We start from the raw sequence: 288358 nt of genomic DNA on the forward strand, positions 1-288358 counted from the left end.
ACACTACATCAAAAACAAATGATGTAATATATGGTGATTAACATAACAATAAAAATAAAAAAAATTTAAAAAAGAGATTCATCACAGAAGGCTAATGAAAAATTAAAAGCACAAGAGATTACATAAAACAAAGCACAGTAAGGCTGATGTGACCCCTTCTGCTCCCCTCTGTCGTCCTTTCCTTGAGCACTCACGTTTTACTAATTCACTGTCTGAACTGTCTGTCCACTCTGAAGAGACTAACAGTTATCCTTTAAAATAAAATTACCTGAGGTGGTAGACGGACATCCTCAGCTATCTTTTACCCTTGGTCAAAGACTGACCTAAGGACCATAGTTAAAGAATTTCCTAAACCTAGGGAGGGACCCCCAAAGTTTTTTGAAGAATTTTTGGTCATTATTGGGGCTTATGACTCCAGGCTGCCAGATCCTCATCAGGTTGGACACAGGTTGGTAGGACCTGGTAAAGCCCCAAAATGGACTCAGGAAGCAAGATGGCAAAATCCCGAGGATGATACTCAAGATCCTCAGTCTTCAATGTCTCAGGACCAGAAGAAGTTCACAAAATAGCACCCGAACCCTTACAAGCCATTCGTAGGGTCTTCCTAGCTCACACTGATTGGTCTACTATACAAACTTGCAAACAAAAACCAGGTGACTCTGTGGAAGATTTTAAATCCTGTTTAGAAGCCCTCCTTCTACAGCATTTGGGGTTTCGTACAATAGATAAGATCACCCAAACTGCTCTAGCTGCTTTATTTGTAAATGGATTATCTCCTGAAATTAGTGGACTGATAAAAAGACAGAAAACAGGATGGGAGGCCACTGGACCAACTGAACTCATGACCATTCTGGAAGAACCCTGGAGCTAGACCACAAACAATAAGCTGCCAAGCAATTAGCCTTACAGTTACAACAGCTCCAAGGTCAGAGACCTAAAATAGCACCTGGGCCTCTCAAATTGCACCCTCCTAGGGGTTCAGCATGAAGACACTGGCTCAAGGATCGATGTCTCAGCTGTAATCACCTGGGACACTGGAAAAGAGATTGTCCTCAAAGGTCCTATGCAAATTTTTCTTGAAATGCCCTTATATGTACCTCCAGAGGAGGGTCCCCATATGTGCCCCTCCCACAGTTGATGGGACATTGAAAGGTTCTCTGGTAAACTATTACCATTAATCCCCTTAAACAGCCAAGGGGGAACTAAAATTAAAATTAATGGGAAATCTTGCCAAATTCTAGTTGATACCAGAGCTACGCTTTCTTTCTTTCTTTTTTTCCCCAGAGCTATGCTTTCTACCTTAAACCCCACCATCACAGGACAAATCCCTTGAAGTAATGAAGTTTCCAGAGTGAGGATATCTAATAAAATTCAGAGAGAGTTTCTATCTCAACCAGTACAAATGACTCTGGGACCTGTCAATGAAAAAGATTCCTTTTTGATATGAGATACAGCCTTAGTCAACCTATTAGGTAGAGATCTCCTAAGTTAAAAGGGCTAATAATACATTTTGCCTCCAATGGAGACCCTCACCTTGGAATTTCCTGACCAACTCAAACCTGATCTTTTATATTCCTTACAATCTGTCTTTGATGTAGAAGAGGAAGAAGTCCAACAAAAGTCCCCTACTTTAATTGAGGTACCCCAAAATCTGTGGGCTACTTCTAATACTGACACTGGGAGAATAGAAAGTGCAGAGCCTATAAAAACTCAAATAGAGGGGCGCCTGGGTGGCTCAGTTAGTTAAGCATCTGCCTTTGGATCAGGTCATGATCCTAGGGTCCTGGGATTGAGCCCCATGTCAGGCTCTCTGCTCAGGGGGGTCTGCTTCTCCCTCTCCCTCTGCTACTCCCTCTGCTTGTGCTCGCTCTCTCGCTCTCTCTCAAATAAAATAAAATCTTAAAAATCTCAAATAGATAAAACTAAGCCTCTTCCTAAATTGCCTCAATATCCATTAAAGTCTGAGGCCAAAGAAGGCCTCACACCCATAGCGTAAGACCTTCTCACCCAGAGGCTAATCATTCCCTGTACCAGCCCCTGTGACACGCCCATGGGGCCCTAAACCTAATGGGTGGGGATGGTGATTTGTCCAGGATTTGAGAGCTATTAATAAGATTGTTATTCCCCATTTCCCTGTTGTCCCAACCTGAATACCTTTCTGTCATAAGTCCCACCAGACTCAAATGGCTCACTGCTGTAGACCTTTGTTCAGCATCTTTTAGCAACCCTGTAGACCCCAACAGCCAATATCTATTTGCCTTTACTTGGAACAATCAACAATACACCTGGACAGTTATGCCTCAAAGGCTCACTGAGGTCCCTTCTTATTTCTCCCCACGTGCTCCACCAAGATTTAAGTACCTTCCAATTCCCCAGGAAATCGAGCTTTTACGATATGTAGATGATTTCTTGCTGTGCTCAATTACCAAAGAGGCGTCCATAAAAGATTCCATTTATTTGCTGCAACAGTTAGCTGCAAAGGGATATAAAGTCTTTACGGAAAAATGGCAATTGTCTTTAAATTCTGTTCATTACCTAGGTCATAATCTAAGCGCTGGGGGAATCCAACTATTTCCAAAAAGAATTAAACTAACCCGGGGAGGGGCGCCTGGGTGGCTCAGTCGTTAAGCGGCTGCCTTCGGCTCAGGTCATGATCCCAGGGTTCTGGGTTCGAGCCCCACATCGGGCTCCCTGCTCTGAGGGGAGCCTGTTTCTCCCTCTCCCACTCCCCCTGCTTGAGTTCCCTCTCTCGCTGTGTCTCTCTCTGTCAAATAAATAAAATCTTTAAAAATAAAAATAAAAAAAATAAACTAACCCGGGGATTTCCTAGGCCCACAAGCAACAGCTTCACAGGTTTCTGGGCTTGACTGGCAATTGCAGATCGTGGGCTCCTAATTTTTCTCTGTTAACTTCTCCACTGTGGGAACTTACGAACACTTCAGTCCCCGAGCCCCTTCCTTGGGAAGATAAACGTGAGCAGGCCTTCAAAAGCCTAAAATAAGTACTACAAGAACTGCCTGCCTTAGGGCTACTTGACTACTCAAAAATTTTCTCCTTATTTGTACAAGAAAGGGATGGATAATCAAGCCCTGGGAATGCTCACGCAAGAACGTGGTAATGAACATATGCCTATTGCTTATTATAGCACATAACTTGGTTCGCTTGCTTGTGCCTATCGCAGCAGTCTCTCTCTTTTTTTCTTTCAGGATTTTTATTTAAATTCTAATTAGTTAACTATCCCAGCAGTTTTGAGGCTATAGCCGCAGATGCAAAGTTAACAGAAGCCTCGGCAGATCTAACTCTAGAAAATAGTGTCTATTTACGAACTCCTCATTGTGTCCAGAGTTTTCTTAACTCTGAATTGACTAAACCATCTTCTCCGCAAGCGGATGAACCTCCTACCTTCTGCTTTCACTACCTCATCTACATCTTAAAACACTGCAACGTTCTTCATCCTGCAGCGTTACCACGCCTGCGCAATGAAGGCGAGCCCCATGATGGCGAGGAAGTAACATCCCATTTCATGACACTGCAGCCTGATTTATGAGACACTCCTTTAATTCACCCTGATTTAATCTTGTTTGTTGACAGGTCATACTATAGACACGAACAAGGGAATCTCCAAGCTGGTTATACTCTTCCTATCCAATATTAACTACTCAAAAGGGGAAACTCCCACAAGCGAAATCAGCCCAATGAGCAGAGCTCTGTATTAAATACTGTTAGTATTGTACTGACGACCTGCAAGGTCTTTGGGGTTGTCCATGATTTGGGCATGTTATGGAAACAAAGGAGTTCTCTTACATCCTCTGGGACCCCAATCAAAAATGGGCAGGGAAAAAAAAGGGCAGCAAGTAAATGACCTTCTTACTGCTATTCGCTACCTTCTGAAATTGCTGTCCTTAAAATGGAGGCTCAGGGCACCTGGGTGGCTCAGCTGGTTAAGCGATTGCCTTCAGCTCAGGTCATGATCCTGGAATCCTGGGATCGAGTCCCACATCGGGCTCCCTGCTCAGCAGGGAGTCTGCTTCTCCCTCTGACGCAACCCCCTCTCATGCTCTCTCTCTCTCATTCTCTCTCTCAAATAAATAAATAAAATGGAGGCTCACACTAAAAGGACTGAACCTGAGTATCAGGGGAATGCCCTGGCTGACTCCCATGCAAAGGCAATTTCAGCCCATTCTGCTTCTGCCAGACTCTGATCAGGCTGCTCTCAATGCCAGACTTTTGCCATCCTGATGTCCTTACAACATGGCAGCAGTCAGAAGCAGAGACATTAAGACGGGCAAACAATGCTTGTAAATTAAATGAACAGTCAGAGCTATGGGAAAGCCCAGATGGCTACTTGGTTCTTCCCGGCTCCCTGGCAAACCCCATTTTTCAGCTTTTACATTCCTTCACCTACTGTGGTGCATTTGAGATGACTCAAATTATAAATAGACATCAGCGGAGAGACTTCTGTAAAATTGCAAAAACAGTTTACCACCAGTGTCTGATTTGTCAGGTCCTCAATCTTGGAAAGAGTGTTTTTGTTCCCTTCCTCTGGACCCTTGAACACCTGCAGCTGGAAGTCATTCAACAGCCACTTAGTATGAAGTATCAATATGTTCTTGTTACTGTATGTATGTTTTCCAGAGAGCCTGAAGTGTTCCCCTGCCACAGGGCTGATGCCCTCACAGTGGCAAAGAAACCGTTTAATGCGTTTTCCACTTGGGTTGTACCTTCTATGATCTCCAGTGATGGAGGCACCCACTTTGTTGGGTCAACCATACAAGCTTTAACACAGAACCTTGCAAACTTCTTGGAATTACCATTGTCCTATCACCCTCAATCATCAGGCAAGGTTGGGAGAACTAACGAGATCCTCAACTTAAAATCTCTAAACTTGCTGAAACTAACAGGCTCCCTTGGGTTAGGTACCGTCTTTGGTCTTGCTGACTCTTCGTAGCACCGCCTTTGGAAATCATCAACTCACTCCATACGAGATAGGCACCAGTAGATCAATGTCTATTGGCACAAACCTTCTGCTGATCCCTTACCTCAAATGAGTAAGCTACTGTAAGTCCTTAATGTCTTATGCTCAAGCCTATCAACAGCTTCAAGAAGCTTTCCCATATTCCAGTTCAAAGGATCCTATTGGTCACAGTCTAGAGCCTGATGACTGGGTAATCTGGAAATACTACCAGAGTAAGACAGCCATCCTGCCCCACTGGAAGGGATCTTCCTAAGTGCTCCTGACCACTGACAGTGCTGCAGAACTAGAAGGCATTGAGCCTTGGGTACACATCTCACAGCTAAAGAAGGCTCCACCTGATAGCTGATCCTGGGCAGCCACTGGAGGCCTCCAAATCAAACTGACAAGGAAGAGAAGTAGCTGACATTGGGGTAGACCGCTCCTGCTCAAGACATCAGATGAAAAATAAGGAAAAACAAATAAAACAAAACAAAAAAAAGGAAAAATAAGCAAGCAAACAAACAAGCAAAAAAAGACATTAGATCAAGACTTCATACTTTAGCCATGAAGCCCTTTCTCCTTTATTCCCTTTCCTTTACTGGAATTGGCCTGGAAACATAATGCCCTCCCCTGCATCTCCTAGGTCATTGCTAAGAGGGGGGTAACCTTTCAGATTGCTGGATTTGTTATCCAACATAGCAATCTACCCATGATCCTAGAGACCCCCTCGTCCTCCCTGTGACCAATTTCTCTTCTTAATGTCCCTTCAACTACAATTGACCGCTCCCCACCCTTAGAAGTCTCTTTTACTGAGTTCAACTCTTACGGCCAGAACATCCAGTGCCTTGTTGTGACCTCTCTCCAATTATAGCTGTACATACCCAATTTGACACAACTCCCTACATAAATATTAGTCCATTTGCACTCCCATGTTCCCATGACTATCTAGATCAGACCTGCCCCCTCTGCAGTGAGACCGCCCTAGCAGCACCCACCTTTGCCAGGCATTTAGAAGGACTCTTCCAGGCTCAGGAATTCTGTTCCCACATGCACTGAAAACCTGACTGACCACTGGCTTGAATGAATAAATGCAGCAATCCCTGTGAGTGAGTCTATTAACAGGACCACCCTAACAGGAATGGTCTCTGCCTTGACAGGGTTTGTCTTTGTCTGTGTCATTCTCCATGGGCCTATGAATGCCTAGATGGTCAGCACATAACCTGGCAATGCCTTTTAGGTTATCTAACGGTGCTCCCAACTTTCCCCAAAGGAACTAAGACACCTCATTGGTCGACTCCCCTGTATTTACAACACTGAGTTAGAAAGGACTTCCCAGGAGCCTCTCGTGACTCAGAATTCACTGAACCAGGGCCCCACTTCCCTGGCTAGGAATAAATCTAAACGAAGCTATAATCACGAACCCCTCCTTAACTCTTGAAGGTAGTGCAGATTCTGTTGCTAAGACAATAGTTGCCCAAAAAAGATCCTTAGACTCTCTGGCCAAAGTAGTTCTTTTTCTTTTTTTAAATTTTTATTGTTATGTTAATCACGGTACATTACATCATTAGTTTGTGATGTTGTGTTCCCTGATTCATTGTGCTCTGGCCAACACCACCTACTGCCGCTGGATTAACACTTCTGGGGAAGTTGAAACAATTAACCTAAGATCGCTGAGCAAGGCACTTGGCTTATAAAGGAGACTCCTTCAGCGGGGTCTTTCTTTGACTTACTTGATTTTGATTGGTTTGGGTCTTGGGGACCATCACTCCAAAGTGCATTCCAAACACCGGAAATTATCCTGGTCATTATAATCACAACAATCTCCCTGAGGCATTATATTCTTTCAAGAGCTCTAAATGCGGGTTGGTAGCTGCTCACCGCGAAGCAAACGATCTCCTTAGGACTGGAGTGTCAGAAAAGGAACGAAGACAATGACCAACTTAAAGATTGTGACCCTGAAACCATGACTTGTGAATATCACAAAGGGGATATCTGGGGATACCGCACAAAAAGAAAAAAACGGCGAGACCTTCAGAGTGGTAGCCGGGAGTAGTGCTAATGCCTTAAATTTTGATCACATCTCTAAATTAAGCCGAGAGTCCGACCAAAAGGGGAGAATTATTAAAAAGAAAACCACCGGCCCCCATGGAGTCACTTATGCTAGGCCAAGTCACCAAGCTGGGGCTTAACACCTAACCTAATTGTAGTTTCAACCTTCCCCAGACATGTAGTCTTAACCAGCCAGTCAGGAATTTTCTGGTCAGCACCAATGAAGAAATCTGCTACATATGGGCCCTCTCCATTCCCCAAAGAAAAGTGAGGTAATCCGCCTAATAAGACCCCTTTCTCACAAAGGATGTCACCTCACCCCAAATAATCCCTTTTTCTGTTTATGACCTCCTGGTCCTGACTTTAAAAACCTTTCCTTTTCTGTAGCCTTTTGGAGCTCCCCCTCTACTTGCTAGATGGGATGCTGCCTGATTCATGAATGGACTAATAAGGCCAATTACATCTTTAAAACTTACTCGGTTACATTTTCGTTATTTAACAACACAATCACCCTAACTCAAGGCACCAGATCCGGGCCACGCGCGCGCGCGGTCACACGGTCACACCCCCACTTCTGGAACGACAGACGCACGGTTAACCCCCACAAGCCCATTCGGTTATGCACAATCAGCAATGCGCACAGTCATCCGATCACTTGCAGTCAGACAGCACACAATCTCCCCAACACAGCAACAGTGCCTCCTCCCCTAAGCTGTCCAGTGACACAAACCCAGAGTCACACCCACTGACTTTCCAGGAAGGGGAGGGGGAGGTGGTTCCGGTGTGGGGCCTCAGGCTGAGCCGTAGCGGGGGGCCCTGGGGTTGCCGGGCAGAGCGCGCCTGGGCACCACGTCCGGCTCCGCCACTGGCTGGAGGCCCAGTGCTGGGGCGGGGCTTGCCGCCCAGGCTTCTCCCTCAGCGGCCGAGGAGCGAGTCGGCTTGGGGAGGGTGACCCGCTTGGGGACGGTGAGCAGCTGTCCTGGTTGGCCGAGGAGGTGGGATTTTCGGTACTGAAACCGGGGAAGCCCCCGGCAAACCAAGATGAGCCGGGCGAGGCTTCCCAGCGCTGGGGCGTGCCGGGCAGGGTGGGACGCTCCTAGTTCCTAAGGATGGCGTCTGGGAGGGGAGGGAGCAGGGCGTGCCCACTAGAACTAGGCTATTTATTTTCAGTTGTAGAAATACGCGCCCACGGTGAAAAACAGACAAGGAAATTGTCATCACCACCACCATCATCATCCAGAGGAAGCTCTGGCTCACCTTAGGCCCTCAGTCCCCCTTGCCCTTTAACAATGCTTCGTTTCACCCAAGCCTACAATAAACCTATTAAGGACTGTTTTCAGAGTCCCCGCCGGTAACTCGTGAACTGCCTGGAAGAGGGCCTCGGCAGCCTCCTGAGGCTTCCCCGGCCTCCACGCTGGCCCCTCCCACCTGCTCTTCGCGAGCAGTAGGGAGGTCTGCTTCCCATCTCTTATGTGCAGTGCCCTTGGGTAGTTCCCCCCTTAACTTAGAGTAGAAGCCTGAGCTCTGACTCCTGTCTATCCCTCTGACCTCAACACCTAGGACACTTCCCATCACCTACCTCTCTAGAACCACCCTGGTCCTCCTTCCGGACGCCATGCGAATTCCCACTTGGGAACCTCTACACTAGCTGTTCCGTCTGCCTGGAACACGAGTCCTTGAGATCCTCTGATGGCTTATACCCTCGATTCTTCCAAGCAGATCTTCTAAGCGTAAACATCATCTTTTCAGAGAGGCCTTCCTCTGACCACCCCGGTTAAAATAGCCTCCCCCTTAACTCTCTTTTTATGTGTATTTTTCTTCAGAAAAGAAAATGTCACTCACTCCTTGACATATTTATTGTCTGCCTTCCCCCATGAGAATGTCAGCTTCATGGTGGCAGGAATTTACGTCTGATGCGTTCACTGCTGCAGCCCTAGCCTGACACACAGTACATGCTCAGTAAGTGTTTGTTCAGTGAACAAAGCAAGAAGATACATAATGAGTGGTGGAGACTGTGGGACCCGGAGAAGATATGTCTACCCCAAACCATTCACATTAACACACACCCACACATACCCTCACACATACACGGGGTTGTAGTCTGCAAGCCAAAGAGTTTGGGCTGCCAGTTTCCATCTGAATTTATAAATATTAAAAAGCATTAACAGGAATATAGGATACATGCCAGTTGGCACCTTACTGTGTATAAAGTTCTTCAGTGTCAGTGCCCCAGCAGCCGAGGCTCAGGAGCATGAACCTGCCTGGAGTCAAGAAAGTTGGCAGTGAGGGGGAACACACAGCATGGGGGACTGTGGGGTATCACAGTAAGAGAAAAAGATATCCTAGGATTTGGGCTTGTTAAGTGATTTGGGGACATTTCAAAGTGAAGTTTTACTCTAGATTGAATACTGGGGGGTAATTTCATGATTGGGTATGCTAACACATCTTCTCTATAGAGAGGACAGACTAGAAAGAGGCTAAAGCTGTAAATGGCTAAAAAAGAAAAGCAGTCACTCATTAATCAGGATAGGGGATGTTCAGTTAATTTAGGTGGTTTAGACAATGTTTCTGATGTTTTGTCTGTGTTCAGACATGATTTTGAGGTGGTCTCAGTTTTGTCTTAATCCATAACGGTTACAGAATAGCCTTCTCTGATGTTGATATTCTGTGAAATTGTTTATGTTCAACAGAAGAACACCAATGCCTAACTGTGAATGCCAGGCCAGCTCCCAGAAGTCAGGGGCTGCTTTTCTCTTTCTCAGTAGACATTACAAAACTACACATCAGAAAGGTGGTGTCAATTTCTCAGCACTGTGTAACAGTGCCCATTTCTTCACATTCTCTCCCACCTGTGTCCACACACACACACACACACACACACACACACACACACACACACACTGTTTTTATTTTAATTCCAGTTAGTTAACATAGTTTTAGGGGTACAGTATAGTGATTCAAAATTCCATACGTCACCTGGTGCTTATCACATGTGCACTCCTTAATCCCCATCACCTGTTTAACCCACACCTTCCCTCTGGTAACCATCATATATTTCAATTTGGTAAGTGGTTTCCACTGGGTTTTTAATGGATCTTTATTACAGAGGTAATAGTTATTACAGAGGTAAGCATTTATACTTATTGCTCATTTATATTTCTTCTTTTGTGAATCACCTTTTCATATCCTTGCATGTTTTTCTGTTGGGGAGTTTGTTTCTTAGTAATTTTAAGTTTAAAAAATATATATATTTTAGGGTGCCCGGGTGGCTCAGTTGGTTGGGCGACTGCCTTCGGCTCGGGTCGTGATCCCGGAGTCCTGGAATCGAGTCCCACATCGGGTTTCCGGCTCAGTGGGAAGTCTGCTTCTCCCTCTGACCCTCTCCCCTCTCATGCTGTTTCTCTCTCTCTCAAATAAATAAATAAAATCTTAAAAAAAGAATAAAATATATATTTTAAAAAGTATATATGTAGGGCGCCTGGGTGGCTCAGTTGCTTAAGCGACTGCCTTCGGCTCAGGTCATGATCCTGGAGTCCCAGGATCGAGTCCCGCATCGGGCTCCCTGCTCAACAGGGAGTCTCCTTCTCCCTCTGACCCTCCCCCCTCTCATGTGCTCTCTCGCTCTCATTCTCTCTCTCAAATGAATAAAATCTTAAAAAAAAAAGTATATAAAGGATTAACCCATTGCCTGTTAGAGACATTTTCCCCCCTAGATTGTCATTTTTTTTTTAATTCTGTTCATGGTGTTGCCAACATTTTAGTAGTCAAATATATCATTTTCCATTATGATGTCCTTGTAGATTTTAGCCTTAGATTTTCCATAGTCCAGATCAGTTATTTGCCCATATTTTCATTTTGTGCTTTAAAAAATCAGTTCATAGTTTTCACTCTTGAATCTTCCACTTGGAATTTAGTGTGGAGTGCAGGGCAAAATTTATATTTTTTACCCTCCCAATAATTAGACAAGTTTCCTGACCTTAACATTGACAAAGCTATTCCTTTCCACAACTGGCTCTTGGCGCCTCATTTTTCACCGCTGAGGCCATTCTGTCAGGTCTGCCTATTTCAACTCCCATCTTGTTTAACTATCAGTCTCTCAAAGCCAGCTATACTTGCATTTTTATGCAAATGGACAGTATGTCTCATTTGCCTCTTTTATGCTTAAACATGAGTTTTGCCATCTCTCTTTCATGAGTCCTAAACACTCGTTATTCTTTGGTATTTTGTTATTGTTGTAAAGATAATCTATTTCCTGTTCATTCTCTAACTGGTTATCGCTTGTACTTGAGAACATGTTTAATCTTGCTACACCTGCCTTGTAAGTCTCTGTGTACCCATTGCCCCCTGTAGTTTCCTAACACCTGCCTCCTTCCCTTAATGCTGAGCCTTTCGGTATTGTCAGTACATGGTAAGTGCTCAATGGAATTTTATTAGGGGTGATTGTTTCTCCAGCCTAGACGGACACACATCCTAAATATAGAACCATACATTCTAGTTTATCCAGTTTGCCCTTGTGGCCCAGCATAATTATTAACAGCACCCTTTTTATTAAATTTTTCCAACTTTGATAAATTACATGGTCACCCTGATTATAAGAAAAGAGGACTATTTTAATAAGGAGATAACCCATGGTAATCATAACGCACAGATAGATCAGTGGAGGGAATTACTCGGGGGCAAAAAGAGACATGTTTAATCATGTCATGCAAGCAGCCTTCATGTATAATTAGGTCTGTTATTGACTCCCCTGCTGCCTACCTCAAATTCATTGTGAAATTTGTCTATCTCAAAAACATGAACTGGGGCGCCTGGGTGGCTCAGTCGTTAAGCGTCTGCCTTTGGCTCAGGTCATGATCCCAGGGTCCTGGGATTGAGCCCCGCATCGGGCTCCCTGCTCCGCGGGAAGCCTGCTTCTCCCTCTCCCACTCCCTCTGCTTGTGTTCCTGCTCTCGCTGTGTCTCTATCAAATAAATAAATAAAATATTTAAAAAAAAAACATGAACTATCTCGTTATCATAATATATAGCATTATAAGGAACGCCCATGTGTCTAGCACCACCTAGTCTAAGAAATAAACATCACCAACGTGGTTGAAGCTCTGTGATTACCTCTTCCAAACTGCATCTCGTCTCCCACAGCTTATCCTGAACATTGTACAGTACTTTGTCATACTCATGCACGGATTCTCACTCTTTATATGTATGGATGTAGATTTTCATGCTCTTGGTACATATGCTATGTAGTATTGTTTTGTAACTTTTAAACAGGCCTCATACTTACATTGAGATTATGCATGTTGATATATGGGATACATTTTTACTGCTACACAGAATTCCATGGTATGTATTATTTATTCACACTTGTTGGGACAATAAATGTCGACATGAGTGAATACTTTGATTATAACCAGTCCTCTTTTTGGACGGTTTTAAGTGCTAATAACTTTTGGTTCTTTGGTTAGCAGTTTCTGCTATACTGAAGTGGTTAGAATTGGCATAACAGTGTTAATAGTGGTAACTGGCCACCTTACGCTTCTTGTGTGATGCTGGCGGTTGGTCTGAGGCAAGCTTATCAAGGTAGTGTCTTAAGTTACCAATAATATTGTTAGCAAATGCCTTGCATCAATTAACAGGATTTTTCTTATTTGACATTGAGGTGATGAATATTACACCATACACATATCCCAAAGGCAAGTCATGCTTGACACATTAGATTTTTGTAGTATGCCACTGAATTAGATTTTTTTCTTCACCGTTATTCCATCTGTACTCCCAGCTTCCACACCCAACTCCCAAACCCTATACCTCCCAAATTTAAATGTTAGAGGTTTCTTTCCTACTTCGATTTTTCAAGGAATCCGTTCTTAAGCTTATTTATCAATTCTACTTTATTTATTCTTTTCATTTCAAAGCCCCGCTGGACTCCCAGCCTCATCTCAGGCCACCATCCTTTGCTCAAGCTGTGCCATCAGCTGGACTCCTCCTGCTTTGACCTAGATTACCCTCCCCTCAATATTAACTCCCAGCTAGGATTCAACTCACGAATGCCTGACAATGGAAAGCCTTCCCCGATCTTTCAGGCTAGGTCAAGGACTTCTGCTCCGGGAAACTAGGGACCCCTTCCTACATTTGTCACAGAACTACTCAGTCTCCTTCCTCCTTGACTAGAAGTTCAATAGCAGGGACAGGGTCAGTCCATCTGTCTCAGTTGTCAGCAGGATGAGGCATAGGCAAGTATGAATATTTAAAGAAAGGGAGAAAATGTCTAGCAGCCATTTCCATCAGGACCAAGGGCAGGGGGATTAGGTTAAGGAGAAAATCTTTACAAAACAGAGCCTCAGAATAATGAGAAAACCACACAAAGCAAGCATCACTTGGGGTTATTTTTCTAACTAAACCTTTATTTTTCTTTGAAAGCTGGAACCATCAAAGTCCTTGGATCAGCTTTAACTGCTGGAGTAAAAACCATGAGACTACTGGTTGATCCGTGAACAGACTGGCAGATGACAGGACAAAACCAAAACGGATGGGAAGACTGTTCTGAGAGCTAGTCAAATTACTTGCTTACTGAAATTTGTTAGAAAAAACCTAAAACATTAAGTGAAATAAAAATTTTAAACTAAGCTCTACACTTGAGGCTGTTATAAAGGCTCATCAAATAGAACTGTCGGTTGGATTGAGTTCTCAGTGTTTCTTATAACCTGATTTGTTCCCCTCCAGCAAGGTGATGCTTTGTCCTTGGCTGCAAACTGTTAACACCATCACTGCCCTCAAGTGCAGATCCCATTCTAAAAAAAACAGGCTCCCCTCAATTCCTGGTGGCTGCTGATCTCTCCTGACAATGGGGAAACGGACTTTGAAGAAGGAAGATGCACCAGTGGTGGTGGCAGAGATGGTTTTCTGGAGAGTCCATTTGCAACTTTTCTCCAGATGTCTAGCATGTGTTCAAGAGTTGTTTCAAGTTTGAAAAAAACTCCGTTGTGAAAAGTGAGTTATGAAGAGTGCTCTTTATTTGAAACCTCCACAACACAGACGCCAATCTTGTCTCGCATTGAATCATTAGCTGTGCACATCAACACATTCCAAGCACAAATTAAGAAATGCAAACAGAACAAAAAAATATATATATATATAATTTTTCCCCTATCCAAAGGTTTCAAGTCTCAATGCAGCAAATCCTTCTGAACACAGAATCTGAGGAGCACACTGTTCAAACAGTTGGGACAAACAGGTCCCTGCAAAGGCTAATGCCTTTTTAACACATGGGCTGGGGATCATGGACGGCATGGAACAGGGAGGAGGAGGTGAGGGAGAGAGGGAGAGAGAATGAGCAGGAGAGGGGGAACGGGTATGCGCTGGGGAAGATGGGGAAGCTGGGACACACACATGGTGAGTTGGTGGATTTCATTTATTGGTTTTTGACATTTTCTTTCTGGTTCTTTTTTGTTTTCATTTCCCCCCATTCCCAGGTCCAACAATGGTAGAAAACCCCACAGTGGCGGGCGGGGCCTTATTAGGCCAGCCCAAAGCCTTCAGAGCACTCCTGGATGGCCAATAGTAGCATGTGGCGGAGCTTCTCAAAGCTCTCGTAGGCAGGCAGGTCCAGCTGATTAAAACTAGAGAAAGAAGAAAGATCAGTTTGTGACAAAAGATAACCAAATCCCCGTGTTCCCATGGTGCCCCCTGACCTTTCCTCCCTGAGGAACCTACTCCTCTCTTGCAGACTTGAAATCTTGTCCTAGCCTGGTCTTCCCTCCTCCAATCTGGCCCTAATACTGGCCATCAGGCACCTAAAACATAAATCTGACCCTGCCACTCCTTAAAACACCACAGCCTCACCTATGGGTTAATGTGCAAGCTCTAAGGAGGCATTTGGGGTCACTGGTGATCCAACTTCTGCTGATCCAACCTCTAAGCTTTCTGTTCCCTGCAACTCCTTGCTCCAAGCTGGGCCCTGGAGTACACTGTGCTCTCCTGCGGCAGTGCTCACCCGCAATGTCCCCCCAGGCTCACTGTGAATCTGGGCCAGCTTCTCATCTCAAACATCACCTTTTCCACAAAACCACCAAATTATGAGCTACCACAGGTCTAGCACAGCTGGGGCCAGATTGGGGTTCCTGCCCTTGGTTAGGGTTCTAGAAGCAACAAATATGCAAGCTCAGTCTGAATGCTAAAAAGGAGAACAAACTCTTCTCTTACCATGTGTGAGCTGAAGGCAGGCGATCTGTGGACCTGTCATCTCGATGGATCTGAAACTTCTGAATGCCATTCATGCCTTCAAGGGCAGCAAAGCCTTGCAAGGGCACCTTGGAAGTACCTGTGACAAACTGGAGGAACTTGGCACGGTCAGCTTGGTCGAAAGAACGCAATGCTCTCCAGAACCACTGGATCTGTGGGAAAGGACACAAGAAGCCAGTGTGAGGTGGGATGGAATCTGGAATCTCAGGCAAATCCATTCTGTGAAATGGGCTTCAGTTCTTCCGTAAGATGAGCAAGAACACCCCCTGAAAATGTGTTCCAGAGGATGAAGACTTAGGTCTAAGTAAGTTGTCACCTATATCCCCTTGCCCCCTAAGAGTGCTGGTTTATGTGGTGTCATACCAACTAGCACTACTCAGGGATATGGGGAAGGATGCCAGCAGCAGCTCACCTGAATAGAGTTGGACTGGTACTTGTGGTATTCAGTGTTGGATTTCAAATCATCAATGTCGATTGTGGGCAGTCCTGATATGAGCAGCTCTAACTCCTGCTCAGTGAAGATAGAAATGAGGCGCTTTGGAATGATCTCATAGAAGCCTTCTAAGAAAGCTGCCAGCTGTTTACGGATGGCTCCTGGGGAGAGAACCAACAAGCCATGTGGCAGCTAGACTCACACAACTGTTAGAGGTCAGGGATCCTCAATCTGGCTCCTGCTGCAACTAGGATGCTGAATGGTCTGCCTGCCTCACCTAACACTGCTTCTGGCCCTTGAAAGAGGGTGGGTGAAGGGAAATACTTTTTGATCAGGTGTTTGTGGACTCTTTGTGCAAGGCACTTGTGGCTGGCACAGGGGAAGAGAAAAAAACCCAGTTATCTGTGAAATGATTGAGGCCTGACCTCTTCCATATGAACAATAAGGGGTCTAAGGGACATTTCCCCTACCTGTCATCCTCATCTGGCACACCAGGTGTACATACTCCTTCTTATTCTCTTCTGTTACCAAGATGTTGGCCCCATTGGGTTTGAGGTCACGAACTTCACAGACTCCAAACTCTTGGACCTAGAACACCCAAAACACCAATCATTCCTATCAGGCATGATCTAGGATGGGATTTATATAGCTACCTCGGAATACTTGAACTCTTTGCCATGTCCTGGGTAGAAATACAAAGCAAGGTCATAAAAAATGTCGTTTCTCATGAGTGCATAACTTTGTAATAGGGAAAAGCCAAGGTTTGGCCCCAAAACACTTCAAGGCTGAAAGTAAGGAAATGGTCAATGGTGAAAGGGAAAAAGGCATGGTTAACATGCCTAACATGACACAACACAATCTTTATGGAAAACAATTTGGAGGGAGAGTAACCTTAAAAAATTTTTTTTTCCATTTATATTTATCTGTATAAAGAACTACTTTTGGGAATGAAAAATCCTGTACTAGAGCACTTTTTTTTTTAAATAAGGAGGAAACTAGGGAACACCCTGGATTGTTTTACAAATCCTGGTTTTTGTTTGTAATGTCTCATACAAATACCCTGCTCACTGCTAGATGGGGAATGGGGCATGAGACTTTATGCAGTGCCAGTTTAAGGGCAGTCCCACAATGGGTTTCTTGGACTATCTAGGATGTGCTGTGGTTAAAATTTCTCGACTTGCCTCAGTGCTGAAAGTGAGGTCGTAACCTAGTGTGGAGACGTCATTTTCCAGCAGATAAACCAGGCCCTGGTAGAAGTGGTAATCTTCACTCTCCATATCCGTGTATCTAGAAAAACACAATTAGGGTCATGGGTTAGGGTGGAGGAGAGGAAGTATGGGGGTGGGACACAAGAAAAGGACCTGTCAAGTGAGAATGTGGATCCTGTGCCACATTCCTCACCTGACAGACTTGCCCAAGATGTGTTTGTAGAAGGACCGAGTAAAATAGCACTCCAGGAGGCGGTTGTCATATACAGCTTTGGCCACAATGCGTCCAACAAACTTGAAGTAGCTGAGGTGGTTGGGGTTGCAGTGGGAAGATGGGTTGATGGTGTAGGTGACCCGATCACCGGGTGAGGTACGGAACAAGGCATACATAGGGTTAAACATCTCCCGAGAGATGATCATATACCACTCCCGCAGGAGCCCTCCAGCATCCTGCCCTTCTTCTCCTTCAAACACTATATACCTGCATAAGAGACCAGAAACAGATGTGCAGAAAGCCCAGGATAAATCCATTCTTTTATGCAGCATGAACCAAGTGAGTGAGTGAGCGAGTGACTGAGTGAAGCAGTGGCTGGGGAGTGCAGGATCAGAGAACAGAGGTGAATGCAGAGTGCCAGGAAAGCCCAGAGGAAGGGTGGGAATCTGGGACAACAAAAGCATCGATAGAAAAGATGTCCTGAATTATCAGTAAAGGCTTATCAATATTCCAGAAAACAGCAATAGAAAAGGTATAGAGACTGAGGGCCTCACTTAGGGAAAGCAGGGAGAGGAGTTGTTAAGTGGTGTAAGAGAGGGCTGAGCTCAGCCTGATGTCTGTAAGGATTTGGTGGTGGAGGAGCAGGGCCCAGTCTGTCTCAGAAGCCTGACTTCCTATGTGATAACATGGATGGTGAGCCCAATGCCACGAGGGAGAGGAGGAATCAAGTTCCTGAGCTCAGGAGCATCAAACTACTCCAACAGGTCTATCATCTCACTGGCTTCCATGACATTTAGTATCACAAACTGCTGATCTCCTCTAGGTGGCTTCAGGATCACCAGGGAGTGATTACCGATTTGGTGAGGGGCCACTCATCCAAGTGTGGTCCCCCCTCCAAGCCAGGATAGCATTTGCTCAGCAGGCTTCCTATTCCTAGTATAAGAGAAAGCTCTCTGCGAAGCCATCAGGTCTATCTTTGTAAATGCCAAAGACTCTTCTGTCTCTCTGGGAATTGTGGGTAGCTCAGCCTAAGGGCCAGCTAGCCAGTAGAAGACCAGTGTCATGAGACCAGGCCAAGGAGACAGGAGATAGCTCAGTGAGATTATACCAGGTTCCTATTTGGAATTCTTTTGGAGTTCCCCTGCACATCTGGCACTGGAGTAAGCCTTCACTACCACGTAGGAAGGTCCTCCACCCTCCCATCTTGTCTTTTCTCTGTTCTGGGCTCTTACAATCGATTCTTCATTTCTTCAGGGGATTTCCGGTGCAGTTCACGATAGGAGTCTTCAAACACATGATCACGGCGGACATGCACAGCCATGTCTTCTTTCCGGAGTCCCTCATCCAAACGTTCCAGCTCTTGGCGGAAATATCTTGGGAGGTAGGGAAGGAAGGAAAATAGGATTGGGGGTGGCAGAGTAAACTTCTGTTAGCTTGATTAGGATGAAGACCTACAATGATGCTTCTCCCATCTTCCAAACATCTGTTCCCCAGGTGAACCTGAAGGTGCCCAGTAGTTGGGAGAAGCAGGTCATTCATTACCAATTCTAAATTTTCCCATCTCTACTGAATAAAGGCCCACAGAGATCGTTACACAGAATATCTGCAACAAGCAGGTAGTATGTGTAGGTGCACAGAAGAGTAGGGATGACAGGAGTGCTGTGGAGCCCCTGCCGCCCGAGTCCTGCTATAAGTGTACTATGGCTACCCGCACCTCCTGCATGACCCCAAAGAATGGAATGGAACTTTAGAAGTCATGTGATTAAACAAAGGCTTGCATTTCTCTGATGAAGAATGGAGATGGGAATGGAGAAGGCCAAGGAGTATTTAGGTATAATGACTGTCAGTGGCACAAATGAACCTCCTCCCTCCCATCCAGCACCATTCCAAGGGCTGCCACCAAGGGAAACTTCTTTCCCTGAAAACACTCCTTCAGGAGGAATTTTGGCTCCTTTCTGGGAGGAGAGATACCATCGGAAAAGTTCCCATCCCACAGCCTCCAGGACACATACTTGCGCTTGACATCAAAGTCGAGGACACGAATGTAGTCTACCAGGACAGCAAAAGGTCCATCAGCGAGGTGGGTGGTGGACTGCCGTAGGATCTGGTTTAACACAGTGCGGTGAGTCTCTGAGGGGAGAAAGGACAGCAAGAATCAGCACATCTTGGCCCCCAGAAGACTACATGACCGCCAACCAGACAGCAACTCTCTTTGTGTTTCAGGGAATCAAGACAGTGTGGCACAAAAGGGCTTTCAGACCCAGTCCCTACATCACTGGCTTCATTCATTCTCTCCCTCTCTCTCTCCCCCCCCATCCCCCCTGCCACACACACACACACTCTCACTCTCTCTCTCTCAACCCTCTCCCCCACGAAACACCTAAGAATAAAGCGTATGAAATGACCCTATAAAAAATGAAGACTTCTTCATTGGGGGCCGAAGAGTTTCCTGTACCTGCAAAGCGAAGGAACTTCTGTGTGTCAGGGGGCAGGCTTGAGGAGATGTGCATAGACGAGGGCTCCCTGGAGAAGAATGGGTCAAGGGAAGAAGGAGTAGCTGGGGTTAAGGGGGCAGGGGAGAGTGGAGGAGGCTCGTCCTTGATGTGTGCCAGCTGGCTCTCACGGGTGTCTCTAACAGGAGGCTTGCTCTCCCGCTCTGTGGCATGGACCAGAAAGAAGGCCTCGACAGCAGGCTGTAGCACTGGGGATAGGAATGACAGGGAAGTGATATTTTACTTTAGAAACTTCAACATACAAACCTCTTCTTCATAATCAAATTACAGAAACACAATATGGAAGAATAAATAATGAAAACTTATAGGAGAAATACAATGGTAGCAAAGAAAAATAAAGCCACAGAGGAAGTCTGAGCTTCCTTGAAACTTAAAAAAAAAAAAAAAAAAAAAAAAAAAAAAGGAAGAGGCAACAAGTTATAAAGATTCCCCTGGTCTAAAAAGTGAAAAGATACCAGCTACTAAAAGAGAGGGCAAATATTTTTTTCTGATACTGAAGTGAGAGAAAAAACACCTCTCCTTTGAATTCTCATTACAGACACTGAGAGAGAGAGGGATGATCTGGAAGGAAGAAAATTAAGCGGGCAGAAAGGGCCCCAGAGCATATCAGTGGGTTGGGACCTTGGCCCAAAGGCCACAACTCACCTAGCACCGCATGCTGGTCATGGGATTCCTCCAGTTCCTTTAGACACTCTCCCAGCATGTCCCACAGCTCGTCCAAGCTCAGCTGCTCACTGAGCAGGGGTAAATCAGGTGGCCTCTCCTCCTTTTCCCCTTGTGGGGTTCCATCTGAGCCTACAGGCCACACAAAGGAAAGACAAAAAGTCTTTGAGGTTTTTCTTTCATTAGGCTTTTTCCCAGACCAATGTGCAGGCCATTAATCAATGGCCTATGTCTAATGCCAGATCAAGTAGACTGGCCCGCTGGCTACTAAGTAATACTGAGCAACACCTGAAAGCAAGCTCTAGTCCTATACTGGATGACATTTAAATTTAAATCAAATACAATTAATACAATAAAAACTTTGGTTCCTCAGCTGCAACAGCCACATTTTAAGTGCTCAATAGCCACACGTGGCTAGTGACTACTAAAGTTCTACCAGACAGTGCTGGTTTACCCATTGCCTCATTAGCTCTCAGAGAACCTGTGGATTATTAAATGATTTAATATATTTCAAAAATGGATGTCTTATGCCAACACGATTCCACAGAAACGTGTTAAGAGGGCATCAGAAAGTATTCTACATACAATTAACTTTGAGAAATGCTGCTACTAATAGCATCCACTGTGTGCCAGGTTCTATTTAAGTGCTGTGTGTGTGTGTGTGTGTGTGTGTGTGTTAACTTGTTCATTCCTAACTATTAACACCCCTATTTTAAACAAGGAAACTGAAGCTAAGAGAGGTTTGCTTCAGGTCCCAGAGCCAGTAAACAGGAGAGCCACAACTCAAACATATGCTATCTCCATGTCTAACACCATCACATCTCAGTTTCTTTAGGAAATGTAGCGTATGCTATGCATCTCCAGAAAGGGTCAGGTGGTGACAGTTAGTGATCCTGGTTGGTAAATGCCTATTAACATTTACAAAAACCAGTGTTCACTGGAACAAACTGGAAAACACTGAGCTTATGTATGTAGAGTACAAGGGATCCAGCAGACATTCCATGAAGACTGGCTCTCTCTTTTGCTGCACTGGAAATAGGAAGTAGTACTGACCAATGGACTGAGTATCCTGAGCACTGGGAGATGGCTGGTCTACATCCATGGGTGACTCCTCCCTCCGGACAGCGGCTTCCGACTGGCTTGACTCCGACTGGATAAAAGGGAGACAAAGTCACATAAAAGGGTGCAACTCTGCTTTCCTCAGGGACAGGCTAGAGGCTCGCTCTACCCATTCTCGCGTATCATAAGCTTGGAAAACTTGGAAAGATAAAGCTTCCTTTATTTGGTCAAAAAACTCTGTAGCTTTCTCGAACAAAAGAATGGTCTTCCCATCTCCTTTGCTGTCCTCCACCCTGAGCTAGCAAACTTCTCCAAAAAGCTCCCTGGATGCCTGCATTGCCTCCACTCTACTCCAGACCTATGTCTAGTCAGACACCAGCCTTCTGGATACAGACTTGGAAGACTTCTTCTGGGGACAGATTACATATATATATATACATACATAAAAAAATCAGGTGAGCAGACTGTAGATTTGGCTATTTCTGTTTGCTCAGAAAAGGGGAAATAAGGGACAACCTTTGATGGGTGGGATTATTCAAAAGCCAACATCTGTCCTTTTGGGTATGGGAAAGACAGGGCAGAAAATACTCCAGAAATCAGAGTTGTTTTCCCTTTCTACCCTGTTGGGAGTCACAGCCCTCAAATTCTACGATGTTCTCAGCATGCTCAATGAAATCATACTGTGTAATAGTAATCATATGCAAAGAAAAACCAGGCCTCAGGATACCTTTATTTCCCGGATCTTGGGAAGGTGACTTGCATGTTGCAAGGACAGGAAAACAATGAGAGAGTGCCACAGCATACATACAAGATGCCAGGCTTTTCCCAAAGCCACTCTGTGCTGGGATCCCAACAATGAGTTGGCTATCTAGGAACCTGAAGGTTTCTTCCTAAAAGTGCCTGAGTGCCTAGGTGCCAAGGTGCCGAGAGAGTATGGACAACAGAAGCAGAGGCCAGGGTAGATGGACCAGCCATAGCCTAGAAGAGGCTGCATGGGATATGTACCAAGCTCGGGGAATTTCAAGGGCAGGATTCCTGATGTACTTGCATTATTCCATGAGACTGAAAAATCTTCATCCCACACCCCCTCAGAACCCAGACACTAAGCATTATGCAGTTTGCAAAAGCGCCACTGTTGACTGGATAGCTGGGAGTGGGGTATGATGGCCAAGCTTTAAATCATATCAGTCCAAAACAATGAACAGTAGAGAAAACACCAACAGAAAGTAACCCTGTTGTCCAGAAGCATTCATACAGCAAACTTAATGCAAAAGCATACAAGGTAAGGGCAGTGAAACCCCACTGATGATGTGGTGGGGCAGGGGAGAGAGACAAATGAATGAGGGGCCACAGGCATCATGCTAACCGTTGCTGCTTGTTGCTGTCTCCGCGCCCTTTGACCCTCACGTACCATTTGTATAATGGCATCAGCCTCAGCCTCCAGCTGCCGAACAGCTGCCTGGATGCTGCTAGCTGAGCCTAAACCGGAAGAACCTGGGAGAAAGAAAAAAGAAGGCAAGATATAAAAAGTAGAAAGAGGGAATGCCCAATATTCTCTCTCCCATCTCCTGGGCTGCCACAGGGCATCTTGCTGAAGTCTTTGACCTTTAGCTCAGGCAGCTTCAGAGTGCTCTTCACCAGGCACTAAGGGCTACCATTACAAGTAAGGGCAGGGGACATGGCGCTAGGCAGATGGATAGTGGCAGGTGGAGATGGTTCTGTGGGACAGGAGGAAAGAGGTAGGATTTGGCAGGCCACAGCTGAGGCAACATGGCTGCAATGTTTTAGTCAGGAGTGATCAAAGAAGCAGAAAGGAGACACACTCAGTGCCTTAAATCTTGTTCAACAAAAGATATGCCCCCAATTTCTTTGCCGGATTTCCACTCCCCCTTAATTCTCACTTGCCCTAATGAATTTCCTATGCAGACACCTTGAGTGAGATACAGAACGCAGCCATCAACAGCCTAGGAAAGGATCATTACTTTCGTTTTTTGGAAAGGTTAAGCAGGATGGAGACATGACATTAAGTCCCGCCCTCCAGGGACTCTTTGAGTTTGCCACCACCAACCCTGCCCCTCAACTGGACACTCCAGTTTCATACCTAGCCTGCCTGTCTGCTTGGCTTTCTTGTTAGCTCGGCGTGTGTCGTCCCGGAGCTGGATGATGACCTGCAGTACTCTCAAGAAGAACTTCTGGGTAGACGTCTTGGATGTCAACATGGACATAGAAGGCAGCTGGAGCTCCCGGCCACCCAGAGGTCGCTTCTGAGATGCCACAATTACCACATTCTCAGCCATGTCAAACCTGGATAGTGTAGAGGTGGCTTGCGTATACTGACAGCATCAAAGCATAAACATCCAGAGCGAGCAGGGCTTTTCGGTGTCAACCAGAGGGTTAAAGACTCTCAGAAGGAAATCCCACAAGTGGGACAAAATAAGGTCAAGTATGTACAGGATAGATAAGAAAATCTTCCCAGAGAGGGGAAAACAAACAAAAACCCACCACCAACAACCAGGACACCAGCAACAGCCACCTTTTAGAATACCCCAGATTCCAGCCCCATAGCCAAATGGGTGGCAACCACCCACCTGCTCTGCATTTTGCCTTTTAGCTTGGTGGTCTGTGGCTGCTCCTCAGGCAGGCCATCAGGAGAGAGGGTCTCACACTGGGTTCGTCGCTGCTGTTCTAGGTTGTATTCCCGTAACTCAGCCAGAAGGGTACCTGGTCAGGCAGAGGAGCCAGCAAGTGTTCAGAGACTCCCCTAGTGAAGCAGTTGAAAGCCAAACCTTTCCAAGAAACCTGCACAGCCTATCTTCTTTGCTCGGCTGCAGAGAATCTGGAGTGAGCAGGAATTCTGCTGCTCACCTTACGATGTGTGTTCATGGATCAACCATCCAGAGACTACCAATCTACCCCGCTTCAGCAATCTGTTGAATCTACACAAAATGCAGCTCAGTGCAGAGGGGGAAATTATCGGTTTCTGAGGCGATCTCAGGCAAATTGCTTAACCCCCTCTCCCAGTTCACTTACCTATCTCAATAATGAGACTAATACAGCCTAACCTCACAAGGCAGTTTTGAGAATTAGGAGATAACTGCAGTAGAGTAGGTGGGACACTGCCTGGCCCACGGGTGTTGAATGGTCGGAGTCAAGGAAAGTCGGAGACTGGCCAAATTCCTTCTGGAAGAACCTTATAGTTCTCATGTAACAAAGAATACCCTGGTTCATACAGTCTAACCAATACCCTTATCACCTGAGCTCTAGGCACATTTGTGAGAAGAAGATAACTAAGCAGGTAGCTGAGATCTAGGGAGATCCATGATTGGGATGGGGGTGGGAGAAAGCAAACAGACTCTCTATGCTGAAAGAAAATCTGGCTCTACTCCTCAATTCAATCGCTTTATCTCCCCGGGTTTTAGTTTTCTTCTTGGTTAACAACAGGAAGAAAGACTGAAACTAGATATTTGCAAGTGTTTTTAGAACTTTTGTACCCTTACAACTGCACAAAGGCAGAGGGTACCTACCATTTGGACTCCCAATTCTTGAGCCTAAGTGAAGTGCAGGTGCATCTCTGAGGTGGTGAAGCTGCCTCAAGCAGGCTCATCGTAGGGCTCTTGTAAGTGCCCAGAATGGAGAAACAAGGGAGTACTGCTGGTCCTACATGTGCTCATTTTCCTTTACTAAGCACTGATTACAAGGCATGTGCCAGGCACTGGCAATGTAGAGAGAAGCCCAGCCTTGCTCTCCATGAACAACTGAGCAGAGGAAAACAGATGACAACCCAGTATTATCAGTGTTGCAACAGGGCAGACACAGGGTCTGTGCTACAGAAACACAGAGGAGTCTGATTCAACCTGGAGATTCAGGGAAGGCTTCCATAAAGAGGTGATCCCTCAGTGGAAGGTTTCAGAAAGACAAGAGGCTTTACTCCCGTTATTACCTATCTGTTTACAAAGAGTATAACCCAGATGGCGAGCTCCATTCAGTAGCAGCTTGAGAACAGTGTCCCGGGTTGCAGGGTCTCCCCGAGAGAGCTGCAGTAAAACATTGGCTGCATCCTCTAGACCTTCTTCAGAACAAGAGTGGGATGTCAACACCTGGGAAAAAAGAAAAGGAGTAAGCCTCAACTTGAGAACTAAAACTTTATCTACTCCTATCTACCTTTTCTCCCCCAATCTTGGGATTCAGAAGAACTTGGGACTCACCTCCACAGAGAGCTGTAGCTGGTTTTCAGTAAGGCCAGAGGATACCATCTTAAAGTCTGCACTGCTGCTGCCCCCATCACCCAACTTTGCTGGAGATTTGCTGGCCTTAGTAGTTGTAGAAGCTTTGAGGAATCAGATGGAACACTGTAAGCCTCTAAAACTAACATGCCAGAACCAAACAATGCCTAAACTGTCCAGGGCTTCAATATGGGAACGTAGAGCAAATGAAAAGCCACCTACCAAAATCAAATCCAAATGACTTGGGATGTCAAGGACTCTCACGACTCCACTTTCTAAAGTGACGATCTCAAACATTTCTCAACTGTTTCTCTACCACCAGGGGCCCCTCTTCAAAACGTTTTTTTTCAAGTAAATCTTACTAGTCCGCTATAGGGCTCGTTCCGTTTACTTCCTAGGATAGCCTGGCTAGTCTACCCTGATTCAAATGGTATCCTGCCTGCTCTCAAACTTTTTCCTGAGACTGGGTCCCTCAACTAGGCTAGAAAGGTTGGGAGTTCTTTGAAGACAGGGACTTTCTCTCTCTCCTCCTTTTGGTGCTTAGCCTAGGGAAGCCACACTCAGTGAATGCCTGCTGGTCTTCACCAGCGTCTGTGTGGGTGGGTGGATGGGTGTGGGGAGGAGAAGGATGGAGAGAGAGAACTGGGACTGAGGAGGGCAAGAATGAACGCATCTGGCTCTTGCAAACACAAACCAAGCCGACTGCTATTATTTGGGGAGGAATACCTGGATGGGGGAGTGGAGGGTGAGGTGGGTGTCCATATCCCAAAGCTCCCAGCCTACATCCACACTTACTTGAAACAGTAGTGGTAGCAGTTGTGGGGGTAGTCACCGTGGTCGAAGCAGCTACGGCAATGGTGGATACAGCCGTGGCAGCAACCAGAGCTGGAGCAGAAGTGACAGGGGTGGTTGCAGCAGGGGGAGTGGGCGTGCTGGAGGAGGCGGTGGTAGTGGTGGTAGATGTGGTTGAGGTGGCCACAGTGGTGGAGGAAGCGCTGCTGCCAGAATTAGCCTGTGCTTCCGACACTTTGTTTTCCGGGAGAGCAATTGAGATGAGAGAAAGGAGTCTGAGGAGTTTCTCAGTTAAGAGAGAGCTCCGGCGGATGACTGGGTGTGACAACATGTTCATGAGCTGCCCCAGTGGAGAGGCCTCGAGGCTGTATGGGGAGGTTTCCCCCTCACCACCAGCGCTCACTGGCACTGACTTCACGGAGTTCTTGCCTTTCCGACTGACATTCATGTTGTCCAGTTTTACCAATAAGTCCCAGAAGTCTGTGCAAATGCCACTGCTGGTGGACTGTGAAGAGCATGGGCTGCAGGCCTGCTTACTGCCCCTCTCCCGATCACTCTCACAGTTTGTTTCTTTGGTCCGCTGCTGTGTAAAGTGGCTGGGAAATACCTGCCGGCAAAAGGAGGACAGGCTTGGTCTAGGGGGTCTACACAGAGAATAGGTCTTTCTGACAAGGAAAGACAATTGGTTCCTAGATACTCCACTCCTCTGAATAGCTTTGGTGACATGGGAGAGATACCATACAGGAGTTTTATCTAACTGATGGCGAAATAACCTAGAGAAGCAAACAAGGGCTTTGTAGGGAGATGATGAGTTAACCTCTGAGCATCGGTCTCTGTACTTATGAAATGGGGAGCACCATTATGCTGTATCAAAAAATTGTCGAGATTAAAGGGGATAATGTATTTTTGCATAATACCTGGCACAAGGCAGGCCCTCAACAAATGGCTGCAATGATAATTAAATAGAAGACTGAACAGGGGTGCCTGGGTGGCTCAGTCAGTTAAGTGTCTGACTTTAGCTCAGGTCATGATCCTAGGGTCCTGGGATTGAGCCCCACATTGGCTCCCTGCTCAGTGGGAAGTCTGCTTCTCCCTCTTTGCGTCCCCACTCATGCTCTAATAAAAAAATTCTTAAAAAAAGACTGACCTAAGTTCTAGGCCCAGCTCCATCACTTACTAGCCACATGACAAAGCCACTAAAAATTTCTGTACCTTAGCTTCTTCATCTGTAGAATGGGGATCATACAGACCACTGAGAGTTGTTTTGATAACCAAATGAGGTAATGCACAAAAACTATAAAAAGTGAAAGTAAAAACCCCACAAAATTATTTACTGGACAACTCTCAGAAACAATACAGGCCTCAGCACTAACAGTGAAGAAAGACTTGTTAGCTTTCTTAGAGTTCAGGTTTCATCTAGGCTGTGGCTGCGACCTCTCTTCCATCCCCCAGGGTTGGGTTCAAGCTCCTCACCTTGGCCAACTGAATGAGTGTGTCCAGAACATGTCTGCAGACAACAGGAGCAGCCTGGGGGTGGATATGGACAGTGGAGCCACTGCTTGCATGCTTCTCGGTATGTTTGCGACCCCCTGAACGTTGGATCTGGAATATATTAGTCCTGCAGCCTAGGGCTGCATCCATGGATACTGACAGCCAGGAAAGCTGATTGGAGCTCTTAGACTCCATCTTGTGTAGGAGGTCCAGGGGCCGGTTCTCATGGCTGCTTGACCCACAGCTTTTGCTTGACTTTTTGCCCTTCTCCTCACTTGAGGAGAGCTTGGGTGTTTCAATGCATAGCTCACTCTCACTGCTGCGCTGCAAAATGGAGAGCAGACTGCGGATGACCCAGTGGCGGGTCTGGGCATGGTAGCAGAGATTTCTCAGTACTCGGTGTAGGCGGCTAGTATTAAGCTTTGGCTCATCCACGAAAAGTAGGACCAGGAGACAGGATAGGGCTTCATGGTCCAGGAGGAGCCGTCCTCGGAGGCGGAGGAGAGTATCCACATTACTGCCAGAAGGCCTGGAACAGAGCATGGTTTCTAGGTAACACTTCAGCTAGAGCTCTGGGATTAGGTATAGGCCTAGGGAAGGGGAATGAGCTGCATACCTCCAAGGAGGCATAAGAAGGGAGAGTGTCTAGTCTAAGGGTTCTTAATAATAACAAAAGCTGCCCTCTTGTGTATCTACTGGGTATCAAGTACTCTACAGTCTAGAAGACAAAAGAATTGCCCATTTTTGAGATGATGAACAAGAGGCTCTAATAGGTTAAGTGACTTGCACTACACATCACACACTGTCTATATTATCAATTGGTAAAACCAGACTGCACCTAAGGTCTTAAAAAAAAAAACCCAATGCTTATTTCCTGCCTTCTCTAGACTACCAGGGATTTGCCTGCCTCATTGGGACTGATCACTCCCTTTACATTTTGGCATGTTGGGTGCAGTCAGCTTCAGCCTGGGTAGTCATGAACTCTTCTTCCACAGCCTATGTGTTATAAGCTCAAGTGGCTTTACTTATTACAACCACAGCTAGCACCTGTTGCCAGTCTGCCTTACTCTGTGATTATGATCTATGGTAGCTACGCCAACCCAAAAGTGTGGCTTTCTGAAGGGGGAGTCCAAAGATCTGGCTCCCCTACTCATTCAAGGCAATATCCTAGAGAGGTCATCCAGTTTCTCCACCTATAAATTAAGGAAGCTGGACTAGCAACAGATGTGAGAGGTGGTATGGCAAGGTCAAAAAAACACAAAGGTACCTGTTATGGCTGCTGCTACCCCCCATCTGGAAGGTGCCACCTCTCTGCACAGCAAGGCGAGTATACTGGACTCCACGGTTGCCACTGAGGCGACTGGTGAAAGCTGGAAGGAAAGAAAAAGGAAATTGAAACTGGGGAGATGGGGTTAGCTGGGTCCAATAACAGAAAGGGGAACAAAGCCTCATGTGGCCAAAGCCAAACATTTCAGAGCCCTCCCACTTGCCTCCCTCTGTACCCGGGCTTCGGAGGATGGCAGAGAGTGCAGAGGTGCTGCTGTGGCCAAAGAGCCGCTCATGCATGAGTTGTCGCTGCCGGGCTTCCTGCTCTCGCCTCAGGGCTTGCGCCTCAGCGGCAATGTCAGGTGGCATCACAGCCAACACACTGTCCTCCATGTCCTCTAGGACACTACGGCGCAAGTCTGAGGGCAGGGTCTGGATGAAGGTCACAGGGTCCATGGGGGTGTCTGAGCTGGCATTCTGTGCCAGTTCCCGTCGCTGTTGCTCAGCTCTCTGCTGTGCCAGCACCTACGGAGCAGAACAAGTCAATGGGGGCATACCCACAGCTATGCAGCCTAGCCCCACCAGCTCCCTGCTCACATACTTCCTCCTGGATGGCTGGAGGCAGGGCAGCCAGGAACTCAGGGCTCACTTCGGTCACACCAGGATTCCCCACCACTGCAGGAGCTGAGCTATTTGTTGAAGGGGCAGTCCGAGTTGGTGGACGGATACCCAGTTGGTTCTGCAGAACTTCCCGGCGGATGTCATCAGGCAGAGCAGCCAGAAAAGAGGGGTCCACACCTTCAGGTAGACTGATACCTGAGGGGAGGCACAAAATGTGAAGGGACTCCCATCTCTACCAACACTTAAGATGTACTTGGGAGTAAAGAGACCCATGGCCTTGTTTGAGGGAAAAACGAGCCTTGTTTATCCTCAATGCATGCAAAGGACAGAAGACACAAAGAGGCCCACTCACCTTCCCTAGGCTGAGAACAGCTCTTGTTATGTGCCAGAGTCTGTGTGTATGCTGTCACTTAATCTTCATCAAGACCCTACCATGCAGCTATTATCAAGCCCCCTTAGAACTGATGAGGATCAGAGAAGTTAAGTAATGGTCCCAAGTTCTGAAGGTAGGTGGCTGCAGAGGGGATAACCCGAGCTTAAGATCTGTTTGACTCCATAGCCTGGGCTCATTCCATCATGCAGCATCAGCACCCCCTTACTGCTGGTTCTCCTCCCACATGTATGCTGCCTTCCATCTGGATAGAACCATTTAACTGGCAGGCATTTCCATGCCAAAAGCTACTAGAAGCCTAAATAACCCCAGGATGGCCTAAGCACACATGAAGCTCACCTGCAAGGGGATCTTCCTCTTCACTGCTTGTTGAAGGCAGTGGCTCTTCTAGGATTCCCCGGGAATCTGCTCCAGAAATGGCCACAGCAGAATCTCTGGTGGAGGAACTCTCAGAGGATGCAGGGGGAGAGCTGAAGAAAATAAATTTCCAGGTTGTTCTTAGTATTAATGTTTTCCCATTTATAAAATACTCTTATAATACCCAGTTCTCACAGAAGCCACGTTGATTTCCCCAGTGCACCAAGCATGCTCAAGAGTTAACAAGTATGCATGTAGCCTGAAATACCCACCATCACATCCTGCCTTCCTCTTACTCACACAATGCTTACCTGTCCTCAGGGGGCTGGGTAGGTTCCCCTGAGCCATCGCCCCTGCTTTGTACTTCTGTCACAACAGGTGGGGCATCCCCAGGAGTGGAGCTGCCTGCTGTGGGTTGCTCAGAACTGCCAGCTGCTGAGGTGTCACCCACAGCCTCCTCCAGGGTACAGGAAGCCAGGCTACTGGTGTCCATGGGAGAGCCTTCCAGTTGACTGCTGACAGCTGTCAGCGCATCAGAATCTTCAGCTCTCTCTGGGGAAAGAGAGGCTAGGAGGAAGTCACATGGAGAGGTTAGATCTCTGCCTAGAAGATGGGGGCCGAATTAAGATGCAGCCAGATTAGACTTCTCACTTCTCTATCATCTCTCTGGCCTGACATTCCCCCTCAATCTCATATGCTTTATAAAGCTCAGCTCAAATCCTCATGGTGTTCTAGTTATGCCTGTGAAACACCTTTCCCTAGGCACCCCCGGGGTAAGGGAGTCTGTCACTTTCAGACTCCCTACAGGCACCATTTGTACATGCATGCTGGTTCTGTTTATCTAAAGGCAGCTCCTTGAAAGAAAAAACTCCTACGCCTTAAGGTTTTTCCAGAGCAAATCACAGGCAGCATGGTACAGAGCAGGAATAGCAAACAGGTTTCAATTTACCCTGTTGGAACACTGCTGAGAAGAATTCTGAAGCCCCACTTCAAACCAGTGGGAAATAGTGCCATGAGATAAATGGTGTTTGCTAGGATGGGAGAGCTGTGTGGGTGGGTGGGTCATGTGCTTGCCATCCCTGAAGGATGTTGAAGGAGAGCGAGCTTTGAAGTCACACAGATCTGGATTTTTATCTCAGCTCAATCACTTACTGAACGGTCTTAGGCTAATAATTTCACATTCGTTTCAGTTTATTCATGGAGGTAACACTACCTACTTTGCAGGGTTGTTTTTGTTTTTCAAAGTTTACTTCTTTATTATTTTTTAAAGTAATCTCTACCCCCAATGTGGAGCTCAAACTCACAACCCTGAGATCAAGAGTTGCTATATGCTCTTCCAACTGAGCCAGCCGGGTGCCCCAGGAAGGTTTTTAAAGAAGTAACAGGCCTGCCACGACAGCCCAGGAAAAGTGATTACCTCAATAAACTGTTGGCATCATTAGACATTCAGATATATGATCACTTGAGTCCACAGAGAAGAAACCTCAACTTTAGCTAAGAAAGCAAATGTGCAAGCTGAGATCCTACTCTTTTGAGGACCCGAGCTGCTATTATTTCTTTAAGGAGAGTAAAGAGAAACTCCAAAGATGTCCATTCTTCCCTCCTGTTATATCACCTCTCACCCACCACCCAAACCCTGAAATTCTACTCACTTATAGTAGGAGCTGGGGACAACTCCATCTGAGTCGTTTCTGCTTCTCCACTTGGCCTTGTGGGACCCAATTCCTCTGGCTCTACAGGCATCAATAGCTGTGTAGAGCTACCCCCTTCTCCAGCTGGGGACTGCAGCTCTTGAGGAATCTCTCCCAAGGCTGGTGGGGGTGGGAGTGTTTGTTGCTGTTGTGAGGGCTGCAGAGTGACAAGGGTGTCCTTGGACTCAGATGTAGCTGCATCAGTTGAAGATGGGGTTGTTGGGTAGCTGTCAGGCATAGGAGTCCCATCTTTCTCGGAAAGAATAACAATGGGGGTGTTAAGGGACAATCACCCAAGAACCTAGGGAGCCACTCAATCAGCACATGTGGCCTGACAAGTATCCCCCCGCTCCGACCCCCGAGTGTTCCTAGGAACAGCTTGTGGCTGATCTGGTATACCCTGGATGAGGGCTAAGGCACAGTGCTATCTTAGTCTCAAGAACTGGAGATCTGAATCTTTGTAGATCCTAAGAATTAAGTCCTTTCTGTGCCCTGGGTGGAAGGGGAAAGAGTTCAAGTCGCTTTATAATGTTATTTGCCTCACCCTAAATATCACCTATCCCCTTCCACCTCCCTTTTCTTCCAGTCCTGATTATCCCAGGAACATCTACAACTCTGATGCAGGCAACAGTGCCAAGACTAAGTATGAATATGCCCACACCAGGGAAAGTAGTAAGTTGTATAGTTATCTTCTAATTGGGGCCTAAAATCCCTACCCCACAACAATACAACTTACTACCTCACCCCGGCATGAGCAGAATCCTCCAGCAAGGGCAGCAGACAAAAGGCCATTTTACCTGATGACAGACCCTTTCAAAGACCTTTTGCTAAAGGCACCAGGACACCTACCACCCACTTTCACTGCTTTAAAAAAAAAATACTGTGTAGGCTTTATATCATCATTTTGCAATTCAAATGCCAAAGAAGACAGAAGGCATAGGGAAACAGAAGAAAGTTCTGAGGAAATAGGGGTGGGGGAGACATAATACCACATGGATCAGTTATTAGAACCATGAAATAGCTGACATTAAGATTAGCACGAGGAATACAAAACATATAGTAGTAATACCATTTAGCCCACAGATGCCAAAGACAGATTGCTAACATCCCTAGACGTTTAGATTCCAAAGACTCACAAAGTTTATATAAAAAGGAAAAAATAGAAAGAGACTAACATTGGGTTACCAAACCTAGGTTAGCCAAATAAGAAAGAATCCTTTCAATATCACTTAAATTTGATACTAAAGAACTAGGAAGGACATAATCTCTATAAAAACCAGTCCTTTAAATTGAATAAATTCAGCTTTCTGAAAAGCTCATTAAACCCTCTTTATTTTGTTCATTTCCACTGAGGGCTGGCATTTGGGAACCACCGCCATCCTTCTCAGGAAGCACCACACCACGGTGGTCACCAAAGGGGAAGGACACATGGCCTGGCTACACATGCCAGAATGCAGCACAGCATGATCAGAGTGAGACCCTGAACAGAGCACGTCGGAGGGGAAGTGTACCACCGTGGGAAAGACAGTAGACTGTATAGTTATCTCCAAGATGGGGTATGACCCTAAAACTATACAATCTACTACCTCATCCCACAGAGCACCAGTGTTCATCTTCAGCCCACCTGGGCCAGCTACTTGAAAGGGTCAGGAAAAAGAACCAGTTAACAAGAAGGTGAAAAGGGGGGTAGAGTTACCTGAGAGGTTGTGTTCAGTGGAGTCATTTGTCTTAGATGCAGTACACTGGAAAGAGAAGGGACAGACCAATGTGGGACTTTCGCAAGCACGTAAGAAGACAGGGGTCAACTATAATAGCTACCCCTTCCCCCCCCACCACCCACATAAGCCATCTAGGAGTTGAAGGACCTGGATGAAAGATGAACATTTTAGTGTGCAAATGTATCTCTAATTTCTCTAATACATACTTGTACCGAAGGATGGCTTGGGAACAAGGGGAAACTGCCAGGAGGCTGACTGAATAATGAGCTGGGCTGGGCACAGGACATGACCTAAATACAATCATAAGACCAGCAAGAATTCCTCAAAGTTTCATTTCTATGTATTTCCCTTCTTTGGGCTCATTTTGTCCACTCCAGCTTAAGATTTTATTCATTCATCTACTTGAGAGAGAGACCAGCGAGTGGGGGTGGGGGAAGAAGAGGCAGAAGTGGCAGGGAGAGGAACAAGCAGACTCTACCCTGAGTGCTGGGCTCCATCCTACAACCCCGAGACCACGACCTGAGCCAAAACCAAGAGTTGGACGTTCAACTGACTGAGCCATCCAGGTGACCCAATTGTTCACTCCAGCTTTTAAAATCATATGCCAGGGTTGCCTATTTTCTATCCCTTTTCATGTGTTTGAAACCACGTTATTGTTTATCAGGTAAAACTTTCATACAAAAGTATTTGTTAAATCAAGTTTGTTATCCTAACTGAACATTTTCAAAATCCTCAATCTGACCTAACTGCTGAGTGGGATATAATAAAGTCTTTCACTCAAGTCTTTTAATTTCTTCGTTTTTTTAAGATTTTTTCATTTTTATTTATTTGACAGAGAGAGAGAGACAGCGAGAAAGGGAACACAAGCAGGGGGAGTGGGAGAGGGAGAAGCAGGCCTCCCGCTGAGCAGGAAGCCCGATGCGGGGCTCGATCCCAGGACCCTGGGATCATGACCTGAGCTGAAGGCAGACACTTAACCGACTGAGCCACCCAGGCGCCCCAATTTCTTATTTCTATTAGCTTTTACTTCATATATTTTAAGGCTAGTATTGTTCAACTTCCCAGAAGTTTTAAAATAGGTAGCTTCTTTCCAAACCAGTCATGCTACAGATTTTACAAATTGAAAATCAAAGCCTTAGAAAATGACATGTCATGCTAGGGTTCAGAGCACGAATATTTCCTGATTGAATCCTAAGCCTAACTTATCCAAATGATGGAATGGGGTCATCTTGGTTAGGATTCCCCACACTTGGTAAGTCAATCCACTTCCACTAAGTGAAGTGCAACTGAACCACCAAGAGCATGGGCATAATCAAAATCATTCTTCTTGTCTAGCTGCAGTCACTGAAGGTAGAGACTACACAGTGTGACTGGTTAAGTCAGGAGCCACTCTGCTTCTTGCTCCAGTTTTCCCCAGCAAGAGACACTGGAGACATAATTTTCCCTCTGGGTTTGAATTCTTTCCCCTAAAAAACATATGAATGTAGGGTGCATTTAGAATGAATCATTTCTCAGGTTCAGTGTGAACATCTCAGGATTCTTTAATGACTGGTGCTATGCATATGCCAAAATCATATGAAAGTAAAGGAAGACACAGCCAAAGATGAATCCTCCCAGCCCTTGCAAATCACCTGTGCACTCTGATCCCTGTTTTCCTTATCTTCTTTGCCTTTGTCAGTTATCTTAGTTTCTTCCTCAGCCAGTTGTTTCCTGCGTTTCTCCCGCCTTTCTTCCAGCTCCTCATCCCTCAGGAATTCCAGGTGATTAACAATGGGCACTTTAACAACTGGATCAAAGAGGCAAAGATCAGAGGTTGCTCACGGGAGGTAGCCAAGAGGCAGAGCTTGCAGCCAGAGAATGAGGGCAACAATTCCCACGCACTCATCCCAGCTGTGGAAGGCACACTACTGCTCAGATAACCAAGCTGCCACATACCTGAAACACAGTCATGCATGCTCTCAGCATCAAGAACTTTGCATTCCTCTGTCCAGCGGGTCAGGGCTGTGGGGATGCTGGACAGGGTCCCTGTAGGGGAACAAAAGAGTGAGATTCTTGGAGTGGTCATATGTCATCTGATCCAAAAATTGCCATATTTCTCTAACAGGACCCAAAGTCCATCACAAGATTTGGCACATCACAAGTATCCAGAGATAGTGAAGGTTTTGTTCACCTTGGCTAAATTATCAAGTGGTTCTGGCTCCAATAAAATGTGGTTTCTCTAGGCAGGGCAGATATTGCTCTGCCTTCCCTCAGCAAGGAAAAAGTAGAATGTGAAAAACTGTACCCTCCCTTTCACCACACAAACTTGCCTGCTTGGCTGGTAGCTGTGCTCTGGTCATGGAAAAAGTCATCCAGCAGTTCATCATCAGATCTGGCAATGATGTGGACATCATCATTGCCTACCAGGAGGCGGGCTCGGCCACGGCTTTGTAGGGGAAGGCTGCTGCTCAGCTGAAGGATGTCAGCAGCAGCAGAAGGACCAAGCAACCTGTAGGGTGATGGTGCCATGGTCACTGTAATTCATAGGGGGTCCTTCAATCTGTTATTGTGAGATCCTTTTTGTTACCTCTTGGAAATGCTTAACACTATTACGGACCTGATCACATTAAGCATAAATCTTTTTTTTTAAATTTTTGTTTAAGTAATCTCTACACCCATCACGGGGTTCTAACTCATGACCCCAAGATCAAGAACTGCATACTTCTCTGACTGAGCCAGCCAGGTACCCCACTAGGCATAAATCTTAGTTATCTTTCTAACTACTCCATTAGTCTGCAAACTTTATTTGGGCTGAGGCCGCATATTATTCCATAGTTGTGTCACTGATAATGCCAGGCACTGTGTTAGGGTACATCGCTCTTGTATACCCACCGTAGCCTGTACACTGACCATTATGACACCTATGTCCTTTTCCCTCATTTTAAAATTGTTTCTTCCACTAAACTCATAAGCCTGAGGGCAGAAATCCTGTCCTGTCTAGATTTAAAGTGTTAAGTGCTTGGCACATGAGATGCTTCACTGATTGCTGAATGGATGCATTGGAGAACACTTAAGCAAAAAGACTGTGTTATACAATTTAGTATTCCCCAAAAGGCTGCACATACAATCCAAAGAAATGGGACAAATGTAACTCACCTCTGGAGTATAAGAGGAGGGTTGGGCTGGCGATTCCCAGGGTAATGAACGTGAATGGTATGGCCTGTATTGGCTGTCAGCTGCCTTAGGGTCCTCTGACTGCGCCCGATGCCCTGGGTGAGACGCGTTGTGGAGGAGCCACTGCCCAACGTCAGAGAACTGTGGTCTGCATGGCGTACCATCAGTGGGTGAGTGGTAGGGATATTTCCTGGGGATGGGGGGATGTCTGCTGCAAGGACAATATGTAAAGGGGTCAGTGCCAAAAAAAAAATCTCTTCCATGGTTGTTTCAACAGAACCATGTCTCCTGGGCCTTACTTCCTCACACGGAAACCTGAGCTTTGTCCTTTCTCCCTCATTCCCACGCCTCATCTATAATCACTGACACTACCATAGCTTATGCCACCATCTCTTACCTAGATATTGCAACAGCCTCCTAAATAGTACCTTCTCCCAATCCATTCTCCACGCTATAGCCACAGTGATGCTTCTAGGCCCCTCAGAAACATGCTACTCCCTCCACCTCAAAGACTCCACTCCCCCTTCTTCACCCGCTCTTTTGTTCTTGGCCCAGATGTCACTTCCTCTGATTCTACAGACTGGCTTAATAATCCTTTTCTCTGGGCTTTCTTACCCATACTACAACGTAACGCCTGCTTACTTATAATTCCTAACAGACCATAAGCTCCTTTCACGGAAAAGGACTTTTCTTTTTCACTGCTGTATCCCGAGTACCTAGGAAACAGTAGGCACTCCTCAAATATTTGTTTAATTTGCTAAACGAAGGGAGGCTCAACAAAAGGAAGACTGATGGAAATCACAAAAATGCAAAGAAAATCACAGAAGGCACCTTGAAAATTATGTAATACAACCCATTTTTTTTCTTTTAAAACTTTTCATTTACAGGTGACAAACTGAGGCTCAAAGAGGTAAGAGACTACTTGGCCAAGACAATAGACCAGAACAGTTCAGTATTTTCTGCTATATCATGCTTGTGATTTGGGGTCAAGACCTGCCTTCTCAAGACAGCTTGATTTTAAGAACTAGATGCTAAAAGCGAACTTTGACGTTGATGGGGGAGAAGGGAAGAGATTCACTCTCTCCTCCGAAAAGATGCGTCCTTGATGACCAGAGTGAATGTGCTCAAATCTACTCCCCAATGCCAAGCTCAAAGGTGTTCATCCAAACTCTCAAGATCCAGTGTTACAGACATAAGAATTATTGATTGCCCTGTCACTGTAGCATGCACATGGGTGCCTGATGCAGTCAGCCTTGGTCTCACTTAAAAAAAAATTCAAGCAAATCATCAAGTTGTCCAGGCTCTAAAATGGCTGCCTGTTTACTGAGGTGGAGAGAACAAAAGCAGCCTCTCACAATTCCTTCTTCTAAGTATACATTTATTGAGAGAGATGGATTCAGATATCCCTTGCCCCAGGAAGTCAGCATAGGAAAAGAAGTGCTGTCTTTATCAGATTGATAGCTGCTCTGGTTCACTGCTTGGCTTACCCTAGAGAAGGGTATAAGAATCAAGAGATAAAACCCAGCTGAGCCCCTGTATCTTACTAGCACTGGAGAACATGTTGTCAAACTCAATGATGAGATCATCCTCCCGGTCAAAGCGCTCAAATCGGACCAAGGGAGAAGCGTTCATATCAGGGTAATCCTCATCCAATTCCATTTCAGAGCCATCGTCGTCATCGTCTTCATCTCCCTCTTCACCTTCATCATCCTCCTTAAGGGGAAAATAGGAGATGGAGAATTGCTGGAGGTAAGGGTTTTCTGAAGTCTGGTGTCATGGCCACATTTGCACATGAGGGAGGGAGGCGCTGAGGCTAGCAACCCAGACTGTTGGTTTTCTCCAGCTCTGTGTTCCCACGGAAGAGGTTGTCTGAACCAGCCCAAACACAGTCCCCCCTCACCTGATCATCTTCCTCATCTTCCTCCTCCTCCTCCTCTTCATCCTGACTATCATCCTCATCCTCGTTACTGCCACTGCTGTCCTCTTCCTGAGTGTGCTCCTCCTCATCCTCAGGGTCCAGGATATTCATGGAATCTAAAACAAAGGGAGCACATTGGAGGACTATACTGAGTAGCTAGCAAACAGGCTACTGTGCAGGCCGGCAGACTGAGTGGGAAGGCGATGGGGTATCTGACTCTAGGAGAGGAAGAATCAGATCTGGGGTGATATACAGACTTAGTGAGCCAGCCCTGATTTCCTGAGAGTGCCAATCAACGCATCAACACGCTGAGCAGGGTGGCTGAATGTGGAGGCTGGCTACAGAGTGGTGCTTCAGGAGCCATGGTCTAGGACTTGGCCAAGTCTGCTGGTGCCCCCTTGCCTTTCCAGCCCTACTTTGCTACTGACTGCATCCTGTTGGTAAGAGGGAATCTGGAGCGATGATAGCAGGTGGGTGAGAAGAAAGCGAACCAAGTAAGAAGTGACAAACTTTTGGGCAAGCAGTAGTAACATGTTATTTGAAAAACTGGCTGAGGATAAAGTGGATGGTGTATGTCAGCGCATGCAGACAGATGCTTCCTTATTCTGCACATGTGGGCAGCTGCCTCCAGGAAAACCCTAGTGTAGTGTCTGTCAGACGTGCAGGGCAAGAAGGGAGGCCTTTCTGGCCTCGGCACTCTCACCTTCTCGGTTGGCCTGCAAGGTGGAAGCTTGGCTGAGGTTGGAAGGAGCTTCATCCATCAGCACGTCCTCTTGTGATTCATCCTCTCCACTTCTGCTCACTGAAGGTTACAGAGCAGAGCCTTCACTGAACAACAGAGGACTTCCCTTTCCAGATTGGGTACGCCTAAAGTAGCTATGTACACCTAGCAGATATCCACTTTTTTTTTGGATGAGGGAGAAGACCTATGTTCTCTGCTGTCGACTAGCTAGGTGAGCTTGGCCAGTCACTTTACCTGTCTGAGTCTCAGTTTCCTCATCTGTAAAATGGGATGATCACATCTGCCCTGCCAATCCCACTAATTGTGAAACCACAGAGGATAATGGGTGTGAAAAAGCCTTGTCAGATTTAAGAATACATGTCTACTTCCGTTTATCCTTTGATTTCCTTCATCAATAAAATAAAAACAAGTAACACATAGAACCTTGTAACCAGGTGACAGTAGGGTACTTTTGCCGTTTTCCCTTTGAATTGTAAAAAGGGCCACCCTTAGGGAATGATCGCTCTTTTTACACTACTGAGACTCAGAGGCGGAAAGCCCCTGGATTTTGCTGAAAAACTGAAAGGAAAGCGCTTTCTCACCCTACAGCCTCTAAAGCCTCCTCTAGGCTTCCATGAATAACACTCTTGATGTGCCTCATGTAGCATCTATACTGATGGCCACCCCCTCCACCTCCCCCACACAGGCAACGCTTCAGACCTGCCACCACAGGTCTGTAGATGGTTTGTGAATTTCTCATCTGTAAGACCATCAACATCAAGACAAGCAGCAATCTAGGCTGGCTATGAGCCCTTAGGCAGAGCTGAGCAAGCAGATGATGAGAAAAAGGGTCCTCCCAAGAGAGACTGAGGCAAAGGAAGAGGCTATACTCAGTTCTGGGGCTCTCACCTATAATTGTACTGTTCCCAGATCCGCCATCCCTCTCAAGCAACTCATCTATCAGGTCCTCCAGCTCATTCTCAACCTGGAGAGAAATAGAACATATATATGGATGCACACAAGTCTATCATTGTGCTAGCACGGAAACCCTAAAAAAAGCCAGCAAGGGAGTATATATTTCTAGGATAACGTGTGACAGAGCATGTTGCATAAAACACCACACATTTGGTGCTAAGAGCACAGAAACTACCATGTGCTGCCAATCCACACTCAGACTGTCCTTCAAATGGATTCATCCCAGTTATCTCAGACCAGGTTAGTCGTTATACTATCCAGGAATACATGCAGATCTCCTCAGAGCTAGCAGCTTAGGACTGTAGGCCCCATTTCTTACCACTGCAGCTCCAGAAATTACAATGCTTTCTTTAGGGTCTTTAGAAAATAGCCGTTTGAATGCTCCAGTGAGACCAGGTGCTATAGGCACAACAGTGATGTTAAGGAATTTCCATTAATGACCAGAGCCAAATAAATCAAAGACCTTGGGCCCAAAGGACTCAGGCCAGTTTTCTACTTCCACATTTCACCTGTGCCTAAGTTTTCCTCTTGGGATCTATTCCATTTCATAGTACATGGATAGCATCCTGGCCCTGCCCCCGCCCCTCATTTAATACAAACACATTTACTGAGCATCTACTACTAAGCATATCATCTGTGCTCCTCTGCAAAACAGACAGCATTGAGGCAAAGATCTAAAGTACTCACCCACCCACACCGCTTGGGGATTTGGTTCAGCGCCGCAATAGGGGTATGCTGGGTGATCTGCCTCCCTACCTGCATCTCTTGTGAACTGAGCACCTCAGGCTGCCCAGCAATCACCACTGAGTCGGTTTCAGCCTCCCCATCCATGATATCCCCATCTGCCACCTCTGTCTGAGTGACATCATGATCCTCCTCCTGCACTTCTGCTTCCCCAGGCTCGCCTGAAACAATCAACCAACCAGCAAAATAATCAAAGGGTGCCTATGTGCAGGGCACCACGAGGCAAGCATGAAGACAATAAGGTCCCTTCCCTGGGCAAATTTACAAGTTCTCAGAGAATAAATGAATGGGTGACAAAGGAAAAGACAAGGCTACGTGTGAGGATAGCCAAATAAGGCTGCAATTTTAAGGAATTCTTTGTGGGGCAGATTCCCACGCCACTATGACAGATCTCTGGAAGGCCAGCAAGTTCCCAGGGAAACAATACCAAGCCAGAACAGTTGTGATGCGATGTGCCCACAAAATAGCTATGCCCACCCAGCCAGCTCTCCAGTCCATTGGCTCTGATTCCCTACCTGGGTCCTGCTGGTTGCTATTGGAGTCTTGAGCAGCTCCTTGGGCATCCTGCTCAGACTTGCTCTTGCTAGAAGCACTCTTGCTGCCAAAAAGGCTACTGGGCTGGTTCACAATTCGGGAAAGTGTTTCCAAAGGCTTCAAAGCAGCATTGACTGTGTTAGCCATGTTTGGACTGAGATAAAGCAAGATACAGAGATGGACTTAGCACAAAAATCCACACTAAAAGGAACCAAGGCTCCTCAGAGTAACTGATTCCAGGGATGGGGCATGGAGGGTACAAGGTGAGTCTGGGACATCTTGTTGTGCCAGAGGCTTTAAAAAATTAATGGGTCATCATTACCACAGGCCAAATCTGAGATCACTGAAGTATCAAAACTAATGATGGTAATGGTATTACATTAAATATAAAAAGAACCTGCAGCCACAGGGATACAAATAGGCAGAAGGAAATCTTCACTATAAAAGAATGCCTGTCTGCTAATAAACAGCAATGAGAAAATCAGAAATCATCACTTTTCAAACAGCAATATAAGTGATCCAGGCAAAGATCACCAATAAATGCTAAAACTATGGAGTTAAAAATCTTCAGGGCATAGGATATTCATATAATCTTCATATGAACTCAAAGCATCACCCCAGAAAAAACTTACTAAGTACAAAGGGGGAAAGCTAACCTTTAACTATGTGATCAAACTTAGCATTACCAATAATGGGACAAATTAGCACTATGTGTCTCCTGATGTGATGCACCAGTAAGGGCAAACATCACCTATGTACTATTCATGCTGGGAAGTTTAACCTGAACCTAAAATATAAGGAAGCATTGGACAAATCCAGACTATGGAATATTCTACAAGACATTTGGCCTTCTGGATTCTTCAAAACAGTCAAATGCCATAACAAGAGACATGTGACAATCAAATGCAATTAGTCATGCTCATTGGATCCTGGATCAAAACACTCTACCCTCAAGGTATAATACTTAGAATAACTGGGGATATTTGAATATGACATAAAAATTGAGTATTGTTACATCAATGGTAAAATTTCTTAGATGTGATGATATTCTAGCCATGTAAAGGAATGTTTATTTTTAGGAGACACATGCTAAAGTATTCACAGGTTAAGCATCATGTTGTTTGCAATAAACTTCAAATGATTTAGCTCCTAAAAGGGAGAAGAAAGGGGGAACTCAAGCAAATAGGACAGAAATGATAACCACTGGTTAATCTAGATGAAACATACGTGCTCACTCCTGAGTTTGAAATTTTTAAAAAAATTGATGAGCTTGTATCAAAAGGACAAAGAAGTCAACCTAAGGAGGCCCCATGGGCCAAAGGTGTAATGAAAAAGAATGACTGCAGTGATCCAAATAATTCAATCACTGATTAAAAAAAAATCAGTGAAAATAGAAAATCGAAAGCCAGAGAAAGTTGCATTTGAGGTGGTGATTAAATCTACTGATTAAAAATTGGTGACTTAAGAAAAGAAAGTTTTTATCCTGCCTTTTCAGTAGGAACTGTATTTCAGGGTAACCAGATCCCTCACCCCCTTGAACAGGGACTCTGTCACACAAAAATGCCAACTAACAGTGTAGAAGGAATGACAGAAATTAGAAAGTTGTCACTGATAATCCCCGAAGAAATTGGCACAGGACAGGATTATCAGTTAGTGTTAAGATCATTGATTAGGTATGTGGCTGACAGGATACAGTGCCAAAATACTAACATAGATTACTTTCTAGTAAGAAAGGTGAAAATATAACAGTACAATGATGATTATCAGTCTAGTGGTCAGTTTTATCATGATTTTTGATAGTTCAAAGAGATGTGTCTCCCCATGACAGAATATGAGATATACATCACTTATGATATATCTTAACCAATAATTTTAAATTGCTCCATTAAGCTTCTAGCTCTTATTAGAAGTTTACAGAAAACAGCGAGTAAAGGAACAAGTTAAACGACACTGCAATGGACCAAATCGAGAAGGCAAAACATTCTGTACGACAGCAGGCCTGATCACCTCAATAAATTAGTGTTACTAACAGAAATAAAATGAAGATTAAAAAAATTAAGGTTCTGTGTTAGAATAACAGAGATTCAGAGGACATAACCAGATGTAATGCAAGGTCTGTAACTAGATTCTGGTTTGGACAAAAATTTTTGAATATAGATTTGGGCATTATATAGGACGAAAAATTACTTATACCAGAAGGTAGAGATAGTAACTGGAAAAAAAAAAACCAACAAAAAACCCTAACCCAACCCAGGTTACACAGCAACATATATAATATCATTTTAGTAAAAAAATACATTTTGTATGTATGTGAAGAAAACCACTGAGAGATATGTGGTAAGGTAACAGTGATATCTGAGTGGCAGAAATATGGTATCTATTTTTGCTCATCTGTAGTTCTCATGATACACATACAATCTTATAATAATAGGTCATTTTTAATTAAGGTAGGGGAAGCTTGGGAAAAAACTTATTCATATAGTCCAACTCTTGAGTTTGCAGCAAATGAGAAAACTAAGGCCTAACGAAAGGCAAGTGCCTTGCTTAACCACAATACTAAGAACTCAGGTTCCCACCTATACCAAACTTTTCCTATCACATTGGTGGCTCACTACTCATCTGACGAGGATACAGGAAATATAAGCAAATGAAGAAATAAAAGCAGCATGACTAAAGAGAGGGCAAAAGCCTGCAGCTGGAGTTCAGGAATAATTTTACCTGGACAGGTCCAGGCTGTGAGGCACTCTTGCCAGGTCATTAACCAGTCCCTTCTTTAGGAAGAGTCGAATGATGTTGTTCATGCCGTTGTGCTGGGTCTTGGCTGTGGCACTGCTGTAGAAACTGGAGGTGGAGGGGCAGGACTCCATGATAGTACTGATGATACACATCACTGCCTGAAGCCTGGGAGAGAAATTTTAAAACCTCTATCATATGAATACTGCCTGTTCTTTGGTGTCTTCACTAACTTGCCTCGGATAAACCCTCCTGTGCCCTCAGTGTTTCCTTCTGGAAGTAACATTGAAACAGGTTGAGAGCTCACTTCCTGAGTGGTAGCATTCTTAATTTTCTTTACACTAATTTATTTTTATTTTTTTAAAAGATTTTTATTTATTTGACACAGAGAGAGTGACAGTGAGAGAGGGAACACAAGCAGGGGGAGTGGGAGAGGGAGAAGCAGGCTTCCTGTGTAGCAGGAAGCCCGATGTGGGGGCTCAATCCCAGGACCCTGGGATCATGACCTGAGCTGAAGGAAGATGCTCAATGACTGAGCCACCCAGGCGCCCCTCTTTACACTAATTTAAAAAAGTGAGATTGAATACCCTGCCCAACTTCTTCAAGACCTCAGAAGTATAATGAAAACATCCCTTTGCTTTTTCTCTAAGCTGTACCCTCCTCCAAATGTAATCAGCACTCTAGGTATTTGGAAGCACTAGAACTAGTTGAGAGGACCAGAGAATACACAGTGCCAGTGGGACCAGAACTCTTGTTCACAAGTGCAAGGAATCCCATGGACAAGGAATGGAGTAACGGGATGCTACTGGTTATTAGCACTGCGTCAGGCATGGATTTTTACCTGGCATGTTTCTCTGTACTCTCAGCCATAGCCAGTGCCCGTCCCAGGGCTGCTTTTACTTCATTCACAAGGGCCACTTGGGCATCTGTGCCACTCCCTGCAGCAGCCAGGCTTGCGAGGAATAGGCGGGCCAGGGCAGGTGTGTCCTTGTCTTCTGCATTCTGGGTATGTGGGAGGAGGTGGTCCAGAACAAAAGCTAGCACACTGCAGTCCTGAAAAGTCATTAATCATGACATTTACTCACAAGCATAATTATGCCATATTGTCTGCATATCAACAAGGCACAAATACACAAAGTTGATCCTTGAAGTCATCCAGTCAAGCGATTATCAGGTCTACTTTATAGATGAGAAGACCAAGGGTTGAAGGTACAAGCTAAGTGAGTAGCAAATCCAGATTTTATGCTTTTAAATCCCATTCATTCCTCACTACACAGTTTATGCACCTTTATTTACATGTCACTTGGTATTTCTCAAAACATTTTTATGTGTGATATTTGATAGAACTGTTCACAGTAAACCTATAGAACAGTTAAGCCAAGTTCAGTATTTTCCCCATCTGACAGATGGGTAATATGAGGCCCAAAGAAACATGGCCTGCACAAAAAACTTAGCCAATGGCAAGGATTCAAATCTTGATTCATAATTGAATGCTGTAATTCCTTCAGTAGTTAATTAAATTGTAATATTTACCGATACCTACAATATGCTAAGGACCCTGGGCTAAAAATTGGCAGGAGTTGAAAGAGAAACAGCACAATCACAGATATGGATATGCAAACATATTTAATGCAGTTATACAAAATAGCAAAAAAGGCCCAACAAGGGAAGGAAATTGAGACTTGTTCCTTCTAACAATGATGTCTGCCCTGGTAATTCCTTATATTAGAAAGGAACTTAGTTCTCTTGTCATTCAAGCAGATTTTAGAATTAGAAAGAGATGATGGTTGCACAACAATGAACGTACCAAATGCAACTCAACTATACACTTTAAAATGCTTAATTTTATGTAAATTTTGCCTCAATAACAAAAAAGCATTGAAGAATTCTAAAGTCTGGATAATTAGATAAGGTGGCCTGGTTAAGATGGAACTTATTAGAAATAAAAATTCCCCAGTAGTGAATAAAATATAAAATTGTATAAATATGTTATAGGACATTATTAGTAAAAACCGGAAAAAAGGCTTTGCAATTTGGGAAAGCAGTATGATGTAGTAAAGAGACTTGGATTTGTAATTAGAGACCTGGGTTCCAATTCTAATCCTGCTACTCTGCAGCTGGCCTTGAGCAAGCTCATCTTTCTGAGCCTTCTCTACTTCTCTGTTAAGGGTAGCAATACCAATAATCTTCCAGTGCTGAGGTAAGGATCATCAATTGCATTTGTAAAGCACCTAGGAGTACCCAGTACCACAAAGTCACGTGACACATATTAAACACACACTTAATAAATTTGCAATTAAATGTCTTATTCCATGAGTAACTACAACTGGCATAATGATTAAAAGCTTTGAAATAAAATGCCTAATGTGTATTTACTATACATAACTCCACAAAAGACTTATATCCAGAATATGTAAATAATTCAATAGAAAACAAGAATACAAGACTTGGACTTGTCACAGGAGAATATCCAAATGGCCAATAAAGACAGGGGTATATTAACCACAATGCAATACCACTACAAATCCATTAGATCAGCTAAAATGAAAAATGAGAAAAATACCAAGTGTTGGCAAGGAGGTGAAACAACCTGAACTCCCACATGCTGTGCTTGGTGATGATATAAATTGACACAACTACTCTGGAAAACTTTTGGTGCCATTTGCTAAAGCTGAAGAGACTAGTAATTCTATCCCTAGGCATATACCACCTAACAGAACCCCTTATAACAGTTGATCCTTGAACAGCACGGGTTTGAACTGTGTGGGCCCACTTATACGCAGATTTTTTTTTTTTTTATAAAGTACCATACTGTAAATATATTTTCTCCTTATGATTTTCTTAAATCACATTTTCTTTTCTCTAATACATATAACCATATGAAGTATGTGTTAATTGACTGTTTAGGATATTGGTAAGGCTTCTGGTCAACAGAAAGCTACAAGTTTTTAGGGAGTCAAAAGTTATATGCAGATTTTCAACTGCATACATGGAGGGGGGGAAGGGGGTGGGGTGTCAGCAACCTTAACACCCTGTGTTGTTCAAGGGTCAACTGTATACGTTCACCAAGACATGTATAAGAATGGACTATAGCAACACTACTTTTAATACCTGTAAATGGAAAACTACCCAATTGTCTATCAGCACTAGAATGGATGAGACTGTGTTACATTCACACAGTGGAACTCTATACAGCAAATAAAACTACAACCGCACTGAAAAATGAATCTTGCAAACATCTTAAATAAAAGAATCCAGACACAAAGGAGTATATACTATAAGATTCCATTTATATAAAGTGCAAAACTAATCTATGGCAATAGAACTCAAGATAATGGTGACCTTACGGAAGCTTAAAGGGGAGGGGAAGATGTACAAAGGCATGAAGGGGTAAACTTTTATGGAATGTGTAACGTTTTAATTTGGGTAATGGTCACCCAAGAAAAACTGATGAATTATTCAGGAATTGTGTATTTTTGTATGTATTTTAAAAACTTGGATTAAAGTCAAAATAGCTTAAAAAATGGCAGCTTTCTTATTCTTTGCCTGCAACATTATTGTCCCCATTCCACTCTCAGACCCTTTACTGCTTACTAACCATAAAATTACAATGTGACTCCCCCGCCCCAGAACAAGGTCCACTTTACAAAACCTCCCTGGGCACCCCTCTTACATATATAGGAACATGATCTAGTTTCTTAAAGTGCCCTCTCACTTGAAAAATCTAACTCAAAGATAATTCCGTATCAGGACATATAAAATATGACTTCATTCTTTCTCATAGCTCTGATAGACATTTAGGCTTTCCTTATATTCCATGTTACAAATACTATTAACCACATCAGCTGTCTCTGCACGGGTGTGAGTACATCTGGAAGATAAACACCCATATTCTTGTGTATTTGGCTTATTCTACTGTCCCCTAGACACCCTTATGCAGACAAACCACAGATACTTTTCAAATTCTACCTTCATTCTTCAAACCATTTCTTCTAACAAAATAGAAAACCCACGTAACGAGTCCTTGATTTTGTCATCTTCCAATTCTTGTCTATTTCTACCTTTAAAACATCTCTTCAACTCACCCATTTTTTCCTGTAACTTCACCAAGATCCTGTATTACCTAGATTGCTATCTAGATCAGATTCTTAATTGGTTTGACTCTAAACCTTGTCTTTTGCAGTCGCCACACTGTAGACCAAGTGGTTTTCTACGAAACAAATAACAAATGGCACCAACTCACTCCCTGTAATGAGCCTGATGGCGCCCCATTACTGGAAAATGCCTAGCTTCTTCAGTGTTATCGCAAGAGGCCTCTGCCTTGCAACACTGGGCTAGCATGCATAGGTTTCTAGCAAAGTGTCTGACACATTTGTGACCAAATGATGACAGTATAAAATCTTAGGCAGATTGGATATATTACCTCTTTGATCAGCTCAGACTGGCCCACAGTGTAGCTGTAGTTGGCAATCAGGGTAGCAATACCAACATAGGACCTCACCAACTCTGCCAGAAGACGAAGAATAGTGGAGGTGGGCATTAAAGGTTTGCTGCCCTTGCCTTTCTGCTTGCCTTCCTCAGAGGCCCGGTCCCCTTCTTTCTCTTTCTTCCCATCCCGAGACTCCTCTGGAGTTGATGCTGTTGAGAAAGAACCAAACTCTGGTTTAATTTCATACTGAAATACTGGCAAACATCAAGTCTCGTGTGCAAAGAGAATACTACTTCTCCTCCACTTTAGGACACTGGTACAAACTGAATGTCCTCATCACAATGCAGTGGAAGCACAGATAGCTAGGATGACAGGTCTCAGACATAATATGGAGATATAGTACAGCAGGGAGGCTGTATCTTCTGTCACTCCCCTCCTTTTACACATAATTTTATGCTCCAGCAATACTGTACTAATAGCTCTCCAAAGATGCCTTATGCACCCTTTTACCTTTTCCTTCCCACATGTCTCCCTGGCACATATTTACTTATCTAGCTTAGCTCAAAAGCTGATCTCCTCTATAAATGTTTTCCTGTCTCATCCAGGAATACTGAGATGCTTTTATATCACGTGCCCTCTATACTTTATCCCAGCATGCCTCTATTCCAGCAGTTGTATCAAGTACAATTGTCTCCTTGCTTAGATCTCAAAGATCTTCCTATCCAAGAAGCAGCTCTTGGAAGCTTCCACATGACATTTCTCTAATTGTTGGCTAAGCAGCCAATGGGCTCTGTGGAAAAACTGCTAGAAGGCAAGAATCCACCGCACAAACCTTAGAAGAGCTAGAATTGTGTCATTGGCACCAAAACTCTATAAACCAGCATGAAAGCCAACAAAATATATGGGGTGGTTTAAAGAGTAGATCTAAAGGATCTTACCATAGAAACCATTACTTGGTTAAGTCACAGTTCTATTAATTTTAGCATATAAAAACCCTTTATTTACAGAACACTGAGCTCACTCTTGAGAAAAGTTCACTTAGACAAGTAAATGCGAAAATTATGCCTACATTCCCATACCCCCTTGCCCAGGACACCCAGTTTCTTTGTCCTCTCGAGAAATAAGAACAAGAGAAAGTAAACCATTACCTTCTCCTTGGGATGTCCCAGATGTGGAAGTCTCAGTGGAGGCACCATCTGCAGCAAAGACCTGACTCTATGGAAGAAGAATACTCCTGAGCCATTATTAATTTCAAAGACAGTTGTCCCTAAATGGTAGGATCCCTTCCCAGGGTACTCATTGTGAATGCTACAGATTCTCTTTGGCTGATCTTTTAATCACCTTTACCTGCTATATACTACAATCTGTGGGAAGCCATCATTATAAAGTGACTGGGAGAATGGGGAGCAGGGGCAGGGGCAAATGAGAATGAAAAATGAATTTAAGGAAATGTTTCCAATCCAAACAGAGAAAAATCCCAGGGACACCTTAAATTTATCTTCATCTATAGGCCACAGGTAATTTATAGGTACATCAAAATTAATACCTTTGAAATTTCTGTAGCATAACCCTAAATATGGAAAGAACATATAGGTATTGGAAAGGGAAAAGGAAACAGGAGGTTGGAATTGACTTACATTAATGGAAAAACCTGATTGTGTATCAAAGTCACTGCTCTGACGAGTAAGTGACCGGTACTGCTGGTATACATCATCCCCCATGTCTTGTAGGAGTTGGCCGACCTCTTGGGTCATACCCCCAGGTTTAGGGTCAGATTTCTCTGCTAGAAAAACAAACAAAAACAGAACTCATTTGTAACTTTGCAATCTTAATGCCTATTTGGCAGCTTGGTCAATTTCACTCCAACTTACTATGACTATTTATATAACGATATTGCCAGGCTTTCACTTAAGAGGAGAAATGTAGTATAACCAAGAGAGCATGGTTGAAAGGCTCATTCTTTCACTAACTAGTTCTGTGACCACAGGCAATTTACTTTCCTCACCTGTCACTACTAAGCTTAAATGAACATAGCTGGTATTATGCCTAATGCAACGGAAGTCAATAAATGGTTGCCCTAGCTATAATTATTTTTGGGGGTGGGGGAGGATATATGAGGCGGAATAAAGGTTCTATGGTTGTAGAAGAAGGAGCTATGGATCAGAGTGCTGAATGATGAAAAGCACCAAAGACTCAGATTCTCTTGACTTAATAAAGACTATATTCATCAATTTTTGGCAATTCTGTGGGACCTATCAAATAAGTATGTCCCAAATAAAATCCAGAAGGATATGACGGGAATGAAAGCTAGGTTCCAAGTAATTCATTTATGACTTTCCCAGTACTTACAAGCAGCACCTTAGCTAGGAATAAAGGTGGATTGGGAGGGTGCTCTCAAAGGTCAGAAAGCCTAACCACACCTTCTAATACTGATTCCAGTTTTTTGGGAGATAAAGATGTTTTTGTTTCTGAGAATGAAAACATTAGAGACTTCTTGGTATTTATTTTTCTGTCTACAAGATATTATCTCTTTAATCTTTGTTTATTCTTCCCTCTGTAAGGGATGGATTCTCATTATGTCAACATTCTCCTCATCCTTAAGACTTATCTCAGAAACCACTTGTTCTAAGAAACTTTCCTACAGGTCACAACCCCCACCAGGCCAGGTGCCTTGCTCTAGGACTCACCACTATTTTGCCATCTGTCATAATGTATGACCCACTAGTTTTTTCAGAAAAGGGCATCATATGTCTTATTCATCTTGATTCCCAGTACATGGGCACATAGTGAGTGCTCACTAAGACTTAAGTTGGTTGAAAGATCCAGGCAAAGTGCCCAGGCTCCTGAGGTACATTAGCTACGTACCTTCCTCTGGAGCATGGTATGCAGCCAGGGCATTCAGCATATCATAGATCACTTCCTTGATAGTATCAGGAATGACAGGCAGAGGTGAGGGCTTCAAAGGGGTTGTCTTCACCAGCTGTACAGCATTAGGACCTTTAATTCTAAGGTTCTCAAATTCATCATCGGAAGCTAAGCCAAAGTGAGACAGAGAAAAATCAGTCAATGGTGAACCAGTACCTACACTTGGTTACTGATAAAGACTCAGAAGGGGGCTCGTATAAACATGTAAGCTTGGAACAGAAGGCCATTTACAATGTTTAAGTAGCCTACTAGAAAATCTGGCTTTTACTTTCCCTAAATCCCACAGAACTTATTACAGCAGTACCAAATAGTAAAAAGAATACAGGCAAAAAAGAGTATATATATGGGGCATCTGGGTGGCTCAGTTGGTTAAGTGCCCGACTCTCCTGGTTTCAGCTCAGGTCATCTCATGGTCATGAGACGGAACCTTTAATCAGGCTCCATGCTCAGCGGGGAGTCTGCTTCTCCCTCCCCCCCATGAACACAAATAAATAAATCTTAAAAAAAAAAAAAGTACAGTCTTTGCAGTTGGGGAGACTTGGTTTTGAAATCCAGTTCTGTTACAGGATAATGGCCAAATTACTTAAATAAACCTTAATTTTATTTTTTTCATTCCTAAAATTTGAGATTTTAGAGATCACACATGAGATCTGCCCAGCACAGAGCCAAGCACATATCTGAGGCTCCCAAGATAATGAGTCCCCCCTCCCAACCTACCTTTTATTTTAAAAAGAAAACCCATAACCCTACAGAAAAGTTTAAAGGTTAGTATAATTAACACCCATATACTTTTCATCTAGAATCACCTTTTGTCTACCCATAAATTTATTTACCTGGATACTTAAGATCAAAGATATTTTTCTACATAACCAGAATACCATCATAACACCCAAGACATTTAACAAAGACACAATTATCTGACTATACTCAGTATTCAAATTTCTCTAAATCTCTTTATCTGGGTTCAGAATCCCATCAAGGTTGATAATTCTTTGTAGTTTCCTTTTAAAACCTAGGAGAACCTTGCATTTTTTTCCCCTTTGTAACAATATTTTTGAAGAATCTAGGTCGGCTGTCTTATAGAGTATCTCACAATTTGCATTTAATTGTTTCCTCATAATTCAATATAGGCCAGACATTTTGAGTACGAACACACTGATACTGTGTACTCCCTACTGCATCAGGTGAAGTCATCACATGTCCACTTGTCCCTCAATTACCACTCTATCTGTAAACCATTCACACTGTATATAAGCTCTGCTGTCACACCAAGACAAATTCTTTGAAGGCAAGGACTAGACTGAATGAGTCCTTGGTATCTCTGGCAGGGATTACCACAGGGCAAGTAAAAAGCTACTGGGTACTTCTGAATTGGCCCACATGACCAACTAGTCAATGTCCCAACACTTGCCTAAGGAGGCTTTCCAAGTTATAGATCTCCTCAAAGAAAATCTCTGGGGTTATACTAGGCCATAGACTTCAATGTCTCAAAGGCCAGGAGAAGGGGAAACTCACCAGTTCCTGAGCCTCGAGGGGCAGGAAGGGCAATGCGGATACAGCAGTTGGCTACTTCTGTGAAAATGTCTGGATTGCGGCATGCAGCTGGCCCAAGGACACGAAGGATGTAGTTGATCTCCCGAGAACCAAGGCTGCCGGATACAACACCAGAGGTCGTGCTACCAGCTCCACTTGTAGCTGCTGAGCGAACCACCTAGTAAAGAGAGGAAGAAACACTGCTGATTAAAGGCCACTTTCCAAAAATACAATTGCATTCAAGGAAGAGTTACCAAGGATTAAAATACTATCCAAACTGCCTCAAGACAGTGGATGACAGCTTTAGATTTTTGAGAAAAGATACACTTAGTCTTTTAAGTCCCATTCCTTCCTGATTATAAAAAAAGTTACAACATTCGGCATATCCCAAAACTATCAATTATTACACCAGATGGCATGTGATCTTCATAAAAATTGGGAAATGTATCTAGACCACTGATCATCCATCTAAATTATAGCTCTCACATATAAGTGCCAGCTCCTAGCCTTCCCACCAAATGCTGTCCCAATTTTAAGCCAGAATGGTTCAAACTCTAAAAATATGCAATACGGTATCTTGGTGTACAAATTAAACGTTTTCTTTATGCCTCGAAGTCAATTATCAGTCTCAGATAGCCACAGGAAATATCAAACTATTGCTCTGATACTACAGGGCTTACACATCATTATGCTTTTGGTCTTCTCATAAAAGGGCGGATCAATCAATAGAAAATACAGGAAAGAATAAAGAAAATAATTCCACTATATTTTCCATTATTTATTCCTTTGTGAGCTATGTTCACAAAGACAAACATCTTTTGGAATCTTAATGCTTTTCTTACCAAATCAGTCATGCTCTTTAGTTTAATATATTAACCCTTTATCTTGCCTGTAAGGCTACAATTATAAACTCTCATTTTTTAAATACAGAGAAGTGTAATTTCACTATGAAGAATGTGCTATAATTTATCTAGTCCTCTGCTGGACATTTGATCTCATTTCTTGTTATTACAACCAATTCCTACAGTGAACATTCTATATGTGCCTCGGCATACTTGACTTCAATTATCAAATAAATTCTTAGCCATAGAATTTCTAGGTCAAAGGATATCTTAAACTGACAGTACCAAATTGCCCTCCAATGTGGCTGCACCAATTTCCACTCCTACCAAAAGTAAGAGTATGCCTGGTTGTCCACACCCGTACCTGCAATGGATATTATCAAGCATTTACATTTTGCCAACTTGATACGTTACAACTGCCACTGATCTTCTTTTGCTCCCCACACCCCCAAATACAATTAAGCTTAGAAAGTTTTTTTTTTTTTTTTTTAAGATTTTATTTATTTGACAGACAGAGACACAGTGAGAGTAGGAACACCAGCGAGAGTAGGAACAACGAGGTGGGTGGGAGAGGGAGAAGCAGGCTTCCTGCCGAGCACAGGAAGCCCGATGCGGGGCTTGATCCCAGGACCCCGGGATCATGACCTGAGCCAAAGGCAGAGACGCTTAACGACTGACTCACCCAGGCGCCCCAGAAAGTCCTCTCATCCTGAACCTGTATTTTTTTTCCTAGCATTTTTTAAGTTGTATAAACTTGAAACAATTCGAGTATTTTGTTTTTAAGTCAGAATTCTATCTGTATATAGTTGTTTCTTCCCTATTGGGCTGTCTCTTACCCTTGGAATAATGTATATGCAGCTTTTAATAGCACTCCTTTTGATTTTGCTCATGTCAGATGAAATAAAAAAGGCTGGGCAAAGAACTGTCTGAAGAATGTGAGATGTATACTCATACACACGTGGAAGTATAAAGTGGCACCCCCTTTCTGGCAAGCAAGTTAAAAAATACTTGTACATTTTGATACAATTTCTAAGAATCTCTAAGAAAAACAAATCTTAAATGTGACAAAGCTATGCACAAAAATGCATATTCTAACACTACTTACAAATGTGGGAAACAATGTCCCAAAAGAGAAAAATGGAAGTCCAATAACATTCACATGATGACTGTTGACAAAGAATTAGGAGGAGGAAATAAGACATTTGTCTTCCCTACTCCTCCCTCTGATGTCTTAATGTTGATGTTAAAAACATTTTCATGGGGCGCCTGGGTGGCTCAGTCATTAAGCGTCTGCCTTCGGCTCAGGTCATGATCCCAGGGTCCTGGGATCGAGCCTCGCATTGGGCTCTCTGCTCCGCGGGAAGCCTGCTTCTCCCTCTCCCACTCCCCTTGCTTGTGTTCCCTCTCTCGCTGTGTCTGTCAAATAAATAAATAAAATCTTAAAAAAAAATTTCATTTTTTCTAATTGCTATGTCATTTCTTCCACTGCTTTGTTTCCTAAAATGAACATACATGCCTCAGTTTTCCAATCTGCACAATGGGTATCTGTAAAGAGCTTATTAAAGTGTCTGGTATATCATAAATATTTCTAAAACTTTACTACTTTTACAACTCCAAAATACAATGTTTGGAAAATAGGCTCATGGGTGAACACATGAGAAATACTCTTATTAAGGTAATTAAGACGTGAACTTGGCAGAAGTTATCCCAGTTCCTCATTAACAGTTTTTGCTTCAAGAAACCCATATATATTGCCAAAGAGGACTTTATAGGTGAGATTTATTACTATAGTAAATTTAAAAATTGAAAATCTTATGTTCTACTTTTAAAAAAAAGTCATCCAATGGGACAATTTACCATACCGAAGCAAGCACCTGATCACATAGCTGGGAAAGTTTGCCAGACAAAGCATATAGTCTATATATCTAGCTAGCTATACACACACACCTTATGAAGAACCAGAAATGTAGCTGTTCTGAGACCAAGGAGAACAAAGGTATGATATAAGGCTAAACCAGTTTCTGACACCAAAAAGACTTACCTTTTCCATGGTATGACGGAGGGTGCAAGGGTCCTCAATGATGTGTCTTAAGAGAAGGGTGACCAGGGGAGTAAACCCATTGAAGCCTGAGCTCTGGGTCAAATTCAAGATCATGCGGGTACTCTTCAGCTCTGCAAACATCATGGCGTATTTGTGGTCTCGGGTGAGCCTCAGGCAGAGGCGAAGCGTGGCATGCAAAGTGTCTGGGTCCACAGGGACTCCTAGCATGCTCACGCAGGCCCGTATTAAAACAGTCACCATATCCTCTGTCAGGCCCTGGATCAGGATCTCCCCAATTTTTGTTTCTTCCAGGCTCGTCTCCTTTTCAGTATTTGTACTCTCTAGGGCCAAAGGAGTATCTGCAAGTAAGAAAGTAGGAGTTCAGACAGTTTAACTTGACATTTCTTCCCACATCTCTCCCTCATAGCCAGGTCAAGCACCTGGGTCCTATTAAAAGAAACATACAAAACATCAATTCCAAACCAGAGGAAAGGGCATTTAAAAAGGACCTTTTTTTTTTTTTAAAGATTTTATTTATTTATTTGAGAGAGAGAGAATGAGAGCCAGAGAGCACGAGAGGGAAGAGTGTCAGAGGGAGAAGCAGACTCCCTGCTGAGCAAGGAGCCCGATGTGGGACTCGATCCTGGGACTCCAGGATCATGACCTGAGCCGAAGGCAGTCGCTTAACCAACTGAGCCACCCAGGCGCCCAGGATTCTTGATCTTTAAGTCACCAAGCAATCTGATGGATAAGAAAATCACTCATGATGAAGTTGGCCAAAATTTAAGCCATAAAGGTACATTAAGCTTTATGTAACACACCGTGAAAGATTCAAAACTAAAAGTCCATACCATTGGCTTTACTTTCTTTACGTTTGATATCCATTTCTTTGCTTTCTTCCAGTGTCTTCTCTAGCTCCTGTCCATTGCTATTTTTCGAGTTTTTATTCAGCCGTGGTACCCTCAGGAGAGTCAACATCACAGGACGCCGGTTCCCTGTTTCTTCATTAACCTAGAAATTCAAGACAAAAAAAATCTCTACAAAGAAAAGAAACTATAAGAGGGGTTGGAACTCCCAGGCAAAATCCTGTAACAGGAAGGAACCCTGGCAATTTATCCCACCCCTATCATTTATAGAGAGAAAGCCTAAAGTCCCCAGAAGAAAAGTAGCATACATAAGGCCCTATAACAAACTGGAAACTTTCCAATAGAGCAGATACCATCTCTAACACTTAAAATCATTTCTGGGTGGGACAGTATCAAATTGCCACAGACTGACCCATGGTCTCACTAATGACTTTAGGAAGACACCGTTCTCTGTAAATTATACCCAATTTAGTAGTGGTATTAGTGTTTCTTAAAACACATGAGGACTGCTGGTTCAGGAAGAAGCAAACCAAAAGGCACACCCAGTACCTTCCTGTCTTTTCAATAATTTATGGCACTGAGTGAGCATGTACCTGCACCATTGTAGTGAACTGGACAGTGTATCTTCTTCGGCCTGCAGTGAAACGCACACTTGTCTCTCCAGATTTCCAGGCAGAATCAATAGTGCTGTTGTTGCTTGCACTGTAACTACACCAACGCCCAGAGCGGTCATCAAACCAGCGCCAGTTGTTGTTGTTGGACTGTAGATACTAAATAGAAGAAGACAAAGTTTCTTTGTATTTCCTGCAAGATTGGTTTTTAGAAGAAATAGTAACTTCATCTGTTCACTGCTAAAGCTAACCCAGGAAAAAAAAATAACACTGAACATTTAATGAAATTTTGAGAGCCAAGAGAGAAATTTTTGTATGCATTAACTCTCAAGTTCCTGAGCCCCTCCATAGGTGCAAAACCCTCTACACCCTTGTCCTGCAATCCTCAGCTTTCCTTTTGTTTCCAACTGTTTTCTACAAATGGGAAACAATTTGGATGTGCAGGAACAAAATTTCTGTTTCTGAAAAGGCACTGAGATAATGTGGCATATATGATTTTCGTATAAAGAGCCACTTGGCTTGGGGCGCCTGGGTGGCTCAGTCGGTTAAGTGTCTGACTCCTGGTCTCCTTAAGAGTCTCTCTCTGCCCTTCACCCCTCCCTCTCTAAAATAAATAAATAAATAAATAAAATCTTAAAAAGAAAAAAAAGGAACATTCGCCTTTTGGAGGAATTGCCGCACACTCAGTCCTTCACATAAAAGCCACTCCCTCCTCTGGAGATAGCACATTCCTTTAACATTTACTTCCAGTTAAGTTCTTGGGCCCTTTCGCAAGCAGCTCCATAAAAAAGTAATTCCAACTCACCATTCAGAAGAGAAATCTAGAGTTACTAAGATTCCTCAAGAGATTTACGTCTTAATCAGGGAGCTTTCCCCTGATTTTTTACCACTCTTCTCATATTCTCTTCTGGTCTACTCTTGTCCTGAGAAGCTTAGCAGTTTTATCAAGCCTATTATTATATACCTTAGTCATTTGGGCTCTTCTTTTAGAGGAAATGGCTGTCTTTTCATAGAAATCTATCAGGAGCAACACTGGGGTGATCCACCTAAAAAAGAAATGATTTACTCTGGGAAAACCAGAAACTTGCACAATATGGGAAAACTTATCTTGATTTCATTAGGCACCTCAATTATTTTCAAACCACAAAAGGTACCCAAGATTTGCCCCATACATGGTCCAGAAAAGTGCCTGATTCAGGCCCTACACTTCATGGCCCAAGTCTAAGGGGAACAGAAGTGAAACCAGGTGAGATAAAAGTCACTCACTTTGGGGTCTGGACTTCCTTTTGCTCCTTGGCGGCCTGTAGGCAGGGCTGAACTACTTCCAAGAGTTTGATTAGGACATTAAGGATGCCACTTGATTCAACGACCCAGGCACAAGGTAGCTTCAACTCCTAATTGATCAAAGAAAAACCATAAATACCAACCCTCTACTCAGTATTAAGGATTAGCACAATATAGGAGAACACAGAGGTGAACACTAAGAGAACTGGCTGAATTCAAATTCCACCTCCGCCACCTACCAGCTGTGTGATCTGAGTTATTAAATTCTCTAGGCCTTGGGTGTCTAGACCCCCCCAGGGATCACAGGAAATAATTATTTCTACCTCCAATGTTAATTGTGGTGATTAAATGAAGTGTGTGTGTATATGTTCAATCACTCTAATGCCCAACACAGTGCCTGGCACATTAGTATATACTTAACATGGAAGCTGTTATTAGTATCATTAATATCATTAAGGACCGTCATCTAGCCTACACAGTCTTAATTATGTTGAAGTTGAAAAGCTGATTTTCAGAGAACCTTTACATTCTTTCCAGGAAGATGGAATAATTAAACACAGCAATGATTAGTAGTTCCCCTATAGGGTCTACACTAAAGTAGTTCCTTTATAGGGGCTGCACTAGAAGTAATTTAAATGTCCAACAACAGGCAATTATTTAAATAAACTAGGAGATATCCAAAAGATGGAATGTACACATAACTTGGGAAAAGATTCATAATATAATACTGAGAATACGGGATACAAAAGTCTAACAGTCTGATCCTAATTGTTTAAATGCATAGGAAAAAGACTAGAAAAAAATATAAGGCAGGTCCTTTGATTTTTAAAAGGGAGGGGATTCATGAGTGATTTCTCTCCATATTATGTTGAGGACCCCGTTCCCATAAGTATTCATTCACAAGTGCTATAGTAAGAACAGGAAGGGAAAGTCATCAAAAAGGAAAGTCAAGACTGGAGACACACAATATAACATATATTGGACTTAATCTCCTCAGCTGTTGTAAAGGATTTACTCCATTAAATTCAGGTTTTACTATTAAACATGAGCAACAAATGAAGAATCACTTGTTCAAGGTCAGTTGCCTCCTAATTCCTGTATTGGTTGGAACAAGAACATGTCCTGGCCAAACCACTCTCTTGCCTAAAATAATCTGCTGACTGACCAGGTATGAACGAAGAATCAGATTCTATCTAATGCCTATTATCCAATTTCCACATCCCCGATCTCACTCTTTGGCTGCCAGTTAGGTTTCTTCAGAGAGGCCTAAATTATTCCACAACTATACTATGATGGTCATTCTAAAAATCTTTTAACTACTACCCCCCCAAATCCTCTACGACACAATTCAATTAATTAACACTTGTTCTGAGAAGCTTTTTCATTATCCAGAAGTGATGCATTAGCTTTCCTCCTGAACTCAGAGAAAATTCTTTATGTGGCACAAAACATTGCATTTTGTACTTAATTACATGTCTTACAGCCTATCAGAAACTGCGCTCATGGAATGCAGAGATCATGCCTTATATTTCTATTTTCTTCAAGGTCTCAAATGGTAGGTATCTGATAATTCTTCAATGATGAATCACAGGAACCAAAAAAATCTAAATCTTACCTCAAAAAGCAGTGTTAAAAGCAAGATTCTAGTAGCCAAATTGGAAGCTTGGGGCAGGGTGGCCATCTGACTGATCCACTCTGACACAGTTTTTGTGTCACTTGTTGTCAGTGGAAGAGCAGCTTTGATCAATACATCAGCAGCTTCCCATACCTACAAAAGCACAAGTGACTAAGTCGGGTAACTGTAGATAGAGTATGATAAGGTTTGTCAAAACATTCTCAACCTTGTAAAATACTCCCTCTATCCCCAACACGTTTGCTGAAGGAGGGTGAGTAAACAGTAAAACATTTACTATAGAGATTTCGTGCCTGCATCAAAAGATGTATGCTATGAAAGGAGCACCTCTAAAAGATGATTTTCCTAGGCTAGACACAAGAAGCTAGTAAGTTAAAGGAAATTAATATTTAAACAATTTCTAGGGAAAGTAAGTTCCAGTACATAGTCAACCCCACAAAGCTTCTATCAACTTACACTTCCATCAATAATCTTTTACTACATCTGCCTCAGAATTATCATTAAAAACAAAATAAACCAGAATGTCAGAAATGTTGGTCTTGCTTTAGTGTGCATGTTAAATTTCTTATATTTGCTCTAAGTTTTAGTTTTTTTTTCTTTTTTAAAGATTTTTTTATTTCTTTGACAGGAGAGAGAGTACCAGCAGGGGTAGCGGCAGGTAGAGGTAGAGGTAGAAGCAGGCTCCCCGCTCAACAGGGAGCCTGAGGTGGGGCTTGATCCCAGGACCCTGGGATCATGACTTGAGCTGAAGGCAGATGCATAAGGACTGTGCCACCCAGGCGCCCCAAGTTTTAGTTTTAATATAATTTCTGTAAGCTCTTTATAGAAAGATAACTAAACCTGGGTCTTATTTTGTGTAGAAAAAAGGTTTATCTAGTTTGCCTTTTACTTTTGTAATATTTCCATACACTAAAGTTATGCTTCCATATATCACTTTGATTTCTTCCTCTGCTTCTTGACTTTAAAAAATACGTAAAACAAGATTCCAATGATTTAAAAACATGAATAGTAGGGGCGCCTGGGTGGCTCAGTCAGTTAAGCATCTGACTCTTGATGTTGGCTTAGGTCGTGATCTCAGGGTCCTTAGACTGAGCCCTGCTTTGGGCTCCATGCTCAGCTCGGAGTCTGCTTGAGATTCTCTCTCTCCTTCTCCCTCTGCCCCTCCTCCTGCTTATACACGCTCTCTCTAAATAAACAAAAATCTTAAAAAAAAAAACCAAAAAACAAAAACCCCATTAGTAAAAACAAAAAAAGTAGTAATGTATACAATTAGTATACATTAATTTCATAATGAGGAGAACACTGTTTAAAAAAAGATAAATAGGGCGCCTGGGTGGCTCAGTTGGTTAAGCATCTGCCTTCGGCTCAGGTCATGATCTCAGGGACCGGGGATCGAACCCCGCATTGGGCTCCCTGCTCAGCGGGGAGCCTGCTTCTCCCTCTGCCTCTGTCTCTCCCCCCGACTTGTGTACTCTCTCTCTCTGAAATAAATAAAATCTTTAAAAAAAAAAAAAGATAAATACCAGGTCACAGCTATTCATTATGATGAGAACTTTTTTGTCCAAGTGGTTGTTACATAGGAGAGGGAAAATAAAACATTTATTCACTGTTAGTCCATGGGACCTAACTTGGCTCAAGTCACGTTTGGGACATTTTAGATGAATTTCAGAAGAGATGCCTAGAAAAAGAGAGCTTTGTTTTTTCCTTTCAAAAACATTTTTTGTGAGTAGTTTATTCACTTTTTGCACGGAGCACTCAAGAAAGAGTGAGATTACCAAATCTAAAGAATTCAAAGAGAATATACCCGTATTGGATTAAAAAAACCAAAAACCAAAAAACCAACTCCTCCGAAACAAAACTAAAAAGGTTTCATTTTTTTTTAATCAAGAGTTTGATGATGGCAGAAAAACACACTCTTGTTTTTACTTTTTTAAAAAAAATTATGTTCAGTTAGCCAGCATGTAGTACCATCATTAGTTTCTGATGTAGAGTTCAACATTTCATTAGTTGCATATAACACTCTCCTCTTCTGGGTCCTGGAGAACTTACCTGATTGACTACTTGCTTGAGAATCATGTCTCGATAATCAGCTCCATTACGTTTGATTGCGGTCATGATCAGATCACACACCCGGTACACTGTGTCCGGCAGCTCATCAAGAAGGTGAAAGCAGCCTGGCAACATGGTATCTGTGAAAGTGTGGAGCTCATCTTGTTCCAATGGATCAGCATCCTGGAACTTTTCTAGACATTTAGCTTCCTCCTCTTCCTGCTTTTCCCGAGCTTTCCGTTCCTCCTCTTCCTTCCGACAAGCAACTTCCTAGAGGCAGGGAAGGAAGAATGATAGCATACGGGAGAGTTGAAGAAAAATAGGGAACGCTCTAAGAATGTACTGGTTCTACCATACTGAATACCCACTACTTTCCCCTCAAGCAGGTGATAGGTTCTTCAGGGTGTGGTAATCATTCATGAGGGCAGCCTCAAAGGTTAAGGCAAGACAGGAAAACGCTTCCAACCCCCAAAGTACTGCCAACTTATTTACAGCATCCTGTATCACAGCCTCCCACAAAATCATTTGGAGACACTGTCCTGCATTCTCTGCCAATACTGTAAACTGAAGTAATTGTTACCTAAGAACAGACAGCCAAAATTGGCCTAATGAACACTACCCAAGTACATTTTGGGTCTCTTATTTGACAGTAAAAGGTTCACATTTCATGGGCCTCACTTAAAGCTTCAGGTCAATTAAGTGTATTAGTGATGGCAAGGTTGGGATGAATGAATACTCCCATGTTGTTCTTTAGATATTAATTCCTCCAATTATTTTGCAGCAGCAGAATGTTCATAAAAATATTAAGATTAATGTGTCAGACTCTTTTGGATGTCCTGTTTCCTAGTTACCTCAGGTGACTCTGCTCTTTGATCCATTGGGATATCCTGTCCTAGAGACATGGCAATTGCTCTCATCATCTGGTCCTCTTCGGACATACTCAGATCCTACAGAGAAACAACAGAAAATCCAGCAACAAAGCACATACCAACTTATAAGGAATCAGACATCCTGTGCTCAAGCTTTAGAGGAGAAGGTGCTCTGAATGCTGCTCTCTAAGAGTCAAACCCACCTAGTCTTATCTGGTCACTACAATAACAGACAAGGAAAATCACAATGAAATTAAGCACAGGAAGGAGGCTTCAACGTGACCACTTATTCTGCAGCTCAGAAAGGGGAGTGTCTTCTATTGCTTTCTGACTGTGGACAACTTAAGAGTTCTTCTGGGAAAAAAAAAAATCCAGTAATTTGCATGGCTGGGAGAGAGGAAGCCTCTGCTCATTACATTCTAGAACTGAGAGTTATCACAAAATGAAAATACTGGCATGCAAAAGTCTGAAAATGAAAAGTAGTTTTAGAAGGGAAGACCAATGATGGAAGTACAACAGAAGAAAAAACCCATCAGCAGCCAAACCAATGCCTACAAAATTAGAGCCCCCTGAGCCAACTTACCCGAACAACTCCTCCCATGATTGGAGGAGGATGGGTTAGAAGGTACTCTGTGGCCTGCTCCATGGTGCTGGTGTTCAACAGGGCCTCCATGGCATGTTCCCTTGTGAAGCCCATGTCCATGAGCTAACAGAAAGAATGCAGGATCTCAGAACCACAGTAAAAGAGAAATCTAAATGCATTTTAAAAAGGTAGAAACCCTTTCAAGATGGAAAGAAGTTTTTCTAACTTCATATGAACTAACATTAATAAGCTCAGGGAGTTAAGTAAATGAACAATCCTTTCCGTTTGGTGCTTCCATAGTATTCAAACATTAGAGCTACACATTGGGGCAGGAAGCCAAGGTGATTCTCAATTCTCTCCTCTATGAAAATGGGGCTAGATGGTTTTCATTAATAGGACTGTTCTAATTTGAAGACTGAGATTTACACAAAGAAGTAAAAATTGGACCCCACTTTTCTGGAAAACAAACTGACAACAGAACAAGAGCCTGAGAAGCTGACCTAGGAAATTTTGTTACTAGGAAATAATCATGAGATGTAAAGAAAGATTTGTACGAAAAGAAACTATACACCACAGCTTTACAACATCAAGTAAGAAAACCAATATCCAGTAATAAAAGAATGACAAGAAGTTAAAAAAGCATTTTCTTAATGATAGCACAATTCTATATATTGCATGTTAATTATGTAAAAATTAGGCATAAAACTAAGTGATGAAAAACTATCTTGTGTGTTGATGTTATAAATGACTTTAAAAATATTTTATTTCCAAATTTTCTTAAAGTGACCATTTATTGCTTATAATAAAAATGTCGCACGAATATGTAGAAGACATATTTGAAGAGGACTCTAGACATAGAGAGTACATACACACACACAAATTCCCAGAGGAATACGCTAAATGCTCTGTGAGACTGAAAGGTCAGGATCGTTAAATGCCTCCCCCCTCCGCTTCTAGCCTCTGATTTTTCAAAACGTGGTTTATGTATTTACTTAAAAACAAACAAGTTTTGTAGGTAAGGTTTCAGAGAGCTCTTGTTAGAGAATAAATTTGGGTCATGATACCCTTAACCCTTCCCTCTATAGATAAATCAGTAAGTAGCTAGCTAGAGGATAGTTTACCTCCAAAGAACAAGGCAGCCACAGCCTACTGAGAATACTATAAAAGAGTTTTAATACTAAACAACATGCTTGGGAGGACACAAATCTTATACCGGTTAGGAGCACTGAAACTACACCTCAGTTTTCTCAGGAGAAAAAAGAAATGCGAAGAGGGAACAAATTTAAACCTATCTCCTGGCTAAGAGCACCAAGCACTTTGTGGCATGTAAACATAGAAAACTCACAGCCCACTTAGTGGCATGTAAACTTAGAATATACTTCTGGGTTTGTGAGTTTTCTATTGGCAGCAAAGTCTGGGCCCTGGAGTGGGAAGCCAGGATCCTACCTGTTGCAGTTGCTGCTGGTTGACTTGAGGTTCTCGGCGAGAGCCACCTTCCTCTTGCCCTGTGTCCTCTTCTCCTCGAGATCCCTCCTTCTCTTTGCTCAGTCTCTCTCGAATCACAGGTTCTCCTCGGAGAATGTGGCATAGGATGGCCAGCATGGACTCAGCCATTCGCCCACCATATACCTTCAGGGGTTTCCGGTTCCAAAGGTTCTTGATGCAAGTAAAGGCTGCCTAGAAGTCATTTGAAAAGTTGTGTGAAGATCATTTTATCTCAAAGCCACTGGAGGAATAAGTCAAAGACCTATGGGATAGTCTTTCCACGAAAGGTCAGTGCCAACAATAAACCCTACGTCAGTACTGAGGAGGCCTAAAGAAGCACAGAGAAGGGGCATTTAACCCAACCTGAAATACCAATCTCAGGTTTACAGTTAAAATATTTACACTACAGGAAATTCTCCAGTGGTCTCTATCCCGTTCTGTAAGGCAGCCCTATCTGGGAGTAGGATCCAATGGTTCTCCAACAATCAAGTTATTTCGTTAAGGAGGACAAAAAAGAGGGAGAGCTACCTAGTCAGCATGAGAAATCCCTCTTGGTTTCAGAATGCTTAATACTCACTTTCTGAGTTACCACAAGGAAGCGGAGGGCACTGAATTGTGGAAAGTTCTGGACACCTCCAGGCAATTTGGCAGGCAGTGAATGTGGAGATTCAAGCACCGTGGTGGGATTCACCATCTTCTCCACTAGCATTAGCCAGGCATCTAGGAATTCTCCTGTGCCATCAGGTAAATCTGAATGCTCTAATCCCTCAGCAACGGGAACTTTGCCTCCCATGGACAGAGCCCAATTGAAAGTTCTAAAATTCAAATAAGAGAAAGTATGGAGATAAAATATTAGTATTTTAGATTAGGGCGGGGAGGGGGGCATTCAGAAGGTTCCCAGTATCTACATCAGCATTACATGTCCCTCCTCTTGGAGCTACAGCTGCTAATCCGTCCAACATCTGTACACTTATTAGCTTTATCTTTTTTTGAGGGGAGGGTTTATTCCAGATTTATTGGGGTATTACTGACATCTAACAGATGTAAGTTTAAGGTATACAATGTGATGATTTGATACACATATAGAATACAAAATGATTACCACTTTTAGCTTTACTTTTTTTTTTAAAAAGATTTTATTTATCTGACAGAGAGACACAGCGAGAGAGGGAACACAAGCAGGGGGAGCGGGAGAGGGAGAAGCAGGCTCCCCGCGGAGCAGGGAGCCCAATGCGGGGCTCGATCCCAGGACCCTGGGATCATGACCCGAGCCAGAGGCAGACGCTTAACGACTGAGACACCCAGGCGCCCCTTAGCTTTACTTTTTAAAGCCAAAATGAACAAACAGAAAAACGCAAAGTGGCTGTTGCCAGAGGGAGCACAGGGGAGTAGGGGGATGGTCGAAATAGGTAAAGGGGATTAAGAGGTATAAACTTAGTTATAAAATAGAAAAGTCACAGAAATGAAAAGTACAGCATAGGGAATAAAGATAATAATATTGTAGTAATTTTGTATGGTAACAGATGATGACTATACTTATTGTGATGAGCACTGCATAATGTACAAAATTGTCAAATCACAAGGTTGTACACCTGAAACAAGTATAACATTGTATATTAACTATACTTCAATAAAAAAAGTGAAACTCTGCTTAGAATCTTCAGACCAAGAGAAGCAGAAAAATTATCAGAGAAACAAAAGAAAAGGATAAGTCTATTAGAAAAATATGTATACCTGGCACTAAAAACCAGATGAGGAAAAGCAGAGACCCTTACAAACACCTCTAGGACAGGCTGAATCCCACCCTCCAAGAAGACTTGAGATAAATATGGCTAGTTCCCAGAATGTGAAAGGGTACAACTAACGGCTGTCTCTATGTATCCCGCTACTACAGGATAGGTGATTTAGAAAGTTGTGTGCTGCTAAGGCGCACAGAAAGACCAAACTCCAAGAAATGCTTCTCTGTGAAGCAACTTGATTCTTACTCAAAAAGAGCATTGTGGCCTCCAGAGCAGAGAAATTTCTGCAGCATGAGGTGGTACGGATACTTCCTCTCATCAAACAGCATTGGGGATGTAAAACCAACTGAACAGATGAAGAATGTCAGCCTGAAAGGGGGGAAAAAGCAAAATTTTAGCCTTCTCTGAGGCAGTCACAGAAGCGGTGGGAATTCATGTAGCTGCCTAGAGTAAAATTTAACATTGCACTGAAGTGACTGAGAGACTGACTGGAATTCAGGTGGGTGGCTGGCTAGTCTGGTTATTAAAACTTCTAAGGCAAAAAAAGGTGACAGTTCTCACTAAAAAATACAAGGTTACTGAAATACAGTTTGATCATAAATGCTTTAAAAATCTCTATATTCTAGACTAAGAAGAACCAAGACAAGTACATTAAACTGCATGTAGGCTACACATCTAGAGTTAACAGGGAACCTTTCAAGTCCTCTAGTTTAGTGGCTCACTCTCCACTAAGTAGAAAAGGAACCAGTTAGATTCTATATCTCAAGTAGAACTTACCTGAAGCGGGGAGTAGGTGTATATGGTGGAGGTTGCCAAGACAAGCCCTTTGTGAGGAGCTTAGTGAGGGCTGAGGCTGTGGATCGAGCAGCAGGTGTTGGTGCTGTGGTGGTGCTGGCAGCATGATGGCTCCTTCTCTGGCGGACAGGAGACCCCACACAAAGTTTAACAAGGAGTCCAAAAAGCTCAGCGAGCGCTCGGCCTAATCTGGAGGATGCTGGAAACCAAGTCAGAATAAGGCATGAGAGTATGCTGAGAATGGTTTCATTATAACTGAATAACATCACTGTCAATACATTTTTATGACTGACCACTTCCTCCCAACACCTGGGAAACACTTGGACTTGCTTCTACATAGGACAATCCAAAAAGGAAGTTCCACAGAGAATAAATGCCTCTTTTAAAGGCAGGAGACAGAGAAGTATATTGGCACTTGATATATAACAAATGTGAAAGACAAATAAGATAAACACACTGTTAAAGGAGGTACAGAGTTGAAACCACCTTTGTAGAAGAAGCATCAATATGAACCAGTTAAATGAACAGAATCACTTAAAATGCCTACAGAACTTTAAAAATAGCAAAACTGTTAACCACTTAGACCAGGAAAGAACATCGTATATATTGTCTGATCACAACATTAAATATACGATCCCCAAAGGAAAAAGATCGCTAGGAAAAGCATAAAAATTTTATTAAGTGGCTTTCTTAATATTAATTAATTTACAGAGAGACTGTGCATGTGTACGCATGAGCAGGGGAGGGGCAGAGAGGGAGCATCCCAAGCAGGCTCCATGCCCAGCACGGAGCCTGATGTGGGGCTTGATCTTATGACCTGAGCTGAAATCAAAGGTCAGACCCTCAACTAACTGAGCCACCCAGGTGCCCCACCAAAGGCCATTTTCTGCTTGCTTTGGGGCAAAGCTCCAGATTCCCAGGAGTTAGGTCTTCACCTTCCTCTACATTAAGGTGTCGGAAAGTGGCAAATATTAAGGAACATACAAAACAGGTTCCCCAAACATTGATATTACATTAAGGGGCAAAAGAAGACAAAGACAGATCAGTGCACATCTTTAATACAGTCTTATATCATGTTAATGTAGTCTTTGCAGAGCTGCCAAAATGACATTATTAAAACATGAATTAACCATGTCATTTGCCAGCTGTATTTAAGGGAAAGAGAAAGGAAAAGGGAGACTGGGTGGAGTAGCCAAACAGGTAAGAGTAAAGCAGGAGAGTTTAATACCACAGAAACCAAGAAAAGAGCATTTTGAGGTGATGGGCTGACTATCATGTTGCAGACAAGTGAGAAGGGGACTGAAGAGTATCCAATGGACTTAGCAACAGGTCACTGGTGAGTCATTTCAGTGGAATGGTAAGAGCAGGAGCCATTTGCAGTAGTTGAAGAATGAGTAGCAAGGAAGGAATTAAAGATACCGCTTTCAGGAAGCAAGTCTCTTATCCCTGTATCCCTAGAAGTTAGTACAGAGCCTGTCACATAGTAGATAGCACCTGAAAATAAGCCACCCAAGTTTATAAGTTCTTTAAAGGAAACAACAGAACCAGACCAATTGAATTTGTTTAAGAACTGGTTAAGGCTCTGAAAACCAGAAAAGGGAGTAGAATGAAGAAAATCACTTACCTGACAATAAAGGCTTGATCTGCTTGATTCTTGCAGCCATAGCAGGTGTGATTTTAGATTTGCCTTTAGAGTCTGAAGCAGTAGGTTCATCTGTCTCCATGGGAGCCAATGTGTCACCATCAAGTCCAATGCCTTCTAATAAGCCCTGGGTAGAAGCATCCATACTTGCAGCTGTTCCATCCTGTTCCCCATCTGTAGACATAAGAGGGGAGCAATAAGACCATGTTGAGTCATCACTTACCTGGTTCCTTGTCCTGAGAGTCACAAGAAAGAGCTACCTATGGTGCTTGTTACTCTTTAAAAATGTCCATTACTTCCTAAATCTGAAAAGGAAAAACAAAAACAAAACATAACTACTGATATGCTCCTTTCCTTGGAGCCCTTCTAGGTAGCCAATACTGACATCTTCCAGCAGGAGCATATGAACTGTTTTAACCCAGGGCTACCCTGCAAAACCATAGGCACTGTATGACATAGGGAGCACCATTCACATAGACTACAATGTGCGTGGTGTTCCCTGCCCTCCAGCCAATGCTGTCAAGGTGAATATTCTGTTAATATTTTATGGCTTGTCAATAAACTCAAATTAAACATCACAGATTGCCACTGGAGAAATATATTTTATGGCATTTAAGATTTTTGTGTATGAATGTGAGATGTATCTTTTTTTTGGTGGAGATATGCATGCTCTTATAACTAATAATCAGATTTAGACAAACTTGTAATAAAACACATCACTAAGTGTTCTTTGTAATGTTCTAAAAAAGAACTAGGTGGAAATGGAATCATCTTTTTAAATGTGTGAAAGAAATTGCTGGAAAAAAATATATCCAGATTATTAGGTGAAGCAATTCTTTGACACGGAATCTAATTTTATTCATACTTCTTAGTAAATTATTTATTTTTTCCTTGATTCAAATTTGGTTTATTTTGACTAAATTTGAGGTTCTAATTTTTGGTTTGGTCCATTTTCTCCAAATTTAACTGGGCCAAAGGTTTGTGTTTATTAATTCTCTCCCATAATAACTAGCTGTCATATAAATCCTTTATCTGTTCCTTAAGCATTTCCCCTATGTTTAGTAACCTAAATACAATTTTTAAGCATATCCTATCAGTTTTTATACACAGAATTGTCTTGTTTCCTTAATAGTTTATTAAATTTATTTCTTCCTTGAGATAATATAAGGGGAAAAGTTTTTATTTTAGGTTTGTTGTATTAAGAGTCTGAAAATTGTGTATAGTTTCTGCTTACTGCAATTTGTGACTTTACTGTGATATGACACAAAAGCTATTTTCTAAAATATCACTGTACAGGGTGCCTTGCTGGCTCAGCTGGAAGAGCCTGCGACTCTTGATCCTGGGGTTGTTGAATTTGAGCCCCATGCTGGGTGTAATTACTTAAATTAAAAAAATTAAAAAACAAAACAAAACACTATACAAGGAGAAGCTTGGAAAGATGGCAGAGTAGGAGGACCCTGAGCTCACCCAGTCCTACATTTACAACTAGGTATCATCCACATCCAAGTCATTAAACTGAAGAACAATCTGAAGGCTGGCAGAACAAACTCCACAACTAAATATAGAGAAGCAGCTGCATCTGAAAGTTTAGGAAGGTCAGAAAGGCAGAAGGAGGCTGCCCACTGAAGGGAGGGAGCTGGGCACATAGCAAGGGCAGAGAAATGGGCACTTGCACTAAGAAGCTCAAACGGGGAGAGTAATCCCCATAATCTGGCTTTAAAAATCAGAGTAGCTGAATTTCGGGAGTTTGTAAAACCACTGGGACTTGGGAGTCTGGAGTTTTAAAAGTAAGACGACTTAGCACTAGACCAACTATCACTAGGTCACCACCCTTAAAGAGACAGCAGTCTGTATGAAGAAGTAACATAAAAACGGCAGTTTAACACAATGCTGAGGGCAATCGGGAAGACAGATCTGTTGATATTGATTTAGGAGCATGTTGGGAGATTTCTCCGAAAAGGAGAGAGCTGGTGGGAGCCATTCCCCACCCCACCTCCCTGCCCCCCAGCACTAACACAGAGCACCCTGCAGGAGGCGAGGCTGTACAGGCAAGTGCTACCTAACTTGCTAGCAGTGCACCACAGCCACGAGGTCACCTGAGGACTCACCTACTCAGGGCAAATTCTGTTAAATCCGCACATACCCTACCTAGGCATGTCCGTAGCCGCTTCAGTGTTTTGAGGAACCTGGCATAGGACTAGTGGTCCAGTGCACATTTTCCTAACACCGCCTTCCAGCTTTTAAGTTCACCAGTGGACATGCCCCTCAGAGCTAGCCTGCCTAGGTCCCACTAACATTACAGAGAGCAAGTACAGCTCACAGAAGGCAGAGTCAGTGCAAATGGCTGCACAGACAGGAAAAATAACTTAGACAAAACAGCAAGACATAAGCATAATATACAGGATACTCTCCTGAAGTACCATGTTCTGGTGAACAGGGCACACTGCACTCCAGGGCATTCTAGGACTGCTTCTTCATAAAGTCACTACTTTCAAGAGCAGAAGACACAACTGACTTAACACAGAGAGGCAGACAAAATAAAGAGACAGAGAAATTTATTACAAATGAAAGAACAGCTTAAGGCCACGGCCAAAAATCTAAGTGAAACGGATATAAGTAACATGCCTGATAGAGAATTTAAGGCAATGATCATGAGGATACTCACTGGACTTGAGAAAAGAGTGGAAGGCATGAGTGAGACCCTTAACACAGAGATAAGGAACAACACAGGAGAGATAAAGGGTTCAATAAATGAAAGGAGAAACATGCTTGATGGAACAAACAACAGTATGGAAGAAGCAGAGGAACAAACTAGTGACCTAGAAGACGACAGCAATGGAAAGTAATCAAGCTGAACAAAAGAGAGAAAAGATTTAGGCAATAGGAGAATAGATTTATGGAACTCAGTGAGTCCATCAAACATAGTAACATCTGTACTATAGGAGACCCAGAAGAAGAGAGAGAAGGGAGCAGAGAATTTATTTGAAGAAGTAATAGCTGGAAACTTTCCTAATTTGAGAAGGAAACAGACATCAAGATCCAGGAGGCACAGAGAAACCCCAACAAAATCAATAAACGCAGATCAACACCATGACATACTGTAATTAAAGTTGCAAAATATAGTGATAAAAGAGAAAAATTTAAAAGCAGCAAGATAAAAGAAGTCATTAACTTACAAGGGAAAACCCAGAAGGCAAGCAGGAGATTTTTCAGCAGAAACTTGGCAAGCCAGAAGGGAGTGGCATGATATATTCAAAGTGCTGAATAGGAAAAATCTGCAGCAGGAATACTCTATCCAGAAAGGCTATCATTCGGTTTGAAGGAGAGATAAATAGTTTCCCAGACAAACAAAAACTAAAGGAGTTCACGATCACTAAACCAGCCCTGTAAGAAATATTAAAGAGGACTCTATGAGTGGAAAGGAAAGACCAAAAGTGACAGTATCGAGGAACTCACCAAAAAAAGGATTTAAAATATAGTAATACATACCCTAAAATGTGGGGAGGAAAGAACGGGTTCAAACTTAAACTGCTATATGTAAAAGATGTTATATACAAATATAATGGTAACCGTGTATCAAAAACCACTAGGTAAATATGCAGAGAATAAAGAGGAAGAAATCCAAATATTTCACTAAAGAAAATCAGCAAACTGTGAAAGAGAGAGAGACAAGAAAGGATCAGAGAAAATCTCTGGAATCAACCACAAAACAAGTAATAAAATGGCAAATACCTACCTACCTACCTATTGATAATTATACTTTGAATATAAATGGACTAATAAACACTCCAGTCAAAAGACAGGGTGACAGAATGGATAAAAAAGGAAGACCCATCTATATGCTGCCTACAAGAGACTCATTTTAGACCTAAAGACACCTGCAAATGGAACATGAGGGGATGGGGAGAAATATTTATCATGCAAATGGTTGTCAAAAGAAAGCCGGAGTAGCAATACTTATATTGGGCAAAATAGACTTTAAAACAAAGACTGTAATGAGACAAAGAAAGACACTATATAGTAATAAAGAGGACAATCCAACAAGAAACAATTGTAAATATTTATGTACCCTCGTAAGAGCACCCAAATACACAGATAATAACAAACATAAAGGAACTGATCAACAGTAATACAATAATAGTAGGGGACTTTAACACCCCACTTACATCAACAGATCATCTAAACAGAAAATCAACAATAATGGCTTTGAAATCGCACACTGAAGCCAGATGGATTTAATAGATATATCCTGAACATTCCATCCTAAAACAAAATAGAATACATATTCTTTATAATTACATATGTAACAGTCTACAGAACATACCACATATTAGTCCAGAACACTAGGCCTGAATAAATTCAACAAGATTGAAGTCATACCATGCATATCTTTTCAGACCACAATGCTATGACACTAGAAGTCAACCACAAGATAAAATCTGGAAAGATCACAAATACATGGAGGTTAAAGAACATGCTACTCAACAATAAATGAGTCAACCAGGAAATCAAAGAAGAAACAAAAAAGTAATTGGGAACAAATGACAACACGATGGTCCAAAATCTTTGGGATGCAGCAAAAGCAGTTCTAAGAGGGAAGGAAGTACATGGCAATACAGGCCTACCTCAACAAGCAAGAGAAGTCTCAAACAACCTAACCTTACACCAAAAGGAGCTAGAAAAAGAACAAGACCGAAAACCAGCAGAAGGAAGGAAATAATAAAGATTAGAGTAGAAATTAATGATACAGAACTAAAGAAACAATAGAACAGTTCAATGATACCATGAGCTGGTTCTTTAATCCTCTGTCAGACTTGTTTAAAAAAAAAAAACAGACTCAAATAAAATCACATACGAGAGAGGAGAAATAACTAAAACCACAGAAATACAAAAAATCATGAGAATGTTATGAAAAATTATATGTCAACAAACTGGACAACCTAGAAGAAATGGATAAATTCCTACAAATATATCAACTACCAAAACTGAAACAGGAGGAAATAGAAAATTTCTGATAACCAGCAAAGAAATTGAGTTAATAATCAAAAAATTCCCAACAAACAGAAGTCCAGGACTGGATGTCACCTGTGAACTCTTTAAAGAAGAATGCCAGCATTATCCTGATTCCAAAACCAAAGACTCCACTAAAAAAAGAGAACTACAGGCCAATATCCTTGATGAACAGAGATGCAAAAATTCTCAATAAAAATACTAGCAATCTGATTCAACAATACATTAAAAAAAAAAAATTCACCAGGATCAAACGGGATTTATTCCCGGGCTGCAAGGGTAGTTCAACAACCACAAATTCAGTCAATGTGATGTATCACATCAATAAGAGAAGATAAGAGCATATGATCATTTTAATAAACGAAGAAACAGCACTTGACAAAGTACAACATCCATTCATCATAACCTTCAAGGGGCGCCTGGGTGGCTCAGTTGTTTAAGGGCTCGACTCTTGATTTTGTTTCAGGTCCTGGGATAAAGCCCTGCAATGGGGCTCCGTGCTCAGGGAGGAGTCTGCTTGAGGATTCTCTCCGTCTGCCCCATCCTGTAGCTCATGCTCTCTCAAAATAAATAAATCATAAAAAAAAACCCTCAACAAAGTAGGCTTAGAGGGAACATACCTAAATATAATAAAGGCCATATACGAAAAACAGAGCTAACATCATCCTTAATGGGGAAAAACTAAGGACATTTCCCTTAAGGTGAGGAAGACAAGGATGTCCACTCTCACCACTTTTATTCATCATAATACTGTAAGTCCTAGCCACAGCAATCAGACAAAAAAAAAAAAAAGGCATCCAAATCAGTAAGGAAGAGGTGAAACTTTTACTATTTGCAGATGACATAATACTATATATAGAAAACCCTATAGACTCCACTAAAAAATGCTGGAACTGATGTACGTATCAATGAAGTCACAGGATACAAAATCAATGTATAGAAATCTGTTGTATTTCTATACACCAATAATGAAGCAGGAGAAAGAAAAATTAAGAAAACAATCTCATTTACAATTACACCAGAAATAACATACCTAGGAATAAACCTAACCAAAGAGGTCAGGAACTGTACTCTGAAACCTATAAAACACCAATGAAAGAAATTCAAGATGACACAAAGAAATGGAAAGACATTCCATGCTCACAGATTTAAGAACAAATATCGCTGAAATGTCTATACTACCCAAAGGAGTCTACACATTTAATGCAATCTGTATCAGAATACCAACAGCATTTTTTTACAGAACCAGAACAATCGTAACATTTGTATGGAAACACAAAAGACCGTGAAAGCAATCTTGAAAAAGAAAAAAAAAAAGCTGGAGGCATCACAATTCTAGATTTCAAGTTATATTATGAAACCGCGGTAATCAAAAAAGTATGGCAGTGGCACAAAACCAGACACATATATCAGTGGAACAGGGAAGAAAACCCTGAATTAAACACACAACTATATGGTCAATTAATCTTCAACAAAGGAAAGAATATCCAATGGGAAAAAAGACCGTCTCTTCAATAAATGCTAATGGGAAAACTGGACAGCAACATGCAGAAGAATGAAACTGCACCATTTTCTTACACCATACACAAAAATAAATTCAAAATGGATTGAAGACCTAAATGTGAGACCTGAATGTATAAAAATCCTAGAACAGAACATAGGCAGTAACCTCTATGACATCAGCCATAGCAACTTTTTTTTTAGATAGGTCTCCTAAGGAAAGGGAAACAAAATAAAAAACTATTGGGACTACATCAAAATAAAAAGTTTCTTGCACAGTGAAGGAAACAATCAACAAAACTGAAAGGCAACCTACAGAATGGGAGAAGGTATTTGCAAATGACATATCTGATAAAGGGTTAATATCCAAAAAATGTAAAGAACTCATACAACTCAATACCCAAAAAACACATAATCCACCTAAAAAATGGGCAGAAGACATTTCTCCAAAGAAGATATACAGATGGCCAAAAGATACAAGCAAAGACGTTCATCATCACTTACCATAAAGGAAATGCAAATCAAAACAAATAATAAACAAAAGGTGTTGTTGAGGATGTGCAGAAAAAGGAACACTCATGCATTGCTGGTGGGAATGCAAACTGGTGCAGCCAACTATAGGGAACAGTATGGAGGTTCCTCAGAAAGAACAGAACTACCCTATGATCCAGCAACTGCACTAGTAGGTATTTACCCAAAGAATACAAAAACACTAATTCAAAGGGATACATGCATTATAGCAGCATTATTTACAATAGCCAAGATATGGACTGATGAATGGATAAAGAAGTGGTGGCCTATACATACAATGGAATACCATTCAACCATAAAAAAGAATGAAATGTTGCCATTTTCAAGGACATGGATAGACTTAGAGTGCATAATGCTAAGCAAAATAAGTCAGAGAAAGACAAATACCATATGATTTCACTCCTATGTGGAATTTAACGACAAACAAGCTACGGGGGAAAAAAGAGAGTGACAAACCAAGAAACAAATTCTTAATTATACAGAACTGATCATTACCACAGGGGAGGGTGTCAGGGATATGTTATATTATATAGGTAATTGGGATTAAGGAGTGTACTTGTCTTTATGAGTACTGGGTGATGTATGGAATTGTTGAATCAGTTTATTGTACAACTGAAACTAATATAACACTGTATGTTAACTGGAATTTTAAAAAACTTCAAAATAAAAATAAAAATTTAGAAAAATAGATTAAATATGCAATCAGAAAAAGTAAATAGCACTGTCCGATAGAAATAAATGAGCCACATAATTTTAAATTTTCTAGTAGCCACATTAAAAAGTAAAAACAGATAATTTTTAATATACTGCTTAACCCAATATAGTCAATTTTTATTTCAAGATATAATCATATATAAAAATTATTGAGTATACATTTTTATACTCAGGATTTTTAAAAAACAGGTATGTATATAAAATATACTTAGAGTACATCTCAATTCAGACATTAAATTTTTTTTAAAGATTTTATTTATTTATTTGACAGAGAGAGATGAAGCTAGAGAGGGAACACAAGCAGACGGAGTGGGAGAGGGAGAAGCAGGCTTCCTGCAGAGCAGGGAGCCCGATGAGGGGCTTGATCCCAGGACCCTGGGATCATGACCTGAGCCGAAGGCAGAAGCTTAACGACTGAGCCATCCAGGTGTCCCAGACATTAAATTTTCATAAAAATAACTGACCTACATTTATTTCATACAATTTAGCTGAAAGAAAAATACATTCACATACCAAAGTTGTTCTAAACATACTTAAAAGCCTTCTAACTGTACAGAATAACACTAGTTATATAAAAATTAAGAATTCAGTTTTTTCCATCCAATCTATCACCCCATCTTAACTACATCTTTAACAACCCTATTTCCAAATAAAGTCACATTTTGAGGTGCTGGGAGGGAGTTAGTGCTTCAACACAGTATTTTTTGTGTGTGGTGGGGAGACACACACAAATCAACCCAATAAACCCTCCCCCTTACAAAAGGAAATAAAGAAAAAAAAAAAGAGCAAGTGGGAAGACAGAAAAGGAAGGAAGGAGGAGGGAGGGAGAGCAAAAGGAAAAAAATCCAACTTTTTAGTTATACTGGCCACATTACAAGTGTTCAACAGTCAACACGTGGCTAGTGGCTACCATATTGAACAGTGTGGTTCTAAAGTGTTCCACAGCCACTTAAAACAATCATTTGCCATTTTTAACAGTAAAATTAAACTTCTGAAAAATAAGCATACAAAAATTAAGAGTCCCGCCATAGCCTTCAATACAGTAATTTCTAGGAATTAATTTTCCATTTGCATAAAACTATATAAAAAGATACTCATATTTCAAAATAGTATGTTAGAAAACTTAATAGGGAATGGTTAATTCACAGACCCTTTACATGGCACTTAATGTTAAGTAAAAAGAGATCCATAAAATATTATCTCTAAGATAGATAATCACAACTATGCTAATAAAATGTATCCCTAGGGAGAAAGACTAGGCATATAGTTCCAAAATATTGTTTATTTGTGGTACAAATGTGATTCTTTCTACTACAACTTGTAACTTTTACCATTGTGTATATACATTTTATAGAGAAAGTGAAAATAATTTTAAAATAAAAATGAAAGGAAAAAAATTGAGGACTAAAGACAATAGAGCTAACTTAATATTCACAACAGACCTATAAAGACATAGAGATAAAACTTAAGAGAATTAATGACTAAGATTTTAGTTTCTTGGAGTTACCTGATCTTTTTCCGCCCTGGGTCGTACCTGCCTTCTCATCCTTTGGAACCAGTTTCTGCATGTCTGCCTGGCCAAATTCACACCCAGATGGTAGGCTGCAACAAGACAAACCATGAGTAAAAAGAACCCTGATAGCTCATTTCTTAAGTTGTGCTTGGTCCCTAATCTGCTTGGCTGACAATATCCCTCCTATAACAGGGAAGTAAACCTAATAAAACATGTGTAATGATCAAATTCCTGAGGTAGCACTCAACAAGATTTCCAACTCAACTTTAGATTTGGCTAACAAATTTTAAACACCTATCACGCTGACACAGAATAATTAGGACATAAGATCAAAGATGCAGAAGATAACAAACACTGTAAGCATGTCCTTAGGCTGGTAAATGGGAAGGACAATACTGTGGAGTGAAAGTTTGTGTCCCCTCAAAATTCGTTTGTTGAAATCCTAATGACCAATGTGATAGTACTAGTAGGTAAGGCCTTTGGGAAGTGCTTAAATCTTGAGGGTAGAACCTTCATGAATGGGACTACTGTTTCATAAAAGATGCTCCAGAAACATTCCTAGTCCCTTCCACTATGTGAGGATACAATGAAAAATCTGCAACCCAGAAAAGGTCCCTCACCCAGCCATGCTAGCTAGCACCATAGTCTCAGACTTCCAGAACTATTAGCAATAAATTTCTGTTTATAAGGATCCAGTCTGTGATATTTTGTGATAGCCTGAATAGATTAAGACAGACAAGGAACCCTCTGAACTCTTTAGTAATAGCCTTCCGTTCTTGACCAAAGCAATCCTCCAGGATCACTGAACTTAGTTCTCTATTAAGAAAGACAATAGAGATGATAAAGAGATGACCATTCCCTTACCTGTTTGGGGTACACAGGGAGAGAAGAACAGTGCTTTCCCACACCAGGGAACAATATAACTGGCTCAGCTTGCTCAGAACACTCAGACCCAACTGAGAACCCCACTGGTTTACGGAGATGGAACGAATTTCACTCTGCAATCAAAGTAAACAGAAGCTGATCTTTGGGATGCCCTCTGCAACATTTACAGTCTATATCTAACATCCCTTCTCATTTTCTTCTCATTGCTTTTTGTAAAGCAAAAGGCAATGGTCATAGGCAACTCTTTTTAAAGAAACGGTTTTGCAGATTCATTGACAGCCTTGTAATTTTGTTAGGTGGTGCAGGACGTGCTATTTCCCTCTTATTTCTTAACTTCAATAAATATTTAGATTTATCTAATTCCTTGAAGTGAACATTTCATCTTCATTTTATTTCATTTAATAAAAAGTCATGAAAATAAATCCCAAACCAATGTTATGTAATTGTATTATTTTCTAAATAGTTTATTTCCGTGCTTTTCATTTGATTTGATACAAAGAATATACTCCTGGCTCAACAGCATAAAACAAGGGTGCTAAAACATTACATCATTAATCTTTAGAATTGATTACTTGAGGACTAAAAGTTGTAAAACTGTGAGCACACACACAACCGCCCCCCCCATCTTTCTGGAACCACAAAAGGAACCTCACATGAATTGCAGGCATAGGGTTTGATATTTAGGTCATCTTTACTCATCTCTGTTAATGACCATTGACTTAAATGTACTATGGTCGAATTTCCTTCCTGCCATCCCATTATCAGGCCCACATGCATTTGTACAAAGATTAGCAAGTAATAAGGCCAGATGAGCACCCAACTGAAGCTTGCCCACTAAAAAAGGTGACTATATATCCCAGTTGGCCTATGTGGCTGCTACAGATCTATTAATGCCTGTTATTTTTTAAAAAAAGATTTTATTTGTTTGAGAGAGAGAGCGAGAACAGAGGGAGAGTGAGAGGGAGAAGCAGACTCCCCACTGAGCTGAGAGTCTGATGTGGGGCTCGATCCCAGGACCCTGAGATCATGATTTGAGCCGAAGGCAGACGCTTAACCGACTGAGCCACCCAGGTATTCCTATTAATGCCTATTATTTACATTAACCTAATAAAACATGTGCAGTGATCAAATTCCTGAGGTAGCACTCAACAAGGTTTCCAACTCAACTTTCACTCTCAAGAAAGTCTAACTCACAAAACAAATTATGTGGTCACCCAAATTCTAATGAAAAAAAATACTAAGGGAAAATGAAACTAGATAGCATCTTTTTTTTTTGTGACGTAGTGTTCCATGATTCATTGTTTGCATATAACACCCAGTGCTCCATTCAATACCAGACAGCATCTTGAAGCATAAACCTGCATCCCCCACCAAAAGAAAAATCTGTTCTTTTAGCAGCTAGCCCAGGTAGAACTGCTTCTAATAAGCATAGTTAAGATGCCCAGTATGTGCCCTATGTATTTTGCCAGCTTTAAACTAACTTGTTCACCCCCAGTTCTTACCTGTCCAACTCTGCAAGTATGAACAAACATCATGATGTAGGCATGGGCAGCAGTGAGTGCATGCAGTAGAGGTGTGGCCTGAGCTGAGAGGGTAGCATCAGCAACATTGCCAGCACAAGCCAGTTCTCGCAACAACACTGAACCTCCAGGGGATTCAATTGGGCGGTGTAAGGGCTCCAAGGATGAAAGGATGGAGTCCAACTGAAGGAGACCCTCCTGAAGGACTTTGGGTTCATGTGACAGTGTCTGAAACAAGAATAATAATTAAAACATTAATGTACAATGAACTTCATAGACATGTCTTTAATAGTTACAATGGAAGAAGTAGAAGACAAGTGTCACAAATTTCGAACCTGGCCATGGTGATCCCATCTGGTAAATGGTAGAGCCAAAATATGAATGCAGGTAGGACATACCCCAATGCCTCCTTTTAGAGCAACACTTTACTTCTCTCAAGTGAGAGGCTTTCAAATGTGGTAAGTCAATCATTTAAAAGCCTGTGATGGCCAAACTGAAATACTATTATAGCAAGGACTCCATACTATAAGATTAATTGTAAATTTTACTCAACAGGGAGCAATATTGGGCAAGGTTCCAAAGCATGGAAGTGAACCAGTATTAAAACTGTTTTTTTCTTCCTAAAATAAAAAGAGATGATTCTAGAATAGGCATCAGGTAGGCAATTTCCTTTTTTATAAGACAACTCAAGGATTATAGGACATGGCCTTTATAATTGCTTTTTGAGTCTGCAGAAAAATCACAGTAAAATACTATCACTTGCCTTTCAAAGATAGGAGAAATTATGTGCCTTTCCTGAGGCTTTAAATAAATCTATCCATTCTCACACAGTATCTTAGAGGCAGGATAACGATGAAGCAGAGCCTCTTTTACTCTCTCATAAACAGCACTTAATATTGCAAAGAGTAAAGCAAAATAAAACATTAAATACAGGTATGTCACAATTACGGACTTTTCAAGTCCAAACGCAACTGGATTACTGATTTTTAGCAGAAATTACTTATCACTGCACAATCCAGCCCTAATGAAGGAGCGTCACAGATTTAATGCAATCCCTATAAAATTATCAATGGCTTGGGGGGGGGGGGAAGAAATAGAAAGATCTGTCTTAAAATTTGTAAAAGAATCTCAAGGGACCCCAAATAGGTATAACTATCTTGAAAAAGAACAAAGTTGGAGGTCTCACACTTCCTGATTTCCAAGCTTATTACAAAGCTACAGTAATAAAAAAAAAAATGTGGTACTGGCATAAAGACAGACATTAACACCAATAGAATATAATAAAACCCCAAAACAAAGACTTGCATCTATGGTCAAAATATTTTTGGCAAGGGTGCCAAGACATAGGTGCAACAGGGAAAGAACAGTCTTTTCAACAAATGGTGTTGGGAAAACTGGATATCCACATGCCAAAGAACGAAGGGGGACTTTACCTTACACCATCTAAAAAAATTACTCCAAATAGAACAAAAACCTAACGTAAGAACTAAAGCTCTAAAAACACGTAGAAGAAGCCACAGGGTAAAAGCTGTATGACATTGGATTTAGCAATGATTTCTTGGATTTGACACCAAGAGCACAGCAACAGCAGTAAAAAAAGATAAAATGGACTTCATCAGAATTAAAACCTTTTGTTCATCAAAGGGCACTATTAACAGAAGTAAAGGCAAACCACAGAACAGGAGAAAATATTTGCAAATCATTTATCTGATAAGGAATTAATATGCAGAACATAAAGAACTCCTACAACTCAACAACAAAAAACCAACCCCACTAAAAAACAGGCAAAGGACTTGAATAGACATCTCTCCAAAGATACACAAATAGCCAGTAAGCACATAAAAAGATGCTCAACATCATTAATCATCAGAAGATGCAAATCGAAACCATGTGATCTCTCTTCACACCTATTAGGTTGGCTACTATCAACAAAAAAAAAGAAAAGAAAAAGAAAATAAGTGTTGGTGAAGATGCAGAAATTGGAACCCTTAGCGCACTGCTGGTTGGAATGATGTGAAATGATGGAGCTGCTATGGAAAACAGTATGGTGGTTCCTTGAAAAAACAAAAAACAAAAAACAAAAAACAGAGCTACCATATAATCCAGCAATTCTACTTCTGAGTATACAACTAAAAGAACTGAAAGGAGTCTTGGGTATGCTCATACTTTTACATGGAATCGAAAGAAGTCAAATTCATAAAACTAGAGAGAATGATGGTTGCCAGGGGCTGGGGGGAAATGTGGAGATGTTGGTCAAAGGGCAAACTTTTAGTTATGAGTAAGTTGTGGGGATCTAATATATAGCTTGGTGTCTATAGTTAATACTATATTGTATACTTGAAATCTGCTGACAGTAGATCCTTAAGTGCTCTTACACACACATACACACAAAGTAGTGTTGAAAAAGTATTTGCACACCTGCGTTCATAGCAGCACTACTCAAAATAACCAAGAGGTGGAAGCAACCCCATGGTCTATCAATGAATGAATGGATAAACAAAATGTGGCTTGTACATACAAGAAGAGTCATAAAAAGGAAGGAAATTCTGACATATGCTACAACATGGGTGAATCTTGAAGACATTATGCTAAGCAAAATAAGCCAATCAAAGAAAGACAAATACCTTATGAATTACATTTATATGAGCTACCTGGAACAGTCAAATTCAGAGAGACAGAAAGCAGAACAATGCTTACCGGGGGCTGGGAGGGAGAGGAATGTAGAGTTGTTTAATGAGTACAGAATTTCAGTTTTGCAAGATGAAAAACTTCTGGAGATTGGTTGTGCAACAATGTGAATGTACTTAGGACTACTGAACTATACACTTAAAAATGGTTAAAAAGGTAAACATCATTTGATCTGCATTTTACCACTATTTAAATAAAGCACTTAATTTTTTGATAAAAATTTTTTGATAAAATAAACTAGTAGGTCAATTATGCTTAAAATGCATGACTATCAAGCCTGAAAAAGGAAAAAAGCTATATGACTAAACAATACCAGATTGTGTTAAAAAGCATCCATGAGAGGATGACACAATAAAATAAACCCAGTTCCAAAACATTCTTCATCTACTATCCCTTCTAATAAAACTCAAATGTTTTAACTATATACCAAACCTAGGAACAATGAACACTTCAATTTTTCAATGAGAAATAATGCGACACACTATTTATTAGTTACCTGATTCACTTGTAGTACATAACCACAAATTTCATTATTTTTTAGTTGAAAGTAAAGGGAGACCACAGTGAAAACATATATACAGAAGTATTGCAAAACTGATTTCTAAAAAGAAATGAAAATATTTGGCCAGAAGCTCTTACCAATATGGATTTGCAGACACCTGCAACAGCCTGACAAGCCGCAGATGTGGGAAAGTCAATGGGCAGATTGGGAAGACCCAAAATGGTAACCAAAGGCAAGAGTCCTTTCTGATTCACAAATTCCTGGCAGTGGTCATCTGTTGTATTGTTGCTCAGAATAGATTCCACAAATTTCATCTAGGTAATGAAAATTAAAAAAAAAAAGTCAGAGCCTGACACCTGGAACTAAAAGGCCAGCTTGGAATAAAGACAGGGGTAGCCCTGTAGTCATGAAATCAGTATTTTCTAGAATACCAAAACCTCAAGTAAATAGGGACAGAGTTATGATATGAACCCTGAACATAAAAACAAAAACACCACACATGAATAATTCTTTCCAATCTACTTTTTTGGTCACATCTGAAGTCACATAATTTGAGAGCATAGAGAGGATAAATGACTTGTTCAGGGCCACACCCATGAATTAGTGGCAAAATCAGATCTGATCTCTTAATTTGCTTCTTGCATGATCGTGTGTTGCCTCTCCCTTGTAAGCAAATATGGATACTTTCCTTCAATGTGTTCATAAGGCAAATGAAAACCAGAACTCTAGAAGAGTGATTTGGACCAAACAAAGCATTTTTTTAAGGGAAGAAAGTAAAATGTGGGCAAGAAACACACAAGCACAAGAGAAACCACCTCTGGAAGTCTTGGGCGTGCTTAGTGGGCTAGAACAATTGCTAAGTGGGCTTCCCCTTATAGAGAAACAATTCTGGGAAAAGTCAAACTCTTCCCTTTTCTCTTGTGAAAGACATGGGAAGTTAAAAGAAATAGCCATATTACTATTTTTTTTAATATAAAAGAGAAGTTAATGGGAAAAATAGCAAGTAATGGGAAAAAATACATGTTGGACACATTCAAAGAACATAATACTGGATTGTCCTAACAAAGCCCACTCTTATGTTTGGATTCCAATGGTGAATAATAACAATGAACAGAAAATTGGGAGTATCTAAAAAAAAAAGGGAAGAGTATTGTCCAATTTTGGCAAACCAGTCTCATAGAACAAGGTTTGCGCATCTTTCCCCATTGATCCACACTTTAAGGGCCCCAATGAACATAAACGTGGAAATCACTAGACTATTTGGTAATCCCACACATTTTCCAGAAAAACACACACCTTTACTCAGTTTGCCCTACCATCAATCTTACCACATTAAGGATGTAATCCATGAGGGGAATAGGAATACGTTCCTCTGTACCAACGACCCTGTTAAGGGAGAAAAGAGTGAGTTACACACAAATTCACAACACCAGTGCAAGAGAACAAAGTGAGGAAAGGGAAATAGCATGAAATTCTAGGTCCTTTCTCTAAGTCAGACTTCTAGTCTTTAGAACAGCACAGGAAAAAAAAAAGAGCTGAAATCAATTCTGAAATTAGCTTTCCTAGCCTGATAGGTTAAGAGCACAAAAGGAAAAACCAAGCCTTCACAAGCTCCGCATTTACACATATCTCAAAAGAAACTCCTATCTTAGGCAACTTATCATAGGAGGAATTCATCAATATGAAAATACTAAAAAATAAGTCAGTTTGATTAAGAGACTATTGAAACACTTGCTTGAAAACAAGAGCTAGACAAAGAAACAAATACAATAAACATCTTACCATGTTCTTGCTTCAAGTTTAAAGTTATAATAGAGAGCAGGAAATGGAATTTAATTTTGTTCAAAATTCCATGCTTAAGATTGACAAACCATTCAGAACAAAGTTAATCAAAGATGAAGCCAACACCCAAGGCCTCCTTTCCTAATAATTAATACTTGTATCACAACAGTCCCTGAACTATCCAAAAACTGATCAGGTCTTTTGCTTCAGATACTTGAATGCTACACTGCAGATGAGAAGGCTGTAGTAATGCCAAAAGGTAGCACTTAGCCCAATCTTGGCTTTTTCAAGAAATAAACAGGAAAGAAAACCCACAAAATATATTAAAATGAAACAAAATCTACCTCAAGATAAACCCTAGGAAGGAACAAAACTTGAGTCTAATAAGGAGCATTCTGGATATAGGCCCTTGAAGACATTTGGGGGGAAGGGGCAGAAATAAAAGGGAGAAGTAGGAGGAGAGAGAAAGCAACAGAATTCACAAGAAGTTAACAGTCCTTGTCTCTGAGCAAGATAAGATGTAAATATTTGCCAGGCATGAGGGCACTGACAGCAAAATGGAGACTAGACCTAGTGGAGAGGCATCATAAATGGCTTCAGTGATGAAATATCCAGAGCTAGGGTTTGGCAAGGATATTGTGAACACACTCAATGAAGAATTTAGGGAAGAACTCTGTACAAAGGCAGGACCTATAAGCCAGGAGTGGAATGATTCCATGGCAAGACTGCAATATTTCCTTGACCGTAAAGTTTCTTCTCAGAACCACTGCAGCATTCCCTGCTACTTACGTCAATCATCTACCCCAGCTTCATTGCACCTCCTGGGAAAACCCAGAAATCCATCTCTACAGCTAAGGAGTGCAGGTGTGGCTCTAGCCCAAATTAAATACTTGTCCCTCTGTAGAAACCAAAGATAATGGCAAAGAGCCAAAGTAGTATCATGAAATGGGACCAAGGTACTTCCTTCATTTGCTAGACAGAAGTTAGGGAGAACAAGAGAGAAAACAAACCAACAGTTTCTTAATCCAAATCTAGGAACAAATTTGTTCAATAACCACTTTTTTCATTATCCTCATCTTTTGGTTTCCAGGCTCAGAACATCATACAGGAATAGTAGGTAAGATAAACTCTCCCTAGCAGAAATCCCCGTCAACTGGTTTTAAGAAAAATTGTAATCTTAACTTCATATGAAACTTTGACCCATAGCATCTTTGAAACAGTTAAGACTGCATTCCCATGATGAATAAAACAATTTACCTACTGTCAAATTAAAAACTTCCTGTCTCCCCTTTCACTAAAACACACATATTCCCAGACTCAATTTTACATGTGTATTTATGGTACTAGTGCCCTTAATCAGAAGTACAGGAGAAAGATTCCAATTGAGTGTCATAGTACAGTGTACAGAACAACAGGTCTCATGGAATTTTTGGGGTGTGGGGTGGGGGGGACGTCTTTCTTCCAGCTCTTGAGGAGACACAGCTGCCTTTGGCAAAGGAGTCCTCCCAGTGAACTAAAACTCAGGAAACAACTGCTTTTCTACATTTGCTGCCTTTAAAGCCCAGACACTTGTTATTCAAGTTCCAAAGACCACATGGATTTATATATCCCATTTCTTTCAAGTTTTTCAGGATAGGCAGTTAAGTTGGGCAAAGTAAATGGAATCCACCGCAAAATAAACCATGATGCCTCAACTAAAAGCCCTGGTTACTCATTGGCAAGTATATTCATCCCCAGCAGTATCAGTTTTACTGACATCAAACAGTTTAGAAGGCAGAAAAAAGAGGCCAAAATACAAGTATTTAGAGTTACTTGTGAATGTCTCTGGATGTAGAACAAAACTCCATGTATTTGGGGTAGACTGTGGTGCCTAAATTTCCTTATTCCAGATTGAGCACAAAACCACATCCCAAGATCATATACAAACACCATTTTCAAATACAAGCTGATTTTAGAAAAAATAAGAGAAAAATAGTTTTAGCCTGGAAAAACCTGGAAACTCAAAAATCCATCCACAGGAGTGGATTCATTCAATGAAACACTACTCAGCAATGAAAAGGAACAACCAACTGATAGATGCAACAATATGGATGAATTGCAAAAACACAAACAGAAGCCAGATACAAGAAAGTACATGTATCAGATATGACACACACATAGGACTCCATCTATTGTTATCTTTAGGATATTCTGGAATAGACAAATTTATTCAATGATGATTAAAGTAAGTAGGGGCGCCTGGCTGGCACAGTAGGTTAAGTGTCCAACTCTTGGTTTCGGCTCAGGTCATGATCTCAGGGTTGTGAGATCGAGCCCTGGGTTTGGGCTCTGCATTCAGTGGGGAATCTACTTGAGGATTCTCTCCCTCTGCCCACCCCCTGGCAATGTGCACTCACATTCTCTAAAATAAATAAATCTTAAAAAAAAAAAAAAGTAGCTGCCTCGCTTTAGTGTAGAGAAATAGGAATCTCAAGATCTGTGTAGTTTATAGAAATTAAACCTCAATAAAAAACATTGGAAAAAATTTACTCATGTGTTTGTGTTTATGGCACTGGACAACAGATGAGACTGGAATTTGTTTGGGAGTCCCACTGAAGAATTTTGCATTGGAGGGGGAGTTGGGGGATACAAATAAGACTTCTGGAGAGAGAGGATGGCACACACTGTAAATTTTTCTAAGCCTCTTCCCATACTGGCACAAAGTACAAAGTAACTCCCACCTGGGATAAGGAGATAAAAGAACTCCCTTTAATATATTGTGGCTTTCAAGATGAAGGTTGAGTTTAGGCAGTTTCCTGCTTTTCCTTCCAGCCTTAATAACCCAGAGTGACCCAATCGAGGCTTCTGAAGGTGGTAGAAGTGGAAAAGTGTATGTGTCAATATATGTGAGACTCTTAGGTATGTTATGTGAATGAGGTAGTGATGAACACCCAGACCATGCAGAGTATAGAAAAACATCAATACCATGGAGTACCAAGTACTAGGATCCTCTAGCTTTAGAAGCTACATATGACTAACTCTATGGTAGAGTATTAATGCTGTGGGTGCCTACATTTTTACTATCTCTTCATTCTCATTCATGTTTCATTAGGATCCACCTCTCTTGGCATTTAAGGCTCAGGAAATCCTTCACCTAATGCTCTTGAGTTATTCCATCAAAGCACCAAAAGAACATTTACTGACTGATTATCTGCTACACACAAAGTAATTAGGATACACTGTAAAATAAGACATTGTCCCTGCCCTGGAGGAGCATACAGATTAATGGGAGAAACCATCAGAATATATATGAATAATTCTAACAAAACTTTTGGAAGAACACAAAAGACTTCCTGTTTGGAGGAAAAAGGAAAAGCTCCTTTAAGAATGTGACATTTGAGCTGGCTTTGCAGGAATTTGGTAGATAGAAAAGGAGATAAGATAATTTGGGGTTGGGGGGACAAATATGGATAGAACACAGTGACACATGGAGTGAAAAAATACAAGGATGTGAGAAAACGTCAATTTACTATGACAGCTTAAAATCTGGGCACGTTAGATCTAAGGTGTCTGGAAGATATTCAGGTAGAGAAAAAGTTATATGCAGATGAACATGCACAGCCTCACTCAAAACCACCCTCCCACTCATCAAGTTTAAGAAATCTTTCATCTTGTAGTCAGGAAAGGAAACCATATCCCAGCAGGGTGGCTGACAATCAAGGGTGTGGCAAGTAAGCACAGATTCTGACTCCTCTGCATATAGTCTCACTTTCTTTCAGGTGTCTTCCTTTTCCGGAAAGAGAACATTTTAATCAAATCAAAACAGAAGATGCTGCTAAAATGAAGGTAGAGTTGCCATCTCAGACAAGGGTAAGACATCTGCTCAACAAAGCAACATACTTAGTAGTTAATGCATTTCCTCAAAAAAAAAAGAAAGAAAAGAAAGAAAACAAACCTCCAAACAAACCTCATACCAACAGGCTCATCACTTCCTAGAGCTCCAAGATGGCACACCAGTTTTGGAGTCTAGGCCTTTGCTCCTTCTATGTATTCAGCCATAATTTTCTCAAGTTCCAAGCCATCCTTCAAGACCAGCCCAAACCCAATCATATCCACACCTAAAACATTCCTGCTTTTCTCAGAACTAGTTATCTATAAACCAAAAGAACACTTATTAAATGGATAAATGCATGACAGAGTTCAGAGGGATCACACCCTCTTCTAGCATGAATGCGATTAAGAGTTACAGCTACAAGTTACATTTCATCCCGCCAATCCCCATTTCACCATCCAGGTAGTCAATTTTTATGTAAAAACAAAACTTAAATAATCTCCTGTGCCCGGTTATAATCATATGGTACATTCCAAAGACTTCTGATTTATCTAGAATAAACAGATAGTAATCAAACAAAAGCAAAGACCAACCAACAAATCCCTGTTATTTTTAAAGACTTAGGAGATAGGCTTCAAAAGTGCAATGTTTCTTTACGTACTCACTTACGGAAACAATCAAGCAATGATGCAAATACCAAATCAACAATGGGGAAAAGTCCTCTAAGAAAAGCCCATCAACTTGATATAGTAAACTGATTCAATTCCATGAACAAATTTTAAAGAAAGACACCTTGCTAAGGCAACCAATACAATTAAATATGAAAGCATAAATGACACACAATGATCAAAGAAAGAAAAAACTAGACTCTTAGGGCTTGAAGAACCTTATAATGAACCAACATCCTCGCTTTTATGGATGAAAATGACATGCCTAAGATCACAAGACTAGGGAACCTGTCTTGCGAATGCTTACTGCTGATTAGGCTCGGTTTCATTCTGTTGGGTAGAATTAAAGCTCTGCATGGCCTGTACTTCTTCCTCCTCCTCATCCTCACTAGAGGCCTCTTCCGCAGCATGATTAGACCTTGGAGGAGGGGCAGTGGCAGTGCCATCTGCCTTCTGGATTGATGGCTTCTGACAGATGTATTTAGGGTCTCTTCCAAGATTACAGATTTCTTCAAGTAACTGAAAGACACAGGAAATAGGATTATTTATTAGTAAATAAGAAATGGGGGACAACTAACATTTTTGGAGCATTTTCTATGTGTTATACACAGAATTGCCAAAACACTTTATATACATGTATGTATGTATATACGTATGACACATCACTCCTGGAATATAGTCCTCAATCCTATTTTACAAACCAGGGAACTGAAGTTCTGAAGTTTAAATAACTTGTTCAGGGTCACACAGATGTTAAGTGACTGCATGACTAATCTGACTCCATGTCCTAATTCACAAGCACCAGGAACTCACAAACTATACAGGCAATTGGCAGGGATACTAAATGTGAAAAAAAATCAAGAAACAAAGATTAGAAAAAGTAATACGCTTTTACAAATAGAAACTAAATCCTGGCAACTTGTTAATATCCTACAGAAGAAAGCAATACTTAAGTGACTTTTTGGGGGAGGGGGACAAAGGACCAACCCAAGGACGTGGAGAAAATAAAGTAGACATAATCCTCTTCTAGGCCTAGCCCAAGAATCCAAATGACCTCCAGTAAGCCAAGTTTTTTTTTTCTTAAAAACCCCCTTAACTGCTCTCTCATGTCCATGGTCAGCCTTATCACTTCCCACCTTGATGATCGCAGTCGTTGCATCTGTTTTGAGGGTGGGCTGATGTCTCATGAGCTCATCAACAGCACTCCCCAGGTTAGATGCAGTATCCCCTTAAAGCAAAAAAAGAACTGTTAGAAGGACTGAAGAAAATAGAATTTGAGCTATCTTCTCTGCCAATGAGGAGGAAAGAAGAAACGGAGCTGGTGGTTGTGATTTTTTAATGCCATGCTTTCTCAAATGAATTCACACCAACTTCTGAAAGCAAGTCACTGGCGGGGGAAGAAGAAAACCTCATCAGTCTATTGAGCATATTTTAAAATAACCATGTATACTACATTCTACCCTGTCAATCTCTACTACTGCCAAGGTCTTAAGTAGTATTGTAAAAAGAGACAGAAAAGAAAGAAGCATAAACCATTAATCCTCTGGCTGCCCCATAAAGAATGACAATGGCTAGAATGCTACAGTGGTGGCTGAAAGGACAAAGCACACCTGTGAAAACTGGATTCTTTCTGGAGCCCTATCTTCTCGCTGTTCCTCAATAATCTGGTCTCAAATACACTGAGAAGGAAATCTATTCATTTGTGACTATTTTGGGGACTTGGATATTAGAACAGAAGATTACTAAGATCAACAGCTCAGGACTTCGTATCTCTTGTTGCTACTCCTGGAAATATACTGCTCCTAATACCCGTTTCTCACTAGCACCATGACAGTACATCTAACAATGAACTGTTGTTGACAGTCCAAGGAGCACCACCCCTTATTTGCTGACATCCAAAGGTCACTGGGAACAAGTCCTTAGCCTCTCTCAAGCTCTGACCACTGAGGCGTCAAAGTGACAATCTGTGGAATGGTGACAGGTGGAAATTTGGACTCCCAAGGAAACCCTTTTCCCCTTGTCCCAGACCCTGAACCCTAGGTGAACTTGCCCCCAAGATCTCCACTGGATAATTCCTGCTCCTGTGGGTAATCCCACTGAGGTAGCAGTGTAGTGCAGGTCCCACCTCCTGGGAATCCACGTGGGAATCCAGGACTGCCCCTCCTGCCCTAACCCAAGAGGAGGGGGCACAGCCTCTGTGAGTCACTCTGCTACAGTTTAGCTTCTGACCTGCCCAAATGCTACAGCCAATTGGAGCGTGAGGGCATGGCCTGGAGGTACTGCCTGAAGATCTGGAGCCACTCAGGTCACCTGGGACATGATCTGGTCCCTTCGGTGGCCCAGGAAAGGAAAGGTTTCTATGGCCAAAGTTTGGTTTTCCCAACACTTGTACAAATTTGATTAAAACTTTGAACTTTTGAAAACACACACAGATACATACAATGAACTGTTGAGAAGCATGAAAATATTATGAGCAGAGGATAAGGGTGAAGTACTCTTTTTACCTGCAATACAATGTATATAGTGCTACAGTGATAACTATCATTCCCATTAAGCTTAGCACACCTAGCCAGAGAAATGATGTGAGGTCAAGAAAGGGTTTTCTTACCAATCGGTGGCTTGATAATCATCTAAAATCTTGGCACAACAGTTAACCAATTATAATAATATAAGATAAATCCTGATGATTTACCAAGAGGATCAGAACTCCTCCTCCTTCGCATGGCTGGGAGGTAATCTGGAGACAGAAGAACTTTGAAAAGACGTTCAAAAGGCTGACACTGTACAAATGACTGAAGACCTCGGGCATTCAAGCAGAGTGCACTGAATACATTTGGGAGGGAGCCAAGGACTTCACGGGTAGCAGGAACCTAGACAGAAGATCAAGTGAGTTTGAAGACCTCTAAAAGCGTTCAGGTGTAGATGCCACAAAACTTTGACCAGGGTATTGCACAGAGAGATAGTAGGGGAGGGATACATTGTGAGGAGGGGTACACACAGAGCATTCTTTACAGAGAAACAGTAAAGGACTCACATCTTTGATAAGCAGTGCATGAAGCATGACATCTGTTAATCCATTGTCCTGGAGTGAGGACAGCAGTGATGGTTCTTGAAATACAAACACAGTCACCACTTCAGTAGCTAAAAAAGATGAGAAATAGGAGAAATTGAGAGATTCTTCACAGGTATTAATAAAAAAATTCCAAAGGCTGAAAAATAACATACTCTATGTTCAACAATTTAAACACTTGTACTTACTCTGAAATGAACGCCCCTAATACTGCTTCATCAGAAGGTCACTATTAAGAATTAGGTGACAAACTTTCAAGATTTTTATGGGCAATGTACAGGTATAATGATAATTAATAATACCATATTGAATACTGAAAAATATACCAAGAGAGATTTCAGTGCTTTTATCACGTGAAAAAAAAGGTAACTATGAGATGATTTGTTAATTAGCTTGATTATAGAAATCATTTCACTACGTACACCATCATGTTCTACATCTTAAATATATATAATTTTATTAGTATATATATAAATGAAAAAATATTAAGATTCTATGAGCGTATTTTTACACCAATGAGGTTATACTTCTATATAACCTGTTTCTTTTAAATTTTAATATACACCATATATTCTCCTTTATCTTTCCCTGTCACAACACTACAGTTCATTCAATCTGAATGGCTGCATACCACTCCACTAAATACATGAACCACCGTGGATATAAACCTGTCCAAAATTATGAGAATTCATAAACCTAAAAACACATCCTTTTTTGTTTAAAATGCAGGGAAAATATCTAAGATGGGGGGGTGGTTTGCTGGATTGACGTGAATGTAAACAACTGATGGAATGGACAAAATGTCTTCTCAAAAGCCTTTTAGCAATTTTAAAATACCACTAGCAATGTTAAGAGTTCTTAGGTATGTAATCTGACCAATTTTTGACAATATGATATTTAACATGGGCTTATAGACTATTATCAGTGCTCAAGGGGAAATTAATGCATCCATTAAAAGGTAACCAAAAGTAAAGCTAGAAATAATAGAAAAAAAAAGTGAAACCGCAAGCAAAAAGCACAAATAATTAAAACCAATAACTAACCCTCTGAAAAGACTGAAAAAGCTTACAAGCTTATGGGAAATCCAAGAAAAGCAAGCAATACGTCAGCAATGAAAGAAGGAGATCTAACAGGATTCAGAATAAATAAATTTTTACAAACTGTATGCTAACAAGTGAAATGCAACGCTTTTATAAGAAAATGTCATAAAAATTGACTCTCAAGAAATGAAAGCAAAGCAGACTAGCCTAATAACCACAAGAATTTTTTAAAAAAATACCAAGTAACAGAAAGGCACCAAACCGTTTTATTATTCTTAAAAAAGATTTATTCATGTCAGAGAAAGAGAGTGAGTGTGCACACGCACAAGCAGGGGGGAGTGGCAGGCGGAGGGAGAAGCAGGCTCCCCGCTGAACAAGGAGCCAGATGCAGGATTCAATCCCAGGACCCTGGGATCACGACCCGAGCCGAAGGCAGATGCTTAACTGACTGAGCCACCCAGGTGTCCCTAAACTGACGGTTTTAGATGTGAGGTTATTAAACCTTCTAGGAGCAATTAGGACAAGGCTTCCCAACTCATTGTATGAGATTTAAAAATTTTGATTTTAAAATCTGACAGAGGGTGAATCTACTCCAAATGTCATTGAAATGGCAAATATATGACAATTACTGGGGACCAACAGTTGTCAATGGCTTCATGGACTATAAACTTATGGAAAATACAAGTCCTTTTTTGGGTTCCTACTGGTATATAATACAACCTTCCATAGACTTTTTTTTTTTTTTTTACAAATGTCTAAACTACAAAAGGTTACTAAAATTGAGTATTCGTAAACTAATATTAGTGTTCTACTAGAAGTTACTAAGACACCAAATCTGTTATTTTACCAGGGTCGAACTATAATGCTATGTCATAATGCTACTGTGCAATGGGACAGTTTAAACCCTCTTTTAAAATTAACAGATGACCAAATATTAGAATTTTATTTTTATTTTCCCCCACAAATATTAGAATTTTAAAAAGGAAACACGAAAATCAACTGGCTCCATGTGGAACCTAGCAACTAAGAGTTAAGTAATGAAAGATAACTCTTAAAAAATTGATAAAAATCACATTCTAGAACCTACAAAATCCATAAAACAGCAATAAAGTGTTAAGACAAAGGGTCCCTTAAGAAGAAGGAAACAGAAATTTACAAAGTTTGTTAAGAAAAAATTAAAAATTTGATACTGCGATAGGCATCTTGAAAGATTATACAGAGAAATTCTCTCAGAAGGTGACATGAGATCAACATGGTAGGCGTACTAGCTATACAATAGGGTTTCCAAGAGAGAATACTTAAGTTAAAAGGAACCAAAGGAATTTTCCTGAAGCAAGAAAGAATTATCAGATTTTAAAAAGGGCCTAACCAAGTGCTATGAAAGAATACTGAAAAGAAACAGAACTAAGTACGTCCTGGTGAAATTTGTAAACTCCCACAGCAAAGAGAAAATGAAGTTACCTACAAAGGAACAAGAACCAGTTTAACATCATGGTTACCTAAAATATGTAACATTAGAAGACAATGGAGAAATGTCCACAAAATTCTGAAAGGAAAAGAAGTATGACACTTTAAAAATTACCCGAAGATGTACTCCAACAACAGTGAAACATGAATCAGAAAAGGAAAGTCAAAGAGTTACTAAAAAAGGACAATGAAAATGATGAGAAAGGGGTGATGTGAAGGCAGGTTGAAGATCTTATGTTGTCTAGTCTGGCAGAAGACAGAGTAAGAAATTTTTAATGTCAATAAAATATAAGAATAACCATTACCAAAAAAGGAGTAAAAAAGCTAGTGTAAGATTCAGAATATGAAAAAAATTAAGACACAAGACTCTAGGAAAAAGAAAAACGAACATATTGGTGATCACAAAAAAATACACCAACATAGAAAATTCTTCAAGATAAAAAAGGACAATACTTTAATAAATCATTCTGCTGAAAACGACTAAAAGCTGGATTAAACACCTAAAATATCTTTTAAAATGTGAAGAGCAGACAAAGTAAATTATAGTTAAAGGTCCAAAATAAGTCAAAACGTGAACTCACAGCCTCCGGCTTTTGTCTTAAAAGCACAGGGACACGCCTTCATTGAATAGGAACTCCGATAGAAAGGGAGTCCGTTTATGTTACAGATGGCACTAACACTAATCACATGTGATGGAACCTGCTGGAAAGTTGCTGCTTTCCAACCCATGACCAAGTCACTCCTGATAAAGGATGGGTCTTCAAGAGTCAGCCCAATTAAGAGCAGACCAGTCATTTTGGCACTGGAGGACACCTCAATCAAGGTATGACCATTGTTCGTATTTTTATAGACTCCCAGATGGTAGCTAACGGTAGCCTTAGTGGGTTGTTGGTCGATGGGCTCAAAAGTTACCACATTCAGTATCATGCCCTATCAGGCTTTCTACATTGGGAACATACTGCTGCTCAGACTTCACGTATTACAATTAAAGTCTGATGTCTCAACTCATACCAAGGCTGCCACACAGGAAGCTCATTTTTATGCCATAGCTGACTAACTTGTTCACACTTCTCAAATAAGCTATTACTCCCTGCCCTCAGCTCAACAGATCCCATGAGACTTCCAGTGATCTCAGTCTCCAGACCCTTAAAATCTGGGCTCAGTGCATAACATCCAATGCTACTGGCCCTGGCCCAAACTCTAGCCTACCAATGTGATCTTTGCACCCGGTCCTGCTATTGGTATCATGGTCAGTGGGAATCCATACAAAGGGGTGAATACACCTTCTCTGACTAGCAAATTCATTTTATTAAGCCACTGCCCCAATCTGCTGGTGCAAGTTACTATTCCCTCACAAAGATTCAATGTTACACAAGCCTGGTCTTGGTTTATCCTTCCTGTCATGCTACTGCCAACACTTAATATAGGCCTCACTAAATGTTAGTTTCCTTTTAACTTCCAACTCTGACCTGATGTGGGTACACATTTTATTCATTCAGTCTGGGCACAGACAATGAAAACAAGGCATCACCTGGAACTTCTTATTTGTCTTATCATCTGCAGACAGCAGACCTACCACAAAAACATAATAGCCTACTTAAGCGCATGCTCTTAAATTTAAAAAAGTGTACAATGGTCTCCTAAATGGGTCTGTCTTTTACCCACTTTATCTTAGTTACCCTGAACTCTCGACCTTTTAAGTCATACAACATCCTAACAAAATGCAACGAGGACCTCTCTATTCCTTTTCTAGCCGTAAAAGGAACACTTTCCATGTATGAATCTATAATAACCAAACAGAATCCCTTCTCACTTAAAGACACTGCCCCTTTTTTGATCTTGGTGCAACCTATGCTAGACTGGTGCCTGTATTTAAAGTGGGTAACAGAATGGGAGCCACTGAAAATTGAGGGCCTCTGCCCTTTCAGACTATTCTGTATGCCACAAAAAAGGTCTTTGCTAAAGTCTTTTCCCAATATAATAGTTTTAAAGGTTCACTAACTGGAGGTCCCTCTTTGTAAATGGAGGTCTCGGTGCCTGCCTGTTCCCACACCTACAATTTTATGGTTCTTCTAAAAAGTAAAGGAAGATCTTAAATTAGTTCCCAGTACTAACATTCTTAAGTAGGGATGCTAGCTCTGGATCCACCCTATACCACTACGGGACCTGGGATAACAATGCCTGTGACTTCCATAATAAACCGACACCTCCAACATGCCAAGACCTATAGATCGCAACAGGTCTGAAAATATTATGGAACATTCTGGTTCTGGTTGGCCTAGCAATGTCAGATTTGGCTCACGGCCTGAGTCTGGGAGTCTACCATTCCAACTCAATGCCAAACTACTTGGGCTCCTTTATCCCCATGCTGTGACCTCAACTGTTTGGGGATATTCAATCAGTCCATAGTTCCCAGTAAGAAATTACTCCATAACTCCTAGAGACAAAGGAATACTCAAAAATCACTTCTGTAATTATTTCTCAAATGTATAAAACCTTCCATCAAAGTTTTGGGGTTAGGCCAGGACTCCCATCAACCCAGTATCCTAGATGATGACTTCAGCACAATTGATAATCCCAGCCTCAGCGGTGACAGTCCCAAATGTTAACTGCCCCTGTAATGGGTGGCCAAATCACTCGTCACAATTCCAATGGCCCCATCAGCTGACTTTCCTTAATCTGACAGTCTCACATTTCACTTTCCATTATTCCACCATCACTGCACCAAGATTTCCCATCTTCCTCAACTTGAAAGACAGTATTTATATAATGGTAACAGAGAAGGTCACCTGAGCACTAAAACTCTAAGCAATGTTAACAGATGCCCAAGCCCAAGCAATGTTATACAAATAACTCTTGCCCCTGGGAGGTTTTCAATACTCATACTGACTATCTGCCATCCTCTGGTTAAATAACAACCACCATGGCGTTGGCATCAGCTAGTCTAGGAACAGGAGCGAGAAGGAAAGGCAGTTGGGGAAATTAGAAAGGGATACAGCTGGGTATAAAAGTGGGGTAGGAGAGTCAGAGGTTGAATTTGGGAAGAGTCAGAATCCTTATTTAGTTGGTTTTAGCATAGAACTGTTGCAGGAGGACAGCACAACCTCAACAGAGCTTCCTTACTGACTTCATGCCCTTCCTAGCCTTCCCCACCAATCCGGAGTCTAGACAGTGATGTCCCTCTTGTTGAGACTATTCTGCCCTTGCATGTCTGCTCTGATGTAATTTGGCCACTAGAGACTCCACCCTCCAAGCACCTTGGGCTACTGGATCTCCTACGACACAACTCCCGTTCAGCAAGGTCAAACTCTACTCCATCAACTGCTCCCTTCTAATCCATTCACCCTGATCTGTGTCTTATGGGTATTTAGTATCCAGGTATCCTAGATCCAACCAGAATGTCCAGCTTGTTCATCAAGTCTTGCCACAAAGGGGAGCACTGGGCCATCTTTTTATCTTTTATATTGGGCTGCATCACCATCTTTGGTATAATGGGCACAAGATTAGGTTTTTTTATTTGTGACATAGACGCTTCCTCTAGAGGCTACCCAAACAATGGCACAACTCCTGGCCAACCACATAACCAAACAGCTCAAGTCTTAGAAGCCCTTAATGAGGTCAAAAGAAGTCTAGTTGCTATAATTGGTAAAAAGACTGGGGCTGCCTGGGTGGCTCAGTTGGTTGAGCGTCCAACTCTTGGTTTCAGCTCATGTCACAATCTTGCGGTCGTGGGATCAAGCCTTGCGTTGGGCTCCACACCGAGCGCAAGTCTTCTTGAGATTCTTTCCCCCTTCCCTCCCCACTCCACTGCCCGCTTGTGCACGTGTGTGCACTTTCTCTAAAATAAATAAAAAAATAAAATCTTAAAACAGATTGGTATTAAACTTATTTTAAGGTGGCGTTTGTGCCTTAAAGGGGACTTCCTGCTGCATGTGGGTCAATAATACAGCTAAGGTATCCAGAATAGTTCAAATAAAACAACAACAAAAAAATAAACAGCCAACTACATCAAAAAATGTGCCAAGAGATTCTCAGGCCCCCATTAATTTCTTTTCCTGGCTGTCTCCTTCTGGCTACATTATTTTGAGTTGACTTTGCAAATTTGGTCCCTCTCAAGTACAAGTTATTTACAGTAAATCAGGAAGGTTACTATGCTGATTCAAACAGCAAGGATGAATTAAGACTCTAGAGAAGGAATTTTGACCTCCGCTAAGTTTGCTTTAGTGCTCTAAGTCTCATTTCTGGCTTCCTGTGTCATTCTGAGGGCTCACCTGCTCCCTGCCTCCACCCCATAAGCACACATGTCCTCTTGCAGCCTCCTTTAAACTTCCCCTTGATGACTGTGCACTTGCTTTTCTCTGTTTGGGGGCTTTCTCCCAGAGAGAGCCATCCTTCTTCCCTGCATCTTAACTTGGGACTTCTCTACCTGTGTAACAAATCTTCAATCATACCAAAGACTAAGGTCATAAGTTCTGCCATATGAACCTAAACTTGGGAGGGTGTCTCTCCATGTCAAGATGGAGTTGCTATAGTATAAGGGAATACTTCCTCAACCTGATAAAGAGGAACAAAACCTTCTGCTAACCTCAAATTTAGTGGTGAAATACTGAATGCTTTCCCCTGAGCTCAGGAACAAAGTGAAGAGGCCCATTCTCACCACCTCTATTTCGCACTGTATTGGAAATCTTTGCCAATGCAGTAAGACATAAAAAGCAAAATGATTATTAAAAAAAGAACTATTCCATGAGAGATGATGGACTCTGAAAAACAAACTGAGGGTTCTAGAGGGGAGGGGGGTAGGGGGATGGGTTAGCCTGGTGATGGGTATTGAGGAGGGCACGTTCTGCATGGAGCACTGGGTGTTATGAACAAACAATGAATCATGGAACACTGCACCAAAAACTAATGATGTAATATATGGTGATTAACATAACAATAAAAAATTTAAAAAAAAATAAAAAAAGAACTATTTGTAGATGAGAGGACTATACAGAATATCTTAAGAAATTAACAAAGCAATTATGAACTACTAAGTGAATTTAGCAAGGTCACAGGATACAAACTTAAAAGATAAAAACCTGAATCTGCTTCAGCAAGGGAACAAGTACCTGAATTATAATAGCCAAAACTACTCCCTCCAGATACCCCAAAGTATTAAAAAAAACATGTGCTACTGGTACAAGGAGGTGTTCTCTGTTTCTATACTTCCCACTACATTCCTTTAATTTTAAGGAGAATTCTAGAAACTGACGTATCTCACTGTCCTGAGTATGTATGGCACTCAATAAATGGCAATTAATAAAAATGAGGTTTTAACAACAGCAATACACAGAGTATTGCCAACATAAAATTGCAAGGCATTTTTACAAATAATTACAAAGTACCCACAGCTTCCCAAACTGCATTTTTTACAGCAAGAAACAATTTTCTATATTACAGTTTGTGGATCTGACATTCAATTCTAAGAATGGAAACCATGCTGACTGAATTTTCCAGACCAAGACGGGGACTAACCATTGAATAAAGACATGCTTATTACACTTGCAATGTTAAGTACAGCACAATGTACAATATTACTTATCACAAATGATTTATAATATACTGCTTGTAGAAGGTATATTTGGCATTCAAGAAATGGATATTTGAAACTGAATTCTGACCTTTATTTCATCACCAACTAGAAAGATACGTAACACAGAGGACAAATGTGGACAGTAAAACCCTATAAGGATATAAAATACACAGAGAACTCTGCCAGGTTATTCCAGCTTGGTATAGCCAACTATCAATACCACTTACCTAGGAGGAAGAGTGACGGGCCATAGTATTCTGCATTACTGATGATGTGCTTCAGGGAGGTAGGGAGAGAACCATCCATCACTAAGAGAAAAGAAAGGTGAACATCAAGGAGAATATGATCAGTCCAGAAGTAGTTTGACGGGTAGAGATGATGGAGCAATATATTATATATACCACCACTGTGGTAAACAAACTCCTGTGTTGATTCCAGTCTAATGGTTTCTACTTCACTCCTCCTCATATTCTATTATTTATTCTTTGTCCATGAAATAGCCTCTTAACAGTGGGTCAGAGAACAAAAGAATACAGACAAAGACAAAGTGGAGTAGCAGGCTGGAAGTGAGCACAGAGTCAAAAGCTGAAAAAGGAAAAAAAATGGGTGAATCATTATGAAAATAGCTAGAGAATCCTTAGGTCTAGGAAAAGTGACACTAAATGACTAAAAGCTATTCAAAATGGCATGCCTTTTCTTAAGCCTATTACAAGAGTAGCATCAGTATCAAAAGAACTAATCTTTGGAGAGACTCAAACATCCTTTAAGAAAGAATTTAAAATCAAATACCATGTCGTATGCCATCTGAGAAAGCAGGGTCTTGAATGGCCTTCTTGAGGAAATTCAACATGGATTTGAGAAGTGCTGCTCTTTGTGGAATACACTGGACTCCTGGCAAGGGAGAAAGATGGAGGATTATACTGAGTTCACCATTAGACCACAATGAGCAGGCACATAAAACAATTTTTTAAGAGATGCATATACACTATATCAACACTAGCAGACATTCGAAGTGAGATCTCTGGATGTTGGGAAGCTTTGAAAACTGGGAAAATAAATCACCAAGAACTACACAAAACTAATACTAAAATGAAAAGACTGAAGTAAAAGTGCAAGTAAAAAGATTAACTCTCTGATCCTCAATTTCTGTTTTAGATACTATCTGATCTGACATGGCTGCTTTGATAAAATAATGTGTGAACAGTTGGAAAACTATGAAATAAATGTTAATATGAGAAAATGGACACCAGAATGGCAAAGTAACACGTATAGTCCTAAGAAGCAAACCACCAAGTGTACCACTGAAGCTGCTCCCAAAGTACCTTCTTGACTAGTTTAGTAATTCAGCGTGAAAGACTGGGTATCTACTTGTCTACCCACCAGGACGGGGGCCAGGGCCAGAGCCAGAAGAGAGACTAGTGCTGCTGCTAGAACTTGATGCCCTTAATTCAACATCTAGCCGGTGCTCCATAGAGATGGATGAGCCTGGACTACTTTCCATAGTCACATCTGCAACTAAAGTAAAAGTTATGATAAAGAAACTAGTTAGAATAAAAGCACCACCAAAAGAACGATTGAGGATTTTTTTTTCCATTAAGGAGAGATAAATGATATAAAAATGGTGACAGATTATGGTACTGAAACCCGAAATAAAAATGTTAAGCTTTCCAAAAACAAATAGAAAGGTATTTAACAGCACTAGTTATTTAAGACACGCAAGTTAAAAACAATCCTTCAAAAGAAATCCCCTTCAATATTTCTCAGCCACCAATGTGGGAGGAAAAATAGTGGTAAGTAAAACATGCAATTTCACACACTACTGGTGGGTAGCAGACTGTACGTAGAGCTTTTTCTAATTTTAATGAAGTACAAGATAATTCTTACAATTTGTAAAATATAATTAAGCTCCAATAGTAATAAACCATTGTTTATATTTTGAAATACTTTCTTCCAATCTTTTTATACATATACAAACATACATACTTGTGCCTACTTATATACAGGAAGCACAAACTCATAGTTTTGTAACCATTTTATTGAATATAAAATTTTCTCTACAAATACATCAGAATCACCTAGATTGGTTGTTAAAAATGTGGATTTCCTGGGGTGCCTGGGTGGCTCAGTTGTTTAAGCATCTGACTCGTTTTCAGCTCAGGTCATGATCTCAGGGTTGTGGGATCATGCCCCAAGTAGGGCTCTGCACTCAGCAGGGAGCCTGTTTGAGATTCTCTCTCTTCCTCTGCTGTCCCTGCTTGTACATGCTCTCTCTAAATAAAATCTTTAAAAAAATTTTTAAAAACATGGATTTTCCTGGTCTTTACTTGCACACTTAACTGAATCAAGCATTGCAGATGGGGTCTACAACTTTTTAAAAATTTTATGTATTTTGAGAGAGAGTGCACGAGTGCACAAGTGGGGGGAGGAGGAGAGGGAGAGAATCTCAAGCAGACTCCACAATGAGTGCACAATCTGATGTGAGGCTCAATCTCACGATCCTGAGATCATGACCTGAGCTGAAATTAAGAGTTGGATACTTAACCAATTGAGCCACCCAGGCACCCCTGAGATCTACATCTTTAGCAAGCACTTTTAATTTATTCTTATGCATATTCAAGTTTGACAACACCTGATTTATAATAAACAGTGTGGTTTTTTTTTTTTTAAAGATTTATTTGAGAGAGAGAGAATGAGAGATAGCACGAGAGGGAAGAGGGTCAGAGGGAGAAGCAGACTCCCTGCTGAGCAGGGAGCCCGATGTGGGACTCGATCCCGGGACTCCAGGATCATGACCTGAGCCGAAGGCAGTCGCTCAACCAACTGAGCCACCCAGGCGCCCAAACAGTGTGGCTTTTAAACAGTCTTCTATTTAGATGTCACATTTTAATCAACACTCTGGGATCTCACCCATTAACTCAAATGCCAGCTTGCCCACAATAAACCAGAGATAGAAATTGGGTAAAGGAGTTTCTAGGGACAGCAATGCATGTAAATAACTGTGTTCAGAAAAAAAAACAGAGAAAAAGGAACAGCTTCCTATGGGTATTGAGTATCAAGAATGAAAGCATTATAAATTTTAGTACCTTTATCATAAGCATGAAACAGATTCATGTAATGACATCCTAGGTCAGCAAGATAAGAATTTAAATTCTAAGAAAGCTGTTTTGGGGAATTTTTTCTTTATTACTATTATCATGAACTATGCATGGGGGGCAGGGAGATTAAAAAAAAAAACACACATGATGATGCACCCAAAGATTAAGAATATCTGGTTGCCTAGCTTTTTGACTTCATGATTTAAAACATGTTGCCTATTCAACTTCTTCACCTCTCCTCTTCCTTCTCAAAATAGTTTGATAGTTTCATAAGGTCCCTAATGAGTCTACATTCTCCTTATCTTTCCCAAACACATATCTAAATACCTACAATATTATCAGGCACTGTTGAAGAAAGAGCAGTGAATAAAACAGTATCCTGATCTCATGGAGCTTACATTTTAGTGGGAATAAGAAGATAATGAACCAATACTTAGAAAACAGCTATTAAGTTTTGAAATAAAACAGATTAACATCCCATAGTGACTGGGGGGGCTCTACTGCAGCTCTACTATCTGCTTCACCTTCCATCACTATTCCCAACAAACTTGTGCCTCCTCCTTTTATAATTATCCTCATGAAAAACAATATACAAATCATTTACGTAGAAGAACACTGTTCTGTTGCTGAAAATACACACTTAAGTCACTTGTGCACTTTGGAATTTATGAGGAGGAAGAATGAAAATTCTTACTGAAAATGAAAATTCTGACTTAGTAACTGTTAATTACCATCCATATCAGTTTCCATTTCTTCTCCTTCTTGTGCAGTACTGGGTCTCTGGATCTTTGGCTTGATCACAAATGGACATTCTTTTCGACACAAATCTACTTCATGCTACAATCAAGGGAAAAGTAGTAAGAAAATCCTACATATATACCAGGAGTTAAAAATAATTATAATGAAAGAATGTCACAGGCAGATTATAAAACTGGTTTCTAAAAACAGAAAAGGGCTAAGATGGCTCTTTAGGGTTATTAGGATACTTCCTAGGCTCAGGTCTTACTGGGTATGTCTACGCAAAGTGCTCCCTGTATAATAATACCTCAAGTCTATAAATGAAGATAGAAAGTCCACTATGGGATTGAAAAGCTGCCATGTCCAGGTTGGTGATGAGGTCAACCACTCTGACGGCTCTGGTGACAAATGTTATCTGGTCCTGTTCATCACCAAGAAACTTTATGACCTATTGAGGAGAGAAAAAAAGAGCCAATCAAATGAAAAGATATAAAACTGTGAATAATTCTTTTGGAAACATGCAGTCTAGGGTCTCAAGGAGGCAAGTACAGTGTGGGAGAAAAGAAACGTGTTTGTCAAATGATAGCTCTATTACTTCCGGGACTCAACCTCCTAAGATAATGGGGACATAAAATTACTTTTCAGGATTAAATAAAATATTCAGGGAGAAAAAAGCTGGTGTGTCCAGTGCCAAGCACAAAGTAAAGTCAATTACCTTAATAGCACAATTTACAAAGTACCTTTACATATTTTTTCTTTAGGGTAACAGCCTAAGGTCATGATAAGATATGGTTAGTCATGACTAGTACCTGGAGCCTCCTGACTCTCAGACCATGCTAGACTGATCAATTCTTATTAATGGAGATAGCTGCACTTAAAAGTTGTTAATGAGACAGATAACTAGAATGCCAAACTAGAAAAATTAAGAATAACATTTTCTGGGTAAACTTCTTATGCTATCTGCTCTCACTATTAACCATTCCAAACCTGTAACTCTACACCCTGCTCTTAGTTGATTTCCCCACAAATGTATTTAAAAAAAAAAAAAAAGCAGAGCACCTTCAATAAGGCTTCCATCATTCCACAGGAGACCAAGGCTTCACCACCAGCATCATAGCTGGCCAGATGGTATAAAAAAGAAAAGAGAGCAGTGGCAAACTGGTGAGGGTATGGATCCATGGAAGGATCTATGTGGGAGGTTGGGAGAGAGAGAAAAAAAGTAAGCTCAGAATTTAATGTTAAGATGGAAAGATGTTAAACAAAGACTGACAAAAGCAAGGGTGAAGTTCTTGCTACCTAAAGTAACAATCATCAAAACTTACCAATCATGGCCTGGATACAGTTCCGCACAAGTACCGGCAAAAATCCATGGTAAGAGGCAGTTCCAGTACAGTCAATAATACTGCTGAGTTTGGGAGTTCTCTCCAAGTGGACAATTGATGTTAATGTTCGTAAAGAAGCAGCTTTAATCTCCTATGAAAATGGAAGGTAAACACGTGATGTATTAAATAAGTAGTAGATGACTGGGGGCACCTGGGTGGCTCAGTCAGTTAAGTGTCCAAATCTTGATTTCCGCTCAGGTCATGATCTCAGGGTCATGAGACTGAGCCCCGTGCTCAGTACAGAGTCTGCTTGAGATCCTCTCCCTCTGCACCTCCCCCCCCTCACTCTCTCTAAATAAAAAAAATAAATCTAAAAAAAAAAAGGTAGATGATTGAACAAAGTTGCTAATACCCAGAACTCAAAATTAAAGTCATTCTACTGATAATGGTTTGGGGTAGAGGTCTGTTGAGAATAACATTGAAAATCCAGCACTTAACTCTGCAGCTAAATATCCAAAGGAGGAAGAAGTAAAAGAGCTAAGCTTCCGTCTTGGGGTTCATTCTAAACCCCTGGGAAAAACCAAAAGGAAAATAAATATACATGAGCCTGACATACACAGGAGAATGTTAATACTTACCATAAGCTGCTTATCTGTTATCTGAAGGACATCTACCAATTCCTCTATCAACCCATTATACAAGATACTGTTTGCTGACTCCTGCAAGGCATTGGAATACACTGCAAAAGGAGAAATAAACACTTTAGGCAAGAAGGCAGTGGTCAAGCCACTGCCTAATGACAAACCTTTTGGCACCTACTGGTTCTGGGAAAAGATTCCCTTCCAACCAGCATTGGAGGGCAGAATCACTGAATTCTAGAAGACTGATCAAATATGGTGGTAAGCCCTAAATATTCTCCAAACTACAGACTCTTCTATTAGTACTGGTTGTCATGAGCAAGGATTTTTGGGAATGGAAGTATGAAGAGAAAGTGAAGAGTTAATTTTTTATAATATCACTACTTGATATAATAACTATTATGCCTTGGATATAGACTTGCATTTTCGTCTCTTCATGTGCTGCTTCTGTTTTTCACTGGAAACACTTATACAGGCTGTAAAGAACAGAATTTGGACTACTGCAGACTAAGTCAGAACCATATGACACTGTGGAGTAAAAGGTGAGAATGAGTGTAATCCACTTTCAATGTATCCCACACAGAGGTAATAGCAGACACAGTCTCCTGAAGTACAAACTAAGGGATTTGAGCACATTCATTTAGTTTAACAAACATGTATCCACTAACGCCCCAGAAGTTATGCTAGGTGTGAGTACAAAAAGAAGAGTTATGAATTTCACTTCAAGGAACTCAGTTTAAAAGAGGAGACAAACAAGTAATAACGTAACTAAAGCTGGTAATATTAACAGCAGCTACCATTTTATACCTTCTATGTGCCTAGCTTGTGCTAGGTGCTTTACAGGTTTTCATTTAACCCTTGTATCAGCCTATAAGGTAAGTGCAGTCCCAATATTAAATGAAGAAACAGGCCAAAAGCATAAACATGTAGCTAATCATCTGCAGAATCCGGATGAGAGCCCAGGACTGATTCCAAAACCAGTGTCCTTTCTATTACCCTAAAGTAAAATGCACAGTATTGACTTAATGAATACCTTGAAAATTAACTTCGAAATATACTACTGATGGGACAGAAGAGGAAGATGAAATGGCAAGAGGAAGAATAGGGGCCAGGAGAGAGGACTACCTGAACATCCATCTAAAAGAAAAAGGGCCAAAATCAAGACTAAACCCAAGTGATATAGGTCTGTAAGTATTACACTGTTTTCTAATACAACATTAAGGAGCTCAAGAATGATGAATACAGTGAACATTAGAAATGTAGGCATAATTTTACAATTTAACTTGCCACCTAGATAACTACAATAAGCCTCACAGGAACAAAGACACAGATGAAGCGCAAAGGAAATCATGTCTAAATTGCCTAATCAGGGCCTGTTAATTGTAGTGTTATTCTCTTACCTAATATAGATATTGCATGCAGCCTGGCTTGAACAGCTTGCAATCGTTTCCTGTGATTAGAAAAGCCATGGGCCAGCCGTATGTGTGTAAATAACAGCATCTGTAGGAATACAAGACCTAAATTAGGAAACCAATGAAAACGGTGAATGTACTTTCTGAGGGCTAAATCTTACCTAGTGGGATATTTGGTAAAATGGTTTACTGTTGCTATTTGTTAAGGTGTCAAACAGAACAGTTCTACTCTGAGGTTATCTGACAAAATGAGAGCCACAAAACACAGGCTCAGAGAATCCCAATATCCCACCATAAGCCAAGAACTATCACTATACTGATAGGCAACAAGCTTAAGACATTTGGCACAAGTTCTGATTGTTATTAATCAAATCAAATATTTTATCACTGTAACAATGAAAAAAAAACCAGACCTAAATGTTTTCTCCTTTCGTCTGTAAAGTGTTGAGATACTAACACTAGATTTGCATGAGTAAAGCAGCTTAAGTCTTCCTCAATCTCTCCTAAGAACCTACCTAGAAAGTTAGTAGGTGTTGGCCTCATAAAAGATGAGGAAATGAAGGCTCACAGAGGCTACTTTACCCATGATCTGACTCCTTTCCTTCTGATATGCTGTCTCCCAGCCCAGCAAGTATCACTAATCTACATGGATAACAACCACACCCTTTAGATAAATATTAGGACCTATCATACCTGCTTATCCTTAGGAATGCTGTACATTTTGGTAAGAGATTCCATGATTTCAGAAGGGCTTTCTGAAATCTACATCAGAAAAAAATTGGTTAGGAACAAAAAGTAAACTGAATGTTAGGAAACTAGCCAACAGTCAAATATTCCTCTTACCTTGTCAAGTTGCTCTATGTGAATATAATGTAGTGTGTTACTACTCGTCTGAAATTAAAAAGATAGAGTTGTTAGAAGTCACTGTTAATACCTTAGCTTCCCTTTCCATAAGACTAAAAGAGAGCTGTCTGAAAACCAAGATGTCACCCTAGGTTGAAGCCTAACTGAATGCTCTTAAAACCAAGGTAACTTCAGAGTCCCCCAAAATACCCATTTTATATATAGGCTATTTTCAAGAAAGCTTTGAAGACAATAGTATCAAAATATAATGCACATAGTCAGACACATTTAATATTCTTTATCCTTTTTACAAGTTTTGTTATTTTTAACTGAAGTATAATTAATATACACTGTTATATTTGTTTCAAGTATACAGTATAGTGATTCAGCACTGCCACCCATTACTCAGTGCTCATCACGGTAAATGTACTTTTAATCCCCTTTATTTCACCCACCCCTCTACCCACCTCCACTCCAGCAACCACCAGTTTGTTCTCTGTATTTGTCTTTCTCTTCCTTATCCCTTTTTAAGCCTAACTAACTTAATTCCCACAGCCTCTGCATTCACAGCAAAGACCAAATCCATGAAAATGGTTTCCACTCTAGACATGTACTATAGCTGTTTTCAAGGAGCCATAATCTAGAAAGATTATTATGCTATAGGTAGGGAAAAAATCTTATTCACTAAAGCTTATGAACAAAACTGAATTTTAGTGTCTCCTCAAAGAATATGGAATGACTAGATAATTAAAGCAGGACCCTGTAAGCAATATATAGACTTCTTACAAACTGGCTAATAGAGAAAACTGAGTGATCACTATCCAGACTATTAAACTGAATGTTGGAATTCTCAACTGAGACAGAGAAAAATGCACAAGACATGGCAATGCCTCATAGGGGAGTCCTGTCTTTCAGTAGCTCCAATATAAGATCCAAACTATGAAGAGTTATTCCTGAGAAGCTGCTAGATATATTTAACTTGGGAGGGCAGCAATGCAGCTCAAAACCATCCTCTCATTTAACTGAGTCGTCCTAGAAGTCCATCACAGACTCTATCAGAACAAGTCTGAATGAGACTCACCCTTTTCTCGATTTTGACCTCGGCCCCAGGGTCTGCATAGAATTCAAAGTGTAGTGTAGTTGCACTGGGTGGGTATTTCTGTGTATAAAGCACATGAAATAATCAGATACCATCTTCTCCCCAAATCTTCCTTCAAAGTCCTAACCATTTGTCCAACTCATTGTAGCAGCAGAATGAGCAGTGTAGTCAGCAGCTATAGTGCCTTCACCCCTCGTCTTAGCAGAGCTCAGATGTCCTATAACAACACAAAATCAGGAGGATGGAGCCCAGAGCTCCAAAAGCCTTCACATTTCTTATTAAGTTATCAGTTGCTCTTTCTTTCAAGAGATCAATTCTGACTGTAGCTATTTTCAAGAGGAAAAAGAGAGGCAAGTCTGCCAAGCAATAATGAATAAGAATCCAAGAAAGGACGGAGAACAAATACAAGGGTCTAGGTACTAACTTGGGAATAGAAAAGAACATTCTTATGGAAACTTTAGTGTATACCATCACCTTTTGAAATATTTTATTCAAACTATGCTTCATTAGTGTACCTTCTTAATTCTTCAAATACTCCCTTTCATACCATTCTACACCACTTCCCATGGTATCAAAATGCTTTTCTGCACAGGTAAATACCAAGTCAATATGAACCAGACCCTGACAACGAATCCTCTTTAACTCTAGAAAAGCAAAGACAAAATTAAGATGACAACAGCATGCCCATTAGAATGAATCCTTAAAAGAAACCAATAGCATGGTTGCTTCTGAGAATGGAGAATTACTGAATATAATAAAGTTATTAATTATATTTACATAATACATGCATTTAAAAAATTGATTATTGTATACAATTTTGAAATTGCATGCATATGTATTTTTAAAAACATGCATATGTATTACTTCCTTTTAAAGTACACATATTTTTCAAAGTCTCACTGATATACCAAATATCAATAAATAAAAGGATGTGCGATTTCTTAACACAGACTGGGCCCAAGACAGCGTACAAACTTAGTAGAGTGTATCATACTGTTTTGACAAGGGGTAAAGAACAAGCTTGATATACAAAAGGAGGCTCAGAATTAACCAACTTTAAGATGAAAGTCATTTTCTCATAATTAGAATTCCAAACTGAATACTCTTTAAGATTTATGTAGCTTTATTAAAGAGATAATACTTACCGCCCGTATTACCCAATATTCATTCACATAACGCACACTAAAGAACGTATACCAACTAAGGGGGGAAAGTAATTTGTTTTATTTTTATTTTTTTTAAAGATTTTATTTATTTATTTGACAGAGAGAGACAGTGAGAGCAGGAACACAAGCAGGGGGAGTGGGAGAGGGAGAAGCAGGCTTCCCGCTGAGCAGGGAGCCCGATGTGGGACTTGATCCCAGGACTCTGGAATCATGACCTGAGCCGAAGGCAGACGCTTAACGACTGAGCCACCCAGGAGCCTGAAAGTAATTTGTTTTAATTTGTAGTTTTCTTTGACCAGAAAAAGAACCATTCTCCCAGGGGAAAAAAGGCTTGCTAAATTCACTAAATTTCATCACAGTTATTTGTTCTATACACGACAAACTGACAAAAGAGAGCAACATCTGCTGGAAAATATGTTGCTTCTTGGCACAGAATTGTTTTTTAACAAATCCAACTGTACCTTGTGGTTCCAAAACAACGTATCAAAGCAGAAGGGAGGATGGCTTAACCTTCTAACCTAAGCATGGATGAAAGGTATGAACAGGACAGGGCATGAGGAGTAAACATGGAAAACACACAGAACATTTTAAGTTCTCAATAACCTTCATGGCAGGACTGTTCCCCAAGCATCCATTCTTAAAAACCATACCATACTGCCCAGAATTCCAATAGTTTCAGTGAGAGAATACAAGCAAATACCCTTTCTGGGATTTTTCAACACTTTCAAACGGATGCACCAAATACAGCTTCCTACTCAAGAGCTGGATATGAACATATACTGTGTTTCTGAGATTGTTCCTACTGTCAGCACATTGAGGGCCCAAGCATTTCTAGACAAGATGTGCTGTCTCAATTGATCTCAGGTTCCTCAAAGGTCCTGATGTGAAGTGGCAACTTAATATACCATATATTCATTGTAAAGTAAGGCTCAAAAAGAGACCACACATAGCTCTGCCAAGAGATACCCATATCCCAGAGTTACTTACCATCATATGCAAGTCTCTGCAACATTCTGCAAGTCCAAAGCCATTCTCCTTTCCACCCCAGCTCTAAAAAAGGAAAAAGGCAGTGTTAAAATAGTGCTTGAAGTAGCCCTGTGTATAAAATATTTAAGAGTATGTGGCTCCTTGGAATACAGTGTTGACATTGAGAAGACATCCACTGTGAAAGTCCAACAAGGAGAGGAAGCAAACAGAAGCAAGGACTTAAGACTCAAGGTCTGCCTAAAGGCGATTTCTCCAATGAAATCAATTTCACTGTTTTGTGAGGATGCTACTGGGAAGAACATAAGCAACTATAAGCAATTATACATGCCTTCAGTCATACGTGCTGACAGGTCAGTCTTATCCCATCAGGCCTTCAGTACTATATTATGCTTTCCATGCTCTCAGCCTGTTCACCTTCCTCACTACAGTGAGGAATCACATGCTCTACAGTTCCTTTTTGATATGAACCAAGTTGCAAAGCAGAAGACTCTATATTGCCTACTCCTACTATATTCTGCCATCACAAAGTCTAAACACTCATCAAGTACTAGCCCCTAAGGTAATGGGGGAAAATGACTAAATTGTGCACTATTACTGGCCTCCGAATCCAAACCTCCAGCCATATATTCTTACTTAATAAACTCACTTGCATTTTCAACAGTGTTTGAATCATTTTTGCCTGATTCGGAATGCTCCCAAGGGTGGGGTGAACGTTTGCTGAAAACATTAAAAAGCAAATGCATTAATCCCTGCTTCCTGGGACAAGGGCAAAACAATAGACAAACTGGAAAGTTTGGGGGGAAATGGCTGGGGAGTGAGATGCTTTGGAGAATAAGGGCTTGGAAAAGTTCCACAGACTCCTGGGAAATCTAGAAGGCCACAAGTATGCCCAAGGTTAAACACATTCTCAGAAAAGACCCGAGAAGGCCCCAAGTTCCACACGCCTGGGTGATCATCAGGCTCTGTGCAAGTCACAAGTGAAGGCTAAGGCATAGTTGTAAACATCCTGGTTGAGTAGTGAAGATATGAGTATTGCCACTGAACATACACACAAAACCTGCCTGCAAAGACTGGGGGAGTATGTATTTTCTTGTTTAGGAGTTTAAAGGAAATCACTAGCCAACCACTAAGCTAAGAGCATTAATGATCACATAATTATGAAATCAGTTCAGAAAAGTCTAAAGAAACAACAACTGGGCGCCTGGGTGGCTCAGTTGGTTAAGCGACTGTCTTCGGCTCAGGTCATGATCCCAGGGTCCTGGGATCGAGTCCCACATCGGGCTTCCCTTGCTCTTTGGGGAGCCTGCTTCTCCTCCTCCCTCTGCCTGCCACTCTCCCTGCTTGTGCTCTCTGTCAAATAAAATCTTTAAAAGGTACAAACTTAAAAAAAAGTAAAATAAAGAAACAACAACAAACCATAACAATAAACCCTGGGGAAGAGTGAGAATTTGATTTCCAGAGCTGCCACATTATAATATTAAAAATGTCCATTATTCAAGAAAAAAAACTATGAGGTATACAAAGAAACAAGACACTATGAAACACACAAAGGAAAAAAAAATTACAGCAACATGAGCATGAGCAGTGATGTCAGCATCATCGCCAAATAAGACATATCTCACTGCCCCTATGCAACAATTTGGCATCCATCCATGGACAAAAGTGCCTTTGTTGGAGTTGGGGAACCTAGCCCCATAAGCCAAAGGATGGGGGGGGGGGGTAGTCTCACCCACCTGCGTATTGGGTAATAGACCTGCGTACTGGTCTCAGCTACAGAACCTGCAGTGGCCTATGTGAACCAGCTACAGCCACTCTGAGGAGCCCCAGGAGAACATGGTCTTCAAGAGTCACCCATGGGCAAAGCTACCATCTGTGGGATTATGACTGAACACCCCCTAAATCAGAATCCCACCCAGGCAGAACGACATAGCAGTGCCACGGGGCCTCAGATGGCCTCAGATAGCCGGTCCCCCACCGTTCCCTGCTGCGTGTCAGGACCAGGGTCCAGTGCTCAGAGCCCCTTGTCCCGGGAAATGGGGTGCGGCCGGAAAGGGGGCCGACCTCTCACCTGTCACGCAATGCACGTTCGTGGGGAACCTGGTGCTAAACCATTTGTAGACGACCTGCTTCTGGGTCAGGGTTTTGTACACAGCAGAGCAGCACCCTCACTGTGATCTATTGAAAGTCAGCCCTCGATACAAGGGTTGGTAAAAACAAACAAAAAAAGCAATCACCCATGGATGATAAAGTTCAAAGGACAAATACAGTAAAAATGGTAAGAGCTAAAATAATTTGTTAATGAATATACAATTTAAAAAGAGGTAAACTGAACATTAAAAACATAAAATGAGGTTGGGGGGAGTAAAAGGGTAGAGTATTTGTGTGTGATCAAAGTTGTTATCAGCTTAAAAAAGACTTCGCTGTAAGATATTTTATGTAGGCTCATGGTAACCACAAAGCAAAAACGTAGATTAGATACAAAAAAGATAAACAGAAAGGAATCAAAGCATACTACTATGGAAAACCATCAATTCACAAAGGAAGGCAGGGAGAGAGGAAGAAAGGACAAGGAAAATATAAAACTGCCATAAAACAATAAGATGGCATCACTAAGTCCTCGCCTATCAATAATTACTCTAAATGTAGACGTATTGATTTTCCAATTAAAAGGCATGGAGTGGCTGGATAGATTAGAAAACAAGACCCAATTAAGAAATGGGCAGAAGACATGAACAGACATTTCTCCAAGGACATCCAAATGGCCAAAAGACACATGAAAAACTGCTCAACATCACTTGGCACCAGGGAAATCCAAATCAAAACCACAGATGAAATACCACCCTCATACCAGCCAGAATGGCTAAAATTAACGCATCAGGAAACAATGTTGGTGAGGATGTGGAGAAAGGGGAACCCTCCTACACTGTTGGTGGGAATGCAAGCTGGTGCAGCCACTCTAGAAAACAGTATGGAGGTTCCTCAAAAAGTTTAAAATAGAGCTACCCTATGACCCAACAATTGCACTACTGGGTATTTACCCCAAAGATACAAATGTAGTGATCCGAAAGGGTACCTGCACCCCAATGTATAGCAGCAATGCCCATAATAGCCAAACTATGGAAAGAGCCCAGATGTCCATTGACAGATGAATGGATAAAGAAGATGTGGTATATAAATATATATATACACAATGGAATATTATGCAGCCATCAAAAAATGAAATATTACCATTTGCAACAACATGGATAGAACTAGGGGGTATTATGCTAAGTGAAATAAGTAAATCAGAGAAAGACAATTATCATATGATCTCACTGATACATGGAATTTAAGAAACAAGGCAGAGGATTACAGGGGAAGAAAGGAAAAAATGAAATGACAAAACCAGAGAAGGAGACAAACCATAAGACTCTTAATCATAGGAAACAGAGGGTTGCTAGAGGGGAGGCAGGTGGAGGGATGGGGTAACTGGGTGGTGGGACATTGGGGAGGGTATGTGTTGTAATTACACTGGGTACTATATGAGACTGATGAATTACAGACCTGTACCCCAGAAACAAATACATTATATGTTAATTAATTGAATTTAAATAAAATTTAAACAAACAAACAAGACCCAGGAGCTTACATGGACTCACTTCAGCTTTAAGGACACATGTAGACTCAAAGTGAAGGGATGGAAAAAGATATTCTATGCAATAGAAATGAAAGGAGAGCATGGGTAGCTATACTAGTATCAGACAAAATACACTCTTACTCAAAACGTGTAACAAGAGACAAAGAAGGTCATTATATAATGATAAAGGAGTTAATCCATAACAATTGTAAATTATATGCACACAATACTGGAGCACCTAAATACATTAAAAGCAAATACTAACAGATCTGAAGGGAGAAACAGATAACAATACATAATGATAGGGGATGTCAACATCCTACTTTCAACAATGGATAGATTGTCCCGACAGAATATAAGGAAATTCTGAATTTAAACTATACTTTTTAAAGTTTTTATTTAAATTCCAGTTAATATACAGTGTGATATTAGTTTCAGGTGTACAATATAGTGATTCAACACTTCCACTGAACACCCGGTGCTCATCACAAGTGTACTCCTTAATCCCCATCACCTATTTAACCCATCCCCCCATTACCTCCCCCCTGGTAACATCAGTTTGTTCTCTATAGATAAGAGTGTATTTCTTGGTTTGCCTATCTTTTCCCTTTGTTTTGTTTCTTAAATTCCACATAAGTGAAATCATATGGTACTTGTCTTTCTCTGACTTATTTTGCTTAGCATACTTTCTAGCTCCATCCATATTGTTGCAAATGGCAACCTACCAGGAATATACAGATCATTTCACTGAACAGAATACACACCCTTCTCAAATGTACATAAAACATTCTCCCGCCTAGATTACATAGTAAGTTACAAAACAAGTCTTAGCAAATTTAAGAGACTGAAATTATACCAAGTATCTTTCCTAACCACAATGGTATAAAACTAGAAATCAATAATAGGAGGAAAACTGGAAAATTCACAATATGTGGAAACTAAACAATACACTCCTGAAGAACCAATGAATCAAAAAAAAAAAAAGAAATCAAAAGGGAAATTTAAAAATATCAGGACAAAAGACAATGGAAACACAACATATCAAAACTTATGGGATGTACCAAAAGTAGTTCTGAGAAGTTTATAGGGATAAATGACTATGGTAAGAAACAAGAAAGATCTCGGGGCGCCTGGGTGGCTCAGTCGGTTAAGCGGTTGCCTTCGGCTCAGGTCATGATCCCAGGGTCCTGGGATCGAGTCCCACATCGGGCTCCTTGCTCAGCGGAGAGCCTGCTTCTCCCTCTCCCTCTGCCTGCCTGCCTGCCGCTCCCCCACTTGTGCTCTATCTCCCTCTCTCTGTGTCAAATAAATAAATAAAATCTTAAAAAAAAAAAAAAGAAATCTCAAATACAAAACCTAACTTTATAACTCAAGGATACAAAAGAACAAACTAATCCCAAAATTAGTAGAAGGAAGGAAATAACAAGGATCACAGCAGAAATAAATGAAATAGAGACCAAAAAAAAAAAAAATAGAAAAGCTCAATAGAAGTAAAAGTGGGTTTTTTGGAAAAGATGAACTAAATAGATGAAATTTTAGCTAGAAATGAGGAGACATTACAAATGACATCACAGAGATATAAAGGATTAAGAGACTACCTGTGATTTCACTTATACGTGGAATTTAAGAAACAAAACAAAGAAAAAAAGGAGAGAGAGACAAACCAAGAAACAGACTCTTCAGTATAGAGAACAAACTGATGGTTACTGATGGGGAGGTGGGGAGGGAGATGGGTGAAATGGGTGGTGGGGTTTAAGAATACACTTATGATGAGCACTGAGTAATGTAAAGAATTGTTGAATCACTATACTGCATTCCTAAAACTAATATAACACTGTATGTTAACTATAGTGGAATTTAAATTAAAAAAAATAATAAAAAGGAAACTACATATGAACAAATTGCCAACATATTGGATGACATAGAAGAATTGGATAAATTCCTACAATATCAATAGTGGATAATGAAGAAATAGAAAATCTGAACAGACCAATAATGAGTAAGAAGATTAAATCAGTAATCAAAACATACCCAATACAGGAAAATATGCATAGGACCAAATGGTTTTCCTGGCACATTCACCAAACATTTAAAGAATTAACACCAATCCTTCTCAAATTCTTACCAAAAAGTTGAAGAGGCCAGACTTCCAAACTCAACATATTAAGAGGCCAAAATTACCCTGATAGCAAAGCCAGATAAGGACACCACAAGAAAACTACAGGCCATCGTCCCTGATAAATGAAGATGCAAAAACTATCATCAAAATACTAGCAAACCAAACTGAAACAGCACATTAAAATGATCATACACAGGGCGCCTGGGTGGCTCAGTTGGTTAAGCGACTGCCTTCGGCTCAGGTCATGATCCTGGAGTCCCGGGATCGAGTCCTGCATCGGGCTCCCTGCTCAGCAGGGAGTCTGCTTCTCCCTCTGACCCTCTTCCCTCTCGTGCTATCTCTCATTCTCTCTCAAATAAATAAATAAAATCTTTAAAAAAAAATAAAATGATCATACACAATTAACAAGTGGGATTAATCCTTGGGATGCAATCATTGTTCAACATATACAAGCCAATAAATATGATATACCACATTAACAGAGTTAAAGACAAAAATCATATGATGTCAACAGATGCTGAAAAAACATGACAAAAAGTCAATACCCTTTCATGATAAAAACTCAAAAATGAGGTATAGAAGGAAAAACAGCTCAACGTTTTAATAAAGGCCATATGTGACAAGTCCATCTCTAACATCATACTCAAATGGTGAAAAGACGAAAGCTCTCCCTCTAAGATCCTGAACAAGACAAGGGTACCCACTCTTAATACTCCTATTCAATATAATACTGGAAGTCCTAGCCAGAACAATTAGGCAAGAAAAAAAAAAGGCATCCACTTAAGAAAGAAGTAAAACTGTCTTCATTTACAAATGATATGATCTTATGTACTAAAAAAAAAAAAACCCTAAAAACCCCACCAAAAAACTGTTAGAACTAAATCAGTCACATTTCTATACATTAACAATAAACTACATGAAAAAGAAATTAAGAAAACAATCCTGGGGCGCCTGAGTGGCTCCGCTGGTTAAACGTCCAGCTCTTAATTTCAGCTCAGGTCATGATCTCAGGGTTGTGAGATTGAGCCCTAGGGCGGCTCCATGCTGGGTGTGTAGCCGGCTTAGGATTCTCTCTCTCCCTCTCCCTCTGCCCCTCCCCACCCTTCCTGCTCTCTCTCAAAAAAAGTTAAAAAAAGAAACAATCCCATTTATAGTAGCACCAGAAACAGTAAAATACTTAGAGATAAATTTAACCAAGGTGAAAGACCTGTACACTGAAAACTATAAAACACTGATGAAAGAAATTAAAGACACAAATGGAGGGGCGCCTGGGTGGTTCAGTTGGTTAAGTGACTGCCTTCAGCTCAGGTCACGATCCTGGAGTCCCGGGATCGAGTCCCACATCGGGCTCCCTGCTCGGCGGGGAGTCTGCTTCTCCCTCTGACCCTCTTCCCTCTCGTGCTCTCTCTCTCTCATTCTCTCTCAAAAAAAAAAAAAAAAAAAAAAGACACAAATGGAAAGATATCCTGTGTTGATGAATCATAAGAATATTGTTAAAATGTCCATACAATCCAAGGGCCATCTACAGATTCATGTAATTGCTATTTAAAATTCCAATGGCATTTTTTTCAGAGAAATAGGAAAAAAAATCCTCAAATTTATATGGAACCACAAAAGACCCCAAATAGCTTACGCAATCCTGAGAAGGAACAGCAAAGCTAGAGGTATCACTTCCTGATTTCAAACATTACAAAGCTAGAGTAATAAAAACAGTATGGTATTGACATAAACACAGACAAATACACCAACAGAACAGAATCAAGAACCCAGAAATAAACGCTCACATGTATGGTCAACTAATATTTGAAAGGGAGCCAAGAATAATCAATGGGGAAAGCAGACTCTTTGATAAATGGTGCTGGGAAGACTGGGTAACAAAATGCAGAAAAATGAAAATGGACTTTCTTTTACCACTCAAAAAATTGAACTTGAAATGGATTAAAGACTTCAACATGAGACTGGAAACTGTAAAACTACTAAAAGAAAACAGTAAAAGCTCCTTGACACTGGTCTTGGTATTTTTGGATACCAAAAGTACAAGCAACAATGGCAAAAAGAAGTGAGAGAACAGTAAAAGAATTCCTACAACTCAGTAAGACACACAAAAAATGATTTAAAAAAAGGGCAGAGGAGTTAAGTAGACATTTTCCCAAAGAAGACATATAAATGGCCAACAGGTATATGAAAGTGTTCAGTATCACTAATCATCAGGGAAATGCAAATCATAACCACAATGAGATATTGCCTCATACCTGTTAGGATCTAGACTATTATCAAAAAGACAAGAGATAACAAGTACTGGCTAAGATTTGGAGAAAAGGAGACCCTTGTGCACTGTTGGTGGGGATGTAAATTGGTATAGCTACTATGGAAAAATGCTATCCTCAAAAAATTAAAACTAGAACTACTATACGATCCAGCAATCCCAACTCTGGGTATATATCCAAAGGAAATGATATCAGGACATCAAAGAGATATCTGCCCTTTCCTATTAACTGCAACATTATTCACACTAGACAACATGTGGTGACAAACTAAGTGTTCATCTATGGATGGATGGATGAAGAAGATGATACACACACACGTATTATTTAGCCATGAGAAAGAAGGAATTCCAGCCTTTACTGACAACATGGATGGACCTTGAGGGTATTCTAATTGAAATAAGTCAGGTCAGATAGAGAAAGACAATTACTATATCATATCACTTATACGTGGAATTTAAAAAAGCTGAACTCACAGAAACAGAATGGTGGTTGCCAGAGGCTAGGGCTTGGGGGAAATAGGAAGATGTTGGTCAAAGGGTACAAACTTTCAGTTATATGATAAGATCTAGGGATCTAATATACAACATGGTGACTACAGTTAACAATATTGTATTATATACTTATCTGTTGCTCAGAGTAAATATTAAATGTTCTCACCACAAAAAAGGAATGATAACTATGTGAGGTGATAATCCTAGTGTGGTAATCACTTTGTAATATGTTAAGTGTATCAAATCAACATCTTGTAAACCTTAAATTTACACGTTATATATCAATTATATCTCAATAAAGCTTGAAAAAAAATAGAAACTATTCCTAAATCCAGATATTGGACTTAACAGGCAAAGACTTTTAAATCACTGATTTTAGATATGCTCAAAGGGCTAAAGGAAATCATACACAAAGAACTAAGGGAAACCATGAGAATGGTTTCATCAAATATCAACAAAGAGATTATAAAAAAGGAAGCAAATAGAAAATACAGCTCTGTAAAGCACAGTAACAGAAATGAAAATATTCACTTTTTGAGTGTTTCAACAGAGGATATAAGCAGGGAGAAGAATCAATCAACTAATGTAATTAAATATATAGAACATCAGATGGTAATATGTGCTATAAAGAAAAATAAAGGCAAAAAGGGTGACAAGGAGTAGACAATGTTCTAATTTTAAAACAGGATGTTAGGGAAGACCTTACAGAGATAGTGGTACTTAAGACTTAAAGATGAGGGCGCAAGCCATAGAGACAACTGGGAACACAACTGTGTAGAGGTCCTGCAGGAAGAGTGTACCTAGCACTGTCCAGGAAAGGAAAGGAGCCAGGTACATGGAATAGGCTAAGCCTAGGGGAACAAATGGGAGGAGAGGTCAGAAGTTTGATATTGTACACATTACAACTATTAGATATCCAGCAGAGATTTTTGAGGCAGTAATTATATAAGAAAGCCCAGGGTGGAGCCCTGAGCCACTCTAACACTAAGAGGCTGAGCACAGGAGGAGGTAGTAGCCAAGAAGACATGGAAGGGCAGTTCTGGAAACTCAGGAGGACCAGGAGGTGGCTTAGAAGCCAAGACTATGGTCTAGTCTTTAAAAATTAATTTTCTTTTTTCCTAAAAAGTATTAAAGCAAATTTAACTTTATTATTTTTTAAATCTTTAAGTCAACACATTTATTCATTTTTATTTTAATTCCAGTATAGTTAACATACAGTATTAAATTATTTTCAGGTATACAGTACAGTGATTCAACAATTCCATATATTATTCTCTTCTTATCAAGAAGTGTACTCTTAATCCCCTTCACCTATTTCACCCACCTCCTCCACCTCCCCTCAGGCAATCATCTGTTTGGTTTTTGGTTTGTCTTTTCCCCTTTGTTCATTTGTTCCTTAAATTCCACACGAGTGAATTCATATGGTATTTGTTTCTCTGACTTATTTCGCTTAGCATTACACTCTCTAGGTCCATCCATGTTGATGCAAATGGCAAGATTTCATTCTTTTTATGGCTGAATATTATTCCATTCTTTATCCATTCATCTATCGATGGACAGGTGCTGTAGTCTGGCTACTGTAAATAATGCTACAATTAACATGGTGCATATATCCTCTCGAATTTGTGTTTTTGTATTCTTTGGGTAAATACCCAGTTATATGATTACTGGATCACGTGGTAGTTCTATTTTAAAAATTACATTTTCCAAAGAAATATTTAATGCTGCGGGAAGATATCATGGGTTATGTGGAGGGAAAAGCAGCATATGAAACACAATGCTATCAGTTATTTTTTGTACATGATGGTGACTGAAGACTTACTTCTTTACAATTTTAGGTACTTTCTTACTTTCAACACTAAACATGTATTACTTTCGTAAAAAATCTGAGACAAGTATATTTTCAAGTAAATATTGGAAGGTGAAAAAAATCAACAAATCTGAAGCTAGGTTAATTGAGATCACCCAGCTGAAGAGTAGAAAGAAGGAAAATTAAAAGTAAGTCTAAGAGATAATGTGGGACACTCCATCAAGTGTACCAACATATGCATAATCAGAGTCCCAGAAAGAGGGGAGAAAGGGGAACAGAGAAATGATTTATAGAAATTGCCAAAATCATCTCCAATTTGACCGAAGACATGATCTACAAATCTATTTCAAGGGAATCTTGAAGCAGCAAGAGCAAGAGAACTTGTTATGTACAAGCGATCCACAATAAGATCAATAGCTGATTTTTCATCAGAAACCATGGAGGTCAGAGTACAGTGGGAAGACATATTCAAAGTGCTAGAAGAAAAGAATCGCCAATCAAAAATTCTGGATCTGACATAATTATCCTTCAAAAATGTAGGAGACGGGGCATCTGCCTTCGGCTCAGGTCATGATCCCAGAGTCATGGGATCAAGCCCCACATCAGGCTCCCTGCTCAGCGGGAAGCCTGCTTCTCCCTCTCCCACTCCCCCTGCTTGTGTTCCCCCTCTCTGTGTCTCTCTCTGTCAAATAAAGTCTTTAAAAAAAAATGTAGGCGAAATTAAGAATTCCCAGATAAAAGCTGAGGGACCTTATTGCTGGTACACGATTCAAAAAATGTTAACTGGAGTCCTTCAGGTTGAAATGAAAGGGCAAAGACAGTAACTTGACTCCATATGAAGAAATAAAAAAACACCAGTAATGTAGCTACACAGGTAAATTATAGAAGTCAGTATTAATATATTTTTAGTTTTATAACCCCTCGTTTTCTGTTTTATTTAAAAGACAACCATATAAAACAGTAACTATACATCTATACTGATGGGCACACAATGTATAAAGATGTAATTTGTGGCAACAACACAAAATGGGGGGAACAGAGCTATATAGGAGCAAAGTTTTTATGTACTATTAAAACTAAGTATTAATTCAAACTAACTCTTCATTACTCAAGCGTTAATCTAATCCAAAGGGCAAATGTTTATAACTAGACAAAAGATAAACAAGGAAATAGAAGAACATTAAATCAACTAGACCTAACAGATAAATATGCATAACAATCCACCCAACAGCAGAATACACATTCTTCTAATGTACGTATAAAACATTCTCCCAGATAGACCATATGTTAGGCCACAAAACAAACTTCAAGAAATTTAAAAAGAATAAAATCATACAAAGTTATCTTCTCCAAGACAATGGAAAGAAATTAGAAATCCAAAACAGAAGGAAATCTGGAAAATTCACAAATATGTAAAAATTAAACAACACACTCCTAACAACCAATGGGTAAAAGAAGAAATCACAACAGAAATTAGAAAAATTCCCCAAGATGAATGAAAATAAAAATATGACATACTAAAACTTATAGGATTCGCTGAAAGCAGTGCTTACAGGGAAATTCACAGCTTAATTACCTACCTTTAAAAAAAGAAAGATCTAAAATCAGTAACCTAACTTTCTACCTTAAGGAACTAAGGAAAAAAGAGCAAACCAGACCCAAAGCAAACAGAAAAAAGGAAATGGCAAAAATTAGAGCAGAGATAAATGAAACAGAAAATAGAGATATAATCAAGTAAACCAAATTTGGTTCTTTGAAAAAAAAAAATCAACAAAAACAGACATGCCTTTACCTAGACTGACCCCCCCCCCAAAAAAGGTATATTCTCGCTTTCTCTTGTTCTTTTTCAAATGTACATAATAGATAGGAGGAACCAGTGAAAAGGGAAAGATTTAGCCAGGCAGCTGGCTATTATGTTCATCTTCAACAGCTGGAACAAGCTACTCAATTTTTTTGACTTTTATCTCAAAATTGAGCTTAGGTATAAAATTGGGAAAATGATGCTTACAGCATCTTTTTGATGATTAAATGAGACAAGAATGTGTAAATTACAAGGTCCAACATTCATTAAAAACTTAATAAAAGCATGTTACTAAATATTGATGCATTAAAGATATTCACTGTGGCATTATTTACAATAGAAAAAATACTGAAAAATAACCCAAACGATGAGAAATGTTCTGTAAATGGAGATGGTATGATGGCATAACTTCAGAGTATTTAAAATATTCACTCACAAAAGGTATGAAGCCATTATTTTAATATCAATTTCTTCTTTGATGGTATTTGGTTTCATTCCCCAAATGACTGCCCACCCTAAACAACGTAAGAACATGTAGTTATACTTTCTTTGAATGCTTTTAGCTTCATGCTTTCAACACTCAACTTTTTAATACATCTTAATTTTACTCTGATGAGGTAGAATCTACTTTAATTGCCCCAGTTAGCCAGTTCTTATATTATTTATTGAATAATTCCTTTTTCTGCTAATGTGAAATGTTGTCCTTATTACAAATTCAACTCCTACATGTTGGATCTGTTTGTGTAAATGTTCAACTAAATTCCACTGTTACTACCATGCTACTTTAACTCCTACAGCTTTATTTAAAAAGTTTAATACCCAATAAGAAAAATACTTCCTCATTACATTTTCTATTTTCTTGGCTATTCCCAGGACTTCTGGTGAAGAAACATGGAATTTGCTGATAACCATGAGGATAAAGGGTACAAACATTTGATGCCACATAGAAGAGACCAACGATGAGACTGAGGATCAAACCAAGGATCTGAACCTGCAAGGCAGAATAAGCTTGAAAAGCTGTACACCTTCACAACTGTTCCTTTTGTTTCTTCTGTTGTCACAGCTAATTGTTTTAGCATACTTCTATTATCTGTGTCACCAGAAAAATCTTTCCATCTTTTGTAATCTGATAAAAATAGAGCACCAATGACTAGAGAGGTGTGCTAAGCTGGAATCCTTAAAAAACCATGTGCCAAACCAAACCTGATCCGTGAAAGTCTGTGATACTATGACATTTATGATACTACCATTACACTAAACACAAAGAAACGTTTCTTACAAAATTATGCAAAGTTAACTGGGGAAAACACTAATGCTAGTACATTAAAATCATAAAATTATATAGACCATGTGTTCAGTCATGTAAAGAAATATGCATAAAAGACTAAGAAAATCTACCAAAATGCTAAGAATAGACACATGGTCATGATAAATTATCTTCTGTACATTTCTAAATTTTTTAAAATACTGAGCACATATTTTTATTATGAAGAAAAGTTCTTTTGCAGCCAACAAGGTAAATCTATGGAATGTTTGAGATTCTAGGCTTTTTATTAAGACTACTCAGAATAACTAGTTCTTTGTCCTTTTTATTATGCACATATATCTGCTTTCTCAACTACTATGTAAGCTTTATAAAGAGAAGAACATGTTTTATACTACATCCAGCACAAGGTTGGTCATATACTTCTTTAAATGGTATCAACTGGAAGGTTTGGGTGTGGATTCAAGAGCTGCATCTCTGACTGACACATCCAGGTTTGGAATAAAAACCAAGCTATATAGCAACCCCTAACATCTAAGACAGTAACAGCAAATAATACATTTTACACTTCATCAGAGGCTAAAAGCCCAAAGGCTTTTCCCAAAAATAACATAACTTCTGAATCTCACTATCCTCACCTACCTTGCAGTGTTACCATGATTCTAGCAATTAAGCAGACACCCAAAAAATATTTTATCAACCATGCCACAGAGGCAATATTTGACACCACCCACCTCACTAGATGGGATTTGCTAAAGAGTAAGTATTCAGACATCAGGAAAAAGGCTTGATGTTCTTTGACATGGAACTGTAAGAATTCAGTAAGATTTTGTAACTTTACATAATAGGATAGACTAGACCAGTGGTTTATAAAGTGTGGTCCCTGGACCAGCAGCCTTAGTATCACCTAGAAATTTGTTAACAATGTACATTATTGGGGCACCTGGGTGGCTCAGTTGGTTAAACGTTTGCCTTCGGCTCAGGTCCTGATCCCGGGGTCCTGGGATTGAGGCCCACGTTGGGCTCCCTGCTCAGCAGGGAGTCAGCTTCTCCCTCTCCCTGCCCACTGCTTGTGTTCACTCGCTCTCTCTCTCAAATAAATAAATCAAATCTTAAAAAAAAAACAAAACAACCAACAACAATGCACATTATCCAGCCTTGTCCCAGGCCTACTGAATCAGAAACGGGAGGGGGAATGAGATAAAGGTGTGTGAACAGGGGAGGGAGACCAATAATAAAATTACTCTGATACATGCTCAACTTTGAGAACCAGTGTGCTAGACCTTCACAAAACCAACTGGCTCAAAATGGATGAAAGACCTAAATATGAGACAGGAATCCATCAAAATCCTAGAGGAGAATACAGGCAGCAACCTCTTTGACTTCGGCGACAGCAACTTCTTGTTAGACACATCTCCAAAGGCAAGGGAAACAAAAGCAAAAAAGAACTACTGGGATAAAAAGCTTTGCACAGCAAAGGAAACAATCAACAAAACTAAAAGGCAACCTATGGAACGGGAGAAGATATTCACAAATGACATATTTGATAAAGGGCTAGTATCCAAAATCTATAAAGAACTTATCAAACTCAGGGCACTTGAGCGGCTCAGTCGGTTAAGCGTCTGCCTAAGGCTCAGGTCATAATCCCAGGGTCTTGGGATTGAGCCCTGCATCAGATTCCCTGCTTAGCTGCTTCACCCTCTCCCTCTGCCCCTCCCCTCTTTGTGCTCTTTCTCTCAAATAAATAAAATCTTAAATTTTTTTTTATTTTTAAAGATTTTATTTATTTGACAGAGAGAAAGAGCACAAGCAGGGGGAGCAGCAGACAGAGGGAGAGGGAGAAGCAGGCTCCCCACTGAGCTGGATGTGGGGCTCGATCCTACGACCCTGGGATCATGACCTGAGCCGAAGGCAGACGCTTAACCGACTGAGCCACCCAGGCACCCCAAATAAATAAAATCTTAAAAAAAAAACTTATCAGACTTAGGGTGCCTGGGTGGCTCAGTTGGCAAGGCAACTGCCTTCGGCTCAGGTCATGATCCTGGAGTCCCAGGATCGAGTCCCGTATCAGGCTCCCTGCTCAGCAGGGAGTCTGCCTCTCCTTCTGACCCTCCCCCCCATATGCTCTCTCTCTCAAATAAATAAATAAAATCTTAAAAAAAAAACCTTATCAGACTCAACATCCAAAGAACAAAAAATCTAATCAAGAAATGGACAGAAGACATGAACAGACATTTCTCCAAAGACAACATAAAATAGCTAATAGACACATAAAGAAATGCTCAACATCACGGAAATACAAATCAAAACCACTATGAGATACCACCTCGCACCTGTCAGAATGGCTCAAATGAACAACTTAGGAAACAAGAGATGTTGGCAAGGATGCGGAGAAAGGGGAACCCTCTTACACTGTTGGTGGGAATACAAATTGGTGTAGCCACTCTGGAAAACAGTATGGAGGTTCCTCAAGACATTAAAAATAGAGCTACCCTCCCATCCAGCAATTGCACTACTAGGTATTTACCCAGAGGAAACAAATGTGATCTGGAGGGGCATCTGCACCCCAATGTTTATAGCAGCAATGTCTACAATAGCCAAACTATGGAAAGAGTCCAGATGTCCATCAACAGATGAATGGGTAAAGAAGTTGTGATACATATACATACTGGAATATTACTCAGCCATTTAAAAAGAATGAAATATTGCCATTTGCAAGATGTGGATGGAACTAGAGGGTATTATGCTAAGCGAAATAAGTCAGTCACAGAAAGACAAACACCATATGATTTCACTCATATGTGGAATTCAAGAAACAAAACAGATGAACGTAGGGGAAGGGAAGGAAAAATAAAATAAGATAAAAACAGAGAGGGAGGCAAACCATAAGAGACTCTTAACTATAGTAAACAAACAGGGCTGCTGGAGGGGAGGTGGGTGGTGGGATGGGGTAATTGGGTGATCGGCATTAAGGAGGGCACTTGAAGCACTGGGTGTTATATGCAACTGATGAATCACTAAATTCTACCTCTGAAACTAACAATACACTTGATGTTAACTAAAAATTCAATTTAGGGCCCCTGGGTGGCTCAGGTTGGTTAAAAAATAATAAAACAACAACAACAACAAACTGGCTTTTAACAATTCAATAAGTCTTGGAGAACTTTCTCTACATTTGCAGTTAACTAACCACTATTCATATTCACAACTGGCCCACATCACTGGGTTAAGGGAGTCACTAAAAAACTATCATGAGAAAAGATACACATACAAAGGCATTTTTCATAAAGATCAAAACATGATGTTCAACATTTTTTCTAGAAGCCATTTACCTTTTTTTGAACCATTTCTGAAAATACGTACATAAACACAATAAAAACATCACAAAGATTTGGGGGAAAATACTTTAAACAGAGACAAAGGACTAATATCTCCAACAGGGCTTTTATACAAAAACACTAAACCAAGAGAAAAATGGGCAAATGAACAGACAATCCACAAGAGCAAATCCTAATAACCAAACATGAAAAGGTGCTCAAATTCACTATCCATCAGGTAAGGGCCAATTAAAGTAACATGGAGATTACTGGGATTCTTACACAGAATCAAAATTATCAGTAAGTAAGGGCATATATATAAGATTGCTTAATGTAGCAATCATTGTTCATAATAGGAAAAAAAAGAATATGCATTAATAGGGAAACAGTTGAATAAATTATGGAACATTCAAACTATGGAATATTATGTAGCCATTAAAAGAATGACATAGTTACACAAGTGATTTAGTGAATTTTTAACAAACCATTAAATAAGAAAACTGAGATGATGGGTGCCTGGGTGGCTCAGCTGGTTAAGTGACTGCCTTTGGCTTAGGTCATGATCCTGGAGTCCCAAGATAGAGTCCCGCATCGGGCTCCCTGCTCAGCAAGGAGTCTGTTTCTCCCTCTGACCCTCCCCACCTCATGTGCGCTTTCTCTCTCTCTCAAGTAAATAAATAAAATCTTAAAAAAAAAAAAAAGGAAAACTGAGATGCAAAAATGTCCTGCCTCTGTAATCCAAAGACAAAAATACCCTAAACATGTCAATATAATATAAAGATAAAAATACATACACAAGGATACACTTTAGGTTGTAGGAAGATGACCAAGAGAAAAAAAGACTACACCAAAAAACCCCCAAACATGTGGCAATATGTATTTATGCAAAATAATGCATATATAGTAAATATAAAAGGGACTTATCATGTAGTTTATGTGCTGACAACCATGTTCAATGATAGTTTCCATTTATTATGTGCTTTCAACGTGATCAGCACTAAACCTAGGAATTTTATGACTCATTTAGTTTACACCTAAAAACTATGAGGTAGATACCATAATCCCCAATTTACAGATATATAAACTGAGATTAATTTGATCTGTTGACAGAATTAGATCCTTCTAAACCCAAGTTCTTAACCACATGCAAGTGAATACATGTAGTTGTTGCACAGGGCATGGATGACAAAAAGAATTCAGATTCAGGAAGCAGTCTAAAAAATGAAGAGACATGAACCAAAATGTCTGTTGAAGACCACTGTTATAAGAACTGTCACATTTCAAAAGAAGATATAGGAGAAAGCAACCCATGTCAAGTTACATTTTTGAGAAAAATTAAGTTTTTAAAATTTTAATAGAGAGTCTGAGTAGTTACTACTACCAAATACCTAGCATATATGTCTTACCCCTTGAAAACCTTAAGATGCTCTTATTTGTAATAACAAAGCATCAAGCACAAAAGCTGCAATGTATTGCACCCATCAAGACTGTAAATTGTCTGGTACTTAAAAGTCAACCTTCCATCTACAGTCTTTATGTTAGCCCAATTCAGAGGAAAAAGGGAGCACAAGTGTCATACAAGGTAAAAGGAGTCCAAAACACTTTCTATGGTTTTAGTTACCCACAGTCAACAGCAGTCTGAAAGATGATCCTCCTGACATATTGTCAGATGGTCAACAGCAGACCAAGGCTGTATCATGATGACTACATCACAATGCCTAGTCGTTCACCTCACTTCATCACATAGGCATTTTATCCTATCATCATAAGATGAAAAGTGAATGCAGTACAATAAATTATTTTCAGAGAAACCATATTCATGTAACTCTTGTTACAGTATACTTTTATAACTGTTCTATTATCAGTTATTATTGTTAATCTCTTACTGTGACTAATTTACAAACTAAACTTTATCATAGGTTTGTGTAGGAAAGAACATAGTATGTATGGGGTTCAGTACAATTTATGGTTTCAGGCATCCACTGGGGGTCTTGGAATGTATCCCCTGCAGATAAGGTAGGGGGAAACTACTGTAACTGCAATCATTTAAGCAATCCTTCCTGGTGATAGAATGATCCAAGGGAAGAAAAGAACATGATAATCCCAAACTACACAAAAACTACAGCAAAAAAATTCCACACTTTGCATGTTTGCCATGTAAAAGTATAGAATGCATTTTAACTTTTACTTTCTAAATGGTCAGAACATTTAACTTAATAAAGTATGAAGTGTTAGTTTGACAGATAATCAAATAACCTCAAAGTGGGGTGCTATGATCCGACAAAGTATTAATTCTGATAGGTGCTGTTATGGCTCTACACAAAACACCAAATTAACTAGAGCACTCTTCTTCCATCTCTAAATGTAAACCTTGTTCTGAAATCTGAAAACCATTCAATATGGCTGGAAAGGGTATGGCTTGTATAAGCAAATAGATCAGGTTTCAAACCCCAAATCACTGCCTGATTATGGGAATTTTAAGCAAATCACTTCACCTTGCTTAATATCATACTCTTCATCTGTAAAATGAGGGTAAGAATTCCTATTCTCAGAGTATTAAGGGGATTACATATAGTAGGTATTAAATCAGGTAACAATTATAGCACAAACAATGGAATCTTATAGTCATTAAAAATACATCTACAAAGTCATTACAAATTCTCACATTTAATTATAAAATATATAATACATTATAGCTAAAACATTTAAACTAGAGAATATAAAAAGTGAAACTCACCCATCATCTTTTCCAATTCAATTCTCTAAGCTTACAATTAAGGTATGTAACTTTCTGCACTTTTATGCCTTATTAAATATGTTCCAAATTTTTTCCCAATGGTGCAGTGAGAATACTTAAGCATAATTTTTGTGCACACTTGAATATGTTTTTAACATAATTTCCTTAAATTAGAACTACTGGATGAAATAAAATGTATGCATTTTAAAATTAAAGGTGTGGCCAAATAACCCTACAGAAGGGCATTTTTACACCAACAGTTTATAAGTACCTGTTTCCCCATAACCTAGCCAATTGTAGATAGTATTGACAATCTAATGGTAAAAAATGATCTCACATAATGTACATTTCCCCATTATTCCTAGTGTAATCTTTTCATGTTTTCTTGACCAAGTTTAAAAATTATTTCATATTCCTTTATGAATTATCTGTCCATATATATACTTTTGCATGTTTTCCTAATGTTATTTACATTTTTAAGGATTTGTAAAAGCTGTTTACATAACGTGTTACTCCTTTGTTGTACACAGTGCAAATACTTTTTCCCAGTTTAAGAAGTCATCTGCCTTTTCTTTATAACTATTATTTTTACATAAAATCTGTCAATTTTTAAAATGGCTTATAGGTTTTCTGACTTAGGAAATCCTTCCTCATGAAAGATGTTAAAGAGCTGCCTATATTTACTTCTAAATAGGTTTGTAGGATCCATGTGACTAGTGTAAAGAAATGATCTCAACACATTTTTCCCTCAGTCAATCGTCCCACTTTTCTTTATAAACAACACAACGCTTACTATTTCATTCTGCAGACATATTTGTCTGTTCCTATGCCAATTAAAAAAACTTAAAACATATTGAATAATGCATGCTTGCAATCACTCTTTTGCTCCCACCAGTTATCTGTATGTGTACCAAGCCAGGTGTTTGTCTCTAAACTCATTTATGTCAGTTGTATATAAGTAAGTTAAAATATTATATAGAACAATGATTTAAACTGAAAAGGGAACTATTTTTATAAAAACTAATCTGAGTATCTGGCAAAGACTAAAAAGGCAAGATGTTAAAATAAAAAGTGTTAAATTAGGGAAAAGAGATTCGGGGTAAATTATAAAAATTTCTAATTCTGTATTCAGGTTCCTTTACAAACTGAAGTCTTTATACCGTTGTTGCTCTACTTTAAAGAAATCAGAGATGATAGTTGTAGTTTACGTAAGTAAGAGAACAGACTATTTCTGACTCCAAGTAGTGTCTGTGGCCTTACATTAGAAAGTTAGGAAAAGGAATTGACATTTGTGTTTCAGTTTTTAAAAAGTGGTATGTACTGGGGCACCTAAGTGGCTAGTCAGTTAAGCATCAGACTCTTGATTTTGGCTCAGGTCGTGATCTCAGGGTCATGGGCTCTGCGCTCAGTCCGGAGTCTGCCCGAGATTCTCTCTCCCTTTGCCCCCTTCACACCCCACCCCCACCCCCGGGCTCACACTCTTCCTCTCTAAAAATAAAATCTTTTTAAAAAGTGGTATGTAGTAATGACATTTTTAAAAAGATCTGCTTTAACATTTTAACAATAATTAACCTAACAACTGTTGACCCTAATTTGATCAAAGAGGGCTTCTACTATATTGCGTCTTCCCATGCAGAAAATGGTATCATCTGTCTCTACTCACAAATTTAGATCATCTTTTAAATCTGTAAATAAAGGTTTAGTTTTGTTCTAACAGATCTTAAATACTGCTGGTTACCTTTATTTTCTTTTACTTATTTATGCAAACCATCTAATTATTGCCCATTCACATTCCTTTCTCCTTGCCAAAGGCAACACTTTTCACTTCTTATATCTATAATTTTTTTCAAAACTTTATGTTGCTCTGTGTGTACATTTTTAAGTTTCAGAAATGGTACTGAGCAATAAACATTTTTAACCACCCCCCCCCCCCCCCCCGGCATTATTTTTAAAAGCTACTGATGTTACTACATGTACTATTTGGTTCACTGCTTCTAAGTGCTACATATTCCATAATATGCATGCAGCACATTTTACTTACCCAATCTACTAACTGCCACAATGAAGCAGTATTTTCCCGGATGTTACCTTATGGAATAATGTGAAATCATCTTTGGGATATATACCCAGAAGTAATCAGTCAAGGGTTCCTACAGCCTCACATGCCTGCTAACACTTACCATTACACAGTTTTCTAATTTGTTAATCTGGTAGTTTTATAAGCTGTATTTCTCTAATTACTAATGAGTTTCAACATCTATTAATGTGCTGAATTCCCTGGTCTGTGAATTATCTATCCATAGTCTTTGTTTATCCTGGTTAATTTGGAGGTGTTCCTTAAATATACTACAATGACAAAGTCCCTTGACAGTTTTTTAAAAAGATTTATTTATTTTAGGGAGAAAGGGACAGAAGGAGAGAGAGAGAGAGTCTCATGCAGACTCCGCACCGAGTGCGGAGCCCAACATGCGGCTCGATCCCATGACCCTGAGATCACAACCTAAACCAAACCCAAGAGTCGGACGCTCAACTGACTGTGCCACCGTGGCACACCACCCCTGACAGTTTTAAAACATGGCTAAACATTTATCCATCTATCACTACTCTGTAAAGTTTTATCTTTGGCAGTGCTGCTTATTGTTGTACACAGGCCAGCTGATATTCCACCAATTGTTCGAATGTGGTATTGGTCCATGACAAAATGAGTTTGCACCAGAATGTTAGTCAGCCATATCAGTAAGTACACTGTTTATTCCAACTGATGTTTTTCTTGTTCAAGGAAGCAGTGTGCTGATTTACATTCCAATGTGAGCGCCCATATCGCAGTGAGTTATGATGTTTTTCATTGAAAGGAAGTCTTAATTTTGTATGATCAAATTTAAATTTTTACGATAAGATTTATGCTTTGGGTTTTTTAAGAGTTCCTTCACTACCAGTAAGTCACAATATAATCTTCTACATTACCTTCTCTTAACGTATGGTTTTACCCATTATGGCTTATTTTAATATACTCGTTGATACCGTGAATAGGGTCTTTTTTCTAATCATCTAATTGGTTATTACTAATGTACAGACGAAATATTTGTTTCTGTATAGTCATCATTTACTTGGCTACCTCACTATACTTTTATTAGTTCTAATAATTTTATACTGTCTCCCCAGAAAACCAAAAGTCTCAATCCTATCACCTTCAAATAATAATAAGTTTTCTTTTTTTTTAAGCCTTTATTTGTTTGAGAGAGAGAGAGAACACACACGAGTGGGGGGGGGGGGGAGGCAGAGGAAGAGAGAGAAGCAGGCTCCCTGCTGAGTAGGGAGCATGATGCGGGGCTGGATCCCAATACCCTGGAATCATGACCTTAGCCAAAGGCAGACAAGTGACTGAGCCACAGGTGCCCCAAGTTTTCTCTTTTAATACGTATCCTTCATTTCTTCCTTTTCTCTTGTATTTGTTAGGACCTCTACTATAAATTTAAGTGGCAAAAGTAATAGCATTTTTGCGTGACTTTTGAATCCAATGGAGATACTTCAGTTTTTCCATTATGACTTCTGGTAGATGACTTATAAATTTAAATTTTGTCTTCCTAGCTTTCTAAGAGTTTATATTAGTTTTAATTAATGTGCTGAATTTTATCCAATGCTTTTGAAGCATCTATTGAAATATGGCTTCTTTTTCCTCTGTTACTTGGAAAGCCAACACTGAAGTGTCTTACGTTTTTTAATAACATGAGAAAATTATGTTAACAGAACAGGTCGCACATCTGTATATACACATTTGCAAATACAATTAGAAAATATACTCAAATTTTGAAGGAAGCTCCATCTGGATGAATTAAAGGTGATATTCTCTTTATACTCTTCTGTATGTCCTAGAATTTTCACAATACATGGTATATATTATATCATTCAAAAATGATTTTTAAGGAGGGGTGCCTAGGTGGTGCAGTCGGTTGAGCATCCAACTCTTCGTTTCAGCTCAGGTTGTGATCTCAGGGTCGTGAGATTGAGCCCTGCATCGGGCTCTGCACTCAGTGTGGAGTATGCTTGAAACTCTCTTTCTTCTGCCTCTGCTCCTCCACCCCCACCCCTGGCTCTCTCTCCCTCTCTAAAATAAATAAATAGATTTTTTTGGGGGGGGGGATTTTTAAGGAGTCATGTACCTAAAAATAGCCTGAAACTTGAGTTATATTATTTATGATGTAATCATTAATTGGCTTTTAAAAAGTCAGCCTTACCAATTTTTTTTTAAAGATTTTATTTATTTGACACAGAGAGAGAGCCACAAGCAGGGGGAGTGGCAGGGAGAGGGAAAAACAGGCTCCCTGCTGAGCAGGGAGCATGTGGGGTTCGATCCCAGGACCCTGGGATCATGACCTGAGCTGAAGGCAGTTGCTTAACTTACTGAACCACCAGGCACCCCTCAATTTTCTTCTAAGAAAGCTTTCTAGCAAAGCTTTCTACCTCTCTCAAACCCTAAGTACATATGATCAATTTGTCTCTAGGAACACTGGACAATAGTTTGGTTGAGTTACTTTTATATGAGAGTGGTTATTTTTTTTGCCTTCAATTATAATTACTACCATCACAAACCAATTACTGAGCATAGCACTAAGTATCCTACATTTTATTTTATTCTGAAACTACTCTTAAGGTAGATATACTAAATTCCCAGAGAAAACTGGTATCAGAGCTAATAAGCAGGGACAAGACTCAAATCCAGATTGCACCCTACTTCCTTCCTAAGTAGAATCTGATTATGAACTTTCTTTCTAGAAAAGTTGTTGCCATTTTTGAACAAAGAGTGATTCTGCTTTGTGAGTAGAGATTCATGGAATCCCTCAAAATCTTTGTAACAACTGAGAATACTTCTTAGGTTTTGGGGTAAACTTAGTTAAGGGGCCCCCACAGTTCTATTCAATTAGGCCAGTAAACTTATGGATAGTAATCCATTTTGACAATGTAAAAAACACCTGTGAAAAGGAACTATATGGTCCAATTTTTGTGCTCTTCCACTCTTTACCCATGACTCACCTCTGCCAAGTGTTGTAGCCGGGTTAGCAGTGGGGTTCTCTTGTCAGATCCAAGGCGTGTGATATAGTTTGATCTTTTGCTAAATACATACAGAAGATTTAGGACTGCCAGCACCACTTGCATATCAGAGGAAGCCAATAAAGTTGTCAAATGCTACAGGGAACAAAAAGGGCAAGATTATGGTATTGGGCACACTAGGCCTTGAAAACTTAAAATGCCTATGTAGTAATAGATTTGTTCACATACACAAAGCTATCAAGGAGTTTAACAATACAAAAAGCTATTTATGAGTATTTCAGCACCTACAACATGCAACCTTGTCCCCAAGCAGCTTATAATCTGGCAGCAAGCCAGAAAGTCCAAGTTTAAAAAAGAAAGAAAAGAAAAGAAAAGAAAAAAGTGAGCAGCAGCTCAAAATTGCACAGGTGTCCCCACGGGAAAAAACAGATTACAAAAGAGACAAACGTGATTTTTAATACAAAGTGGAACTTAAGAACATTAAGTCTCCAACTAGACTAAAAGTATTGTGAAAGAAAGATAATTTATGCTCCTTCTTTATCCTTTGACAAATATAAAACTGGAACTAATTAAAATGCAGGGTCCTCCATAGAGAAGCTAAAGATAGCAACAGCTGGTGGCATTTATGACTGTTACAGTATAGTGTATGTAACAGTAATCCAAAAGTGACTAGATTTTTTAATAAAATCAAAGTTCATCATATATTGAAGCATTTGGTCAGTGTTAAAATCATGATGTCATTTAGTTGGCAAGAAACCTAGGTATTTCTGGTTGCTGATAATCCTGAAGGCTATGGACTTCCTTTTGCAACTAATCTATTTTATCTTTAACAGACTGCTTATCCGTTCCTCACTTAAAACCGTGGGTGCGATACTTTAGTTCAGTTATTCCACATTTCCCAAGCCATTTCCTTTAAATTCTGATCCTATTTCTTTACCAAAGACTTGGGAAAATAAACACAACAGGTCACTTAGGCAATGAGTAATGTATCAAGGAAATCAAACTATTTCTAACAGTTTAAGTGATCTGGGGCTGCTCTAATAACCTGGAACAAAGATCAATTTTTGCAAATTCCCAAGAATACTTCAATACATGTATTACATTCTCATTAATTTCTTGAATCTGGAAAGGCAGAGTGAAGGTGACAATAAAGAACCTTCCCAGCAACCTGTGAAGGGTATCTATATCCAAAAAACATCATCATTGTCTTTGACACCGAAAACCCCAGACCTCCATAATGAAAAGGAAAGAAGCAATTATCAGAAAGAAATAGCAATTTATCTCTGGACATGAAAAATAATACTTGAGATCACATAGGCTTGAACCTCTCCTACCTCTATGGAACTGTACAGATGCCGGGAAAAGCTGTACTCAATGAGCAAGGCTGTGAAGTTCAACACAGCCAAGAGAAGCATTTTCAGTTGTTCTCTTTCTGGCCTATCACATACGAGCATCCATGACATATTCTCCACTGTTTGTCCAGCATCTGCCAGAATTCCATCAAAGCGGTCCAACAGATCCACCCAGTGGTATAACTCACACTAGAGAAGGGACGAGAAAGAGGAACATCAGAGAATAAGGTACTAAGTACCATGTGGGTGCCTTGCTACAAGTGATTGCTGAGCGTGACACCTAGACAAGTTCACTTCCCACCTTTGCTTCTCTTTAAAACCCCCCACCAGTACAGAAACCTATATGAGAAATATCATACTCTGAGGCATATAAACCTGAGTTCATTATTACATCAGTGCATCAAGTACACATGTGCTAACACCAGTAGACACCTTAACTAGGCTTTAGAGAGAGAATTCTGGCTACATTCTGAGGTCTACAAATACAATGACTCTCCCTGCCAGAACCCATTTTATCAGAAGTGTTATCTAAAGATTTTTTTAGAGTTATCTAAAGAAGATTCTTTTAACTATCTCAAACTCATATTGTCAAACTAAAGGAATTCTGTGGTTGAAATTCTTTATCATCACCTGTGTAAACATTCTTCATCCTCAGCTAGCAAAATTTTCTTTCACATTTTTCAATATTTCCTTGGTGTTCACAAGCTAAAAGTTACTGGTCTAGAGCTGTATTAGACATACACTAGATACTTATTAAGTAACTGATGAATGATGCTACCTCATTGTGGTTTCTCTTTCCGTATCAGAGAACACAAAATGATGTACTAGTCCAGGGAGCCCTGTCTGTTGGGAGCATGGGTTCACATACCTTCCCAATGTTCCATGTTTTGATCTGCTGCAGTTCCAAGAGGAGTTGCTCATCATTACAAACTTTGAGTTTGTCTATTAAGGCTCTGCAGTCTGCAGGCTGAGAAAAACAGGTATTCAAAGAGTGTTTTGGAGGATGAGGGGTACACAAAAACAAAGAATGGGAAAAGGAATCTTTAGGCTAACACACTCAGCAATTTAACTTCTGAAAGAATATACTATATTAGAAAATGGGAAATTTGCCAATCACTTGGGATTAAAGGGAAATATTATAATAAAACAATCCATCTGTGCATTTTTAACTTGGATAAACTTGTAGACAATCTACTTGGAAGGGTACCGACAACAGAAATAAAGGAAACGAGATAGACACCAATAAAAACAAAATGAAAGACTCTGTACCACAGTATGAAAGTTAACTGGAAAGCCTGGTAAGAAATGTTGAATCAGAGGAACACTGAAAAACCCTAGTGAATTCACAGTTAAAGGTGAAGATTAGCACTGGCTGTATTTCTCTGCAACATTAAACCCTCTAACTGTAGGAGGGCAAAGACCTTCTGAACTTTCTAATACTGGGACTTCATTCTTACAGGATTCCCACTGCCATATATTCCTGCTCTCTTTTACTGATGAAAAGGCCTGTTTTTCAGGTAACAAGGCATGGACTGAGAGCTTATAGTAAAGTTTCTGAATGTGGAGAAGGAAGAAGGCTAGGGACTGGGACAGAGAAGTCTTCTATTAATGGATGGCAGCTGGAAATGATTACACTGGCTTTTTTTCTCTGTAAAGCAATATGGTATCCTGGAAACGGGCCTAGATTTGCAACCAAACAAAACTGGGTTCAGTTCTTAGCTTGATGTTTAATAAGCTGTTTGATCATGAGCTAGTCCAATCTCTCAGCCAGTTTTCTTACTAGGAAAAGAGACCTAATAACTACCTTGATAATGTGAGGTTCAAATGTTTGCCACATACTAAAGCACTTATTTCACATAACAGGGGCTTAAAATATTGAGAGACAGCATACTACTACAAAGAGTATGGGCTTTGGAATTAGATAGCTGGTAAGCTACCTCTTTGAATCTTAGTATCCTCTTCTGCAAAATGAACTAACGCCACCTATTTATCCAGCAACATTGTTGTGAGATTTAAACTAGAGGTGTTTTCAGTACCCAAAACACAACATGGAAAAACAGGGTTGTTTAAAGGTCTTTAAGCTAAGTCCCAAACCTTTCTCCCTCTGAGGAAGCATTATTAAGAGCTACCTGAAATTTTTGTGGTAATGCATGTAAAATCCTTGGCATAAAATCCTTCCATTAACAGGCCTGCACTTTTTTCTTCTCTCCCTGAAGTCATATACATTGAGGGAGAGGTGATGAAGCAAGAGAAACATAACATGGGAGTCTAAACCACCTGCTCATGTAATTCACTTGTGCTTTCTGGACCTATTCAGGCTTAGTATCAAATATACCACTTCAATGTCTAATGAAATGCAGTTATACAGATCCAATTTTTTGATTCTGTGGGTTAGATTACACCCAATTCATGATGAACATTTGAATCCTATAATCACTTGACATCTCAATCAGGCATTCAGTCTGTATCAAGTTTCAGTTGCAAGCCAGAAGCTGCTTTTCTGAATGTTAGAATAGTTGTTGGCAGACAATGGCCTTGCCAAAATTCTAGGAATCTCAGCTGCACTTCTATCACAGCTTGCCAGAGGCATCTTTGGCTGACACCTAAATCAGACGTCTTATTCTACTAGGTCAAAATGTCCACATAGTAGGGCAGCTTATATCATAACCTGAACCTTTCTCAGACTTTTCTAGATCCAGACCTCACTATTACTTTAGAGGTTATCCAGTAAATGAATCGAAACAACAAGCCCAAATTTGATGTATGCTGGTTCCAAAATCCAAACAGGCACCTCCTATGTTGTTCCTCTGTCTTCATGGTATATGGTACAAGGCACAGCAATTCATCTCTCACTTTAGAAGGGAAATCTTGATATTTCCCAGACCTCTGGACTCCTAGAAACTTTCCTGATGTGGAAGACCCTGAAGCTTCAAAGGGCAGTCAGTCTCTGGCATACATATTTTCTGCTCACAAGATACAGTCAGCATAATGGCATCAATTTAATATACCAGCATGATGTTCTGTTTTATCAGCAGTCTCAAGGTCCCTACGGACCTTGTGGTTTGCAGAATGCACCAGGGACAAAAGTCTATCTTTACCATCTTGTTCCTGCTACATAAATGCAAACTGATTGTTATTTTCCTTCTCCAGGTAATGCAAAAGAAAGCACTTGCCAGTTCAATGGATGCATACTAATCGCCAAGGTTCACATTGACTTGCTCCAATAAAGATATCAAATCTAGGGGAAAATCCTTTGCACAGTTGTTGATATACAAAGTGATCAATAAATGCATTTCTTGTGTAGCCACTACTATGGAAAACTGTGGAGATCCCTTAAAAAAATTAAAAATAGAACTACCATATGATCCAGCAATTCCACTTCTGGGTATTTAACCCAAGAAAATAAAACAGTAATTTGAAAGGATATATGCACCCCCATGTTCACTGTAACATTATTTACAACAGCCAAGATATGGAAACAACCTAAGAGTCCATGGACAGATGAATGGATAAAGATGGGGTGTACATATACAGTGAAATACTATTCATCTATAAAAAAGAATGAAATCTTGCCATTTATGACAACAATTATGGATGGACCTTGAGGGCATTATGCTAAGTGAAGGAAGTTAGAGAAAGACAAATACCATATAATCTCAACTTATACACAGATTCAAAAAACAAAAAGCAAATTTAAAAGACCCAAGCTCATAGATACAGAGAATAAACTGGTGATTGCCATAGGCGGACAGGTGGGAAAAATGGGTAAAGGGGGTCAAAAGGTAAAAAAAAATTTTAAATGTCCTTAAAAATAATACCTAGTATTAACCACAGTACAGAAAATTAGGTATGCTGCTCAAGGAAACTAAGCATCTTCAAGCCTTAAAAATTTATAGGGAGGGCACCTGGGTGGCTCAGTCAGTTGGTTAAGTGTCTGCCTTCGGCTCAGGTCATGATCTCAGGGTCCTGGGATCAAGCCCCACGTTGGACTCTCTGCTCAGCAGGGAGTCTGCTTCTCCCGCTCCCTCTGTGCTCTCTCTCTCTCCCTCTCACTCTCTCGCAAGTAAAAAATAAATAAAATCTTTAAGAAAAAAATGTATAGGCAATGATCTAAAAATTCCAATTCCAGGACTTTATTCTAAGTAATTAGCTAGGAGCTATCAAATGTTGTGAGCCAGGAATGTGTGTATAGGTGTGACCCCAAGAACAAATCTGTACCAATCCACTAGGTAAAAGAAGAAAAAATTTAATTTGCATCTCTGATTATGTATAAGGTTATTCTGGAAGTTTAATGAATTTGTTCTTTTCTGAAATGACTATGTCCATTTTGTCATTGGGATATTCATCTCTCCTACTGATGTAGCTACTACAGTTCACTGCTGAACGACATGGGGGTTGGGGTGCTGACTATCCTCCATGCAGTAAAAAACCTAAGTAGAATTTTTGACTCCCTAAAACCTTAACTATTAATAGCCTACTGTTGACTGGAAGCCTTACGGGTAACATAAACACTCAACACATATTTTTATGGTATGTATATTATATACTGTATTCTTATAATAAACTAGAAAAAAGTTATGATTTTTAGAAAAATAAGAAATATACATTTACAATACTATATTTATTGAAAAATATCCATATATAAGTAGAACTGTGCAGTTCAAACCCATATTGTTCAAGGGTCAACTGTGTATTAGGTTACAAATATTTCCCTCGGCTCGTCATGTGCCTTTTTACTTTGGATATATTACTTTACGCTTCTGTTATTTTTTTTCCCTTTGTTTTAATGCTTGGAAGTGCCATCCCCATCTAACACCAGGTAAATATTCATTTATATTTCACCAAGAATTTATTTCTTTTAAAAATATTTGACTTTTAATTTATCTAGAATTTCTTCAATATAATAGTTCCCACCCCTCAAAAGTCAAAACAATTTTCCTGACAGTTTCTCGATTAATATTGTCCTTCCCTACCAATAATTCCTATAATTATCATGTTAAGTTCTTACGCACATGTACACTAGGATCCTTTCCTAGGTTATCTTCTTACACGGATGCCACAGTTTTATTTTTTTTAAAGATTTTATTTATTTGACAGAGAGAGAGAGAGAGTGAGAGCACAAGCAGAGGGAGCAGGGGAGGGAGAAGCAGGCTCCCCACTGAGCAGGGAGCCTGATGCGGGGCTTGATCCCAAGACCCTGGAATCATGACCAGAGCCAAAGGCAGGCGCTTAACCAACTAAGCCACCAGGTGCCCCGATGCCACTGTTTTAATTTGTGTAGTTTAAGGCAAGTTTTCTTTTTGCTCTTTTGTTTCCAAAATAATTTGAGTATATAACTGTCAAAAATTCAAGATGCCAAAACACATCAAAAACAAAATCAAAAGGAAAGTATCCATAGATATATGAAAGTGAACATACTTGATATGTATGGCACTCAGTAAAAAACCTGATATTCCAATGTCAAATACAAAATGACCAGCATGAGCAGACAACCAATATAAGGCCAATAAATTTGAAAATATAGGTAATTAAAGCATGAAAATTAAAACCATGAAATATTTCCCCCACTTATTAACAAAAATCTAAAAGATAACCTGTAATGTTGATGAGGGTATGGGAAGACAGCATTTCTCATATTCATTAGTATAATGCTTAACAAAAAAGAGCGGGAGAATGTCCATGCAATAATCTTTTAAAGACTAGAAGAAATATAGCAAAATGTTAATAGTGATATCCATGGTCATACTTGCCAGGTAGCTACAGTTTTTAAAAAATCAAATGGCTTGTATTTAGAAAATGAACTAATTGATTATGTGCCAGATACTTTGCTAAGCATCTGCCTCACATCAAGGAAAGAAAAATTATCAACCCTGTTTCACAGCTGTGAAAATCAGGTCACAAAAATCTAGTGATTTAAACTCATGTCTAATTCCAAAGCTCGTGCTCCTTGAACTACAACATAATGGGATCTACAGGAGTGTCATAATAACGCAATACTTTCTTAACCTCAAAATGCAGTTTAAGCCGGCTGACAGAATATTGGACTAAACCTGGGATTTCTACTGCTGACAGGATCAACTGACATGGTCAACCAATACACAGGTTAATACAGGTTAAGCTGAATTGTATGATTAAGAATCTATAATTTTAAAAAAGCTACAACACTGGCCTCACAAGAAATCTAGTTAAGAAAGGTGTTACCACTTTAATTTTCAAGAAAACAAAATTGAAAAAGAACCCACAAGTACAGACAGAATTTGAATCCACATCTGCTCTTTCCGTTATACCACACTGCCTTCCAACACACAGAAGACAGCAGCCAGGGAGCCTACTTCAGGTACTACAAACAGTTTAGTGCTCACTTTCCACTGGTGACTAGCTTATTCACTTTTTTAATCAAGCGAAGTTCAAAAGTAAATTTGACCGTTTCAAAACAACTTGCTGTTTTATTGCACTTTGTATATATAAGTGATGACACAGTTTGAAGATCAATATGGTTGAAGTGATTGCCCGGACTTTTTCTGAAATGAAAAAATAGAGCATACTTCTGGATACTTACAGCCTCAGTAGGTGTCTTTTTCAGTTTAGTCCTGTCTACTTTCATGTTTTCGATTTTCTGTTTTATGATCTGAAAAGAAATTTCCCAAAAAAGTGAGAACTTAAAGTTGCAATCTTGAGTACTATATGCTTGACATAAATAAGACAGAATGAAGAACATGCAAAATGCTTAAAGCAAAAACTCTGGAGTTATGATGCCATGCCAACTAGAGGCACAGCTATGAGGTAGGGAAGAAAAAGGAATCTCTCCAGACAAAATTGGCCCACATCCATACGTTGCATAAGACTGCAATCAATTTAAGCCAAAATTAAAACACTTTTTAAAAAACAAACCTCTCAAACTCATAACTGAAAATAAAAGATCACAATGTTTTTAACACACCTCAGGATGGAAAAATTCACCATATCCTTGTAGTTTTCTGGAAAATTTAGCAATTCTACTTCTGGGAATTTATCCAAAGAAAATCATAAGGAAGTACACAAATATTTAACCACAAGAATCTATACTGCATGACCATATGTAATAGTGACAAATTGGAAAGGACCAAATGTCCAAAAAGGATTGGTTTAAAATGAAATTTACACACACAACTGTTATAAACACTGCACACAATTATGTAACAAAAAGATATTCATGGTGAAATAAAAAGGTTATAAAACAAACAGTATAAACCTATGTCTAAACTGCTTAGAAGGGGTATGCATCAAAATGTTAACTCATTGTTAACCAAAAGGATTAGGTATACACATCTCTGTATCTTTTATTGTTTTAACCAATAAAAATATATTAGTTGTGTTAGAAGAACAAAAGCAACACGACACTTTTATTTTTAAATTAGAAAATGAGGTATAAGACTCCCACTAGAAATGTCCTAAGCACAGAACACAAATCATTTTTACTAAGGCCATTTAATTTAGAAGGCACAAAAGTGGGCAACCCACAGTATAAACCTATGTGATCTTTCATGGCAGACAAGGGACAGAAAGAAATAAAGGTTTCTCCCATTAGCAACTAGGACACATGGACAGAAGTAGAGGTGAACTGAAAGCTCTTTACACACCAAGGATTCTCCTACTAATAATGTTATTTGCTACACAGCAGTAACTGAAGGTCAATGTCTCTCCCCCAAGAAGGCTGTCAGAGTATAAAGCTGACCAAGCACAAGTATAAAATTCAGGTATCTTTTGGCCTCGACTTTAGTCCGGTACTGTGGAAATAAAGTGTATTTGCCTACATGGTTGGCATCTATTTAACCAATGGACACTTCAGGAAGAACTGGTGAAACATCCAGAGTATATTCTAAAATGCTTTCATAGAGACAGATACACACACACACACACACACACACAGTTTTCCCTCTATGGTTCACATGTTAGGATATGAAATTCCAGATTACTTTTTAAAAACTTATCTCAGAATATAAAAGAAAATGAACAAAATGCCTGCTGCCTACAACTTCCAAATATCTAAAACAAGACCAACAGGATTCTGGCAACGATCTGATCCATGTAGTGGAAATTTAAGTGAGCTACTTGTATTCAGTTTTGGCTTTTTCTCACAAAACTTCTCACACTCATTCCCTAAAACAAGCAGCTATCACACTATTGTGGCTGCAGTCCTTTGCTGGGAGGCTCTGAGACTACCTCTACTGAGTAGCAGCCAGCCCCAACACCATACAACCCAAATCACTGAATGCCTTCCTTCCAAAATTAGAAACAAGGTAAGGATGTCCATTCTCACCACTTTATTCAACACAGTGTTGGAAGTTCTAGCCACTGTAATAAGGTAAGAAAATTAAATAACAGGTATATATATCAGAAAGGAAAAACAAAATTCCCTATTTGCAGATGACAAAGGATTAATCTAGTAGAAAATCCACCAATGTTACAAAAAAACCACTCCCAGAACTAATAAATGATCTCAGTAGAGTTGCAGGATCCAAGATAAACATACACAAATCAATCTATTTCTATATACTGGCAATGAACACATAAACTCCAAACTTTAAAAGTATACCACCACTCACAATTGCTCAAAACAAAACTCTAAAATACTTAGGTGTAAATCTAACAAAGCATGTATAGGACTTGTATGTTGAAAACTACAAAATGTTGATTAAAAAAAAAACCAAAGAGCTAAATATATGAAGATATACTATGCTCACAGGACTCAACAACACAGTAAAGAAGTCAATTCCCCTCAAATTGATATACAGGTTTAATGCAGATCCTACCCAAATCCCAGCAAGATTTTTTTTGTAAATAAACTGAGATTATTCTAAAATGTATATGGGGTGCCTGGGTGGTACAGTTGAGCGTCTGACTCTTGGTTTCAGCTCAGGTTGTGATCTTAGGGTCGTGGGATCAAGCCCTGTGTCAGGCTCTGCACTCAGCACAGAGTCTTCTTAAGATTCTCTTTCCCTCTCCCTCTGCCCCTCCCACCCCGTGGACTCACCTGTGTGCTCTCTCTAAAATTAATAAATCTTTAAAATGTATATGGAAAGACAAAGGAACTACAAGAGCTAAAATAATTTTGAAAAAGAGGAGGTATCACTCTATCCAATTTCATGACATATATATATATCTCCCTACAGTAGTTAAGATATATAATATATGTAGTATTGGAGGTGGGATAGATGCATGTATCAATCAGAACAGAGACTCAAGAAAGAGACTCATACAGATATGCCTGATTTTTTTTTGAGAGAGAGAGAGCATGGGGGGGGGGGAAGAAAGAAGGAATCTTAAGCAGGCTCCATGCCCAGCATGGGGCTTGACACAGGGTTCAATCTCACAACCCTGAGACTGTGACTTGAGCTGTAATCAAGAGTTGGGCGCTGAACCAACTGAGCCACCCAGGTGCCCCTACCCAATTATTTTTGACAAAGTTGAAAAAGCAATCCAAAGGATAGTTTCATCAACAAATGGTGCCAGAGCAAGTAGATATCTATAGGCAAAAGATGAACTTTGATCTAAGCCTCGTTCTTTATATAAAAATTAACTCAAAATGAATCATGTGGTGAGAATGTGGAGAAAAGTGAACCCTTGTGCACTGTTGGTGGGAATGTAAATTGGTGCAGCCAATATGGGAAAACACTCTGGAGGTTCCTCAAAATATTAAAAATATGATCCAGCAATTCCATTTCTGGGTATTTAGCAAAAGGAAAACACTAACTTGAAAAGATCTATGCATCCCCATGTTTACTGCATTATTTACAATAGCCAAGACATGGGAGCAATCTAACTGTCCACTGATGGATGAGTGGATGGATACACACACACACACACACACACACACACACAGGAGTTATTAGTCAGCCATAAAAAAGAACGAAATCTTGCCATTGTGACAAATGGCTGGACCTTGAGGGCATTACGCTAAGTGAAGTAACTCAGAGAAAGACAAATACTGTATGGTCTCACTTACATGTAGAGTCTCAAAAAACAAAGTCCCAAAACACTGAACTCACAGATAGAACAGATTGGTAGATGCCAGAGGCAGGGGTGAGTGAAATGGGTGAAGGTGGTCAAAAGGTACCAACTTTTAGTTACAAAGCAAATAGGTTATGGTGATATAATGTGTAGCATGGTGACTATAGTTAATATTGTATTATACACTTGATAACTGCTAAGAGAGTAGATCTTAAAAGTTTTCATCTTAAGAAAAAATTCTAACTAGACTTACTGTGATCATTTCACAATATATACAATACCAAATCACTATTCTGTACACCTAAAACTATTATAATGTCATGTTATTATCTCAATTTAAAAAGTGCAAAGTAAAAAAAAGGATCACAGACTTAAACGTAAAAGTATAAAAGGAAGAAAATATTTGCGACCTGTATACAGTATCTAGAATATATAAAGAACCTCACAATTCAACAAAAAACCAAACAATCCTCCAAAACAAGAGCACTGATTAACTTGCATTAATAAACAACTCCAACTCTTTTACTGACTTAAGAAAATGTAGATGAGATCACTGGCAAATCTTCACACATGTGTCTCACTTTAACCACAGCTGTTCTGACTTGGGATTCTGTACCAGCCAAGGGTCTGGGTCGAGAAAATAGACTCTGACTAAAGCAGAAAAATGACTTACTGGAAGGGTAACAGCTTAGGGAATCAATAGGAAGGCTTATAGATCCATATTCAGAAAATAGGAGGAACCAAGGGAGCTATGCTGCCTTGAACTTCAGCCAAGGACCTCCCACAGCTTAGTTGGGGGCGCCTCTATTGCCAACACCAGACTCTAGATGCCTGGAAGGTCCTGCTGTGGCAGAATGATTTCTGAACCGTCTCAGGTTATTTGCATCAGTGATTCTAGACACAAAAAAATCCCAAGTGTGAGCATCTAATCTGTCAAGAGTAGGTCCTAAGCCCAGGCCCTAGCTGTCAAGGTTCGGGGACAGCAAGTACATTTGGCTTTTTCCGTTTCCAGTGTTTGGGCTCCAAACTTTTCATAAACAGATTCAGATGATAGGCACCCAATTAAACAACCAAGCCAAAACAAATGAACGAACACACACATTCCCCTAACCAGTGCAACGTTAACCTGGTTTCTGTAATTTTGTTGCAAGAAACATCTATTGTTTAAAAAAGTATAATACTGTCCATGAGACATCAATTAAGAAAATTCAAGTTTTTTTTGGTTCTCTAAGCTGGTTTCACAGTGGGAAGGAAAGTATTTTTTGAGCACTCACTACAAGCCAGACAATGAGTTGGTGTTTCCTAAAGCATTTTAGAGCCTTCTGCTCATGAAGGAAGACAAGGTTCCAGTAATTTGGGAAATGTTAAAAACGGAATTTGTCTTCCTTTAGGATAGTCAAGTGGCTGACTGACATTACTAACAGCTCCAAGAAATCTTGGGTAAAGGAAACTTATTAGGGCACAAAACCATTTTTTTCAAGGGTTATTTACTAAAAGCCCACAACTTTAAGCATCCCAAAGAACAAACTTTGAGACATGCTGCCCAAGGGGCTTCATATAATAGTCTTTCATACAATCCTCACCACTCAAGCCAAGTTTTGTCCCCACTTACAGATAGAAAACTGAGGCTCAGAGAAATTAAGTACCTTATGCCTAGCTAGTAAATGCCGGCACCAAGATCTAAATCCAGGCCTTTTTGGCGCCCACGTCCATGCTTTAACAACATGCTTTTCTCTTTATTTACTAGTTTTATTACAATAAATCCCTGTAGATGAAAATATACAGTTGTGACAAGACTCTTTTACACCGTTGGATCCTATGTTCAGAAAATTATTTCAAGAGAGAAAGCTGGGGCAGAAGGTGAGATACTGTCAAATCACACTAATGATGGGAACAGTAACCACGGAATGAGTTCTACCTAATGTTTAGAAGTTAAATGGCTGAAAATCCCATTACATAAAAAAGCCTCTAACAAAAAAAAATTAGTTCTAAACAAATTCCTGGAAATGGCCTACTGCCTTTGTTGGGTCAGACCAGAACTCTGAGCACCAAGCAATCTTGATATGTAATGAAGATTTCTTCCTAAACTTAGGTTAAAAAAGATCAACTTTAAGGAAATTAAGTGATTATGAACCACCATCCACAGCTATACATTACTTAAATACTTCTATTTAATTAACCGTTTTCCCTTCCTTCTTTCCCCCAAACTTCATTTACCTTTGAGGTTCGAATCTTGGTTTTGTAGGGTTTACATCAAGACAAGTGTGTTCACTTAAAATATATTGAGGGGAAGTCGCTCTTCAAAGGGTAACTCACTCTGTAGTAATCACCTCCAGTTGATCAAATTTAGAATGACTTTCAATACTGAATCAGCTTAAGGGCAGAGGACACCTGTAGTTCCCAAATCTGGCTCAATAGAAGTTGAGTGTAGTGGCAGGTTAGCCTTACAATTCAAAGTATGGTTGAAGGATCAGCAGCACTGACATCACCTGGGAATTATTAAAAATGCAGAATCTCAGGCCCACCAGACCTGAGGAATCAATCTGTATTTTAATGAGATCTTCAGGTGATTAATATATTTTAAGTTTGAGAAGCACCAGATCAGAATACAGGCTCAAAATCAGGAAACCCAGGTTAGGATCCCTGCTAGATCATCTACTCACTGTATGAGCATGGACAAACCAGCCTCTGTGCACTTCTGTTTCCTCAACTGTGAAATAGGGTAACTGATCTCCCCACTTCCACACTTACTTTCATCCAATCCATTCTCCAGAGAGCAGCAAAAGTAATCTTCTTAAAACATAAATCAGCTCATGTTACTTCCTTGCTTAAAACCTTTCAACAGTTTTCCTAGAATTATATCCAAACTCTAATCATGACTCACAGGGTCCTGGCATGATTTGGCTGCTGGAACTCTCTCCAATCTCCTCTCTGCACAACTACTTTAGTCTTTCCCTTTAGTTTCTAGAATGCTCTAAGTTCCTTCTGTCCTCTAGACCTTTACAAGTGATATTCCCACTGGAATGCTTCTACCCCACACTCCTATTTGTTCCCATAGCTAGTTCCATTTGAGGAATGACTTTAAGACCCAGAGTGGCTTCCCAAGGCAACTCACCTAAAGCTAGTCTGTTATTTTTCTATTACACTACCCTGCTTGTTTCTCTCATAGCAAATATCAATATAACTAGTTTGATTTTCTACAGTATTAAGCTCTCGGCATCTAGCACAGCATCTACTACATGATAGGTAGGCAAATATTTGCAGAATGGAGTTCATGGAAGAAGTATGAACTGAATAAAAATCTGTGATTGTCAGCATATAGACAGTATTTGAAGCCATTGGTCTGGAGATGATGACTTACAAAGAAAGGAGGAGAGAGGCCCAGAACTGAGTTCCTACTTGATCTTACATTTAAAGGTAAGGAAAAGGAGGAGAACCCAGAAAGGGAGAGGTTAGTGAGGTAGAAGTAAAACTAGTTCATCATGGTATCATGAAAGACAAAAGATGGCAAGACTGATCAGTTGTGTCCAATGTTAAAATGAGGTATGTCCAGAAAAATGTACACTGAAATTGGCAAGAGAGATAACTTGACGAACAATAGTTTCAGTGGTATGGTGGGAAGGGAAGCCAGACTGGAGTGTCAGGGAATCAATGGAAAATGAAGCAAGGGGTGCCTGGGTGGCTCAGTTGTTAAGCATCTGCCTTCGGCTCAGGTCATGGTCCCAGGGTCCTGGGATGGAGCCCCGTGTCGGGCTCCCTGCTCGGCAGGAAGCCTGCTTCTCCCTCTCCCATTCCCCCTGCTTGTGGTTCCCTCTCTCGCTGTGTCTCTCTGTCAAATAAAATTTTTTAAAAATCTTAAAAAAAATGAGGCAATACAGATGGCATATGTAGAAAACTCTTCTGAAAATGTTGGCTGTAAATGCAAGCAGAGAATTATGGGGTCATTGAAAGGTAGAGGGGAAGAGGAGATAACAGAAAGAAAATTCCTAAGAAAGCTGAGGGTAGGGGACCCTTTAACCTCTATTTCACCTTAACATAATAACACTCATGTGCGTTTTGAAAGCACAAATACTAACCAGAATTATGACAACCCTCTCCCTAATCTCTTAAAACTTGACTGAGTGTCCCTCTGTATGTGCTTACATTGTATCCTGTACCTATCACTTCCCCCCTATTAATGAGAAAATGTTTGCCACAGGATGAGGAAGTTTAAAACAAGCACACACAGAAACCCCCACAAACCTGGGAAGGGAAAAAATATACATTATCAGTGGTTGCCTCTAGGTGGCAGGATAACACAGTTTTTATTTATGCTTCATGCTTTTCAGGTTCTTCCAAACTTTTTATAATCATACATCCATTTATGAGAATTTTCCTTTTGTACAGTTTTTCTTAAGGTAGAAAAGAGTGACCCCTAATCCAAACGGTACGCATCAAATTAAGAACGATATCATCTAAACAAATGCCTTGGAGTGGCTGCTGCCTGCTCTTGAAGCTTTTCTATACCTTCTGTTTAATCCTGAAGTTTAGCACACAGCACACACTCAGTATTTACTGATTTATTATTGGTAGGCTAAGAAATGCTGCAAACACATCTTGGAGTGTGGATGAATCCAAATCAGCCTAAAATTCCCACTGAAATCACAGAAAAGCAATTTGGTCGTTTTTAAATAAAAAGGCTTTTAGAGAACACTAAACTCCAACCTGCCACAAAGCAAAAGCCTTTGCCTCTATGAAGTCTCTGAAAGAAAATTCAGGTGAGAACTGCTCAGACCATCCATTATCTCAGGAAGCAGCAAACAGTCTTAAAACCCAGCCTGCTATATACACTATTTGATTACAGAGGCACAGAAATCACATTAACGGATTTCTTAATAAAGGGAACACATTTCCATCCAGCCTTGTTTCTGATTATTTACATTAATACCAACCCAACAAATATTCAGAGAACCCATTTGTCATTATAACAGCTAATATTTACTTACTACCTAATTATGCATTATCTCTAATCCTTTAACAACTTGAAGATGAAGACTGTTTCCAGTTTACTAAGTCCAAGAGTAGCCACATACCAAGTGGTAAACCTGGACGAAACCAAATTTGCTCCATGATTCTACAGTACACAAAATGTCTCTATGCACACACAGTCCACCCTGCCACCCTCCTCCTACAGACACCAATATCCTTATCCTTGAGCCATATAAAACATGACCCTGAGGATTGGTGACCTAGATTTTATTGGACTGATAGTAAAATGTAATAATAAAGCAACCAAAAAACAGCCTTTATTTACCCAAGGCAAATCTGGAAATTATCTACAGAATTACCTTGATAGAGTCTCCTTCAAAATCTGTAAACACTATACCTCAGGTAAGCGTATATCCTTGCTCTCCTTGCTCTGTCGTATATTCAAAGAAAATCTGTTGCAGGGATACCAAGGAGGAGGAATCTGAAACCTCCAACACTGACTTTGGAGGTAAGAATGATGTCTGAGAATGCATCCCCCATATATGCTCTACCTACAGCCCTGGGAAGCTGTAGATCCAGGAGTTACCCTTTAGGTCATTACTCCCAATTATTTAAGAGAGACAAACTGGCATCAGAAGAATCAGGCAACAAAATAGGGCTCACCAAAGCTGCAGATCAGTTTTGCCAGGAGAAAGGAAAGGGCAGCACGCCAGGTAGCTCCTTCTTACTAGCATTCCAAACAACAAAAACAAACAGCAATGTCTAAGTGAAAATTATGCAAATTAAGGAGGAGAGGAAGAGATTCCTTGTCTACACATTTTTAACTGGTGCTCTGGAATAATCCTCATCTACCCTCAAAGACTGATCTGTCTCCCGTCCCCTTCCTTACTTGCGGCTGGATTTGGTGCAAAAGATAAACTGTAACAATGGTTATTCCCTATGTCATCACATCCAATTTCGAAGATGCAAACGCTTCTTCAGTCTTGCCCACCTCTAACAGAAAATGAAGACATCAGCCTTTAAACTAATACTCTAATTATTCAAACTAATGTCAAGAACTTAACCACAGAAAAGCCTACCACTTTCTAATAGGTGAAGTTCACCCAGAAGGGCCACAGTCAACATTTAATGAGTTCAGGAAAAACATATTTGCCAGAAAAATCAACCTACTTAAAAATTATCTTCAAAATAATTTACTTCAAAATTAAATCCAGAGTTCTCAACCCTGGCTGTGCAAAGTCACCTGACACTTATTTCAAAATCAAAAAATGTCTGGCCATACAAATATCTGACTTAGTAAATATGAGGTGGGAACCTTTTTTTTTTTTTTTCAAACTATATAGGTGATACAGCTGCACAGACTTGAGAGCCACTATTAATAATCATTTGCCTATTTGTGACTCACTGAGGAATTTTCTTTAAAAGAATGGGGGATAGGACAGTCGGTTAGGTGGCTGCCTTCGGCTCAGGTCATGATCCCAGGGTCCTGGGATCGAGCCCCCTTGCTTGGCGGGGGGCCTGCTTCTCCCTCTTCTTCTGCCTGCCGCCTCCCCTGCTTGTGCACTCTCTGTCAAATAAATAAATAAATAAATAAAAATCTTAAAAAAAAAAAAAGGAAAGAACGGGGGATAGAATGGGGTATAAATAAAGCAAGAATAGCCATGTGTTGATAACTGTTGAAGCTGGGTAACAGGTACACTGGGGTCATTATACTATTCTCTAACTTTTGTATATGTTTGAAAATCTCAGAAATTAAAATATTTTAAATTAAGACTTTATCCTGCCAGATCCCTCCATTCCATCCTTCACATTACTACCAGAACAATCTCCCTCAAACTCAAAATCTACCTACATCAAGTGCAAACTCCTTACCTAACCCAGCATCCAAGACCCTATAGGACCTGGTACCTGCTCACCTCTCATACCAGGGCCACAGCATTACATAATATTCCCCTTGGCTCCCCACATACTTTAACCACATGAGGCTTTTTACAGTTCCCCTAATATTCAAGACTTTGACTATCTTGACTCAGATTGCGCCTTCTGCTAAAATGGCTGCTCTCTGCATATCCCCTAGAGCTCAGCTTAAATGTCACCTCAATGAGGCCTTTTCAGATATCCTCTCCCTCAGAGAAAAATCGACCACTCCCTCCTTTGTGCTCCCCACTGTGTCCCGCATATATTTTCAATCAACTCACCTCTTTATTTACATGTCAATCTCAACACTAGGGTGAATTCTGCATGAGTGGGACTGTGTCTATTTATCTTTGCATTCCTGTCACCAGCACAGGAACTGTCACTTAGATTAATGAATGAATGAATGACTATCCAGTAAACGTTTAAGGAAGCTTAAAAATCCAAGTCACAGACCCTTGGTGAAATTTTCAACTGAGAAAACCAATTTATAAAATTCATCCAATTTGCATTTTTCTGTTCAACATATAGGTATGAACACACTATATGCAGGGCATTGCAAAGGGTGCTATGAGATAGCCAGGTATTCAGAAACGTAAATCAGAGGAAAAAGGAAAACTAGAAGCAATGATAGTATAAAAACAGTGCAAAGTCAGTATACAAAACACAATCAAATTATAACTTCCTAGTGGCCTAAGCAAAGCTGGAAACGCAATTACAAGAGATCAACAGAATACATAAAATAAATCCTTGTATAACACCAACCATAATCCTCTTGCTTTTTAAAAAATTTGGACTTTTAGAGATTTGAGTTGCATAAAACACAGTACAGTTTTAGCAAAAGTGAAACAATTAGCCCAGTTTCATTTTTTGGGCATAGTGCTTTAGTCTAGAAAAATACATACACAGCAATTTGGACATCCTTTTAAGAAATGTGAAGAAATCTTTACAGATTTCTTGTCCTATACTGAGGGATGTCCATAAAAATTTTTAAGGTGTATGGAAAATTTCTGCATATGTTGGAATTTTTCTGAGACAGGTGACAGCTTTCACTGGCTTCTTAAAGCGATCCATGACCTACAACAGTAGGAACCATCACCCCACAGAAAGATCTCCAAGACTTAGTACTTAGTGACTACGATGTTTTCACTTTCACTTATGAAACACAGGCATATGGTATTTCCCCTAAAGCCACATGATAGGCTACTGTCAGATACAATACAGTACAAGCAACCAAAGAAACAGAATCCCAATGCTTGTGCATTATTAAGCTCCAATTGTCTCATATCCCTGAGTTTAAAAAGAAATATGCAGCATCTCTCAAGATTAAACCTCCTCTGTATAAGAGGGAATTCTGTACTCCTGGGTAAAATCCTCTAGTCATGTATCCTGAAGAAAGCTAGAAAAGGCCCAAACCTATCAAAAGCCTAGATTAAGTATATTTCTAAATAAAAGCTAGGTTTTAATACCTTAAAATATTCTGACAAAAGATGTATCTGTATGGGGAGAGGGTGAGAGACCTTAGTAATGTATTTACTTGCTACCGTATATTGTGGATTATTTAAGTTTAAAGGTAGAGATTGAGGAATACAACTGAAAGAAAGTCAAAATGAAGTAGAAGACAACAGCATAGTGGAAAGGCCTGGGAGTTGGACAGAAATGGGCTTAAATTCCATTTATTAGCGTATGATCTTAGACAAGTTACTATGCCTCGCTGAGTCAGTAACCTGTAAAATAAACAACACAGTCCGTCTCAAGGCAATGAGTAAGCCATATTATTATTTGTTCTATTTCTTTTAGCTCCAGATTAATTTAAGGGCAGCAATCTTATGCTGGATATTCCATACACACACACACACAAACACAGATCAAAAGCAAACAAGAGCTGGTCTTTTCAAACTTTCTACATGTTATCTGCATATGAAAGAACATAAAGCATGTACTGATCTCTAGACTGTTAGCTTAAAGTACTGACAAGAACCAAAAAGTTAAACTCAACTTTGATCATGAGACTGGGAAGCTCTGGGTCTCATTCTCAAGTAAGTTACAGTTCTCCAAAGGTTAAATAGTCTACTAAATACTGTCTGGGCCATACAACTTAAGAATGAGAGATTTTAAGTGTTATCTGAACTATTCTGAGCTGGTTCAAATGAATCTGGAATGCAGAGACACCAAGATTCTTCTGTATGATTTAAAAGAACAGTAGTAATTAGGGCAATTATCAACATGACAGCAAACTTCTTTCAACATGAAGTAACTCCAACTTCACAGGTTTATTATGAGGCTAAAATTAATTCACTGACAAAAAAACTTTAAAACAACGCTTTTAGAAAAAAAATATGTCCCAACATACAGACAAAACTGGCTCTGTTTGAGTAAATTTAACAGCACCACACACAGCCTGGCACACACTCATTTCCAATGTTCTTTAAATAAACGAAACAATGTGAACAATCTGCTGCTTTAAAACATTTATCTATAACATGAAAGATGTTTGCTGAAAATGAAAGAAAAGTATGCAAAGGTACTCTAGTCCCCTGCCACCAACTGACTTTGTGACCTTAGGACAATCTGAGCTTCAACATGTAAAATGAAAATAAAATAACTAAAATCTCTTAAAGCACTGTCTATAACACTTTGCCTTCAGTTCAAGACAAATGTTAAGTATTAAACATGAACAATTTGAATTATTCTCAAAAACTAAAAACCAAAAAGTAGCCAAGCTGGTTTTCTACTTGGCACAAATTCCAACTTTTTTTGTTTTAACAAACTACATTTTTCCCAAGAATTTTAAGCTGAGCATATATTTAAAAATCAAATAGTCTCTCCCAAAACAGGAACTACTGGTCAACCACTTGGACAAAAATAAAAGCACACACCTACTTCACACCATTACTTAAACATAAAAAGCTAAACTGTAAAAGTGTTAAAAGATAATGCAGATAAATATTCTTGTAATCTTGGCAAAGAAAAGATCTTCCAAGAAAGATATACAACCTAGAAACCATAAAGGAAAGAAAAAACAAAAGGGCAGATTTGACTATACAAAAATTCCAAACCATAAATACAGAAAGTATTTTTAAGAGGATACAGAAAGGATTGGTATTTCTAATATACAAACAACTCCCAAAACTAAGACAAATAATCTGATTGAAAACCAAGTAAAAGCTCACAAACTTGCAATGTGCAGAAGATCCTAACATTGCTCATCCTCTCTAATAATTACAAAAATTCTAACCAAAGCAAGGAGATGCTATTTCTCATTCATCAGACTGGTTAAAATTAAAAAGATCAACAATTACCTTGTTTTGGCAGATATAGGTAGAGAAAAGGGCACTGACAGACACTGCTGGTGGGAATGGCAATTCAATATAGCCTTTCTGGAGGTCATTTTGGCAGTACCTATCAAAAATTTAAATGGTACCACCCTTTGACCCAGAATGAATTCTACTTCTAAGGATCAACAATAGGGAATGATTAAATTATAGTAGATCCATGCTTTGAAATGCAATGCACCATTAAAAAGAATGGAGCTGAGCTATATGTTTTAACATACGAAAATATACATAGGACATAAATGGATAAACACAGTATGTAAATGCTAAAAAGTATAAAAGAATACAAATTATCAACAGATTTTTGAAATGTGGTATGAATAAAAGACTATCATTTGGGGAGGGGGGACACTAATTTTTAACTGTTTAAATAGTTTGAATCTTTGTTTTTAACAGCAAACACTTCTATAATTTAAAACAAATGAAAAGGGATAAGTAGATGGGCTTAGGGGGAAAAAGATGGGCTTATAAAATATTTTAATTTGAAAGTTTTACGAACAGGAAATTCAGTCCTAGCTACAGGCTTATGGCATCCACAAACATGCATGAAAACACATGGCCAAATTGAAATGTCCCATGAAAGAGCTCAAAATTGACCCCATGTTGAAAAGTAACAGCCACAGTCAAAAGGACAAAGAAACTGAGTTTTTGGACTTTTTCTCATTTACCTTTCTACTCCCCTAAAATTTCCCCATTTTGGGAGTAACTTTCTTATAGGTTGGGCCCACTTATTCTGCACTTCTATGGATGACATCTGATGGCACATTTAGAAACAGATTAAGTTCAGTTTTAAGAAAAAATACAGCATAGCGAAAATACTGGACTAGGTTAACCTGGGTTCAATGCCCAACTCCACCACTAACCGGCAATGTTTGTTATCTTGGACAAATCATTTCCCCTAATCTGGGCCTATAAAATAAAATAAAAAGAGTTTGATACGGATAATATCAAATATAGGTTCTTATTCAGCTCTTCTGTTGGACATGGATAAGACTACCATTTTAAAGCCACTAGTAATTTGCTTTGCTAGAGGTAGAGATTTGAATTAACTATGCAGGTAGTCTGCCTTTACTTTTAAAAAAGCAAAATCTAAAATACTCTATGTAAAAGGTTGTCTTCAAGTGCTATCTACATCCCTCCAGACTATACTTCCTCTTAAGGATGGCCCTGCCAAGACAGTTAAGGAAATTTGAGGAGCAGGAAAATGGAGCCCCAGATTAGGTCAAAAGACTACAAGGCACTCTAGGTTGGAGGAGTCAAGCCAGCCCCTACAAAATATGGCAGTAGGTATAGATGTAAGGAGAGAACCATCTATATCAATGATACTCCATCTATCCAGGTTTATGCTCTTCTCTAATACTAATGTATCAAGGCTTACCCTGAGGTGCTGTCATAGTGTAAGTCAACATGGATTATATACTAAACATACCATAGTGAATAATGCAGGATAGTCTTTTTAAAGGGCAATTTGATAATTATCAAAAGCTTTTTATAGTTTTCCACTCCAGTTCTAGAAATTTCTTAAGAAAGTAAACATAATGTCACAAAGACTTCTCATTCAGATGTTCTTAAGCTTCTTTCCTTTATTCTATACTTATTTACCAAATGGCCTACTGTGTGCTAGGAAGCATTTGAAGATCATGGAAAACTAGAACTTGGGTTAATAAATGATAAATCATATACACAACAGAATATAATGTAGCCATCAGAAGTATTATATTGTCATATTACATTATGATAGGAACAGAGATCAATATATTAAGTGGGAACAGCAAATTTAAAAATACCATTTCTATACTGGTTTGGAGACAGCTTTAAAAAAAGACAATTTGGGGACAACTGAGGAAATGTGAATATGGACTGGCTATTAGATAATATTAAGGAAAAGAACAAATTTCCTAGGTGCGATAAAAGGTATTGTAGATATTGTAGGTCCTTATTAAGACATGCCTGCTGAAGGATTAAAGGATGAAATGTCACTCTTTTTTTTAGGATGAAATGTCACTCTTACTTCATGTGCTTCAGAAAAATTAAACATACATATGTACATATAAATCAAATATGGCAAATTTTAACTATTGTTGGATATAGCTGGTGATATACAGCTGCTTAATGTGCTATTCTTTCAGCATTTTTATGTTTGAAAATTTTCACAAAAAAAGTTGGAGGGAAGGTTATGAATTACATTTTAAAGAGTAAAGTTTTGGGGAAAAAATATGTGTATGCTACACAGGCATAAAGAAAAACCTTGGAAGAATATATTGTGTACCAGTATACTAACAGTATTTATCTGAATGGCAGGAGATTTCTGTGCTTATTTGTGTATTTTTTCAACAATAAGCCATGTGTACCGCTATAATCATAAGAAACGTTACTTAAAAAATAAAGTCAGGAAAGCATTTTCAAACAAGAACTACAATAAAATGAACAAATGACTAATGTCCCACTCCCAAAACATTCTTATTAAATGATTTTACAAACTTTAAAGAAGTATGCAAATAATATTACACAAGTAATAAGCTGCTGTGTGAACATCAGTTTTTAAATTTCTACTTACATGAGTAATTTATACCATTCTCACAGTATAAAAATTCAAGCAATTAATGGTAAAGATCACAATGGGGAGGGGAATACTGAGTGAAAGTACTTAAGTATATCCCCTCATATCACACCTCCCCACTAAAAGATTTGAGGCAAAAATAGATGTTAAAGATGATCAGTTCAGGGGCGCCTGGGTGGCTCAGTCAGTTAAGCGGCTGCCTTTGGCTCAGGTCATGATCCCAGGGTCCTGGGATGGAGCACCGCATTGGGCTCCCTGCTCAGTGGGAAGTCTGCTTCTCCCTCGCCCTCTGCCACTCCCCCGTGCTTGTACTCTCTCTCAAATAAATAAAATCTTAAAAAAAACAAAAGATGATCAGTCCAGGGGGGTAGGGAAAGGATTTTTGTCATATCACTCTCGTATTTTTCAGTGTATTTTAGGTTTCTCAGAAAAAGAAATGCAATTACAGAAAAAGCTAAAGTTCTCCTTGACCACTCCTTCCAAATAATCAGTTTACCCTAATTTTTAAAAAAATATATAAATAGCACCATATAGTACATACTATCTTGCAGCTTGCCAAGTATCTCCACATAAATAGCTGTATTAACTTATACCACTTGTGGGCAGTATTCTAAGACCATATTCGTACCTGTATTTTTGCCATGACTTGATATTACCTAATTATTTTTTGCCAACCTAATGGTTAAAAAATATCTCATTTTAATTTGCATTTCTGGTATTTAGTTTGAGTATCTTTTCTTGTTACCAGACACAGTTTTAGTTCCTATTCTGGGAAAAGCCTGTCCCTAATTTTCTACTGCTTTTATTTTTAAAATGTTACTCTTATCATTAAGATGGGAACACACCAACCAAAATGTTAATGATGAATGAATATTTTTGTGGGAGTAGGAATCTTTTCCCAAAATAAGAACACATTTTCTAGTTTTTCCTAAATTAATTCAGTAACAGAAACTAGAAAATGATAAAAGTGGGTGAAAAAATCCTTTTAGATGCAAGTAGTACTTTCAGGATACCCTATTATAGGAGCACATAACACCCTAGAGGAGCTCATAAAATCCAGCTTAAAGAAATAAACACATCTAAAGCACAAGTCTTGTTAAGAAATGAAATACTGGTTGAGGCTATTGATTCATCTGGGATACATTTAACTAATTTCATTTTTATAAAGCATTTTTTGAGTTCATGATGTACTTTTTTTCATGTATCTTGTTTAACCCCACAAAATTCAGGGTTACATTCTCGATGACCTCCTATAAATGGCTATAGCACATTCTGTTCACACCTCCTCATTGTACCGATTTTTTTTTTTTAAAGATCTTATTTATTTGACAGAGAGAGACACAGCGAGAGGTAACACAAGCAAGGGGAGTGGGAGAGCGAGAAGCAGGCTTCCCGCTGAGCAGGGAGCCCAATGTGGGGCTAGATCCCAGGACCCCAGGATCATGACCTGAGCTGAAGGCAGACGCTTAACGACTAAGCCACCCAACGATTGAGCCACCCAGGCGCCCCATACCAATCCCTTTGACTGTGATTTACAAGTCTCCCTCCCCTAGTAGACCACGCTACCCTCCTCTCTCTAGTTGCTTATCTTTGAATTTCCAGTATCTGGCATTATTGAGTATGTCCTCAAATATTTGTTGAGAGAATGAGATATCATCACCCTCATTTAAAGGATGAGGAAACTAGCTCAGTGATGAAGTAATTTGCCCCAAGTAACATAGCTATTAAGTATTTATTTTATATAAATTACAATCGCCTTATCTTTGTAGTATCCTATATAAACATTTTAAGTAATACATAATCTCACTTTAAGGCTCACAGCAACTTATGAGGTAGGCTTTTTGATTACCATTTCCTAGGTGAGAATGAAACCTGAGGCACAAACAAATCCTACTTTATATGAAGTACAGCTGTCTCTTTACATACTTTATAAATCACTAATTGGGTATAGGAGCCTCTATCTTTATGTAGTAAACATCTTGGGGAATGATGGGGGTGGAGGGAGAGGACGGCAGGAAGATAGGTAAAGCAATAGGATAGAGACTGGAAAATGAGTTATAGGTCCATCTTAAGACCATAAACTGATATTGTAGTGTCAACCACATGTGCCACTTCTGAAATTCAATCTTGGCCCAAAGGTTTTTCTTGATATTACCCTCTATTCATAGAAAACAACTGCAGGCTTTCTCACAGATCAGCAATCTGAAAGGCTAGGGATACAGAGCTAAGAAGAGCTTTGAAAAACAATAGACAGGTTATATCACACATGGACAAAGCAGGGGAAAAATGACAACATAAAGGAAAAGGCTAAGGAACTTTAAACATTATCTCAGTCCTTAAATGGACTGTGAGTTTCTCAAGTGAAGAAACCAACTCTCATTCATTTTATGTCCCTAGCTCCTCGTACTTAAAAACACTCAGTAAATGGTTACTGAACTAAAAAGAGGTTAAGATGTGAGGAAAAAAAGGTAATATTATTAATTTAAAGAACAATGGCTTTACATTTATTGAGCACTTACTACGTGCCATGTGCTATACTTCAGAAAATATACAAAATGTTAAAAGGGATATTTACCTCTTTTCTATTCTGCTATATATGGTGCTACTCAAGTATGTTAACAGTGGTGATACTGATGACCATTCGGAAGACTCATTATGGGTTAAGGTTACTAAGGTTACAGCAGAACCTCGAACAGAACAAAATTGAACAGTAGGGAGCTATGTAGATGTAAGGAGATCAAGGCAACCAATGTATTACACATCACCACTGAAGTGGGTAAGACCCTTTAGAGGGTATGAATGTGACTCCTAATGCTTGGCAAAGTGAAAAACTACTCTGGTGGAAACCTACTTATCTAGGGCCAGACAGAGTCAGCCCCAAAATGACCAAAGTACAAACCCCTTTCCTCACCACCACTGATGATCCCAACACAGACCTGAAGGGTCCAGACAGGCTTTGCTAACTGGCCATCACTTCACCACCGTGACTGCCCATCTCTGAGCTGTTGGAGGGGTTAAGTGAAATAGTATGTTAAAGAAATGACCATCGGCTGACCACATAGAGTGTACTAACAACATAGAGTGTACTAACAACCTACATTTCCCCATATAACCCCAATAACCCCACAAATAAAGTATTTTCCCCAGATGAGGCAACGGATAGGTTAACTTGCCCAATGTGACAGAACTATTAAGTGGTCAGAAAAAAAAACTAAAAATTCAGCACATGTCCTACCCTTCTCATACAAACTGTATCACTGAGTAACCTTATAAAATTCCATCTAATATACAAAAACAAAATGACAGAGTTAGAACATCACCGTTTTGACATTCCCAATAAACTAATCAATCTAAGCTTTAGGCAGAAATGGCTGTTAATATTAAAAAAAAATACGTCATTACAACTTAACGAATGTTGTGAACAAACACACCACCGCCAATTCTTGCCAAAGGACATGAACCTGAATTTATAAAAGCCTCTGGATCCACTGTGAATTTGCAGGAAATATAAAGGACAGAGGAACTTGTAGTAACTGTACTGAGTATGCAATAAGCCAATTCAGTCTGTGGGAAACTCCACAGGTCAAACGGCCTGAGTTATTCAACAGATATAGTGTAAGGAAAAGAAAGAAAGGGAAGTTATAGGTATTTAAGATATGCAAGTTTTAAAAAGTAGACAAAGCAAATTATACTGTCCAGGGATGCACACTTGGATGATAAAACCAGAATACAAGTGATTACTATAAAGTTAGAAGAGCAGATACTTTCTGGAGAGGGAAGATGCTGTGATTGGGATGCGCACATGGAAGGACTTATGGTGTAACAAGCAAAGTTCTATTTCTTGAGTTGGGTTATGGTAACAAAAGTGTTTGCCTTAAAATAATTTATTAAACTGTAAATTTGTTTTGGGGTGGTTTCCCCTATCTGTATTCTATCTGTACAAAAGGAAAACACTTTAATCACATTAAAGCTGCTTACGTATGATAGGATTCTATTTGTATGAAATGCCCAGACTAGGCAAATCATAGAAATATCAAGTAATTAGTGGTTACCAAAGGCTGAGGTGGTTGGGAGAGAGAAGGGGAGTCACTACTAATGGGTACTGGGTTTCCCTTAGGGGTGATGAAAATGTTTTAAAATTGACGTGGTAATGGTTGTACAACTGTGAACACACTAAAAACCACTGTATGCTTTAAATGGGTGAATTGTATGGTATGGGAATTACATCTCAATAAAACTGTTTCAAAAAGTCTAAGACACCCCAGTTAAGCCAAGACACACTTTTAAAATAAAGCCTCGGGTGGAGCCCAAGATTTTGCATTTCTGACAAGTTTCCAGATGCTGCTGCTGTTGATCTGGGGACCACATTTTGAGAACCACTGCAACAAAGGATTTCAAAACTGCTTTTAGCTCAAAGCAGTACTAAACAGCACTGGAAAGTATTTTACTCAGGGACTGAGAAAACAGTCCAGAAAAAAAAAAGTTAACACTCTGCCAAGCATTGTTCTATTCCAACTGATTCCCTGACCATCAACATCAGCATCTCCTGGGAACTTGCTGGAAATGCAAATTCTCAGGCCCCTCCCAGACCTATAGGATAGGAAGCTCTGAGGTTGGAGCCCAGGATTGTTTTAGCAAGCCCTCTAGGTGATTCTGATGTTCCCTAAAGTTTCAGAGCTACTGTTCTAAGCACTTTATATGCATTAACTCAGCTAAACGTCTCTAAAACCCTATGACGTAGGTAACACTATCAGCATTTTACAGATTAAGAACTGTGGCACAGAGGTTAAATAATTTGCACAAGATGACAAATGGTAAAAAAAAGGGGGGGGAGGGGGGAGGAGTCAGAACTTGAACCTAGGGAGTCTGGCTCCAGAATCCATGTTCTTAATCACTATGCTGAAAGATCGTTCCATCTATAAGAACTCAATTGGCAGAATGCAATAATGAAGAATTAGTGGAAGAAAAAATGCAAGACCAGGAGAAATACGTCTCACTAATAAACACAGGCAAATAATAAAATAATTACAGCAAATAATGTTATCATTAAAAAAGCAATCTTCCAAAAACATTCCAAAACATAAGCAAATACAATATATCCCAGTATTTCCAGAGCAATTATCTCAGGTATCTAATTATAAGGACTTAAAATCTGGGTTATGCTAAAGATGGTACATAAATTCATGGCAGTTATGTTCACATTTACCAATCTTTAAAATCTAAATGATTATACTAAAAGGCCATTCCAGAATAATTTAAATTCCCTACTCCTAGTCCCTTTTAGTCACTATACTATCAGAATCTAGGGGTTGAAAAAGAACTTTCACATTCCTCTAGTCCAATCAGCAATCCAGAGACTGAATCATCTACAATACTGATCTCCATTTAATATTCATTAAGAAGCTAAAACAAATTCCAACTTTTTATAAAAATCACATTCTGGGATCAATCCATGTCACCACTGTAATTTTTAAAGCCAAATGATTAAAAACTTTTTAAGGGCACTAAAATGTGAAAACACTCAGTATTAACAGCCCAAACAAAACCTACAGTTGTTTTACTCATAGAGAGTCACTCTTTCACACTATCTGAAAGCATTTCTATAACCAGAAGACCAAGCTGGTTAACAAGTACATCAAGTTTTAGCAACTCAACCCCTATGACACATCAAATGAGAGGGCTTCCAAAGAATCTTCTGAGCTGAATTATCCCTGACATTAACATATAAACATCTGGTAACCAGTCACTGAGGAAACAAGTCAGAGAACAATACAGCAAAACACCCAGAGCCCAAGTACTTGGGACTCTCAACCTTATAGATAGTGAGATCATTGCAAAGCAGCCTAATATGGTTACAGCTACACATCAGATTTTAACAACTTAATGTAACAGCAGGAAATGTAACCTGGGATGTGAAGGGCATACATTTTCAAAGCAACCAAGTTTGGCATTTCTTTTTTTTTTTTTAAGATTTTATTTATTTATTTGAGAGAGAGAATGAGATAGAGAGAGAGCATGAGAGGGGGGAGGGTCCGAGGGAGAAGCAGACTCCTTGCTGAGCAGGGAGTCCAATGCGGGACCCGATCCCGGGACTCCAGGATCATGACCTGAGCCGAAGGCAGTCGCTTAACCAACTGAGCCACTCAGGCGCCCTGGCATTTCAATAATACTTTGAACCCATGGTTGAAAACACAACAAAAGAGAAAAAAACCAACAGCATTTCCATTATAAACTTGTAGCTGTTAAGAACTCTGGGAACAATTCAAATATTGAAATGCCTACTGCATAAAGCTCTGTTCCAAAAATCTAGTTACCCCAGATTCAAAACTCTGGATTAGAAGGTGTAAGTGACCTTGTTCAAACTTCCTAATAACTACAGAAAACTGAAGACAGGAGTAAATATCTAACCATGATATCCAACGCTCAAAAATTTTTTGTTGAATGAATGGACTTCACTGGAATTCCCAAGAAATCACTTCTTTTAAATAGTCACTTTTCAACTAGCAATCTGATTTCTCCATTAATGAATAAAGAACTGAAAAGCCTGAATTCATGATCCACAGCACTGGTGATTCAAAATCATATTTCATCTAAATACCTCAAAAACTTTCATTCACGAACTCTACCCTCTCTCAACTTGGAATCACTCTCACTTTAAAGGTAGGCACAAGTGGCCTTGCTCCGCCCACATTTGTGCTTAAGTCAAAGGCTGGCTGGAGCCTGTATGTCCAACTTCCATTCCCAGGTTTTGACTATGGAAGGGATATACAGTAGATCCCAAGATAAACAATTCTGCACAAGGAAAGAAATGAACAGTTTAAAGGACTTTATGCTGTGGATCACCATTTCCAAAAGAAATAAAATGAGGGGCGCCTGGGTGGCTCGGTCGTTAAGTGTCTGCCTTCAGCTCATGATTCCAGGGTCCTGGGATCAAGCCCCGGGCTCCCTGCTCAGTGGGAAACCTGCTTCTCCCTCTCCCACTCCCCCTGCTTGTGTTCCCTCTCTCGCTGTGTCTCTATCAAATAAATAAAAAAAAATCTTAAAAAAAAAAGAAAATGAAAAATAACAGAAAAACTGTGGCTGCATATTAATAGCTGAAAATCAGGATGTAAGTGGAAGCTCTCAAAAATTGTTTAGTACTGCCATTTCAAAAACTGTATTATAGCCAAAGAACTCATCACTAAGTCTTAATAGCTTAGAAGTTATGGGTCAGAGCAGCTGAGATACCAACATCAAAAGAATAAAAAGCAACATTGTAAGACAGTATAAAAATAACTAAACCACCTAAGAAAATTGAAACCATGAAAAATCCCAAAGGCACACTTAGGTCATTATCTAGGAAACATTAGCTTCTTCCATAAGGAGGCCTACTTTTCATGTGGAGCAGTAAGCAGGGCCAAGACATGGAACCGAGGTCAGGTATCAATTAAATCAGACTCTGCCACAGAAAAGGGAATCCATGACTAGTTATTTTGGGATAGTGCCTAGGCCAGCAGTATCAACTCCCAACTGGGATACAGGAGATTATTGCCTTTGTTCCATTATAATGGGGGTCCTCCAGGGTCTTTAACTTAACTAAGAATGGGTTAGATACCACTTCTGGGATACCATCACCAAATGTGATGGAAGTTGCACAACAATTTCTTCAACAAATAAATCAGAAGAAAAAAAAGGGAGGGAGCCTGCAGATTAAGAGACTTAAGAAATACACATCAATCCACCTTTGTGATAAATGGATTTTCTTTGGACCCTAATTCAAACTAAAATATGAACATTAGCTTCGTATTTGCTATCTTCAAAAATCATTGTGAATTTTTTGAGTTGTGATAATGGTTTTAAGGTTGTGTTTAAAGAGCCCTTCTCTTTCAGACATATAAATATTTTGCAAGTAAAATATGACAGCAGGGGTTTATTTGGCGCCCCAGCAGGGGTTTATTTCAAAAGAATGGGTGGGGACAGTTGGTAGAAGTACAGATGAAGCAGAACGGCTACAAGCTGGTAACTGTTAAAACTGGTGATGGATACATAGGGGGATCATTATACTGATTTATGTATGTTTGATATTTTTCTTAACTCTGAAAAAATTGATTAGACATAATATCTTGCAATTTTATTTTTTGAATGGTGCTTTAGGGTGATTTAAAAATCACGTACAGATGGAATTCATTTAAACAATAACACGAGAAGCAGCCAATGCCACATCAGATCCAAACAATGAAAGAAACCAAAGTAGCTCAATTACAGAATGGAAATACATACCCCCCCATTCCAGGAAGTAAAATACAAATACTACCCAAAGATGTACAAAAACTAACCTAAAATCACAGCCAATCATACTCATCCTGGTGGGAAATCCCAACACTTCTCCAACAGCTTCCTGAACCTTCCCGACCAAGTTGGTCTGCTAGTTCCTCTGGAGTACTAACCCACTCAGGTCAGACTATTGGAGGACCTACAAAAAAAAAGGTGGGGAGAAAAAAAAACACATTTATTAGGGTGTGGGGGAGTTAACCATTATATCAATGTTCAAACATGATCACAGTTATTATTTCTTAAGCAATAGCCCTCACATATCAATTTGCATTTTTAAGGACCTGCTTTAAGCAGTAACAAGAATTCAGAACCAACAGCCAAACCAATTATTCTATTCTGACATTTAGACAACACCCCTGAAAACTCAACTCAGTCCTCAACCCAAATGAAATGATAGGGGATAGTAATTACAATTTTATATCCTCACTATAAATTGATACTAAGGCAATATTAAATTTATTATTTTTTTGTGGAAAAAAAAAACCCTGCACACATTAAAAACTAGTTTTCACCTTCACACATGCTTTTTGGGCATAGTGGGAGACAACTGATAAACACCTGGGAAACTCAGGTTGAACTTTGTCACTGAACCTTAGACAATACTTTTGACTGCTACTGCCACTCCTTCCTCTCTTCTTAGAGATCTACTAGAATAAATTAAACCTTTTAGGTCACACCTAGATTATCATTCCTAGATTTATTCTAGTTCTGAATGACAATCAAATTAAGGTTTAATTTCTGATTCATTGCTTGACCCACTGTAAAGAACTCCAAGGCAGTATCTCTAAACAGTGATGTCCTGTCCTCCAATGAAAAAGGGAATATTCTATTACCTCCAAAGCACTTTAAGTTGAACAAAGCAAACCCTAAAGCTCAAAACTAGTGTCCATATGGTTAATTACCAGATGGTTACCCATGGCAAATCTTTAATCCCAGGTAAACTTTTCACCATCATATTCCTATTTCAAGCCCCATCACCTGGCCAAGGTAATAGTAACAGATGAAAGTGTTCAGTTTAATATTGGTCTAATCAAAATATTAACACTAAGAAAAACTACCTCCAAACTGAATACACACACTTCTATTTAAAAAGAATGCTGAAAAATATAAAATGGCAAAACACAACAGGAGGTAGTGTATTAAAGAACTGGCAGTAATTCGTTATGGGAAAGAAGCTTGATATTCCAAACAACTTTCCTAAATTCTCTCAGATAGGAATTACCCTGTGTAGGTATAGCCAAATAGCAGATCCCCACACTGATCTGAGGAACCAAAGAAAGGAGGTAGGGAAAAGGCAGTATCAACACCTGAAAACTAGCTGGCAGAAGTTCCCTTGATTACTGTGGAAAGCATGGCAACGAATTTCATCTTTGAGTAAATAATAGGACAAACTCTTTTTGAAGCACTGGAAAGAGGGAGTAGGCAAGGGATGAGGCATCCCTTCTAAAAGGCACCTGGGTGTGGTTCTTGACAGGAACCTTAGGGCCAGTGGTCATTTCAAGATAGTGACTTTGCACTAAAATTCCTAGACTAGTTGATTAAGACAGGTGGGAATCACAATCAAACATCATGAACCACTAGAGATAAAGAATTTGGCCCATGAGGAGGAAAAAACTACAAAAATGACAGGGCTGGCCTAGAAATATACTAAAAATTTACAATGAGAGAAATAAAAATCTCTTATTCTTAACCAGGTCATAAAACTACCATATGACACAGATCCATATTCCAACCTATTCTTAGACCTAGAAAAAGTAACAATTTATTGTGTGCCTACCATAAGCTGGGCACTTTACAAATTGTCTAATTCTAGCAACTATAAGCGCTACTATCCCTATTACACAGATGAAAAAACTGAGAATCTGAAAATTTGCCCAAGGTCACAAAGTTCGATGTGAACCCAAAGCACACAGTTATTTCCACCATACCAGGGTGCCTCCCTTGACTGGAGAATGTTGAGGTCTCCTCAATCTAGGCAACATTGGGTTTAACAGAAAATGCCGAACATGTAATCTACAAAGAAAACAAATGATAGGGAATCATCTATAGTAATGGTGGAATGGGGGAAGGGAAGAGAAAAAAGTAAAACAGGGCAACGATTGAGGGTCGGAAGATAGTCAAAACTATTTTATTTTCTAGCACATGGAGGACGGGAAATGTAGTGGTGCCTGACAGGAGAGTATCTCCTCTCTAGGGGATTCAGCTTTTGAAAAAAGAACACGGGGTGGGGGGAATAAAAGAATTAAGTGAGAACCATGTTAAGAGGTGGTTAGCAGCAAAGATAGAGGTCCACAGACCAAGAGGACTCAGGAACTCAGAGCAAGACAGGGAAAAGGGGCGGTTCCCGAGCCTGCAAAGAGGGATGGCAGGGGACAGAGGACAAAAAGTTGGTCTACTGGAGGATTATCCTCTACAGCCTTTTCTTTAGTTTTTTTTTTGGGGGGGGGAAGGGGCGTTATGAGGAAGGGAAGGCTAAGAGCCCCAAGAACAAGAGGTCTGCAATCATCCAACCACCAACCCATTCACTGTTCCATCTAAGAGTAGTGGAGCAGTCTGCAAAGTTGCAGAAGTCTGTCCTGTACTCGAATCAGGGTCATACAAACGTGAAGACCTGAGGAAACGGGAGGCTACTGTATCGTTCCGTCCACAAAGATGGAGTAAATGCACGGAACGGGAAAGGCTCTACTCAAGCCTTGCGTCAAGGGGACCGATAGAAGAGGGAGACAGGACTGGCTAAGGGGCTTGGGCCAAGCTCTTCCTTAGTAGGGCTGGGGAGGGGGTGACAGGGAAAGCTTTACCTCCCCTTCTTAAATACGAGCCTCAAATATCCATGTGGATGAGGACAGAATTAGGGAAAAAGGGGGAGGAGTACGTCAGAGACACCAAAGCTTGACCCCTAAATCTTAGTTCAAAGACCAAGGCAGTTGGAAAAGTGAAGCCCACCTCAGGAAAAACTAGGAGATTCATTTGGGCCGCTGAAGGGGCGGAGAACAGAAGCAGGCCTGAAAAAAGGTATTGGGGAGGGAACCAGTCGTCATAGGTTGGTCCCCTTTCCCGCACCGCCCAATCTAACCCCCAGCCCCACTCCCTAACTAACTCCAGGACTCCCTCCCTCCCCCCTTCCCAACCCACCCACTGCGGTGGCAACAACGGAGGCGTTGACCGATTGGTGGGGCAAAGGCGGGCCCACACGCGACCGAGGACCGGGAAATGGTGTCGCCTCAAACAGAGACGGCGTGGTCTTTGCCTCAGGTTCGGCTTACCAGCACCTCGGTGTTTCGCCAACAGTCACCTCCTTAACGTCGGGTGCCTGGAAAGCGTCACAAACGCGGACAGCCAACACCTCAGTCTCGGGTCCTGGCCGGACAGACATCAGCTTCCGCCGCCATCTTAACAGCAGGCGGACCGACCCTAGTCACTGCCCCCCCTACCCCAAGCTACCTCCGCCACCGCCAACGGATCCCACGAGGACGTAACCCCGCTCGCGCGAGAACTCACCGGCTAAGAACAGCACGAGCCGAAGACGCTGCTGCCGCCTCCGCGGCTGCTGCAGTCCGTAGCCGAACCGCAGCCGCCTCCGCGCGATCCCGCGAGAACCTCTTACCGGACGGGAAAAGCCTGAGCCCAGCCCTTCCCAGACCCCTCCTCCCACCAAAGCCGAAGTCGCTACGGCTCCGCTCTCACCCTACGCGAAGCGAAAAGCAAATGACGCACAACCTCACGAAGCACCGAGGGGCGGAGCCAATCTGCCGCCGCCGGCTCCCGCATGCGCCGAGAGAACTATCGCGATATTACGTTTTAGTCTCTGCGAGACCTTCGAATTCACCGCAGGATGCCGCCCGCGCCTCGCCTTTAGGAAACACTAGATCTCGCGAGACCTAGTGCACGCTCCTAAAAAGGAGAGAGGCGGGGTTTCATGAAAATGACTGGGAGTTTTTCGGGGGAAGGGAGGAACCTCCCGTCCTGCAGGGATCTCGGCTACCACGAGGTTTCCGACCCACTGCGGAGCTGGCTGCCAAACCTCGCGATGACACAGCTCAGCGCCAAATCTCGGCCATGTCCTGAAAACTGCCTCCGCCCCCGATCTAAGGTGTCTAGAGCCTAGTGCTTGAGGAAAATTTAAAAAGTCAACCTGTTTATTCTCACGCTTCCGGGCAGAGCTGTACCAATTAGCCAAACTCCGTTCTGGAAGAGGAGCAATGGGTCCCCCATTGTTACCTGCCTCCAGTAATCACATATTATCCTGGACTAACACATAAAAGACGTTCAATCTCACAATAAGCTCGCAGATGCAAATGAAAACAATGACATAACAATTTTTGCCCATTAGATCGGGGAAAAAAATCTTTAAGACATAATATCCTGACTCCTTCCCTCGCCGCACTGCAGGCTAACCTGAATCCATCTTAATGTAACGAAGGGCTCGCTCATATCGTTAGTTCTAGCTCTAAAGCCACTAATTTTTAACTCCTGACGCTTTACCTTGGCATAACCAAAAGATCCAATAAAGTGGTTTTCGCCAAACAAAGGAGTCTGCCCTCAAAGGAAAATTCAAGCTGGGGGGGGGGGTTGCGTGCTTGCAGTTTTTAATATGGCAGTTTTTCCACGTCTAGCCAACAATGTTTCTCCAATAAATCTTGGATCCAATCTGGCTCGATTTGTGGGCTTTTCTATTCTAATGCATTGTTCTGTCTATTCTAATTTAAATATTATTCCTTTAGAGTACATTTTAATAGCTGGTAGTACAAATACCCCCGTCTTTACTTATCTTTTAAAATATTTTCTCGGTTATTCTTAGCCATCTTTTTTCTGGATGAACTTTAGAATCATATTAAGTTCCAAAAACTTGGCATATTTATTGAAATTCCATCAACTGTATAAATCAACATAAGAAAAATGGGCATCACTACAAAATTGAGCCTTCTTATCAAGAAGCATGGTATCCCCTCTCCATGTATGCAAACATTCTTCTATTATATACCTCAATAAAGTTTTGTAGTTTACTTCTAGGTTGCTTTTTTTTTCATTTTTCTTGCCACTGCGGATGGGGTTATTAATGTTAAATTTTTGAAATGCTTATTGCTTATAGATATTTGATATTTGCCTATTTACTTTTGTAATCGGACAAATGAAAAATATGTTCAATTTCACTGGTAATCAGAGAAATGCAAATGAAAACAATGACATACCATTTTTTGCGCTTCAAATTGGCCCAAATTATCAAAGATTGATAATAATTCATGTTGGCACAACTGTGGAAAGATGGGCAATATTGCACAACATTGGAGAGTGTAAATCAGTATAGCCTTTTGGGAAGGCAATTTGGACAAATCTATCAAATTTCAAAATGCATATACACTTTGAGTAGCGATTACTCTTCTAAGAATTTCTCCTACGGAAATACTCATACATGTGCATGAAACGTATATATACAAACCCATTCATTATAGCGTTGCTTGTAATAGCCCCCTTCCCCCCTTCAAAGGGAAACAAGCTAATGTACATCAATCAGGAAATGGTTAAATAAACTGTAGTACAATCGTACAATGCAGCTGTTTATAAATGAGATAAATTTAGATTCCCTGATATATGAAGATCTACAAGACATATTAAGTTTTTAAAAAGCAATTAGTCGAAATGAATGTGCGTGTGTGTGTGTAGTATCATTTAGATACCAAAACATATACAACACCTAGTAGTTACCCGCGAAGCCTGCCTGCCGGCCCCTCACCTTCCCCCTCCTGAGGCCGCCTTCCGAGAACCTGTTAGAGAAACGCCGAAGGCCCGGCCTCTACTCCCTCGCTAGGGCCACTTGGCCACGACTAATGCCGGTACCTCGCATCCCCACTGTCAGCACTGTCAGCCGCTCTCCCGCCGCGCTGCCTGCCGCCCCGCTGCCCCTGAAGATGCGGATAGCTTTCTGCTGGCGTCGGCCGAGGCCTGGGGGAGGGGAGAGAAGGCGGGGTTGAGGGAGGGCTGGGGCAGGCCGCCGGGCCCCTACACCAGCCTCGCCGGCTGGCTCCCCAAGGCCGCCACCTCCACGACTCCGCGCAGGGTCCCGTGGGAGCAACCCTCCGCGAGGAGCCGAGGACGGCCTCGCGAGCAGAGCCCGCCCCCTAACCCGGGGGAAGACGCTCACCTCGGTGGCAGTAGCTCTGCGGGGCCCGCAGGAGCGCGCCGGGTCCGCGGCCCTGCTTCAGCCTTGCTCCCCTCGCTCGCCCTCCGCGGAAAACCTACCCCTCCGGCTCTCCTCACACCCGATCTGAGGCTCCACCCCCGCCGCTTGAGAAGCCCCGCCCCTGCCCCTCGGGAGGGCACTCCCTCCGTGGTGGAGCAGAGTCCCCTTTAGGGGACTGCGCCTGAGCTATTCCGGGTCCAACATAGTCAACGGTATAGGATAGTAGGGTCGCTAAGGAATTGAATTTGATTCGAGGCACGATGGGAGCCACTGAAGGGTGACGTGATTTGATTTGATTTACGTTTAAAAATTAATCTCTCCAGCAGCCTTGTGAAGAATGGGGGGCGAGAGGGCAAGCAGGGACACGATGTGGAGGGCTGGAGACACACGGGGACGCCGACTACAGTGAATCCCCCCGGCAAACCCTTAGAATACTTACTCCAGGCGCATAGAAAGCTCTCAATAAACATTCTCTTTATTGTTCTCCTTGGTATTATTTGGGGTGGTAGTGCAACTGGCAAAGAGTTTATAGAGGATTTGCACCTGTAAATGTATAGGAATAAAAAGAATTTTGTAGGAGATACCCCTGACTATTAACTGTGCTTCATCTGGGTTGCAGAATGAGATTGGAGGTTGAGAGGAGAGGGGAGTTTTGAACTGCAACTTTAGATACTTCGGTAAGGTTTGAATTTTTTTTTTTTAAAGCATGTATTAACTCAGTATTTTAAAGTATAAAGACAAAAGCACTATCCAAAGTACTCTTGAAACATAGAGGAAATAAAAACTGTAATTACACCTTCCAGTTTTAATTCTCACCCTACAGAACTGTGGTTCATGCCCCGAATTGCGAATCTGATGAATGGATCCACTTCCCGCCAAATATATATTTACACAAAAATTTTGTGTATGATCTTGGCTTCATGGAGGCCCCTTTTGAGAGAAATTGATCCATATTTTTACAGTGTTATTTTTAATGGGTGAGTGTTACTCCATTAATGTCAATTATTTAACCAAGACTCCATGTTTAGGTCTTTTTTTTATTAAAAGAAATACGGACATGAACTTTGATGTAACTAAATACGTGCATATTTCTAAGATTTCTCTCAAGAAGAAATTTGTAGAAATGGAGTAGATAGGGTCAAAAGGTCACTGCTCCTAAAAAGCACATGACAGGCTTTCCAGAAGAGTTGTAACAATATACAGTCCCACCAGAAATATTTAAGAATTCCAGTTTATTTGGATATTCCCATATCCTCACCAACACTGCTATTATAGTCGTCAAAAAACTTTTTAATTTAGTAAGGCCTTTGACTCCAATTCCAATCTCTCCATCTGCATTAATTCTAATAATCCATGGGCTCTGCACCTAGTTCTAACCCCTACATTTCTACTGTTAATTCCTAGGCCCCATAAAATCTAGTTTTCCAACTCCTAATTCTAAAATCCCACATACCCACAATCTTCATTATAATTTCAATCTGTAGCAGTCTTCAGTTTTCTTGCCAATTCCACTCCTTTTATAGTCTTCATTCCAACCAACATCCCCCTAAACACACACACACTCACACACACACACACACACACACACACACACACTTCTATTTCTTGTTGTAGAATATTCAGAAAATATATGAAAGTATAAAGAAAATACCAAAAGATAAAAAACTTGTAATGCCACCACCTAGAGAGAACCACTATTAATGCTTTAGTTTTGTCCTCCCAGCCTTTTACTATGCATTATATATGTATTTATAGTTTTAAACAAAAATATTATCATAGCATGTGATTATTTAATAACCTAGTAAATATTTGCCATGTAATTAAATATTTGTCTATCACATTTTATTTTATAACACATTTTAATGACAACATGAAACATTCCTTTCTTTAACATGTAATTAGTTTCATTTTTGTTCTTTTTTTCATTTTAAAAAGGTTTTCCTAATTACACATGAATGGGTACATTATTGCAAAACACTTAACACAGATGAATTTAAAGTTCCTCTTACATTCATGTACACATATAGAAATACATAGCTTTGTTTTGTGTTTTTTACTTTTTAAAGATATAAATGGCACCTTATTTTGTGTATTCTGTTAATTGCTTTATTCACTTTCCATGCTTGGAGATCTTTCCATGTCAGTATATATAAATCTATGTCATTTATTTTATGTACTGTATAGTATTCCACAGACTGAGTGTACTATAGTTAACTATTGATACAGTCACCTATTGATAAATATATATTGTTTTCAATCTTTAACTATTAGAGTGTTATTTTTTCTTACTATTAACAGTGCTGCAGTGAAAATCCTTGTACAATTTTTGTGCATATGCTAAAATATTTTTGTAAGACAAATATGGAAAAGTGAAATAGGTAGCTCAAAGAAAGCACATTTTGAAATTTTAATATTTAATGACAAATTGCCTTGTAGAATGATCCAGTTTACACCTCCACCAGCAGTGAATAAGAATAACCATTTCCCTAAATTTTATCCAATTGTTTTTAAAATTTTTTAATTTAAATTCAATTTAGTTAACATATAGTGTATTATTAGTTTCAGGGGTAGAATTTAGTGATTCATCAGTTGCATATAACACCCAGTGCTCATTACATCAAGTGCCCTCCTTAATGCCCATCACCCAATTACCCCAGTCCTCCACCTACCTTCCCTCCGGCAACACTCAAGTTTGTTTCCTTTTTTTTTTTTTAAGAATTTATTTATTTGACAGAGAGAGAGAGAGAGCACAAGCAGGGGGAGCAGCAGAGGGAGAGGGAGAAGCAGGCCCCCACTGAGCAAGGAGCCAGATGCAGGACTCAATCCCAGGAACCCAGGATCATGACCTGAGCCAAAGGCAGACACTTAACTGACTGAACCACCCAGGCACCCCTCAGTTTGTTTCCTATAGTTAAGAGTCTCTTCTGGTTTGCCTCCTTCTCTGTTTTTATCTTATTTTTCCTTCCCTTCCCCTACGTTCATAGTACACACACACACACACACACACACACGACTATTACTCAGCCATCAAAAAGAATGAAATCTTGCCATTTGCAATGACATGGATGGAACTAGAGGGTATTATGCTGAGTGAAATAAGTCAGTTAGAGAAAGACAAATACCATATGATTTTAGTCATATGTGGAATTTAAGAAACAAAACAGATTAACCAATTGTTTGAATATTTTGCCAATGTGATGGGTGAAAAATGTCTCATTATTTGCATTGATTGTTAGGTTAAGGGACAGTTTCATATGTTTGTTGGCTACTTGTTTGTGTTTTTTTGTGACTTGCCTGTTCATATCTTTTATCTGTTTTCCAGTTGGATTGTTTGGCTTCTTGTTATTGAATTATGTAGTCTATATGTAAGTCTTTGTTACATGTGTGGGAGATGTTTTGCAGACTTCTGCTTATTTTTAAACTTTGCTCATGGGGTCTTTCTGGTATAGATGTTTTAAATGTTGATGTATTCAGATTTACCAATAATTTCTGTTATGGCTTTTGCATTTTGAATCTTGCATAAGAAGACTTTCTACTCCAAGATTAGGAACATTGTTCTGTATTTCCTTGTAATATTTTAGAATTTTTTATGTTTGGCTCTTTATCTGGAATTTTTTGGTAAATATTTTTCTGAGTCATTAAATATTCTTACAATATTATGCTTAATACATGACTATTATTCCCTTGTAATACCAATTACTTATTAGTATTTTTCATTAGGACTTAAAAACATTTATTCAACAGATCATTATTTCCCTTTATCAAAAATCAAATTCCTAAGTATATATATGGGTTTAGACATAAATCATCAGTTCAATAGTCCTAAAATCCATACCAGCATCAATACCACATATTTTTAAGCACTTGAGCTTTAAATTATTATTTCATATCTGCTAGGGTAAGCCCCTCTGTCTTTTTCCCTCCCAAATTTCTTGACTATTCTTGTGTATTTTCTTTCCCAGATGAATTTGAAAACTAGCTTGTAAAGTTCTATAAGAATTCCTATTGGGCTTTTGCTTGCAAAAGTTTATTTCTTCAAACGGGTGTAGGATATTATATTTGACAAACCAGTCTTCTATTGCTGTACAATCATGTTGTTTCTTTCTTTCTTTTTTTATTATGTTCAGTTAGCCACCGTATGGTACCTTGATCACCAAGACAGCATGGTATTGGCACAAAAACAGATAAATAAATCAGTGGAACAGAATAGAGACTCCAGAAATGGACCCTCAACTCTATGGTCAACTAATCTTTGGCGAATCAGGAAAAAATCATATTGTTTCTAATTGTCCACTGTTATAAGCAGTTCTGTAAAGGATATTCAGAAAAATCTTTGCTCACCACTATGATTATTCGACTGCAATAAATTTCAACAAGGCAAAATCACATTCACATTTTAGGGGCCCAGTGTACTTTAGGAAAGATTTTACCAATTTATATTCCCCTGGGGAGTATGGGTGAGCCATTTCTCTATCCCACTTGCAGGACCGGGTCATTAAAGGGTTTTGAACCTTTGAAAATTTGATAGGCTATATATCTCATTGTTTTATGGATATAAAGTATTTTGTATTTTCTATTTTTGCGTAACAAATCACAGATTTAGCAGTTTAAAACAATACCTTATTGTCTCACAGTTCTGTATGTCAGAAGTCTTGTGGGCCAGACTGAGTTCTTGCTTAGGATCGTACAATGCCGAAATCAAGGTGTCCCCAGACTTGGCTTTTATCTGGAGGCTCTGGGGAAGAATCCATTTCCATATTCACTTAAACTGTTGTCAGGATTCAGTTCCTTGCTATTTGGTAGGACTGAGATCCCCATGCTCCCAGCTTCTAGAGGTCACCCACACTTTCTTCATACTTATCCGTTTCCATCTTCAAGCCAGCAGTGGCACACTGAATCCTTCTTTTGCTTACAGTCTCTCTGCCTTTCTCTTCTGCCACTAACCTGAGAAAACTCTCTGCTTTTAAAAGGTTTATGTGATTAGATTGAAGCCATTGGGATAATCCAGAATCATCTCCCTATTTTAAGGGGGACTTTAACCTGCAAAATCCCTTTGCCAGGTAATGTAACTTAATCACAGCTATGATCACATTCACAGTTTGGAAGTTAGGGTGGGAAATCTGGGGAAGGGGACATTTTAGGATTTGGCTTACCGCAGATTTACTTTCCCTTTTTCAAACAACTACATGAATCATTCTGGTTGTAAAAGATTCAAATATCACAGAAGTATTGAACATGGAGCAAAACACGAAAGACACCTTTCTTCTCACTACCACCTCTATTTGGAAGTAGCCCTTTATATTTTTTAGGCATAACAGGATATCTTTTTTAACTGGTCACCCTACTTACCTTTCTTATCAGTTCTAATGGTTTTTACATTCACTATCTTTGGTTTTCCAGGTAGATCATGATATCATCTGTGAAAATGATTTCCCCTCTGTATAATATTCATAATTCCTATATGCATTTACTTGACATATTATGTTTTATTGAATTTCCAGAAAAATGTTAAATATAGAGGTAACAGTGGGCATCTCTGTTGTTTTCCTGGTTTTAATGAAACTTCTAATGGAATGTTTCTCAAAATGATGTTCTGGATGATAATAGATTTTTATCTGTTTTATTATGAACATTTTCAAACATACAGAAAAGTTGAAAGAATTTTACAGTACATACCTGCATACCCACAACATAGATTTTACCATTAATGTTTCAATATACTTGCTTTGTCATCTATCTATCCATCAATCAGTCTTATTTTTTGATGCATTTCTTTCTTTCTCTTTTAACTAGACTATAGATGTTTCTCTGTTTTGTTGATATTTTCAAAGAACCACCTCTTGGATTTATTTTCCTATTCTACCATTCCCCCTACTCTGTACTTAATAATTATTTTCAGCTTTTATACTTATTAATATATTCCTCTAGTTCTCTAAAGTTTATTTTGCTGCTTTCTGTGTAATGGTTTACATGAAATATGTGGTTTATTCATTTTCAGTCTTTCTTATTTATTTCTAAAAGCACAGAACTACCCTACGATCCAGCAATTGCACTACTAGGTAGTTACGCAAAGAATACAAAAATACTAATTCAATGGGCTACATGCACCCCAATGTTTACAGCAGCATTATCAACAATAGCCAAATTATGGAAAGAGCCCAAATGTCCATCAACTGATGAATGACTTAATGTATTCTTGACATTCTTTCTTTGTCCATGTATATATGTCTATCTCATTCTTTTAAACTAACCTCTGGAGCTGGCATTTATACAAAGTGCCTGGCCCATCACCAACTTTCTTTTTAATTCAAATATCATTTCAGAGAAGCCTTCCCTGACCCCCCCAAATTGGATCGGGGCACCCTGTAATACACTTTCATGATACTCTGCTATTTTCCTCCCCAGGTACCCAAGACAACTGTACAGTTGTGTGATTAATGGCTGTTCCTTCTCTCTGCCCCCGCAACACACACCACATACACCCTAAACAGTGAACTTCTTGAGAGCAGGGCCCATGTCTTTTTTGTTTATATTTGTACCCCAGTACCTAGCATAGTGCCTGGCAATTGTATCTTTTCAATAAATATTTTTTGAAAGACTGAATGAATAAAAAACTCTATGAGGCAAGTATTATGATTATGCCCATTTTAGTCACCCTATATGAAATCCCTTGAGGATCCTCAGAAATAAGTGGATAACACTCGATTATGGTTTCTTAATATGTCAATACTTAGAGATATACCTTATTTTTTAATTAGTTGCATGGGGTGGATGCTTCTTTGGATTGTTACTGAGTTTTCATTAATAGAGTACTAAGATGAACATCCTTGTAAATAGCTTTGCACATGTATGTACTCCTGTAAGACAAATACCTGAAAATGGAATTGCTGCAATGGGTATGCACATGTTACAGTTGGATAAACATTGCCAACTCTCCCTCCAAAAGAGATTTTATACATTTATATTCCTAGTACCAGAATATGAGAATGTTTTTCCCCCATACCCTTGCCAAAGCTGTGTATTTTCCCTCATTTTATCTTTGCTAATCTGGTACAAAGCGATATGTCATTGCCTTCATTTTCATGTTTTTAACTTTTTGGTGAAATCAAGCACCTTTTAATTTGTTTCTTAGAAGAATTTGAATTCTTCTTTTTTCAAATGTGTAGCCTGTTTGTGTTGCTTGCCCAGGTTTTTATTGAATTTAGTATTTTCTTATTGATTTAGAATAGCTCTGTTTATATTGTGGATAATAATACTGTGGCTTCCTGTCACAAATATTTTCCTTAGTTTGTTATTTGTCTTTTACCCTTGTAAATTTCTTAGAATATACAAATTTAAAATATTTTATATAATCAAATTACTGATTATTTCATTTGTAATAGCTGGCTTATGGGCTGTACTTTGAAAAGCTTTCCCTACCTAAAGATTATAAAACTCTTTATGTTTTCTTCTAGCACCTTTATGTTTTTAATTTTTGCCTTTAAATACTTGTCTCATATTGGCTTTATTTTGATGTATAGGATGCATATAGGTTTCCAACTTTAATTTTTCCCAATAGCTACCATTATTTCTATATAATTGTTGAATAGTTGATATTTTACTCATTCATTTGAAATCATACTAATCTGGATATTTTGGAGTCCATTTCTAGAATCTTCTGTTCCAATGGGTAATGATTAAGGGTGCAAACTTTGGAGTCAGGCTACCTGGGTTTGTGCTCCGCTCTGCCATTTACAGCTTGTACATCTGTAAAATGGGATAATAGTATCCACCTCATAGGGTTGTGATTACAAAAGTTTGTTTATGTACAGTAATTGGAACAGTCCCTGGCACATAAGAAGTACTGGTATTTTTGTAATATTTATTATTGTAGATTTTTATTATTGTTTTACCATTTTTCATAGTTATATGATCATATCATCTGCATGTAATATTTTTGTCACTTTCTTGTAGAATGACTTCTAAGCAACTTGAAAAATTTGCAGATGACCTATAACAACTCTATTTATCCTCTACTCTTATATTTTATCTGAATTAGGCAGCTCAACTCTAGACAGTTAGGGAGGGAGAGGAGAAGAAAGGAGGGGATGAATAAAATCATCCCTATTCACAGATGACAACCCCAAATAACACACACACACACACATACACACACCTAGAACTAATAAGTGAATTTTTGTAGAATACGAGGTCAACACACAAAAATCAATCACATTTCTATATACTAGCAATAAACAATACTATTTATAATAGTTCCAGAAAATGAAATACTTAGGGAAAAATCTAACAAAACATGTATAGGGTCTATATGCTTAAGTCTATAAAATTCTGATGAAAGAAATTTCCAAAGGCCTAAATAACTGGACAAACATACCATGTTTATGGACTGGAACACTCAAAATATTAAGGATGTCAGTTCTCCCTAAATTCATCTATAGATTTAATGCAGTTCCTATCAAAATCTCAGCAAGATTTTTTGTAAATACAGATGCATTGAGTCTAAAATTCATATAGAAAGGCAAAGGAAGTAGAATATCCAAAATGATTTTGAAAAGATTAATAAGGTTGGAGGAGTCACACAACCTGATTTTAAGACTTATTATATAAGTACAGTTATCAAGATAGTGTGGTGTTGGTGAAGGGATAAATATATAGACCAAGGGAACAGAATAGAAAATGCAGAAATAGACCCACACAAATATGGTCAATTGATTTGTGACAAAGGTACAAAGAATTCAATGGGCAAATGACAGTCTTTTCAGCAAATGATTTAGAACAATTGGACATCCATATATAAGAAATGAACGTTGACTAAAACCTCACACTTAATACAAAAATTGACTCAAAATGGATCACAGATCTAAACGTAAATCACAGAACTATAAGATTTTTCAAGGAAAATATAGGGCAACATCTGGAACTTTCTTATATTGCTGGTGAGAATGCAAAATGTTATAGCCACCCTGGAAAACAGGCAGCTTCTTATAAAGTTAAATATACACTTACCATATGACCCAGCAATCCCAAGCCCAGATACTTGTCCTAGGGAAGTAAAAACCTATGTTCACACAAAATCTGTGCATAAAAGCTTTAAAAAGTGTTCTACTCATAATCACCAAAACTTGGAAACAACCCAAATATCCTTTAAGGGTTGAATGGATAGTGATATGGCCATCTAATGGAATACTACTCAGCAGTAAAAAGGAATGAATATGCAACAAGTTGGATAAATCTCAGAACCATTGTGCTGAATGAAAGAAGATGATTTCAAAATGTTATGTACTGTTTGCTTCCATTTATATGACATTTTCGAAAGGACAAAAATATAGTGATGGAGAACAGATCAGTGGTTAGGAGTGGGGAGAGGGTGTGATGTCAAAGCAATAGCATGATGGAGATTTTATGGAATGATGAAATATTCTATATCCTTATTATGGTGGTGGTTACATGAATCTCTGCATTTGTTAAAATTCATGGAACTATACACACAAAAAATCAAATTTACTGTATGTTAATTTAAAATTAAAATTTTAAAAATGATGCTAGATTTAGAATGACATGTGCTATGTCTGGTGGGTCAGTACACAACTACAGCTTCATTTAACCATTTTTTTATCTGTACAATTTCTTCTGGGAATTCTAAGCTCACCATAAAATATCCTAAGTACAGATAGGCCTCTGTACCCAAACTAGTTAATCCTGTTATGTCCTGCAAGGTGCATCAATTAGAATTCTTTCAGTTGCAATTAACAGCAGAAACAACACGTAGTGGATCAACCAATAAGGCCATTTTATTATCTCCCAGACATAGAGGGATTCAAGAGCAGGTAATTCATCAACTCAGCAACATCATTAAGAATGCAGTGTCCCCTGTTGGTGGGGATGCAAGCTGGTGCAGCCACTCTGGAAGACAGTATGGAGGTTCCTCAAAAAGTTGAAAATGGAGCTACCCTACAACCCAGCAATTGCACTACTGGGTATTTACCGCAAAGATACAAATGTAGTGATCTGAAGGGGTACGTGCACCCCGATGTTTATAGCAGCAATGTCCACAATAGCCAAACTATGGAAAGAGCCAAGATGTCCATTGACAGATGAATGGATAAAGAAGATGTAGTGTATATATACACAATGGAATATTATGCAGCCATCAAAACCCCGAAATCTTGCCATTTGCAATGATGTGGATGGAACAAGAGAGTATTATGCTAAGTGAAATAAGTCAATCAGAGGAAGACAAGTATCATATGATCTCACTGATATGAGGAATTCTTAATCTCAGGAAACAAACTGAGGGTTGCTGGAGTGGTGGGGGTTGGGAGGGATGGGGTGGCTGGGGTGATGGACATTGGGGAGGGTATGTGCTATGGTGAGCACTGTGAATTGTGTAAGACTGATGAATCACAGACCTGTACCTCTGAAACAAATAATACATTATATGTTAAAAAAAAAAAGAAGAAGATAGCAGGAAGGGAAGAATGAAGGGGGGAAAGTTGGAGGGGGAGATGAACCATAGAAGACTATGGACTCTGAGAAACAAACTGAGGGTTTTAGAGGGGAGGGGGGTGGGTGGATGGGTTAGCCCGGTGATGGGTATTAAGGAGGGCACATATTGAATGGAGTACTGGGTGTTCTATGCAAACAATGAATCACGGAACACTACATCAAAAACTAATGATGTAATGTATGGTGACTAACATAACATAATAATAATAAGAATGCAGTGTCCCTCCATCCTATTCCACTATCCTCAGCCTGTTGGTCCTTCACTTTATGACCCCAAGATGGCTGCAGCTACTCAGGCATCACATGGTCATTCACTAACATCAAGAGGCTAAAAGAAAGATCATAACTGTCATTTGTCCCTTATTAAGACCAAGAGAAACTTTTCCCAGGTGTCCCCAGTAGACAACCCCTCTTATCTTAATGGCCAGAAATCATGTTTCTTGTCCATGCCCAAACCAATCATTTGGCAAGGGAAATAGAATTACCATGATTAGTCAGGTCAGACCAATGCCACTCATAGTCTGGTTCCTGGGCTGGTGCTGGTCTACAAAATGTTGGTTACTAGTCCAGGACAAACTAAGTGCAGAAATTGAGATTATACATGTAGAAACTTTTATAACAAGTTGACTGAGTAATTGTGATGTCTTTTGAATATAATAAAAATTGGGGCTGGCATTTTGTAGGTCTTCATTTGAGATCCCAGCTCCCGTGAAGTCTAGGGTCACCCTAAATATGAACAGAAATGGGGGTGTATTAGGGAGGAAGAAACTGAAGGTTGGCAGTTGGGTAGGGTACCAACAATGTGGGCCATGAAAAAAATTGATGGGAATGGTGTCACTCCTAAGATCCCAGGAAAATTCCAAAGTATGTAGCAATACTGGCCTACCTCAAGAAGCAAGAACAATCTTAAATAAATAAGCTAACCCAACACCTAAAGGAGCTAGGAAAAGAACAGCAAATAAAGCCTAAAGCCAGCAGAAGAAAGGAAATAAAAAAGATTAGAGCAGAAATAAATATATAGATATTAAAAAAAAAACAATAGAACAGATCAATGAAACCAAGAGCTGGTTCTTTGAAAAAATTAGTAAAATTGATAAGCTCCTAGCTGGACTTATCAAAAGAGAGAGAGAGAGAGAAAGAGAGAGAGAGAAAGGACCCAAATAAAATCATGAATGAGAGAGGAGAAATAACAACTAACACCATGGAAATACAAACGATAATAAAAGAATATTATGAAAAACTATATGCCAACAAATCGGACAGCCTGGGAGAAATGGATAAACTCCTAGAAACATATAAACTACCAAAACTGAAACAGGAAGAAATACAAACTGGAACAGACCAATAACCAGCAAAGAAATTGAATCAGTAATAAAAAATCTCCCAACAAACAAAAGTCCAGGGCCAGATGGCTTCACAGGGGAATTCTACCAAACTTTTAAAGAAGAGTTAATGCCTACTCTTCTCAAACTATTCCAAAATATAGAAAAGGAAGGAAAAATTCCAAACCCATTCTATGAGGCCAGCATTACCCTGATTCCAAAACTGGAAAAAGACTACTAAAAAAGAGAACCACATATAGATGTAAAAATTCTCAATAAAATACTAACAAATTGAATCTAACAATACATTAAAAGAATCATTCACCACGATCAAGTAGGATTTATTCCTGGGCTGCAAGGGTGGTTCAATATTTGCAAATCAATCAACGTGATACACCACATTAAGAAAAGAAAGGATAAGAACCATATGTTCCTTTCAATAGACGCAGAAAAAGCATTTGACAAAGTACAACATCCAATCATGATAAAAGCCCTCAACAAGGTAGGTTTACAGGGAACATACCTCAACATAATAAAGGCCATACATGAAAAACCCACAGCTAATATCATTTTCTTTTTCTTTTTTTAAATTTTTTATTGTTATGTTAATCACCATACATTACATCATTAGTTCTTGATATAGTGTTCCATGATTCATTATTTGTGCATAACACCCAGTGCTCCACGCAGAATGTGCCCTCTTTAATACCCATCACCAGACTAACCCATCCCCCCACCCTCCTCCCCTCTAGAACCCTCAGTTTGTTTTTCAGAGTCCATCGTCTTTCATGGTTCGTCTCCCCCTTCGACTTACTCCCCTTCATTCTTCCCCTCCTGCTATCTTCTTCTTTTTCTTTTTTCTTAACATATGTTGCATTATTTGTTTCAGAAGTACAGATCTGTGATTCAACAGTCTTGCACAATTCACAGCGCTCACCATAGCACATACCCTACCCAATGTCTATCACCCAGGCACCCCATCCCTCCCACCCCCACCACTCCAGCAACCCTCAGTTTGTTTCCTGAGATTAAGAATTCCTCATATCAGTGAGGTCATATGATACATGTCTTTCTCTGATTGACTTATTTCACTCAGCATAACACCCTCCAGTTCCATCCACGTCGTTGCAAATGGCAAGATCTCATTCTAATATCATTTTCAATGGTGAAAAACTGAGAGCTTTTCCTCTATGGTCATGAACAACACAGGGATGTCCACTCTCACCATGGTTATTTAACATGGTATTGGAAGTCCTAGCCACAGCAGTCAGACAACCAAACAAATAAAAGGCATCCAAATCAGTAAGGAAGAAGTCAAATTTTCACTATTTGCAGAAGACATGATACTCTATATAGAAAACCCAAAAGACTCCACCAAAAAATTGTGAGGACTGATACATCAATTCAGTAAAGTACAGGAGACAAAATCTATGTACAGAAATCTGTTGCATTTGTATACACCAATAATGAAGCAGCAGAAAGAGAAATAAAGGAATCAGTCCCGTTTACAACTGTACCAAAAAACATAAGATATCTAGGAATAAACCTAACCAAAGAGGTAAAAGATCTGTACTCTGAAAACTATACAACACTGATGAAAGAAATTGAAGAGGGCACAAAGAAATGGAAAAACATTCCATGCTCATGGATTGGAAGAATAAATATTGTTAAAAATGCCTATACTCGCCAAAGCAATCTACACATTTAATGCAAAACCTATCAAAATACAAACAGCATTTTCCACAGAGCTAGAACAATCCTAAAATTTGTATGGAACCACAGAAGACCCCAAATAGCCCAAGCAGTCTTCAAAAAGCAAAGCAAAGCTGGAGGCATAACAATTCTGGACTTCACGTTATATTACAATACTGTAGTGATCAAGACTGTATGGCACTGGCACAAAAGTAGATACTTAGATCAATAGAACAGAAGAGAACCCAGAAATGAGCCCACAACTATATGGTCAATTAATCTTCAACAGAACAGGAAAGAACATGCAATGGGAAAAAGAATCTCTTCAACAAATGGTGTTGGGAAAACTGGACAGCAACTTGCAAATGAATGAAACTAGACCACTTTCCTGTAGGAAAATGGATTAAAGACCTAAATGTGAAACAGGAAATAAGTAAAATGCTAGAAGAGAACGCAGGCAGTAACCTCTTTGACATCAGCCATAGCAACTTCTTACTAGATATTAGATATGTCTCTGGAGGTGAGGGAAAGAAAAGCAAAAATAAACTATCGAGACTACATCAAAATAGTTTCTGCACAGTGAAGGAAACAATCAACAAAACTAAGAAGCAGCCTACAGAATGGGAGACGATATTTGCAAATGACATATCTGATAAAGGGTTAGTATCCAAAATATATAAAGGACTTATACAACTCAACATCCAAAAATAAAATAATCCAGTTAAAAAATGGGCAGAAGACATGAATAGACATTTGTCCAAAGAAGACCTACAGATGGCCAATAGACATATGAAAAGATGCTCGACATCACTCATCATCAAGGAAACACAAATCAAAACTACAATGAGATACCACCTCACACCAGTCAGAATGGCTAAAATTAACAATACAAGAAACAACAAGTGTTGGCAAGGATGTGGAGAAAAGGGAACCCTCTTACACTGTTGGTAAGAATGCAAACTGGTGCAGCCACTTTGGAAAAACAGTATGGAGGCTCCAAAAATTTAAAAATAGAGCTACCCTACGATCCAGAAATTGCACTACTATGTGTTTACCCAAAGGATACAAAAGTAGTGATTTGAAGGGTTACATACAACCTGATATTTATAGCAGCATTATCAACAATAGCCAAATTATGGAAAGAGGCCAAATGTTCATTGACTAATGGATGGATATAGAAGATGTGGTACATATATGGAATATTTTATATATATTAAGTATATATATATATATATATATATATATATAATGGAATATTACTCAGCCATAAAAAGAATGAAATCTTGCCATTTGCAATGACATGGCTGGAGCTAGAGAGTATTACACTAAGCTTAAATAAGTCAGAGAAAGACAAATACCATGTGATTTCACTCAAGTGTGGAATTTGAGAGACAAAACAGACAAACATAAGGGGAAAAAAAGAGAGGCAAACCAAGAAACAGACTCTCAAGTATAGAGAACTGATGGTTACCAGAGGGGAGGTGGGGGAGGGGGGTTGGGTGAAATAGGTGATGGGGATTAAGGAGGGCACTTGTGATGACCACCAGGTATTGTATGGAAGTGTTGAATCACTAAATCCTACACCTGAAACTAATATTACACTGTCTGTTACCTGGAATTTAAATAAAAACTTGAGGAAAAAAAAAAACCCTGGAAAATTCCAGACAAAAACACAATTTGGGTCCACTACTGTGGAGCAGGCTCTTCTTTCGGCTTCACCTGTACAATCACGGCAGTGCTACCACTCCCAGTGGGTAGAGTCTCAAGCAGTCAGGTGGAGTTGCACTTCTCCTGAGAAGCCACACCTCAAAACCTGTTTCCCAGCTGGCCCAACATTACCTATATTTTTTCTGATACCAGAGACTCCTCCTTAGAAGGTTATAATTGGCCTACATCTGCCATTCTTGCTCACAACAACAAAAACAAAATAGCAAAAAATCCACTAGACCCGCCAAATGAGACACATCCAGTCAACTAGCCATGGTGACTGCCTCTGTAGCCTGTTACAGAGGCTTTCAAAATCTGGGGGCTCAATTTAACAGAGCAAGAAACAAATTTGACATCACAGCTCAGTACCTGCATGCACACACACAGACATCTGAAACCACTGTTTCACAGAACAGTATTTACTGTGTGCAGTGCACTCTTGTTTTAAAAATTGTACTCATTTTTTTTTCATTTAAAAAAACGTTGATCTTGTCCCACTAAATTAATTGTGTAGCCCACCAATGACTTACAACCTGCAGTTTGGAAAGAAGTGCCCTTAAGGATGGAGACGTAATGGTTCTTAATTCCAGAGGCCTTTAGAATGGCCACCAGTGGCTCCGTGTGGGGTGTTGTGGCTCCCTCTGTATCTACTACCAGTACTTGAGCCCTAACCCAGGACAATGCTTCAGCAACCTTATCTTTTTCCTCCTAAGCTTCCCTGACCTCAGAGCTCTGGCCTCCTAAATCAGCTGCCTTAGCAGTGAGAGGGCCAGAGGCCCTCCAGGCTGTTCATGGAGACAGAGTTGCCCTAGCAACACTTGGCTGTAATTGACTCCCGCTGTCACCTGCTCCAGCCTAGACTGCTTCTCCACACTGCGGGCTGTGGCCCCCTTTTCTCCTGCCTTTCATAACAATTTCTCCATCCTCATTACATAGACAGATGTCTTCTCATCCCTCCCCGCCCCGATGGTTGGTCAGATTCTTGGCACACACCTTCCTGGCACTCTCCACATTGCCAAATACTCACTCTGACATGATTAAACACTCCCGGAGATGGGTGATTTGCATTTTTTTTTTCAGATCACAAACAATTGCTAATGCTGGTCAATTTAATGCAGAGATCACAAACCCAAATGTAGGCAGGGGCTAGGCAGGTCACGCAAAAGGCTAGGTGGGCACTGTGCCCCTTCCTAAAAGAAGGAGTGGCTACTCTGTCCAGTTGATTTTGCCATACAGAAATGCACATTCACGTGGCTGGAATCTTCCAACTTTTCCAGAGAAGCTATAAAATCCAGGTTTTTGTATGGACTCTACCAATTTTTATATGCTGACAAGTAATTTAAAAAATATCTTTTTAAATTCTTATGGGTCAAATCAAGCACATCTGTGGACTGGATCTGTTCAGCCAGCTACCATTTTGCAAGCTCTGTTTTAAGCTCTCTTTTATCCTCTGTCTTGGATTTGGACTTGAGGTCTTCGGCCATCTGGGGCAAAAAAACAAAACAAAAAAACCCCACCAATAACTGGGCTTAAATTAGCTCTAACGTTCTCTCCCTCCCATATGGCCACAGTAATCAGGCAAGACTCTTAAGGGATGTTCATGGAGCAAAACCAGTATGTTCCAGTGTTTCTACTGGGCACTGGAGCACTCGTTTCTACATATTAGTGCACTCCAGTTTGTTCCAGTCGTGGAGTGAGTATGTAAGGCTGGCCACTGGAGAAAGCACTGGCCTTGTGGGAAAGCAGCCCTTCTTTTGGTTCTTCCCCTTTGACCATATTTATTAGTTATGTGATGTTTTCCTTTCTAGTATTCCCATCTGTACATGAACTAGAAATTTCTGCCCTTTAGGAAGTGTTGGGAAGAGAGCTTTCCAGTCTCCACTGTGTACCACCCCATCTCTTTCACTTACCACCTTCTCCCCACAGTGACTGATTGGTGAGATTCCAAAATTTAATTGAGGGCTTATTGCTCAGCCCCTGCTGAACTCCCTGCCCTGTATTTTTCAGAGCTCCCTTGCCTATAGCATGCTGTGTCCTCCTCTCTTCCCCTTCATGCGGGCAAGCCCCACTAAGGTCAGCTTAGTGGGAGTAAGGTTCTGCTGTACAGACCCATCTATTCCCTCAGGAAGGTGTGAAAATCCAGGTTTGGGTTGAAATTCTCCAAACCAGTCTTGTCAACAACAGATCTCAATATTCGGATCCCTCTTCAACTCCTGTGTCTATTTCTTTTTTTTTTAAAGATTTTATTTATTTATTTGAGAGAGAGAATGAGATAGAGAGAGCACGAGAGGGAAGAGGGTCAGAGGGAGAAGCAGACTCCCTGCTGAGCAGGGAGCCCGATGCGGGACTCGATCCTGGGACTCCAGGATCATGACCTGAGCCGAAGGCAGTCGCTTAACCAACTGAGCCACCCAGGCGCCCCTCCTGTGTCTATTTCTTAATTAGTTTGGAATTCAAGGGAGAGAGTGATGTGATTATAGGACCTTTAGGGAGACCCCACGGTGTATGGGTGGAAAAACCTTGAGAAACGAATACAATGACTGGCATTTGAGATCTAGAATAACATTTGAGGGAGGCAGTTCGTTTTGTGGGAGTGTGGTGGCCAGTATGCACAGGTGTTGCAACTGGTTTTTCTTTCTTTCTTTCTTTTTTTAAATTTATTTATTTGTCAGAGAGAGAGGGCACAAGCAGGGGAAGTGGGAGAGGGAGAAGCAGGCTTCCCGCTGAGCAGGGAGCCCGAAGTGGGACTCGATCTCAGGACCCTGGGATCATGGCCTGAGCCGAAGGCAGCCGCTTAACCGACTGAGCCATCCAGGCGTCCCTCTTACCTTTCTTTCTTTTTTTCCGTAAGGACAAGCCCTGGAAAGTACTGGCCATGTGCATCATTGACTTTGGAAGTTTGTAACAGTTTACATTATGATTGGTGTCTGCAGGCATGCAACTGCTTTTAATAGACAGCAGCTTTAGAAAGCACAGGCCTCAGAGGTTTTTGAACTTACAACTGTGGCTGGTGTCTAAAAGCAGGTGGAACCAAGTGGACCATAGTAAGAACAGATTGTGCATGCTTTTGTGGCTGAGACAGGGATTAGAGTATCAGGAAAAGAATATTTTGGTCTTGGTTGGGTTTGCCTCAAAACAGCTTTTTATTTTTTACTAAGTGTAGTTGACACACAGTGTTACATTAGTTTCATGTTCAACACAGCTTTAATAATCAGGCTTTTCAGTATTAGAGGACTGAAAATTTTTTGCTCACTTTTTCCTATTTCTCAGTCAGGACTACAGACTGGGCTTTTAACTGCAAAAGTAGCTAAATTCCATGTGAATCACAAAGCACTAAAGAGTGAGATTATATATTTTACGTTTAGTAAGTGGTATTCTATCAGTACTGTCCCTCTATCTTGATTTGAATGCATCTTGTTACAGAGGCAAGGAAAAAACTCTGGAGGAGCTGCCTTATGAATTTTTGTGGCACATCCACAGACACCTAGACTCATTCCAGCACCCCCCTGCCCCACACACCACCACCACCACCACCACCACCTCCCCATGGTGTCAGGTTGGCACTGGACTTACTAATTACGTGAACTATGATTATGACTTCAGATTTTAAAGACCCAGACTCTGGGTTTAACCTAGGAAGACAGGTGATTTTTATCAAGGTACAGATAGAGAAATGGGAGTCCTCATCATATATAAGACATAGCATCTTCTTGTTTAGAGGCGAAGAAACAAGTCAGAATTATTAAAGTTCCAAAGACTAAGCAGAAAAACTTTAAAGACCACCTTCTCTAGGAATAGGGTTTGCTCACAAAATCAAGGAGGTATTGGATTTCTTTCAAAATATTGCTTTATACTAATTCATGTGTGAGTGATACAACATGATGTCTAAGATTTCTTTGAAATATTCCAGAAAAAAGCATGAATAGATGAGTTAAAATTGGCAAAGTGTTGGTAATTCTTGAAGCAGAGTGATTCATTATACTATTCATGGGGTTCATTATTGTATCTCTCTAATTTTGTGTATGTTTGAAATGTCCCATAATAAAGGGTTAATTAATTAAAAATAAGCTTTGATCTTACTGTCAGAACAAGAGCAATAGGAGAGTTAAAGAAAAAAAAATCGAAGATGTTATGTTATTTAAGCTGGAGAAAGAGAGGGATTGTCTTAGGAAAATGTGATTTTAGGAAAATTGGATAGCAAGCTAAACAGAGATGAAAGGGAAAAAGAAGATATACTCAGATCTAAAAGTTCTTAAAGATGTAACTAGAAAACAGGGAGATATTTTAATTGTTACTAGGTCAGAGAGGTACCCTGAGTCCCAAAGAGACCAAAGAGAGATAGGCAGAGAAGAAAAAACACACAGGAATTACTCTGCCAGCAAGAGTCCAGATCTACAGTGCTACGGGCAAGTATTCGCATATAAAGGTGTTCTCTGAAAGCTGACCTTAGAGACCTCAGCTTAGTAGGCAAAATGCCCCCTTCCCTAAGATATTTACACTCTAATCTCTAGAAACTGTGAATATGATGTATTATATGACAAAGGGAAATTTGCAGACATAATTAAGGGTATAGACTTTAAGATAGGGAGTTTATTCTAGATTTTCCAGGTAGACCCACTCTGATAGCATGAGCCCTTAACATCAGAGAACCTATCCTTGCTGGCAGCAAGAGAGCTATGGCAGAAGGAGAAGTCACAGGAATTCCAAATGTAAGATGTAAGAACCCATGTGCAAGGACTGGAAATAGGCCTTTAAAAACTAAGGACCACTCCTAGCTGAGTGCCAACAAGGAAACTAGGTCCTAAGGCTATTTATTAGTGGAAAGAACTAGATTTTGACAACAACAACCTGAGTGAGCTTGGAAGCAGATTACTTCCAGAGGCTCCCAGTAAGAGCCCAGCTGGCCGATACCTTCATTTTGGCCTTGTGAAATCCTGAGCAGAGAAACCAGTTGAGCCAATCTGGACTGCTGATTTACAGAACAGTTGAGATAATAAATTTGTATTGTTAAACCTTGAAGTTTGTGGTAATTTGTTACAACAGAAATGGAAAACTACTATAAACCATAATATTAAGTGGGTATAAAAATTTGGACAGATTTATGAAAGGGACACTAAGAAGATCATTGTAAAATACTTCAAGCATTTTAGATGAGTTTCAAGGCAACACAATTATGGGTGGGGAAGCAGGTATGACACGTCCTTGTGAGCACAAGCTTAGACCATGTGTAGAGTTAGGACTCTTAGAGAAAGAAACCAGGAAGATGAGACATACAACAGAGAAATCAGGCAAGAAAATAATGGATTGAGTTAAGCCTGGAATAAATACTGATTTTAATGGGAGAATTCCTTCTGGTGGAATTATCCAATTCTGGAAGGTGAAGGTAGACAAGAATTGTTGAACTGTGTATGCTTTTGCCAGATCCAGAATTTCTCCCCCTCCCAATTTTATTGAGATATAATGGACATATAACATCTTATTAGTTTAAGGTGTACATCATAATAACTTGATATATGTATATATTGTAAAATGATCACCACACTAGGTTTAGTTACCCACAGTTTCTTGAGTGCATGTCTTTTACTATAATGAACCTCACAAGACAAAATATAGAGGAGTTTGGTAGGAAAACAAGTGGCTGGGTCTGAAAACAAAATTAAAGAAAAAGGAAGGAACATACTCTGATCCAAAAAGTAGTAACTAAAGCATCAGACACTACTAATTGTCCTTCAATATCTGTTCTCACCTTCTTTCAAGGTAATTATCTTTTTAGGTATGCACATACCTGCCCAGCTAGAGATTGCATTTCCTATTCTCCACTGCAGCTAGGTATGGCTAAATATTAGCCAATGTGATGTGACTGGAAATGATGTGTACAACTTTTGCATAGAGCCCTTAAGGTGAGAGCTTTTCCATTCTTCAACCTACTGGCTAAAATGTGAGTCATTTTGTACCATATGGACAGGAGCACCATTCTGGTTAATAAGGAGGAGACTGAGTCTCTGAAGAGCCTTATAGAACAGTCACCATACTAGTCCTGGACTGCTTTCTTCTGGTCTGTTACATTCAAGGGAAATACATTTCTGTTTTATTTAAGCCTTTGTCAATTTGGGTGTCTGTTACAAGAAGCTGAATCTATATCTTAACTAATATAGCCACATACACTTTAGAGAAGGAAAGGTAACCAACCTAAGAAGCAGATTAAAATATGAAAAATTTAGCTGAGCTTCTGGATCAAGATGGTGACTTAGGCATTGCTAAAACCTGCCCTCAGCCCTGTTTCAAATACCAAGAAATCTAGTGTAAAATGCTCCCAGTTTTTTATTGTGAAAAATCTCAAATGTGTAGAAAAGTTCAACTTAGTACAATGAATATCATTATGTCCACCACTCAGTTTCAACTGTTAATATTTTGCCATATTTGCTTTATCTATCATTGTCTATGTAATTTTTTGAACCATCTGAAAGTGAGTTGACTTACATCATTCCTAAAAACTAACTATGCATCTTGAAAGAACATTCTACCTAATTCCAAAACTTTTATCACATCTAAGGAAATTAACAATAATCTCACAATATTTTAATATAATCTAGTAATATCATCGAGGCCATATTAAGATTTCCCTAGTTGCTCCCAAAATGTCTTTTCATTGCCTTTTTTCATTTATAACTGTAATATTTTATTTCTTTAAAAAAATCTCCTAATTACGCACTAAACATAATTGAATGGATATTCACTTACATTGCTATTTCTCATTCAAACTCTACCAAAATTACAATTAAGGAATATAAAAGAAGTAAACCAGAAAGACTGTAGTAGACAAAAGAGCAACAAAATTTTTAAAGATGGAAAGCAGCTGAAAAATTGTAACTGACTAAGCAGAGATGAGAAAGTTGAAATCTAAGTGACTATATAAATAAAGACAAAATGAAACAAACCCGTATATACTGGGGAATGTTTCTAAAATTTACCACTTCATGTATTGTAGGAAGAAAACAAAATAAATATATTATCATTTCACCATAACATCTATTTAAACTTCCTCATGTAAGAAAGGTATTATATTGGTTTTACAACCTAAAACACTTCAAATTTATTGATTTGTCCTCCATATTTACAAACAAGAATTAGGCATATAGGGTTATTTCTAGTACAACTTATATTTGAGTATTCTTTAAAGCATCATACCTTTTGACTTTACACAGACCCAACTGGATCCGCTTGGCTTTCATTATCATTTCCTTTTGGATGCTAAAATTGTCACTATATCAGCTCTCCGTAGATGATGACCATATTGTTGTTTTTAATGATGTCCTGCTACCTCTCAGTGAGTCCTTGATTTCTGACTATAGCAAGAGATATGGGATCATCTTGAATTATCCTGTACTAAATAAGGAATCAAGGAGTCTTGAATCTTTTTAGTGGAAAGCAGTTTTCAACATCATATCTGGATTATTGTTGGAGCCGAGTATACTGCTTCTCATTACTATTGAATTCATGAATAATAACACCAGGAAAGAAGCTAATTAAAACATAGAGCAAGACTCATCTCAAAAAATAACATAAGAAGATAAGAATAAGGCATGTGTTCAAGCAGATTGCTCCAATCCCATAAAATTATTACCTGGTTTCATGAGATCTTATTAATATATTTAAACTATTTTCTCTAACCCTGCTGTACTATTCCAAATGCTGTCATTAAAAACAGTGAATTAAAGTTACATTTCCCCCAAAACTTAGCAATCTTCGTAACTTTGAACTTTCTGACTGTTTTATCAAGCACCCAGAAAATGGTTCTGAAATATTCAGGGCCATATGATCTGAAGTGTCAGTATCATTTGGTCACTTACTGATTGTAGGAGAAAAAGGAAGTCTCTCTCCAAATGAACAATAAATAATACACAAGCATAAAAAGACACAGCATCTTAGAAAATCTCTATACTATTGGTTAGCAAGGACAATGAGGTAGCCCAGAGACATAAATGGCTGTTGGGATTTATTTGAAACTGTCCTTTAGCTTCCCATTGGGGAAATTTTTTATCCTTTATCGCAAATATCTTAATTTAATTTTCATAGCTTTTTTTAAAAATCAGGATCCAGTCAAGTTTTAGGCATTGCATTTTGTGTCTCTTTCAGTTTGTTTGAATTTGAAACAGTAGTCCCACATTTTTATAAACTATTTTTAAAGTTAAAAAAAGTGGACCCAGGGTGCCTCAGTTTGTTAAGCCCCAGAATCTTGATTTCAGCTCAGGTCATGGTCTCAGGGTTGTGAGATGAAGCCCCACATAAGACTCCGTGCTCCTTGGGGAGTTGCTTGAGATTCTTTCCCTCTCCCTATCCCCTCCCCACCACCCCCACCTCTCAACCCCGCCCTCAAATAAATAAATAAATCTTTAAAAAGTTAAAAAAAATGGATGGCTGACGTTGAAAACTAACAAAAAAGGAGCTTTTCCAGGGTCAGAAACAGAGATAGCCCCGTCTAAACACAGGAGTCTTTAAAAGTGGAAGAAGAGTGGGTCTGAGAGATTCAGTGTGAAAAGGACTTGACCTGTATAGCTGACTTTGAAGGTGGAGGAGGGGCCACAAACCAAGGAATGTAGTCAGCTTCAGTTTGTAGCAGGCAAGAAAATGGGGACCTTTGTTCAACAGCTGCAAAAAACTGAATTCTGCCAACAGCTCAAATGAGCTCCTCAGGAGCCTCCAGACAGGGATGGGCCTGGTGACACTTGATTATCAGCCAGTGAGACCCATGTGGGACATCTGACCTCCAGAACTGTAAGAGAATACATGCGTGTTTTAAGCCACTAAGTTTGTGGTAATTTGTTTCCACAGCAATAGAAAATTTCCACAGCAAGATTCTGAATCATGCTCAGAGCCATGCTTATTGCATGTAAACGCTCATGTGTGGAGGCTGGGTCACCACACAAAGCCCATCCTTAGGGGAATGTGGGATGCCAAGAGCATGGGGTTCAAAATGGGGAGTTAAGTGGTTTCAAATAGAGTGGAGGTTGAGGAAAGGAGCCACAAAGATGACCTAACGACTGGAGTGCCGCCACAAAACATCTTTTAACTTTTCAAGAAGACAAGATTGTCTCAAACGCCACTCTCTGAGAGAGGTAACAGCAAATGTGCATGGAACTCCACCCTCCCCCATAGGGTAAACAGAGTGCCATCGTTAATCTCTTGATAAATCCCAGTGGAGTTCTTTTTTAATTTTTTATTTATTTATTTATTTTTTATTATGTTATGTTAATCACCATACATTACATCATTAGTTTTTGAGGTAGTGTTCCATGATTCATTGTTTGTGTGTAACACCCAGTACTCCATGCAGTAGAGTTTAAAGTGAGAGGTTGTGGACCCTAGACAACTAGGGCAATTTATGTTGCCTCCTGTTGAGACTGAAAGCAAGATGATTTCCTCTTTCTCTCACGTTTTCTAGTGTTACCCTTCTTTCCTCCAGATATCACTCTCTCTGATATACATACACTGTGCTTTCTGACAGCGGTGTGGGTCTGGACTGTATTATGTACTACTTTCTAGCAAAATAATTTTGCTTGGGACAACCGCTTCAGTGGCTGAGCTTTACTTGTGACAAAGAATTTTTAAAATAACATTTTATTAATATAGAACCAGTCCAGATGCACTGTAGAAAATGAGACTATATAGACCAGCAGAAATATAATACATAATTAAATAAGTAAAATTTCCACTACCCAGAAATCACCACTCTAAGACACTAGTGTATTCCTTTCAGGATTCCTCCTTCTGTCTCTCTCTGTATGTCTATATGTGCTTTTATCTTATCACCAAACTGAGATCTTACTACATATACTGTTCTATTAGCCTGTTTTTTTCAGTCATCAATTTCTGTCTTACTATTTCAGTAAAATTTCAACTGACCTAACACCCAGATCATATTTATATTTCCCCAAATTACCTAAAAATGTCCCTTGCAGTTGCTTTATCCAAAGCAGTATCTAATCCAGACCATGCATTACATCCTGTTCTTATGTCCCTTAAGTCTCTTTTAATCTATCACAGACCATTTTTAGTAATACTGATATGCTGAGGATACCAGGCCAATGGTTCTGCAGAATATTTCACTTACTGGGTTTGTCTGGTTGCTTCTTTACATTATTTTCTTCTGAAGTTTGTACATGTGGCATTGGTACTGGGAAAATCTTAGGTGTCTAATTAACTTCTTAAAACTCTTACACAGTGGAACATGTGAGAGTCTTGAAGTTGGATTAATTAATTAATTCCTGAGTGAACTTCACCTATTCCAGTGGATGACAGCCCAGGTTGTAGTTGCCAAAAGAACCTCCGCTCTCCTCACACCTCAGAGTGAGACCCGTCTAGCTGTGAGTAAGCAGAAACAGTAGTTAGGAAGGAAATAATTTTGGACTTAAATTTCTTTGGAATTTTGAAATTTATTTTCCTCCCAAGAATTTCAGAAGACAAGAAATTTCACATTGTCCAGATTTTGGACATTTATACATTATTTGGGACATTTGAATACTATCATTTGGGCTGGACATGTAACTTCTGGTGAACTGTTTTAGACAATGTGACTGGGCATAATTTGGTATGGGAAACACAACAGGGACAGACTTTATAGCTTAGGGTGCAGCAGGGAATTTGAAGTTAATTTGATTAATGTCCTATTCTTATCTACTTCAGAGCCTTCTGGAGACAAAGCAGAAGTGGTCCTAAGAGAAAGAGTGGTTGGTATTGAGAGAATGGTCTTGTGAAGATAGAAACTGGACCGCTCTGTTGAACTCTAGTCTCCTACCCTTGATGCAGGCAGCCACATTCCCAAAGCACCATGAGTTTGTCTATTAAACCCAACAGGTTAAGATAAAACTGTTGAGGAGTATCAGAGGAACCATGATCTCCTTTATTATAGGCCGAATTGTGTCTCCCAGCCCCATTTCATATAAAGCCCTAACCTCCAGTACCTCAGAATATGACTCTATTTGGAGATAGAGCCTTTAAAAAGGAAATTAAATTAAAATGAGGCAAAATGAGGCCGTTAGGATTGACTCTAATCCAATCTGACTGGTGTCCTTATAAATCGAGGAGATTAGGACACACAAAGAGATATTAGGAGTGCATGACACAGAGGAATTACCTGGGAAAGAGGCAGCAAGAGGGTGTCCATGTGCAAACCAAGAAGAGAACTCAGGGGAAACCAACTTTCCTGGCACCTTGATCTTGGACTTCTAGCCTCTAGAACTGTGAGAAAATAAATTAATGCTGTGTAAGCCACCCAGTCTGAGGTATTTTATTATGGTGGCCTGAGCAGATTCATTAATGCCTTTTCCTGTGTTCCTGCTAGTCCATGAAATAAAGTTGCCCCCTCTCAAAAGTATAGACATCACCTGAGGTGTTCTTAAAAAATAACACTGATATTAAGTCCACACCCCAGCAATTCTTATCTAACTGGTCTGGGTGGTGGCCTGGGTATCAAGTGATTCTAAACTACAGCCAAGGTTGAGAACTACTGGAATGGGAAGTCAACCAAGAGTTGTGTGGCACAGCACCTGAAGATGATTGAGACCAGGGCTTCTCACCAACAAAGTAGCATAATGATGGGAATCCAGCCACCCCACAAAACTTTTAGGGAAAATTGGTCCTATTACTGGGAATTTGGGCCCTATGGGCTGTTCAGTGCGAATTGCTTTCTCAGTGTTAGGTGATCCTACTAAGCCTTTCATTATGCATATAGGTGTTAGTTTTAGACCCCAGTTTTTAGGGTCTAGGAATAAATAGTGCTATATTAAGACAAAATGGGAACAGATTCTTTCAGCTTTCAGCAGGAACCTAAAAGAAAGCCACACCCAGTAGCTTCCTCACAAATTTGAATTCCTGGCCCTAAAATGTGCAGTTACTCACAAATTTTAGAATTTCCTGTTTAAGGTGGCTAATTTAAGTGTGAATTGACAGTCATATAGTGCTTTCAGATTAGTCCTCCACTGTGGTCATGTGCCTGTCTGCTGTGCCACTGTATAGCCACAATTTACACATGGAATGTTCCAGCACTCTTATTCTTTAAAGAAAAAGATTACATTTATTTTTAATTTACATACAATAAAATTTATTATTAGTGCACAGTTCTATGATTTTTGACAGTCTAGAATCATAACCACCACCACAATCAAGATACAGAACAGTTCCATCATTCCCCAAAATTCCCTTACCAGCTCATATGCTCTTGACAGGCAGAAACCCTCCATCCAGGGGCACCTGGGTGGCTCAGTTCGTTAAGCATCTGCCTTCAGCTCAGATCGTGATCCCAGGGTCCTGGGATCGAGCCCCGCATCAGGCTCCCTGCTCAGCCAGGAGTCTGCTTCTCCCCCTCTCTCTGCCCCTCTGCCCTGCTCATGCTTTCTCTCTCTTTCTCAAATAAACAAATAAAATCTTAAAAAAAAAGAAACCCTCCATCTATTCCCTCAAGCCCCAGATGCTTAGTGTCTCTATGGATAGTTTTGGCACAATACTCAATGAGGCTGCTTTTGACCCTCCTGAAGTGGGCACAGCAAGTGGAGGTAAATGGGAAATGTATATTCTGGCAGTCATGACAGGAGGGATGGCCCCATTGTCTTCCCAGACAGACTGACATGGCTGAAATTCAAATTTCCAGCAAAGTGTTCTAGCCCTATTTTGGTCAGGTCTTAGGACACTGTTAGTGCCTTATGATTTAGGGCTGGATTCCGACCCAGAGCTTAGAAGGGGAACCAATTGCTTACTAGATTTCAAATGTACCAATATAAACTTTGAAAACCTTCTTGCCAGCACACACTGGAGAAGCAGGCTCAATACCAGGCAGTTATTGCATCATCTCAAAAGAAACATTCTTAAAATCAATTATACTCATTACATTTGAATATTTAGTTCCTGCCAAAGCACATTTTAAATCCCCATTTCAAAATAACATGTTCACAGGGATCAGTTCTACTGTATGAAGGACATCATGAAACTATTTCAAGAAGGATTTTAAAGTCTTCTGCCAGGACAAAATCTCTTTAAAAGGGGCTTTCCGGCATTGCTCAGAACATATGTGTTCACTGATACTAAACTAGATACTGTGGGACAATAGTGGGTAGCCCTTACTGTTTCTAATTTTAGTGTCTATAACAAAATGGAAATCTACAGAGAATCCCCTTCAACTCTCCCTGGGGACAAAGAAAGCCTTTTGGGATTTCTTGGAACTAGGACAAATTCCTGAAGGAGATACAACTGTGTAACAGTCCAGATCCTTGATTGCAAGCAACAGAATTGGACTCTGGATGATTTAGGTAGAAAAATAATTCATTAAAAGGATATTGGGCAGCTCCCAGAAAGAGCAGGCGGGCTGGAGAAGCAGGTTTGCAGGCAGGAACAACACTCAAACCATGCTGCAGAACTGGTCTGGTGAGGAGCCTACTGCAGCACCTCTGAGCACTCCAGTCCATAGCTTTCACCACTGTTTCCCTGCAGGGAGCTCTGTCTTGCTGTGAATGCTAGTGCTGCCTGAGAGAGAGAGAGAGAGAGAGAGAGACTCAGTCTCCGAGTCTCTAACTCCTAAGACAAAGTCTAGGGTGACTGGTCTAGGTTATGTGCCAACACCCTAGCTGCAAGGGAGAGTAGATGTGGCTTTCTTAAGTCTGAGGAGGAAGGCAGGCTCTGCCTCCTTCCAAGAATCATAAGATGGGGAAGTCCCTAACCAAAGGAAGTGGGTTCAAATGTACACGCAAAAAGAGTAGCAAAAGGCCCAGCACAGGCTGATGGTTGGGGGCTGCCCAGTGTCACATCGCACCAAGTTAGTCTTTGCTACCTCATTTGGGTGTAGAGTAGAGGAAGGCAGAGTGGGCTGACCCTGAGCTGAGGAAAGTGATCAAAAAAAGAAACAAGGGTTCTATTTCCCACAGGGCCTTAATATTTTGCTTCAAGATTGGAGGGAATGAGAACTGCCTAATGGTTGGGGTTGGGGACAGTACCAGGAGTTTTAGTGCCCTATACAAGGCAGAGAAAGCAATTTGTGTTGTCCTTAGAAGATAACTTCCTTGTCTAGAGACCCTGGCATGATGACTTGGGTGATCTGGGAGCAAGTGGGTGGTGGTGGTAGGTGGAGGGAGAGGATTTAGAGTATTTTTCTCAGCAAGTCATTGCCTTTGATGCCTTGATGGGATGCACCCGAACACATGTAGGGACAAAATCAGGCACCAGAGTACATTTTTTGATTGCAGCCATTTGGTTCCAAAGATAAGAAATCTATGTACATTCAAATGACAAAAAGAAAATAAAAATCTATACAACCCTACCTTTAGAGGTATTTTAAACAAGTATTTTAAAAGAAATTAATATATATTACATATATATATTATATATGCTATAAATATATAATCACCTACAATTTTTAATAAACATATCTTTGAGTGAAAAAAAAGAAATCTATGTATAACAACTTTAGAGAGTTTCTGCTCTAAAAAAATAAAAAAAATTCTCAATATACGAGCTATCCCCTAGATTTACTTTTGCTGATGACAATATTTTGAATAGCTGGGTACAAAAGTACCCAACCATCCTTGGGAAGACCCACAACGAGAGGGGTTTAACTGACTTGTATTAGATATATTTGGGATACTCAGGCCTGATGAGAAAAGGCAATGGAACCAATATGAGGCATTCCTGGCACACATCTGAAATGATACCATGATGAATTAATGCCATAGGAGTTGCCACTGCTTTTTGGTATTTGGATAATATTCTTGGCTGCTCATTGATCTCTGATTTGGAGTAGGTGAGGTAGGCAAGACTACAGGGTAATTCATTCAGGGTTCATCTACCCTTAATACACTTAGTAGTGGTTGGTAAGCGAGCTACTACTACCTCTCAGCATGAACAAGAAAAGGAAAATGCAAGGGAAGTGATAGGATAAGGGGCTCGGGTCCTGCTGTGAAATTTGGGGTTGCCCTGTGAGCCATCACTAGACAGCTACTTTCTAACATGCGGAAAGGTAACTCGAGTCCCTCTACTGTGTACAAAGTGCAGTCAGAAAATGGGTCAAGACCAGATAAAGTGACCTACCAAACTAACTTATTGCTTATAAAGGAATTGGTTAGAAAAACTACCTCAGCATAGACAGGGAACATGGTTCTGGGTTTGGTTCCCTGGTCCAAATCAGTGTATAGAAAATATACCCCAGCATAGACAGGGAACAATCTCCCTGTATCCAGAATAGACGACAGGAGCAAATCCTTTGAGGGATTCAACTTTGTTTTAAATTGAGGGAAACAGAACCTAAACTATCAGAGTGAGGGAGCTGGGTGGTGAATTTGAGTGGGGAGATGGAGACGGCCACCTATCAGGCCGCCCACCCACCCACACCTCTGGGGAATCCTGTGCAGCACCCTGTGAACCAATCAATGTGTGAGGTAAGTGGGTAAAAAACAGACAATGCTGTTCTTTGCCTAAATTCATTTCTCTCCCTTCTTCCTTGCTGGCACAGTCCTGAAGTGGTCATGTGCTTAGGGAAGGGGCCTTAACCCAGTCCTCTGTTGAGGTGGTGGTGAAATTTTTAATAGTCAATGCCAATCATTAATGGGCTCATTCTCCTTGTCAGTGATTGGTCTAGGTGTGGACATGCAATCTAGGATCTGAGGGGAAGTCTACTGGGGGGCTTTTGGAAATGGTTTTTCTCAGTAATAAAAGGAGATGTATAAGAATAAACTCCTTTCTTCTTAACAGGATGTTTCTGTGCATGCAATGCTGGAACTGCTACAGCCATCTTGCAACCAGGAAGAAAGATCTGCTGTCCGTAGAGGAAGACAGAAAGAGAAATGGAAGACCCTGTGCCTTTGATGATGTTATTTGATAACTAATTCAATCAACTCAGAAACTACCATACAGGAATTTTTGAATCAGTTTTAGAAAATGACACATTCCTTCTTCTCTTGGAGAGGGCTGTGGGATGGGGAGTGAATTTTCCTTGTGGAGACACAAAGACTTTTACTGGGAGCATAGTGTAGTAGGTAGTGTGAGCTCAAATTGTGACACACACATACACACATTGTGGCAAGAAGTCCCTCTTGGGGGTAGGTTGAGATCTTGAAAAAATGAAAACATTTACCAATCCTTTAAAGTAATAGAAACCACAAATAATAAAAACTCTATACTCCCCCCCCCCCAAATAGTGGTTACTGGATGTAGTTACATAGCCTGAGAAGGGCTTGAGAAGGCATTGTCAATGGATGAGGAGTATTGCCATGAAAAACACTGATTTGGACCAGGGAACCAAACCCAGAACCATGGCCAGGGCATAAGTCTCAAGGGTATCCATCCCATGAACGGAAATATCACCTTGTGCTTTGAGATCTTGGCCCCTAGGCATCTGCATGACAGAACAGTTGCTCTACCTATATACCCCAGGACCTCATCTTCTCACTGCCCTCTTGTGACATGAATGGAAACAAGATTCTGTCTATGCCTCAAGACCCTATATCACAATCATTTAACCAATGTGTGAAGACCCTTAGCTCTAGCACATGAAAGAATGCTTTCAGATCACCCCAGACATCTATTGTACTATGTCAAATAGGGACTCCTATATCTACAGTTTGAGACAAGGAATGGGACATGTGAGTACATCACTAGCTAGGGACAGAGGTGCACAGACATTGTTATACCCATGACAACTGGAATAATATGCCTGGGTACCACCTTTATTACAAAAACAGTGGTAACATGGCTACCAAAATTATATAGCTGGACTTTACTATGAGGCAATTATTCAAATCTAGAATTATAATTTTTGCATTTAGATTATCATCAAAAGAAAATTTAAATTTTTTTTATTTTAATTCCTTTTAGTTAACATATAGTGTATTATTAGTTTCATGGGTAGAATTTGGTGATTCACCAGTTGCATATAACACCCAGTGCTCATTACATCAAGAGCCCTCCTTAATGCTCATCACCCAATTACCGTATCTCCCCCCAACTTCTCCTCAAGCAACCCTCAGTTTGTTTCCTAGAGTTAAGAGTCTCTTAAGGTTTGCCTCCCTCTCTGTTTTCATCTTATTTTGTTTTTCCTTTCCTTCCCTTATATTCATCTGTTTTGCTTCTTAAATTCCACATATGAGTGAAATAATATGGTATTTGTCTTTCTCTGACTGACTTATTTCACTTAGCATAATACCCTGTAGTTCCATCCATGTCATTGCAAATGGCAAGATTTCAATCTTTTTGATAGCTAAGTAATATTCCATTGTATATATGTACCACATCTTCTTTATCCATTCATCTGTTGATGCACATCTGGACTCTTTCCATATTTTGGCTATTGTGAACATCGCTGCTATTAGAAACATTGGGGTGCATGTGCCCCTTCCAATCACTATGTTTGTATCCTTTGGATAAATACCTAGTAGTGCAATTGCTGGGTTGTAATGTAGTTCTATTTAACTATTTGAGGAACCTCCATACTGTTTTCCAGAGTGGCTGCACCAGTTTGCATTGCCACCAACAGTGTAAGAGAGTTCCCCTTTCTCTGCATTCTTGCCAACATCTGTTGTTTCCTGAGCTATTTAAAAAATAAAGTATTTTATGAAGAATTTATGAACAATTGAGAGTATACATTTGGACCCCCCTCCAGGCAATGGACCCTAGTTTGAGAACTATGTTAAGACAGTCTCAGAACAGATTATCAATATGAGAATAAATAATATTGAAACCTATTTTTTAAATTTAATTTAATTTTATTTGTTATATTAGTCACCATATAATACATCATTAGTTTTTGATGTAGTGTTCCATGATTCATTGTTTGCCTATAACACCCAGTGCTCCATGCAGTACGTGCCCTCCTTAATACCCATCACCGAGCTAACCCATCCCTCTACTCCCTCCCCTCTAAAACCCTCAGTTTGTTTCTCAGAGTCCATAGTCTCTCATGGTTCGTTTCCCCCTCCGATTCTCCCCCTTCATTTTTCCCTTCCTTCTCCTATTTTCCTCCATGCTATTCCTTATGTTCCACAAATAAGTGAAACCATATGATAATTGACTTTCTCTGCTTGACTTATTTCATGTAGCATAATCTCCTCCAGCCCCATCCATGTTGATGTAAAAGTTGGGTATTCATCCTTTTTGATGGCTGAGTAATATTCCATTGTATATATGGAGCACATCTTCTTTATCCATTCATCTGTTGAAGGGCATCTCGGCTCTTTCTAAATTAAATTTTCCTTTGTATGAAATGAGGATGACAATTTAAGGCTTCATCCAAAGTATTTTAACTACAGTATACCTAAGAATCACTTAGAATGGTTGGTGAAATGTAGATTTCGAGGCCATAATCCCAGTGATTATGATTCAGTAGTTCAGAGATGAGATCCAGGAACCTGCATTTTAAACAGGTGATTCTGGTTCACCACAGATCATACTTTCAGAAACACTGAATCTGCCAACAAGAAGTGCACCACTAAAGTGATACATCCCCCAAAAGAGGAATTCTTCCCCCAAACCATCTCCTATGGGACAAAGGGGGACAATAGGCTAAGGTAATTCTCCCAAGATAGACCCAGAGGTGGCAACAGATGGATTGGTTGATCAAGGAATGTACTCTACTAGCAAGGAATGGAACCTTTGTTACCCCAGTAGAGTCTGGACTTTGGACAGGTAGTGACTGCTGTGTGCTGTTTCCTTTTCTCTTTTCCAAATACTAGTTTTAATTTAACTACTTAGTTTTTCTTCTACCATTGTGTAGTTGGGTAAATCAAAGGTTGGTTAAATGTATCATTTAGACATAGTTTGCCTAACTATGATGATTGTTATCAGTTAAAAATTTTAGTTAAAAGCAATAGAAAATCCATCAAAACTCGTGTAAGCAAAAAAGGATTTTACAAGAGTTTTATTGATATCTAATTGATATTTAATAAACTGCACATATTTAGAGTGCACAATTTGATACGTTTTGACATATATATGTATGTCAATGAAACCATCACCACAATCAGTATACCCATCACCACAAGAATTTCCCTATACCCCTTTGTAATCACTCCCACCTACCCTGGCCCTCCTGCCCCTAGCAACCACTGCTATGCTTTCTGTCACTATAGATTCGCTTGAACTTCTTCTCTTTTTAAGTAAATTAATAAACTTTATTTTTTAGAGCAGTTTTATACACAAAAATTGTGCAGAAAATTCAGTTTCCATCTACCTCTTCTACTCCACACCCCAATTCTCCCCTATTATTAACATTTTGCATTATTGTAGCACATTTGTTACAATTGATGAACTGATATTGATAACATTATTATTAACTAAAACCCTAGTTTACATTAGGGTTCATTCTTTGTGTTGTGTAGTTCTCTTGGTTTTCACAAATGTGTAATGTCATCCACCATTACAGTATCATACAGAATGGTTTCACTGCCCTAAGAATCCTCTGTTTTCTACCTATTCATCCCTCCCTTCCTCTCCCCAGTGTTTGGCAACTACTGATCTTTTTACTGTTCTCTCTACAGTTTTGTTTTTTTTGTGTTTGTCATAGAGTTGGCATCATACATTCTGTAGACTGGCCTTTTTTTACTCGGCAGTGTGAATTTAAGTTACTCCATGACCTTCTGTGGCTTGATTAGTTTTCACTTTCTAGACCTTTATATGAATGGAGTAATGCAGTATGTAGTCTTTTTTGTCTGGCTTCTTTCACTTAGTGCACTTTTTTTTCTTCTCCCAATTTTTAAAAAATTTTTTTATTGTTATGTTAATCACTGTACATTACATCATTAGTTTTTGATGTAGTGTTCCATGATTCATTGTTTGTGCATAACACCCAGTACTCCACACAGAATGTGCCCTCTTTATTACCCATCACAAGGCTAACCCATCCCCCCACCCCCCTCCCCTCTAGAACCCTCAGTTTGTTTTTCAGAGTCCATCGTCTCTCATGGTTCGTCTCCCCCTCCGACTTACTCCCCTTCATTCTTCCCCTCCTGCTATCTTCTTCTTCTTTTTTTTTCTTAACATATATTGTATTATTTGCTTCAGAAGTATAGATCTGTGATTCAACAGTCTTGCACAATTCACAACGCTCACCATAGCACATACCCTCCCCAATGTCTATCACCCAGGCACCCTGTCCCTCCCACCCCTCACCACTCCAGCAACCCTCAGTTTGTTTTCTGAGATTAAGAATTCCTCATATCAGTGAGGTCATATGATACATATCTTTCTCTGATTGACTTATTTCACTCAGCATAACACCCTCCAGTTCCATCCACGTCATTGCAAATGGCAAGATCTCATTCCTTTTGATGGCTGCATAATATTCCATTGTGTATATATACCACATCTTCTTTATCCATTCATCTGTAGATGGACACCTTGGCTCTTTCCACAGTTTGGCTATTGTGGACATTGCTGCTATAAACATTGGGGGTGCACGTACCCCTTCGGATCCCTACATTTGTATCTTTGGGCTAAATACCCAGTAGTGCAATTGCTGGATCATAGGGTAGCTCTATTTTCAACTGTTTGAGGAACCTCCATACTGTTTTCCAGAGTGGTTGCACCAGCTTGCATTCCCACCAACCGTGTAGGACGGTTCCCCTTTCTCCGCATCCCCGCCAACATCTGTCGTTTCCTGACTTGTTCATTTTAGCCATTCTGACTGGTGTGAGGTGGTATCTCATTGAGGTTTTGATTTGGATTTCCCTGATGCCGAGTGATGTTGAGCACTTTTTCATGTGTCTGTTGGCCATTTGCATGTCTTCTTTGGAAAAATGTTCATGTCTTCTGCCCATTTCTTGATTGGATTATTTGTTCTTTGGGTGTTGAGTTTGATAAGTTCTTTATAGATTTTGGGTACTAGCCCTTTATCTGATATGTCATTTGCAAATATTTTCTTCCATTCTGTCGGTTGTCTTTTGGTTTTGTGGACTGTTTCTTTTGCTGTGCAAAAGCTTTTTATCTTGATGAAATCCCAATAGTTCATTTTTGCCCTTGCTTCCATTGCCTTTGGTGATTCTTCTAGGAAGAAGTTGCTACGGCTGAGGTTGAAGAGGTTGCTACCTGTGTTCTCCTTTAGGATTTTGATGGACTCCTGTCTCACGTTTAGGTCTTTCAACCATTTGGAGTCTATTTTTGTGTGTAGTGTAAGGAAATGGTCCAGTTTCATTCTTCTGCATGTGGCTGTCCAATGTTCCCAACAGCATTTGTTGAAGAGACTGTCTTTTTCCCATTGGACATTCTTTCCTGCTTTGTCAAAGATGAGTTGACCATAGAGTTGAGGGTCCATTTCTGGGCTCTTTCTTCTGTTCCATTGATCTATGTGTCTGTTTTTGTGCCAGTACCATACTGTCTTGCTGATGACAGCTTTGTAATAGAGCTGAAGTCTGGAATTGTGATGCCGCCAGCTTTGCTTTTCTTTTTCAATATTCCTCTGGCTATTCAGGGTCTCTTCTGGTTCCATACAAATTTTAGGATTATTTGTTCCATTTCTTTGAAAAAAGTGGATGGTATTTTGATGGGGATTGCATTGAATGTGTAGATTGCTCTAGGTAGCATTGACATCTTCACAATGTTTGTTCTTCCAATCCATGAGCATGGAAAGTTTTTCCATTTCTTTGTGTCTTCTTCAATTTCTTTCATGAGTATTTTATAGTTTTCTGAGTACAGATCCTTTGCCTCTTTGGTTAAATTTATTCCTAGGTATCTTATGGTTTTGGGTGCAATTGTAAGTGGGATCGACTCCTTGATTTGTCTCTCTTCTGTCTTCTTGTTGGTGTATAGGAATGCCACTGATTTCTGTGCATTGATTTTATATCCTGCTACTTTACTGAATTCCTGTATGAGTTCTAGCAGTTTTGGGGTGGAGTCTTTTGGGTTTTCCACATACAGTATCATATCATCTGCAAACAGTGAGAGTTTGACTTCCTCTTTGCCAATTTGGATGCCTTTGATTTCTTTTTATTGGCTGATTGCTGTGGTTAGGACTTCTAATACTATGTTGAATAGCAGTGGTGATAGTGGACATCCCTGCCACGTTCCTGACCTTAGGGGAAAAGCTCTCAGCTTTTCCCCATTGAGAATGATATTCGCTGTAGGTGTTTCATAGATGGCTTTTATGATATTGAGGTATGTACCCTTTATCCCTACACTCTGAAGAGTTTTGATCAAGAAAGGATGCTGTACTTTGTCAAATGCCTTTTCTGTATCTATTGAGAGGATCATATGATTCTTGTTCTTTCTTTTGTTAATATATTGTATCACGTTGATTGATTTGCAGATGTTGAACCAACCTTGCAGCCCAGGGATAAATCCCACTTGATCATGGTGAATAATCTTTTTAATGTACTGTTGGATCCTATTGGCTAGTATTTTGGTGAGAATTTTTGCATCCATGTCCATCAAGGATATTGGTCTGTAATTCTCCTTTTTGATGGGGTTTTTGTCTGGTTTTGGGATCAAGGTAATGGTGGCCTCCTAAAATGAGTTTGAAAGTTTTCCTTCCATTTCTATTTTTTGGAACAGTTTCAGGAGAATAGGTATTAATTCTTCTTGAAATGTTTGGTAGAATTCCCCTGGGAAGCCATCTGGCCCTGGGCTTTTGTTTCTTGGGAGATTTTTGATGACTGCTTCAATTTCCTTAGTGGCTATAGGTCTGTTCAGGTTTTCTATTTCTTCCTGGTTCAATTTTGGTAGTTGATACATCTCTAGGAATGCACCCATTTCTTCCAGGTTATCTAATTTGCTGGCATAGAGCTGCTCGTAATATGTTCTTATAATTGTTTGTATTTCTTTGGTGTTGGTTGTGATCTCTCCTCTTTCATTCATGATTTTGTTGATTTGGGTCATTTCTCTTTTCTTTTTGATAAGTCTGGCCAGGGGTTTATCAATCTTGTTAATTCTTTCAAAGAACCAGCTCCTAGTTTTGTTGATCTGTTCTACTGTTCTTTGGTTTCTATTTCATTGATTTCTGCTCTGATCTTTATTATTTCTCTTCTCCTGCCTGGTTTAGGCTTTATTTGCTGTTTTTTCTCTAGCTCCTTTAGGTGTAGGGTTATGTTGTGTATTTGAGACCTTTCTTGTTTCTTGAGAAAGGCTTGTATTGCTATATACTTTCCTCTTAGGACTGCCTTTGCTGTATCCCAAAGATTTTGAACAGTTGTGTTTTCATTTTCATTGGTTTCCATGAATTTTCTTAATTCTTCTTTAATTTCCTGGTTGACCCATTCATTCTTTAGTAGGATGCTCTTTAGCCTCCATGTATTTGACTTCTTTCTGACTTTCCTCTTGTGATTGAGTTCTAGTTTCAAAGCACTGTGGTCTGAAAATATGCAGGGAATAATCCCAATCTTTTGGTACCGGTTGAGACCTGATTTGTGACCCAGGATGTGATCAATTCTGGAGACTGTTCCATGGGCACTAGAGAAGAATGTGTATTCCGTTGCTTTGGGATGGAATGTTCTGAATATGTCTGTGAAGTCCATTTGGTCCAGTGTTTCATTTAAAGTCTTTATTTCCTTGTTGATCTTTTGCTTAGATGATCTATCCATTTCAGTCAGGGGGGTGTTAAAGTCCCCCACTATTATTGTATTGTTGTCAATGTGTTTCTTTGTTTTTGTTATTAATTGCCTTATATAATTGGCTGCTCCCATGTTAGGGGCATATATATTTACAATTGTTAGATCTTCTTGGTAGATAGACCCTTTAAGTAGGATATAGTGTCCTTCTTCATCTCTTATTCCAGTCTTTGTTTTAAAATCTAATTTGTCTGATATAAGGATTGCCACCCCAGCTTTCTTTTGGTGTCCATTAGCATGGTAAATGGTTTTCCACCCCCTCACTTTTAATCTGGGGGTGTCTTTGGGTCTAAAATGAGTCTCTTGCAGACAGCATATTGATGGGTCTTGTTTTTTAATCCAATCTGATAGCCTGTGTCTTTTGATTGGGGCATTCAGCCCATTTACATTCAGGGTAACTATTGAAAGATATGAATTTAGTGCCATTGTATTGCCTGTAAGGTGACTGTTACTGTATATTGTCTGTGTTCCTTTCTGATCTATGCTGCTTTTAGGCTCTCTCTTTGCTTAGAGGACCCCTTTCAATATTTCTTGGAGGGCTGGTTTCGTGTTTGCAAATTCCTTTAGTTTTTGTTTGTCCTGGAAGCTTTTTATCTCTCCTTGTATTTTCAATGACAGCCTAGCTGGATATAGTATTCTTGGCTGCAGATTTTTCTCGTTTAGTGCTCTGAATATATCATGCCAGTCCTTTCTGGCCTGCCAGGTCTCTGTGGCTAGGTCTGTTGCCAATCTAATGTTTCTACCATTGTAGGTTACATATCTCTTCTCCCGAGCTGCTTTCAGGATTTTCTCTTTGTCTCTGAGACTCGTAAGTTTTACTATTAGATGGTGGGGTGTTGACCTATTTTTATTGATTCTGAGGGGGGTTCTCTGTGCCTCCTGGATTTTGATGCCTGTTTTCTTCCCCACATTAGGGAAGTTCTCTGCTATAATTTGCTCCAATATACCTTCTGCCCCTCTCTCTCTTTCTTCTTCTTCTGGGATCCCAATTATTCTAATGTTGTTTCATCTTATTGCATCACTTATCTCTCAAATTCTGCCCTCGTTATCCTGTAATTGTTTATCTCTCTTTTTCTCAGCCTCTTTATATTCCATCATTTGGTCTTCTATATCGCTGATTCTCTCTTCTGCCTCATTTATCCTAGCAGTTAGTGCCCCCATTTTTGATTGCACCTCATTAATAGCCTTTTTGATTTCGACTTGGCTAGATTTTAGTTCTTTTATTTCTCCAGAAAGTGTGTCTCTAATAACTTCCATGCTTTTTTCAAACCCAGCTAGTATCTTTAAAGTCATGATTCTGAACTCTAGGTCCGACATCGTACTAATGTCTATATTGAGTAGGTCCTTGGCAGACGGTACTACCTCTTGTTCTTTTTGCTGAGGTGATTTTTTTTGTCTTGTCATTTTGTCCAGAGGAGAATAGATGAATGAGAGAACAAAATGCTAACAGGTTAACAACGTCCCCAGCAAATATACTCTATACAAATCAGAAAAGACCTGAAACCAGGGGAAAAGAAAGGGAAGGAAAGAAAAAAGAAAGAGGAAAAAAAAGAAAAAGATAAAAACAAACAAAAACAGAACAAAACAAAAAAAGAGAATATGATCAAATATGATCAGACTAGTGTATAGATCAGTGCCACACACTAGATTTTGGGCGTATTTTGGTCTATTAGAAGAAAGTGCCTCCTAAAATTTTAAAGGAAGAAAGACTTATATATGTACAAAATAAGGGTTGATACAGTGAGGGGATGGAAGATGACTGTAAAGATGAAAAGTGTAAAAGATTTTATAAAAGGAATTGATAAGATAAGAAGTTGTTTGAAAAAAGAAAGAAGAAGATTAAAAAAAGAAGAAAAGAAAAAAAAAGGGAGAGAATGGATCAGGCAGGAGACTAGAACAAAGCCATACACTAGTGATTTAGGGTATATTTTGATCTGTTAGAAGAAACTGTATCTCAAAATTTTAAAGAGAGAACAACTTACATATATATGCCAAAAATAAGGGTAACTACTATGAAGGGATAAAATATGACTCGAGAAATGAAAAATAAAAAAAAAATTTTTTAAAAGAGATTGATAAGATGTTGGTTGAAAAAGGGAAAAAGAAAAATTCAAAAAAAGAAAAAACAGTTAAAAAATTAACTTTGAAAAACTAATGAATCATGGTAAAAAAGCCATGAATTCTATGTGCTGTATTCCCCTAGCGCTGGAGTTCTCCCGTTCTCCTTGATCGGTAAACTTGGTCTTGGCTTGCTGGCTGTTCTTGCTGATCTTCTGGGGGTGGGGCCTGTTGCCATGGTTCCCAAATGTCTTTGCCAGAGGCGGAATTGCCCCGCCCTTGTGAGTCCAGGCTAAGCAATCTGCTCGGGTTTGCTCTCAGGAGCTTTTGTTCCCTGCAAGCTCTCGGTACAGCTTTGGAGGACCAGAGTGAAAATGGTGGCCTCCCAATCTCCGCCCAGAGGAGCTGAGAACTCGGGGCCCCTCTCCTCAGTGCGCCTCCAGAGAAAGCAGTCACTCCCGTGTCCCTGGTCTCCGGCTGCACTCCGTGCTCACCCGGCCTGTGACCGAGTGTTTCTATCTCTGGCACCTGACCCTGTGTGGAGTGTCCAAACCCAGCAGATCCCTGCGGTGCGCTCCTGCGCCGCTCCTCCTGGGGGAGGAAGGGGAGTCTCCCTGGATCTGCCGCTTGTTGGGTCCCTGCTGGAGGAGCAGTGGCCCGACTGGGCCGCGGATCACAGTTTATGGCAACCCGGAGCTGAGAGCCCACGCCTCAGGTCCGTCTCTGCAGCCGGCTTCCCCGCTCCGATACCTGGGAGTTCTGCTGCACTCAGGCACCCCCAGTCTTTCTGTGAACCCGAGGGTCCTGAGACCACACTGTCCCGCAAGGGTTGCACCCCCCGCTTAGCCACTGGAGCGACGTCCCTCAGCGGAGCCAACTTCTTAAAAGTTCCGATTTTGTGCTCCGCGGCTCTATCACTTCCCAGAAGCGGCGGACGGAGGCCCCCTCCCCCGCCGTCTATCCTCCCAAATATCGCCTCGGATTCACTTCTCCGCACGTCCTACCTTCCAGTAAGTGGTCACTTTTCTGTTCAGAGAGTTGTTGCTATTCTCTTCGATCTCCCGTTGAGTTCATAGGTGCTCAGAATGGTTTGATCCCTATTCAGCTGAATTCCTGAGACCAGACGAAACCCAGGTCTCCTACTCCTCCGCCATCTTGCTCCACCTCACTTAGTGTACTTTATTTCGAGATTCATCCATGCTGTTGTATCAATAGTTCATTTTTATTGCTGAGTAGAATTCCATTATATGGATGTACCACAATTAGTTTATCCATTTACCTGTTGATGGACTTTTGAATTGTCTCTAGTTGGTGACTATTAAAAATAAAGTGGTTAAGAAGACATCCAGATGGCTAAAAGACACATGAAAAGATGCTCAACATCACTCATCATCAGGGAAATACAAATCAAAACCATGATGAGATACCCCCCCACATCAGTCAGAATCGCTAAAATTAACAACACAGGAAACAACAGATATTGGCGAGGATGCAGAGAAAGGGGAATCCTCATGCACTGTTGGTGGGAAAGCAAACTAGTGCAGCCACTCTGGAAAACAGTATGGAGGTTCCTCAAAAACTTAAAAAGAGAACTACCGTATGACCCAGCAATTTCACTACTAGGTATTTACCCAAAGAATACAGAAATACAGATTCAAAGGGGGTACATGCACCCTGATGTTTATAGCAGCATTATGAACAATAGCCAAACATCAACTAATGAATGGATAAAGTTGATGTGGCATATAGATAGATGATAGGTAAATAGATGATAGATAGATAGAGGAATATTACTCAGCCATCAAAAAGAATGAAATCTTGCCATTTGCAACAATGTGGCTGGAACTAGAGTGTTCTATGTTAAGTGAAATAAGTCAGTCAGAGAAAGGTAAAACCATATGATTTCACTCTTATGTGGAATATAAGAAACAAAACAGATGAATATAAGGGAAAGAGGGAAAAATAAAATAAGATAAAAACAGAGAGGGAGGCAAACCATAAGACACTCTTAACTATAGAGAAAAAACTGAGGGTTGCTGGAGGGGAAGTAGGTGGGAGGAAGGGCTAAATGGGTTATGGGCATTATGGAGGGCACTTGTGATGAGCACTGAGTATTATATGTCAGTGATGAATCACTAAATTCTACTCCTGAAATGAATATTACACTTTATGTTAACTAACTGGAATTTAAATAAAAACTTTGAAAAAATAAAATGGCTATAAACATTCTTGTACAAGTCTCTGTGTGAAAATACCTTCAGTTTTTCTTGGGTAAATTCTAGGAGAAGAATGATTGGATCATATGGCACATGTGTATTTAACTTTTCAAGGAATTGCCAAACTGCTTTCCAAAGTGGCTGTGCCATTTTATATTCTTCCAGCACTATGTGAGAGTTCCAGTTCCTCTACATACTCCACAATTGGTTTGGATAATCTTTTTAATTTTGGCCATTCTAATAATACAGTAGCAATACCTCATTGTAGTTTTAATTTGCATTTCCCTAAGGTCTAATGATCTTGAGTATCTTTTTATTTGCTTATTGGCATCCATATATCTTCTGTGGTGAAGTGTCTGGTCAAATATTTTGCCTGTTTTTTATTTTAATTGGATTCTTTGTTTTTTTATTATTGAATTTCAAGAGCTCTTTATATATTTTGAATTCAAATCCTTCACCAAATATATGATTTGCAAATATTTGCTCCCATTCTGTGGCTATGTTTTCATTTTCTTAACAGTTTTTTCACCCACAATAGGCAGAGAGTCAGTGCAAACCACTACACTAAAGGGAACATCGAGTCAGAGAAAACAGGAGGGCATAAGAAACACACATAGGATACTATCCTAAAGGGCTGGGTTCTGGTGAACAGTGGACACTTCACTGCAGGGCTCTCCAGGACCTCTTCTTCATAAAATCATTACTTTCAAGAGTAGAAGACACAGCTGACTTCTTAACACAGAAACAGACACAAAGAGACAGACTAAATGAGGAGACAGAAAAATTTATCCAAATGAAAGAACATGACAAAGCCACAGCCAGAGATCTAAGTGAAACAGATATAAGTATGTCTGATAGAGAATTTAAAGCAATGATCATAAGTATACTTATTAAACTTGAGAAAAAAGTGGAAGGCATGAGTAAGACCCTTACAGAGAGATAAAGAATAATATAGCAGACATAAAGGGCTCAATAAATGAAATGAGAAACACACTTGATGGAATGAATAGCCAGGATGGAAGAGGCAGAGGAACAAATTAGTGACCTAGAAGATAGAGTAATGGAAAGTATTCAAGCTGGACAAAAGAGAGAGAAAAGAATTATGCAAAATGAGAATAGACTTAGGGAACTCAGTAACTCCATCAAATGTAATAACATTCATATTATAAGAATCCCAGAAGAAGAAGACAGAGAAAGGGGGACAGAAAATGTATTTGCAGAAATAATAACTGAAAAATTCCCTACTCTGGAGAAGGAAACAGATATCTGTATCAGGAGGTACAGAGAACTCCCAACAGAATCAACAGAGGAAGACCAACACCAAGACATACTGCAATTAAATTTGCAAAATATAGTGATAAAAAAATTTAAAGAAGAGAGACAAAAGAAGTCATTAACTTATAAGGAAAAAAGACATAAGGCTAGCAGGAGATTTTTCAACAGAAACTTTGCAAGCCAGAAAAAAGTGGCATGATTTATTCAAAGGGCTGAATGGAAAAACCTCTAGCCAAGAATACTCTACACAGCAAGGCTATCATTCAGAATAGAAGGAGAGATAAAGATTTCCCCAGACAAGCAAAAACTAAAGGAGTTCATGACCACTAAACCAGCCCAGCAAGAAATATTAGAAGGGATTCTTTGAGTGGAAAGGAGAGACCAAAAGTGATAGTAGAGAGGTAAGAAACACAAAAACAGTAGAAATGAGTTTTTACTCATTGCAAAATAGACTTTAGAACAAGGCTGTAACAAGAGACAAAGAAGGACACTATATAATAATAAAGGGGACAACCCAACAGGAAGCTATAACAATTATAAATATTTATGCACCCAACATAGGAACACCCAAATACATTCCATAGTTAAAAACAAGCATAAAGGAACTAATCAATAACAATACAAAGATAGGGGAATTTAACACCCCACCTACATCAATGCACAGTTCATCTAAACAGAATATCAACAAGGAAACAATGGCTTTGAATGACACATTGGAATAGATGGATTTAACAGAAATATTTAGAACATTCCATCCTAAAACATCAGAATACACATTTTTTAAGTGCATAGGAAATATTTTCTAGAATAGGTCACATATTAGCCCACAAAACAAACTACAACAACTTCAAGAATATTGAAATCAAATGATGCATATTTTCTGACCACAATGCTATAAAACTAGAAGTAAACCACAGGAAAAAATCTAGAAAGACCAAAAATATATGGAGGCTAAATAACATGCTACTAAAGAATGAATGGGTCAACCAGGAAATCAAAGAAATAAAAAAAGAACATGGAAACAAAAATGAAAACGCAATGCTTCAAAACCTCTGTGATGCAGCAAAAGCCATTCTAAGAGGGAAGTTTATAGCAATACAGGCCTACCTCAAAAAGCAAGAAAAGTCTCAAATAAACAACCTAACCTTGCACCTAAAAGAACTAGAAAAAGAACAACAAACAAAACCTGAAACCAGTAGGGAGGAAACAGTAAAGATTAGAGCAGAAATAAAGGATACAGAGACTAAAAAAACAATGAAACAGATCAATGAAACCAGAAGCTGGTTCTTTGAAAAAAAATCAATACAATTGTGCTACTTTACTGAATTCATGTATCATTTTTAGTACTTTTTTGGTGGAGTCTTTTGGGTTTTCTACATAGAGTATCATGTCATCTGCAAATAGTGGATGTTTGACTTCTTCCTTACTGATCTGGATGCCTTTTATTTCTTTGTGTTGTCTGATTGCTGAGGCTAGAACTTCCAGTAGTATGTTAAATAACCATGGTAAGAGTGGACATTCCTGTGTTCTTCCTGACCATAGAGGAAAAGCTTTCAGTGTTTCCCCATTGAGGATGATATTATCTGTGGATTTTCATATATGGTCTTTATGATGTTGAAGTATGTTCCCTGTAAACCTATTTTGTTGAGGGCTTTTATCATAATTGGATGTTGTACTTTGTCAAATGCTTTTTCTGCATCTATTGAGAGGATGATATGGCTCTTATCCTTTCTTTTATTAATGTGGTGTATCATGTTGATTGATTTGTGAATATTGAACCACCCTTGCAGCCCAGGAATAAATCCCACTTGATCATGGTGAATGATTCTTTTAATGTATTGTTGGATTTGATTTGCCAGTATTTTATGGAAAATTTTTGCATCTGTGTTCATCAAGGATGTAGGCCTCTGGTTTTCTTTTTTAGTGGAGTCTTTGGTTTTGGAATCAGGATATTGCTGCCCTCATAGAATGAATTTGGAAGTTTTCCTTCCATTTCCACTTTCTGCAACAGTGTGAGAAGAATAGGTATTAATTCTTCTTTAAAGGGTAGAATTGCTCTGTGAAGCCATCTGGTCCTGGACTTTTGTTTGTTGGGAGATTTTTGATTACTGATTCAATTTCTTTGCTGGTTATTGGTCTGTTCAAGTTTTCTATTTCTTCCTGTTTCAATTTTGGTATTTTATATGTTTCTAGGAATTTATCCATTTCATCCAGATTGCCCGATTTGTTGGCATATAATTGCTCATAATATTCTCTTATGATTGTATTTCTGTGGTGTTGGTTGTTATTTCTCCACTATAATTTGTGATAAACCTCCAGGCAGATATATATTTCTTAAAGATTTTATTTATTTATTTGACAGAGAGAGAGAGAGAGAGAGAGAGCACAAGCAGGGGGAGTGGCAGGCAGAGGGAGAAGCAGGCTTCCTGTTGAGCAAGGAGCCCGATGGGGGTGCTTGATCCCAGGACCCTAGGATCATGACCTGAGCTGAAGGCAGATGCTTAACTGGCAGCCACCCAGGCACCCTTCTAGGCAGATATATTAAGAAAAAAAGAGAAAGGATTCATAAATAAAATGACAAATGAGAGGGAGAAACGACAACCAACACCACAAAAATACCTACAATCATAAGATAATATTATGAAAAACTATATGCCAGTGAACTGGACAACATAGAAGAAATGTATACATTTTTAGAAATATATAAACTACAAAACCTAAAACAGGATGAAATAGACAATTTGAACAGACTGATAACCAGCAAGGAAATTGAGTGAATAATCAAAAAACACCCAACAAACAAAAGTCCAGGACCAGATGGTTTCACAGGTAAATTCTACCAAACTTTTATAGAAGAGTTAATACCTATTCTTAAACAATTCCAAACTATAGAAAAAAGGGAAAACTTCCAAATTCATTCTATGAGGACAGCATTACCCTGATTCCAAAGGCAAAGACTCCATTAAAAAAGAGAACTACAGGCCAATATCCCTGATGAACATATATGCAAAAATTTTCAACAAAATACTAGCAAACCAAATCCAACAATACATTAAGAAACCATTCACCATGATCAAGCATATGCAAATCAATCAATGCGATACATCAGATCGAGAAGAGAAAGGATAAGAACCATATGATCATTTCAATAGATACAGAAAAAGCATTTGACAAAGTACAACATCCATTCATGATAAAAACCCTCAACAAAATAGCTTTAGAGGGAACATACCTCAACGTAATAAAGGCCATATATGAAAAACCCACAGCTAACATCATCCTAAAACTAAGAGTTTTTCCCCTAAGGTCACAAACAAGACACAGATTTCTACTCTCACCACTTTTATTCAGAATAGTACTGGAAGTCCTAGCCACAGCAATCAGACAACCAAAAGAAATAAAAGGCATCCAAATCAGTAAGGAAGGAGTAAAATTTCCACTATTTGTAGATTATATGGTACTGTATATCGAAAACCTGAAAGACTCCACCAAAAAACTGCTGGAACTGACACACAAATTCAGTAAAGTTAGAGGATACAAAATCAATGAACAGAAATCTGTTGTATTTCTGTACACCAATAATGGACCAGCAGAAAGAGAAATTAAGAAAACAATTCCATTTACAATTGCATAAAAATTAATACAATTCTGGGTGCCTGGGTGGCTCAGATGGTTAAGCGTCTGCCCTCGGCTCAGGTCATGATCCCAGGGTCCTGGGATCGAGTCCCGCATCGGGCTCCCTGCTCCTTGGGAGCCTGCTTCTCTCCCTTTGCCTCTCTCTCTCTCTCTCTCTGTCTCTCATGAATAAATAAATAAAATCTGTAAAAAAATACAATTCCTAGGAATAAACCTAACCAAAGAGGGGAAAACCTGCTCTGAAAACTATAAAATACTGATGAGAGAAATTGAAGATGACACAAAGAAATGGAGAGACATTGCATGCTCACAGCTTGGAAGAACAAATATTGTTAAAATGCCTATACTCACCAAAGCAATCTACACATTTAATGCAAAACCTATCAAAATACAAACAGCATTTTTCACAGAACTAGAACAATCCTAAACTTTGTATGGAACCACAGAAGACCCTGAATAGCCAAAGCAATCTTCAAAAAGAAAAGCAAAGCTGGAGGCATCACAATTCTGGACTTCAAGTTATATTACAAAGCTGTAGTAATCAAAACATTATGGTACTAGCACAAAAGTAAACACATAGATCAGTGGTACAGAATAGAAAATCCAGAAATGAACCCACAACTGTATGGTCAATTAATCTTCGACAAAGCAGGAAAGAATATTCAATGGAAAAAAGTCTCTTCAACGAATGGTGTTGGGAAAACTGGACAGCAGCATGCAAAAGAATGAAACTCCACCACTTTCTTATGCCATACACAAAAATAAATTCAAAATGGATTAAACACCTAAATGTGAAACCTGAAACCATCAAAATCCTAAAGAAGAACACACAGAGTAACTTCTTTGACATTGGCTGTAGCAACTTCTTTCGAGATATGTTTCCTGAGGCATGGGAAACAAAAGCAAAAATAAACTATTGGGACTACATCAAAATAAAGAATTTCTGCACAGTGAAGGAAACAATCAACAAAACTAAAAGGCAACCAATGGAATGGGAGAAGATATTTGCACATGACATATCTGATAAAGGGTTAGTATCCAAAATATATAAAGAACTGACAACTCAACACCCAAAAAACAAATAATCCAGTTATAAAATGGGAAGAAGTCATGAACAGACATTTCTCCAAAGACCCACAGATGGCCAAGAGGCACATGAAAAGATGCTCAACATCACTTATCATCAGGGATATGCAAATCAAAACTACAGTGTGATATCCCATCACACTTGTCAGAATGGTAAAATCAACAACACAAGAAGAAACAGGTGTTGGGGAGAAAGTAGAAAAAAGGGACACTCATGCACAGTTGGTGGGAATGCAAGCTGGAGCAGCAACTGTGGAAAACAGTATGAGGTTCCTCAAAGTGTTAAAAATAGAACTATCTTGTGATCCAGCACATGCACTACTGGGTATTTATCCAAAGAATACAAGAATACTATTTCAAAGGGATACATGCACCTCTATGTTTATAGGAGCATTATTTACAATAGCCAAGATATGGAAGCAATCCAAGTGTCCAGTGATTGATGAATGGATAAAGAAGATGTGACATATATATATATATATATATATATGAATATTACCCATGCATGAACAAGAATGAAATCTTGCCATTTGCCAGGATATGCATGGAAATAGAGAGTATAATCCTAAATGAAGTAAGTCAGAGAAAGACAAATATCATATGATTTCACTCATATGTGGAATTGAAGAAAGAGATAAGCAAAGGGAAAAAATAAGAGAGAGAGAGAGAGACAAAGCAAGAAACAGACTCTTAATTGTAGAGAACTATCTGATGGTTACCAGAGGGGAGGGGGGTGGGGGGAGGGGTTAAATATATGATGGGGATTAAGAAGTCCACTTGTCATGATGAGCACAGCATGATGTATGGAACTGTTGAATTATTATATTGTACACCTGAAACTAATATAATACTGTCTGTTAACTAAGTGTAATTAAAATTAAAAATTAAATAAAAATATTTTCTTTCAATGAGCATAATTATTTTGATGAAGTAAAGAATTTTTTCTTTTTTAATTTATTATTTTTATATCAAGTATAATGAACTACAATGTTATATTATTTTCAAGTGTACAATATAGTTGTTCAACAATTCTATACATTACTCATTGCTCATCATGATAAGAGTACTTTTTTTTTTAAAGTATACTCTTGATCCTCTTTATCTGTTTCACCCATCCTCCCACCCACCTACCCTCTGGCAATCATCAGGTTGTTCTCTGTAGTTAAGAGTCTGTTTCTTTTTTTTTTTTTAAGATTTTATTTATTTATTTGACAGAGAGAGAGACACAGCAAGAGAGGGAACACAAGCAGGGGGAGTGGGAGAGAGAGAGGCAGGCTTCCTGCTGAGCAGGGAGCCTGATGCAGGGCTCGATCCCAGGACCCTGGGATCATGACCTGAGCCGAAGGCAGACGCTTAACGACTGAGCCACCCAGGCGCCCCAAGAGTCTGTTTCTTTTGTTTGTCTCTAAAACACAAGAATTTCTGACTTATTGTTTTTGTTAGAATGCCTAACAGAAAATATAACTCTAAGGTAACAATAATTAAAGATAAAAAATTTTTATCTCATGTAGTATGTTATGAGGTAGGATGGCTCAAGTGATTGTTACTTTAGCTGCTCAACAATGTCATCAAGGATCTGGAATCTTGTCACCTTTCTGTTCTGCCATCCTTAGCCTCCTGAAACTAGTCCCCTTGCAGTTGCATTGTGGCTTCTCAAGTTTTGTGTATTATATCCAGTCATGCAACATCAAAAGGAAGAATCTGGGCTGTCTTTTCTATGCATCTCTCAGAGTGAGAACACATCCAAAGCCTTTCTTGGAAGACACTTAGCAAACCTTTTCCCATATCACATGACTATAAACTAATATAAATCCCTTAGATCAGGGTTGGCAAACTACCACCAGTGGGCCAAATCCAGCCTGCTGCCTGCTTTTGTACAGCCTGTGAGCTAACAATGGTTTTACATTTTAAAGAGATAAAAAGATCAAAAGAAAAATAATGTTTTGTGACATACGAAAATCATATGAATTCAAATTTCAGTCTCCAAAGGATGTCCACTTTCAACTTGGAGCTGTAGAGAACTAGAAAGATGTCACTCCTGCCCTTGTAAGAAAAGAGCTGGAAAGCCTACATATTAATGATTTTTATGAATCCTTCAGAGAACTGAGGTCTCAAACCAAATGACCTAGGGAGAGATGGGTGCCTGCAGGGAGACACAGAACCTGAGCATTTGCTTTCCTGGAGCAGACACTGCTTGATGTCATATAAACCAGTAAGAACATTAAAGTAGAAATTTTGATGAACTGCTGGAGGCACTTGCTGGAATGTGAGCTAGCATGAGAGTATGGATCTCCTGGGAGTGACAAGGGCATTCTTGCTGTATTTTCCTCCAGGAATTCCCCCACCCCAGGCTCTAACAATAGAATGGAGAGAATCCAAAGTGCTCTCTAACTGGCTCTCTCTATCTCTCTCCCTTTCTCTCTGGTGCTGGCTGGGAGAGGGGAACAACAGCCACTTCAAAGTCTGAAATCCACCCAGGCTCTTTCCCCTATCTCCTTTATGGAACAAACAGCTTAATCTGCAATGGGAAGGGATCCTATGGAAGGCCCTGAAAGGGGAATCACAACTGAGATTTTTAAGGGTTTGAAGTAAATTTGTGCCCCTTTCATCAAGCACCGATCTCCTTTTGAGTAGCACATCTTGGTTTGCTCTGGTGGAGAATGAATTCCTGACCTTAGGTATACAACATCCTTAGGTATACAACCTAAGCTGTTTGTCATTAATTTTTTTTCTAATCTACCAAGTGATAAAACTGGTGTCCCCCAAATATTCTATAATGAAAGGAACGTAAATACAAGACTGCACTCAAACAGATCCTGGAGGCCCAAGTAAATTGCATGAACAGGTGTCTCACATTGTCTGGGTCCCATACCTAAGGGATGATGAAGAATTACCCATGGCCAGATTATAAAGGAATAAAAAAAACCTATTTGGCCTAGTTTATAGATTGTTCCACAATATGTTTACTGTCATCAGCTGGAAGTAGACTGCTACAGTGTTACAGTTTCACTCATGGACAGCTCTGAAGGACAGTGGTGAAGGGATATCTTATCAGTGGGCAGAACTTTAAGTAATAAAACTGGTTGTCCACTTTTCCATGAAAGAAAAATAGAGGTTTGGATCTTCATCAAATGATAGGCAATTTCCAATGGTTTAGTTGGAGGATTGGAAACTAGAAAGGAACATGATTGGAGGTATAATAGCATAGAGATCTAAGGAAGAAACACACACACAGAACTCTCAAAATGGTCCCAGATTTTGGGACTGTTTGTATAGTTCTAGAATATTCATCATAACCCCCAACTACAGAAGAAGCTCTCAATAATCAGGTGGACAAGATGAAACATCCTGTGAACATCAGTCAGCCTCCCTTCCCAGCCACCCCAGGGCTTGCTAAATGGACTCATGAACAAAAGTCCAGCTTCCTCCTCCTAAGTCTGAATCGGTCTTTGCTGAATGACCCTGTTGTTAACCCTGATTGCTTGTCATGAGCTTCCAATGAGGGATTATGGCTCGAGAGGACCAACCAGCTACACAGTGGCATGTTGATTATGCCAGACTGCTTCTCTCATAGAACAGGCAATGATTTGTTGTCTCTGTAATGTCTAATTATTTTGGAAACAGATTTACCTTCCTTACTCACCATACTTTCACTATCCATGGGTTTATCAAATGCCTCATCCACCATTATGATATCTACATAGAACACTGTGCTAACCAAGAAACTCATCCTACAAAAGAAAAAGTCAGGCAAGGAACTGATGTTCACTGGTCTTACCATTTTTCCCATCACCTAAAACCAACTAGCTTTAGAAAATGGGAAGGACAGTTGTGCCTCAACTGGGAGGCAGCACCTTGTTAAAATGGGGTGCCATTCTACAGTAACTGATAAACATATGGTGCTTTTAATCTCATAGCCAGAACATATGGATCAAGGAACCAAGGGAGTGATCCTTCTTACTATTACACTTAATGCATCACTTGTAAAAATGTTGCTTCCTGTCTCTGTGATTCTGAACTCTATCAGTTTAGAGGTTTTTAATACTGAAGAGAGGTATGCTTCTCCTGAAGTATATTTGAAAACAGCCACATTTTCATTTTAAGCTTCTTTTGCTGCTGGGGAGATGGCCAGAAAAAGGGAGGGAGTTACTGATTAGGCTGGAATGACCAACTCTATCAAGGGGAAATAAGGTTGCTACTGTCCAACGAGACAAGAATGAGTATGGATGGCCCTCCCTGGTGGATCTTCTGGGGACACTTTCTGCTACTACTGTGTCTAGAAGTAAAAGCTAGTGGAAGACTAAAGCAACTCCATATAGGCAGGCCCACCAACAGCTCAAAATGTAGAATGGGTAATGGGGAAGGGAAGTCATAAATACCAAGCGAAGCCTCCTGACCAGTTGTAGAAATGAATAGCTACACTTTCATTTAAATATTTTACTTCATTTGTTACACATACATATGTGTATATTTATATATGTTTTAAAATTTTTTCTTTTAATCTCCTCCATTGCTCTATATAGAAGTGATGGATGTGATGGTGAACATTATCATTTAGTCCATAGGTTACAGAACATAAGGATCAGGGTGGAGTGGAGAAGGAAAGTCATCATGCAGAGATCCTGGACTTGGATCTGGGTGTAGCAACTGATGAAACTTCTGTTGACTCTCTAGGGGAATGGGGTGAGTGTGCTTTCAGTTGTACGTGGAATAGGTACATTATGGAAGGGGGCATTTTTGAAATTGCAAGTATAGGAAGGTGGCTATTGGGCAGATGAGAAATGGCCTATGATGGACAGCTATTGTTTCTTGTCTGCACAGTATACTTCTTTTAGTAATTACTCCTCCTTTTTCCTGTGGAGAACTATCTTATCCCAATAAGTACATACACGCTTGATGAAACTATGCATTAAGTCTTCTTATTTCCCATGGTGAAGGGCTGAACATGTGATCTAATTTAGGCCAATAAGTCTCTCTCAGGAACTTTGAACCTTGAGTGTAATCACACAAAAATAGGAAAATTATTGTTGGAGCAGATTCATCTCAACAATGGCATCCTGTCCATTAAAACTGATTACCTAGATTCTAAAATTTGTCCTGGTTCTTGTCCTTTCTGAGGTTCAGTTGTTCAGCTTTTCTTTGGTTCTGTGAGTTGTCTCATTCTTCTTACAGTAAATTCCCTTTTTTCTTTTGTTAAAATAAATCAGGTTTGGTTGCTTGCAGTCAAGGGACCCTAACCATTAGCCCATTATATATTGCTGGATGAAAAAGATAAGTCACAAAGCAGTATGAAGGAGAGTAGATCAAGATGGAGGACTAAGCACATGCTCCAGCATCTTGCTCTTACTCTAAATATTTGGAAATGACAGAAATGATATATTTCTAAAAGAAATAAATATGGTGCTTGAAAACTGAAAGAGGTTCTCCCAGGAGATATAGTATTATGAGGAATCTGTGAAAGAGAGAAGGCAAATGTGATTGGAAAAAGGAAACGAAATCCTTGAATCACAAGCAGGCAAAAAAATGCTACAAAAGGTGGAGGCATCTTGGAGAAGGAGATGTTCCAAGTTTAGAGATAATAGAAACATGTAAAAGAGAGTCAAGGGTGATTGCTTGAAGGATGAAACAAAGGCATCTTTGTGAACAGAAGCCCTTGTGTGCAGAGTCAAGGTAGTATCCAGGCAAATGATGCCTCCTGGAAGGCAAGGAATTTTCTTACCCCCAGAAGACTACCTAGGAGAGCACTCTGTGTATTAGCACGTTGACCATACCCTGATCCCACCCCCCCCCCCCGCCCCCAGCACTGAGTGCAGGCTTTGGTCAACACAATGTAGCACTCATGCAAGGTTCAGAGAAAATTTCAAAACAACATATAGTATTATTCTACTGATTTGATCCTTGTGGATAAGAAAAATACCTCACCAAACCTGTTTATGGAGATTATATATACATTTTATATGCATAACAAAGGGTCTGGAAGAATATACAGTAACCTGTTAACAATGGTTACTCCTTAGGGGTGATCAGAAAACTACTACTTTTTACTTTATGGAGTTCTTTATTGTTTAGATTTTTAAAAAAGAATAAGCATGTATTGTTTTAAGGTTTCTTTCATTTTTTCTTATACAATTATTTTGTTGAGACATTATTCACATACCAAAAAATTCACCCCTTTAGTGCACAATTTAATGATTTTTGGTGTATTCATAAGGTTGTGCAACCATCACCAACAACTAATTCAAGTTATTGAATGTTCTAGAACATTTTCTTCATCCCATAAAGAAACCCATACCCCTTAGCATTCACTCTCCACTCCTCCTTCCCCCAGACCCTGGCAACCACTTCTTGTCTCTATAGGTTTGCCTTTTCTGTACATCTCATATAAATGAAATTACACAGTATGTGGCCTTTTACGTTGGCTTCTATTACTTAGCATGTTTTCAAGATTTATCCATGTTATATCACACACCAATACTTCATTTTTTATGGTTAAATCATGTTAAATTGTATGGATATACCACATTTTGTTTATCTGTTTGTCAATTGATGGACATTTGGGTTTTTTCCACTTTGGGGCTCTTATGAATAATGCTGCTACAAATATTTGTATATTAGTGTTCATGTGGGCATATGTTTTCTTGAGTATATACCTAAAAGTGGAATTGCTGGGTCATATGGTAACTCTATGCTTCGCTGTTTGAGAAACTGCCAAACTGTTTTTTAAAGCAGTTGTACCATTTACATTCCCATCAGCACTGTATGAGGGGTTCTGATTTCTCCACATCCTCATCAACACTTATTATTATCCAATGTATTCATTTTTGTAATTATAATAATCTATAGTAGACACCTCTTAGTAAGACTTTGGGAATCACCCTGGATACAAGTGATTGCAGTGGGCATCTGATCCAAACAGAGCCAATAAGGCTTTTCCCTGCAGCCCTTGGAATTGAGACTAAGAGATTCCCATCTCAGTTTGAAAACTCTCTTAAACAATGGGGGAGATGGAAACTCTAGAGCTGTTGGTAATCATTTCCCATTCTGTGGACCAGGAAGCAAGAAGAATCAATTGGCAGCAAGAGAGAGAAAAATGAAACAAGTATGTACTGAGAAGCAGAGATTAGCAACGGAAAGAGAGAACTTCCTGGACATTTAAATCTTTGCTTCCTGAGGCCCCAGTTTCATCTTCCCTTTGGATTTCTCAAGCCACTCTTATATCTTTATAAAGCATCCCCTTTCTTGTATAAACTAATCTGAGTTTGTTTCTGTTACTTCAACTAAAAGAATATTAGCCAATACAGAAATAAAACATGAAAAATGACAAAAAGGGGTTTTATAAAACAAAAACAACAGGCAAACTCTGTAGATAACCACAGACAGGAAAATAAGTCATTGTCTTTTTTCCTTTCTCTCTCTGGATCCACTCCATTCTCCTGCTTCTTTCTGCACATCGGATTCTTCCTCTCTTTTAGAGCCCCACTGCTCCACCATAATTTGAACCTGCTGATTTCAATATAGTGACTCCCACACTGACTCTAAATGACCTTTTGATTCAAATGCCCAGAGCTATCTCCCTGACCAGTCTCTCAGGGTCCCATTTCCAGTTCTATGAATAACCTGATTCACTCAGTTTGGGGCATGTATGTAGCGCTGGTCCATAGAGCTGTGGCCAGGTATTTGGGGAAACTTTCCATGTTCCATGTACAGGGAAGTTTTTCTACAAAGCAGGAGTGGGCATGGAGGAAATAAATGTGTATACCTTCTGAGTCCCTGAATATCTGGGAATGTCTTTTTTTTCTGCTCTCATACGAGCAATACTTTAGTGGGATATATAGAGTCACAACTTTGGTTTCCCCTAAAACTCTATAAAGATAATGCTCAGTTGTCTTCTTACATTTTATGGTGTGGAAGAGAAATCTGATTGTGACCTGATTTTTTTTTCTTTTGTAGTTAACCTGCTCTTTTCTTTCTGGATTCTTATAGGATTTCATTCTTCACTCATGAAATACTTTCATGTTGCTTTCCTTTTGACTCATTACCATCATCTTTTTTATTTTTAGGTTATAAAAGAATTTCTTTAGCCTTTATTCTCAATAACTGACTTTTTGCTGCAATATCCAATGTACTGTTCACTATCACCACTGTGTTTTCAAATTCTGCAATTAAGTTTTTCATCTGAAATTAAGCTTGGATTGTTCCCTCTTCAGAAATGGAATGTCCTTTCAAATCTCACTGAGAATACTAATTTGCTATTTTCTAAAGTTATCACCTATTTATTGCATTGAGTCTATCTCAAAGGTAAACATTTCCTCAGAATGGTCTTCTCTCTTAAATTTTTGAATCTTTTCACAAGCTCATTATTTGTCTCTGACTGCTAATTCTGAAGAAGGGACCTATGTTTGTCTATTCCTGACATTTGAGACAGATTTCCTCTGAGATGGTATTCTAGAGAACGAGGAAAAGTAAAAGCTTATATTTTCTGTAGTTTTATTTTGCTGTATTGGGGGAATTCAACTGGGACATGAAGAGTATGGAACGAACTACAAAAAGGTAGTCACATGTTAGGGAAGTTAAGTATTTTGTCAAATGACTAGTTTTTTCCCCTAGCTATTCTATGGGCCAGCACTATGGTGTGTAGTGCCCAATGTCTCTCCTGACTTGGATTTTTTCCCTAGAGTGACCTTTTAGTCCACTCTTGCCTCAGGCTCCTGCTGTCTGAGATTTAGAGCTCTTGTATTGGGTCCTAAGTCTAATTGCCCATGGAAAATAGGGTACCCACAGTGCAAGGAACGTTCCTGATGTGCCAATGATAATTGTGATTTTCATTGTGATAATTGCTAGTTGGGGCATAACACCCTTTCTCTAACTGGTTCAACTACATTTTTTAGCATCTTGCTATGGTAATGCCTCCCACTTTCCTTACGATCTGCAGCAAATGAAGGCTGGGGTCAGACTTCAGCCAGTTGGTCCACATGTGGGATGCTGAAACAGTTACCCCAGTCCTTTGGTTTTCTCCCTGGTATCTGTCTTGTGGCCTGCCTCTGTTTCCACTCCCAGCTGCTGACTTTGGACATTTCCAAAGCTCTTCTGGTGGGGGGATAGACCTCTTACTTCTTACATGAACCCTTACCTTGATGAGTTGAATTGTAGGTTACTTGCTGCTTTTATCTGACTGTCTTGTAGATGTTTTTAAAAGCTTCTGATCTACTTGTTGTTCACTTATAAAGAGTTTTTCCTGTCTTTATAGCTCTTAGGTTGTTTCAGTGGGATTAAACACGTGCTGAAATCATTACCTTTTATGCATTCTGAAGTGCTTAGGGATGAAGTGTATTGATGTCTCTAACACTTTGAAATGCATCAAAAAGTAATATGAGTTGCTAAGTATGTGACAAAACAAATTTAGCTAAATATTAATTATAGAATCTAGATGGTGGGTATATGAGTGTTCACTGTATCATTCTTATAATTTTTCTGTATGCTTGAAAAAATTATAATAAATGTTGAAAAATCATTATTTTCAAACTAGAAGTTGATTCTTAACTTTGCTTCATTGTTTGGAGAACATCTTCAAGTAATTTTCACAAGGTACTGGTGATATGTATTTTCTCAGTCTATGATTATCTTTTGCCTTCTGAAGGACTTTTCTTCTTGTGTTATCCACTCTCCTGCAGAATAGTATTTTTCTTTCAACTAGATTATTGGCATACTCTAGTTTTTCTAACCTCAAAATCCTCCTTAACCAGGTAATTTTCCATATTAGGGCTTATTCCACCTGTCTTGTTCACAGATACATCTCCAGAGCCTAGAAAAATACCTAGCCTATATTAGTCATTCAGTAATTATTTGCAGAGTGAATGAATGAATATCTCTGTTCTCCTTCAAAGCTACACTTCTCAAAATTATTGTCTATACTCTTCTTTATGGCTACTACCTCTTGACTTCCCTTTACTCATCAGCCCATTCAAACTTGGCTTCAAACCTCATAATCCAACTGAAACTTGTCAATATGACAAGTAGACTCCATGTTGCCAAATCCAGTAGCTACCTTGCTGACTTCTAATTCCTGCTTTTATCAGGTTTTCGCGTAATTGCCACTCCTTCTTTTTTGAAATGTTTTCCTTTCTCTGCTTCTATGGCACCAGAGTCACAGAAGACTTGTAAGTTTGCCCCCTACATCACTGGCCTCCTCTTCTCATACTTCTCTTATGACTTTTCTGCCTCTACATATTGGAACTCCTCGGGACATGGTCCTGGCCTTCTTCTCTTTCTACATGTTCTCCCTAAGTGATTTTGTCTAGTCTCAAGGTTTTAATCTGAAGTTTCCCAATTTAAACTCTCTAGCCTAGACCAAAATGAAAATGCTGCTTTCTTTTCCTCTCCCCCTGAAAGCCATCTCTGCCCCAGTCTCCTCCATCTCTGAAAATTCCAGATATTGAATGATTTCTGTTTGATTCCTTTCTTTGCCTCATTCCCCATTCCCAATCCAATAGCAAGTCCATCTAATTATATTTCCAACATATATCTCAGATCTGTCTGTTTATATCTGATTCCAGTGCTATCACTTTAGTCCAAGTTACCATCTCTGTCCTGGAACAATGCAACAGTCTCCCAGTAAGTATCCATGCTCTACCTTACTTTGCTTCCATATAAACCAAGCTCTACAGAGCAACCAGAATAAACATTTAAAGCTAATTTCTGGACTTCCAGTTCTCCCAGATGGAATAATCCCATTCTTCCTAGGTCTTGTCTCTTATAACTAATAAGCCCTGGACATACATGACAAACAAGCATATGAAGACTCTGAAAGGTGGAAGGAAGATAAACTGCCTAGGGGCCTTAGGACTTGAGGAACAACACAGCAGTGAGTTCCCTTGGTTTCCTTAGTGCCTCCCCTATATCCTGAATGGATAGAGTGCTGCAGAAGCCTCCAACCCTGAATTGCACAGGCGCAAAAAGCTTTAAGAAAAGGACAAAAATAATGGCCTAAGAGCAGAAAAAGTTTGGCTTTTGTTAACAACCTATTCCCCTCAGGGGTCTTCAGATATCAAAAAATAGGAAAGAAAAAGTTCTCCTTTGCATTTCTATTAGGAAGGGAAATCTTTCGAAGAAGCCTCAGAGCAGATTTCTCAGGTACCATTGGCCAGGTTTGAGTTAAATGCCTACTCCTTAGTTGTGAAGGAGGCTGAGAAAGTGAATGTTTAGCTTTTGGTTTCTGTGATGAGAAGGCATCTCTGTCAACAAAGAAAGGGGCTGAGAATGATTTGGGGTGGGAAACCAATAGTATTTGTCACACCTTCTAAATTAGGTTCTCACATATTATTCTAAATCATGGCACTCTGTTTTCTTTATGGAAACGATTTCAGTTTTAAAGCATTTCTTTATTTGTTTCTATGCTTTTTTATTCTAAACACTGCACAGTACTTTTGAGGGGCTTCATGAGGGCAGGAAACATATCTGTATTTTCACCTTTTTATCCCCAGCACCTAGTATATTACCTGGTACATATTTATGAACTCAAAATATCTTGTGGAATAAATGAATGAAGTTGAGCTTGTCTTTTTATTTCCTTTACATATGGAAGACAATTTGGCTAAGTATAAAATTCTTGAGTCACAGCCATTTCCATTCAACTATAGACAGAACTATTGTCTTTTGACATTTAGTGTTACAGGGAAGATCAGCTTGATTTGTAAGCAAACTGTTTTGTTTGTTAAGGAAACTTTATTTTGAACCAATTTATATTCATGGGAAGTTAAAAAGATAGTGCAAAGAAGTTAAGTGTACCCTTCACTCAGTTTTCCCAATTGACATTGATAATGAAGTATGTAGATATATGTAACCACCACTGCAATCAACATACAGTACTATTCCATAACCACAATAATCCCCTGATGCTATGCCTTTATAGTTACATCCATCTGTTCCGTACCCCTACCATCCCTAATCCTCTGCAGCCATTAATCTGTTCTCCATCTCTATAATTTTGTCGTTTGAAGAATATGATATAAAAGGAATCATACAGTGTATGACTTCTAAGTATTGCATTTCTTGTTTCATTTAGCACAATGTCCTTATTGTCTATCTATGTATCAATATTTTGCACATATCAGTATTTCATTTCTTTTAATTGTTGAGCATTATCCCATTATGTGGATGTATCAGAATTTGTTCAGCCATTCACTCATTGAAAGATATTTGGGCTGTTTCCAATACTTTTGCCATTAGGAATAAAGCTCTTATGAATATTTGTGTAAGATTTTTGTGTGAACATAAATTCAATTTTCTGGGTTAAATGTCCTAGTGTGCAATTCCTGGGTCACATAGTAATAGCATGTCTAGTTTTATAAGAAACTGTCAAAATATGTTTTGAGAGTGGCTATACAATTTTACTTTGCTATCAGGATTGCATAAGAGATCCAGTTTTTCCACATCCTTGCCAGCATTGGGTTTGTCACTATTTTTTATTTTAGTTATTTTAATAGGTGTGTAGTGGTATCCCTTTATGATTTTTTTTAAAGATTTTATTTATTTGACAGAGAGAGAGAGGGAACACAAGCAGGGGGAGTGGGAGAGGGAGAAGCAGGCTTCCCGCTAAGCAGGGAGCCTGATGTGGGGCTCGATCCCAGAACCCTGGGATCATGACCTGAGCCAAAGGCAGACACCTAACCAACTGAGCCACCCAGGCGCCCCTCCCTTTATGATTTTAATCTACATTTGTCTAATGGCTAATGATGTTGAATATCTTTTCCTATGCTTATGTGCCATTCATATATCCTTTTTAGTAAAATGTCTCTTCATATCTTTTGCTTATTTTCTAATTGGACTATTTTTTACTGCTGAGTTTTGAGATTTCTTCATGAATTTTAGATAGAAGTCCTTTATCAGATGTGTGGTTTGCAAATATATTGTCCTAGTTTATAGCTTGTCTTTTCATCCTCTTAACAAGTTCTTTTGCAGAATAAAAGTTTTTTTTAAAGATTTTATTCATTTATTTGAGAGAGAGAATGAGAGATAGAGAGCACGAGAGGGAAAAGGGTCAGAGGGAGAAGCAGACTCCCTGCTGAGCAGGGAGCCCGATGTGGGACTTGATCCCTGGATTCCAGGATCATGACCTGAGCTGAAGGCAGTCGCTTAACCAACTGAGCCACCCAGGTGCCCCTGCAGAACAAAAGTTTTAAATTTTGAAGTTTTATTTTTATTTTGAAATATCAGTTTGTTGATTTTTTTTTTACAGTTCATGCTTTTTGTGTCAAGGCTAAGAACACTTCAACAAACCCTAGATTCTAAAGATTTTCTTCTATATTTTCCTCTAAGAGGATTATAATTTTACATTTTATATTTATATCTATAAACCATTTTAGTTAATTTTTGTATAAAGTTTGAGGTTTAGGTTGAGGTTCCTTTATTTGCTTATGGATATCCTATTGCTTCAGCACCATTTGTTGAAGAGGCTATCTTTCCTCCATTGAAATTATTTTGCATCTTTGTCAAAAATACTTTGGACTTGTATGGGTCTGTTTCTGGGTTCTCTACTTGTTCCATTTATCTGTGTGTCTGTCCTTCCACCAATAACACATATCCTGCTAATTGTAGCTATATAATATGTCTTGAAATCAAGTGGAGTGGATCCTCCTACTTTGTTATTTTTTCCAAGATGGTTTTAACTATTGTAGTTCCTTTGCCTTTCCTTATAAAAATTTTAGAATAATCTTGTCTATATGTACAAAAAATCTTGCTGGGATTTTGATAAGAATTTCAGTAAGTATGTAGCCTAATTTTGGGAAAGCTGACATTTTCATTAAATCTCTCACAGTATTCTCACCATTTATATAGTTCTTAAAATCTTTTTCAATGATGTTCTGTAGCTTTCAGTGTACAAGTCTTGCACTCTTTTGTTAAACTTATTTCTAAGTATTTTATATTTTTGGATACTTTCAAAACTGGGATTATTTTCTTAATTTCATTTTTGAATTGTTTATTGCCAATATATGGAAAAACAATTGATTTTTATATATGTATTTTCTAACCTGTGACTTTGGTGAACTTGCTTATTAGATCCAATGATTTTTTTAATAGATTATTTAGATTTTTCTATATTCAAGATCATGTCATCTGTGAATACATGTAGTTTAACTTCTTCCTTTTCAGTCTGGATTCATTTTGTTTCTTTGGTTGCCTAATTACACTGGTTAGAAACTTCAGTACAATGCTGAACAGAAGTGGTAAGAGTAGATATGCTTGTCTTCTTCCTTAGGGGGAAACATTCAGTCTTTCACCATTATGTATGATATTAGATGTAGGTTTTTCATAATAGCCTTTATCAGGTTCAAGAAGTTCCATTTTATTGCTAGTTTGCTGTGTTTTTATTATGAAAGGTGGTTGTATTTTGTCAAATGATTTTATGTGTCTGTTGTTTTTTTTAAATATTTTATTTATTTATTTGACATAGAGAAAGATAGCAAGAGCAGGAACACTAGCAGGGGGAGTGGGAGAGGAAGAAGCAACCTTCACATCGAGCAGGGAGCCCGATGCAGGGCTCGATCCCAGGACCCTGGGATCATGACCTGAACCAAAGGCAGATGCTTAATGACTGAGCCACCCAGGCATACCTTTATGTGTCTATTGTGATGACCATATGATTTTTGTCCTTTTTTGCTTGATTTTTGTATATTAAACCAACCTTGCATTCCTGGGCTCCAACTTGGTCATGGTGTATAGTCCTTTTTATTTGCTGCTAAATTCAGTTTGCTAGTATTCTATTGAGGATTTTTGCATCTATATTCTTTTTTTTTTTTTTAAAGTGGGCTCCACACCCAACGTGGAGCCCAATGTGGGGCTTTAACTCTGACCCTGAGATCAACACCTGAGCTGAGATCAAGAGTCAGATGCTTAGCTGACTGAGCCACCCAGGTGCCTCTGCATCTATATTCTTAAAGGATATCAATCTATAGTTTTCTTTCCTGGTGATGTCATTGGTTTTGGCATCAGACCTCGTACAAGCAGTGTTACCTCCTCTTTTATATTCTGAAAGAGTTTGTAACGTATTGGTGCTAATTCTTTCAATGTTTGATAGAATTTATCAGTGAAGCCATCTGTTCCTGGACTTTTCTTTGTGGGAAATATTTTGATCACTAATACAATCTTTTTACTTGTTATAGGTTTATTCATATTTTCTCTCTTTGTAAAGATTGATTTATTTATTTTAGAGAGAGAGAGGGAAAGTGAGTGTGAGTGGGGGGAGGGGCAGAGGGAGAGGAAGAATCCTCAAGCAGACTCCCCGCTGAGCAAGGAGCCCAACTTGGGGCTCCATCCCAGGACCCTTGAGCTGAAATCAAGAGTTGACTGCTTAACCAACTGAGCCAACCAGACACTCCCATATTTTCTCCCTTCTTGAGTCAGTTTCAGTAGTTTTTGTTTTTCTACAAATTTGCCCATTTTATATAGGTTATTAAATTTATTGGCAAGTATGCATGGTATCAATTTATAATCCTTTTCTTTTTTTACAATTGCTAGTGATGTCACCTCTTTTATTCCTGATTTTAGTAATTTGAATCTTCTCTTTTTTGTCAGTTTAGCTAAAGGTTTGTTAATATTGTAGATCTTTTCAAAGAACCAGTTATTGATATTCTCTATTGTTTTTCTAGGCTCTATTTCATTTATTTCCACTGTAGTTTTTGTTATATCCTTCTTTCTGTTTGCTTTGGGTTTAGTTCCTTCTTAGTTTCATAAACTGGAAGGTTAGGTTATTGATTTGAAGTCTCTCTGCTTTTTAAAATATAGGCATTTAGAACTATACATTTCCTTGTAAGCACTATATTAGCTGTAATCTGTAAGTTTTGGTTTGTGTTTTCATTTTCATTAATCTCAAAATATTTTCTAAATTCCTTTATGGTTACTCCTCTGAACCATTAGTTATGTAGGAGTGTATTGTTTAATTTCAACATATTTATGAATTTCTCAACTTTCCTTCTGTTACTGATTTCTAATTTCATTCCATTATGGTTGGAGAACATACTTCAACATTTTAAATTTATTGAGGCCTGTTTTATGGCCTAGAATATGGTCTACCTTGGAGACTGTTCCATGTACACTTGAGATGAATGTGTATTTTGCTGTTAGTAGAATGTTATATAGATGTCTTTATTTCTCTTTATGCTACTTTGTTGTTAGTGTATAGAAACACTACTGATTTCTGTGTATTAATTTTGTATCTTGCAACTTTGCTGAATTCATTCATGATTTCTAGTAATTTTTTGGTGGAGTCTTTAGGGTTTTCTATATGTAGTATCATGTCATCTGCGTATAGTGACAGTTCAACTTCTTCTTTACCAATACGAATGCCTCTATTTTTTTTTTTTTCTTGTCTGATTGCCATGGCTAGGACTTCCAGTACTATGTTGGGTAAAAGTAGTGAGAATGGACATTCTTGTCTTGTTTTTAATTTTAGAGGGAAAATTCTCAGTTTTTCTCCATTGAATAAGATGTTAGCAGTGGATTTTTCATATATGGCCTGTATTATGTTGAGATATGTTCCTTCCTTGTTGAGAGTTTTTATCATGAATGTATTTTGAATTTTGTCAAATTCTTTTTCTGTATCTATTGAAATGATCATATGATTTTTATTTTTAACTTTGTTGATGTGGTGTATTACATTGATTTATTTGTGAATATTGAACTATCCTTGCATCCCCAGAGTAAATTCCACTCAATTGTGGTGAATGATCCTTTTAATGTATTGTTCAATGCAGTTTGCTAATACTTTGTTGAGTATTTTTTTATCTATGTTCATTGGGGATATTGGGCTGTAGTTTATTTGTGGTGTCTTTGTCTAATTTTGGGGTTAGGGTAATGCTAGCCTCATAGAATGTATTTGGAAGCTTTCTTTTCTATTTTTTTTCCCAATAGTTTGAGGAGGTTAGGTAAATAACTCTTTTTTAGATGTTTAGTAGAATTCACCCGTGAATCCATTTAGGTGCTCCAGTGTTGGGTGCATAGATATTTACAATGGTTATATCCTCTTGTTGGATTGATCCCTTTATCATTATGTAATACCCTTCTTTGTCTCATTACATTCTTTGTTTTAAATTTTATTTTGTCAGATGTAAGTATTGCTACTCCGGCTTTTTTTTGCTTCCATTTGCATGGCAAGTGGTTTTCCATCTTTTCATTTTCAGTCTGCATGTGTCTTTAGGTCTGAGGTGAGTCTCTTGTAGGCAGTATATAGATGGGTCTCATTTATTTATCCATTCTGCCACTCTATTTCTTTTGATTGGAGCATTTAAGCAATTTACATTTTTTAACAACAAATTTTATTTTCTTGTTTTTTAACATCTTTTTATTTTTTTAATTAAATTAAATTTTATTATGTTATGTTAGTCACCATACAATACATCATTAGTTTTTGATGTAGAGATCCACAATTCATTGTTTTCATATAACACCCAGTGTTCCATGCAGTATGTGCCCTCCTTAATACCCACCACTGGGCCAACCCAAACAGACTGAGGGTTTGGAAGCCATTTACATTTAAATTAATTATTGATAGGCATGTACTTATTGACATTTTGTTATTTGTTTTCTGGTTGCTTTTGTAGTTCTCCTCTGTTCCTTTCTTCTCTCATTCTCTTTCTTTGTGATTGATAATTATCTGTAATGCTATGTTTGGCTTTCTTCCTCTTGATTTTTTGTGTAAATATTGTAGATTGGGGTTTGTGGTTACCATGAAATTCTTATGTAACATCCTAAGTATATAGCAGTCTATATTAATATGATGGTCGTTTAAGCTCAAACACATTCTAAAAAACACTTATTTCTGTCTATTTATTTACTCCTTCCTCCATATTTTATGTATATGCTATCATATTTTACATCTTTTTATTCATAATATTCTTATGTATAATTATGGCCATTTCTTTTGTGCTTAAAGAAGTATCTTTAGCATTTTGTGCAAGGCTGGTTTGGTGGTGATAAACTCCTTTATCTTTTGTTTGTCTGGGAAACAATCTCTCCTTCAAATCTGAATGATAGTCTTACCAGTTAGAGTATTCTTGGTTGTAAGATTTTAGCTGTCAGCACTTTGAATATATAATGCCATTCCCTTCTGGCTTGCAAAGTTCCTGCTGAAAAATCAGCTGACAGACTTACAGGTTTTTCCTTGTAGGTAACTTTTTACTTCTCTCTTGCTACTTTTAAAATTTTCTCTTTATATTTAGGCTTTGACATTTTAATTATTATGTGTCATGGTATGGATCTCTTTGGGTTCATTTTATTTGGAACTTTCTGTTCTTCCTCAATCTGGATATCTATTTCCTAGGTTAAGGAAGTTTGCAACGATTATCTCTTCAAATAAGTTTTCTACCCCTATCTTTCTCTCTTCTCCTTCTGGGACCCCTATAATGCAAATGTTTGCTTGATGTTGTCCAAGAGATCTGTTAACCTACCCTCATTTAAAAAAATTATTATCTTTTTGCTGTTCAGCTTGGGTTCTTTCCATTACCCTGTCTTCAAGATTGCTGATACATTCTTCTGCATCCACTAGTCTACTGTTGATTCCCTCTAGTGTGTTTTTAAATTTCAGTTATTGCATTTTTCAACTCTGATTGGTTCTTTTTTATATTTTCTATCTCTTTATTGAAGGTATCACTGAGTTCTTTCACTTTTCTCTCCAGTCCAGTGAGTATCTTTATGAGCATTACTTTAAATTCTTTATCAGGCATATTGCTTATCTCTGCTTCATTTAGTTCTTTTTCTGAGGTTTTGTCTTGTTCTTTCTTTTGGAGGATATTCCTCTGTCTCCTCATTTTGCTTGATTTACTGTGTTTGTTTCTATGGATTAGATGGAAGAGCTGTTTCTCCTTAACTTGAAGGAATAGTCTTGTGTATGGTTCTCTCCTATGTAGACTATGTGTGGTTAATGACTTCTGCTGGCTGGGTGGATCTGTGGCTAGAGTGATCTGGGGGTCCTGGGGATTTCCATACAGTGGGCACCCATGTCTATATCTCTCTTGCTATTTTCTTTTGCTATTCTATCTTATGCTGTGCAGAAGCTGTTCAGTTGTCCCTGTGTTCTTCTTCAGGAGGAATTGTTCTGTAAATAGGTGTAATTGTGTAATTCGGTGTGCTCCATGGAAGAGGTGAGTTCAGGGTCTTCCTACATCACCATCTTGGACCAGAACCATCTTTTATTACATTTTTGAAGTAATCTTTAAGTAATTACTTTGGGGATTACAATTAAAACCTATATTTTAAATGATAGACTTTGGATTGATTCCAGCCTAATTTCAATAATATATAAAGCTGTGCTCCAATATATTCCTGTTTCTGCTTCCTCTTTGTACCATTTTTTTGTACAAATTACATCTTTATTGGGTGCAAAACCATGAATAATAGACTTCACCTGAATTTGCTTTTTATTATGCCATGTATGTTTTAATATATTTTAACAAATCTCCCTTTTCTTTCTTTTCTTCTTTTTTTGCCCATTAATTTATGTGGGGAATGCTGGTAGTTTACTTTTTACACCATAGTTTCAGAATATTGTGATTGTATTACGTCAGAATTAGAGGAAGGATGAATATTACACAGACATCTTGGAACTGGAGCCAGATGCAGTAAATGATGACTTTGAGATGTCCCTCGTTGTAGGGAGAGAATGAGCCTATTTTCAGTTGTTGGAAATTTAACTGCATGATTTTAGGTGGAAACAGTTTGAAACACAAAGTGTAAACATGCAAAGAAGGATGTATGCATACTTTGAGCAAAGAGGTAAACTTCAGTGGGTATTTTATCATTGTGGGTACTATCTAACATCAGAACACCCTTTCTATGCAAAAATCATCTCCCATTATGTGTCTTGGTAAGACACAGGGCCCTAGGTTTTTCTCATAAGAAGCTTCCATTACAACATTGATTCTTAGGAAAGTGATGCAGAGACACAGAATGTTGAGAAATTATTCACAGCCTTCAGTTCAGGTCATTATCTCAGGTACTGGGAACAAACCCTGCATTAAGCTCACTGCCCAACAGGGTATCTGCTTCTCCCTCTCCCTCTGCCCCTCCCTTCTGCTTGTGCTCACTCTCTCTCCTCTCAAATAAAAAAATTAAAAATAAATAAATAAATAAATAAAATCTTTAAAAAAATTTGGGTTGCTTAATGTGCATATTCCTAGTTGAAGTCAAACTAGATGATGTTCTGCTTTTTTGTTCTAATTCTTATACTGTAAACAAGTGTCCTTTTGTGGTACATTTAGTGCAATGTTTTTCACATTTTTGTGACTTTGTTGGTGGCTTACTGTTTATTTTTTTATGGTCAATTGATTATATATTTTTTTATTATGTTATGTTAATCACCATACATTACATCATTAGTTTTTGATGTAGTGTTCCATGATTCATTGTTTGCATATAACACCCAGTGCTCCATTCAGTATGTGCCCTCTTTAATACCCATCACCATGCTAACCCATCCCTCCACCCCCCTCCCCTCTAGAACTCTCAGTTTGTTTCTCAGAGTCCATGGTCTCTCATGGTTCATCTCCCCCTCTGATTTTCCCCCCTTCATTTTTCCCTTCCTGTTATCTTCTTCTTCTTTTTTAAACATATAATGTATTATTTGTTCCAGAGGTACAGGTCTGTGATTCAACAGTCTTACACAATTCACAGTGCTCACCATAGCACATACCCTCACCAATGTCTATCACCCCCACACCCCATCCCTTCCACCCCCTACCACTCCTGCAACCCTCAGTTTGTTTCCTGAGATTAAGAATTCCTCATATCAGTGAGATCATATGATACAAGTCTTTCTCTGATTGACTTATTTCACTCAGCGTAATACCCTCCAGTTCCATCCACATCATTGCAAATGGCAAGATTTCATTCCTTTTGATGGCTGCATAATATTCCATTGTATATATATATACCACAGCTTCTTTATCCATTCATCTGTCGATGGACATCTTGGCTCTTTCCATAGTTTGGCTATTGTGGACATTGCTGCTATAAACATCGGGGTGCACATACCCTTTCGGATCCCTACATTTGTATCTTTGGGGTAAATACCCAGTAGTGCAATTGTTGAGTCATAGGGTAGCTCTATTTTCAACTTTTTGAGGAACCTCCATACTGTTTTCCAGAGTGGCTGCACCAGCTTGCATTCCCACCAACAGTGTAGGCGGGTTCCGCTTTCTCCACATCCCTGCCAACATCTGTCATTTCCTGACTTGTTAATTTTAGCCATTCTGACTGGTGTGAGGTGGTATCTCATTGAGGTTTTGATTTGGATTTCCCTGATGCCGAGCGATGTTGAGCACTTTTTCATGTGTCTGTTGACCATTTGCATGTCTTCTTTGGAAAAATGTCTGTTCATGTCTTCTGCCCATTTCTTGATTGGATCATTTGTTCTTTGGGTGTTGAGTTTGATAAGTTCTTTATAGATTTTGGATACTAGCCCTTTATCTGATATGTCATTTGCAAATATCTTCTCCCATTCTGTCGGTTGTCTTTTCGTCTGTTTCTTTTGCTGTGCAAAAGCTTTTTATCTTGAAGTCCCAATAGTTCATTTTTGCCCTTGCTTCCCTTGCCTTTGGTGATGTTTCTAGGAAAAAGTTCCTGTGGCTGGGGTTGAAGAGGTTGCTGTCTGTGTTCTCCTTTAGGATTTTGAGGGACTCCTGTCTCACATTTAGGTCTTTCAACAATTTTGAGTATTTTTGTGTGTGGTGTAAGGAAATGGTCCAGTTTCATTCTTTTTTTTTTTTTAAAGATTTATTTATTTATCTGACAGAGAGATAGAGAGAGACCACAAGTAGGCAGAGCAGCAGGCAGAGGGAGAGGGAGAAGCAGGCTCTCCACTGAGCAGGGAGCCCGATGCGGGGCTCGATCCCAGGACCCCAGGATCATGAACTGAGCTGAAGGCAGCCACTTAACTGACTGAGCCACCCAGGCACCCCCAGTTTCCTTCTTCTGCATGTGGCTGTCCAATTTTCCCAACACCATTTGTTGAAGAGACTGTCTTTTTTCCATTGGATGGTCTTTCCTGCTTTGTCAAAGATGAGTTGACCATAGAGTTGAGGGTCCATTTCTGGGCTCTCTATTCTGTTCCATTGATCTATGTGTCTGTCTTTGTGCCAGTACCATACTGTTTTGATGATTACAGCTTTGTAATAGAGCCTCCAGAGAAAAGCAGTCAATCACTCCAATCTCCCTGGTCTCCAGCTGCACTGCATGCTTACCCAGCCTGTGACCGAGCATTTCAATCTCTGACACACAACCCAGTGTGGAGTCTCCAAACCCAGCAGATCCCTGTGGTGTGCTCCCATGCCACTCCTCCTGGGGGAGGAAGGGGAGTCTCTCTGGATCTGCCGCTTCTTGTGTCCCTGCTGGAAGAGCAGTGGCCCATCTGTACTGCGGATCATGGTTTATGGCAACCCAGGGCTGAGAGCCCAACTCCTCGGCTCCGTCTTTGCAGCCAGCTTCCCTGCTCTGATACCTGGGAGCTCTGCCGCACTCAGGCACCCCCGGGCTTTCTGTGACCATGAGGGTCCTGAGACCACACTGTCCCAGGGAGGGTTCCACCTCCCCACCCCCCCACCCCCCGCTTAGCCACTGGAGCGACGTCCCTCAGTGGAGCAGACTTCTAAATGTTCCGATTTTGTGCTCCGCTGCGCTATCACTTGCCAGTAGCGGCTGACGGAGGCTCCCTCCCCCTCTATCTTCCTGAATATTGTCTCAGATTCACTTCTCCGCACCTCCTACCTTCCAGAAAGTGGTTGCTTTTCTGTTCAGAGAGTTGCTGCTGTTCTTTTCTTCGATCTCCTGTTGAGTTGTAGGTGTTCAGAATGGTTTGATTTCTATCTAGCTGAATTCCTGGGACCAGACGAAATTTAGTTCTCCCACTCCTCCACCATCTTTCTCCTCCCCCAACTGATTATATCTTTAATTAATAGATTTTATTTCTTAGATAAGTTTTAGGTTTGCAGAAAAATTGAACAGAAAGTATAGATGGTTCACATATACTCCCTCTCCCCTCACCCAGTTTCTCCCATTATTAGTATCTTTCATTAGTGTGGTACACTTGTTACAGCTGATGAACTGATCCTGATACATTATCATTAACTAAAGTCCATAGCTTGTATTAGGGTTCACTCTTCGTGTTGTATAATTCTATGGGTTTTGCAAAAGGCATAATAGCATGTACCCACCATTACAATATCATGCAAAATAGTTTCACTATCCTCAAAATCCCATGTTCCACTATTCATAAGGTGGTTTACTGTTTAAAATGGCCCCCAAGCTTAGTGCTAAAGTGCTGTCTAGTGTTTCTTTTTAAAAATTTTTAATTTAAATTCAATTTAATTAACATGTACTGTATTATTAGTTTCAGAAGTAGAACTCAGTGATTCATCAGTCCTATATAATACCCAGTGCTCATTATATCATGTGCCCTCCTTAATGTCCATTACCCAGTTACCCCATACCCCCACCCATCTCCCCTCCAGCAACCCTCAGTTTGTTTCCTATAGTTAAGAGTCTCTTATGGTTTACCTCCCTCTCTTTTGTTTTTGTCTTATTTTATTTTTCCTTCCTTTCCCCTATGTTCATCTGTTTTTTTTCCTTAAATTCCACATATGAGTGAAATCATATGGTGTTTGTCTTTCTATGACTAACTTATTTCACTTAGCATAATACCCTCTAGTTCCAATCATGTTATTGCAAATGGCAAGATAACATTCTTTTTGATGGCTTAGTAATATTCTACTGTTTGTATATACCACAACTTCTTTATCCATTCATCTGTCGATAGACATCTGGGCTCTCTCCATTTTTTGGCTATTCTGGACGTTGCTGTTGTAAACATGGGGGTATATGTGCCCCTTTAAATCACCATGTTTGTATCCTTTGGATAAATACCTAGTAGTGCAATTGCTGGGTGGTAGGGTAGCTCTATTTTTAACTTCTTGAGGAAGTTCCATACTTTCCAAAGTGGCTGCATCTGTTTGCATTCCCACCAACACTGTAAGAGGGTTCCCCTTTCTCCACATCCTCGCCAACATCTGTTGTTTCCTGACTTGTTAATTTTAGCCGTTCTGACCGGTGTGAGGTGGTATCTCGTGGTTTTGATTTGTATTTCCCTGATGGCTAATGATGTTGAACATTTTTTCATGTGTCTGTTAGTCATTTGTATGTCTTCTTTGAAGAAATGTCTATTCATGTCTTCTGCCCATTTCTTGATTGGATTTTTTGTTTTTTGGGTGTTGAATTTGTTAAGTTCTTTGTAGATTTGGGATACTAGCCCTTTACCTGAGAAGCATTTGCAAATATCTTTTCCCATTCCATAGGTTGCCTTTTAGTTTTATCGACTGTTTCCTTTGCTGTGTGAAAACTTTTTATCCTGATGAAGTCCCAATAGTTCATTTTGGCTTTTGTTTCCCTTGTCTTTGGAGATGTGTCTAGCAAGAAGTTGCTGTGGCTGAGGTCACAGAGCAGAGGTTGCTCCCTGTGTTCTCCTCTAGGATTTTGATGGATTCCTGTTTCACATTGAGGTCTTTCACCCATTTTGAGTTTATTTTTGTATATGGCATATATAGTGTATGAGAGTGGTCTGTTTCATTCTTCTGCATGTGGCTGTCCAATTTTCCTAACACCATTTGTTGAAGAGACTGTCTTTTTTCCATTGGATATTCTCTCCTGCTTTGTCAAAGATTTGTTGACCATAGAGTTGAGGGTCCATTTCTGGGCTCTCTATTCTGTTCCATTGATCTATGTGTCTGTGCTTGTGTCAGTACCATACTGTTTTGATGATTACAGGTTTGTAATACAGCTTGAAGTCTGGAACTGTGATGCCTTCAGCTTTGGTTTTCTTTTTCAACATTCCTCTGGCTATTCGGTGTCTTTTCTGGTTCTATACAAATTTCAGGATTGTTTGTTCCAGCTCTGTGAATGATATTGTTGGTATTTTGATAGGGATTGCTATCTAATGTTTCTAAGTATAAGAAGGCTGTGATATGCCTTATAGAGAAATTATGCATGTTAGGTAAACTTCATTTGGGTATGAGTTATAGTGCTGTTGGCTGTGAGTTCAGTGATAATGAATCAACAATATATATTAAACAGGGTGTTAAATAGAAACACACGTGAAGAGATTTATTTTCACAAGAAAAGGAATGGCAAATGAGGATATAAAAATACACTTGACATTATTAGCCACTCTTAAAATTCTGAAAGGATTCTGCTCTCAGATTGCTTCAGAATCCTCTTTTAAGTTCTTGCTACACTTTGAAGAAACCAAAACTATAACTCATAGATAATGCACTGAGTATGGTTTGTATAGGAAAAATGAGGAAGAAGGCCAATTAGTGGGAGCATACACAAAGAAAAGTCCTTGATCTTAAATAAAGATTGGTGAATGAATGTACATTTATATGTTTTACTTAAAGTAAAAGTTTTAATGTATTAATGTATCATGTTTGTGATTCTCTGCTTTACTGATTTTTACCATTTGCTGACTGACTGCAGTTATAATTGCATCAGATAAGAGAGCTTCTATTCTACTAGATCCCTCTTTGGGAATCTTGTTTTAATATGCAAGGTTTTCAATAATTCTGTACCTATATACTTTATCGTCCTATAAAATTTGACATTTTATACGGTTGCTGCCCAGAGCCTTATAGTTTTGTTCTAATAGAACACATTGGAATATTGATGATGTGTTAGTCATCTTATATCGTTTTGAGCTTTGGGAAGACTAATATTACATATAGACAAGAATACCTAAGTGACATGTCCATGGGAACAGTACAGTGATAATGCATATCAGCTCCTTTTTCTTTTGTTCCTTTTACATTTTCAGTTGCTGCTTAGCACAAATACCCTGGAACTGGCACTAAAATGCAATCCTGTCTGCCAGCATCATTTGGGAAGAATTTCCAATTTTGCCTTCTATGGTATATTTTATTTTATAATTTAAAAATACAGAAAAGTACAAAGAATAATACAACAAACAATCATACACCCAGGATTCTTCTTTGTTAATATTTTATCATATATACTTCAAATCTATGTTTTTAAAAGTGATAAAGCAACTCAGCAATTAAGTTAAAATATGTTTTGTCCAACTAGCCTCAGTCCTATTCCCTTCTTCCCACCCAGATACAAATATTATTGTGAATTTGGTGTTCATGCTATCTAATTTAATACTATTCAATAAATAAATATTTAATTTAATACTATTTACATACATTTATATCTCTATAAGCAATAAAGTATGGCATTGTACATTTTTTAACTTTACAGAAAAAGCTTCAGACTACATATATTTAATAATATATATTAAATTATGTTAAATATATTTATATAAACACATACAAACACATATATTATATATAAACATATATATGTTAATAATGTATGTCACCTTTTAACTTACTTTTTTTCAGTTAAATGTTGATAATACATAGATCCAGTTCAGTTCTTTTAGCTGCTGTGTAGTATTTGATTGTAGGACTATACCACATTTTATTTACCCATTTACTTATTGAAGGATATTTACACATTATCCAATTTTACACCATTACAATGCTGTGATGAACATGTTAGTGCATTCTCCTTGTGCACATGTTGGAAGATTTCTCTAGGGAAAATAGCTAGAAGTGAAATTACTGGTAATATGGTAAACATACCTGATGTATCATTAAATAGTGTCAAAATTCTTTCCAAAATGGTTGTCTCAATTTACACTTCCAACAGCAGTACATGAGGTGATAATGAATCCACACACTCTGTATCATAAGAGAAATTTTTGCCAGTGTGATGGATGCAAAATGGTTTTTCACTGTTTTATTTCATATTTTTGAGATTGAGTATCTTTTCATTTGGTTTTCCTTTCTGTAATAGACTTTTAATATATGTTGTTTCGTTATCTGTTGAGTTTTGTCTTTTTCTTATTGTGCTGTGGGAATTCTTTATACCAGTTTTTAATTTTTATCTGTTACATGTGTTGCAAATATCTTTTCCCGGACTGGCACTTGTCTTATAAATTTGGTTATGGTACTTTTATTTTATAGAAGGTGTAATTTTAATAAAGTCAAAATAATTCTTTTTCTCTATGGTTTGGGCTTTTTGTAACTTGGTTAAGGAAAACTTTCCTACTCCAAAGTCGTATTATATTTTTATTTTTTATTTTTTTTCAAAGTCGTATTATATTTTTAGATATTTTCTCCTAATAGGTTTAAAAATCTGCTTTTCATATTTAGAGCTTTGTTCCAACTAGAACTGTTCTCTGTGTAACATATAAAGTAGTGATCTAATTTTATTTTTTCCATGTAAAAATATGTTGTTCCAATATCATTTATTGAATATTCTTTCCTTTCCCAAGTATTTAAAATGCCATTTTTATAATATTCTAATTTCCATGGACTTGTTTCTGGGTTTTCTATTCTCTTCCATTTGTCTATTCCTGCACCAGAATCACACTGTTCTAATTACTATAACTGTAAAATAAATCTTGATATCTGGTAAAACAAGTCACTTTTCCCCCTCATTCTTTTTTCATAATTGCATTAATTATTCTTCAACAAATCTATTTCATATGAATTTTAGAATCAGTTTGAGAAATTCCATAACAAATCTTATTGGATTTGGAATTTAATTTAGAGATTAATTGGGAAGAGTTAGTAGCTTTATGATACTGAGTATTACATACAAAATTTGTTATAGCTCTCCACTTATTCAAGTAGGTTCTTTTTGATGGTCTATGTTTCATATTTTTCTCAAAAATATTTCCCATATGTTTCTGTTATATTTATTCTTAAGTGAGTTGGCAGGATTCTAAGATGGCCCTCAAGATTTCCACCTCCTGGTATGCATATCCTGTATAATCACCTTTCCTTGAGTATGGATATAAATATGATGGAATAGTTTCTCCCTTGATTAGATGACATTATGTTGCAAAAGTGATGGAATAGCCACTCCCATGATTGCATTACATTATGTAAGACTCCATCATAGCAGACTGAAGTGAGATTCTCCTGTTGGCTTTGAAGAAGTAAGCTGCTATACTATAAGAAGGAGGCTTCAGAGCTAGGACTTGAGGATGTCTTTTAGGAAGTGAGAGTGAGTCCTAAGCTGACAGCAAGAGATTGGGGCCCTCAGTTCTACAACAGCAAGGAACTGAATTCTGCCAACCATCATGTAAGCTTAGAAGAGGACCTTGAGCCCAAGATGAGACCGCAGGCCCTGCCAACATCTTAATTGCATTCTGGTGAGACCCTGAGCGGGGGATCCAGCTCAGCTGTGCCCAGACTCCTGATTCACAGAAATCGAATAAATATTTGTTTTAAGCCTGTAAGTTTATTTTAATTTGTTATGCAGCAAGAGAAAACATATACATTAGGTATGTCATTTTATCCCCCCTTATTCTGTGAATGCGTTTGTTCCCTTCTCACTGTGAATGGGTTAATTTTTAAATTTCATTTTAAAATAGTTATTATTGGGGCGCCTGGGTGGCTCAGTCGTTAAGCGTCTGCCTTCAGCTCAGGTCATGATCCCAGGGTCCTGGGATAGAGCCATACATCAGGCTCCGTGCTCAGCGGGAGGCCTGCTTCTCCCTCTCCCACTGTCCCCTGCTTGTGTTCCCTCTCTCGCTGTCTCTCTCTCTGTCAAATAAAGAAAAATAAAAAAATCTTAAAAAATAGTTATTATTGGTTATAGGGGTGCTATTTTTATATGTTGATCTTTTTTTTAAAAGATTTTATTTATTTATTTGATAGAGAGAGAGCGGGAACAGGCAGGGGGAGTGGTAGGCAGAGAGAGAGGGAGAAGCAGGCTCCCTGCAGAGCAGGGGGAGCCTGATGTGGGACTCAATCCCAGGACCCTGGGATTCTGACCTGAGCCAAAGGCAGACACTTAAACTGAGTCACCCAGGCGCCCTATGTATTGATCTTTATTCAGAAACCCTAGTGAAATTTCTTATTAAACCCAATAATTTGTAGATTTTCTATGTGGACAATCATATTTAATAACAACAACAACAATAATGACAATTTTGTCCTTTTTCCCTGAGTCTTATACTCCCCCCCTTTTTTGCATAGGTCAAGCCCTTTAGTACAACATTGTGAAAGAAGATATAAGAAATCTTGTCTTGTTATTGACTTTATTTTTTAAAAAATTTAAAGATTTACTTATTTATTTGGGGGAGGGAGGGGCCAAGGGAGAGAATCTTCAAGCAGACACCCCACTGAGCACAGAGCCCAATGTGGAACTTGATCACATGAGCCATGAGATCATGACCGGAGCTGAAATCAGGAGTTGGACACTTAACTGACTGAGCCAGCCAGGCACCCCTTAGTATTCACTTCAATGGAATGGTTCTATTAATTCTCCAACTAAGTATGATGTTTGCTATATGTTTTTGCATACACTATTTATCAAGTTAAGGACTTTGTTTTTAGTTTTGTCTTTTGCTTGTTTGTTTTATCCACTGTGATAATCTCTATCTCCTAACTGGAGCATTTAAGTCTATTTTCCTTTGAAATGGTTACTGATATATTGGGGTTTAAACCTTTCATCTTATTTTGTCCATTCTCTTCAGCTATCCATTCTATTTCTTTTTCTCTCCCATCTTGCTTTTTATTCCTTTTAGGTTGAATATTTTTATCACTCCATTTTTTTCCTCTCTACTAGTTTGGAAGTTATGTCCTTGGTTTCTATTATTTTACCAGTTATCCTTCATCTGACCAAAGTCTAAAGTTCATTAAACATTTGCCCTCATCCTATATATCTCCCTTTATTCTCTCCCAACCTACATGTTATTGTCTGGTACTTTATTTAATCCTTCTAGACATTATTATTACTGCTTAATATGGTCAATGTTACTTACATTTGCCCATATTTACCATTTTCTTTGCCCTTTATTCCTCCTTGCACCTCAGACCTTCCATTTGGGATCACGTTCTTTCTTCCAGAAGTGCATCCTATAGGATCTTAGTGAGAGTATGATGGTGATAAACTCTCTAAGTTTGTTGTTTCTGAGAACATACCTTCATTTGCCCTTGTTCTTGAATGAGAAGGAGTTGGGTATCTAATTATAGGTTGACAAGCTAATATGGCTTCCTCTATAACCTCTGGAGTTGAAGAAAAATGTTTAGTTTTGGTTTGCCCTTACCTTGGCAGTGCAGATTTTTGGAGGCCCCAGTTAACATGGGGAGGGTATCCTCTATCTTCTATGCCCAGAAGGAGGAACTGAGCCTTCACTTCCATCCCCCTTACCATTGAACAGGAACCAGGTGTAATTGTGGACAAATGCCCTCAAGGCAAAAGCCTCTATGATGTTCTGATATTCTTCATGCCTCTTTGTATTCAGGTTTTGCTTCACCTTCCAGCCACTGCCTCCCAAATATAACGTGGCAGTTTGTCAACAATCTTTTCAGTTCTTCATTTTTCTAAGATTTTTATATGCACATATATACATACGTGCACAATACTATTGTATAGTGTGTGTGTGTGATGTATACCTTATACCCTATAACCTTATACCTTTTTAGTTTTATGTAGGAAAATTGATCCACATAGCGTTGCATGGCATTACTGCAAACAGGAAATTACTGCCATTATTTTTTTCCATATTGTTTCTCCTTCAGTCTCTCCACTTTCTCCTTCTGAGATTCCAAACATTTGTTTGATCTTCTCATTTTATTGTCCATATCTCTTAACCTCTTTAATATTTTTCATCTCTGTCTCTCTATGGTGTTTTTGGAATAAATTCTTCCCATATATCTTTCAATTCACTAATTATCTTTTTTACTGTTTCTAGTCTGATGTTTAATTAATGAATTGACTTTTTATTTTAGCAGTTATATTTTTCATTGCTTGAAGTTCAATTCATTTTCTTTCTTTTTTTTAATGATTTTATTTATTTATTTGACAGAGAGAGACTCAGCAAGAGAGGGAACACAAGCAGGGGGAGTGGGAGAGGGAGAAGCAGACTTCCTGCTGGGCAGGGAGCCTGATGTGGGACTCCATCCCAGGACCCTGGGATCATGACCTGAGCCAAAGGCAGATGCTCAATGATTGAGCCACCCAAGTACCCCATGTTCAATTCATTTTCAAGTTTGTTCATTATTTACTGATTTTTATTGTATGCTTGTATTTGTAAATGTATCCTTTATTTCTTTAAACATTTTATACATAACTATTGCATACTGGATTATTCCAACATCTGTCATCCTGAAGATTTACATCTTTTTAAAAAATCTTATTTTTACTGATTCTTACTAATGGAGAGGATTTGGTGTTTGGCAATCTTTATTTGTGAGATCATGTTCCATTTAATTTGTGTAAGTGCTATGGGCCTAACTTGGGAAAAGTTTCTTTCCAAAAGAGTTTGGTTCAAATTCTGCTGGTGCAAGTGCGTATTCCCATTCTAGGACCACATCAGCCTTTCTCCTGAAGGTTTGTCTCTGAGCTGGAGTCTCAGACTCAGCTTACCCACCACTTGCTGTTCCAATAGCCATTATCTGTATAAATGGTTTTCAGAGAACTCAGGCTTCATAGCCCCTCCCTGGTCCCTGCTACTCTGGCTTCACAGCTGTTGGATTTCTTGTCCTGGTGAGGTTCCTTGCCTATGAGACTTTGAACCCTAGTAGATGACCCCTGGATATTCTATTACACAGTATTACCACCCAAACTGCTTGCTTTCCTGACTGCACTCCATGCCTGGCTCATATTGCTGGGTGGCAGCAGTGGTGGGGTATTGCCAGAAAGCTCCCTTACCTTTTGTCAGAGGCACAGCATATAATATCTAGGGTCTAGTTTTTGCGGAGGGCCACTCAGAGCTTTTAGTCACCCATGATACTAGAATTATAAGCCCATTACTTTTTTAAACTAAAATTTTAGAACCTTCATTTTTTTAAAGTTTTTATTTAAATTCCAGTTAGTTAACATACAGTGTAATATTAGTTTCAGGTGTACAATATAGTGATTCAACACTTCCATACAATACCTGGTGCTCATCAAAACAAGTATACTCCTTAATTCCCATCACCTATTTAACCCAGCCCCCACTTCCTCTCCTCTGGTAACCATCTGTTTGTTCTCTCTGTTTCTTGGTTTTCCTCTCTTTTTTTTTTTCCCTTGCTCATTTGTTTTGTTTCTTAAATTCCACATATGAGTGAAATCATATGGTATTTGTCTTTCTTTGACTGATTTATTTTGCTTAGCATAATACTCTCCAGCTCCAACCACATAGTTGCTAATGGTAAGATTTCATTCTTTTTGATGGCTGAGTAATATTCCATTGTATATATTACCACATCTTCTTTATCCATTCATCAGTTGATGGACACTTGGGCTGTTTCCATAATCTGCCTATTGTAGATAATGTTGCTATAAATGCCAGGCTACATGTATCCCTCTGAATTAGTATTTTTGTATTCTGTGGGTAAATAGCTAGCAGTGTAATTCCTGGATAGTAGGGTAGTTCCATTTTTAACTTTTTAAGTTACTCCATGCTGTTTTCCAGAGTGACTTCACCTGTTTGCATTCCCTCCAACAGTGTAAGAGTGTTCCCCTTTCTCCACATCCATTCATACTGAAATAATTTCAGATTTATGAAAAAGTTGCAAACTTAGTACAAAGAAATTCTAAATATATTTCACCCAACTTTCCCAATTGTTAACATTTTACAATACAATTCTGGAAAACAGGAAATTAACATTGATAAATACTATTAACTGATCTACAGACCATATTTGAATTTTGTCAATTGTCCCACTAATGTGGGGTCCAGGATTCCGTATTGCATTTAGTTGTCATGTCCCTTAATCTACTCTGGGTTTTGACAGTTTCTCAGTCTCTCTTTGTGCTTTATAATCTTGACATTTTTGAAGAGTACTGGCCAGTTATTTTGTGGAATGTCTCTCAATTTCAGTTTGTCTTAATGTTTCATCAAATTCAAGTTATGCAAGTTTGGCAAGAATACAATAAAATTGATGTCATGCCTTTTTCAGTACATCATTATTATGGGGTACATACTCTCTGTATATCTATTATCTCGATACTTGGTTAAGGTGGTGACTTTCAGAAAAAAAAAGTGGTGTCTTTCAGGATTTTCTACTGAAAAGTTTTCCCTTTGAAATTAATAAATATCTTGTGAGAAGATACTTTGAGAATATCTAAATATCTGTTTCTCATCATATGCCCACTAATTTTAGCATCCATTGAGGATTTTGGCCTGAAACAATTGTTCTTGTGCTGTTTCATAAATGGTGGTCTTCTATTTCTATTATTCTGTATAAATGGTGGTCTTCTATTTCTATTATTCTGTATACATTTATTAATTTAGAATTTTACTGTAAGGAAGAGCTTTTCCTTTCCCCCTATTTTTTGTTTATTTTATTTATGTCAGGATGGACTCAGGAATATTTGTTTATACTTTTTTTCCCCCTTTTGCTCAAATTATCCCAGATTTGGGAATTGGGAGCTCTTTCAAATTTGCTCCTGGGTCATTTTTTCATGTCCCCATTCTTTTGAGCAATTTATTTTTCACACTTCAAGGTTTTGCATCCCCTCCTCCCATTCAAACCCACTTTTTAAATGATTTTTTCCGGGGCGCCTGTGTGGCTCAGTCAGTTAAGCAACTACTTCAGTTAAGTGTCTGCCTTTGGCTCAGGTCATGATCCTGGAGTCCTGGGATTGAGCCCCACATCCTACTCCCCACTCAGCAGGGAGTCTGCTTCTCCCTCTGCCCCTCCCCCCACTCGTGCTCACTCTCTCACTCTTTCTCTCTCAAATAAATAAATAAAATCTTTAAAAAAATAAAAAATAAATGATTTTTCCATATTGATTTTACCTTGTTATGGATTGATTTAAAAGATGTTTTCATTCCATAATCTACTTTCCTTCTAATTGTTGGAAGTTATACACCTATGTCTTTTCCTTTAATTGGTAGTCTAGACTATTTTCAACATGTTCATTGTTATTTTTTATATCATAAAATTCACCCATTTCAAATGTACAATTCAATGATTCTTAATAACTTTACTGAGTATACAACCATCACCATAAATTAGTTGTAGAACATTTTTAGTTTTAGAAGAGTAGGCTCCTTCATGCCCTCAAAATCCCATTCCTACAAAACTGTCAATATCTGATCTCTCTGGCAGCTCTCTGGAAAAACCCCATTCTCAGGACTTGTCTTGATTTTACCTTGCTCACTCAATGAGGAAAGATCTATCCCTAGGGCCTTTCTAGGAAACCAGCTGAGCCACCCAGGAGCCCCCACTTTTTCATAATATTCTAATAATTGTTTGTATTTCTGGTTGTGATCTCTCTCATTTGTGATTTTATTTATTTGGGTCCTTTCTCTTTTCGGTAAGTCTGATTAGGGGTTTATCAATTTTATTACTTCTTTCAAAGAATCAGCTCCTGGTTTCATTGATCTGTTCTACTGGGGTTATTTTTGATTGTTTGTTTCTATATCATTTATTTTTTCTCTAATCTTTATTAATTTCCTTTTTTCCACTGGCTTTAGGCTTCATTTGTTTTTCTTTTTCTAGCTCCTTTAGGTGTAAGGTTAGGCTGTGTACTTGAGATTTTTCTTGCTTTTTGAGGCAAACCTGTGTTACTATATACTTCCCTCTTATGTCTGCTTTTGCTGCATCCCAAAGGTTTTGGACTGTCGTGTTTTCATTATCATTTGTTTCCATGTATTTTAAAATTTCTTTTTTGATTTCCTGGTTGACCCACTTATTCTTTAGTAGCATGTAGTTTAACCTCCATGGATTTGTGGTTTTTCCATATTTTTCCTTGTGGTTGAATTCAAATTCCATATTGTGCTCAGAAAATATGTATGGTATGATCTCAATCTTTTTGTACTTGTTGAGGCTTGATTTGTGACCTAGTATGTGATCTATTCTGGAGAATGTCCCATGTGCACTTGAAAAGAATGTGTACTCTGCTGCTTTTGAATGAAATGTTCTGAATATATCTGTTAAGTCCATCTGGTCCACTGTGTCATTCAGAGCCCTTGTTTCCTTGTTGATTATCTGCTTAGATAATCCATCCATTGATGTAAGTGGGACATTAAAATCCACTACTATTATTGTATTATTATCAATGAGTTCCTTTATTTTTGTTATTAATTATTTTACATATTTGGTTGCTCCAAGTTGGGGGTATAAATATTTATCATTGTTAAATCTTTTTGTTGGATAACCCCTTTATTGTGATATAGTTCCCTTCTTCCTCTCTTGTTACAGTCTTTGGTTTAAGATCTAGTTTGTCTAATATAAGTATAGCTACTCTGGCTTTCTTTTGACATCTATTTGCATGATAAATTGTTCTCCATCTCCTCACTTTCAATCTAGAGGTGTCTTTAGGTCTAAAATGAATCTCTTGTAGGCACCATATAGATAGGTCTTGTTTTTTTTTTTTTTAAATCCATTCTGACACCCTATGTGTTCTGATTGGAGCATTTAGTCCATTTACATTCAGAGTAACTATTGATAGATATGAATTTAGTGCCATTTTATTACTTATTTTGTCATTATTTCTGGAGATTTTCTCTGTTCCTTTCTAGTCTTTGTCACTTTTGGTTTTTCTTTCCAACTCAGAGTCTCCTTCAATATTTCTTGCAGGGTTGGCTTAGTGGTCACAAACTAGTTTTTGTTTGTCTGGGAAACTCTTTATTTCTCCTTGCTGGCTAGAGTATTCTTGGCTGCAGATTCTTCCCATTCAGCACATTGAATATATCATGCCACTGTCTTCTGGCTTGCCAAGTTTCTGTGGAGAGATCTGCAGCTAGCTTAATGGGTCTTCCCTTGTAAGTTATTGTCTTCTTTTGTCTTGGTACTTTTAGGATTTTTTTCTTTATTACTATATTTTGCAAATTTAACTACAATATGTCTTGGTGTTGGCCTGCTTTTGTTGATTTTCATGGGAGTTCTCTGTGCCTCCTGGATTTGGATGTCTGTTTCCTTTCCCAGATTAAGGAAGTTTTCAGCTATAATTTCCTCAAATAAACCTTCGGTCCCCTTTCCCTCTGTTCTTCTTCTGGAACTCCTATGATATGAATGTTATTAAGTTTGATGGAGTCACTAAGTTCCCTAAGTCTATTCTTATGATCCATAATTCTTCTTTCTCAACTTCATTATTTTCCATTATTCCATCTTCTATATCACTTAGTTGTTCCTCTGCTTCTTTCATCCTTGTGGTCATTACATCCAGTCTGTTTCAAATCTCAGTTATGGAATTTTTCATTTCTTACTGATTGTTTTTTTAATTTTTTAATTTAAATTCAATTAATTAACATATAATATATTATTTGTTTCTGGGGTACAGGTCTGTGATTCATCAGTCTTAGATAATACCCAGTACTCATTACAACACACACCCTCCCCAATGTCCATCACCCAGTTACCTCATTCCTGCACCCTCCTCCCCTCCAGCAACCCTCAGTTTTTTTCCTGTGATTAAGAGCCTCTTATGCTTTGTCTGTCTCTCTCTGGTTTCCTCTTGTTTCATTTTTTCCTCTCTTCCCCTATGATACTCTGTCTTGTTTCTTAAATTCCACATATCAGTGAGATCATATGATAATTGTCTTTCTCTGATTGACTTATTTTGCTTAGCATAATACCCTCTATTTCCATCTACATCATAGCAAATGGCAAGATTGGTTTTTTTTAACTCATTTATCTTTGTGGTAAGAGTGTCCCCGATGTCTTCCATGCTTTTCTCAAGCCCAGTGAGCATCCTCATGATTGTTGCTTTAAATTCTCCTTTAGGCATATTACTTATATCTGTTTTGATTAGATCTCTGACTATGACCTTTCTTGTTCTTTCTTTTGGCATGAATTCCTCCATCTAGGCATTTTGTCTAAGTCTCTCTTTTCTTCTCTGTGTTAGAAAAGCCTGTTATGTTTCCTGTTCTTGATAGTAATGGCTTTATGAAGATGTCATATAATGTCCAGGGCCTGGTGCTTCAGGGAGGGTTTCTGATGTGTGCTGTGTGTACTCTGCTGCTGTGTTTTGGGTGCTCTGTCCTTTGGGCCAGTTTTCTGCAGAGACTCTCCTTGCCTGCATTGGGCAGTGTTTGGTCCTGGGCCAGAGTGTGACAAGTTTTAACTAGGTGTGTTCTGGTCTGCTTCTTATATGAGATCTGATGCTACTTCTACTAGAAATAAAGACTTGCAGAACTCTCTGGTTGGTAGATGTGTTTTGCAGGGGTTTCTACTGGTTTTCTGGAGAAGGGGCTCACTGAACTGGGCCTTAGGCAGACTTGCCTGAGAAAAGCAGTAGCAGCAGAGCACAGGGTGGTAGGACTTGGTGTAAGCAGGTTAGGCAGCCAGTGTTGGTGCTATGCTGTTTACTGAAGTTGGTTTATGCTAAGGGGCCCGGGAGGAAAATGGTGCCAGCTAAGTCCTTTGTTCCCAGAGAGGGGTCTCTATGCTTGCTGCTCTCAGAGAAGCCCTCCAAGTAGAGTGAGTAATTTCCCCTCATGTGTTCCAGGCATTTTTCAGATCACTGTTTTCATGCTGTCTGTCTCTGGGGTGCTTGTCTTTCTGGAGCCGCACAGTGCACTTTGGGCTCTTTCCCAGGCAAGTCTACCAACATTTAAAACACCACACTTTATGGACATGCTTTGGCAGTGGCCTGCACTGATCCTCTGGGGGAGGGTCTCACCATGCTGGTACAGATGCAGGTTTGACCAAAATAGGCAGTCACACCAGAGTGCAGGGTATGGAATTTGGAGCAAGGCAAGCTAAACAGCCAGTGGCTGGGTTAGCTGCCCTCAGCAGTTGTCTCTCTTCCTATGCTGAAGGATCAGGGAGGGAAATGGCATCCGCTGGCACTTTAGTCCCCAGAAAGGCGTCTCTGTGAACACCACCTCTCATAGATGGGTTTCAAGAAGAGTGAACGATCTCTCCCCATGCGCCTTAGGTGATCCTCAGATCAAGCAGTCTGCCCTGGGGTTGTTTGCCTGCCTTCTGTCCAGGAATAGGGCAGGACCCCAGGGCCCTATCCCAACCAAGCCCACTGACCTTTAAAGCTCCAGTCTTTGAGCCTCACTGGCTGCAAAAACTCATAAAAATCATTTTCCCAGACAGTGGCTTTGGGGAAGTGCTCTCCTTGTGTGTATCCCTGTGTGCTCTACTCTCTCCTGCCTTTCCTGTGACCAGGGCTCCCTCTCCTCTGCAGCACTCACAATCCATTTCTCACCCAAACCACATCTCCATACTTCCTGCCTTCCTGGATGAGGCCTCCTCTTTCCCTCTGGTTATGCAGTTTGTTCTGTCAGTCCTCAGGTCAATTTCTTGGGTATTCATTGTGATTCGATAGTTATCTCGCTGTGTTCAAGGGACGAGACAAGTCTATGGTCTTCCTACTATGCCACCATCTTAGCTCCTTTTCTTTATAAAACAAATAATTTAAGTCATCTATTATAGTTATGTTTAAAGAACTGAAGTAAACTTGCCTAGAGAATTAAAGGAAAGTATGAGAACAATAGCTCATCAATTAGAATATCAGTAATTCTGCTAGATAATATAAAAGGGAACCACATAAAAAATTTTGCATTTAATGGTACAATAACTGAAATGAAAAATTCAGTAGAGACTTAATATCAGATTTTTGTTAGTAAAAGGATTAACAGCTTATTTGAAAATAGGTCAACTGAGATTACCTACCCTGAGGAAGAGAAAAAGAATAGAGAAAAATAAATAGAGTCTCAGTGGGAGAGGGAAGGCAAGATGGCAGAAGAGTAGGGGACCTCATTTCATCTGGTCCCTTGATTTCAGTTAGATAACTATGAAATCATTCTGAACACCTATAATTCAACCTGAGATATAAGAAAATAATTGCTGGAATTCTACAAATAGAAAAGCGGCCACTTTTTGCAAGGTAGAAAGTTCAGAGAAGTGAATCTGAGGGGATATATCGGAGGATAAACATTGGGGGTGGGGGGAGCCTTGGTAAGCTAGCTACTGGAAAGTGATATAGCCCTGGAGTGCAAAATCAGAACCTTTAGAAGTGTGCTCCAGTGAGAGACATCCCTGCCTGAAAGGTGCTCAGGTGGTGAAGCGGGGCAGAATCCTAAGTGCAACAATGTGGTCTCAGGATCCCCGGCATCACAGAAGGATTGGGGGTGCCTGAGCCAGCAGAGTTCCCAATCATTGGAGTGGGGAAACCGGTTATGGTCATCGAGCCCGGGAGGGGGCTCTCAGTTTGGTTCACCATAAACCTTGAACCGTGGCAGGATTGGGCCACAGCTCTCTGTGCAGGGGGCCTGCAAAGAGCAGAAACATTCTGACCCTCCATCTTTCCCTGGGAAGATCAGTGCAGGCACGCACCATGGGGGTCTGCAGAGTTTGGCACACACAAAAATGAAGACTGCTTATCCTTGAGGTTTTACTGAAGAGAGGGACCACCATTTTTTAGTTCTGGGGTTGGAGATCAGGATGCGGCCATTTTTATTTTCATCCTCTAAAGAGGTGTGGATAGTCTACAGGGAACAAAAGCCACATAGAGCAACCAGAAGCAGCTTACACTGAGCCTGGCCCCCTAGCAAGGGGCGGTGCAACTCCACCCAGGCAAAGACACCTGAGAATCAGTGCAGCAGGTCCCTCCCAAAGAAGACCAGTTGGAAAAACAGATGAACATCAAGTTTACAGAGCACACAGGACTGCAAGTCTCCGGCACTAAGGGAAAATAGTATATAGAATTTGAGTTTTTTTCTCATGATTCGTTTATTTTTCAGTTTAAAATTTTCCTTTTCTTTTTTTCTTTTCAACTAGTTTCTTATTTTATCAACTCTTTGTTTTTAAGTCTTTTTTTTAACTTTCATTTTTTACATTTACATTTTATCGATATATTCTTAAGTTTTGGCTTCCTTTCATGGTATTCAATTTTAAGTTTTACTTTCTTGACACTTTTGGGATTTATTGTCTTCTAACAAACAGACCGAAATATACCCAGAACCAAGTGGATCACCCTGTTTTGTACACCTGGGAGATTATATTCTTTTTTCCCTTCTCTTTTTTGGTTTTTGACCTCTTTGGACTCGTCTAGTGTGTATTTCACTTGGGTTGTGGTTGATATTTTTTATTTTGTTCTCTTGTTCATCCATTCTTCTCTGGGCAAAATGACTAGAAGAAAGAATTCACAAAAAAAAAGAAAGAACCAAAGGTAATACTCTCTGCCACAAATCTAATCAACATGGGTATAGGTAAAATGTCAGCGCTTGAATTCAGGATAACAATTATAAAGTTACTAGCTGAGCTTGAAAAAAATGCATAAATGACTGTAGAGAATCTCTTAGTGCAGAAATAAAATCTAATTCGGCTGAAATTAAAAATGCTTTAACCGAGATGCAGTCTAAATTGGATGCTGTAACAGCTAGGGTAAATGAGGCAGAAAAGAGAGACAGTGACATGGAAGACAAGTTGATGTAAAGGAAGGAAGCTGAGGAAAAGAGAGAAAAATAATGGATCACGAGTGGTGGCTCTGAGAAATCAATGATACCATAAAACAAAACAACATTAGAATTACTGGTGTCCCTGAGGAAGAAGAAAGAGAGAGAGGGATAGAAGGTATATTTGAGCGAATCATAGCCTAGAACTTCCCTAATCTTGGGAAGGAAACAGGCATTCACGTCCAGGAGGCAAAGAGGAGCCCCCCTCAAAATCAATAAAAAAAGATCAACACCCCAACGTATAGTGAAGCTTGCAAATTTCAGAGATAAAGAGAAAATCCAACTCAAGACAAGAGGCTCTTGGCCTACAGCGGTAGAAACATTAAGCTGGCAGCAGACATATCCACAGAGACCTGGCAGGCCAGAAAGGGCTGGCATGATATTTTCAGGGTAGTAAATGAGAAAAACATGCAGCCAAGAATACTTTATCCAGCAAGGTGGTTATTCAAAATGGAAGGAGAGATAAAGAGCTTCCAGGACAAACAGAAACTAAAAGAATTTGTGACCACTAAACCAGCCCTGCAAGAAATGTTAAAGGGGATCCTGCAAGTGAAGAGAGAGCACAAAAGTAACATAGACCAGAAAGAAACAAAGATACTCTACAAAAACAGGGACTATACAGGAATTACAATGGCACCAAATTCATATCTGTCAATAGTTACTCTGAATGTAAATGGGCTAAATGCTCCAATCAAAAGACAGAGGGTATCACAGTGGATAAAAAAACAAGAACCACCCATATGCTGTCTACAAGAGACTCTTTTTAGACCTAAAGACACCTCTAGATTGAAATTGAGGGAGTGGAGAACAACTTATCATGCTAATGGACATCAAAAGAAAGCTGGGGTAGCAATCCTTATATCAAACAAATTAGATTTTAAACCAAAAAATGTAGTAAGGGGTGAGGGGGGGACACTATATCATACTAAAAGGGTCTAGCCAACAAGAAGATCTAACAAATATTTATGCTCCCAACTTGGGAGCAGCCAATTATATAAACCAATTAATAACCAAATTAAAGAAACACATTGATACTAATACAATAATAGTAGGGGGCTTTAACACCCCACTCACAGCAATGGACAGATCTTCTAAGAAGGAGATCAACAAGGAAACAAGGTCTTTGAATGACACACTGGAACAGATGGACTTAAAAGTTATATCAAAAACCTGACCCAACTTATCAAAAAGAAAAGAGAAAGGACTCAAATTAATAAAATCATGAATGAAAGATTAGAGATCATGACCATCACCAAGGATATACAAATAATTTTAAGAACATATTATAAGTAACTATATGCCAACAAATTAAATGATCTGGAAGAAATGGAAGCATTCCTGGAAACGTTTCAACTACCAAAACTGAAACAGGAAGAAATAGAAAACAAGGACAGACCCATAACCACAAGGAAATTGATGCAGTAATAAAAAATCTCCCAACAAACAAGACTCCAGGGCCAGTGGCTTCCCAGGGAATTCTATCAAACACTTAAAGAAGACTAATATCTATTATCCTGAAGCTGTTTCAAAAAATAGAAATGGAAAGAAAACTTCAAACTCTTTCTATGAGACCTTGATCCCAAAACCAAAGACCCCATCAAAAGGGAGAATTACAGACTAATATCCCTGATGAACATGGATGCAAAAATTCTCACCATGATACTAGCTAATAGGATCCAACAGTACATTAAAATGATTATTCCCCAAGTGGGATTTATTCCTGGGCTGCAAGGGTGGTTCAACATTTGCAAATCAATCAATGTGATAGATCACATTAATAAAAGAAATGACAAGAACCATATGATCTTCTCAATAGATGCAGAAAAAGCATTTGACAAAATACAGCATCCTTTCTTGATTAAAATGATCCACAGTATAGGGATAGAGGTAACATACCTCAATATCATAAAAGCCATATACAAAAAGCGCATAGCAAATATCATTCTCAATGGGGAAAAACTGAGAGTTTTCCCCCTAAGGTTAGGAGCATGACAGGGATGTCCATTCTCACCATTGTTGTTCAACACAGTCCTAGAAGTACTAGCCTCAGCAATCAGACAACAAAAAAGAAATAAAAGACATTCAAATTGGCAAAGAGGAAGTCAAACTCTCACTATTCCCAGATGACATGATACTTTACGTGGAAAACCCAAAATACTCCACCCCCAAATTGCTAGAACTCATATAGGAATTCAGGCATGTGGAAGGATATAAAATCAATGCACAGAAATCAATTGCATTTCTATACACTCACAATGAGACAGAAGAAAGAGAAATTAAGGAATTGATCCCATTTACAAGAGCACCAAAAACCATAAGATAACTAGGAATAAAACCTAACCAAAAATAAAATAAATAAATAAAATAAAACCTAACCAAAGAAGAAAGGGATTTGTACTCTAAAAACTACAGAATACTTACAAAAGTAATTGAGGAAGATACAAGGAAATGGAAAAATATGTCATGCTCGTGGGTTGGAAGAATAAATATTGTTAAAATTTCTATGCTACCCAGAGCAATCTACACATTCAAAACAATCCCTATCAAAATACCATTGACATTTTTCACAGAGCTGGAACAAACAATCCTAAAATTTGCTTGGAACCAGAAAAGACCCAAATAGCCAAAGGAATGTTGAAAAAGAAAACCAAAGCTGGAGGTATCACAATGCCAGACTTCAAGTTATATTACAAAGCTGTAATCATCAAGAGAGTATGGTACTGGCGCAAAACAGACACATAGATCAATGGAACAGAATAGAGTCTCCAGAAATTGACCCTCAACTCTATGGTCAACTAATCTTTGACAAAGCAGGGAAGAATATCCATTGGAAAAAAGCAGTCTCTTCAATAAAGTATGCTGGGAAAATTGGACAGCCACATTGAGAAGAATGAAACTGGACCACTCTCTTACACCATACACAAAAATAAACTCAAAATGGATGAAAGACCTCAATGTGAAACAGGAATCCATCAAAATCCTAGAGGAGAACACAGACAGCAATCTCTGTGACCTTGGCCTCAGCAACTTCTTGCTAGACATGTCTCCAAAGGCAAGGGAAACAAAAGCAAAATGAACTATGGGGACTTCATCAAGATAAAAAAGCTTTTGCACAGCAAACAGGCAATAAAACTAAAAGGCAACCTATGGAATGGGAGAAGACATTTGCAAATGACATATTGGATAAAGGGCTAATATCCAAGATCTATCAAGAACTTATCAAACTCAACACCCAAAAAACAAATAATCCCATCAAGAAATGGGCAGAAGACATGAACAGACATTTTTCCAAAGAAGACATCCAAATGGCCAACAGACACATGAAAAAGTGCTCAACAGCGGTTGGCATCAGGGAAATCCAAATCAAAACCTCAATACCATCTCACACCTGTCAGAATGGCTAAAATTAACAAGTCAGGAAATGACAGATGTTGGCGAGGATGCGGTGAAAGGGGAATTCTCCTACACTGTTGGTGGGAATGCAAACTGGTGCAGCCACTCTGGAAAACAGTATGGAGGTTCCTCAAAAAGTTGAAAATAGAGCTACCCTACGACCCAGCAATTGCACTACTGGGTATTTACCCCAAAGATACAAATGTAGTGATCTGAAGGGGTATGTGCACCCCGATGTTTATAGCAGCAATGTCCACAATAACCAAACTATGGAAAGAGACAAGATGTCCACCGACAGATGAATGGATAAAGAAGATGTGGTATATATATACAATGGAATATTACGCAGCCATCAAAAAATGAAATATTGCCATTTGCAATGACGCGGATGGAATTGGAGGGTATTATGCTAAGCAAAATAAGTCAGTCAGAGAAAGACATGTATCATATGATCTCACTGATATGAAGAACTCTTAATCTCAGGAAACAAACTGAGGATTGCTGGAGTGGTGGGGGGTGGGAGGGATGGGGTGGGTGGGTGATAGACATTGGTGAGGGTATGTGCTATGGTGAGTGCTGTGAATTGTGTAAGACTGATGAATCACATACCTCTGAAACAAATAATACATTATATGTTAAAAAAAAAGAGGATAGTAGGAAGGGAAAAAGGAAGGGGAGGAAATTGGAGGGGAGATGAACCATGAGAGACTATGGACTCTCAGAAACAAACTGAGAGTTCTAGAGAGGAGGGGAGTGGGGGGATGGGTTAGCCTGGTGATGGGTATTAAAGAGGGCATGTACTGAATGGAGCACTGGGTGTTATACACAAACAATGAATCATGGAACACTACATCAAAAACTAATGATATAATGTATGGTGATTAACATAACATAATAAAATTTTTTAAAAATTAACTAGAAATGGATTAAAGACTTAAATGTAATACCTGAAACCATAAAGCTCTTGGAAGAAAGCATTGGGAGAAAGCCCCTTTACATTGTTCTTGGCAGTAAGTTTTGGATATGTCACCAATAGCACATGCAACAAGAGTGAAAATTAAGAAGTGGGACTGTATAAAACTAAAAAACTTCTGTACAGCAAAAGAAACCATCAACAAAGTGAAAAGTCAACCTAGCAAATGAAAGAAAATCTTTTCAAACCATCTATCAGATAATATATTAATATCCAAAATATATAAGGAATTCATATAATCTGATTTTAAAAATGGACAGAGTATCTCAATTGGCATTTTTTCAAAGAAGACATACAAATGGCCAACAGGTATCTGAAAGGCTGTTCAACATTACTAATCCTCAATGCAAATCAAAACGACAATGAGATATCACCTCATATCTGTTAGAATGGCTATGATCAAAAAGACAAGAATTAGTAAGTGTTGGTAAGGATGTGGAGAAAAGAGAACACTTGTGTGCTGTTGCTGGAAATGTAAATTGGTAGAGCCACTATGGAAAACACAATGGAGCTTCCAAAGAAAATTAAAAATTGAACTACCACAGGATCCAACAATCCCACTTCTGGGTATTTATCTGAAGGAAATGAAATCATGGTCTCAGAGATATCTGCACCGCTATGTTCATTGCATCATTGTTCACAATGGCCAAGATATGGAAGTAACTTGTGTCCATTAAGACAAATGGATAAAGAAAATGTATGTATATAATACATATGTATTATATGAAAATGTATGTATATAATACATATATATGTATATATACATATATACATATATATGTACATATATACATATATATGTGTATATATAATACATATACATTATGGAATGGAATATTATTCAGCTGTAAAATAGAAATCTTGTCATTTATGATAACATGGATGGATCTTAAGGGTATTGTGCTAAGTGAAATAAGTTAGAGAAAGACAAATAGTGTATGATCTTAGTTTTATGTGGAATCTAAAATGCTGAATTCATAGAAAAAGAAAGTAGAATGGTGATTGCCAAGGCCTGGGTGAAGAGGAGGAAATGGGGAGATGTTGGTCAAAGGGCACAAACTTACGGTTTAAAGATGAATAAATTCTGGGGATCTAATGCACAGTAAGATGAGTGTAGTTAACATTAGTCTATTATCTACTTGGAAGCTGGTAAGAGAGTAGATCCTAAATGTTCACACCACATAAAGAATGGCAGTTAAAGACCTTATCCCAAATACAGTCACTCCTGAGGTACTAGGGGTTAGGACTTCAACATATGAATTTTGGAGGGCACAGTTCAGCCTATAACAATCCTTTAGCAGATATATGATTTGCAAATATTTTCTCCCATTCTCTCGTGGCTTGTTTTTCCACTCTCTTGATAGTGTCCTCTGACACACAAATGTTTTTAATTTTGATGAAGTCCTATTTATTTTCTTCTTTTTTTTGCTTGTGCTTTTGGTATCATATTCAAGAAATCCTTGCCAAATACAACGTCCTGAAGCTTTCCCATTATGTTTTCTTCTAAGAGTTTTGTAGTTTTGGCTTTTATATTTTAGGTCTTTGAACTATTTTGAGTTAATTTTTCTAATGGTGTAAGATATGGGTCCAACTTCATTCTTTTGATTAGGGATGTCCAGTTTTCCCAGCACCATTTGTTGAAAAGGCTGTCTCTTCCTCACTAAATGGTCTTAGTCGCACTGTCAAAAATCATTTGGCCACATATGTGAGGGTTTATTTCTGGACTCTCTATTTTATTCCATTGGTCTATGTGTCTGTCTTTATGCTAATACCATACTGTTTTGATTACTGTAGCTTGATGGTAAATTTTGAAATCAGGAAGTTTGAGTCCTCCAACTTTGTTCTTTTTCAAGATGATTTTGGCTATTTAAGATCTCTAAGAATTTTTGGGTGGATTTTCCTATTTCTGCATACGGTCCCCCTGGGGATGATTTCTGTCAATTTATTTTGCCCATTTGAATGACCATGTTTTTCTATTCTTTTATTCCTTGTGATTTTTTTTGTTGAAAATTGGGCATTAGATTATTATATTGTCATAACTCTGGAAATTAGATTCTTCCCCTTCCATAGAGTTTTTTTTTTTTCATTGTTGTTGAAGGCTATAGTAGTCTGTTTATTGTTAGACCTTACCAAACTATTTTTTCAAAGACTATTTGTTATGTGTGCTTGCTGATGTCTTGCTCCTTTAGCTTTTGTTCAGCTAATTTTTGTACAGAGATTTCTTTGAATTTCAGAAGTAGAAACAAAGAAAAAAAGGAAAAAAGAGAGATCAACCACCTTTCTCAGTCTTTGCAGACTGGCTCTCTGCTACGGTGGTCCTTACATATTACCTAGGCTTGCTCTGAGCCTAGTTATCACCTGAGGTGAGAAAGCTTAAGGTTTTCTCAGATCATTTGTGAGCATGCTTGAGTTATGTGTGGCTTTCTAAATTTCTCATATGTGGCTGCTTTTGAATGTCCCTTTCCTTTAATTCTTTAAGCAAGATGTCCTTTTGTTCTTTAATCACATTTAAATGACTGCTTTGAAGTCCTGGTGTGTTATATCCTATATCTGGCCCCTCTCACAGGTAGTTTCTATTGTTTAATTTTTTTCCCTCTGTATGGTCACATTTTCCCGTTTCTTTGTATGTCTCACAATTTTTTGTTGAAAACTGGGCATTTTAATTAATATATTGTAGCAACTCTGGGTACTGATTCCCCTCTCCTCTCTCCAGTGCTTGTTTTTGTGGTTGTTTGCTTATTTTTTTAAGGGGCTTGACTAAAATGCTTTAGTGAAGGCTAATTCCCCACAGTAGGAACCTTTGGTGTTGCTCCTCAGGGTTGTCAGCCTTGGGCATGTGCACAGTCACCATGGAATGACAGTGGTTTTACAGGGTTCATTTTGACTCTCTCCCTGATCTCCCTGTTAAGCTATCTATCTCATTTGATATCACAAACAGCTGTCAGTTTGTACTAATTACTGACTGATTGCTCTATTATTTTTGACAATGTCCTGTGTCATAATTTGCTCCATGATCTGATTCAGTCTGTTTTATGTAGAAGGAATTTTTGAGGTCAGACTTTGAGGTTTGTTACAATCCCAGCAGGGCTCTTCTTTGTTGCATATTTTTTCTGATTCTTTCTGGTGAATTAGCTGGCCTATTATTTAGCTTGTTGCTCTTAATTAAGAGGAGATATTCTTTTCAAGAGTGCTCTTAGGCTTGAAATTCCCTACCTTCTGTTTCAAATAAAGTCAGTTCTTTGGGGGAAAGCTCTGGAGCTCTTTTCTTATATATAGGCTTTCTCACTAGGAAAAATTAATGAGCCACTAATCTGAGTGCTCCCTCAGTGTGGAACCTCTGCCTTATGAGTGAACTTGGGTAAGGTTGATTGGGTCATCTGTATTCCTGGCCTGTCATGCCTGGGGCAGAGCGTCTGCCCTATGAGTAGGGGGCTAGGTAGAAAAAGGGAGCCCCCTGCCTCTTCAATTCAGAGTTGGAAGGATGAGAAATGTTGGTGGCCTGCCCCTCCAGGTGAGATAAGGTAACGGTTGGATGGGTACTGAGGAGAGAGGGAGCCTCATCTTTTTGTCTACACCAACACAGAGTGTAGGAGAGAGGAAGAGAGGAAGGAAGGAGTGGGTCATGGCTCAAAAACCACCGACTCTCAATGTTCTTACCAAGTTTTAATAGATTTTCTTGAATAAAAGCTTCATTTGGTGTATGCCTTTGGATAATTTCCAGAGATTTTAAATGTTTTTTTTTTTTTAATTGTCTTCACCAGTTTTGCTTGTATTCTGAGGAGCTTGTATCCATGGAGCTTTTTGCTCTGCCATCTTGGAAGTGGATTCTATGTCTTGCAATTTTTTTTTTTTTTAAGATGTAAGAGACTCGAACATGTTAAAAGCTGAGTCAGGAGAAAAATTAGAGGCTGAAGATACAGGAGGGAGAGAAGTAACTGATTAATCAAGGTTCTTGATGAGGTATCAGGGAATAGGATACAGAACACTTGTGAAAGTTTAGATAGTAGGAAAAATGGCACATCTTCCACTGTAACAAGAGGTAAAGAGTGAGGAAAGGATAGGTAGGGATGCTCATGTATTTGTAGGTAGTTTGTGGCAAGGAATTGAGGACATTGCTATCTGGCGTCTTCTATTTTCAATGTAGTCAGAGGTGAGGCAATGTTGAGCATTAGGTAGAGGTGTGAGAGGGCTGAGGAGAATGGGGTTTGGCAAAACTGCTGCAAGACTTGGATGGAATTTCATATTTCCCTCTACCTTCAGAGAGAGATGTTCAGAATCATGTGCATAAATGAGCCTCTTAATGTCTCATGAAATTCCAGATGAATTTCAAGTCCCGGATGTTTGCTGAGCAGGCCACAAGATCAAATCCTCTGGAATTTAATCCAAGACATGTCTATGTGTCACCTTTCATTCAGAAAATTGAAACTTGGGAATTCTCTTAGCCTACATCTTCCTACTACAGTTGTCATGAAGGTTAGGGGCAAACTGAGCCTCCATACTCTCTGAGGTGCCTGCTCAAATACATTTCTTTGGCCTCTTTCTTTTCAGAGGTCTTTGCTCTATTTTATCACCACAGAACTGGCTCTACCCGCTGTCTTAATCTTTAAGCAGAAGGGAGAGGGAGCTGCCCTTTATAGCTTAGGGCTTAAGTGTGCAGGCTGCAAGGACTCAGATGCTGCCTGTGGGTCCCTGGAAAAGTTATTCACACTCCATCTGTAGCACGAGAATGCTAATAGCTCCTATTTTATAGACAGTGTTTGTGGGGATTAAATGAGACCATTAATGTAAAGCATTTGTGGTTATTTTTTAAATTATTATTATGCTATGTTAGTCACCATATGGTACATCATTAGTTTTTGATGTAGTGTTCAATGATTCATTATTTGCATATAACACCCACTGCACATTACAGCCTTAATACCCATCACCCAGCTACCCTATCCCCCAACCCCCCTCCCCAGAGTCCATAGTCTCTCATGGTAAATCTCCTTCTCTGATTCCCCCCCCTTCAGTTTTCCCTTCCTTCCCCTAATGTCCTCCGTGCTATTCTTTATGTTCCACATATGAGTAAAACCATATGAAAATTGTCTTTCTCTGCTTGACTTACTTCACTGCATAATCCCCTCCAGTTCCATCCATGTCGATGCAAATGCTGGGTATTTATCCTTTCTGATGGCTGAGTAATATTCCATTGTATATATGGACCCCATCTTCCTTATCCATTGTCTTTTGAAGGGCATCTCATCTCCTTCCAGTCTGGCTCTTGTGGCCAATGCTGCTATGAACGCTGGGGTGCATGTGCCCCTTCTTTTCACTACATCTGTATCTTTGTGGTAAATCCCCAGTAGTGCAATTGCTGGGTCATAGGATAGTTCTATTTTTAACTTTTTGAGGAGCCTCCATACTGTTTTCCAGAGTGGCTATACCAGCTTGCATTCCCACCAACAGTGTAAGAGGGTTCCCCTTTCTCCATATCCTCACCAACATTTGTTGTTTCCTGTCTTGTTAATTTTTGCCATTCTAACTGGTGTAAGGTGGTATCTCCTTGTGGTTTTGATTTGAATTTCCCTGATGGCTAATGATGTTGAACATTTTTTCATGTGTCTGTTAGCCATTTGTACATCTTCTTTGGAGAATATCTGTTCATGTCTTCTGCCCATTTATTGACTTGATTATTTATTTTTTGTGTGTTGAGTCTGAGAAGTTCTTCATAGATCTTGGATACCAGCCCTTTATCCCTAATGTCATTTTCAAGTATCTTCTCCCATTCCGTAGGTTGCCTCTTAGTTTTGTTGACTGTTTCCTTTGCTGTGCAGAAGCTTTTTATCTTGATGAAGTCCCAATAGTTCATTTTTGCTTTTGTTTCCCTTACCTTTGGAGACGTGTCATGAAAGAAGTTGCTGTGGCTGGCGTGGAAGAGGTTACTGCCTATGTTTTCCTCTAGGACTTTGATGGATTCCTGTCTCACATTGAGGTCTTTCATCCATTTTGAGTTTATCTTTATGTGCAGTATAAGAGAATGGTCCAGTTTAATTCTTCTGTATATAGCTGTCCAGTTTTCCCAGCACCATTTATTGAAGACACTGTCTTTTTTCCATTGGATATTTTTTCCGGATTTGTCGAAGATTAGTTGACCACAGAGTTGAGGGTCCATTTCTGGAGACTCTGTTCTGTTCCATTGATCTATGTGTCTGTCTTTGTGCCAATACCATGCTGTCTTGGTGATCACAGCTTTGTAATATAGCATGAAATCAGGCAATGTGATGCCCCCAGCTTTGTTTTTCTTTTTCAACATTTCCTTGGTGATTCGGAGTGTTTTCTGGTTCCATACAATTTTTAGGATTGTTTGTTCCAGCTCTTTGAAAAATGTCAATGGTACTTTAATAAGGATGGCATTGAAAGTGTAGATTGCTCTGGCCAGCATTGACATTTTAACAATGTTTATTCTTCCAATCCATGAGAATGGAATGTTTTTCCATCTTTTTGTGTCTTCCTCAATTTCTTTCATAGGTGTTCTGTAGTTTCTAGAGTATAGATCCTTTACCCTTTTGGTTAGGTTTTCCTAGGTATCTTATGGTTTCTGGTGCTAATGTAAATGGAATCAGTTTCCTAATTTCTCTTTCTACAGTTACATTGTTAGTGTATAGAAAAGCAACTGATTTCTGTGCATTGATTTTGTATCCTGCCACATTACTGAATTGCTGTATGAGTTCTAGTTATTTGGGGGTGGAATCTTTTGGGTTTTCCACATAAAGTATCATGTCATCTGTGAAGAGAGAGGGTTTGACTTCTTCTTTGCCAATTTGGATACCTTTTATTTCATTTTGTTGTCTGATTGCTGTGCTAGGACTTCTAATTCTATGTCGAACAATAGTGGCAAGAGTGGGCATCCCTGTCGTGTTCCTGATCTTAAGGGTGAGGCCCTCCTCTTTTCCCCATTGAGAATAATATTCACTGTGGGCTTTTCATAGATGGTTTTTATGAACTTGAGGAATGTTCCCTCTATCCCTATGCTATGAAGAGTTTTAATCAGGAAAGGATGCTGTATTTTGTCAAATGCTTTTTCTGCATCAATTGAGAGGATCATATGGTTCTTGTCTTTTCTTTTATTAATGTGTTCTATCACATTGATTTGTGACTGTTGAACCACCCTTGCATCCCAGGAATAAATCCCAGCTGGTCGTGATGGATAATCCTTTTAATGTACTGTTGGATCCTGTTGACTAGGATCTTGTTGAGTATTTTGGCATCCATGTTCATCAGGGATATTGGTCTGTAATTCTCTTTTTTGTTGGGGTCTTTGTCTGGTTTTGGGATCAAGGTAATGTCAGCCTCATAGAACGAATTTGGAAGTTTTCCTTCTGTTTCTATTTTTTGAAACAGCTTCAGAAGAATAGGTATTATTTCTTCTTTAAATGTTTGGTAGAATTCCCCTGGGAAGCCATCTGGCCCTGGACTCTGGTTTTTTGGGAGGTATTTGTTTGCAGCTTCAATTTTGTTACTGGTTATTGTTCTATTCAGATTGTCAATTTCTTCCTGTTTCAGTCTTGGTAGTTTATAAGTTTTCAGGAAGACATCCATTTTTTCCAGATTGCTTAATTTATTGGCATATAGTTGCTGATAATAATTTCTAATAATTGTTTCTATTTCATTGGTGTTAGTCGTGATCTCTCCCCTTTCATTCATAATTTTATTAATTTGGGTCCTTTCTCTTTTCTTTTGGATAAGTCTGGCCAGAGGTTTATCGATCTTATTAATTCTTTCAAAGAACGAACTTCTAGTTTCGTTTATCTCCTCTACTGTTTTTCTGGTTTCTATTTCATTGATCTCTGCTTGAATCTTTATTATTTCTCTTCTCCTACTTGGTTTAGGTTTTATTTGCTGTTCTTTCTCCAGTTCCTTTAGGTGTGAGGTTAGCTTGTGCATTCGGGATTTTTCTACTTTTTTGAGTGAGGTTTGGATGGCTATGTATTTCCCCCTTAGGACCGCCTTTGCAGTATCCCATAGGTTTTGGACTGATGTGTTTTCACTCTCATTGGTTTCCATGAATTGTTCAAGTTCTCCTTTAATTTCCTGGTTGACCCAAACATTCTTTAGCAGGATGGTCTTTAGCTTCCAAGTGTTTGAATTCCTTCCAATTTTTTTCTTGTGATTGAGTTCCAGTTTCAAAGCATTGTGGTCTGAAAATATGCAGGGAATAATCTCAATCTTTTGGTATTGGTTGAGACATGATTTGTGACCCAGTATGTGGTCTATTCTGGAGAAAGTTCCATACGCATTCAAGAAGAATGAGGATTCTGTTATTTTAGGGTGGAATGTTCTCTATATATCTACGAAGTCCATCTGGTCCAATGTGTCATTCAAAGCTCTGTTTCTTTGTTGATCTTCTGCTTAGATGATCTGTCTATTGCTGAGAGTGGAGTGTTGATGTCTCCTACTATTAAAGTATTATTATCAATATGACTCTTTATTTTGGTTAACAGTTGGCTTATGTAGATGGCTGCTCCCATGTTGGGGGCATAGATATTTACAATTGTTAGATCTTCTTGTTGGATAGACCCTTTAAGTATGATATAGTGTCCTTCTACATCTCTTACTACAGTCTTTAGCTTAAAATCTAATGTGTCTTATATGAGAATTGCTAACCCAGCTTTCTTTTGAGGTCCATTAGCATGATAAATGGTTATCCACCCCCTCAATTTCAATCTGGAGGTGTCTTTAGGTCTAAGATGAGTCTCTTGTAGACAGCACATAGATATATCCTGCTTTTTTATCCACTGTGATACCCTGTGTCTTTTGATTGGAGCATTTAGCCCATTTACATTCAGAGTAACTATTAAAAGATATGAATTTAGTGCCATTGTATTGCCTGTAAAGTCTCTGTTTCTTTATATTGTCTCTGTAAATTTCTGGTCTGTATTATTCTTGGGTCTCTATTCTTTTATAGAATCTCCCTTAATATTTCTTGCAGAACTGGCTTGGTGGTCACATGTTCTTTCAGTTTCTGCCAGTCCTGGAAGCTCCTTGTCTCTCCATCCATTTTGAATGACAGCTTTGCTGGATAAAGTATCCTTGGCTGCCTGTTCTCATTTAGTACCCTGAATATGTCTTGCCATCCCTTTCTAGCTTGCCAGTCTCTGTGGACAGGTCTGATGTTATTCTGATGTTCTTCCCTCTGTACATAGGAAATCTCTTCCTCCTCACTGCTTTCAAGATTGTTCCTTGGATCTAAGATTTGTGAGTTGTTATATTATATGCCGGGGTGTTGGTCTGTTCTTATTGATCTTGGGAGGGGTCCTCTCTGCCTCTTGGACACGAATGCTTGTTTCCTTACCCAGATTAGGGAAGTTCTCAGCTACTATTTGCTCAGATATACCTTCTAGTCCTCTCTGACTCCACCCCCTTGGGGATCCCAATAATTCTGCCATTGGAAATTTTCATGGGGTCATTAATCTCTCTCAGTCTGATCTCTTGGGCTTTTAGCTATTTATCCCTGCCTCCTCAGCTTCCTTCTTTTGTATCATCTTGTCTTCTAGCTCACTAATTCATTCTTCTGTCTCATTTACCCTGGCTGTCAAGGTATCCAGTTTAGACTGCATCTCATTCATAGCATTTTTATGTTTGGCCTGATTAGATCTCCTTTCTGGCCTTAGAGATTTTATATTGTCACTAATATTTTTCTCGTGCTTAGATATTGACTTCATAATTGCTACTCTGAAGTCTATCTCTGACATCTTGCTTATATCCATATCCATTAGGTCTGTGGCAGAGGCCACAGTCTGTTTCTTTTCTTTGTTGAGGGTCCCTCCTCTTAGTCATTCTGTTGAGGGGTGGTTGAGGGAATGTACAGAGTCCAAAGTATTAACGATGACCCAAGCAAGATGCACCCGTTTTATGGGGACCCTAGGGTTATCATCTTCTTGTTCTTCCAGCCTGTCTTTTGGGTGAGTGGCCTGCTGCACTGTTACTCAGACAACCCTCCTTGGACAGAGTTGCCCTGCCCCCTGTGTAGGGGGGTGGGCTCAGTGGAAACCTGTTTTTTTAAGCTTTTGTTCTCTGGGGGCTTTCCACGTCTCTTCCATCTCTTTGGAGAGTCAGAGCTGGAATGACTGCACCCAAACCTCTGCCCCAGAGCAGAGAAATCATAGTCTTCTCTTCACTGAGCCCTCCAGGACACATAGTCTCCGTTTCTGTCTGCGCTGCTAAAAACCGCAGCCTCCCGTGGTGGTGCACCCCACAACAACTCTCCCAGAGGTCGATCCCAGAGCTGGGCATGTCTCTGCCCTTTGTGATTCTAAAACCCCAAGCCACCCCATGTTCACCCACACACTCCCGCAGCTCCTGAATCCTGTCTGGGGGCTGCTCTAAAGCCCTTTCAGTGCTGCTACTGATCTGCGAGTCTGTGCCCAGTCCCCAGGGCAGAACGATTTCTGGCTCCCTCCTCCTCCTTATGTTTATCTTCTGATATCTACCCACAGAATCACGACTCTGCCCTTCATACCTCACCACCACTGGAGATTTTCTGCTTGTAAAGATCCAGCTACATATTTTTGCATCTGAGGCTGATTTCGTGGGTGTTCAGAACGGTTTGATAGATATCCAGCTAAATTCAGGGGACTGATTGAAATAGGGTCCCCTACTTCTCTGCCATCTTGCCTCTGTCCACCATATGTGGTTCTTAGTAAGTGCTCAATAATGCTAACAATTATAGTTATCATGACATCTTCATTACTCTGCACCAGTGGTTTCTAAGAAGGAAATTTCTCAAATTCTCACAATGTTCCTGGGCTATAGATGGCATCTCCCCATTGTACTGGTGGGAGAAGTAAAGCAGAGGAACTGAGTGATTTGCCTGTGGTCCCACCCTAGGAAAAGGTCAAAGCTCAGATTTGAACCCAGGTCTGTGTGTCTATCTCTCTCCCTTATGTATGGGTACCACCCTGCGTCTCTGGGTCAGCAGGCCCAAATGAGGCAAGGCCTCCAAGCTAAACATCTTGGTGAGGGTGGCCACATGGCATAAGTGGTTTCTCTGTGCCTATCCATTCATCTCTCAGAGGAGGTGGATAGGCCAGCTCAGTGGTTCTCCAATCTGGCTGGACATCAAATTCACCTGCAAATGGGTTAAAAACATAGGTTTACAGGCCCTCCCCAACCTACTGAGGCAGAATCTAGAAGGGTGGGGTCCAGGAATCTATATTTCTAACAGCTCACATAGTGATTCTGATGTAGCCAGTCTGGCCTTCAAACATCTGTAGATGAAATTTGAAGCAAGGCTGGCAGCCAGGACATCTCTCTGACCTACAGAGTCTGAGATGGTATCCTCAAGGGCAGCCTGCAATTCACACTGTCCTTGCATTGCCCTTGTATTCTCAGTGGTCATTTGAGGAAAGAAAGTATGGTTTCCACCACCCTTAGTGGAATAGATATGGAAGTTTATAGATCAATCTATTCTGTCATTCCCTCTTTCACACTTACTTACTGATTCATTCATGCATTTATTCACATTACATTCATCCACTCTATCTTTTACTCACACATTCATACATTCCATTTTTCGTTCACATTCTCTCTGTATCAATCAAAGTGCTGTCAAAAAACAGATGGCACACTCAATGGGTAACTGAAGATAAATTAGTGAAGACATAATTTTCAGAGGTGGGCAGGGTTAAGGGAACTCACAAGGGATGGTCAGATACCAAAGAACTGATCAGCTGAAATCCATTTCCACTCCAAAAATTTAAAGATCAAGGGAATAGGTTATAAGACAGTGGTTTATAAATGGGGACAAGGGCTGCCCACAGGAGTTTATGGCCATGGTTAAGGAATTCAGACATGGCCAAAAGACAACTCAGTAAATAGGAATACATGGGAAAAAATACCCTCAACTCTCTGATCATCCTCCATCTCATGCCAATGTGTCTTGTTCGCAGAACAAGGGAGCCCAGAGGATGCACTCAAGAAAAGTCATTATCCTGGGGCATAGAATTGGATAGTCATGGCTCAAGAGGAACAAATGGGGAATAATGAAGGGAACCCAGTACCATCATCTCCTGAGCTACCTTTGTTCCTGCTTGGGGTGACCCAGCCATCTGTCCTACATCAAGATCTTTGACAGGGCTCACATTACCTGGTGAACTGAGTGCAGGACCACATCCACTGCCACATAGTCTACTATCTTAGGAAAATCCAAGTCACACCCCATTCCATCTACCTATGCATGGTGAGAGTGAAGTCAACCTCAGAGGCTGCATCAGAGTTGACCCTGGCCTCTCAGCTCAAGGCAAGCAGGTAAGAAGTGCCCCAAGCAACCCCAGGCATTGGCTGAGCTGGCCCAGGTGGGCTGTGGGTGGGTGGTACAGCCACTGCCTGGGTCCTGAGGATGGGAGGACTCAGTGACAGGGTAAAAGCAGGTTCTGGTCATACCCACTCTTCCACCCAATCAGCCACTCAGTCTTCATCCATCTTTGAATGGCTCCCATGTGCTAACAGCATCTGCACATCTGTTAGCTTGGTCTTGGCACTTCAGGCCTGCCCAGATTTGGCTGCTCCTCCAGCCCCATTAGAGTGAGCAACCTTCACCCCTGCCTGACTGGTTCCCCTCCTCTCTTTCACAATTCTGTGCCTTTGCTTGTGCAGTTTCCCCCACCTAGGCTGCTCTCCTCTGTCAGCTGGTGACCACCACATGCCCTGACAGCTGCCCTGAGGTGCCCCATCCTTGAATCTATTTTCTCCCTTACTCAGGGTTGATGCCACAGGCCCCCACCCCCACTTCAGGCCATCCCACTGTTAGCACTTGTCCCCCACCAGTTACTGCTCTTTTCCCGCCCTCCCCCACCCCCTTCCAGGGCCCAGCTGCTGCTCCATGGTTTGGCCCAGGAAGCCCTCCCCTGTCCTCTCCTGCCCTCCCAGGCAGGTCACTGTGCCCTGGGCTCCATCTTTCCCAGTTCTGGCCCATCTCTGACTATGGCATGAGTCTCTTTTCTCCAGCCAAGCATATTAACCTGCACATTATGGGCATAAAATAAGATAAAGGCACACATTTTCCTTAGTGTTGGCCCCGTGCTTGGGCTTGTTAACACAAGTATTGTTCTTGTTGGGAGGATGGCTTGGGTAGAACAAATGGGAAATGGGGTGCAGAAGGGAGGAAGCACTCTCTTTTATTGGGCACCTGTGCACAGTCACAGCACCATCTGCTTCCACATGTGTGGAATTCAATTTTCATTCAATCTTCACAACAGCTCTGTGGGGTGGGCATTACCATTAACAGTTTATGAAACCTGAGGAAGCTGAGGCCCAGAGAGGAGCAAAGAGCAGCCCCAGGTCATGTAACCAGTAAAAAAGAGTCAGGATTGAAAACCAGGCTTTCCTGCCTGCTCCTCAGCAACCCCCCCCCCCACTGCAGAGGTGCTGGTGTCCTGGGCCAGGCACTGTACTGGAAGGCCCATGGCTTTCTGTTTGTTACCTTCAGACTGGCGGGCTCCCCTCAGTGTGAACTCTGACCTCTGACTTCCACCTCTTTTGCTCTTTGAGCAGAGTCAGAGGGTACTTGTGGCATCATCCTTGCCCCTCGGTCCACTTGCAGCCAAGGGTCTCCAGGTTGCAGCCAGCCATGCCCCTACCAGCACAGCTCAGCACCCAGTTTGGATATGTGGTCAGCCTCACACAACGTGCCTCCCTTGCACACAAATGTGCTCACGTACATGCACATGCCTGGCTCCAACCTTTATGCTCATGGGCACAGTGCACCATACATGGTTTACAAAGCACTATGCCATTGACTATCACCCACAATCAATTACAGTGGCTCTCACATGCTGTGTGCCAGGGATTGTGGGTGCTTCTTGTCCACTATCTAATGTGATACTCACAGGACCAGGCTTGGTGAGCTAATGCTGTTCTCATCTTACAGACAGGAGATATAAGGCCAGAGAGGGGCAGGAATGTGTCTCAAGGCACACAGAGACCATGTAATGAAGCTGGGGCAGTTTAACCCCTGTCACCTACCTCCCAATCAAAAGCTCCTTCCACCAGAGCACACTGACTGCTGACTCATAATCCATAATTAGATGTGTGTACACAATGTCTATATTTGGACATATACATGTGTGTCTGTGTCTGTGCATTTGTGCTGATGTTTATCACACACCGTCTGTGATTAATAACATGTCTGTATGCAGAAGAGGAGCGAATCACTTGCTCATTTGGGCTCCCACAGCTCTTCATGGTTCCTCTCAGCACTGTCATTGTTTCCCTCACTGGATTGGTTGTGTCTTTTAAAAAAAGATTTATTTAATTTATTTGAGAGAGAATGAGAGCACGGGGGGAGGGGCAGCAAGAAGGAGATACAGAGTCCTAAGTGGACTCTGCACTGAACATGGAACCCCTACACGAGGCTCGACCTCATGACCCTGAGATCACAACCTGAGCCAAACTAAGAACTGAGGCTTAACTGACTGTGCCGCCCAGGCACCCCATGGACTGGCTGTATCTTGAGAATGGGATACCCTGGTACCCAGTCCATGAACACTGTAGTCGCTAATGCATGTTTTTTGAATGAATAGGTAAATGTCTGAGTGAGTTGAGTGAGTGTCTGTGACAGATTGGGATGCTGGATGGAGCCTCTGACAAGCCCCAACTGGAGAATCAAAACACAAGCCTTTAGAGTTTTAGAACAAAGGTCATGCACTTTGTCAAATAATTACTTCTTTCGAGTAATGACTCCTGGCACCTGATGATTAATTTAACAAAGTTAAATTACTGACCCTGGTAGAGTTTGAACACCTAAGCATGGGACCCCAAGTGACCCTGCAAACTGAGCAGCTCATCCTGGGCTTGGTGCCATCTGATCCACCAAGTCAAAAAGTTGGGCAGGCAATAACACTCCATCACCAAAGGACAGTGGTATAAACAAAACTAGTCTAGAGAAGGTCCTAAAAGAACAAGTGAGTTGTAGGAGTTTCACACTCCCATAGCACCTACTCCTGCCACACTGCTTGCTCTTTGCCAGCTCACACCTAAGTCCTTGTGGGTAATTTCCAATAACCAGCTTACTGAAGAAGAAAAAACCCAGGGCCATGGCTTGCAGGTGCTGCTGCTTGATAAGCAGGAACTAGGTGGAAGTTGACAGTTGTGGTGTTAATAGCCCCACTCAGGTATGACCCTGATGGGAAGTAAGGAAGAGAAATCCTCTTAGGAGGCAAAACTCAGAGCCAGGTACCTGGTAGATCTCTTTATCCAGAAAGTGACCTGAAGAGGCAAACTGATCAATGCCAATTAACAGTCTGGCCAGATGGTCAGAAACTGGGAAGGAACAAGATTGGAGAACCGATAACAGTAACAATAATGCAACAGAATACTTAGCGCTTATTGTGTGCAAGGCATAGTCTAATTGCTTTGCCTGCATATATATGAGGAGTAAGTGAACAAATCTCTAAGGATGGGCTGAGTGTGAGAAGATTTTTGTCCCATGTGAATGCTTACCAGAGGGAGCAGGATGACCCAGCCTGTGGAAATCTGTCAACCTCTTTCTCTCAACATCGCAGTGCTTGTTTGATGAGCCAAAGAACAAAATTGCCATAGAAGAGATAGGTGTTACGCAGGGTTTCAACATGGATTTACCTTCACTTAGATTGACTTGGCTACCAACACTGCTAAGGGCCCACTTTCTCAACAGCAGAAACCCCAATATGTCATCATTCCCTGGGGATACCAACAGTGCTTGCATGACAGAGGGATTACACTGGACACCTTCCATCATGGAGTGGGCATCAATTTATTGTTATTGAAATAACCACATATTCTGAAACAGATTTGCTTTTCCTGCCTGCAGTGCTTTTACTGGCACCATCATCTTTGGATTTTCCAATTACTTTATACACTCTATACACCACTGAAATATTTCATACAATATTTTGTTCTGGTCAAGGAACACATTTCACAGTGAAACAGGTAAGACAATGTTTTAAAGACTATGGGTTTCTCCGTTCTTATCACATACACCATCACCCATATTCAGTTATAGTGACAGTTAGGAAACAAAACTTTGTGAGGTCTGAGGGCCATTCTACTGAATTCAGTGTATTCTTTGAATCAACAACCAATATATGATTCCCCTTCTCCCATAAACAGATTACACAGGTCTAGGAACCAAAGGGTGGAACTGTGAGTGCCACCTCTCATCACTTGACTTAGTGAAACTCTTGCAAAGACTTGATTCATGGGAAGTTGAGACTTCCATCTGGCTATTTGGAGCTCCCCATGACATTGAACCAATAGACAAAAAAGCGGTGTTTACTATGTGGCTGGGATCAGTGATCCTAATTATCAAGGGAAAATAGGAAGTCTGCTACACAATGGGTAGGAAAGAACATGTCTGGAATCCAGGAGATTCACTGAGTGGCTCTAGCTCTGCCATGTCTAGTGGCAAAAGTTGAAGGCAGATTACAGTAATCCAGTAAAAGTAGGACTTCCAGGAGCTCAGATTCCACACAATTATTGTGGTGGCAAACTCAATGGAACCGAGGTTCCCTTAGGACCATAATTCGCAAATTAACTCCTGCAAGGTGTGCTCAGATTGCTGGACCCAGTGGAGCAGGGCTTAATCTATTTTCTCTATATGAGTATATGAGTCCCAGGAAATCTTCTGGGTGTTTTCATCCACATCATGTGGAGTAATTAGGTTAGCCAAAGAATACAGTAGCCATACACACACAGACCACCAAGGGCCTCATGTTACCAAGCAAATAACCATGAGCAGCTAAGGTGCTTCTTAAAGGCAAAGAGCACACATGGATTCAAAAGAGAGAGGGGAAGTCAGAAACACGAAGTTATGGCCTCTGGGCTGGTTTTAGTAACAAGGACTATGATCATTCTCTTTCCTTCCTTGCTCTGTGTGTGTGTGTGTGTGTGTGTGTGTGTGTGTGTGTGTGTAATTTATTTCAATCCTTTTTCTTCGTCTTCACCCCACTGTAGAATATAGTGTGTGCATGATGGTTCAATGTACAATTTAGTTCATAGCTTGTAGCATATCTAGAAAAGATGGCAAGGTAACTAGAATATCACCCCAAAATTACTGGACTAGGAGCTGGAGATAATAAATGATAAGATTTATGGTAATCTCCTTTTGGAGAAGGGATGAATGGCAATTCTACATGAATTAGTAGCATTATGCTGAGCCAAGTCATTTTTGAAAGTGTAAGTTTGGGGAAAAGTTTGCTATCCATTTTGTTCTCACAAATGCTGGATCTCTAGTAGATATTTCTTGTTCTCTCTTTCTCTCTCTCTCTCCCCTCACCCCCTTTCTTGGGTACCCAGGATTCATTCTACCTAGTTTTATTCATTCCAAAGGAAATATACTCTAGGGCTTGCATTTTCAATGTGGGGGTGTCGGTAGATGGGGTGGTGGGTAATCACCCCCAGAGGGGTGAAAATTGGCTCTTGGGGAGGCAAAAATAATCAGCTATTGTGATAGTTTGTGGCCCTCTAAGGCTGAAGGCTACCTGATAAAAATCTTTTTCCTCGGTTTTTAATTTCTCTTACTGGATTTTCTTGGCTATCACATGAGAAGCAATGCTGAGGTCACGGAAGATACACAAAACCTATGTAAGGTCAGCGTTACAAAATCTCAGAGAATAAATGGCTGTGACTGGAGGACTTTCAATCCATTGCTCCACTGCAGTCATAATAGTGAGAAGTGGCCTGTGTGTGCCTTTTGGCTGCCATTGACCGCCTTTGATCCTCAGTGCCTTTGTGTTATTTGGGCTTTGAGAATTAAATTAAAATAATTTCTATTTAATTCTACAAAAGTTATTCAATCCATCATTAATTA

At 39.5% G+C, this 288358-nt stretch overlaps 1 protein-coding gene across 10 annotated transcripts; it reads right to left on the bottom strand.

The window, feature by feature from the left end:
- Positions 1–13990: 13990 nt before the first annotated feature.
- Positions 13991–176690, bottom strand: HUWE1 (HECT, UBA and WWE domain containing E3 ubiquitin protein ligase 1). 10 transcript variants are annotated; one of them, XM_028092888.2, is made up of 86 exons: positions 173724–173873; positions 173404–173462; positions 172389–172473; positions 170463–170599; positions 145940–146008; positions 140249–140347; positions 139363–139569; positions 138011–138163; positions 113558–113620; positions 111387–111464; positions 110306–110353; positions 110156–110224; positions 109451–109550; positions 108051–108151; positions 107413–107563; positions 107150–107277; positions 106398–106538; positions 106084–106189; positions 103638–103772; positions 103047–103148; positions 102485–102565; positions 94143–94249; positions 93801–93978; positions 92245–92336; positions 91416–91627; positions 86176–86233; positions 84985–85161; positions 81640–81885; positions 80117–80250; positions 79247–79341; positions 69967–70158; positions 68325–68541; positions 67794–67916; positions 66386–66623; positions 65770–66000; positions 64324–64446; positions 63723–63818; positions 62872–63141; positions 60805–60957; positions 59172–59299; positions 58870–58951; positions 57888–58064; positions 57280–57439; positions 56429–56787; positions 53528–53723; positions 51953–52120; positions 50725–50870; positions 50236–50302; positions 49082–49296; positions 45500–45711; positions 44644–44826; positions 41907–42079; positions 41404–41552; positions 40582–40657; positions 39655–39753; positions 38934–39067; positions 38578–38746; positions 37016–37244; positions 36190–36368; positions 35816–35905; positions 35512–35666; positions 33859–33904; positions 32124–32411; positions 30783–31038; positions 30454–30584; positions 29704–29918; positions 29339–29627; positions 29104–29206; positions 27819–28365; positions 26349–26952; positions 25536–25657; positions 25271–25427; positions 23919–24051; positions 23432–23634; positions 22697–22824; positions 21325–21421; positions 20254–20403; positions 19551–19796; positions 19108–19225; positions 18328–18468; positions 17075–17362; positions 16855–16960; positions 16144–16261; positions 15653–15834; positions 15202–15392; positions 13991–14618 (listed from the first exon to the last, which is right to left on the bottom strand). In XM_028092888.2, exons 5-86 carry the CDS (start codon positions 145982–145984, stop codon positions 14516–14518), a joined length of 13257 nt encoding a protein of 4418 aa, XP_027948689.1. In that variant the 5' UTR covers positions 145985–146008; positions 170463–170599; positions 172389–172473; positions 173404–173462; positions 173724–173873; the 3' UTR covers positions 13991–14515. The 10 variants fall into 10 exon arrangements, with proteins under 10 accessions (XP_027948689.1, XP_027948694.1, XP_087884904.1 ...); XM_028092893.2 differs by lacking the exons at positions 172389–172473; positions 173404–173462; positions 173724–173873 and adding exons at positions 176296–176400; positions 176600–176690; XM_088028778.1 differs by lacking the exons at positions 173404–173462; positions 173724–173873 and adding an exon at positions 173959–174101 and having other exon boundaries at positions 17075–17185.
- Positions 176691–288358: the final 111668 nt, after the last annotated feature.

Source organism: Eumetopias jubatus, unplaced genomic scaffold (genome assembly GCF_037043125.1).
Source record: "Eumetopias jubatus isolate StellerSeaLion01/CBP00866 unplaced genomic scaffold, mEumJub1_p1.0 scaffold_11, whole genome shotgun sequence".
NCBI classification, from domain to species: domain Eukaryota; kingdom Metazoa; phylum Chordata; class Mammalia; order Carnivora; family Otariidae; genus Eumetopias; species Eumetopias jubatus.

Excerpts from the sequence above, each read along its gene's own strand:
- HUWE1 (XM_028092893.2), bottom strand. The coding sequence starts at position 145,984 with ATGAAAGTAGACAGGACTAAACTGAAAAAGACACCTACTGAGGCT. Across the intron at positions 39,068-39,654 it reads CTTGCAGGCCAACCGAGAAG|ATTCCATGAATATCCTGGAC; the intron begins GTGAGAGTGCCG and ends CCTTTGTTTTAG. Across the intron at positions 19,797-20,253 it reads TGACCAGCATGCGGTGCTAG|TGCTACAGCCTGCTGTCGAG; the intron begins GTGAGTTGTGGC and ends TCCTATCCCCAG.